The sequence below is a fragment of the Xenopus laevis genome, chromosome 4L (genome assembly GCF_017654675.1).
Source record: "Xenopus laevis strain J_2021 chromosome 4L, Xenopus_laevis_v10.1, whole genome shotgun sequence".
NCBI classification, from domain to species: Eukaryota; Metazoa; Chordata; class Amphibia; order Anura; family Pipidae; genus Xenopus; species Xenopus laevis.
In genome coordinates, this window is record NC_054377.1 from 146,334,201 (window position 1) to 146,552,275 (window position 218,075).

The 218,075-nt window shown below is 39.6% G+C and overlaps 5 protein-coding genes and 1 long non-coding RNA gene across 14 annotated transcripts; 1 reads left to right on the forward strand and 5 right to left on the reverse strand.

The window, feature by feature from the left end:
* Positions 1-3,666: 3,666 nt before the first annotated feature.
* On the reverse strand, positions 3,667-4,529 carry LOC121402866. The gene is made up of 2 exons (XR_005966834.1): positions 4,280-4,529; positions 3,667-3,872 (listed from the first exon to the last, which is right to left on the reverse strand). It is a non-coding gene; the product is annotated as an uncharacterized LOC121402866 (long non-coding RNA).
* A 5,519-nt stretch (positions 4,530-10,048) lies between these two features.
* On the reverse strand, positions 10,049-129,188 carry atxn7.L (ataxin 7 L homeolog). 4 transcript variants are annotated; one of them, XM_018256714.2, is made up of 13 exons: positions 129,026-129,164; positions 122,439-122,574; positions 87,912-88,130; positions 87,754-87,816; positions 60,407-60,511; positions 40,437-40,686; positions 33,571-33,833; positions 24,632-24,714; positions 23,497-23,762; positions 20,925-21,123; positions 20,481-20,602; positions 16,682-17,585; positions 10,049-10,935 (listed from the first exon to the last, which is right to left on the reverse strand). In XM_018256714.2, the coding sequence occupies exons 3-13, from the start codon at positions 88,120-88,122 to the stop codon at positions 10,918-10,920; spliced, it is 2,484 nt and encodes an 827-aa protein (XP_018112203.1). In that variant the 5' UTR covers positions 88,123-88,130; positions 122,439-122,574; positions 129,026-129,164; the 3' UTR covers positions 10,049-10,917.
* LOC108714731 (THO complex subunit 7 homolog) lies at positions 129,108-143,726 on the forward strand. Of its 6 annotated transcripts, none has more exons than XM_041590924.1 (9): positions 129,108-129,246; positions 132,015-132,106; positions 132,209-132,326; positions 132,888-133,015; positions 134,586-134,672; positions 137,678-137,735; positions 139,425-139,491; positions 141,569-141,638; positions 143,534-143,726. In XM_041590924.1, the coding sequence occupies exons 2-9, from the start codon at positions 132,073-132,075 to the stop codon at positions 143,590-143,592; spliced, it is 621 nt and encodes a 206-aa protein (XP_041446858.1). In that variant the 5' UTR covers positions 129,108-129,246; positions 132,015-132,072; the 3' UTR covers positions 143,593-143,726. The 6 variants fall into 6 exon arrangements, with proteins under 6 accessions (XP_041446858.1, XP_041446861.1, XP_041446857.1 ...); XM_041590923.1 differs by lacking the exon at positions 132,015-132,106 and adding an exon at positions 130,303-130,365 and having other exon boundaries at positions 129,112-129,246; XM_041590925.1 differs by having other exon boundaries at positions 129,121-129,246; positions 131,998-132,106.
* A 2,536-nt stretch (positions 143,727-146,262) lies between these two features.
* On the reverse strand, positions 146,263-155,715 carry c3orf49.L (chromosome 3 open reading frame 49 L homeolog). The gene is made up of 5 exons (XM_018257200.2): positions 155,448-155,715; positions 153,639-153,964; positions 149,661-149,791; positions 148,979-149,089; positions 146,263-146,957 (listed from the first exon to the last, which is right to left on the reverse strand). The coding sequence occupies exons 1-5, from the start codon at positions 155,558-155,560 to the stop codon at positions 146,745-146,747; spliced, it is 894 nt and encodes a 297-aa protein (XP_018112689.1). The 5' UTR covers positions 155,561-155,715; the 3' UTR covers positions 146,263-146,744.
* Positions 155,716-186,836: 31,121 nt separating this feature from the next.
* On the reverse strand, positions 186,837-189,918 carry LOC121403165 (protein S100-B-like). Its single transcript, XM_041591069.1, has 2 exons — positions 189,669-189,918; positions 186,837-186,989 (listed from the first exon to the last, which is right to left on the reverse strand). Exons 1-2 carry the CDS (start codon positions 189,804-189,806, stop codon positions 186,837-186,839), a joined length of 291 nt encoding a protein of 96 aa, XP_041447003.1. The 5' UTR covers positions 189,807-189,918.
* Positions 189,919-193,293: 3,375 nt separating this feature from the next.
* Positions 193,294-205,314, reverse strand: sntn.L (sentan, cilia apical structure protein L homeolog). Its single transcript, XM_018257146.2, has 4 exons — positions 205,170-205,314; positions 201,175-201,215; positions 198,421-198,560; positions 193,294-194,216 (listed from the first exon to the last, which is right to left on the reverse strand). Exons 1-4 carry the CDS (start codon positions 205,178-205,180, stop codon positions 194,058-194,060), a joined length of 351 nt encoding a protein of 116 aa, XP_018112635.1. The 5' UTR covers positions 205,181-205,314; the 3' UTR covers positions 193,294-194,057.
* Positions 205,315-218,075: the final 12,761 nt, after the last annotated feature.

The following is a 218,075-nucleotide window of genomic DNA, read 5'->3' on the forward strand; positions in this document are numbered from 1 at the left end:
CCATTCGCCATCTAACACCTGCCGAATTGCTGTTTTAGCCTATGGGGGACCTCCTAGAACCAATTTGGAGTCAATTGGTGGACTTTGAATTGGAATAGTTTGAATTAAAGTAACATCGTATTCAATTGTAAGTTTTTTCAGAAAAAAAAACTTTAAATTTTCAAATGCATACGGCCTATTCACCCACAGAAAAAAAAACTTTGAATCTTTTAATACATTTTGGTTGGTCTTTTTTAATTAGAATCTTGAAGTTATGGGAGTTCAAAAAAACTCCCATTACTTTGGCATTTGCCCCTTGATAAATCTGCCCCTTACAGTTTGGTGGGACGGTACAATGGGAGACTAGAGTTCTGTAGCTGGATTATATGAGAGAGGGATTATGTCATGTTTTTATTTCTAAATTACACTGCAAATAATTCACTCTACAATATAAAATGTCATTCCTGAACCAGCAAGTGTATTTAGTTGTAATATTGGTGTGTAGGTGCATCTCAGGTCATTTTGCCTGGTCATGTGATTTCAGAAAGAGCCAGAACTTTAGGATGGAACTGCTTTCTGGCAGGCTGTTGTTTCTCCTACTCAATGTAACTGAATGTGTCTCAGTGAGACCTGGATTTTACTATTGAGTGTTGTTCTTAGATCTACCAGGCAGCTGTTATCTTGTGTTAGGGAGCTGCTATCTGGTTACCTTCCCATTGTTCTGTTGTTTGGCTGCTGGGGGGGAGGTGATATCACTCCAACTTGCAGTAAAGATTGACTGAAGTTTATCAGAGCACAAGTCACATGACTGGGGGCAGCTGGGAAACTGACAATATGTCTAACCCCATGTCAGATTTCAAATTTAAATATATAAAAAAAATTAGGAATGCACCAAATCCACTTTTTTGGATTCGGCCGAACCCCCGAATCGTTTGTGAAAGATTCGGCTGAATACTGAACTGAATCTGAACCCTAATTTGCATGTGGAAACCAGTGAGGGGGTGTGGCTACAAAAAAATTTCGGTTCAGCCAGGCACAAGGATTCAGCTGAATCCGATTCCTGCTGAAAATGGCCAAATACCGAACCGAATCCTGGATTCAGTGCATCAGTTTTAAAAAATCTGTTTGCTCTTTTGAGAAATGGATTTCCGTGCCGAATTCTGCTGGAGCAGCACTATTAAATGATGTGTTTTGAAAAAAAAAATTTTCCCATGACAATATCCCATTTTAATAAAGTTCTGTAGCTGGGAAACATATTTAAATAGAAATTTAGGGCATTGCTGTTGAGCCAGTGGCCCCTCATTAAAGTCTGGCTGCTGTGACTGCTCTGTGTTGTGTGGGGGTCGGATATCAGTGCAAGTAACTGCATCACATCTCAGACACGGGGGAGTCCTATGCACTTGAAAGGAAGTAAAGTGTAAAATGTAATAAGGCTAGAAATGCTGTATTTTGTATACTAAATATAAACAAACTTACTGCACCACAAGCCTAATCAAACAAATGATTTATGCTTTCAAAGTTGGCTACAGGAGGTCACCATCTTGTAACTTTGTTATACATCTTTGCAAGACCAAGACTGTGCACATGCTCAGTGTGGTCTGGGCTGCTTAGGGATCGTCATAAATGATCAAAACAGCACAAATCAAATAATATCTGCCAGAAGCCGATACAGCAAGACTGATTAATAATCAGAATATACAGACTGCACTGGGTCCTGTGTTGTCATGTAATCTAATGTGGATTTTATAGTTTTTCTGTTGTTTGATACAAACTTTCTCCAACTCTGCAGAACCAGTGGCTGCAGCAAAATAATCCTCCAAATAGAATCCCAGTTTATCTGTTTAAATCTGGCTCCATGATCTTTGTCCCTGCAGCTGGAGTTGGAAACAGTAAAGGGGATGTAAAGGGAAAAATAAAATCCAATACAAATCTTTACACAGTCGCCAACTGCTCTTCAGGGACACAAACAAAGCTGCTTGAGTTCTGCATGGCTGGGAAGTAAGGCGGGGGCTCCCCCTGCTGTTCATTAGTATGATTGTTTCCCTGCAGAGCAGTTAGGGACCATCTGACAATTCCTATCCACAGCAGTAAATGAAGGGAGAATTTCACTGCATACAGTCAGGTTTCTTATAAAAACAGTACACATTTTTTAATTGGCTGTTTCTGGGACACGTGGACAAAGCCCAGGTATGAATGAGGCCAAATCATGGGTGTTACTGTATTTCATGAGTGAACTATACTACTGTATATAGACCTAGCATTTGAGGATAATCATGTGATAACAGTAAGGGGCAGATTTATCAAGGGTCAAATTAAAAATTCGAATTTTTAAATTTGCTTTTCAAGTTTATCTTAGTGTAATTCGACTAGGGAATAGTTTGAATAGAGATTCGAATTTTGAAATTTATCATGTACTGCCCTTTTAAGAATTCGAATTCGACTATTCGCCATCTAACACTTGCCAGATTGGCCTAATGCGGACCTCCTGCAATCAATTTGAATCATGTGGTGGACTTTTGAAAAAAAATATTTTATTTCAAAAAAATGTTTTCTTTGGGTGAAAAACATCAAATCTGTTCGAATTCGATTAGAAATTTCAGCTTGATCGTATTCACCCGATTTTTTTTAAATTCAATTTTTTTTAAATAAACTTCGATTGGTCGTTTTTTTCCCGAATTTAGATTTTGTGGGGGTTGATAGGAGTTTTTTTTGTTAGAAACTCCCATAAACTTGAAATTCGACCCTTGATAAATCTGCCCGTTTCATTTTTATACACAAGGCACCCCCCAAACTTCCTCCGTACACAGAAGCACCCCAACATTCTGTTGCCATGGAAACCTCCGGTTGATTTCATGCCACCAGCCACGTTTATTCAACAGTCCTCTATTTATTGCCTCATTCGTTTCACAAACTAAATATCTGGTCATAAAGCAAAGCACAATGTTTTTTCTTATAAATAGTATAAATTATTTTATTTACAGAAACTTGTTACAAAACAAATAGACTATATATTTTCTTTTTTTTTTTTTTTAAATATCCAAAAGTAATTTTTCTATGCCATGACATTTTATTTATTTATTTTATTTAATTTCGTCCTTGTTCATGAACTATACAGCAGCCAAAGTCCAGCTGATCAAACGCTCTTGATTATGAATACAAATTATCAAACTATTCACACATGTATTTTTTTTTTTTTTTAAAGAAGGAGATTGCTTTTAGAACCTAAAAAAATAAAATAAAAAAATAAACAGAAAAGAGCAACGTTGCTTTGAAGAACTACATTCACATTGACAAACCTGTAGTGCTTGTGTTAAATTGTGCACAAATTTACGTTGTAAAATTTGGGATTCGAAATTCTTCCCTTGGTCAAGGCCGCACCTCGTCTGAACAATGGAACGAGGGGGAACCAGTGGAATTTTATTGGCAACGAATCTACAGGAAGACACTTTCCCAATTTTAATATTTCACTTGGAATTCTGATTCCGTAGAAGTACGGGGGGGGGAATTTGTTCAAATACAGATATGGGATCTGTTATCCGGAAACCTGTTATCCAGAAAGTTCCAAATTATGGAAAGGCCCATAGACTCCATTATAATCAAATAATCCAAATTTTTTTTTAAAAATTCCTTTTTCTGTGTAATAATAAAACAGTCGCTTGTACTTGATCCCAACTAAGATATAATTAATCCTTATTGGAGGCAAAACCAGCCTATTGGGTTTATTTAAAGGGGCTGTTCACCTTTGAGACAGATTTATCTAAGAAAATTCGAATTTTTAAATCTTTTAAATTCAAATTACGAGTTTATTATAGTGTAACTATCGACTAGTAGTCTAAATTTGAATTTCAAAATGTATCATTTACTGTTCCTGTAAGAATTTGAATTAGACTATTCTATACTATATTAAACGTGACGAATTGGTGTTTTTCCTACAATCAATTTGGAGTTGTTTGGTGGACTTTTGAAAAAAAAAAACAAAAAAAAAAACCCTTTTTTTGTTGAAAAAACTTGAATCTGATTCAAATTCAATTCGAGTTTGCAGGTCAATCCTATTCACCCAAATTTTAAAAATTAGAATTTTTTATTATTGAAGGTTTTTGAGCTTTATATTCAGCAGCTCTTCAATTTGCATCTTAAGCAATCTGGTAACTAGGGTCCAAATTCCCCTAGCAACCAGGCATTGATTTGAATAAGACTGGAATATGAATAGGAGAGGCCTGAATAGAAAGAGGAGTAATAAAAAGTAGCAATAACAATACATTTGTAGCCTTATAGAGCATTTGTTTTTTAGGGCAGAGACACACAGTCATATTTGGGAAGATTAGTCGCCCAGCTACAAATCTCTTTTTCGCGGTGACTAACTGCCCCCCACTGGCTAGAATGAAAATCGCCGGATCGCTTAGTTTTTTTGGTTTCCCCGTGAGGCATCTTTGGGCGACTTCAGAAAAACGAAGTGCTCTGAGTGACATCCCGCTAGCGGTTTTCATTCTAGCTGGCGGGAAGGCAGTTTGGGGAGATTAGTCGCCAGAAGAAGAAGCGATTTGTTGCTGGGCGACTTATCTCTCTGAATCTGCCTGTGTGTCTCTGCCCTTAGAAGGGAGTCGGCGACCCCCATTTGAAAGCTGCAAATAAAAAATAAATAATGAAGACCAATTGAAAAGTTGCTTAGAATTGGCCGGTTCTATAACATAATAAAAGTTACCTTAAAGGTGAACCACCCCTTTCATGTTTACATGATTTTCTAAAAGTTTTAAGGAGTGAAGATCCAAATCACATAAAGACCCTTTGTCCGGAAAGCCCCAGGTCCCGAGCATTCTGGATAACAGGTCCCACACCTGCAGAAATTTTAAAAATAAAAAAATATTAGATCTGCAACAATGATTTCACTGTGATGGAAACCTCAGAACAGGTGGGAAAAGCAAACTCCAAAACAAAAAAAAAAAAAAATAGACAACGGAACATTCAAGTTTTAAGGAGATGCTAAATAGAACACGCTTGAAAATTATCAGGCACTTTCATTTTCTCTGTAGGTTTTTGCTTTAAATCTATAATCACACACACGCGCTTGTGAGAGAGCCATGGCCCAGAAGAGGTTAAATTAATGAGACAACCAATAGAAAGCGATGATTAAACCCCCCAAATCCAAAAAAAAATCTACAAACGAACGAGACCGTCCCAAAATCAAGTGTTGGGGGTAGAACGCGTCCTGCGTTGGGTTGGCAGTGAAGCACTTGCGCTTGTAAAGTTTCTTTTATTGACAAATAAATACTAATGATCTGCATTGTACCAAGAACTGGATAATAAGAAAAAAGAAATTGTGCAAAAATACAGATATTTCACTATGTACATTTTCTCTTAACAAAATATTCTTTCTGAAATAGGGACATTTCAATATCCAGAAGGGGGAATTCCAAAATATTACACACTTTGTAGGTTAATGAAACTGTAGGAGTTTTAAAGAATAATAAAAAGACAAATTACCCACAATTTTCACGCTGATTCCCCCCCCTCTCCGTTATTGAACTGATCTGGTTTTATTTAGATTTATATTCTAGCTGCCAAACACATGTTTTTTTCCCATGAGCCAAGAAAAGGAATTTCTAACCTTATTCCACAGTTATGACACGTGGGTTTGCAAAGCATTCCAATTGCAGCGTTCTCATTGGACAGGAAACCACATGGGCGGGGCTTGTAGGCGCCAGGTACATGGCGGAAAGGAAATATATATATATATCTCTCACATATAATGGGTGTTTTTCATTCATTGCCAACAGAAATGATATAATACTGACCATTGGATTTAAGAGACAGTGGGGCTCATTTATCAACATTGGGAAAATTTGCTCATGGGCTGTAACCTATAGCAACCAATCAGTGATTAGCTTTATAAAGCCAGCAGCAAGAAAAACGAATGCAGCAATCTGATTGGTTGCTATAGTTAACAGCCCATGAGCAAATTTGCCCAGTGTTGATAAATGAGCCCCAATATCTTTTCTATGGCTTTTCTTTAGGGATTTTGGGAATCCAGGATTCGGTCTCTTTCAGCAGGATTCGTCCGATTCTGAATTTGTATATGCAAATTAGGGGCAGGGATGGAAATCATGTGACTTTTTGTCACAAAACTGAATCCCTAATTTGCATGTGCAAATTAGGATTCAGTTTGGTATTCAGCCAAATTTTTCGCAAAGGATTCGGCCAAATCTAAAATAGTGGGTTCGGTGCTTCCCTACTTTTCTTTTTTGCGGAGTAAAACAATGGTTCTCCCGTATCTAAGAGAGGGAGGTACAAGTCATTTTTGTATGATGGGGGGGATAAAAAAGGCTGAGGGGTATTTCATTTTAGCTTGGCAGTGACAACAACATGGCAGCTCCGTTATATTAACAGATCTCAGGGCTGGTGTTAGTTACCTGCTGAATATATACTAGCCATCCCGACTACTAGCCATCCCAACCACTAGCCATAACCTAGCAGGCATAGAAACTAAATGGCTAATTGAATTGGGCTGGACATTCGTTTTGCCAGCAAAGTCCTTTGAAGCCCACAACATGGCTGAATACCCTCTGGAAATGTTTGAACGGCCCACTGGTTGTCCTTTTGTTAACAGAATACTTCAGACATGAGGGGGCATATTTACGAATTAGATTTTTGGAGATTTATCGAACACTGGCCCTTTAAGAATTGGAATTAGACTATTCGCCACCTACAACATGCCGAATTCATGTATAAGTCAATGGGAGAGGTCCAGTGTCCAATATAAAGACGTTTGGAGCTTTCCTGACATTAAACTTCATTCAAGTTTGGTCGAATTCGATTCTAGTTTTTGGGTCGGTAAAAATTAGTCCGAGTTTTACATATTAGATTTTTTTTTTAATAAATAACCCCCCAATCTAATTTAGAGGAAAACTGAATTCATTAGAATTAAAAAAAAACAATAATTCACAATTCGACCCTTGATAAATCTGCCGCTAGGCTTTGTACTTTATACATCTTATGTAAGCAATAACCCTCTGATACTATATTTATTTACCCTTTGCTTTGGACATCAATGACTGGGGATCCTTTTTGGAACACAACCAGCCAATCACCATGTTGTCAGACACCTCACCCTGGCCTATAGCGGCACTTGTCTATAGTTAAAGCTGCCTATGCACTTAAAGGGGTTGTTCACCTTTAACAGTTAGTATGATGTAGAGAGTGATATTCTGAGACAATTTGCAATTGGTTTTCATTTTTATTGTTTGTGTTTTTTTGTAATTTGGCTTTTTATTCAGCAGCTCTCCAGTTTGCAATTTTAGTAATATGGTTGCTAGGTCCAAATTAACCTAGCAACCATACATCCATCTTAATACGAATAGGAGAGGCCTGAATAGAAAGTGGAGTAATAAAAGGTAGCAATAATAATACATTTTTAGCCTTACAGAGCATTTGTATTTAGACGGGGTCAGTGACCCGCATATGAAGGCTGAAAGGGTAAAAAAAAAAAAAGTCAAATAATTTAAAAACTATAAAAAAAAATGAAAACCAGTTGAAATGTTGCTTAGAATTGGTAACCTACTAAAAATTAAGATGACCCCCCCCCCCTTTAATGATCTGCACCAAACCTCAGGGAGTAGTTTGGCTCATTTCATCCCCAGGCGTGAAATCCTATTGGCTACACACAGACAGTGGGACTGATGGTTACACTGACCAATCTCGTTCAATATTCTGAAAAGGTCTAGAGCCGTTATCGCACGGGCACCATTTTTGGGGGTAATTTTTCCTGCGGGACATTTCTCTGCACCTCCAATAACGTTTCACCCCCTATATAAAATATATCTTTATAATCCGTATAAGAGGATCTATAAAAAAATAATGAACTCCGTTATCCAGCAAATGTTAAAGGTCAATATTAGGATCACAAATACTAAAAGTGTTTAGTTGGGTCTTGTCCCATCTCAGAAGAACTTAAAAGACCAGTAACATAATTTTTTTTTTAAAATTTGTTTTTACTTAATGAAAAAAAACCCACCAAGGCAGTTTTAACTTTAAATGTGCAAAGTCTTTATTAAGAAATAACTTACTGATTCTCTGCTTGCGCTCCTCTTCAGAAAGGCGACAGGCCGACGATCCATCGTGCTGCTCTCGATTCCTCCTCCCTGCCTACTATAGGAGATTGCCAGGGAGGAGAAATCGAGCGCCGCACAATGGATTGTTGCCCTGTTTCCTTTCTGAAGAGGAGCGCAAGCAGAGAATCAGTCAGTTATTTCTTAATAAAGACTTTGCGTATTTAAAGTTAAAACTGCCTTGGTGCTTTTTTTTGTTAAGGAAAAACTAATTTTTTTTTTTTTTTAAAAAATTCATGTTACTGGTCCTTTAAGGTGGCCATAGACGTAGAGATCCACTTGTTTGGCGACATCTCTCCCTGAAATGCCCACATTGAGGTGAGCTATATCGGGCTGATCCGATTGTGGGCCCTAGGGCCCAACGATCAGATCATAATCCGATGCATCCGATGCTGCATACATGCATAGATGCGGCTGCGATCCAACGGGATTTTTTAACCTACTCGATCCGAGATTTTGCTAATTTCGGCCAGATATCGATCAGGGAAGCCCATCGGATGGCCCCACACACGGGCCAATAAGCAATATCGGGCTGATCCGATCGTGGGCCCTAGGGCCCAACGATCGAATCATAATGCATCCAAAACGGGCGGTTGGATTGCGGAACTGCATAAATGCACAGAACCAATGGGATTTTTTAACTTGCCCGTGTATGGGGGGCCTTTAGAGAAGTCCTACAGGCTGGTGCTTGTTTAGCTCAACGTTCCCCAGATATTTATTTCTGTTTGGCTACATTTAATAATGGGAAGGGGGTCACTGTGTGGGCCGGCAATGGGAAACCTAACAGCGTATTTGATGATATATATTTATACATAAAGGACAAATGAGGTAAGTGAATAAGTCACCACTGGTGGAACCCGGCAATGATAAATGAGACTCGTTTTTGCATATTTGTACCTGAAATCTCAGACTATAAAGTTATAATAAACATGGAAACCCCCCGCTATTTTAGGTCCATTTATAAAGGTCAGATGGGCACTTGTTGGGCTGAACATGGCGACACAGTGGTAAGGAGAGCGGAAAGGCTGTAGGGTTGCCACCTTTAAAACCCAACACATATGGGGGTATATTAATCAAAGAGTAAAGCTAGAGATCGCCACAGTCCGCTAGAGTGAAATTCCGCCACTCTCCATTCGTTTCTCTGGGATTTTTAAAGGAGAACTAAACCCTAAAAATGAATAGGGCTAAAAATTTGATGTTTTATACAGTGAACTTATTGCACCAGCCTAAAGTTTGAGCTTGTCAATAGCAGCAATGATCCAGGACTTCAAACTTGTCACAGGGGGTCACCATCTTGGAAAGTGTCTGTGACACTCACATGCTCAGTGGGCTCTGATTGGCTGTTGAGAAGCTAAGCTTAGGGCTCGTCACTAATTATCCAGCAGAAAATGAGCTTCCCTGGCTGTAATATAAGCTGATGCTACAGGTTTGCTGATTATTAAATTCTGATGCTAATTGCACTGGTTTCTGTGCTGCCATGTAGTAATTATCTGTATTAATTACTAATCAGCCTTATATTGTGACATTTCTATTCTATGTGTACTGTATATTGTGAGTGGGTCCCTAAGCTCAGTAAGTGACAGCAGCACAGAGCATGTGCAGTGAATCAGCAGAAAAGAAGATGGGGAGCTAATGGGGCATCTTTGGAGACACAGATCTTTACTGCTAAAGGGCTGTGGTTGCCTTGGGCTGGTACAGAAGCACAAATCATCATGTACAACATTTTTAGCTACTTCTTTAGTTTAACTTTCCTTAAGGAGGAGTATTTATCAATGGGTGAAAGTGAAAGTTCACCATTTAATAAAAATCCCATAGAAATGAATGGAGAATGGCGGAATTTCACTCTAGTGGACTGTGGCGATCTCTAACTTCACTTTTTGATAAATATACCCCCATATGTGGCGAGGAGGCAACCCTAGGGTGGTGGGAAGTCTGGAAGAGATTCTTTAGGTTTAGGACTCTTTGGGTGATTTCTATTCTGTATTGTTGAACTACCTCGGTTTGGTTTTTCAGCATGGAAACATTACAATCACAGGAAGTTCAGAATGGGTACAAACACTTTTTCTTTTTTATGGTGGCGAGGGTTGCCACCTTTTCTGGAAAAAAAATACCGGCCTTCCTATATTCTTGCCGTTTTTTACTATTAATGAAATTGGCATCAAGCATCATTTTTAGCGGCCTGGTGGCAACCCTAATGGTGGCGTGTAGCAAAATATTACGGACATTAAAACTCCTGGCAGCTTCTTAGCCCAAGCCAATGCTTCCAATAGTCCATCTCTCTCATTAATTGTGCTATTATAGTAATCACCGGAGGTTTCCTTTAGAAAAATGTAAGAAAGAACAGGATAGAATAAAGCCGTATTCCCCTTCGTCGGACGTGGTCTCTCCCTGCTCCTGTTACATTATTACAGTGACGTTTCCTTTTCTGTGTGTGAGTTTGTTTTTTTTTATATACTTTACAAAAGTGATTTATGTTTCCTTTTTGCCAGCCCAAATGCAGAATAAAAAAAAATACAAGAAGCTTGTGACTCTTAATGCAAATGAAATCTGGTGGGTCGCGGGTCAGTCCACGTAACACTGATAGAAGCGGGGGTGGGACCGAACATTGGAGAGTCCGTGGGGTTTCGCATTCTCTGCTACAGACATGGCTTCGGGAAATTCCTAGTTTCAGCTGATAAGAGTTCACAAAACTGCCGCTCCTGAGGACCGTGGAAAAGAAAAGAAAGGTTGAGAGAACTCAAAGGCATCTTGGGGGTCCCGGGGGGAGCCAGCTGGAGGATTTTGATTGTAGTAAAAGCTGTCCAGTTTGTTTTTCTCACGAGAGCGGAACCAGCTGTCAGGGACGTGCCTTTGGCTTTAAAAGAAAAGAAAATGCGAGTGAGAGAGGAGAAAAATTAGCGAAATCGCTTCCCCGACACTGTCCCCCCACCCCCAACACGTATGTGGAATGTGCATGTTGCTTAGCACTGGGCCCAAGCACAGACACTGCTGTTTAATAACATGACACTTTGCTTATATTTCAGAGGTTTAAAGGGATACCGTCATGGGAAAATATGTTTTTTTCAAAACACATCAGTAAATAGTGCTGCTCCAGCAGAATTCTGCACGGGGATCCATTTTTCAAAAGAGTAAACAGATTTTTTTTTATATTTAAAGGGATACTGTCATGGGAAAAAAATCTTTTCAAAATGAATCAGTTAATAGTGCTGCTCCAGCAGAATTCTGCACTGAAATCCATTTCTCAAAAGAGCAAACAGATTTTTTTTATATTCAATTTTGAAATCTGACATGGGGCTAGACATATTGTCAATTTCCCAGCTGCCCCGAGACATGTGACTTGTGCTCTGATACACTTCAATCACTCTTTACTGCTGTACTGCAAGTTGGAGTGATATCACTCCCCTCCCTTTTCCCCCCAGCAGCCAAACAAAAGAACAATGGGAAGGTAACCAGATAGCAGCTCCCTAACACAAGATAACAGCTGCCTGGTAGATCTAAGAACAACACTCAATAGTAAAAACCCATGTCCCACTGAGACACATTCAGTTACATTGAGAAGGAAAAACAGCAGCCTGCCAGAAAGCATTTCTCTCCTAAAGTGCAGGCACAAGTCACATGACTGGGGGCAGCTGGGAAATTGACAAAATGTCTAGCCCCATGTCAGATTTCAAAATTGAATATAAAAAAATCAGTTTGCTCTTTTGAGAAATGGATTTCAGTGCAGAATTCTGCTGGAGTAGCACTATTAACTGGTGCGTTTTAGAAAAAACATGTTTTTTCCATGACAGTATCCCTTTAATTTTGATATCTAACATGGGGCTAGACATATTGTCAGATTCCCAGCTGCCCCCAGTCATGTAACTTGTGCTCTGATAAACTTCAGTCATTCTTTACTGCTGTACTGCAAGTTGGTTTGATATCACCCCCTCCCTTTCCTCCCAGCAGCCAAACAACAGAACAATGGGAAGGTAACCAGATAGCAGCTCCCTAACACAAGATAACAGCTGCCTGGTAGATCTAAGAACAACACTTCATAGTAAAATCCAGGTCCCACCGAGACACATTCAGTTACATTAAGTAGGATAAACATCAGCCTGCCAGAAAGAAGTTCCATCCTAAAGTGCTGGCTCTTTCTGAAAGCACATGACCAGGCAAAATGACCCGAGATGCACCTACACACAATACACTAGGGATGCACTGAATCCAGGATTCTGCCTTTTTTTTTTAGCAGGATTCAGATTTGTCTGGATCCTAATTTGCATATGCAAATTAGGGGCGGGGAGGAAAATTGCGTGACTTTTTGTCACAAAACAAGGAAGTAAAAAATGTTTCCCCTCCCCTCCCCTAAATTGCATATGCAAATTAGGATTTGGATACGGTATTCAGCAAAATCTTTCGTGAAGGATTCGGGGGTTCAGCCGAATCCAATATAGTGGATTTGGTGCATCCCTAAATATTACAAATAAAAAAAATACACTTGTTGGCTCAGGAATGAAATTTTATATTTTAGAGTGAATTATTTGCAGTGTAAACAGTGTAATTTAGAAATAAAAACGACATCATAAAAATCATGAGAATCCCTTTAAGTGATGTGGTCTTGTTTGCTTTGTATTTGATCATCATCCCTATCTCTCACACTCGGCTCATGTGCCACTTACCGTGAGCAGAGTTTGGGAGGAATGTGTGGTTGCTCCACCCTGTAAATGCCCAGGGCTTACCTGTGGGTGGGTGAACCCGTCAAGTGCAACTCAAGCACCCAGTTACTTGCAAATACTGAACTCACTGTGTATCTGCATACACCACAATGCAATGACTTCAGCCTTTGACACTTAAGGAAATTATTAAGACTACAGTTCCCATCATGCTTAGTGGTCCCAAACCAAACCAGCTGCAGCACTGCTTTGATTTAATTGGCAGGGTCATACAGATATTCTCCTTTAAAGGGGTTGTTCCCATTTGGGTTAACTGTTAGTATGGTGTAGAGAGTGATATTCTGAGACAACTTGCAATTGGTTTTCATTTTTTATTATTTGCGGTTTTTTAGTTATTTAGCTTTTTATTCAGCAGCTCTCTAGTTTGCAATTTCAGCCATCAGGTTTCTAGGATGCAAATTCCCCTAGCAACCATGCATTGATTTCAATAAGAGATTGTAATATGAATAGGAGAGGCCTGACTAGAAAGATGAGTAATACAAATTAAAATAACAATACATTTGTAGCCTTACAGAGTATTTGTTTTTAGATGAGGTCAGTGACCCCCATTTGAAAGCTGAAGAAGAGTCAGAAGAAGGCAAATAATTTAAAAATGATAAAAATTAAGTAATGAAGACCAATTGAAAAGTTGCTTAGAATTAGCCCTTCTATAACATACTAAACGTTAACTTAAAAGTGAACCAGCCGTTTAATCTCAGCAGTTGTCGGGCTCACAGTACACAATGGGGTTGTTGATGTTTTGGAGGATTCTGGGAGTGTGGGAAACATACAGGCCAGGACTGAAGCTGTGTGGAGTCACATGTAACAGACATGTTCAGCTCAGAGTTTATCAGGCCTCAGTGAGCAGCACATGCTCCGCGCAGCAGCAGCCTGTGTCTTTGCTCAGCAAACTGGAAGATCAGGAAAGGGGCGGAGTTTCAGCACTAAGCACAGGAGGGGCTGCGGCGTGTTCTCATAATAAGGGAAGGAAACAGGATTCCAGGATTGCACTGTTCTACACTTACATCTGTCATCCCTGTTCTACTGCATCCCTGGAATTGCAGCTCCCAGCATACCTTGTGAGCCAATGCCCTGCAGGTCCATAAATGGTGGAAACTGTAACTGCGCATAAAGTAAGAAACCACATGGACTCCAGGTGAAGTCACTCTCTACCTGACTTCATCATATCTGTGTTATTAACTACTGGACTCTGTCTCAGCTTTAGGGTCAGGGCACACGCTCAGATTCGGGGAAATTAGTCGCCCGGCAACAAACCTCCTCTTCTTCAGGGCGACTAATCTCCCCAAACTGCCTCCTGCCGCCTAGAATGTAAATCACCGGTAAAGATGGCACTCGCAGCGCTTCGCTTTCCAAAGTCACCTGAAGGTTCTTCGTCAGGCAACTTCGGGTGACTTCGGAAAACGAAGCGATCCGAGTGCCATCCCGCCGGCGATTTACATTCTAGGCAGCATGAGGCAGTTCGGGGAGATTAGTCGCCTGAAGAAGAGGAGATTTGTCGCCGGGCGACTAATCGCCCCGAATCTGAGCGTGTGCCCTGACCCTAAACAGCACAGAACCCAGAGCATTCCACATCCAAATCATCACCTCTTACTTATACAGCACAACTGTACAGACACAGTTCTACATTATTCCCATCAGCACCGGCCCAGCAGAGCTTACAATCTAATGTCCATGTCACATTCACACACACAGGGGTCAGTCTGACTGGGAGCCAGTCACCTGCCTGCATTGGCTCCATCCCAAACCCTGAGTTCCCTTCCTATACACAATTCATATTACCAGGGGGAATTATATACTGGCTGCACTTACACTCTACTTAAACTCTGTTACACTTGCCAGCTGGGAGAGGGGCCAAGCACATCCTGGCAAGGCAAGGGTTAATGTCGGTTGTGTTCCAAGATAGGAAAATAGCCGTTGCCATAGCAATGGCTGCAGCGCCTCCCTCCCATCCCCGTCAGGCTGATGATCATCATGTGCATCAGGCATAAAATAATGGGAATGGACAAAAAAAGAAAGAGAACCCCTCGGGGGGGGGGGGGGTGCAGGTTCCCCCCCTCTGTTGTGCTGATGATTTGTAACTTCAGGCCTGTAAGTAAAGCAGCTGCACGACCCTAGCGACTGCATTCAACTGCTCACTTACTGCAACTGCCGAAATAAACTTCACTCATAGAATTGCTCCACTGCCCCTGCCAAAATTTCTACAGTTTACAAATCAAGCCCTTCCCCATGTATGTGTCAGAACAATTAATTTAGTAAATAAGTTCTTCCCTTACAGTTAACTTCCTATTTTTAGTGTTTTTTGTTTTTTTTTAATATTAGCAGTTTTATACTGCTTATACCAGGCTTCTGGCTCAGAACTATCTGCAAACACAGGGTTAAGTGGCTGTAAAAGAGGTGCATAGCCATTTAGGGTCACTGACACTTGAGAGCTGCTGAGCAGGAAGCCTGGTATTAGCAGCTAATATCTCAGAGTCCACTAAAAATTGAAAATTAAGGAATTTAAAAAGGTGCTTGGAAGATAACTCATAATACATTTATATTATTTTTTTAAGTTTAGATCCCTTTTAAATAATCATGGGCACCAACACTGCCATGAACATTTCTCAGCAAATCCTTTAACTGCAGAGCTTACCATCTAAATTGCTGAGACACAGGGAGACTAAGTAGCGACTTGCCCAGTAACATTAGACACCTTTATATTCTGCAATCCATTAGGTTTCTTATCTACACAGAAACTGACCACCCTCCTGCCGTATTAATGGTTCACATTTAAGTTTACTTTTAGTGTGTTACAGAATGGCCAATTCTACGAAACTCCAGCAGAATTCTGCACTGAAATTCGTTTCTCCAAAGAGCAAACAGATTTTTTTTATATTTAAATTTGAAATCTGACATGGGGCTAGACATATTGTCAGTTTCCCAACTGCCCCCAGTCATGTGACTTAGGCTCTGATAAACTTCAGTTACTCTTTACTGCTGTACTGTACTATCAAGAGTGATATCACTCCTCCCCTTTCCCCCCCCCAGCAGCCTAAAGGTGGCCATAAACGTAACAATTACGATCTTTCTAGGAAAAGGTCTTTCCAAAAAAGATCGTTCATTTCAATACACACGTGTAGAGCTGAATCTTCAGATATAAATATAGAAACAATAGAATTCTACCTGTATCTGATGATTCAGCACTAACAATGGGCGATGTTCAGGTGCCTTAAAAGGCGCCCAAAATTTTTCACCCAGCCGATCGACAAGCCGATATATCCAAGTCTTTTGTCGATATCAGTCGGCTTTTTTTCCACCATACAAGCACCGAATATCGTACAAAATGTTTTTTGTACGATATTATCTGTGCGTCTATGGCCACCTTAGCAACAGAACAATGGGAAGGTAACCAGATAGCAGCTCCCTAACACAAGATAACAGCTGCCTGGTAGATCTAAGAACAGCATTCAATAGTAAAATCCAAGTCCCACTGAGACACATTCAGTTACATTGAGTAGCCTGCCAGAAAGCAGTTCCATCATGAAGTTTATGAAAGCACATGACCAGGCAAAATGACCTGAGATGCACCTACACACCAATATTACAACTAAAAAATACACTTTCTGGTTCAGGAATGACATTTTATATTGTAGAGTGAATTATTTGCAGTGTAAACTAGAAATAAAAACATCATAAAAATCATGACCGAATTCCCTTTAATTCTGCATTCTTCTCCTAAATAACACCAATCTGAAAAAAATGGACACCCCCATCCTCCCCAGTATGAGTGCTTTATATTAGGGTGCTGCCCTTATTTTAGGATTAGAATGGCATCAGACTTATTTGTTTGCAGTTGAGGAAGTTGAATGTATTGCGGCACACAATTAAAAAGCTGCCCCTGCAACTTACCTGATGCCGGAGCGAATTATTGGTCAGCGCCTGTGTCCCTGCTATGACATTGTTGTGTTTCGCGTGAACGTTGTTCACAGGTGGCAGTTTGGCAACCTTATTGGATTTACTGGTGTTATTGGTGATGCTGCTGGTGCCGGCCGAGCATCTCCGCTTCTTCCCCATGAGTTTGTCCAGGGAAGCGTGCGAGTGGGAGAAGCTGTTTTGTGAGTTGACAGTTTGCTCGCCAGCCTGATGAACGAATGGCCCTAATGACAGTGTGGAGTCACTGCTGTTCATGACCACGCTCATCCTCTTAATGGATTCCGCAGAGTTCCCCGTCGGAGGACCCCTCCCTGATTGGTCATGTTTAAGACTGACAGAGTTACATTTACTGTTCACAAAATTCAGGCCTTGGGACGAATTGGTGGTGGGAGAGTGGTGGGTCCCAGAGTTGAGTGCACAGTTTTTCCTTACAGACTCTGTGGAATGAGGGGGGTGCGCTAGCAGCTGGGGTGGGGAGCTAGTTTTCCGTTTCTTTCCTGAGCCACCACCGATGCTGCTGCTGCTGCAGTTTGTGCTGCTGGCTGGGGTTTCTTTAGGCTTGAGGGACTTGGGAGTCTTTAATTTTTGAGGCTTGTTGGAATGGGGGGAAGGTACAGGGGAAAGCACTGACGGCGTGGATGGTGAAGAAGACACTTGTCTGGATTGCATACTGCTGGCGGAGTCGCTGGCCCCCACAGGATGAGCGTTTAGTGTAGTTCCGTGTGACGAGACTTTGTCGAGGGACGCACAGGGAGAGGCGGCAGTCACAGAGGGAGAGGTCATGGTGCTTGGCGACAGGAATCCAGTGACGCCATGAGACACAGACGTTGCATTTGTGCTGCTCCGATGTGACAAATTGCTGGATGCCGGAGGGATTTTCCTAAAATGAAACATATATTTATACCTTTATAATCCAAAAAATCCATGAATATCTTGTAAATGATATCCTTAGAAACTGTGACTAGTGATGTCATCAGTTATAAACGGTGAGCAGTGATGTCATTTCTGTCACATGACTCATTAAAGCTTGTGTATTATAATAAATAAAGTTCCCCTTGCTGGAAAATATGAGGATATTAGAAGTAACCTCGGAGTTCCATGACCTTGTGTTTTTATATGGTCATGAAACTCCTGAGTAGTGAGTCATTTTTTGTCAAAACTCACGAAAACTTTTGTATTACAATATGAGGATATTAGAATACAAGAGTCCTCTGCACTCAACCCATTATCAATATATTTAAGACTGGCCAGATATGGGATGACTTTGACGTAGTTGTTCAGCTTAAATATATTGCAATATATGGACAAACAATCCCTGTTTTGTTTAAAGGGTAAGGCATTTTTCAGTAGCAGTATGCACAAATGTCTCTGTCTTAAATATATTGATAATGGGTTGAGTGCAGAGGAATCTTGTATTTGTCTATATGTATTTTGTGTTCACAGCCTCATTGCACCCCCGCCTAATGGTTTTAAAAATTAGTGGTGAGCACAACTTTCCCTTGTTTGTTATGAGGATATTAGAAGTCACCTCAGAGTTCGATGACCTGTATAAAAACACTTGACCTTCAGCCTGCTGTTTTTATATGGTCATGAAACTCCTTATCCTTTTATAATACACAAAAGCCATGAATATCCTGTAAATGATATTCTTATAAACGGTGAGTAGTGATGTCATCAGTTATAAACGGTGAGTAGTGATGTCATTTCTGTCACATGACTCACTAAAATTTGTGTATTATAATAAATAAAGTACCCCCAGTTGTAAAATATGAGGATATTAGAAGTTACCTCGGAGTTCCATGACCTGTATAAAAACCTTCGGCCTCGTGTTTTTATATGGTCATGAAACTCCTCGGTAACTAATAATATCCTTTTTCTATCCTTATTCTATCCTTATAATACACAAAAGCCATGAATATCTTGTAAATTATATCCTTATAAACGGTGAGTTCTGATGTCATTTCTGTCACATGACTCACTTAAATGTGTGTATTATAATAAATAAAGTACCCCCAGTTGCAAAATATGAGGATAATAGAAGTTACTTTGGAGTTCCATGACCTGTATAAAAACACTCGGCCTCGTGTTTTTATATGGTCATGAAACTCCTCGGTAACTTATATCTTTATTCACTATATATCAGAAGTTAGCTTTTACTGGCCTAGTCAGGCTACTGAAAGCAAATGAATGACTGGGCTCTCTGGGTAACTGGACCAGGGAAAACAGCTCTATTACTATAGGGAACATCTTTGTTTATAAAGTGTTACAAACCTTGGCACATCCTTATTAAGTAACCAGACTTCCTCTTTACCCTGATGCAATTAAAGGGGGGGGATAATATATATATATATATATATATATATATATATATATATATATATATATATATATATATATATATATATATATATATATATATATATATAATTGCCTTGTGCATTACCGATACCATATAGGGAGGGGTATGCAAGGCCGGAATATACATTTAGAAAAACAGATATTTGATTTTAAGCATTAAAGGGGTTGCTCATATTTTGAGTTAACTGTTAGTATGATGTAGAGAGTGATATTTGCAATTGCTTTTCATTTTTTATTATTTGTGGTTTTTGTGTTACTTAGCTTTTTATTCAGCAGTTTGCAATTTTAGCAGTCTGGTTGCTAGGGTGCAAATTACCCTAGCAACATGCACTGTTTTAAATTTAAACTAGCTTTACATAACATTTTTTTTAGATATATATAATGAAGACCAATTTAAAAGTGAATTTAAAGGACAACCACCCCTTAAAATATGACATACTGTAGAGAAAACAAAAGATCTGAGTTTGAAGGGTTTTTCTCTCTCTAAAGAGACCTTTGTAAGATTTCCTGTGGGTAGAGAAACTGTATTTTATTTCCCACAGCCCTGGAAATTGCATCTGCACTTTACAACCTTGCATGACTAATACAGGCTTGTGGTGCAGTTATTGGGGCTCATTTATCAACACTGGGTAAATTTGCCCATGGGCAGTGACCCATGGCAACCAATCAGATTAATGCATTCATTGTTCTACTTGCAGCTGGTTTAAAAAGCGAATCACTGATTGGTTGTTATAGGTAACACTGATTGGTTTTTTTATAGGTAACAAATTTGCCCAGTGTTGATAAATGAGCCCCAATAATTATCTTTTATTAATTATAGTGAGATTGTCCTGGTTATTCTTTATTCTGTAGGGCTGTACAAAGACTATGCATCATTCCCTGCCCAGTGGAGCTTACAATCTAAAGTCCTGTTCACGGACACTAGGGGCAGTTTTATCAAGAGCCAGTTAACATGCCTGTAGGTTTTTTGGGATGTTAGAGGAAACATTCAGACATGGGGGAAAACTCCTTGCAGTTAGTGCCCTAAATGGAATTGAATCTAGTAGGGATGCACGGAATCCACTATTTTGGATTCGGCCGAACCCCCGAATCCTTTGCGAAAGATTCGGCCGAATACCAAACTGAATCCTAATTTGCATATGCAAATGGAAAGGGGAAACCATTTTTTACTTCCTTGTTTTGTGACAAAAAGTCACGTTATTTCCCTCCCTGTCCCTAATTTGCATATGCAAATTAGGATTCAGATTGGGTTTGGCCGGGCAGAAGGATTCGGCTGAATCCTGCTGAAAAACGCTGAATCCCAAACCGAATCCTGGATTCGGTGCATCCCTAGAATCTAGGACCCCATAGCTGCTAGGCAGCCATGCTAATGATCACGATTCTGCTACTCTGACCAAATTGCAGCAGTAATGAGTACCTCCACATTTGTGAATTAAGATGCTTGTCCACCATCAAGTTGAGTGCACATCGGATGTGGTCCCACCGCTTGTCGAACACGTAATATCCTCTTCCAATCTGGCGGCTACCAAATGTGCAATACTGGAGGGGGGAACAAAACAAATGAGATGTGACCAGGTGTAATGAGTACATTTCTCTGCTTTGTCTTCATATGAGTATTTGTCAGGTGATACAAACAAAATGGCAGCTCCTGCTCGTGTTTATAAAGGGACATGGAATAAATATATGTGCATAACTTTATTATATATGTATGTGCCTAAAACTTACATTATCTATATATGGCCACCAGAAATAGTAGAGGTCTAAGGAGAAAATCTCAGCCAAGAGAAGCAATATGGCTGCTCCCATGTGCTTGACGAATCAGATTTAACCAGTTCTGGGTGAGAACAATGGAGACACTTACAGCTGCTGGTCGAGGGTGGTGATCAGAATAATGACAGTCCAGTTTTTCAGCAGACTCCTCCTTCTCATCCCCCTCACCCTCGTCACTAGATAAGCGACAGGTGGGCTCAGCAGCAGAAACTACCGGTTGGGGGGATTCGTGTAGAGACGGGGAGTCACTGGGGGCATTTCCACTGTGCGTTGCCGGGTAGACTGAAGGCCTGGAAAAAGAACAAAAATATAATTATACTGGATATATACACCTGTAGGTCTATATAAAAACATAGACATATTTATATTTATCCAGTCATACGGTCTTTAAATTGGAGGTGGAATAAATAAAAAGGACAAGTGAAGAAAGCTGTATAAATGATAGAAGACAGGCATTTTCTCTTTTAAAGGACCTCCAGAACCAACAAGTGTATTTAGTTGTAATATTAGTGTGTAGGTGCATCTCAGGTCATTTTGCCTGGTCATGTGCTTTCAGAAAGAGCCAGCACTTTAGGATGACACCGCTTTCTGGCAGGCTGTTGTTTCTCCTACTCAATGTAACTGAATGTGTCACAATGGGACCTGGATTTTACTATTGAGTGCTGTTCTTAGATCTACCAGGCAGCTGTTATCTTGTGTTAGGGAGCTGCTATCTGGTTACCTTCCCATTGTTTTGTTGTTAGGCTGCTGGGGGGGGGTGATATCACTCCAACTTGCAGTACAGCAGTAAAGAGTGACAGACGTTTATCAAAGCACAAGTCACATGACTGGGGGCAGCTGGGAAACTGACAATATGTCTAGCCCCATGTCAGATTTCAAAATTAAATATAAAAAAAAAATCTGTTTGCTCTTTTGAGAAATAGATTTCAGTGCAGAATTCTGCTGGAGCAGCACTATTAACTGATTTTGAAAAAAAACATTTTGTCCCATGACAGTATCCCTTTAAAGAGCAATGAAATATACCCGGGGGGGGGGAGACTATGGCTAGTAATATATACATCTGCATTTCCAGCAATGGGCCAGGACTGGGCATCACTTCTGATGATTTCTTCTACAAGCTTGTCCTTGACAATAACTACTGAATGAATGAGTCACGGGCCTTATTAGAGTAGCCAAGGCTGCCCAGCGGCAGGGCCACTCTCTGATTATACAGATCCAAGTGTCTCACAAGTGATACATATAAGGATAAAACACCGCCGCACACTGTGATACATAAAATAGCAACTGAGAGGGAATTTTATGAATCAGCTGTTTGCCTTGGATATGGTAACGGATAGCCTTGTGTCAATAGAAGGGCTCCTGACAATGGAATGAGGATTCGGTGTATATTGCTTCCTCTACATATTTCAGGTTCTACTTACCTATGTAAACATTTCTATATTTAAATCTTGCAACACCTACTGTATAATAAATATATATATATATATATATATATATATATATATATATATATATATATATATATATATACTGTATAATACATCAATGTTTTGTGTGTTTCAGCCTTAGATTTTCATTTCTTCCATATTAATAATTCTGCTTTAATTTCCACTGACCTAGTATTAAAGTGTGCTTCTGGACAGACTATGGGATCTCTCTGAACAGACTATGAGCAAACTTAGGGGACTGTTCCTGCTGAATTGTGCTTAGTACAGGGAATACCTATGCTGCCATAGTTTTATGGGATCTCTCTGTACAGACTATGAGCAAACTTAGGGACTGTTCCTGCTGAATTGTGCTTAGTACAGGGAATACCTATGCTGCCATAGTTTTATGGGATCTCTCTGTACAGACTATAAACAATCATAGCGGCCGTTCCTATATAATTGTGGTTAACAGTGAGTTTCTACATGTGCAGTTTTATGGTATCGCTTTATACAATGTTATGATTAAATAGCATAGTATATAGTAGAGACAATAGACGGGCTAAGGTGCCTGTGGCTAGTTACCCTAAGACAATGGCCTATTTAGGATAGCCTGTCTGACTAATATCTGGAAGAAGATGAGTCCAATGTCATCAGGTTTGTTTGAAGATCCTGTTGTGGTAGATCACACTCCCCTGACAAGTCTGCCTAGTGCCCTACTGTGATTGATTTGTTGATCCAGAGGGTCAAATTCAAACTTCAGGCAGAGCCAATAAAACCTTCACAGAAGCTACAGGATCAAGCAAGGATGAGAACATGACTATACATATTCATTAAAAAGAAAAAATCAAGGTATGGTGGCCCTTTAAAGGGATCCCCATAAGTCATTCCCTTGTCCAAAAAGAGTTTTTCTTAGATATTGTTCAGAGAATGCTTCCATGGTGGCTTACCCCTCAGAGACGGCACAAACTGGCAGAAAGTGAGCCTGAACAAATTGGTAGACAGGGTTTACAGCACTCAATTGACTAATGTAAGCGTGTAAAGTAATGTTATTAATAAAAAACAACACTACTCAGTGTCTGCACCAGACTGGCACTCTAAGCCTGTACTCTTTGGTGTTTTCTGGCCCCAAACAATCCTCCTTGGTTCATGCCAAAGTATCCACAGCATATTGTTACCTGTTTAAAGGGGCAGTTAACATCAAGAAATTGCTGTCCCACATTCGGAATGATGCATTACCTTGGAAGACTGGAGTTATGAGGCTTGGCCTTATTGGTTATTGAAGGCTTTGCTTCTGGAGAAGTAAGTCCATGAGAGTTTTGGTGCAGTTCCTGGGAAGATTTTGAAGGTAAGGGATGCGGTTCCCTGAGCGCAGGCGCCTGCTGCTGATGTTCAGAATGACGAAGCAATTCCTTTTCCCTCGTCTTGTTTTTGTGCTCTGCTAACAACACGTCGAAACGCTTCTTGCGCCCTTGTACTGCTCTCCGGTAGCCTAAGGAATGTGTCTGCAGAAGGAAAAGACAAAGATCAGATCCAATGCAACTGCCAATCACTGTTCAGGGTATTGGCAACAATTGAAACAGAGGTTAAAAGAGAAATAAACACAAAAAATGTATATTTCTAAAAATGCCACATTTTATATACTGAACTTATTGCACCAGACTAAAGTTTCAACATACAAAAAATTATATCAAAAGATATATGTCCCAAGGCTCATCTTCAGTAAAAATATTCAATTTTTAAAAAGTATGATACATACTGACCCCACATGGCCACCTGACGCGTTTCGCACCCTCCGGCGCTTAGTCATAATTTTTCTTCGCCTTTAAAGTAATTTTGCCCACATGATTTGCACTTCCACTATAGGGTAGAACTCTACTGTGTGGCTCGAGCCGACACGCCGCCATGCGATGAAACGCATGCAACAGATTCGGATGTCCTGAAGATACATGAAGTGCAGGAGAAATCGCAGGTAAGAACTACATTTATCCGACTGTCTGATGAAGACACAGCGTGCAGCGTTTTCATCCGACAGTCGGATAAATGTAGTTCTTACCTGCGATTTCGCCCTCACTTCCTGTATCCTCAGGACATCTGACATGTCGCATGCGTTTCATCATATGGCGACATGTCGGCTCGAGCCACACAGTAGAGTTCTACCCATAGATCACTTACCCTTTAGCTAGACTGGGAGTGTTTCCATATTTGTAGCTTGCTATTTTGGCCCCTTGTACAAAAGGCAGAGGTACAGTGTATCTACACAATGCAATTGCCAGATATAAGATAGTTTCTCCTGGCAGCCGCAGGGGCAATTTATGAGGGTAGGTTGGTGCTTTATAAACAGAATATACAGATTATTAAGTATAGGACTTACCTTGCATGTCAAGGATCTAGTGCAGGGCTTCTTGGTTTCTACATCGACAACACCACAGTGTATATCAGGGTCAAACTCTCGATCTATAGAAAGCAAAGAAAAATCTGTGATAATGTCCCAAAAGCAATTTACATCTTAAAGGCAAAGTACACAGTGTCATTTGTCTATTTTTCTGTTACCAACTGACGCCAATATATACAGGGTTTTCATAAAGGACCACATTCATTAGTATTACTTCATAATAATACATTTTACTCCATAATGCTTCAATAATGCTATATAGGAGTATAGGAGTTGCCATAGACAGTACAGTATGAGGGTATAGCCGATTGTGTGCCCAGATCATTCCTTCTCTGTATATTTGTATTTATACATATGGGAGGAGGAGGTGCCATATTGATTCCCTTAGACAGTACAGTATGAGGGTATAACTTATTGTGTGCCCAGAATATTCCTTCTCTGTATATTTGTATTTATACATATGGGAGGAGGTGTCATATTGATTCCCTTAGACAGTACAGTATGAGGGTATAACTTATTGTGTGCCTAGAACATTCCTTCTCTGTATATTTGTATTTATACATATGGGAGGAGGTGCCATATTGATTCCCTTAGACAGTACAGTATGAGGGTATAGCTTATTGTGTGCCCAGAACATTCCTTCTCTGTATATTTGTATTTATACATATGGGAGGAGGAGGTGCCATATTGATTCCCTTAGACAGTACAGTATGAGGGTATAGCTTATTGTGTGCCCAGAACATTCCTTCTCTGTATATTTGTATTTGTACATATGGGAGGAGGGAGGTGCCATATTGATTCCCTTAGACAGTACAGTATGAGGGTATAACTTATTGTGTGCCCAGAACATTCCTTCTCTGTATATTTGAATTCATACCCAAGGGTAGGAGCTGTCACGTTGCTTGCCTCAGCGCAGTAATGCTCCATAGATACCAAAACAAGTGCCATATGGAAAAGCCATTATTATAAACCAAAAGCACATTTCCATATATCACCCAACACAAAGGCTCCTTGACAGATAAATGAAAGCAACTCCTCTCTAATGGGATTGCCTTATGCAGAGAGTCTTTTACCTGCGACCTCTGGAGCACATCTGCTGGAACCTTTGTGATCCAATGTCATTTAATGGTTTCTTGTTTCAGAGAGACGGAGAGAATGATAAGCTGCTGCGGGGACAGTGTGAGGGGCACAAGACAGACACCCTAAGGTTGTCACTGCTGGTGTCCCAGGGCTCTTTTTAATGGCCAAATGGTGACACTTTTCCAGTTGTGTGGCATGTGGGCGCCAGTACCTGTACTGTGGCTGGTGTGTGGCTACTAGTCCCCATGCTCATGGTGCCAAATACAATTCTCAGTTAATTCACTTTGTTCCAGCAGATTGTAGTATCAATCCTCAAACCAACTTTAAAGGACGAATAACATAAAAAAAAATCTTAACATTTTTTTTTTTTTTAGACTACAAAGAAAAAAACCCCACTAAAACAGATTAAACTTTCAAATTGCAAAGTCTTTATTAAGAAATAACTTACCGAAACTCCGCTTGCGCTCCTCTTCAGAAAAAGGGACACGGCGGTGATCAATCGTGTAGCACTCGATTTCTCATCGCCTATAAGGAAGACAGGGAGGAGAAATCGAGCACCTCATGATGGATCGCTTTCTGAAGAGGAGCACAAGTGGAGTTTCGGTAAGTTATTTCTTAATAAAGACTTTGCGATTTGAAAGTTTAATTTGTTTTAGTGTTTTTTTTTTCTTTGATATATTCTAACAAATTTTTTTTAATTTTTTTTTTAGATGTTACTGGTCCTTTAATCCTGGATGTCTGTTTCCTGTACCAGTCCAAGGTGCAACAATTCCAATATGTAGAAATTGGATGGAAACTGACCAGGAAAGAAGCAGTGCTATGCTTAATAAAAGGATAATTTGCAGCATAGTAGAGTCCTGCGTGGGTCCCAACCCGCGACCAGCAACATGCAACCCGGGCTGGTAACCCACATTCTTACCCGCTTGGACCCGCTACCCGACCCGCAAGTACCTTTTCCAAAACCCGGACCCGCTGACCATCAAGAATCAGGAAGTGCTGTCATTGGAAACCGGAAGTGACATCATCGGAAGTAGGCGTGATCAGAAAAAAAGCAGTAAAAATCGCTATTGAGAAGACCCCCGACCCGCAAAGCCGCCGACCCGCGTCTATACCTGCACCCGGAACTTCTACCCGCAGGGTAACGCAGGTTTTTGCGGGTAGCCAGCGGCTACCCGACCCACTGCAGGGCTCTACAGCATGGCACATGCGCCTTTCCTGGTCTGTTTCCGTCCAATTTCGAAGTATGTGGTGCAGTGCAAATGTCTCAGTCACAACTCACACTTTTCAGGCTTGTGGAAGACTAAAAGAGAACAGTTGGCCAAACAAAGCACATAGAACAATGGCTCCCACAATGTATTGAGGCCTATGGTGCACTCTCCCGCCAGTCAGATAATCCAGACAATTAATATGCAAGTGTCCCAGGCAAAAGCTCCACTTGTTAATAGGGAAAAGCCATGGGGGGGGGGGGGGGGGGAAGACAGATTTTTGACCAAGGAGCTGCTGTGCTCTTTATACTGTAGAAGTAGCAGAAAGTCTGCTGAGTAATGGGTGTGAGTGTTCACAATAAGGGGTATCAGTCTCTCTCCTCCCCCCCCAGACTCTGCCAAACCCCATGCTGACATAGGTCAGCAGTGCAGTGTATAGATACCCTGTTGCTTTTATTATACTAATATATCACAGCAGGGATTTGCAGTTCCACCTTGTAGGATCAACCTTCAGTCAGGGTCCATTTAGCTTGTTTTTGCCCCCAAATTTACCCGAAGTAAGAGAAGGAAAGGCTAAAACTAAGTAAGCTTTATCAGAAAGGTCTATATAAATACACCAGTAAATCCTCAAAGTAATGCTGCTCTGAGTCCTCTGTCAAAATAAACACAGCATTTCTTTCCTTCTATTGTGTACTCATGGGCTTCTGTATCAGACTTACTGTTTTCAGCTTAAACCTCCAGGGCATGGGCTTGAGCATGCTCAGTTTGCTCCTCTCTCGCTCTCCCTGCTGTAATCTGAGCCCAGAGCTATGAGTGAGCAGGGAGAGACTCAGGCAGGAAGTGAAGTCCCACCAAGCTAATATGACAGCTGCTATCCTAAACAAATAGAGAGAGTTTCTAGAGCTGTTTACTCAGGTATGGTAAAGCATTCTACAGAATAAATATAACTTGTACTATTGTGGCTAATCTATTGGCAATAAACTGTTTGCTAGCTTTCCTTCTCCTTTAAACTATGTTTCATGTGTATGTAGGATAGCAAACTGTCATTCTCCCCAAATCTCACCCTGACTTTAGCCTGAGCCACCTTGCCATTGATCCAGGCGCTGCAGGTGGGCCAGGCACACAGTTTGGGAAACACTGTATAAGAGAAGTTTTATTTGAATTTAAGTGCCTATGAGGCACATTGCTCAGTACTTGTAGAATTACCATAAGTAACATGTTATTATCAAACGGAGAATAAGGGGCCTGAATTATAACTTTCACCAATAATCACTGGCTAATGTTAAAGGAAACGATAGCCCCCAAACAATGTAGGTCTCTATAAAGATATATTGAATAAAACCGCTCATTTGTTAAAACCCTGCTTCATGTAAATAAACCATTTTCATAACAATATACTTTTTTAGTAGTATGTGCCATTGGGTAATCATTGGGTAATCATAAATAGAAAATTTACATTTTACAAAATAAGGGCCGCCCCCCGGGATCGTACGGTTCACAGTGCACACAAAGATACCATACATGTTAGGTCACATGAGCCAATTAACAGACAGAGTTGTGTCTTTTGCTTCCACACTTCTTCCTGTTACCGTTAGAGCTGCAGTATTTCTGGTCAGGTGATCTCTGAGGCAGCACACAGACCATCACGAAATAGGGGTTCAAGGCAAGAGATGTAAAAGGGCAATATTTACTTAAATATATATATATATATACACATTTGGTAAGATTCTTTAATATGTCACTTAATATGATATAAATCTGTTGCTTAAGCATTCATTTTGGGGGTATAGCGGTAAGGGAGCAGTTGCCTATAAATATTTAAAGGTCTACAGCAGTGTCCCCCAACCAGTGGCCGCTGCCATTAAAATGAATTTATTTCATTATATGGTCCCACCAACATTCCCTATCAACCACACAGTCGTTCTAATGACAGACTGGAAGGTGAATTGGAAAGGGTCTTGTCTGAGACAAACATACGTTTTTGTTTCTCACAAGCTTTTGCCAAATTATTCCTTTTTTTTTCCAAATTTGAATTTTTCTGAAAATTTTGAATTCTGGCTTATTGATTCTCTTAACATGGTGGAATTTATTTTTAGAAATGTGATGAATTCTTGCTGTGGATTATAGCAGCTCTGGAGTGCAGAAAGCCTGGCATGGAGTCAGTGAGAAACATTAGCAAAGCAATAGCGTGGGAAAAACATTGTAGCCAAATGTGAACCTTTTTAGAAATACATGGGAATTAGGGTTGCCATCATTTCTGGAAAAAAATACCGGCCTTCCTATATATTTGTCTTTTTTTCCCTATTATAACATTGGAATCAACCATCATTTTTACAGAGGAATAGGATTTTTTTTTCCTTTGAAAATGGGAATTTGCATTACCGTATATACTCGATACTAATTTTACCTACGAAAACTGGGAAAACTTATTGACTCTAGTATAAGCCTAGACACAACTACGGCCCTGTCTCCCAGCAGCGCACCTTCCGCCAAAGAGACTCCCCCAGCGATCGACCGGACTTCTTTGCAAAGTTGATGGTGACAGAGAATTGTGCAGAGAGTGCTGTGTGTCATAAAACCATCACTGATCTTTCGTATAACCAACAGATGGCGCTGTGTGATATTGCAGTCACTGTTATTCTTTCATATAACCAACAGATGGCGCTGTGTGATATTGCAGTCACTGTTATTCTTTGATACGATACAACCAACAGATGGCGCTGTGTGATATTGCAGTCACTGTTATTCTTTGATACAACCAACAGATGGCGCTGTGTGATATTGCAGTCACTGTTATTCTTTGATACAACCAACAGATGGCGCTGTGTGATATTGCAGTCACTGTTATTCTTTGATACAACCAACAGATGGCGCTGTGTGATATTGCAGTTACTGTTATTCTTTGATATAACCAACAGATGGCGCTGTGTGATATTGCAGTCACTGTTATTCTTTGATACAACCAACAGATGGCGCTGTGTGATATTGCAGTCACTGTTATTCTTTCATATAACCAACAGAGGGCGCACTGTTATTCTTTCATAAAACCAACAGAGGGCATTGTGGGATATTGCAGTCTCTCCCCAAGTGAACTGTTGGTATAGGAATGATTAAAAGTCACTGCAATATCGGCTACTGCCCGCTGACCCGAGTATAAGCCGAGGTAGACTTTTTCAGCACATTTTGGATGCTGAAAAACTCGGCTTATACCCGAGTATATACGGTATTTTAACAAACAAATACAGCCCTAAAATAAATGCTAAGCTGGCTATACTTAGGCAGATTTAAGTTACCGAGTTGGTCCCTTCTGACTGTTTTGGCAGCTTACCTGCCCTTGTATGGGCCCTCCCCAACTGCCTCCCTCATAGGTATCTGCCCGAAAATCTATTGGACAGGTTTGAAAATCCTGTTGGGATGAGTGGAGCATTATGTGTATGGCCAGCTTTAGGTGAATTATTCATAAAGTGAAATAAACCATTCTTAGCACCTTTTCATTTGGTCTTCATTTTTTATAGATTAAAATTGTTTTGCTTATCTATCTGTTCAGGCCTCTCGCCCAGTCTTTTGGTCAAGCCACTGCCTGGTTGCTAGTATAAAGTGAACCCTAACAACCAGTTAGCGGCTTCAATTACAAACAGAGCTACTGAACAAAAAATAAATAATTGCGCGCGCACACACATATAATATATAGAATTAGGGATGCACCGAATCCAGGATTCGGTTCGGGATTCGGCCTTTTTTTCAGCAAGATTCGGATTCGGCTGAATCCTTCTGCCTGGTCGAACTGAATCCTAATTAGGGGTGGAGGGGGAAATTGCGTGACTTTTTGTCACAAAACAAGGAAGTAAAAATTGTTTCCCTTTCCTACCCCTAATTTGCATATGCAAATTAGAGTTCGGATTTGGTTCGGTATTTGGCCGAATCCTTTGCGAAGGATTCGCCGAATTCGGCCGAATCCAAAATAGTGGATTCGGTGCATCCCTAATAAGAATGAAGACCAGTTGCAAATTGTCTCTGAATATCACAGCCTGTGTCAGACTATAAATGAATCTTAAAGCTGATGTAGACCTTTAACTATCACATCTATAACATGGGCCCCACATTAGCTGGTCATGGAGGGACGAATTCATGTACATACAGACTGGGGGGGGGCACCGTTTTTTTTCCCGGTGTCCCACTGGCCCACTTCCGACTTTGTACTGATATATTCTTTACTACATTGTAATGCAGAAAGATCCTTTATCTGCACATGGCAGCCCTGTTCATTTCCCTTATTTTATTACACCTCAAGCCAATAAATGTGCCAAACATGTTTTTCCCTTTGCCTAGCGACTAATTGCTGCTTTATTTCCTCATGTGTGATAAGCAGGAACCATTATGATCAATATTAACTCTCTTTTACTGGCTGCCAACTCTCTGTTTCCAATAGGAATGCACTATTTTGTGATTTGGCCAAAACCTACATTTTTTTTATTAAGGATTTGGCTGATTAATGAACCAAATTCACATATGCAAATTGCAGCAAGTAAGCGTTAAAAAAATGGAACGAGTCAGAAGAAGGCAAATAATTCAAAAAATATATAATGAAGACAAATTGAAAATTTGCTTAGAAGTAGGCATTCTAGGGATGCACCGAATCCACTATTTTGGAATCGGCCGAAGCCTCGAATCCTTTGCGAAAGATTCGGCCGAATACCGAACCAAATCCTAATTTGAATGTGCAAATTAGGGGTGGGAAGGGGAAAACATTTTTACTTTCTTGTTTTGTAACAAAAAAGTCACGCGATTTTCCTCCCCACCCCTAATTTGCATATGCAAATTAAGATTTGGATTCGGTTCGGCTGAGCAAAAGGATTTGGCCGAATCCTGCTGAAAAAGGCCGAATCCTGGTCAAATCCCGAACCGAATCCTGGATTCTGTGCATCCCTAGGCCATGCTAAAAGTTAACTTAAAGGCAAACCACCCCATTTAAGCATCTGTTTTGGCTGAATCTGAATACTGTGGAAAAAAGCCGAAAGTCATTCTTGTCCTCGGTGAGTCCCTAGTTTTAAAGGGGCAATATACGGAGTAATTAAGGGAGTGAATCCATTTTTCAAGCCAGTCTTGCCACTAGAGGCAGTTCTTTTTTGGAGTGTATCAACATTATTTAAATTAACTTGAAATTAACTTTTTCGTATACTATAGACAGAACACACACATCAATAATGCAGTACATTGTATTCAAGCAAAATTTGTTTACTTCACCAACTCCAAAAGTGATGCTCAATCCAAAAAAACTAAAAACTAGGGATGTACCGAATCCACTATTTTGGATTTGGCCAAACCCCCGAATCCTTCATGAAAGATTCGTCTGAATACCGAACCGAATCTTAATTTGCATATGCAAATTAGGGGTGGGAAGGGGAAAACTTTTTTTACTTCCTTGTTTTGTGACAAAAAGTCACGTGATTTCCCTCCCCGCCCCTAATTAGGATTCGGATTCCGTTTGGCCGGGCAGAAGGATTCGGCCCAATCCGAATACTGCTGAAAAATGGTGAATCACAAACCGAATCCTGGATTCGGTGCATCCCTACTAAAAACAATATAAAATACCCTTGTGATTTGACCAGGCCAAAAACCCACTTTTACAGATCAGATAAGGAGCACAGGGAAGAAATATTAAATATCATATACCTGTGGGATTACACAGCAGGCCTATGACACGGAATAAACTCTTACCAAAATTCTAATTGCCACTAAATCAGTGTCCATTTATTAAAGGGGTGGTTCACCTTTAGGTTCACTTTTAGTATTTCATAAAATGGCCAATTCTAGGCAAGTTTTCAATTGGTCTTCATTATTTATTTTGTATAGTTTTTTTTTTTTACATTTTTTGCCTCTTTCCAGCTTTCAATGGGGGTCACTGACCCCATCTAAAAACAAATTCTCTGTAAGGCTACACATTTATTGTTATTGCTACTTACTATTACTCATCTTTCTATTCAGGCCTCTCCTACCCATATTCCAGTCTCTTATTCAAGTCAATTCATGGTTTCTAGGGTAATTCGGACTTTAGCAACTAGATTGCTGAAATTACAAACTGCAGAGCTGCTGAATAAAAAGCTAAATGACTCAAAAACAACAAATAATAGAAAATGAAAACCAATTGCAAATTGTCTCAGAATATCCCTCTCTACATTATACCAATAGTTAACTGAAAGGGTGAACAACCCCTTTGAGGGCAGAGACACACGCTGCTATTTAGGGAGATTAGTTGCCCATCGACAAATCGGTTCTTCTTCGGGCGACTAATCTCCCCGAACTGCCTTCCCGCCGGCTAGAATCTAAATCACCGGCGGGATGGCACTCAGAGCATTTTGGTTTTCCGAAGTTGCCTCACGAGGAAACTTTGGAAACTTCGGAAAGCCGAAGTGATCCGTGTAACACCCCACCGGCGATTTAGATTCTAGCCGGCGGGAAGGCTTTTTGAGGAGATTAGTCGCCCGAAGAATTGATTTGTCGCTGGGAGACTAATCTCCCGAAATAGCAGCGTGTGCCCTAAGGGTGACAGACAGAAAACACAGGCCTTTGATATTTGCCTTGCAATAGCCACCAACAAAACAAACATCAGCACGACACACACAATATCTCTACCTGACAATCTCTTGTGTAAATATTTCCTGTTGTTCGTGTCATCGGGTTTCTTTTCGGAAAACGGCGTGGTGGAGAGAATGCCTTTACCATTTGGTATGTGTCCAGGGGAAGGCAAGGGTGGCTTTGGTATTGATGGACAATTAAGGCCAGTCTTTATTGAAGAGCTCACAGTAGAAGAACAGGCAGGACCAGCAGTAGATTTTAACATCCCATCGATCTTTGGGTTCGGATGAATCTTTTCCACTTTCACAGATGGTGTCATTCTGCAGATGCAAAAAAAAAAAAAAAACAACTATTAGGCAAGTGGCCAACTGGAAACACAATCAAAGGATGGACAATGATACCTGTGCCACTTATATAGAGATATATGCAAGATATAGAACTATACAAGGGTCACTTTGGGGCTGGTTCGGTCTCTTAAATAAAAGCAGCAGAAAGTCAATTTGGCTACACTATTTCAAGAACCAAAGTCAGAACCCCCAGTGAACATAAATGGACAGACACTGCTTTCAGTAGCAGTTAAAGGGCAACTAAAGTCAAAATAGAATAATGTTAGAAATGCTGTATTTTGTATACTAAGTATAAACATGAACTTACTGCACCAGAAGCCCAATTAAACAAATGATTTATGTTTTTAAAGTTGGCAGAGGGGGTTGTCATCTTGTAACTTTGTTATACATCTTTGCAATAACAAGACTACGCACATGCTCAGTGTGGTCTGGCCTTCATTTGAGAGGCTATGCTTAGGGATAGTCATAAATTATCATAACAGCACAAGTCAAATAATATCTGCCAGAAGCCGATAAAGGAAGACTGATTGATAATCAGAATATACAGACTGCACTGGGTCTGTGGATACAAATTGTTACAGGGAAACAAACAAAGCTGCTGGAGTTCTGGAAAGTAAGGTGGGGGTGATCGTTTCCCTGCACAGCAGTTAGGGACCATCTGAAGTTTCCTGCTGCAGCTGTCAGAGCAAGTAAAATGAAGGGTGAATTTCACTGCATACAGTCAGGTTTCTTATAAAAATGGTACAATTTTTTTAATTAAAGTATATTGGAGATAGGTTTATTTTCATTAAAGAAAGTAAAAATTGGATTTTATTTTTTGCCTTTACATCCCCTTTAAAGGGGTGGTTTACCTTCTAAGCAACTTTTCAACTGGTCTTTATGTAGTTTCTTTTTTTACAGTTTTTTTTTAATTATTTGTCTTCCTTTTCTGACCCCATCTAAATTGCTCTGTAAGGCTACAAATGTATTGTTACAGCTACTTTTTATTACTCATCTTTCTATTCAGGCCTTTCCTATTCATATTCCAGTCTCTTATTCAAATCAATGCAGGGTTGCTAGGGGAATTTGCACACTAACAACTAGAAAAACTTGAGAGCTGCGGAATAACAAGCTAGTAACTCAAAAAACACAAATAACAAAAAATGAAAACCAATTGCAAATGGTCTCAGAATCTCTCTCTAAATAAGTGATCCCCAACCAGTAGCTTGTGAGTAGCTCGGATGTTGCTCCCAGTGGCCTCAAAGCAGGTGCTTATTTTTCAATTCCAGGCTTGAAAGCAAGTTTTAATGGCATAAAAACGTAGTATAGCGCCAAGCAGAGCCTCCTGTAGGCTGCCAGTCCACATAGGGGCTACCAAATAACCAATCACAGCCCTTATTTGGCAGCCCAGGAACTTTTTTCATGCTTGTGTTGCTCCCCAACTCTTTTTACATTTGAACGTTGCTCATGGGTAAAAAAGGTTCAGGGACCCCAGCTCTAAATAATACTAAAAGTTCGTTTCAAGGTGAACAACCCCTTTAACTTAAACAGGAGGTTTGTAATGAGTCCATATTGGAAAGCTGCTTACAATTACAGGTATAATACCGGTTATCCAGAATCCTGGGGTTTTCTGGGTAATGGATCCTTCCACAATTTGGATCTCCACACTTCATGTCTACTAAAATATAATTCAAGAGTTTGATAAACCCAATAGGTTGGTTTTGCCTGCAATAAGCATACATTATTGGATCGAGTACAATATACCGATTTACAGAGAAAAAGGAAATAATTTCTAAAAAGTAGAATTAAAATGAAGTCTATGGGAGGTGGCCGTCCCGTAATTTGGAGCTTTCTGGACAATGGGTCTTTCTTTAGGCAAAATAAATTTTTTACATTTTTGTCATTCCCATGCACAAATAATGTGCAGTCGGCTGCATCTGAAACACTGTTGCACAACCTATAATTTATGTGGCACAGGCAAATATCCCCAGCGCAAGTGTGGGCTCTGTGTGCAGCTACTGGGGTCAGAAATCCATTCTATAAGGACCCTCTGATCTATAGAAATAAAAAACTCATGCTTGTGTGCTTTGTGAATAAAAAAGTGAATGCTATAGGAGAAATAGGAGAGAATCCCCTCAAAGACTAGTAATTCCACAATGGAATGAGTCTGCAGGGGCTTTGTTCTACTGTGACTAATTGATTACGTTACTACAGGGGTCTCATAAAAAGACAGACAGGCAGAGAATCTGGAGTGTGAGAATGGGCAGGCTTTGAGGCCTAGATCCTATTATCTACTCATATTGCAGGGGGACAGGTGTCCTCAACCCCCTTAGTCCCCAGGAGTCCTTACCACTTAATGTTAGGCACTTCAAAGTCAAAAATTTAATTTTGGCTAATTAAACATTGAACAAAATGCAAAAAAAAAAAAGAAAATTATGTCAAGAGAGCAGGAACTGTGAAAACAGGAAAACCTACTAAGGGCAGAGACACACTGTCAGTTTCGGGGAGATAAGTCGCCCAGCAACAAATCTTCTCTTCTTCGGGGCGACTAATCTCCCCAAACTGCCTTCCTGCCAGCTAGAATGAAAATCTCCGGCAGGATGGCAATCGGAGCGATTTGTTTTCTGAATTCGGCCAATGTTTCCTCCATGTTGCCCTAGAGAATTGAAGACCAATTGAAGAGAGCTATAATTTGGGATCTGGTTGCCGGGGTCAGTGATCCCTGACAACCTTACTGCATTTTTAAGGCAGCAGAACAGGAAGGCTGATGATTCAGTTTATATGAAATTAACAGGTCAGGACTGGGATTCAAAATAGGCCCTGGCATTTCAGGTACACAGAGGCCCAAACAGCCCCCTTAAATAGTGACTATGGCATCTTACAGTAGCCTCTCTGGCATTTACCGGAAATTACAGATTGTCAGTCCAGGCCTGGAAATAAATATGAAGCCCAGTTGCTTAGAACAGGATTATCTATAATGTACTGAATGTCAATGCAGAGTAGGGTTGCATGCCTCCCACCATTTTGGAAATAAAAAGAGGGACCAAAATAATTGCTGCGCAGAGCATCAAACCCCTATTTACCATGTTAATTTTACTAAATTTGGCAGGTTATGAAAGTTTGAACAAATTTCTGTGGTTTTTATGTGTTATTACAGTTTTGCTAATGAAGGTGAATTGACCTTTGAAAGAGAAGGAAAGGTTAAAACTAAGTAAGCTTTATCAGAAAGCTCTATATAAATACACCAGTAAACCCTCAAAGTAATGCTGCTCTGAGTCCTCTGTCAAAAGAAACACCACATTTCTTTCCTTCTATTGCGTATACATGGGCTTCTGTATCAGACTTCCTGTTTTCAGCTTAAACCTCCAGGGCTAGGGCTTGAGCATGCTCAGTTTGTTCCTCTCTCCCTCTCCCTTCTCCCTCTTCCATCCCAAATGTAATCTGAGCCCAAAGCTATGAGTGAGAAGGGATAGGCAGGAAGTGATGTCACACCAAGCTAATATGGCAGCTACTATCCTAAACAAACAGAGAGCTTCTAGAGCTATTTACTCAGATATGGTAAAGCATTCTACAGAATAAATAGTGTTCTAGCTTGCACTATCGTGGCTAATCTATTGTTAATAAACTGCCTCAGTAGCTTTCCTTTTTCTTTAAGCTGCAAGTCTTATATTCCCCACAAGACTGCTTATCTTAAATTGTCACAATGGTTTCTTTGCTTATCTTAAACTGTTACAAATGTATCTAAGTGCACCTGCCACTTATTATGGGCTCTCTGCCAATTAAGTTAGAATCTTTTTCTGGCTGTTCAGTGCAGGAGATCAAAGAGAAAGTTGGGACATTTCAGTAACAAACCTGGGACAACGGGCTGAGATGTCAAAATAGGGACTGACTGTCCTGTGAAAAAAGGGACAGTCGGAAGGTATGTGGGGTTGCCACCTAAAATAATCATTATTTATTTATACAGCACAAAGAAGTTATGCAGTGCTTTACATTAGATAGGTCAGTGCTTATATGGAGTATTTTATTTATACTATCTAAGGTAAGGGATAGAAGGAGCACCAGGTGCAACATAACTGTGAACCTAACCCAGAGAAAGTCAGGACATTTCAGTAACAAACCCGGGACTGCAGGCTGAACTGTCAAAATAGGGACTGTCCTGAGAAAAATGGGACAGTTGTGAGGTATGGGGTTGCCACCTCTCCAGTTTTTGCCCATTTTTAAGTAGGGTAATTGGCAAGCAACCAATCACTGATCGCCACGTCAGAACGCCGCCCCCTGACATCATGAATGAACCCCTGAAATGTCACCCTATCGGCTCCCTTAAGTCATTGCCCCAACCCCCTGCCTGGACTCCCGAACGCCCAAAGGTGGTAACTAGGGATGCACCGAATCCAGGATTCGGTTTGAGATTCAGCCAGGATTCAGCCTTTTCCAGCAGGATTCGGATTCAGCCAAATCCTTCTGCCTGGCCGAACTGAACCCTAATTTGCATATGCAAACTAGTGGTAAATTAGGGGCGGGAGGAAAATTGTGACTTTTTGTCAGAAAACAATTTGCATATGCAAATTAGGATTCGGTTCGGAATTCGGCTAAATCTTTAGTGAAGGATTCAGGGGTTCGAAAGGAATCCAAAATAGTGGATTTGGTGCATCCCTAGTGGTAACCCTAATGCAAAGTGAGCATCCCCTTTAATAAGAATATCGAATACAGAGCAAAGAAGTTATGCAGTGCTTTACATTAGATAGTATAAATAAAATACTCCATATATGCACAGACCTATTTAAGGTAAGGGATCGAGGGAGCACCAGGTGCAACATACCTGTGAGCCTATCCCATTGGATGCTCCAGCTGTGCCCAATTACTAATATTACCCCACTCCTCACTAGCACAACTGATATAACATCACAGCGAGACATTACAGGTGCCCTGTGTGACACTGCCTTTAACAAATGCCAAAAGCCTCGGAGACAACAGGTAGGAGATTAAAAATCAATTAACCTCAATATCAGTGTAATGTTTCACTGCATAAAGCCTAACCTGTTCAAAGGCAGGCATCTGCAACCTACACTTAGCTGTTTTACAAAGGTGCAGCCAAATGTCAGTTTGCCTTTTAGAAGCAGAGTAAGTTGCTAGTACTCCCAGAGCATGGCATATCACTGTTTCAAATAAATTAGGGGTGTGTGGATGTGGACCCCTAATACAGGCTCATTGCTTCCCTGACAGCAAGGTAAAGACACACAGAGAACCCATTCTTTACATTTGTCTCAGGTTTACAGATATGGAAGAATTCCTCATGCAGGCATTTAACTGTAAAGCTGTTCATACTGTACATGCCTCAGATTTGCTCAGGCAGTTCAAGGGATTCTGTCATGATTTTTATGGTGTTGTTTTTATTTCTAAATGACACTGTTTACACTGCAAAGAATTCACTCTACAATATAAAATTTAATTCCTGAACCAGCAAGTGTATTTTTTTGTTGTAATATTGGTGTGTAGGCGCATCTCAGGTCATTTTGCCTGGTCATGTGATTTCAGAAAGAGCCAGCACTTTAGGATGGAACTGCTTTCTGACAGGCTGTTGTTTCTCCTACTCAATGTAACTGAATGTGTCTCAGTGGGACCTGGATTTTACTATTGAGTGTTGTTCTTAGCTCTACCAGACAGCTGTTATCTTGTGTTAGGGAGCTGTTATCTGGTTACCTTCCCATTGTTCTGTTGTTAGGCTGCTGGGGGGAAAGGGAGGGGTTGATATCACACCAACTTGTAGTACAGCAGTAAAGAGTGACTGAAGTTTATCAGAGAACAAGTCGCATGACTAGGGGCAGCTGGGAAACTCAAAATATGTCTAGCCCCAGATTTCAAAATTAAATATAAAAAAAACTTTTTTTTTATGCTCTTTTGAGTACTATTTTGGATTCGGCCGAACCCCTGAATCCTATGCAAAAGATTTGACTGAATACCGAACAGAATTTGCATATACAAATTAGGGGTGGGAAGGAGAAAACATTTTTACTTCCTTGTTTTGTGACAAAAAAAGTCACATGATTTCCCTCCCTGCCCAATTTGCATATTCAAATTAGGATTCAATTTGGCCGGCCAGAAGGATTTGGCCGAATCCTTCTGGCCGGCCAAATCAAATCCTAATTTGCATATGTGAAAAAGGCCGAATCCCGAACTGACTCCTGGATTCTTCGCATCCCGACTTTTAAAAAACCGATTTCAGTGTAGAAGTCTGCTGGAGCAGCATTATCAACAAATGCATTTTGGGGAAAAAACACGTTTTCCCACGACAGTATCCCTTTAAGCTGAGCAATTGTACAGGAATGATTGTCAGACTGCTGAGCCTATGCCATAAGGTGAAACATGGGAAGGGGTAATGGCGTAAGTGTCCTTTTTCCCTTCACAGGTTTCAGATTGTCTGGCTTAATGGCCTACAAGTGGAGTGAGTGCCTTACACGCCAATAAAACAAAGTCTAGTGTTCCACATCACATAAGCCATTAATATGACTGTACAAGTTATTACTAATCATTTATAGAGCGCCAACGTATTCCCTATAGATTATCCATCATTCCCACCGCTCCTTGCTGATCACTTACGTTTTTTCCTGGGGGGCTTTGCTGTGTTGCACGGGGTGCATTGATCGGTTGCTTCCCCCGATCTGCAGCTTGTCTTTGGGAGATTTCATCAGCTTGGAGTTGGACGAGGCACTACTTCTAGCGGGCGGGCGCGTGATACTGCAACCGCCGCCGCTTGGTTTCGTTTTCGAAGACACAGTGGAATACAGGGAGTTCATCGAGGAGGATGGCGGTGTCACAGGCGTTTTGTTTATGGAGCTGTGTCTTCTTTCTGCCGTGAACAAAAATAGGCTGGTAAGACATTTGTTAAGGGGGACACATTTTTATTATGCACATTCTTGAATCATACAGGCATCTCATTGGCACTGAAAAGGCAGGGGGCATCCAATCAACTGCCCTCCACATTTCAGGTCCCCATTAATGGAAAACTAAAGCAGTAGCTAGAAATGTTGTACATTATGTTTTGGGTTTCAGTACCAGCCCAAGGCAACCACAGCCCTTTAGGGTAGAGGCACACAATGAGAACGAAGCAATCCAAGTGCCATCCCAATTTAGATTCTAGCTGGCGGGAAGGCTTTTCCAGAAGATTAGTCGCTCGAAGAAGAGGCTTTTTGTCGCAGGGCAGCTAAATCTCCCAGAATCTTTGCGTTTGCCCTTACCCTTAGCAGTAAAGATCTGTGTCTCCAAAGATGCCCCAGTAGCTCCCCATCTTCTTTTCTGCTGATTCACTGCACATGTTCTGTGCTGCTGTGACTTACTGAGCTTAGGGACCCACTCACAATATACAGTACACATAGAATAGAAATGTCACAATATAAGGCTGATTAGTAATTAATACACATAATTACTACATGGCAGCACAGAAACCAGTGCAATTAGCATCAGAATTTAATATTCAGAAAACCTGTAGCATCATCTTATATTACAGCCAGGGAAGCTCATTTTCTGCTGGATAATTAGTGACGAGCCCTAAGCTTAGCTTCTCAACAGCCAATCAGAGCCCACTGAGCATGTGAGTGTCACAGACACTTTCCAAGATGGTGACCCCCTGTGACAAGTTTGAAGTCCTGGATCATTGCTGCTATTGACAAGCTGAAACTTTAGCCTCGTGCAATAAGTTCCCTATATAAAATATCATACCTCCCCACATTTTGGAAATAAAAAGAAGGACAAAAAAGTTGCCGTGCGTAGCGTTGCAAAATTTTTTGACTATGTCCATTTTTGTGACCACACTCCCTAATTTACAAAATTTCACAGGTTATAAAAGTTCAAACATATTTCTGTGTTTTTTTCCAGTTATATTTTCCAGGTGAATTGCCCTTTTAGCTGTGAGTCTAACTTTCCCAAGGGACCTGTTATCTTATATTGTTACAAATACTTATTTGCTTGTCTAGATACATTTGAATTGTTACAAATGTATCTTATCTTCTGTTGCGACTGTTCTGGGCTCTCTGCCAAAAGCCAATTAAGTTAAAAACTTTGTTTCTTTTTCTGGCTGTTCAGTGCAGAGAAAAACTTTCCTGCGCGGGTCCATTTTTTGGAACCCGTAGCCTACCTGCAACCTGCAATCCGGACCTGCTTTCTTACCCGCTTGGACCCGCTACCCGAACCGCAAGTACCTTATACTCAACACAGACCCGCGACCATCAAGAATCAGGAAGTGCTGTCATTGTAAACTAGAAGTGACATCAGAAGTAGGCGTGATCAAAAAAAAGAGTAAAACAGGAAGTGCTGTCATTGTAAACTGGAAGTGACATCATCGGAAGTAGTAAGTACCCGACCCGCTGCAGGACTCTACTTTCCAGTACAAATGAGGGACTGCAGGTTGAGCTTTCAAAAGAGGGACTGTCCCTCTAAAAATGGGACAGTTGGGAGGTATGAAATATGAAATTTTTAGCCACATTAATTTTCTGGGGTTAGGTCTCCTTTAACTGTAGGCCAGAGACCTCTGTTCCCAGACTAGTGCTGTGTGTTATGTGCCGGCAGTCAGCTGCATTGGTGTGAGATCTTACGAAGGTGCCAACTGCCGCCTTACAGTGTGATTTATGGTTCACCTGCAGCCTACATGCTGCCTTCTCTCAGTTACGCTCGCTCAGATCAAGAGAGAGAGAGAGAGAGAGAGAGAGAGAGAGAGAGAGAGAGAGAGAGAGAGGGTGGACAGCCCTGTATTTACGCCAGACATTTCTTTTGTGCAGTCAGCACTGCTGTAACTAAATAAAGGGCCTGCGTTGGTTTTCTTCCCAGCCCGGACACGCCGCTTACAATAATAAAAAGAAAACGAGAAGTAAAACATTGCTTAAAAAAAATCATTTTTTAACAGTAGATGACAGGATTTTATCTACGCTCAACGCCGGCTCTCTAGTAGCATTAGTTACAGGAAACTCGCCCATCTATAGACAGATTAAACAGAATTAGTCAACCTGACAAACACCGTGTTATTTATATCATCCGATGTTCATTTCTCCAGGCTAAACACAGAAAGGGGAGTGAAGCCAGAAAGAAACATTTATATTATATGATATGATTATATCTGATATTATTAGGCCCGGTATAAAATATAAAGCAGTGCCGCCCTATGAATTCAAATATTCTGTCTCTTGTTACTAAGCGATACAAGGAATCTACTGCACTGTCGATACGTTAATTGTATTATAGAGAATAAAGTATCAGCTGGACAGAAAGGAATCACAAGGCACAGCACCCAACCCCAGCAGAGGACTCCCAACCCTTAGATTGTAAGCTCTTCCTCTTATAAATGACTGTAAAGCAGCGAGTTAAAAACGATGATGACGGTAATCTCTACAAACAGTTGTTCGCTCAGTAAAAAGTCTTGGTGCTACTCCATTAAAATGTCACATAAGAAGACAAATGATTGTGTTTTCATTTATAAATCCTAAACTCTTGTGATTGGCTGCACTAAACGCAACTAATCTCCGTGTTTGCAAAAAGCGAAGATACATATTAACAGACTGGGTAGCATCTGCCAATTTCTGCAGGAGTAAACTTCCGGCTTGCTCAGAATCAGTGTTAAAGGAGAAGGAAAGGCTAAATCTAAATAAGCTTTATCAGAAAGGTCTATATAAATACAACAGTAAACCTTCAAAGTAATGCTGCTCTGAGTCCTCTGTCAAAAGAAACAGCACATTTCTTTCCTTCTATTGTGTACTCATGGGCTTCTGTATCTGACTTCCTGTTTTCAGCTTAAACCTCCAGGCCTAGGGCTTGAGCATGCTCAGTTTGTTCCTCTCTCCCCCTCCCTGCTGTAATCTGAGCCCAGAGCTATGAGTGAGCAGGGGGAGACTCAGGCAGGAAGTGATGTCACACCAAGCTAATATGGCTGCTATCCTAAACAGCAAGAGATTCTAGAGCGGTTTACTCAGGTATGGTTAAGCATTCTGCAGAATAAATATAGTGTTGTAGCTTGCACTATTGTGGCTAATCTATTGGCAATAAACTGCTTCTGTAGCTTTCCTTCTCCTTAAATGTTTTACAATAGTCTAACAATGGGAGGACAGAAGCTTTGCTCTGCACAGCAAGTCGACTTTCATTCATGTTAAAGGATCAGTAACATTTTTGTTTTGTTTTTTAAATTCATTAGTATAGAACGAAAAAAAAACTCCCGCAAAAACAAATGAAACTTTAAATCACTAAGTCTTTATTAAAAAATAACTTACCAAAACACTGCTTGCGCTCCTCTTCAGAAAAGGCGTCACGGCGACGATCCATCATGCGGCGCTCAATTTCTCCTCCCTGGCTATCTCCTATATGGAGGAGAAATCGAGCTCTGCACGATGGATCGCCTTTTCTGAAGAGGAGCGCAAGCTAAAGACTTAGCGATTTAAAAGTTTAATTTGTCTTTGTGTTTTGTTTTTTTTGTTCTATACGAACAATTTTTTTTTTTTTAAATGAAGTTACTGGTCCTTTAAGTTCATAGACATACAAGGTACGACATGCATTTTGCAGAAAACAATCCCATGATGCTGTTGCAAAAAGGCTTGATATCAGGGTACAGGCAGCTGCTTAATGATCAGAGAAATAAACAGCAATGAGAATGAGAGGAAATGCTTCTAACTGCCAGATTCCCTATGAGGAAGTTCCATGGCTTCTGGTAAGGAGCCGCCAGTTAGTGATGGCATTTAATGGGCAGCACCGCTATCTCTGTATTATCAGCGGAACCGTAGCTTTCTCTAGAAATGGACTTGAAAATAATAAAATGGAAAATTACAGAAGCGAGATTGCTGGTGACAGCACTTTATAATGGCTGATACTACATAGCTCGAGGGGAAAAAAATCTCCATTAATTTCTCTCTATCATCTAAAATCTCACATCTGTTATTTGCTTTTTGTATTCTGTCTTTCATTGCTCTGGTATTTTAAATCCAATACTGTTGCCACAGCCGACAACCTTGGCAACCAGAAACACTGTAATTTGTATTACTTATCATATCGAGTCCAATGTTGAAATCATGGTAAGGGATGCTAAAATCTACCTAGCAGAGAAAAATGGGCATATACATGAAATTCCCTATATATATATATATATATATATATATATATATATATATATATATATATATATATATATATATATATATATATATATATATATAAATATAAAATTTGGCACAGGTTAAATAGTGGAGAACAGATAACACCATTATGTTCTACAGAGCTTATCTGCTGTGTACCCTGAGCCTTTTCTCCTTTAATGGCTGCCCCCATGGCTACACAGCAGCTTGTTTATATAAACTATAGTAGTACTTATCTGTTATCAACTGTGTATCCTGTGCTTGAATGGCTGCCCCCGTGGCTACACAGCAGCTTGTTTACATAAACTATAGTAGTGTTTCTGAAGCAAACACAGCAGTTTTACCAGTGCAGGGCAACACTGCATCATATTTTTATTACTTTAAAAAAAACTTTCATTTTTTTGTTACTTTCCCTTTAACTATAAATTTGGTTGGCCTTCCCTTTGGAAGTAGACAGTATCACAGTCACAATGTCCTTTATATACAATACATAATATTCACATAGGCTGCACTTATAATCCAGGGTTATTTTCAGATCTCACAATACTATTATTTGAAAGAACCTTTACTTTCACTTTTCAGGGCTTGCTTTCCTGAGACCTAAATATGCATTAACCAATGCAGTCCTATTAAAAACAACAGCCCGATTGGGTAATGACATTGTTCTACTCTCACGGTGAGCTGATTTCTTCTCTCCATCTACGTATTTACGGGAGCTGCCATGCTGCATCACACTCGGGTCACCATTAGAATAATTACCATAATGCCTTCTTCTGTAGCAGACTGCTAATATATATCCCATTCATGGTATAAATGCCAATTCGCAGAGGAGTAATGTTCTGTGCACACAATGAGCCAAATGAATGTCAAATATACTGCCCGAAATTCAATGTATGCCCAACCTGTATCCTATATATTATAATGTACAGGACCCTCATAGACACTCAAAACATATTCCAAGCGGTAATAAAGACCATTACGTATGTAGCCTATATGAAGAACGTAGCCTTACTGTAAATTAACATAAGCAGGTAATAGCAATTTAAAGGGCCCAAATCCTATATTGGATTATAGGAGAAAGAAATTGTTAAGAATAAAAACTGTATAAATAGATATGCTGTGCAAAATAAAAAAAATGTTTCTAATATGGTTAGTTAGGCAAAAATGTAATTTATAAAGCTGGAGTGATTAGATGTCCAACATAATAGCCAGAACACTACTTCCTGCTTTTCAGCTCTCTTGCTTTCCATTGGTTAGCAGGCAGTAACCAATCAGCGACTTGAGGGTGGTCACATGGGTTATAACTATGATTGCAACGGTTTCCTAATTTTTTTACCAGCTTGTGGGGGCAGGAACAAAAAGGGGTGGAGTGCGACTTCAAAAAGGGCAGGCCATGACCTTAAAGGAGGCGGGCCACGGTGCAAAGATTTCAAGACGAAGGGCAAAAGCAAAGTTTACAGGGGATTGGGGGCAGGCCGAGGGGTCTTTTAAAGGGTATTACAAATTTACCAGCAGCTACATTGCCGGTAAATTTGTAATACCGGCCCTGGCAGGTGTTTTATCGCTAGGCTGGTAAAATACCGGTCGGGTGACAACCCTAGTCCTAACTGTTGCTTTTGAATCGGAGCTGAATGCTGAGGATCAATTGCAAACTCACTTAACAATTATGTCCCATGTGACCACCCTTATAATCACTAACTCAGAGTTAGAGAGCTGAAAAGCAGGAAGTAGTGTTCTGGCTATTATGTTACACATCCAGTCACTCCAGCCTTTATACATTTTTGGCTAACTAACTATATTCGATTTTCATTTTGCACAGCCTATTTAAACAGTTTTTATTTTTAGACTGAACTGTTCCTTTAAGAGCATAAAGAATGGTGTAGCGTGAAAGATAAAATCTGGCCAACAGCACAAGGCTAATTTCACGTGGAAGTGCATGTGGCTTCAGCTCCATTCATGGTGTTAGAACAGCACAAATAATTAATGCATCATCATTAAATAAAGAAATAGCATTCTATACATAAGAAGAGTCACAAGAGTGGCAAGTGTACAGGTATAGGGCAAGCGAGTGGCCACACAAACAAGTACGACATGGTCCCAAACCCCCTGCCGTTCCTGCAAGCATCAGCATTTCGCCGGAGTTAATAGCAAACCCAAGTCCCATCTGCTTTTGAACTTTGGCCAAGCCACTCAAATGACATTTCAGAATGGCTTATGTGGCCTGCTAGCAAGAGCTTAATCCCTCGTTTGCCAGATTATCCAGTTTGATCAACGACTTTAACACCGCTCCGAGTCAGGACTGGAAAGAGAAAGGAAAAAAAAAGGACAAGCGGGCAAAAGACAGAAAAAAAGGAATGATAAAAGAGAGAAAGTGTCTGTGTTTCTCCCATTCAGTTCCGTGTTGGGTGAGAGCAGAGCCGTGCAGAGCAATACCCACCTTTCACAAACTCCATGCAGAGCTGCTGGGCTCACGGCCAATTCCAAGCTCGGAGAAATGCTTAAAATCACACAACAACAAATACTTCCAGCCTCAGCCCTGCGCCTATATCCGAGCCTCCTACTCCCATTCACATATCTTGTACCAGGAACACTGCACACCCCGCTGCTCCCCAAAAACAGGGCCATCCTGGAACACTTTGGGGGAGTCCAGTGACTTCTGTACAAGCTCCATGTTGCTGCTTATGTAACATTGGCTGGTGTTGAGCGGTGCAATTTGGACGGGGACAAACACACGCACACACGCAGGCCTTGGCAGATAAAGGAGGGAGAGAGAGAGAGAGGGAAAAAAAACGAAAACAAGGGGGCGTGTTTTTATTTTTATCTAATACGGTCACAACAGAAGCTGCGGTCCCCTTTAAAGCAGGATCACTTAACCCTTTCATCCCTGCAGAACATACAGTAGTTAAAGTAAAAAGAAAACACTTGATTTCTCAGCAGATATTCACAGACGGAGCATATTTAAAGGGATTCTGTCACAATGAAGTTTTTATTTCTTAATGACATTGTTTCCACTGCAAATAATTCACTCTACAATATAAAATGTCATTCCTGAACCAGCAAGTCTATTTTTTTAGTTGTAATATTGGTGTGTAGGTGCATCTCAGGTCATTTTGTCTGGTCATGTGCTTTCAGAAAGAGCCAGCACTTTAGGATGGAACTGCTTTCTGGCAGCTGTTGTTTCTCCTACTCAATGTAACTGAATGTGTCGCAGTGGGACCTGGATTTTACTATTGAGTGCTGATCTACCAGGGAGAGGTTATCTTGTGTTAGGGAGCTGCTATCTGGTTATCTTCCCACTGTTCTGTTGTTTGGCTGCTGGGGGGGAAAGGGAGGGGGTGATATCAAACCAACTTGCAATACAGCAGTAAAGAGTGACTGAAATTTATCAGAGCACAAGTTACATGACTGGGGGCAGCTGGGAATCTGACAATATGTCTAGCCCCATGTTAGATATCAAAATTAAATATAAAAAAAATCATTTTTGCTCTTTTGAGAAACAGATTTCAATGCAGAATTCTGCTGGAGCAGCACTATTAACCAAGGCATTTTGAAAAAAAAAAAAAAAAATGTTTCCCATTACAGTATCCCTTTTTTTCAAAATGAATCAGTTAATAGTGCTGCTCCAGCAGAATTCTACACTGAAATCCATTTCTCAAAAGAGCAAACAGATTTTTTTACATTCAATTTTGATATCTAACATGGGGCTAGACATAGTCAATTTCCCAGCTGCCCCCAGTCATGTGACTTGTGCTCTGATAAACTTCAATCACTCTTTACTGCTGTACTGCAAGTTGGAGTGATATCACCCCCTCCCTTTCCCTCCCCAGCAGCCAAACAAAAGAACAATGGGAAGGTAACCAGATAGCAGCTCCCTAACACAAGATAACAGCTGCCTGGTAGATCTAAGAACAACACTCAATAGTAAAAACCCATGTCTCACTGAGACACATTCAGTTACATTGAGAAGGAAAAACAGCAGCCTGCCAGAAAGCATTTCTCTCCTAAAGGGCAGGCACAAGTCACATGACCAGGGGCAGCTGGGTAATTGACAAAATGTCTAGCCCCATGTCAGATTTCAAAATTGAATATAAAAAAATCTGTTTGCTCTTTTGAGAAATGGATTTCAGTGCAGAATTCTGCTGGAGTAGCACTATTAACTTATGCGTTTTGAAAAAAACATGTTTTCCCATGACAGGATCCCTTTAAGGTAAAAATACACTTGATTTTTCAGCAGATATTCACAGACGGAGCATAGTTAAAGCCAGGAGGTGGGTAATGTGTCAGCTACAGGCAAAAATGAGAATAGCCTCAACATTTCAGCACAATAGCCTTTGTCAAGGGGCTATTCTCATTTCTGGCAGGTGTATCCACTCCTTGTTGCTTTTCTTGCCTTGAATATACAATTGGGTGATATGAATTTATATCCAGTGATACTGTGTATGTATATACATTTTTTGACAAAATGTTGTTTGGCATGATATATTGTCTTTCTATAAAGGAATGTTTTTTGTGATACCACTGTCGTTTTGTGGCTTTTTCCAAGTGTGCAAATCCAATGTATAGATATTGTATATATTTGGTTACTCTGTGGGGGTACCTTTTATAAATATTTTCTTTATTGGTGTCTTCTTAAGGTTGCACCTGGCCGGAATTTTACCAATGTTATTAATAGAGAAAAAAAGATAAATATATAGGAAGGCCGGTATTTTTCCAGAAAAGGTGGCAACCCTATGTGTCCTCCATTGATCCATATTCAGCTACAGACAAGGGCAGGGATTGTTCACCTTCCAAATACTTTTTACAGTTCACCACAATTTAAGACTTTTTCAAATGCTTTCCATCCTTTCTTTTTTACTTTTCCCCCCCAAAATTGAAGTTTAAAGTTGAATGTTCCTGTCTCTGGTGTTTCCGTCTGGCAACTAAGTGATCCAGGTGCAAATTCTGTTACAATTTGCTCCATTAGTTGATACATTTTTCTGCAGAATATTAGCAACTATTGTATCAATTCTAAGGGTAGGGACACACTGGGCGATTTGGGGAGTTTTAGTCGCCTGGCGACTAATCGCCGCGACTTTTCTCCCCGAATGCCTCCCCTCGCTCTGCGCCTGGCTAAAATGAAAAATCGCCTGCGCTAATCACACGCGGCGATTCATTTTCCGAAGTCGCCCGAAGTTTCCTCGTGAGGCAACTTCAGGCAATTTCGGAAAACGAATCGCCGCGTGTGATTAGCGCAGGCGATTTTTCATTTTTCTCCCCAAATCGCCCAGTGTGTCCCTACCCTTACAGCTGCCTTTAATGAAACCCAGGGATTCTGCTCAGCAGGGGCAAAGATAAGAAATGTATCAACTAAATGTATCAATTTAGAACCGTTTACAGGGTCGGCGACCCCCCCTCCCAGAGCCGCTTCAGAAGATGAAAAATGACACTTTAAACTTCAATATTAGAAAAACAGTCACAATTAGAAAACAGAAAGTAACTGAAAACAGTCTTTACTCCAGGTGAACTATCTGAAACCAGTGAACCGGATAAAAAGTGTCTGGAGGTGAACAACCCCTTTAACACAGTTCAGACTTTTTAGACTCACTATGAATGACATTCTACAGAACTGCTACCCTGTATGAAGATTCAGAACAAGAGAAGACAACGGGATATACAAACGACTGCAAATAACTAAACACCTGTACTTTAAACTGGAATGTTGCTAAGAATAACATTTTCTTTCAGTATGCAAACAATAGCTTTTGGGTGGAGTTACCCTTTATAAAATCAAGAGCAAAGTGAATGTTTACCTTAAAGAAATTATGCATTTTATTTTTGTTTTGTTTTTGAGTATCTCAGCTTTTATGCCCACAAGCATTCAATGTTGAATTTGACTGAATTGACCCTGACCCTGACCCTGACCCTAGCATCCACGGAAAGTTTAGAACAGTGTAACAAGAATGAATGAATTTTAGAGAAAAATTAATAACATTTTATTCAAATAAGTCTGATCGCAAAGTAACTACAATCCAAACAAGAACACAGAATCTCGGGATTCTTGCTATATTCACAGCCATAAAGCAGGACAGGACTGCTGCTTACAATGGGGATCAGATAGGATCTGTGCAGCCACTGGGACAGAATGCTCTGTTATACAGATAACTAGCATCTCAGCTGCCATAAAGCAGGGCAGGACTGCTGCTTACAATGGGGATCAGATAGGATCTGTGCAGCCACTGGGACAGAATGCTCTGTTATACAGATAGCTAGAATCTCAGCTGCCATAAAGCAGGACAGGACTGCTGCTTACAATGGGGATCAGATAGGATCTGTGCAGCCACTGGGACAGAATGCTCTGTTATACAGATAGCTAGAATCTCAGCTGCCATAAAGCAGGGCAGGACTGCTGCTTACAATGGGGATCAGATAGGATCTGTGCAGCCACTGGGACAGAATGTTCTGTTATACGGATAGCTAGAATCTCAGCTGCCATAAAGCAGGGCAGGACTGCTGCTTACAATGGGGATCAGATAGGATCTGTGCAGCCACTGGGACAGAATGTTCTGTTATACAGATAGCTAGAATCTCAGCTGCCATAAAGCAGGACAGGACTGCTGCTTACAATGGGGATCAGATAGGATCTGTGCAGCCACTGGGACAGAATGCTCTGTTATACAGATAGCTAGAATCTCAGCTGCCATAAAGCAGGGCAGGACTGTAGGTCATGGAACTTCAAGGAGACTTCAAATATCCTCATATTTTTTTTAACAGGGGATACTTTGTAATGCACAAGTTTCAGTGAGTCATGTGACAGAAACGACATCATTAAGCATTAAGGCCAATGGACACCACACCATCTTTCATTATTTTCCAGGTACAATGTAATAGTAAATATATGATTGAAAAAAAAAAAAAAGACCTGGATTTCACTTTTCACTTGTGTATTAATAACAGTATGTACAAACGAATGATATTTCTGTGCCCCACTGAGATCTCTCTGAAGCCTTGTATATATACATATATTGAGTCACAAGGACTATTGACCTGAGTTAAGAAGTATTATAACCACGTGGAGGGTGAGAAGATGAAAGTAATGCCTTTTAAAGGACCAGTAACATCAAAAACATTTTTTTAAAATTTAGTTTTGTATAAAACAAAAAAAACCACCTAGACATATTTAACTTCAGAAAAGGCGACACAGCGACGATCCATCATGCAGTGCTCGATTTCTCCTCCCTGCCTTCTATAGGAGATAGCCAAGGAGGTGTAATCGAGCGCCGCATGATGGATTGTGGCTCCTGTTGCCTTTTCTGTAGAGGAGCGCAAGCAGAGTTTTGGTAAGTTATTTCTTAATAAAGACTTTGCCATTTTAAAGTTAAATATGTCTTGGTGTTTTTTTTTTCGATATATACAAAGCATTTTTAAAAATTTTGATGATACTGGTCCTTTAAGATAGCATTAAAGGGGCTGTTCACCTTCAAACACTTTTTTCATTTCAGACAGTTTCAGATAGTTCACCAGAAATTCAATTCAAATTCAATGACTCTCTAGCTTCTATTTGTGACCGTTTTTCTAATGTTAAAGTTTAAAGTTTTATTTTTCACCTTCTTATGACTTACTGAAGCAGCTCTGGGAGATGGGGGTCACCGACTCTGTAACTGATCAACTGATAAATTGATAAATTTAGTTGATCCATTTCTTATCTTTGTCCCTGCTGAGCAGAATCCCTCAGTTTCATTAAAGGCAGCTGTTAGACTTGATACAATAGTCTCTTATATTTCCCATAGATCCTACTGAGAAATGGATCAACTAATGAAGCAAATTGTAAGAGCCAGACAAAAGCCAGAGGCACGAACATTCAACTTTAAACTACAATTTTGGAAAAATGGTAAAAAATTAAACGCAGCTGTACAAATTCTTTGTTTCTGCTGAAAGCAACTGAACTGAAAAAAGTTCTTGGAAGGTGAACAGCGGCTTTAAGGTAACGTGACTGTCCCTTACTCATTCAGACACACAGTGTACACTAACGCAATTAAGTGCAGCAGGAACGCAGAAGAGACGTTAGCCACAATAAAAATCATGACTAATAAACAATGATGTCTGCAAGCGGAGAACAGATAAACCAGCATTCCACACAGGAGTAACTGGTGACTCGGTGCTAATGAGTGATTCTCATTTTTTGTTGTGAGAAAATTAAGGGATACAGTCATAGGAAAACATCAGTTAAAGGGGAACTCAGGCTTCCAAACCAAAATTTGATAAAGAGGCCCACATAACACTGAAAGCCTTAATATATTAATCACAGTTACCTGTTTCTTCAAATACTATAAATAAATTCCCTTTTCTATGCTGAAATCCAGCTGTTTAACAGTTCTTCTCTTTCTGCATCATTTGACATCCTGGCAGGGAAGGAGGGACTAAACACTGATGTTACAAATTTTAACAACCTCTCCACAGTTTACAGACAGCATGCAGGAACTACATAACCCACAATGCATTGCACTGGGATGTTCTTTTCCTTATTGAAATCACATGTGCAGGGAATTGTGGGGTTTGGAGGATGCAGGCTGAGGACAGATGGCTGTTAATACAAAGTAACAGTAGTCAGACAGCTCAGCAAAGTATTCAGACAGATCAGCACGAGAGCAGGGGGCTAGGCTTAGGGAACTGTCAGAAACCATTAAAAAATCATGAAAAGTCTGCATATTTTTTAATTGATGTATATTGCAAAGTTGCTTGAAATTATGTTTATTTTTCAAAAAGCTTAAGTTATGTTTTTGTGGAGTCACCTTTAATAGTGCTGCTCCAGCAGAATTCTGCACTGAAATCAGTTTCTCAAAAGAGCAAACAGATTTTTTTTACATTTTTATATTTAATTTTGAAATCTGACATGGGGCTAGACATATTGTCAGTTTCCCAGCTGCCCCCAGTCATGTGACTTGTGCTCTGTTAACTTCAGTCACTCTTTACTGCTGTACTGCAAGTTGGAGTGATATCACCCCCTCCATTTCCCCCCCCCCCCAGCAGCCAAACAACAGAACAATGGGAAGGTAACCAGATAGAAGCTCCCTAACACAAGATAACAGCTGCCTGGTAGATCTAAGAACAACACTCAATAGTAAATCCAGGTCCCACTGAGACACATTCAGTTACATTGAGTAGAAGAAACAACAGCCTGCCAGAAAGCAGTTCCATCCTAAAGTGCTGGCTCTTTCTGAAATCACATGACCAGGCAAAATGACCTGAGATGCACCTACACACCAATATTACAACTAAAAAAATACACTTGCTGGTTCAGGAATGAAATTTTATATTGTAGAGTGAATATTGTAGAGCAGTGGACCCCAACCAGTAGCTCGTGAGCAACATGTTGCTCCCCAGCCCCTTAAATGTTGCTCTCAGTGGCCTCAAATCAGGTGCTTATTTTTAAATTCCTGGCTTGGAGGCAAGTTTTAGTTGCATAAAAACTAGATGTACTGCCAAACAGAACCTCCTGTAGGCTTCCAGTCCACATAGGAGCCATCAATAGCCAATCACAGCCCTTATTTGGCACCCCCAGGAACTTGTTTCATGCTTGTGTTGCTCCCCAACTCTTTTTACATCTGAATGTTGCTCACGGATGAAAAAGGTTGGGGACCCCTGTTGTAGAGTGACAATATGTCTAGCCCCATATCCGATTTCAAAATGGAATATAAAAAAATCTGTTTACTCTTTTGAGAAACAGATTTCAGTGCAAAAGTCTGCAGGAGCAGCACTATTAACTGATGTGTTTTGAAAAAAACCTTTAATACTGGATGCCAAGTTATTATAAGGTGTCCAATGGATCTTAGAATTATTTTTTATCAGTAAACTATCCTGTGCACACTAAGATATATTTTATTTATATCTATATTTTATTTCCCCCTTCAGCGCTAGGAACATGGCCTGTATAAATCACAGCTATGGAACTCTTGGCTGGCTACCATTACAGTATGTGTTCTCTTATTAGAGCAGCGTGCATTTTAGAATTCCTGTTCCTTAATTGCTTGTATGTCGTCCAAACTGGAGGGTGTGTCTTTGGTTTGGCTCTGTTTCCAAAGTAATTGAAAAGCAGGAAAATGAAGTCCCTTAAATAGTTCTCAACACATTTTTGAGTTCCACAAAGCCTGTAGCTGGCACCACCTAGTCACCCACCGTCCCTCCCCTTACTGGCAGGTGCCCCTCAAAGGGAATCACATGAGAAACTGAATTCACCCGAACTAATCCTATAATTCCCCTGCTGCAATCAGAAAGTGGATGGGGCCAGCAGGCAAGCCACTGAGCATTTGGCTGCTACAACCTGAATCTTAAAGGAACAGTAACACCAACAAATCAAAGTGTTTTAATGGAATGACAATATTATGTTCTGTTACCCTGCATTGGTAAATCTGGGGTATTTTCTTCAGAAACTCTACAATAATTTATATTAACAAGCTGCTGTGTAGCCATGGGGGCAGCCATTCAAGCACAGGATACACAGTAGATAACAGATAAGTACTACTATAGTTTATATAAACAAGCTGCTGTGTAGCCATGGGGGCAGCCATTCAAGCACAGGATACATAGTAGATAACAGATAAGTACTACTATAGTTTATATAAACAAGTTGCTGTGTAGCCATGGGGACAGCCATTCAAGCACGTGTTTGAATGGCTACCCCCATGGCTACACAGCAGCTTGTTTATATAAACTATAGTAGAGTATCGGAAACAAATACACCAGTTTTATTAGTGCAGGGCAACAGTACATGATATTTTCATTACTTTAAAACACACATTTTTTGGTGTTACTGTTCCTTTAAGCAGCCAATCAGCTGCCCTGTAAGACCATATGTCACAAAGCAGAAGCTGGTTGCCTCGTCCATAGTAATTGCTGGACAAATTCAAGCACTCGGATCACATGCTGGCACTTCCTAGCTTGCACCTCTGAATGACAACCAAACTAAGGACATTTGAACCATGTGCCACCTCAGCCCATAAATAAGCACTAACATTGCTCACAAATCAGTGCAGTGATATCTATTTGAGGAAAAAGCAGGCTCAGAAGAAAAGAAAAATCTTTCAATTAAATTAAAACACAGGGTTTTGTATTTAAAGAAGAAGGAAAGCTACAGAGACAGTTTATTGCCAATAGATTAGACACAATAGTGAAAGCTATAACACTATTTATTCTGCAGAATGCTTTACCATACCAGAGTAACAGCTCTAGACACTGCCTCTGTTTGTTTAGGATAGCAGCTGCCATATTAGCTTGGTGTGACATCACTTCCTGCCGGAGTCTCTCCCTGCTCACTCATAGCTCTGGGCTCAGAGAAGAGCAGGGAGGGAGAGAGGAGCAAACTGAGCATGCTCAAGCCCTAGCTCTGGAGGTTTAAGCTGAAAACAGGAAGTCTGATACAGAAGCCCATGAGTACACAATAGAAGGAAAGAAACGTGGTGTTTCTTTTGACAGAGGACTCAGAGCAGCATTACTTTGAGGGTTTACTGGTGTATTTATATAGACCTTTCTGATATAGCTTACTTAGTTTTAACCTTTTCTTTTACTTTAAAACTACCCAGAAATAATTAAAGCAACAGTAACAGAAACAGCTTAAATTGACCGTAAATTAGTGTTTTAAAGTAATTCAAATGCAATGTACTGCTGCCCTACGATGGTAAAAATGGTGTATTTGCTTCAGAAACACTACTCTAGTTTATATAAATATGCTGCTGTGTAGCCACGGGTGCAGCCATTCAAAAAAAGAGAAAATGCACAGGTTACACAGCAGATAACTGAAGAAGTTCTATAGAATACATGAGATTCTACCGAGCTTATTTCTAAACTGTTGTGTAACCTGTGCCATTTATCTCTATCTCACCTGGAATGGTTGCCCCTGTCGCTACACAGCAGCGTATTCATATGAAATTGATTAGTATTTTTAAAGCAAACACAATTTTTACCAGTTTAAATTTTTGTAATTTTCGTTGTTACTGTTCCTTTAACTGATACTCTCCATCTGGCCCCAACATTACAACAATGGTGCTAGTGTTGCTCACACTCCAATGAATTATCAGACTGACAGGAGGGCGACAGGAGGCAACAACAAGAAGTATGGAAACAGCACAGATGTTTTCTGAAGGAAAAAAAATCTGCGTTCATGTCTATATATTTCCAATGGAAACATTGTAGGAGAAACAATATATTTAAAACTAATTATTGTCCCTTTAAGGACTAACACTTTCCCTACATTAGGGCTTCAGATGCATCCAGGAGCAGGCTTCTGATGTTAAAGGAGAAGGAAATGCTAAAACTAAGTAAGCCTTATCAGAAAGGTCTATATAAATATACCAGTAAACCCTCAAAGTAATGCTGCTCTAAGTCCTCTGTCAAAAGAAACATCACATTTCTTTCCTTCTATTGTGTACACATGGGCTTCTGTATCAGACTTCCTGTTTTCAGCTTAACCCTCCAGGGCTAGGGCTTGAGCATGCTCAGTTTGCTCCTCTCCACCTCCCTGCTGTAATCTGAGCCCATAGCTATGAGTGAGCAGGGAGAGACTCAGACAGGAATTGATGTCACACCAAGCTAATATGGCAGCTGCTATCCTAAACAAACAGAGAGCTTCTAGAGCTGTTACTCAGGTATGGTAAAGCATTCTGCAGAATAAATATAGTGTTAATGCTTGCACTATTGTGGCTAATCTATTGGCAATAAACTGCTTCCGTAGCTTTCCTTCTCCTTTGAGAAATGAACTGCAGTCTGCTATCTGGTAGATGCGCTGCAGTCCCAATGGCAGTGACAAGTCACCCTGTGGGGGTGAAACCCGTAATCCATCCTTACAAAGGTGAAGTGACTAAGCCGACAATGAGTCATTCAGCCGCACATGAAACAACTCCCTCTTAATATTATTATTATTCCCATACTGTGATCATGGGCCAAGCTGCACTAATAAAAAGTCATTGCTTTAAAGGAACAGTTCAGTGTAAAAATATAAACTGGGTAAATAGAGCTTTCAGCTCTCTAACTCGGAGTTAGTCAGTGGGGCTCATTTATAAACTTCGCTCAGATTGGTTCGCACAGTGAATATATTTGCTCTGCGCATGGTTACATTTATAAAGCTCAATAAGTGTGCAAACACAATTGCAATTTTTTTTTCACAATGCGAATGTCTACAAGATCTTTTTAAATATGTCAAAAAATTGCAAACTGCGAATATTTATGTGCACACTCTGCGTTTGAATTACACAACAACTTTGGTGGCGGGAAAAATATTCGTAAAACATTTTAAACATTTTTTAAATTTGCAAATTTAAGTTACTGTCAACGCTATTTTGGCACACAACAACCTTGCACAGTGGGCGCACTCACGCAAACACCCGTCTCATTTGTGAGCCATTTGCAAAAAATTTATACACAATGCGAATTTGCAAAAACCGAAAAGACGGGGCAAAGCAGTGCTATATTTTAGCATTCAGGAAAAAAACATGGGCTATGCAACCATTTGCGAATAAATATGTGATGCACGAACTTTATAAATGACCCCCAGTGATTTTAAGGGGGGCAACATGGGACATAACTGTTCAGTGAGTTTGCAATTGATCCTCCGCATTCAGCTCAGATTCAAAAGCAATAATTATGACCCATGTGGCCCTGATCAAGTCACTGATTGGTTACTGCCTGGTAACCAATCAGGGGAAAGCAAGAGAGCAGAAAAGCAGGAAGTAATGTTCTGGCTATTATGTTACATATCCAGTCACTCCAGCCTTTATACATTAGATTTTTGCCTAACTAACTATATTAGAAATATTTTTTATTTTGCACAGTTTTATTTACCCAGTTTTTATATTTATACTGAACTGTTCCTTTAAAGAAGAATCCCCAGGCTGATTATGCTACTGTGCCTGGCCTGTATGGGGGCTGCGCACGGTTCTTTAGGCAGCTAAATATGATGTTTGCCGATATGATCCACGGCTTGTTGTACCGCACTCCCCCTGCTGCTTATGTTTAAAATCACAATTTCTAGAGAGCAGCACACGCTGCTACATCCTTCCCTTTACAGTGATCAGCAACTGTATTCCCTACATATTCAAGTGGCTCTCGCACTGCTGCTGTCGGGCGGTATCCATTTATCTAAGTGACAGGCGGCACAGAGACTTGTCGAGGAATCAAGCGTTTCTCCCTCACGACTGCCGAGGCACAAAGGCAACTGATGATGTTGCCCACAACATGCCTGTGCTACAAGTCTGCATTGATACATAGGATATGGAGCTGCCTGTTTGCTTGCTTTTAAGCCATTATTATTCAGTTGGTCCTAAAGGGAGAGTTTATTTTGCTGCCTATTAATAAAGGCTAGAGAAATAACATGGCTCATATCTGCGTGTGAAAATCTGAAAACAGAATGCCCTGTCCAACTAGGAATCTATTCCCTCATACTGTACCGTCTAAGGGAATAAATATGTCTCCTCCTTCCCATATGTAAAAAAACAAATATACAGAGAAGGAATGTTCTGGGCACACAATAAGCTATACCCTCATACTGTACTGTCTAAGGGAATCAATATGGCACCTTCTCCTCCCATATGTATAAATACAAATATACAGAAAAGGAATGTTCTGGGCACACAATAAGCTATACCCTCATACTGTACTGTCTAAGGGAATCAATATGGCACCTCCCATATGTATAAATACAAATATACAGAAAAGGAATGTTCTGGGCACACAATAAGCTATACCCTCATACTGTACGGTCTAATTAAAAAATTTTAACCTCGCACTGAGTGTGGTTCTCTTTCCTTTTTGTTTCCTTAATTTACATAAGAAAATTATGGTTCGGCTGAATCCCGAACCGAATCTGAGCTCTAATTTGCATATGTAAATAAGGGAAAAAAAGGGGAAAGAGAACCACATGCAGTGCATGGTTAAAACATTTTTTTAAATGTCCTTGTTTGTGTGAATTTGGTGCATCCCTAATATATAACAGCACCAACACATTGAGCAGTGCTGTACAGATATTTTACATAAATCCCTGCCCCAGTGGAGCTTACAATCTAAGGTCCATTCACAAACATATATGCACACACAGGTGACGGGGGACGCTGGGAGTTGTATTTCAGATATTTAAGACGTCACCTTGTAGATAAGCAGTCATTGAAGTTACTGAATTCCAAAACATTTACATAATGTCAAATTTTAAGTATACTAACAGGGTATATAAAATGTTATCCAATTAATGTTAATTGGTATATTAGCTTTTATATATAATATATAGTAAGGGTAAATGGTCTCCTGTATAATGGATAGCACAGGGCACATTAACTATCGCCCATTTAATCAAGACAGTAATGATGTTAAATAAAATTATTTTTCAGGCTGTAACGATACTCTCATCAGAGACACAATGACAGAAATGGCTGCACAACATGCACGCTCTCTAATCCCGCTCTAACTACACCGTCACTTATTAAGGAGCCGTTAAGTACTTACCATAATGAGATTGAAATGCCTGTGGCTTTATGGCCTGATTACAGTGGCTGCACATCACCAGATAGAACTCATCGTAGGCCGGGCACAGGCCAAATATTGCCATATCTGTAGAAAGAAAGGGAATAAGCAGGTTAGGCTGATGCTGGGGGGGAAAGGGGGAGCCTTGGAGACATGCAGTTTGCCTTAGAAACAACAAAGATTACTCTAATAATCAAACTAATATACAGTCAGTACATGAAATTGCATTAGTCATCTTGCATTAACCCATACAGGTTCCTGGTTCCCTCCTTCATTATCATGTTTTTTACAGCAGGACTCTGGCATCACACAGTAGACTCCCAACAACCCTCAGATGGAACTATAGAATCTATCACTGTTCCACTGAATGTAAACCTCAAAAGGGCCATTTTATATTATTTTCTGATGGATCATTCAGCTACTAGAGGTTGCTCTTTCACAAGTTGGAACTCCCCATCTGAGCACAATTATGGCCGCTCCCATAAACTGAACCCATGAGCATTTACCAAGGTGTTCTTGAGGTCCATAAACATATGGGCAGATTTATACAAAAGCAGCCGGCACAAATAAGAAAGGGATCCAGTATAGCTGAAATAAGGTTGTGATCATGAGGAATGCTTTTGTTCTGTGCAGATCACATGTCAGAGCTAGTGAAAGTCACAGCAGCAGGCCAATGTGATCCTATAGACAGGGAACAATAGGTTTCACTCATTTACATAACAAATGGAATTTTAAGTGATAATATATCCACTGCTCTTTGGGTCTGGGAGCTGAAACATATGTAACACTAACTATTATATATATATATATATATATATATATATATATATATATATATATATATATATATATATATATATATATATATATATATATATATATATATATATATATATATATATATAGTCATATTGTTAAACCGGCACTCACCGTCGATTAATCAGTTCCCGGGTGCTTCTTCAAAGGAAAGTATATAGAGTATTTAAGAGCACTCACGGGTATTGTGAAAAAAGGCTTTTATTGGAGCATTACAATCTACCCCACATCAACGCGTTTCGGTTCTCTCTGAACCGTCGTCAGGATGTGATTGTAATACTCCAATAAAAGCCTTTTTTCACAATACCCGTGAGTGCTCTTAAATACTATATATATATATATATATATATATATATATATATATATATATATATATATATATATATATATATATATATATATATATATATATATATATATATATATATATATATATATATATGGATAGATAAAGCAAGTATAAAGCAATTGGAATAATAAGATAAATTGGTAAGCACCCAGCCTGTACCAGTACATAATAGTCCTTTAGATATAGAAGAATTGTGCTTTAAAATGTAAGGGCACATTTACTAATGGTCGAATATCGAGGGTTAATCAACCCTCGATATTCGACCCTCGAAGTTAAATCCTTTGACTTCGAATATCGAAGTTGAAGGATTTAGCGCTATTCGTTCGACTGAGCGATTCGAAGGATTTTAATCCATCGATCGAACGATTTTCCTTCGATCAAAAAAAGCTAGGAAAGCCTATGGGGACCTTCCCCATAGGTTAACATTGATGCTCGGTAGGTTTTAGGTGGCGAAGTAGTTGGTCGAAGTTTTTTTAAAAGAGACGGTACTTAGACTATCGAATGGTCGAATAGTCAAACGATTTTTAGTTCGAATCGTTCGATTCAAAGTCGACGTCGTAGGTCGAAGTAGCCAATTCGATGGTAGAAGTAGCCAAAAAAAACTTTGAAATTCGAAGTTTTTTTTATTCTGATCCTTCACTCGAGCTTAGTAAATGTGCCCCGTAGTGTTTCAGACCATTGTCCTATTGCTACAGGCAGAGGACTTGGCAACCAGAATGCAATTTAACCTGCAGAACTGCAGTTTTATGGTTTAAATGCAAAGACTAAATAAAAAAAAAATAGAGACTAGCAGCAAATTCTCCTAGCCAAATCAGTTATTTCAGGGTAAACTTTGGTTTGGAGGAGTAGGCAGTGCACAGGACAGCAGATCATCCGAATCAGCCGAAGGAAATGAGAAGTGTTTAATAAACCGGAGCTTAAGATCCATACAAGAAATCAATAAATACGGGCTATACACCCAGCAGGGCCTGGAATTATATAGCAGAGTGGAAAATAGGTCAAGTAGTTCTCGGTTGACATTAAGCTCAATAGAAAACAGTTATCACAGGAAGATGCCCTGTACCTTGTGCCGTTACATTAGCTCCACTTGTAGAGAAAGGAGACGCAGGGTCTATGGCACCACTGGGACAGATTCAGAGGACTCCAGATTTATGGCTCTGGGGTAACACAGAAGTCCCTTCTATGTGTCAATCTGAATCTTTTCTTTCCATGAAATTCAACATTTTCTAGTACATACCCCTGCTTCTTATTTATAGTGAATATTTCCATTAAATTTGCCTTTTCATGGTCCTGTTTAGCATTTTTACTGATCAACAAGATCAATGAGGGGCCCAAACAGACAATTATAAATGTATAAGAATGAAGAACTTATTTTATTTCACAGTCTGAATGTTGGGATCCCTTATCCTAAGCAATCATTTTAAATTCTAGGGTTCTCAAGTGTCAAAATGTAAACTTTTACAAAAGAACCCCCGTTACGTAGCTAGAAGCTAACCGATATCACCCCTGTATCAGTCCAACCAGCCAATATACTTACAGGTATGTTACTTGTTATCCAGAATTCTCGGGAGGCTTTCCGGATAACAGATGTTTTTGTAATTTGGCTCTCCATACCTTAAAGGGATATGGTCATGGGAAAACATGTTTTTTTCAAAACAATCAGTTAACAGTGCTGCTCCAGCAGACCTCTGCACTGAAATCCCTTTTTCAAAAGAGCAAAATGATTTTTTTTTATATTTAATTTTGAAATCTGATGAGGAGCTAGACATATTGTCAGTTTCCCAGGAGCACCCAGTCATGTGACTTGTGATCTGATAAACTTCAGTCACTTTTTACTGCTGTACTGCAAATTTGAGTGATATCATTCCCCCCCCCCCCCAGCAACCTAACAACAAAACAATGGGAAGGTAACCAGATAGCAGCTCCTGGTAGAATAGCACTCAATAGTAAAATCCAGGTCCCACTGCAACACATTCAGTTACATTGAGTAGGAGAAACAACAGCCTGCCAGAAAGCAGTTCCATTCTAAAGTGCTGGCTCTTTCTGAAATCACATGACCAGGCAAAATGACCTGAGATGCACCTACACACCAATATTACAACTAAAAAAACACACACTTGCAGGTTCAGGAATTACATTTTAGATCGTAGAATGAATTATTTGCAGTGTAAACAATTTAGAAATAAAAACTACACCATAAAAATCATGGCAAAATCCCTTTAAGTCTAATAGAAATGAATGCAAGCATTAAACAAACCCAATCGGCTGGTTTTGCTTCCAGTAAGGATTAATTATATCTTAGTTGGGATCAAGTACAAGCTACTGTTTTATTATTACAGAGAAAAAGAAAATAATTTTTAAAATATTTGGATAAAATGGCGTCTATGGGAGACGGGCCTTTGATATACTGTATATATAACACCTCAACAGGTATAACAGTTAATCTTCTCGAGCACGGATATTGCTGTCCCTTTCTTGTAGATACATAGAGGTTTGTGGCCTTCAAAACCTGCTTGCCAATAATGACAACAACTCATGTGCATAATTATAATGCAACAAGCCGATGTAAGTATAGGTTTCAGTCTGTGTGCCACTTCACTTGCCTTGCTCCGTGCAGCAGGGAGGAAAAGGCCGGCAAGTGCTAAATAAAAAGATGATCATTTCACTAATAGATTTCCCATTCACAAGATTAAGAGATCCTCTGTTTCAAGCCGGTGGTAAGAACTGGCACACAAACAAGGAATCTTAACCCTGTGCCAGAGGGGTTTGCAGCACATTGCATGGCATTGTATATACGGCTGGCACGGTGCCCGGTCTAGCAGTAATGCCCATCCACAGAACATTATTGAGCCTGTTAAACATCAACTGGAGTGTTTTTTCTTTTCTCTTAATTATATTAATATTGGTCTCTCTGCGGCTCTGAAAGGAAACCCAGACTGCCAAACAGAGCATGCCCCGATCACCATGTATTCGCCCTTTTCCCGGAAATATTCCCCTTGTCAATATTTACACCTGCCTCCAATAATCACTATCCTCACTGGTGACAAAGCCAAAACTGATGAAAATTCTTAAAGGAGAACTAAACCCTAAAAATTATTATGGTTTAAAATGCCATATTTTATATACTGAACTTATTGCATGAGGCTAACGTTTCAGCATGTCAATAGCAGCAATGATCCAGGACTTCAAACTTGTCACAGGGGGTCACCATCTTGGAAAGTGTCTGTGACACTCACATGCTCAGTGGGCTCTGATTGGCTGTTGAGAAGCTAAGCTTAGGGCTCGTCACTAATTATCCAGCAGAAAATGAGCTTCCCTGGCTGTAATATAAGCTGATGCTACAGGTTTGCTGATTATTAAATTCTGATGCTAATTGCACTGGTCTCTGTGCTGCCATGTAGTAATTATGTGTATTAATTACTAATCAGCCTTATATTGTGACATTTCTATTCTATGTGTACTGTATATTGTGAGTGGGTCCCTAAGCTCAGTAAGTGACAGCAGCACAGAGCATGTGCAGTGAATCAGCAGAAAAGAAGATGGGGAGCTACTGGGGCATCTTTGGAGACACAAATCTTTACTGCTAAAGGGCTGTGGTTGCCTTAGGCTGGTACAGAAGCACAAAACACCATGTACAACATTTAGTTCTCCTTTAATCTATTATGAGAATGAAAATGAGCTGGCTTCTATACGCAGCAGGAAGCATTTCATACCAAGCACACAGAGACTGGAATTAAAGGGATACTGTGGGCAGAATAAAAAATGTTTAGTTTTGCCCGAAAACAGTGGGAAATGCTGTGTAGAGTAAGGGGGGGTGTGGGTGTGTGTATGTGATTAATCAGAGGCCAAATTATTGCAACCAACAGCATCTGCCTCGTCATTAAGGTGGGCAATAAAGGCACTTTGGCCTTCTAAATATAACCAGCTGATGTGTCTGTGTAGTTCACCTTCAAGTTAACTTTCAGTATGTTTTAGAATGGCCAATTCTAAGCGATTTTTCAGTTGGTCATTATTTTTTTATATAGTTTTTTAATTATTTACCTTCTTCTTCTGACTCGCTCCAGCTTTCAAATGGGGGTGACTGACCTCATTTAAACAAAAACTGCACGGACAGGCTACAAATACAATGTTACTGCTACTTTTTATTACTCATCTTTTTATTGAAGCCTCTCCTACGCATATTCCAGTCTCTCACTCAAATCAATACAATGTTTGCTAGGATTATTTCGATCATATCAACCGGAAATTACAAACAGGAGAGCTGCTGAATAAAAATCTAAATAACTCTGAAACCACAAATAATAAAAAATTTAAACCAATTGCAAATTGTCTCAGAATATTACTCTCTACATTATACTTAAAGTCCATTCAAAGGTGAACAACCCCTTTAAACATTACATTTTCTGGTTTGCATAGGTTTTTAAAGCAAACAGCAGCCATATCTTGCTTTAAAGGGGTTGTTCACCTTTGAGATAAGTTATAGTATGATGTAGAGAGTGATATTCTGATAATTTGTATTTGGTTTTCATTTTTTATTATTTGAGGTTTTTGAGTTATTTATCTTTTTATTCAGCAGCTCTCCAGTTTGCAATTTCAGCCCTCTGGTTGATAAGGTCCAAATTACCCTAGCAACCATGCATTGATTTGAATAAGAGACTGGAATATGAATAGGAGAGGCCTGAATAGAAAGATGAATAATAAAAATTAACAATAAATTGTAGCCTCACAGAATATTTTTTTAGATGGGGTCCGTGAACGCTGTTTAAAGAAGAAGGAAAGCTACGGAGGCATTTTATTGCCAATAGATTAGCTGCAATAGTGCAAGCTAGAATGCTATATTTATTCTGTAGAATGTTTTACCATACCTGAGTAAAAAGCTCTAGAGACTCTCTGTTTGTTTAGGATAGGAGCTGCAATATTAACGTGGTGTGACATCACTTCCTGCCCGAGTCTCTCTCTGCTCTGGGCTCAGATTACAGTAGAGAAGGGAGGGGGAGGGGGAAGGAGCAAACTGAGCATGCTCACGCCCAGGGCAATGTGGTTTAAGATGAAAACAGGAAGTCTGATACAGAAGCCCATGAGTACACAATAGAAGGAAAGAAATGTGGTGTTTCTTTTGACAGGGGACTCAGAGCAGCATTACTTTGAGGGTTTACTGGTATATTTAGATGGACCTTTCTGATAAGGCTTACTTAGTTTTAACCTTTCCTTCTCCTTTAAGGCAAATAATTCAAAAACAAATTATGAAGACCAACTAAAAAGTTGCTTAGAAGGGATCATTCTATAACATACTAAAAGTTCATTTAAAGGTGAACCAACTCTTTAAGGCAAATATTCTAGACATACTTTCAGGATCAGAACCACCATCCCCAAAGACTAAGCAAAATGAATCAGCCTTTAGGTCTATGTCACACAAGTGGCATTTTCCACCACAGTTTTCCGGCTAGTAGACAAGTACTAGTCCATTACAGAAGATAGGACCCCATAGCTTTGTGGGGAAAACCTCATCCACCCATTCAGTATAAACAGAGGTCTTATCCTTACCCTAAATCAGGTGTCCCCAACCAACCTTTTTTTTTTTTCCTGTGAGCCACATTCATATGTAAAAAAACATATGGAAAATGTTCCTGGGGTGCCAAATGTGGGCTGTAAATGGCTATATGGCAGCCCCTATGCAGAATGGCAGACAACAGGAGGTTCCTTAGGAAACAGAAAATGAGCCTGGTCAGATAGATTGATAGATTTATGATAAATAGATAAATAGATTGATAGATTTATGATAAATAGATAAATAGATTTATGATAAATAGATTGATAGATTTATGATAGATAGATAGATTGACAGATTGACAGATAGATGACAGATAGATGACAGATAGATGACAGATAGATGACAGATAGATTTACAGCACTGATATAAAAGACTGGGTATAAAGAGCAGACAATGATCACTGTAAAAGTGAAAGCATCTAACAAAAGGACTCAGCTAAAGCAAAGTTGTTTCTGCTAGAATTCATTTTATAATAAACAAGGCTTTGATTCATGTATTTTGGATTACAAGCTCATTTACCGTGATTTTATTCCTCTTGTTAGGCAGTTAGTCACAGAATCCAGGAGACGAAGGTTTTTACTAGGCAAGAGACTGAAATATGTTCCCTATGTAAAATATGCATTGCATTATGGGGAAGCATGACTGTCAGCTGCAGTTTAACAAGAAAATATTTTAAAAATATGCAACCTGCTAATTAAAGAGAACATGAAGCAGAGGTCATCAGCAAGATTTCAGATTCATAGACGGAATCAAAGGAACAGGAGGCCAAATACAAAAATGTATACATATATACACATATATATATATGTATACATATATACACATATATATATATAAGAAATAACACAAGCAATGCAGAAGAACGGCACTCACAGGACTTGCACTGTTTGATTCCTGACGAAGGTCCCTGTGGGGGACTGAAACGTTGAGCAAAAGACTAATTCAGCAAGTCCTGTGAGTGCCATTCTTCTGCATTGCTTGTGTTATTTCTTAGCTCAGGCACCCAGGTGAAACAACAGTCTATGGTGTGCACCTTATGTCAAAAGAGGGACAAAAAAAGTTTTTTTGACCACATCCATTTTTGAAGCCACACCGCCCAAATTCCCATTTTCATTTTACAAAGCTGAAAACGGGACAGTTGGGAGGTATGACACACACACAGGATCCATTTTCCGGAAACCCATTATCCAGAAAGCCCCAAATTACGGAAACACTATCTCTCATAGACTCAATTTTTTCCACATAATCCAAATTTTAATTATTTCCTTTTTCTTATCATTAATAATAATAACATTAAAGCAGTGTCTTGTACCTGATCCAAACTAAAGATATAATTAATCCTAATTGGGAGCAAAACCAGCCTATTGGGTTTATTCAATGTTAAAATAATTTTCTAGTAGACTTAAAGGTATGAAGATCCAAGTTATGAAAAGATCTGTAATCCGGAAAACAGATGGTCCCAGAGATAATATAGGCAGCCAATCATCTACACCTGCCTGCAGTTGCATCAAATAGCTATAATAGACAGTGGTGCTGTTGGATTTGGGACCGTTTGAAAAGACTGAACCGATCCCCTGCCTGACAGCTCCAGCATTTACAAGATGGATAATAATATTTATTCATTCTAAATATATTTAGAATGAATAAATATTATTATCCATATGAATATATATATATATATATATATATATATATATATATATATATATATATATATATATATATATATATATATATAATGGAAAATAACTTGGAGCTGGGAGGGTATATAGTCATAGATAACTAGGGATGCACCGAATCCAGGATTCGGCCGAACCAAATCCTAATTTGCATATGCAAATTAGGGGTGGGGAGGGAGATCGCGTTACTTTTTTCCCCCCTTCCCACCCCTAATTTGCATATGCAAATTCGGTATTTAGTTCGGTATTCGACAGAAACTTTAGTGAAGGATTCGGGGGTTCGGCCAAATCCAAAATAGGTAAGATAAGTAAAGTCTAAAATGGAATAAGGCTAGAAATGCTGTATTTTGTATACTAAACATAAACATGAACTTACTGCACCACAAGCCTAATCAAACAAATGATTTATGTTTTCAAAGTTGGCCACAAGAGACAGTACATGATAAGTTTAGAAATTTTGATAAATCTGTCCCTAAAAGTTAACGTAAAGGTGAATCACCCCTTTAACATAAATTAAAAGTGCTTTTGCTGCAGATTTATGAACAACGCATCAGAAATCAAAGACCGTCAATTTAACATACGCATATCATACTTACATTCAGCCTATATTTTCCATGCAGAAACAATGAACCCTTAGGGCTCTTACTCACTGGCGTTCTGACCTGCGCTCCCCTGCGTTCCGTTTTTTGGCGTTCAGCCGCAGGGGAGCGCAGGAATACACGCATGTCATTATTTCAAATGGGGCTGTACTCACTCAGGCGCGTGTAGGCGCCGAACGCAGGTTGAGACGCAACATGCTGCATTTTTCCTGCGTTCGGCGCCTACACGAGCCTGAGTGAGTACAGCCCCATTTGAAATAATGACTTGCGTCTATTCCTGCGCTCCCCTGCGGCTGAACGCCAAAAAACGGAACGCAGGGGAGCGCAGGTCAGAACGCCAGTGAGTAAGAGCCCTAAAAATGCCTTGCTTGCTATCCCTAGTACATGGGCAGCCATTATGGTTTCTCTCTGTGCAAACAAAATGATTGCTGTTGCTTTAATGGTCCTACTCCAAGAGGAGGGACACAGGTCGCACATCACTGGGGATGGCCACCTTAAAAACTTGCAATTGCTTTTAATTTTTTATTATTTGTGGTTTTCGAGTTATTTAGCTTTTTATTCAGCAATCTGGTTGGTAGGGTCCAAATTCCCCTAGCAACCATGTATTGATTTGAATAAGAGACTGGAATATGAATAGGAGAGGCCTGAATAGAAGGATCAGTGATACAAATTTATAGCCTTAAGGTGGCCATAGACATAGAGATTCGCTCGTTTGGCGATATCGCCATACGAGTGGATCTCTCCCCAATATGCCCACATTGAAGTGGGCGATATCGGGCTAATCTGATCATGGGCCCTAGGGCCCATCAATCGGATCAAAATGGATCTAATACAGGCGGTCGGATCAAGGGGCCACATACACGCACAGATCCGCAATCCGACGGGATTTTTTAACCTGCCCGATCGAGATCTGGCCAACTTTCTGACAGATATAACTATAAAAAACAAAATGAAAATCAATTGAAAAGTTACTTAGAATTGGCCATTCTATAACAATAAAAGTTAACTTAAAGGAAAACTATACCCCCCAAACAATGTAGGTCTCTATAAAAAGATACTGAGTAAAACAGCTCATGTGTAAAACCCTGCTTCATGTAAATGAACCATTATCATAATAATATACTTTTTTAGTAGTATGTGTCATTGGGTAATCATAAATAGAAAATTGCCATTTTAAAAAATAAGGGCCGCCCCCTGAGATCGTAAGATTCACTGTGCACACATACAAACCACATGTAAGGTCACATGAGCCAATTAACAGACAGAGTTCTGCCTTTTGCTTCCTCACTTCTTCCTGTTACAGTTAGTGTTGTAGTATTTCTGGTCAGGTGATCTCTGAGGCAGCACAGATAGAGTCACAAAATGGTGGTTCAAGGCAAGAGATGTAAAAGGGCAATATTTATGTAAATATATATTCCAGTTTGGTAAGATTCTTTAATATGTCATTCAATTTGATATAAACTATCTGTTGCTTTAGTATTCATTTTGGGGGTATAATTTTCCTTTAAAGGTGAACCAACCCTTTAAGACTGTTGCTACAATGAAAGACAAGGCAGCTGACTTTGCTGGGAAAACCAAGAGTTTTGCAACATTGTTAAAAAAGTAACAACTGTGTGTGTGTGTGTGTTGCTTTCAATTGCAAGAATTTTTACCAATAACTTTAAAATCACTGAGTTTTTTTAATTAATGTATATTGCAAAGTTGCTTAGAATTATATTTTCTTTTATTATGCTTTTTTTAATTTGGGGTTGACTTGCCCTTTAAGGTTGAACATGATGGATGTGCATCTTTTTTCAAACTAACTTGCTATGATACAATCACTCAGTTCTAACGCCAAATGCCATTGCATCATGGTGCGCGCGCACACACACACACACACACACACACACACACACGGGAGGGGGGATGGGACTATGTAGGCATTAGCACGCCCAAGAGAATCAGGCCCTCGGCATATTATGTCTACCTACAAAAGGCTAAAGCTTTGTCAACAGAGGACTCAATAGCTCCAGTAATAATGCCAAGCTGCATGTGCACAGCTTTTCTTACGCCACAAATATTTGCTTTGCTCCTTCTAGAAAAAAAAAAAAAAAAATTCAGATTTTTATTTTAATAGTGGTTACCAAATGCCTTAAAATAATATCAGGCAAAGGGCTGATGGCATTCTGGAGGTGGCACGGAGTTATGCTTGGCAACCGCCTGCAAGCTATGGCGCAAACAATTCCAAAGGTGTTTAAAACACTGCAAAGAAAACAGCATGAGGTCCAGCAAGTGACCCTTTCGTTAAGATTAAACTACAACTCCCAATATCCCTTGTTCAACTGGTGAGGGATTTTAGACTGTGATTATAACATGATAAAGGGTAATGGCACACAGGCCTTGGTGCTGAGAGCAGCCCTCTATAGACTTAAAGGCAGAGACACACACGGTCAGATTCGGGGAGATTAGTTGTCCAGCGACAAATCTCCTCTTTTTCAGGGTGACTAATCTCCCCGAACTGCCTTCCCACCAGCTAAAATATAAATCGGCAGTGGGATAGCACTCTGAGTGCTTCATTTTCCAAAGTCGTCCAAAGTTTCCTCACGAGGCAACTTTGGATGACTTCGGTAAAAAAGAAACGCCGAGTGGCTTCCCGCAGGCCATTTTCATTTTAGCCGGCGGGAAGGCAGTTTGGGGAGATTAGTCGCCCGAAGAAGAGGACATTTGTCGCCGGGCAACTAATCTCCCCGAATCTGAGCTTGTGTCTCTGCCCTAAAAGTAACTAGAAGCCTCAAACTGCGTAGTTTATAGATAATAATAATATCTCCACTAAACTGCAGTGGATTTAAGGGGTTGTTCACCTTTAAGTTAACTTTTAGTATGTTAGTATGTTATAGAATGGCCAATTCTAAGCAACTTTTCCTTTGGTCCTCATTGTTTATATTTTTTGAATTATTTGCTTTTTTCTTCTGACTCTTTCCAGCTTTCAAATAGGAGTCACTGACCCCATCTAAAAAACAAATGCTCTGTAAGGCTACAAATGTATTGTTATTGTTACTTTTTATTCCTCATCTTTCTTTTCAGGCCTCTCCTATTCATATTCCAGTCTCTTATACAAATTAATGCACGGTTGCTAGGGTAATCTGGACCCTAGCAACCAGATGGCTGAACTTCCAAACTGGAGAGCAGCTGAATAAAAAGCTAAATAACTCGAAAACCACAAATAATAAAAAAATGAAAACCAATTACAATTTAATAAGACCAATAACAGCATAGAGTAAAAACATTTATATTTATTGAGGCTCATAGTACATACGGCATTTCCCTGATGCCGTTTGCACCGAAAGAGAAATACCCAAGACTGGCTTTGCCGCAAAATCTTTTCCTTTATTGGAAATGTGCCTGGCATCGCTAGCCCTAAATATGCATTTGAGAAACCACTACAGGTGCCATGAGCCTATAAATAAAAATATTTTTGGCAACACGTGCCCATAATTACATTTACCCAAAATTTGCACAAGGAGTTGGTGTATATTGCTTAGAGATTTCCTTTAGTCCAAACCCAATGGTTCTGGGCAAAAGAGAGGTCCTACACAGAGGGTGAGCTTACCTGCAGAAGACCAAAAATACAGATGCACGTTATAATTAGAAGGGCTGATATCAGAACATAGGCAGAGAATTATTTACATTTCCTACAAAAAGTCTGCTGTACCAAAGCTAACAGTCAAGCACAGGCTGCACGCCATAGATATAGTTAACAAGAAAGCAACTTTTTTTAATGTCAAAGTTTAGCCCACATCTATCCAACACCTTCTAATTGGAGAGCCAATTTGCAGGGAGGACACTTAGGGCTCTTTCAACGTTTTTACCTGCGCTCCCCTGCATTGTGCTTTCTTCCGCTCAGCACTGAATTATTGTCAAAGGGGCTGTACTCACACAGACGCATGTAAGCGCCTAACGCAGGTTGGGACACAGCAAGTTGCATTTTACCTGCACTGACAATAATTCAGTGCATGTACTCCTGAGCTCCCCTGCGGCTGAACGGAAGAAAGTGCAACGCAGGGGAGCGCAGGTAAAAACGATCGTCTGTAAGAGCCCTTATGTAGTCCAGGTTCCCAGGAGTTTGGCACAGATGTTTGCTTTAATTTTATAAGTTTGATTGCCGATTAGCTGATGCAACGGAGCACCTATATTAGTAATTTAGCCCCTTTGTCTAAGGGCTCTTACACACGGACGGTTTTGCATGCACTCCCGTGTTGCGCTTTCTTCCGTTCAGCCGCAGGGGAGCGCAGGAGTAGACAAAGTCAATCATTTTGAAGGAGGCTGTACTCACACAGACGCATGTATGTGCGAACGCAGGTAAAATGCAACATGCTGCGTCCCAACCTGTGTTTGGCGCTTACATGTGTCTGTGTGAGTACAGGGGAGGGGGAGCGCAGGCAAAAACAGCCGCATGTAAGAGCCCTCAGGAACACAGAACAGTCCTCCACATCTCCCATCATGAAATAGTCTCAGTATAATACTCGTTACAGCTGAAAGGTAACCTGAACAAGGTTAATTAGTTAATTGGGCATTAACTGAGAGATGCTACAAGCTGGCCAGATGGTTACATTTTACTGTAGCTCCTTCCTGGATACATAACAGTCCTCAGAGGCAAACTTACAGCAACATGGCATACGTATGGGATCTGTTATCCAAAATACTCAGGACCTGTGGTTTACCGAATAACGGATCTTTCCGTAATTTTGGTCTTCATCCCAATAGGCTTCCGATAAGGATTAATTATATCTTAGTTGGAATCAAGTACAAGCTACTGTTTTATTATTACAAAGACAAAATAAATCATTTTAAAAAAAAAAATTATTATTTGGATAAAATGGAGACTATGGGAGACGACCATTCCGTATTTCAGAGCTTCAGGATAAGGGATCCCATTCCTGTATCAAAAAGGCTACAGGCCATTTACTAGCAAACCTTTAAAGCAATATTAAGTTGAAATCTAATTTAAACTGCCCCACAGAAAACAATGAGAGCAAATTTTGTACTGGATTAACAAACACAACTCTGGCGACTGAACTATTTCCTTCACTGATTGATTAGAAAGCAGCTTTATACTAATTTTGTTCAATGTAATTTTTCCAGATACAGAGTGTGTACCACAAAGTCTTGTAATCTACTTAGAGGGAAGGACAGAAAGTGACCAAGTGATAAGGTGATTCCTGCTGGTTTCATCACCGGATCACCAAATGCAATAGCAAACCCAAAATATTTGGAAGAAGAAATCTACTAGAATGTAGGAACAGCAGCAATCAAACATCATCCATGTTTAAGGCTATAAAAGCAAAATCTATTGGTGATCTCTCAAACCTCAACCCTACTTTCATTATCTACTACCAAAGGAAATTTTAGTTTATTTAGGTGGATCATGGTGACCCAACCTACACATCACAGAAACTAAAGTTGCCAATACATGCCCAGATTTAGTCGGCAGTTTAGCCGATATTGACCATAATGTCCAACCATCTGGACAACACAGGGGTCACATCCAGCAGATTTTCCCTGATCATTTTGGATAATAGTTGATCTGTCCAAACGGTAACATCCAGGGTCGGACTGGGGGGCTCAGGGCTGTCTCAGGGCCCCATACCCCACTCCCCGCGCTATGGTGTGCTGCGTTGCGATTACGTGTGCGTACTGGGCCTTGTTGTGCTATAAGATCACTTCTGCAGGGAATGGTTCTGCCCATGTCCCCTTGCCGCCATGCTCTGCGTCGTGATTGTGTGTGCTCCTGTGCGTACTGGGTCTTGTTGCCACCAGAAGATCATTTCTGCAGGGAGCGGGTCTGCCGGCCCAGTCCAACCCTGGTACTGCTGATGCACTGTGTCAATCAATGTATGGTGGAGCAGAATCAATGAGGTGACAACAGAAACAGGGTCAGTAACACAGGGTATAAATTACTTGGTATCAGACAGTTGGATACCCTAAAGATAAACAAGATCCTTCTGGTCAGCATTGAGTGGAATAAACACATTCTGTTTGCATTTAAAATGATCCCGTGAGTGTCGTTTCTTGTACAAATATTGGTTTTCCCTAGCTGGCACCCGGGTCCTTACTTGCAGAACAAGGCAGCACAAACTTTATTCCATGTTTGGCAAAAATCAACGTTTCGGCTCACGTCTAGAGCCTTTGTCAAGATTGAAAAACCATTAAGCACATCACGCTTGAATGACTTCCCTTCCACATGTCAGAAACCCATCTCCCCTTTAGCGTCACCTCAAAATAACAAATAACCCTCAAAAAATTCCATTGCAATAAATAACTCCATTATAAATTCATATTCAATATCTGATATCATTACAATCAATATAATAAATACAATAAATACGCGGGATGTATTACTAAATCAAACAGCAAATCTTCTAATCCAGATCCTGAAGCAGCAAAACGTTCCACAGCCATGAACTATCTCAAGTTTAAAAAGCAATTAAAGTAACGTTGTTCGTTCAGTCCTTTAGGCACTAAAGTATCTAATCATCTTATCGAATATGTCTCACATTGTAGCAACATTTGGGACCTATCCCCCCCCTTTTCTGGGTTCAGGTACATGATCGATACCAGTGTATATAATAGTAGGTAATCTATGGCCCATTTCAAGGCTTCAGTGTCTTACCGTCCCTGAATGCTGTGCCGATAGCTGATGTCCATCCATATGGATTCTTAGGGTTAAATCCGTTTTACCTATATATATGCTAAGCCACAAGGGCAAGTAATCATATATGTGTGGTGGCGCATGTGATGCAGTGTTCAATTTTAATTTTTTGTCCTGTCTGGGGATTGTAAAATAACCTGGTGAGGGTGACATATCTACATGAAACACAGTTAGGACATCTGAAACACCCCAGTTTACCAGACTTTAGCTAAGACAACAGCCGTCTTGTCTGAAGTTTGCAATTGTGTGTACTTTCCCAGGAGCAGCACCCAGGTAATTGAATCACGGGTATATCCCGAAACCTTGCCCCCAACCACTGCTCTAGGTCCCCCAATCTGGGGACCAACATGGTAAAGAAGTGATCCCCAACTAGTGGCTAATGAACAACATGTTACTCACCAACCCCTTGGATGTTGATCCCAGTGGTCTCAAAGCAGGAGCTTATTTTTAAATTTCAGGCTTGGAGGCAAGTTTTAGTTGTATAAAAACCAGGTGTCCTGCCAAACAGAGTCTCCTGTAGGCTGCTAATACACACATAGGACCTACAAAAAGCCAATCACAGCCCTTATTTGGTATCCAAGGAACTTTTTTTCATGCTTGTGTTGCCCCCAACTTTATTTTACAACTGACTGTGGCTCACGGGTAAAAAATAAATAAATAAATAAAAGGTTGGGGACCTCTGTGGTAAAACATAGCCTTGTACAGAGTCTATTATGATACAATTGCCCAGCAGGAAAATGTCCCAAGACTTTTTTCTTTTAATTAAGGCAACTATGTCATGTTCACATGTAGCCGGCTGCTCCGCTTGGCTGGCATTCATTCTGTACTCAGTCAGCAACTATTTTTTCTCCTAAATTCTGAGTCAGAAGGCTGTCATTTACTGTGTAGGTCAGAAGCAGGTGATGATAAACCACTTTAAATGAACAATACAGAGACACTGTGGAACAGCAGGAATGCACAGTAATTGATTAAAGTAATAGTGACGAATTTATGACAATTACCCCCCATCATCATCATCATCATCACAGACTTGACAAGGCTGTAGCTCTCAATGCTAGGCCTGACATTCTGGAGAGCACAGATATGAGGATGAAGATAATTCTTGTGCTCTCATCATGGCTCAGACTGGCTTTTTCGATTATCTGTCACTTAGCATTGACCAGAGGCAGTGCCAAGAATAAAGGGAAACTCAGTTGCTTCTACAATATTGCACCAGGACTCGTTTAGATATCAATCAGGTTGGGTAAAAAATGCTGTTCTCTGGTGGCATTGGGTTGTAGATAAAACCTACAGTCAACAGTACTATACAGACCCCGATTTAATCACATCATAGGCTTGAGGACCACACACCAGGGTCAGCTCTTTTCGGACTGCTTCTTGGACATATACATCTACTTCAAATTATGTCCTAAAGAGTTGATCATTCTGTGTATGGCCAGATTAAGCCACATCCTGGAGATGGTAAATGTAAATGTTAAGGGATTCTGTCACGATTTTTATGATGTAGATTTTATTTCTACACAATATAACATTTCATTCCTGAATCAGCAAGTCTATTTTTATAGTTGTAATATTGGTTTGTAGGTAAATCTCAGGTCATTTTGCCTGGTCATGTGCTTTCAGAAAGAGCCAGCACTTTAGGATGGAACTGCTTTCTGGCAGGCTGTTGTTTCTCCTACTCAATGTAACTGAATGTGTCGCAGTGGGACCTGGATTTTACTATTGAGTGCTGTTCTTAGATCTACCAGGCAGCTGTTATCTTGTGTTAGGGAGCTGTTATCTGGTTACCTTCCCATTGTTCTGTTGTTAGGTTGCTGGGGGGGAGGGGGTGATATCACTCCAACATGCAGTTCAGCAGTAAAGAGTGACTGAAGTTCAACAAGTCAGATGACTGGGGCAGCTGGGAAACTGACAATATGTAAGATTTCAAAATTAAATACAAAAAAATCTGTTTGCTATTTTGAGAAATGGATTTCTGGAGCAGCACTATTTACTGATGTGTTTTGAAAAAAACACTTTTTTACCATGACAGTATCCCTTTAAGAATGTTATTTAGACAGATACATCTATTTCTTTGGAGTTAAGCTGGCCATAGACGCAGTACGAGGATTCGTACAATTTTCGGACTGTTCCAACATTTTTCGTCTGGCGGAGATCGGTCATTTGGTCGATTGGACAGGTTAAAAGATTTCTGTCGGCTGCCGATAATATCTCTGTGTGTATTGCCGATCGTACGATTTTCAGTGGGAGACTGTCACCAGCTTTTGTCGGACATAACTTTTATACTATTGCTGTCAGGGGCAGAACATCTGCTGATCTGTTCTTTTACTACTTTATTTGATCGGAATGGTTAATGGCAGGTCGGGAGATGGGTAAGTCCGATCGTTCGAGGATTCGTACAATCGGATCTTTGCGTCTATGGCCAGCTTTAGTGTAGGTGCTAAAGAGTTATTCCATGTAAGGCTAGATTAAGCCACATCTGTGTGGTTTATTTTCTTTTCTATCAACATCTCATGCTGTCATTAGGATAGAGAGGTGTCAGTATCAATTCATGATATTCATGCTACTGGGTCTGGCACTAATGCTGAATACACTTGCCTTTGAGCATTGATAAAACCGGAGACATAGCCAGTGTTAAGCGCTAGAGGTTTGGCAGTAAAGCCCGTTGTTTAGCAGTATTTAAATAAGGTAAATAAAAATTCACATTGATAGGGGCCCTGAAAGCAACACAACCATGCCAATATAATAGAATTCAGTCTAAATTTAAGTCGTCAAGCCCCTGGGCAATAATTGTATGAGACAGTGTCATATAACACAGCAAAGCTTTCACAATGGAGAAGGAATAAAGATTGTGACAATATGCTGGGGGCTACAATGGCAGATTCAAGATCCACTGAAGCATTTTAGCTGGACTGAGATAGTAAGAAAACAATAAGATAAGAAACAATTAGCTGGAGCTCTGTACAGGACAAGCCTAACACTCTAGTAAGGTGAAAAATAAAGTGTAATGATGTCGACTATAAGCAGTAAGTCTATTGCTTTGCATTATATGTGTGAGAAAATGCCAAAAAAAGTACTCTCACGTCCATAGAGAAGTGTCAGCCGTTTGCGCAACACGATTTTATTTCAATGTTCTTTAAGAGCAACGATCATACAGGCGATACGTGCAAAGTTGCTCATATGGGGTCACTTTTAGATTGGGTGTAAAAACTATTACAGGTATGGGACATGTTATCCAGAATGCTGGGGCCCTAGGGCCTTCTGCATAAGGGATCTTTCTGTAATTTTGATCTTCATACTCTATGTTTACTAAAAGATAAACCTTAAATAAACCCAGTAAGATGTTTTGCAGCGCCAATAAAAATTAATTATACAGTATCTTAGTTGGAATCAAGTACAAGCTACAGTTTTATTATTACAGAAAAAAAGGAAATCATTTCTAAAAAGATTTGTTTAAAATGGAATCTATGGGAGATGCCCTTCAAGTAATTTGGAGCATTGGGGATAACAGGTTCCCAGATAACGGATCCTATATCTGTACTACTCATTCCTTCCCTAAAAAATACATATCCATGACTTGCGCCAAAAAGTCCCCAAAAAATAAAAAAGTAAATATCACACATCTGGTTGACGCCCGCGACAATTTGACACGCGCATAAAAACTGTAAAAATTATTCGGACTCCCATTGACTTTAATGTATTTGGACAAAATTGGCGCATGTCTAATTTTCCGCTGTTTCATGAATTTCATTTTTCAACAAAGTGGAACGGGACAAATTCGCCCATCACTACCCAGAAACAATCAGTATGTCCAAAAACCCTGAAAACATTTCCACATAATGATGCATATTTAATCTGCACTCCTAATATGCGTCAACCATTTCCGAAAAGAGTGATATTTGTGTGTGGAAATACAGATGCAAATTTTGAAAGTATTTTTAGTGGAACTTCATGAATACGTATGATCTAAACTTTATAAACTGGGAGTGTTTTTGGTTTCAAATCAAATAAAACATGGCTGAACCATGCAGAGCTGATTGTAAACTCACTGCAAGTAAGGAAGGATCTTCACTTGCACGTGACAGAAACAAATCTTGTATCAGGTACAATTAATAATTTTCATATTACTGGTCCTTTAAGATGAACGTCCCGAGAAACAGGTGTCCCGATGGAAAGCAAATCAATGTGATGGTTATATTTATGTGTCTCTCCCTCAAACACTGTGTGGGACATTCACTAAGATTCGTAATTGCGCCAGGCGTAACTTTGCCGCACTTCGCCAGGCGTAGTTTCGCCAGCGCTCCGCAAATTCACTAAAATCCGAAGTTGCGCTCAGGGGTAGCGTAAGGTTGCGAAGTTGCGCTGGCGTTAATTTGCTAAGCGAAGTTACGCTATCGATGGTTAATTTGCATACGGCGCCAAATTCAAATTTCAATGGAGGAATACGTACAATCACTACAAATGCCTGGGAAACCTTAAAAACATCAAATAAAATTTTTATTTTGCTCTACACATGTGCCCACTGTATAGTTAAGTTGCCATGAGTTAGGAAATGTAGGGGGGAAGGAGGGGAGCCCCAACATTTTTTTCGATCTTTTTCAGCCTATCACCCATAATATAGAAAACACGCCAGCGTTTTTTGGGACTTAGAAATTTTTTTTTACTTTTTTTGAAGCAATCCCTATCTACTCTATTGCGCTTCGCCTGGTCTGAGGTGGCGAAGGAAGTCTAGCGTAAAAGGTAGTGTTCAGTACAATGTGCGCGTAAGGGTGCGAAGTAACATTAGCGAATTTACACCAGTGTTCGTTAGTGAATTTGCGAAGTAACGAAAATGACCAACGCTAGCGAAGAAAAATCTGCTCTGCGGCATTGTGAATTCATAAAACTCAGAGCAAGGTTTTCCACTTGGATCAGGCCAAGCAAAGTCACTGGCATAAGAGCAGGTAAGAAGTCTGCAGAACAAGTGAACAACTGGAGCAGCAGCAGACCTGATCTCTTCTGTATCATTCATTCAAACTGAATATTACTTCTTGTTTTGGGAAAAAATGTAGATGTGAGATATTGGCATGTATGCTGGTCTGTATAATGGCATAAGAAGCCCATTACATGCATGCTGGAAGGATTTTCAGACTGATAATCTATTTATAACAGTAATTTAAAGGGGAAATATCGCAAAAATGAAATGAAAAATGAAAAACTGGACTGGTTATCCATAATGCTCGGGAGCTGGAGTTTTCCGTAATTTGGATCAGAATAAGAATGAATTATATCTTTATTTGGATCAACTACAAGGTACTGGTTTATTATAAAAAAGGAATTTTTTAACATTTGAATTATTTGATTAAAATAAAGTCTTTGGGAGCCGGCCTTCCCATAATTCGGACCTTTCTGGATAACGGGTTTCAAGAGAACAGATCCTATACCTGTACCTTATTCCAAAGATCAAAAGGAAACCATGATAGTTTGCCTGTGACATGAGAGATTGATTCCGATACCAGAAAGCACTCATGGCACAAGTGTTTGAAAAACAATATGGCAAAAGTTTGTATTGCTCCATCTTCATATCGATGTGTTTCGCTCCAAAAGGGACCGTCATCAGGATGTGGATCTAAACGCGTAGATATGAAGATGGAGCAATAAAGACTTTTGCCAAATTGTTTTAGAAACACTTGTGCTGTGATTGCTTTCTGGAATCGGAATCTAGTATTGATGGTGAGCTCCCGGCCTTTGCTACTATGAATGGTGAGTGCCGATGTACGGAGAATATATATATATATGTGTACTAACGTTTTGGCTGGCAAAGGCTGTGGTTTCAGCCGAAACGTTTGTCGTGCTTATTGTTGCGCCCACAATAAAGCTACTTTATGTCACCAAAGGACCTTTGAGTGCTGCTTCATTTCAATATTCTTGTGCATTGACAACAAGGATTGCACCAATCGGTTTCGGTTCCGCACAGGAACCTTCGTCAGGGAGAGAGGGAGTTTTTCTCCCTGACGAAGGTTCCTGTTTGGAACAGAAACGTTCCTATAAAAACGTTCTTAATAAACCTTCACCTATATATATATATATATATGTCCATAAAAAGAAACCAGCAACTACAGGGTATATATATACCGTATATTCTTTACAAATTAGAGGCAGCACTCAGGATTATCAAGCCTTGGCTTGAGTACCGCCTCTTATTTCTAAAGACTATATCTACATGGGGATGAGACAGGGTCCCTAAGGTGGCTGAGCACCAGGTGGTTCCAACATGTCAGAGGCAAACTATCTTATGGGAGACAGCCTTTCCATATAGGATCTGGGATCCATTATCCGGAAACCCATTATCCAGAAAGCTACACATTATGGAAATGCTGACTCCCATAGACTTTATTTTAGCAAAATAATCCAATTTTTTTTAAAAATGTAAAAAAATGTAAAAATGTAATAATAAAACAGTAGCTTGTACTTGATCCCAAATAAGATATAATTAATTCTTATTGGAAGCAAAACCAGCCTAATTGGTTTATTTAATGTTTACATGATTTTCTAGTAGACTTAAGGTAGGAAGATCCAATTTACAGAAACATCCGTTATCTGAAAAATATATTTATACATATTCTTATATGTATTCATTAGTTGTTAATTAACTTTTCCTTATAATACTTTTTCATGCAAAGATGAACATGTAGACGTATTCGTTTATAAGTAAAACAATGCAAGTGTCTGCTTTTTCCTAGTTTCTATTCTTTCAGTATTTTAGGGTTTCCCAAGCACATCTGTGATATGAGTCACGTTTGTGGTACTACAAGTACTTGTTATAAAAAGTGCGGTTTGGCGCCCAAAACACTTATTTGAATTTGGGACACAATCTGTTGCCGTGTATTGCTAATTCTGAAGAAATTCGCAAGGAGGACTATACGGCTTTAGTTAATGATGCATAAAATACTATCACCATAAAGGTGACACTTGTTCGGGGTCACAATACTGGGTGCTAATTAAGTGTTAAGTGTTAAAGGGGTGGTTTGCCTTTTATTTAACATTTAATATTTTATAGAATGGCTAATTCTATTTTTCTTTTTTTTTTTCTTGTTTTTTAAATATTTAACGTCTTCTTCTAACTCTTTTCAGCTTTCAAATGGAGATCACTGACTCTATCTAAAAAAAAACAAATGCTCTGTCAGGCTACAATTGTATTATTATTGTTACTTTTTATTACTCATCTTTCTATTCAGGCCTCTCCTATACATATTCCATTCTCTTATTTAAACCACTGCATGGTTGCTAGGGTAAGTTGGATCCAAGCAACCAGATGGCTGAAATTGCAAACTGAAGAGCTGCTGAATAAAAAGCTAAATAAGTCTAAAACCACAAATAATAAAAAATGAAAACCAATTACAAATTGATATCACTCTCTACATTCTACTAACAGTTAACTTAAAGATGAACAACTCTATTAAGTGCACTATTTGGATGCAAATCTCCATGTGTTTTATCCAAGCAACTTGATGTGCCAATAAGGGACAATTGAGAAGCACCAATAATTCAATGGCACAAGTTGCAAGGTGCATCCAAGTTGCTAGAGGAACCGATTTTTGTGTGAGGTTCCCCACACCGATCACCAATAAATCCTCGCAACGTTTGGTAAGTGTCACAGAAATGAATTAGCACTCTCTCCTACTCACCAAATAGTGATACTGTAACAATTAGCTGTTATGAAACTGCACCAATGCAAATCTAAGAGAAAGTACCATGATCAGTAGTGAGAACAGAAATGAAATTAGAAGCTGTGAAACCAACACAGCTCTCCCCTGAGCATGCCAAGCTGTGTGTTAGTATGTAGTTAGCGCATTATTTAAAGGGGAAAATAAATAATGAAATTGTGTATTATTAGTCATCATTGTCTGAATGATCAGGTGCATTCAGAAAATACAGGTAAGTGATCTTTTATCCACAATGCTAGGGACCTGGGGTTTTTCAGATAACGAATCTTTCTGTAATTTGGATATTCATACCATAAGTCTACTACTGTAGAAAATCATGTAAACATTAAATAAACCCAATAGGCTGGTTTTACTTCCAATAAGGATTAATTATATCTTCGTTTGGATCAAGTACAAGGCACTGGTTTATTATTACAGAGAAATAAGAAATAATTTCTAAAAATTTGGACTATTTGGATAAAATGGATTTTATGGGAGACTGGCCTTCCATAATTCGGAGCTTTCTGGATAATAGGTTTCCAGATAACAGATCCCATACCTGTACTATAAGAATATGGCGAATATACCACTGAGAATTTGGCTAAAACCAAAGATATTTCTATTTTATAAATTAGGCGTATCACTGGCCTACAAATGTCATATCGCGTGTATGCCACATACAAACACATTTCCTTCTATGAATCTGATCTGAACTACCACAGTCACAGTGTATGCTCATGTCATACAAGCAACTGCAGTGACTGCAAAGATCAGAGCGGGAGGTTTAAGCAACTTGCACCCACGATCCAATTGTAATAAGATAGTGCAAGAGTGTATGCACAAGTGAGCTGCACTAACAATGCAATAGTTAGTTTGACTGCAGGAGAGTATACAATTTGTTTTGATACTATCTTATGCTGGATCTCAGTATTATTTACTGTGCTGGGGGCACTGTGTCTTTTAATGCTGGGCATCACTGTGCCATTTAATTATGTTGGTCACTGTAATGATGCTAGCCACAATGCTATTTAAATGAAAATGAAATGTGGATGTATCCTACAGTCAATTCACTTGCTATGTTTTTCCCTTGGTAAGTGCTACTTTTAGGAGAAACCTGCACTGGCTTGTGGAAAAAAATGAAGAAAATCGCTCCCCCATTTTACCTACCTTTCCACTGGGTCCTACAGCAGACTGAAATATACACATGTGCAGTAGAGCAACACTGGAAAAATGTATATTCTACTGTTCATGAGCAAGCCCAAGCTGGGGATGCCTGGGAATAAACTAAAAAAGTGATTGAATTTACTGGGGGGGGGTTGTCTAAGACTCCTCTTCTTCTCCCCGAACTGCCTTCCCCTGCACTAGGGGCACTTTGTTTTCCTAAGTCGCATCACAAGGAAACTTGAAGCGACTTCGGAAAACGAAGCGATGCGAGTCCCATCCCGCTAGCGATCTTTCATTATAGCCGGAGGGAAGGCAGTTTGGGGGGATTGTTGCCCCGAAGAAGAGCCGATTTGTCGCCGGGGCCTCTAATCTCCCCAAATCTGCCTTTACCCTTAGTGATCCAACCAATAGGGATGCCCCAAATTCTGTGTTTGGTTTTGGCCATCTAATTGGGCAAATATCCCAATATTACCTAGATTTATATATATATATATATATATATATATATATATATATATATATATATATATATATATATATATATATATATAGCGCATGATCTTTAGTTGTGCAGCAGTTTACAGTCATAACTTGAAGGGCTGAAGGTTGTTTGTGCATGGACATGGACAGATTGCATTCTGCAATTCAGATATAGTTTTGCAGGTCTTAAAATAAGTGATGTAATTCACGGTTTTTAGTGGGCCCAGATTATGCCTAGGAATCAGGTGCGAGACCCAAGAATTGGTTAATTAATTATATACATTGTTTAGTTACCGTTATCTTCTGTGAGAAATATTCACTGTTTAATGGGGACCAACCCATCATGAGGTTTGGGGTTTATTAAGCCAGAACTCAACAAAACCAAATTCTTCTGGTCAGAGGTGCAATGCTTTTGTTGTAGCCATTTTGTGCAATGAAAGGTGCATCTGCCTCCAACAGTAGTCACTTTGGCTAATGACACACGGGGCTGATTAGCGGCCTGTGTATATGCGCAAAATGAGAACCAATCCGCAGATATCAATGTGCAGACACAAAGAGCATATTTTGCTGCTGAAACGCATACTAGTGCATCATGGTGTCAAAATCGTCTGCTTCTCTGCCCGACTTATACGCAGGCCAAGAAACAGCCCATGTAACATTAGCCTTACTGCAGCAGTAAATTGTTTACATAGGAAGGCCTTTTTTTAATGCTAAGCACTGCAGCAGTTAGCTCCTCGGGGGTGGGTACATGTGCATGCAATCTAACTTAATATCACTTACAGTGACTTCACTGTAATTCACTGCTGTTCTACATATCGTGGTAAAGTCTACAGCCCAGAGCCTGGCTGGCCCAACAAACCTTATTAACAACTAAAGAGTCCTCAGGGACTTATGTATCAGATTATATATGCAAGTTTGGCTGCACCTATATTTCAACATTGAAGACATTTAAATGACCCTAGAAGTCTGTCTGGTCCCCAGATCTGGTAAAGGAAATTAATATAGACCCATAAGTGAGGCCCCAAAGCTTTTGGATAAATGAATTGCTACAATGCCAACATTGTTGAGGAAAATGGAAAAACAATTTAGCCAATGTATGCCAATAGCCAATATGCAACTTACCGTAGCTATAAACGACACAATAAATCTCAGATTGTTATGAAAATTACATCTCACATCTGTGCAATAATATGTTTTGTAACATTAAGAAAACCTGTGTAATTTTAGCTGGTGGAGTGAGAAAATGTCAGATAATACCTTTAGTATTGCAATAGCCTTACATAATATGGTCAGGAGAAGCTCTGCAGAACAAGAAGTGAATAGAACAACAGTAATTTGTTTCCCTAAGCAACAGCTCAACTGTATATATATATATATATATATATATATATATATATATATATATATATATATATATATATATATATATATATATATATATATATACATATACACACACATATATATTTACACACACACTTACACACACACACACACATACAGAAGAGCCGTGTTATAAATGGTGCTTATATCAGTTATTTGGAAGTCACCTCAGAGTTCCAAGACCTGTATAAAAGCACTTGGCCTTTGTCCTGGTACTTTTAGATGGCCGGGGAACTTTGAGGGGACATCCAATATATTCATATTTTAACATTGGATAAACAAAATAAGTGCCCTTTAATGTATATGCTAGTTATACTTTAGGCTACATGTAACTTACAGACGTCCCCTCTGGCACTTTGGTCCCAGTGATGGGGGGTTGCTGTCAGGTGCTAGGAGTTGCTTCTAGACATTCCTTGGAGGGATGTACCGAATCCAGGATTCGGCTGAATCCTTCTGCCCGGCCGAACCAAACCCGAATCTTAATTTGCATATGCAAAATAGGGGGCTAGGAAGGAAATCTAGTGACTTTTTGTCACAAAACAAGGAAGTAAAAATGATTTCCCCTTGCACATGCAAATTAGGATTCAGATTAGGTTCGGTATTCGGCCGAATCCAAAATAGTGGATTTGGTGCATTCCTAGTTCCTTGTGGGATGCGCTGGAACCCCATAAATTCAAGTCTGCCTCTGATTACCCATTACTAGATGTCAAGCACTATAGATCCATTCAAACTTAGTTCCCTGAATGAGACTGATGCACCAACACAGGGGAGGCAAGCAGTAGCCCCAGTGCAGAGGTCAGGGATCCCCTCCCCCAGCTGTAAAGTGCAAGCAGTCCCCAGTGTGAGAGGGTCACATCCCTGCTGCTGTAAAGTGCATGGAGCTCCCAGTAAAGTAACTGCAAGTCGCATCCATAAAGTCGTCACATCGCACTCACCTTCTTTGCTCAGTCGCATGGCTTCCCGTTTTTTATCGCACTCCTTCCAACTTTCCTCCAGTTCTGCAAAACAAGAGCAGGGCAGAGAGCTGTTATGCCACCAGCAGAGGAGCCAATCATCACACACACAACACAGTCAGGGAGGGGAGTCTACTCACCTTCCAGCCCGTTCAGTTTCACAGTGTCGACCCAGTGAGCCCACGGCTGCCCCAGCATGGCCCCGGGACTGGGCAGGGACGTGCGATCCCCTCCGGCCGCCATAGTTGCCGCTGAGCTCTCTCCCTGCTGCTGCCGCCGCTGCTGTTGCCTGACCGCCGCTCTGCGCTGCTGCTGCTCCCCTGTGACGTCATCCTCGGCTCTCTCCGACATTCTTTCCGCTACAATGTAAGAAGAAAGGCATGTTTCCGCTACAGTGTAACCAGCGCGACTACTCGGGGATTTAAGGAGGCTCGGGGTGAGGGAGAAGCTGGAGCGGGGTCAGGGGTCAGACACAAAGAGGATGGAGTAGGGACAGAGGAGCACGTTTGATCAATAAGATCCGTCCAACTTTGGAGCCAAGAGAGGGGTCGGGGTCGGGCAGTTTCTGTTTCCGACCGGCGCTGCAGAACGTGACAAGGGAGGAAGTGAGAGCCCGGGGGAGGGTAAGATGTGCCCAGGGGCCCCTGTGGGGGAGGGGCCGTGAGATTGTGCAGCGAGTCTTACATATTTTTTACTGGACACATCAGGATGTACTAACGGTGCCCTCCAGCTGTGACTCAACTACAACTCTCACATCCCAGCCACAGCCGAGTGTTACAGTTCAACAACCGGAGGGCCGCGCACTGGACATTCCTGAGCTCCATTACTTTCGCTTTGCTTGAGACGAGGGAAGTAGCGGCCCTCGGGCAGTTCCATTACAGGCTCGTGCTGTGACTCCCGGCTGAACGACTGGAAGGCAGCGGGTCGGATGTGACTAATTATTAATTATGGGGTTAAAGTGCCGGGAGCCCCCGACCCGTCTCCCCCCCCAGCACACACACAAAACAGAGCCGTCCCATTACCCATCAGTCCGCTCCCGAGTGACGGAGGCAACTCCCGGCTCTTGGGGGATCGCAACGCGCCATCGGGACCCTGAATTCTCCTCCAAACCCCGCTCTTCCCGTGACCCTGCCGGGGATTCCGGAGATCAGATCGGAATCGTTGGGGCTTCCTTAACCCCGGCACGTCACTCCCTGCCCCTCCCACAATGACAGCAGAGGAGGAACAAGGAAACCTGATTCGAACTCCGGCAGCAACTGATCAGCTCTCCCAGCGGCCACATGGGCTCCTGTAGCAACTGCCACTCACTCAGCTGATAGAGCAGCACCCCTTCCTGCCCAGCAAATACTACACCTGACTAACAGCAACTGTCATATCACACTTTCCTGCCAGCTTCTACTACTACTACACCTTCCTAACAGCAACTGTCACATCACCCCGTTTGCTGCCCAGCTCTTACTGAATTGCTATTAAAAGTGCCTAACAGGGTGCTGGAAGCAACTGGTATTTGGCTGATATGACACCCCTACCTGCCCAGCTTTTACTCTGCCACTACACCTACCCAACTGAGAGTGCTGCTCTTTAGATTGTAAGCTCTATGGGGCAGAAACCCCATTCATCCTGCCTCTTACTCTTATAATGTAACACAACTGCATCTAAAATATCCTCTTAGGGTAAAGGCTGTCCTCTCTCAAATCTAGTACTGACCTGGCCTGTTATGTTCACCCTAATAGCCCAATTATACACACAGTTACATTCTTCCTATGCTGCATTGTACATTATTATTATTGTACATTATTTGTTATACTTTCAAATAATGAATCACACTTGCTTTTCAGATCTTTTGTGCACAGAAACTCCTGGTGTGACTAGTCATTCTCAATAAAACGTGCCCCGTACAGCCAATTGCTCACCTGCACTTTGCACATGACTGAGTGGAATTAGTTGGACAGCATTAGTCACATTAGAACTAGTCAGATCACACACACAAATACATTCCTACAGGGCAGTTGTGTAGTCACACGGCCAGGGAGAGGATGATTTACACTGTGATTGGGCTCAGTCAAGATAAAAAATTTAAAACAATTTGTTTTTATTCATCTCTATAGCTTTAACGGGTTCATTCAAGGTAATTTGGAAGGGCCCAAGTGACCCTAGCAACTAATCTCACTGGATTAAATGACAGACTATGAAATAAATAGTAAGATAAATCATAGGATGTACTAAATGAATTGTAGGATCAGGAAGTAGTAACTTTTTTTTGGTAATCACTGATTTCTAAAATCTGATAGCATTATAAATTGGAAGCTGGATAGTAGTAGAAGAGAATGGCAAATACAGTTAGGTCCATAAATCTTTGGTCCATAACTGTATATTTATCTATATATACATTATACCTTATTATATACATGCCATACAGTTCTGCTTCTATATTTGGTCAATAGCATCAAGTAGGGAAATGTCTGTGAAAATGAGTGTCAGGGAATTGTAGGGGAAGATATGAATCTGTAGAAGGTGACTAGTATATTAAATACTTTAACTGGGCCCAAACTCTCTCCTCATTGGTTAAAACACTCTGTTTCCCAATCACTTATCTATTCTTTGATAACGTCCGTAAACCACTGCCAGTTTTTACACTGCAAATTTTAAAACAAATCCCCCAAAAAAGGTATTTCTGTATCATATTGCTCACAGTACCCTGTGCAATTAAGGTTAAAACAAACTTTAAAGGGATACTGTCATGGGAAAATTTTTTTTTCCAAAATGAATCAGTTAATAGTGCTGCTCCAGCAGAATTCTGCACTGAAATCCATTTCTCAAAAGAGCAAACAGATTTTGTTATATTTAATTTTGAAATCTGACATGGGGCTAGACATATTGTCAATTTCCCAGCTGCCCCCAGTCATGTGACTTGTGATCTGATAACCTTCAATCACTCTTTACTGCTGTACTGCAAGTTGGAGTGATATCACCCCTCCCTTTCCCCCCCCCCCAGCAGCCAAACAAAAGAACAATGGGAAGGTAACCAGATAACAGCTCCCTAACACAAGATAACAGCTGCCTGGTAAATCTAAGAACAACACTCAATAGTAAAAACCCATGTCCCATTGAAACTCCTTCAGTTACATTGAGAAGGAAACACAGCAGCCTGCCAGAAAGCATTTCTCTCCTAAAGTGCAGGCACAAGTCACATGACCAGGGGCAGCTGGGAAATTGACAAAATGTCTAGCCCCATGTCAGATTTCAAAATTGAATATAAAATCTGTTTGCTCTTTTGAGAAATGGATTTCAGTGCAGAATTCTGGAGTAGCACTATTAACTGATGCGTTTTGAAAAAAACATGTTTTCCGATGACAGTATCCCTTTAAAATCTAATTTAATTGCATTCTACATGTTTCCTAGACAACTTTCAAACATCGGCGAAACATACTCGCTTTACAGACTTTGAAACCCGGATTAAGCATAAATCAGCCGTGACTTCACGCTGGCTGTAAATTGGGCTGCATTTTTAACAGTTCATATAATCTACGATTTATTTGTTAAGAGAGTTATTTTTTTTTTTTAATCTCAGCGAGAGGATTAGTGGAAGTGACAAGTTACCCACAGAGAGCTGTAGTGTATGTGCTGCCATCAAATCATTGGTTCATCTTACAAACAACTGAAGTAACAAGCTTTTATCTCCCGACTCCAAGAGGAAAACCCCGGGACATCCAATCATCTAATATGGAAAATATAAAGTATTTATAAGCAGGGTTTCCTTCTGTTGGCCGTGAACTGAACCCGAGATTTACATGTGTGAAGTTTTAGTAAAAAACAAAATAATGCAATGGCAGCCAATATCCAGAGAGCTTAACTACTGAGCCAAACAAAGCAACAGTGTTTCTACAGCTAAACCGGACTACAGCAAATATAACTAGGCTATTGCTACAGCTAAACCGGACTACAGCAAATATAACTAGGATATTGCTACAGCTAAACCAGACTACAGCAAATATAACTAGGCTATTGCTACAGCTAAACCGGACTACAGCAAATATAACTAGGCTATTGCTACAGCTAAACCGGACTACAGCAAATATAACTAGGCTATTGCTACAGCTAAACCAGAATACAGCAAATATAACTAGGCTATTGCTACAGCTAAACCAGACTACAGCAAATATAACTAGGCTATTGCTACAGCTAAACCGGACTACAGCAAATATAACTAGGCTATTGCTACAGCTAAACCGGACTACAGCAGATATAACTAGGCTATTGCTACAGCTAAACCGGACTACAGCAGATATAACTAGGACTAGGCTATTGCTACAGCTAAACAAGACTAGAGCAAATATAACTAGGCTTTTGCTACAGCTAAACCGGACTACAGCAAATATAACTAGGGCTAGGCTATTGCTACAGCTAAACCAGACTACAGCAAATATAACTAGGCAATTGCTACAGCTAAACCGGACTACACCTAAAACCTGCTGAATTGCTGTTTTAGTCAATGGGAGACATCCTGGGATCAATGTGGAGTTGTATGCAGCCTTCCCGACATTCTAGTTTTTTTTTTTTTTTTTGGAGAAAAAACTGGAAGCAAGTTTTAAAACTCAAAACTAATTTGTTTACAGTTTTCGGGTCGATACAATTCACCCAAGTTTAGGAAATTGGATTTTTTTTCATAAATTTCAATTGATTGAATTTCGACTTCATAGGAGTTTATGGGAGTTTTTAAAAACTCGCATGAATTCGAACTTTGATAAATGTGCCTCTAAGGGTCAGATTTATCAAAGATCGAGGTGAATTTTCGAATTCAAAAAAATCGAATTTCGAGCTATTTCTTATGTACTTCGACTAGGGAATAGTCCAAATTCGATTCGAATTTGAAAAAAAATCGAAATATATCATGTACTGTCTCTTTAAAAATTCGACTTTGACCATTCGCCATCTAACACCTGCCGAATTGCTGTTTTAGCCTATGGGGGACCTCCTAGAACTCATCTGGAGTCAATTGGTGAACTTTGAAAAATGTAAGTTTTTTTGGGAAAGACTTCAAATCGAATTTGATCGAATGCGCTATTAATTCGATTTGTACGATTCAAATTCAGCCGAATATCGACCTATTCGGCAAAAAAAAAAAACTTCGACTTCATTTCGGTTGGTCTTTTTGAATTCGAATTTCAAAGTTTTTCAAATTCGACCCTTGATAAATATGCCACTATGTGCTTCTAAAGCTAAGTTGGACTACTAAACCAAATAAAACCAGGGTGTCATTATAGTTTAAAGGGATCCTGTCATCGGAAAACATGTTTTTCAAAACACATCAGTTAATAGTGCTACTCCAGCAGAATTCTGCACTGAAATCCATTTCTCAAAAGACCAAACAGATTTTTTTATATTCAATTTTGAAATCTGACATGGGGCTAGACATTTTGTCAATTTCCCAGCTGCCCCTGGTCATGTGACTTGTGCCTGCACTTTAGGAGAGAAATGCTTTCTGGCAGGCTGCTGTTTTTCCCTTCTCAATGTAACTGAATGTGTCTCAGTGAGACATGGGTTTTTACTATTGAGTGTTGTTCTTAGATATACCAGACAGCTGTTATCTTGTGTTAAGCTGGCCATAGACGCAAAGATCCGATCGTACAAATCAACGTACGATCAGACTTTCCCATCTCCCGACCCTCCACTAACCATTCAGATCAAAGTCTTTACCATTCCGATCAAATAAGAACAGATCAGCAATGTTCTGCCCCTGACAGCAATCGTACAATACTTATGTCTCACAACACTAGTGACAGTCTCCCTCTGAAAATCGTATGATCGGCAATACACGCAGAGATATTATCGGCAGGCGACAGAAATTTTCTAACCTGTCCGATCGACCAAACGACCGATCTCCGACGGACGAAAAATGTCGGGACTCTCCACACATGGTCCGAAAATCGTACGAATCCACGATTCGTACGATCGGATCTTTGCGTCTATGGCCAGCTTTAGGGAGCTGCTATCTGGTTACCCTCCCATTATTCTTTTGTTTGGCTACTGGGGGGGGGGGGAAGGGAGGCAGTGATATCACTCTAACTTGCAGTACAGCAGTAAAGAGTGATTGAAGTTTATCAGAGCACAAGTCACATGACTTGGGGCAGCTGGGAAATTGACTGTAATCTACTGTGTATCCTGTGTTTGAATGGCTGCCCCCATGGCTACACAGCAGCTTGTTTATGTAAACTATAGTAGTACTTATCTGTTATCTACTGTGTATCTTGTGCTTGAATGGCTGTCCTCATGGCCACACAGCAGCTTGTTTATATAAACTATAGTAGTACTTATCTGTTATCTACTGTGTATCTTGTGCTTGAATGGCTGTCCTCATGGCCACACAGCAGCTTGTTTAAAACTATAGTAGTACTTATTTGTTATCTACTGTGTATCCTGTGCTTGAATGGCTGCCCCCATGACTACACAGCAGCTTGTTTATATAAACTATAGTAGTACTTATTTGTTATCTACTGTGTATCCTGTGCTTGAATGGCTGCCCCCATGGCTACACAGCAGCTTGTTTATATAAACTATAGTAGTGTTTCTGAAGCAAACACATCAGTTTTACCAGTGCAGGGCAACACTTTGTATTTACTGCAAAACACTTTAATTTTTTTTTCTCAATATTACCGTTCCTTTAAGTGTAGGTACAGGGAGAGGAGGTTGGCCCAAAAAATGCAAAAGCAGCCATTTTTGGGTGAACTTTTGCTCTTTGTACCTGTTTTGTGTGTGTGTGTGTGATATGTTGTGGGTCCAGCAAAACCAAAATCTGGAGCAACTGCCCTTCTGAACTTGTAACAATAGCTCCTCTTTGTCATGCAAACCCCATTTTTTGGGTGCACCTACGCAGCGCTAGTACATTTTCACATTCAACTGGGACAAAATTTAGAAGCAATCAGTAAACCTTATAACCAGATTGTCAGGATTGCTTTTTTTGTCCTCATTTTCCTTTGTAGGAAAATAACACTTTCTGTACTACTCTTTCACTACTACAAACACCAGGTTGTTAGGGGCAGTAAGCATAGCAACAACAGAGAAACTTAAACTAGGAAGCTTCTAATAAGAAAACAATTAGTGTAAATTTCCTTAGTTACTATCCAAATCACATTTGCTGCTTTAGATAAAAGAGCTCCCTGGCCATCACTCAGCAAATATACAGTTAGCTAGAGACTAATTGTACACTGATTTAGGATTTGATTTACACAAGAGCCTTTTTATGCACCGCTCATACAGATTCAACTACGGTCATTCGTTTTTTGTTTGAGAATATTTATGTCGTTTTTATTCTTCTATAATTTTACTTTACATTTGCAATGCCAAGACAGACAGGGCTGTGCCGTCAACAGGTTTTGACAAGTTACTTTAATAACGTCTATGTGCAATTGATCACAAAACCTAATAAAAATAAAGCAGAAAGTCTGGAATCTTTATGTTTGGAAGTAAAGCTGGGTTCCCTAAATGAGGAATTTTTAATTAAAGGGGTTGTTCACCTTTTTAACTCCTAGGGGCAGATTTATCAAGGTTCGAATTGAAAATTTGAATCCAAATGTTTGAATTTTTTTAATGGTCAAAATTCGACTAGGGAGTTTTTCAAATTCAATTTGAGTTTTTAAAAAAAAAATTAAATTTGATTTTCAAGATTTATCATACACTGGCCCTTTAAGAACTCAAATTCGACTATTCACCACCTAAAACCTGGTGAATTGCTGTTTACGTCAATGGGAGAGGTCCAGGGATCAATTTGGAGTTGTTTTCAGAGAAAAAAACTCGAATCGAACTCAAATTGAATTCGATTTGAGTTTTTGGGTTAATTCAATTCAACCGAGTTTTAAAAATTCGATTTTATTCATACATTTCAACTGGTCGAATTTCGAATTTCGAATTTATGGAAGTTTTTAAAAACTCACATGAATTCAAGATTTCACCTGATAAATGTGCCTCTTAGTAGGATGTAGAGAGTGATATTCTAAGATAATTTGCAATTGGTTTTCTTTTTTTATTGTGTTTTTCTTTAGTTATTTAGCTTTTTATTCAGCAGCTCTCTAGTTTGCAATTTCAACAATCAGGTTGCTAGGTGCCAAGTTACCCTAGCAACCATGCATTCATTTGAATAAGAGACTGGAATATGAATAGGAGAGGCCTGAATAGAAAAATGGGTACTAAAAAGTAGCAATAACAATAATTGTGTAGCCTTACAGAGAATTTGGTTTTTTTTTAGACGGAGTCAGTGACCCCCATTTGAAAACTGAAAAGAGTCATGAGAAGAAGGCAAATAATTAAAAACATTAAAAAAAATTATGAAAACCAATTAAAAGGTTGCTTAGAATTGGCCGTTCTATAACATACTAAAAGTTAACTTAAAGGTGAACCATCCCTTAAAATTGCTTCTCAGTTGTGCTCCACTGGACCCCCATTACATCCTGAAACCCACAGCAATCACAGGGTCTGCTTCCTCTACAGTTACACCCCTGCACTGTACCAAATGCAACCCTGTGACACTTCCAATTCCAAATATCACATAAAAATCTTCCTCTAATACCAATTTCTTTAAAGGGATACGGTCATTGGAAAACATGTTTTTTTTTCAAAATGAATCAGTTAATAGTGCTACTCCAGCAGAATTCTGCATTGAAATCCATTTCTCAAAAGAGCAAACAGATTTTTTTATATTCAATTTTGAAATCTGACATGGGGCTAGACATTTTGTCAATTTCCCAGCTGCCCCAGTCATGTGACTTGTGCTCTGATAAACTTAAAGGACCAGTAACATCAAAACATGAAATTGTTTTAAAGTAATAAAAATATAATGTAATGTTGCCCTGCACTGGTGAAACTGGTGTTTTTGCTTCAGAACACTACTATTGTTAATGTGCTATATGCTGTGTAGCAATGGGGGCAGCCATTCAAAAGAGAAAAGTTACACAGGAGATAAGCTCTGTAGAATGTTATCTGTTATCCATTATTTAACCTGTGCCATATAGCCTTTTTTTTCAATTTCCAACATTGCTACTCAGCAGCTTGTTTATATGAACTATAGTAGTGTTTCTGAAGCAAACACATTCAGTTACATTGACTAGGAGAAATAACAGCCTGTCAGAAAGTAGTTCCATCCTTAAGTGCAGGCACAAGTCACATGACTTGGGACAGCTGGGAAACTGACAATATGTCTAGCCCCATGTCAGATTTCAAAATTGAATATAAAAAAAATCTGTTTGCTCTTTTGAGAAACACATTTCAGTGCAGAATTCTATCAACTGATGCGATTTGGCAAAAACATGTTTTGCCATGACAGTATCACTTTAAGAAACGCCCCCACCCAAAACAAATGACATTTGTTGCCCTGTACTACAAAAAACTATAGTAGCACCCTGTTTTAACAAGGCATTTTGTGACTGCCTTTTATTTTGCTTCCTGGTTGCACTTTAATAATCCGCGTTACATTAAACGGCATATTTCAGATATTGGATCCTCGACAAAAGCCTAGGGGTGTGTAAGCGCCTTCTTCGCTGAACAGGATTTTTACAGCATTCAAAAAATTCTCTTGTAATTATCCAACGTGTTAATCGTTATTTACTGAATCAACCCCACAGCGGGAAGAAAACAAACTGATACTGCGGTTTGAGACTTTTGCTGCATTGTAGCTTGGGGTAATAAAGCGCAGTTAAACAGTGTCTTGTTTTATTTGGTCTCATTTTCTCTATTCCTTTTTCTTCTTGCTTTAGGGCACCACATTTTATCTGTTTCTGCTAAAAGCCGAGTGCACTCGGTGTTTAAAGGACAAGTCAACCCAAAAAATATATTTTTCCTTATAAAAGAAAACATAATTCTAAGCAACTCTGCAATATACATTCATTACACATTGTTATTATTGCTATTGAAAGCAGTGTTTGTCCCTTTCTATTCTCTGCCCTGATGGCTCTGGCTTTTGAAACAATGTAACGCAAGACAACATATTAACAGACCTGTTTTGCTGAAGGAAATTCATTTAAAAAGTAACAACTGGGAGTTAAGCAAATGCTGCTTTCAGTAGCAACTACATTTACAAGTAAAGGAGTTGCTCACCTTTAAATTAACTTTCAGTATGATGTAGAGAGTGATATTCTGAGACAATTTGTAATTGTTTTTCACTTTTTATTATTTGTGGTTTTCAAGTTATTTAGCTTTTTATTCTTGTTTGCAATTTCAGCCATCTGGTTGCTAGGGTCCCTAGCAACCATACATTGATTTGAATAAAGGACTCTAATATGAATAGGAGAGGCCAACATAGAAAGACGAGTAATAAAAAGGAGCAATAACAATAAATGTTTAGCCTTACAAAGCATTTGTATTAAGATGGGGTCAGTGACCCCAGTTTGAATGCAGGAAGGTATCAGAAGAAGAAGGGAAATAATCAAAAAAATACTAAAAAGAAATAATGAAGACCAATTGAAAAGTTGCTTAGAATTGGCCATTCTATAACATATTAAAAGTTAACATAAAGGTGAACCCCCTCTTTAACGTTTACAGCACCAACAATTTTAATAGATTTATATTGGAAAGTTGCTTATAATTGTAAATTCGGAAAGAAGTATTTTTTGGGGGGGTTTACATGCCCTTTAAATATATCACAGCAAAGCATGTGGTGTCGCATTAAAGTACAGGGCCAAAAAAAAAAAAAAACATAATGTAGGGTCCTTTGTGCTTTGTAAATGAGTGAGCGCTAAATATATACAGATGGGGTACAAATGCAATTGAGTGTTACACAGGCCAAGGCATCTATTAAATCACTTTTAAATGTACTTTTCAGGGACAATTTATCAAAGGTCGAGGTGAAAAGAAAAATAGAATTTCGAGATATTTTTTGTGTATTTCGACTATGGAATAGTCCTAATTCAATTCGAAATTGACCATTCGAATGTTGAAATTTATCATGTACTGTCTCTTTAAAAATTCGATGTAGACCATTCGCCATCTAAAACCTGCTGAATCGCTGTTTTAGACTATGGGGGACCTCCTAGAGCGTATTTGGTATTTTGGGGAAAAAATTTGATTCTAATTCAATCGAATGCACTATTAGTTTCATTCATACGATTCTAATTCGGTCGAATACACACCTATTCGATCGAAAACAGACCTATTCAGCCAAAAAAAAAACCTTCAACACAATTTCGGTTGGTCTTTTTGAATTTCGAATTTCAAAGATTTGCAAATTCGCAAATTCGACCCTTGATAATTTTCAGTTTGTTTTTATTATTCATTATTTATGTTTTATTAATTATTTTCCCTTTATTCAGCAGGTCTCCAGTTTGCAGTTTCAGCAATCTGGTTGCTAGGATCCAATTTACCCTAGCAACCATGCACTTATTTGAATAAGAGACTGGAATATGAATAGGAGAGGCCTGAATGGAAAGAGAAGTAATAAAAAGTAGTAATAACAATACATTTGTAGCCTTACAGAGCATTTGTTTTTTAGATGGGTTCATTGACCCCCATTTGAAAGCTAGAAATAGTCAAAAGTAGAAGGCAAAAAAACCCAAAAAAATATTAACAGATAAAAAATGAAAACCAGTTGAAAAGTTGCTTAGAATTAGCCATTCTATAGCATACTAAAAGTTAACATAAAAGTGAACCAACCAACCCAAAATACAGTATTAAACAATAACCTATTGTACATAACACTTTGTACTATTAGGGCATTGTCTCCCAAGTGCCATTAAACTATGCTCATTGTATATATTAAAACATTTATCTCCCAGGTGCACTAAGTCATTCTTTATTCAACAAACCTCCAGCAATACTGTTATATCGGCACAAATAGATATGACTTGATCATGTTTTCTCCCTAACTGCCCACAATACGTGCGGTTTATTTCTTGTTGATAATTGAAACCGTATCACAATCCTATACAATAAATGAATCAAAAGGAAAATTTTGCGATTTAAACATTTAGCTAAAACATAGACTGGACACTTTTTTCAATAGTGTCTTTAAAGGGGACCTGTCATCCAGACATAAAACACTGTATAATAAAAGACCTTTTCAAATTAAACACGAAACCCAAATTCCATTTGTAGTAAAACGGTTATAAACTCATTTAAAAGTCTCTGCTGTCACTCGTATATTGCCTGCCCCGCCTCTATGCCTTAAACGGTTGGTTTACCTTTAATTTAACTTTTAGTATGTTAAAGGAAAGGCTCATTCTAAGCAACTTTTCAGTTGGTCTTCATTATTTATTTTCTACAGTTTTTGAATTATTTGCCTTTGACTCTTTCCAGCTTTTAAATGGGGGTCACTGACCCCCATCTAGAAACAAATGCCCTGTAAGGCTACAAATATATGGTTATTGCTACTTTTTATTACTCATCTTTCTTTTCAGTTCCTCTCCTATTCATATTCCAGTCTCTTATTCAAATAAATGCATGGTTGCTAGGATATCACTCTCTACATCATACTAAAAGTTAGTTTAAAAGTGAACAACCCCTTTAAGGTGGCCATAGACCACCAATAATATTGTACAAAATATATACAGTGCTGAATCATTATATACAGGTAGAATTCTATTGTTTCTACTTGTATATCGGACGATCCAGCTCTACACGTGTACTGAAGCGAATGATCTTTCCTGGAAACATCTATCCCAGGAAAGATCGTAATTGCACCATTTATGGTAGAGTCCTGCAGCAGGTCGGGTACTCGCGGGTTACCTGCATAAAAAATGGGCACTCTGCGGAATGAGGGGAGGCTTTTCAGGTGCGGGTATACCCGCGGGTCTGCGGGTTGCTGGTCTCATCTAAATGTCTTATCGTATGTAATATTGTCTATTTTTTACTCCTTTTAAAGTTTTACGAAACTTGTTTCTGTCCCGCCCACTTTTGATGAAGTCACTTCTGGGTTGCAGCACCGTCACTTCCTGTTTGATGGTGGTTTGGCGGGTTGCGGGTAAGGCAGTTGCGGGTCTGGGTCGGGTAATGGCTAAATATGTGGGTTGCAATTCGGGTCACGGGCTGCGGATCGGCGTCTTAGAAATTGGTTCTGTGCAGGACTCTATGGCCATCTTTAGGCAGGGCAGGCAATTACTTTCACTTTCCATTTGGCACTTCCTAGATGTCACTGCCCTCTTCCCTCCTCACCATTTAATTATGTGGCTATAGTGCATGGGCATCAGGCCCCCAATTCTTGCATAATGGAAAGCTTGCTTTACAAAAAGTGCCCACAACATGGCTGCTGCCTGCTTGCTGTGATTGTGAATTTCAAGACTAAAGGAAACAAGATTTTAAATAATTTATATAATGTAACTAAAGTTTATTTTGCTTGAATAACATAATAAAAAAGGTTTTGGAATTATTTCTTAGGATGACAGGTCCCCTTTAAGGTGTCCTGCTTTCCTGCCTGAAAGGGCACTTGTCTCTGGCAGACAGTAGGTATAAAAGGGATTTTGTCATAATTTTTATGGTGTAGTATTTATTTCTAAATTACACTGTTTGCACTGCAAATAATTCACTCAACCATGTAAATGTAATTCATGAACCAGCAAGTGTATTTTTTTTTAGTAGCAATATTGGTGTGTAGGTGCATCTCAGGTCATTTTGCCTGGTCATGTGATTTCAGAAAGAGCCAGCACTTTAGGATGGAACTGCTTTCTGGCAGACTGTTTCTCCTACTCAATGTAACTGAATGTGTCTCAGTGGGACCTGGATTTTACTATTGAGTGTTGTTCTTAGATCTACCAGGAAGCTGTTATCTTGTGTTAGGGAGCTGTTATCTGGTTACCTTCCCATTGTTCTATTGTTAGACTGCCGGGGGGAAAGGGAGGGGGTGATATCACTTCAACTTGCAGTACAGCAGTAAAGAGAGAGACTGAAATTTTTCAGAGCGCAAGTTGCATGGATAAGGGCACGTGGGAAACTGACAATATGTCTAGCCCAATGTCAGATTTCAAAATTAAATGTAAAAAATGGGATTTCGGTGCAGAAGTCTGCTGGAGCAGCACTATTAAGTGACGCATTTTGAAAAAAATCTGTCCCACGTGTATTAATTTAATGTATTCAGAGAGCAATGCCTTCTGTCTGCGACAGCTGAACTCCACAACTGCCAGTATCCCTTGCAGCCAAGTTGCAATTCTGCAATACTAGCCATCACTTTTATCAAACAGAAACTGACCTAGCAATCAGATTGGGACTGTAATGTAAAGTGCCCCCCCCCCCCACATAAGGGTCGCTGTACTGTGAAGGTAATAGGGATGCACCGAATCCACTATTTTGGATTCGGCCAAACACCCGAATCCTTTGCGAAAGATTCGGCCAAATACTGAACCAAATCCTAATTTGCATATGCAAATTAGGGGTGGGAAGAGGAAAACATTTTTTACTTCCATGTTTTGTGATAAAAAGTCACGTGATTTCCCTCCCCACCCCTAATTTGCATATGCAAATTAGGATTTCGATTTGGTTCGGCCGGGCAGAAGGATTCGGCTCAATCCAAATCCTGATGGAAAAAGGCCGAATCCCGAACCCAATCCTGGATTCGGTGGATCCCTCAAAGGTAACAATACTACGTGGGAAACATAAAGGTGTCACCACAATTCTGTATTACAGAACGAGTGAAGCGACATTTTGTTACTACATTTTATTTTCATTAACAACTTCCATGTTGAACAGGTGGTGTTTTGCTTTGAGAGAACAACTTTCTCTTGGTGACTCAGCTTTACATTCACGGAGACATACAAAGCTGAATGGCTGTAGCCCCCCACCGTCTCATTATTTCCGCTTTGCAGATGCAATGTTGCCTACATTATTGTCGCAAGGTTTTTTGATCCAAAATACTCAACAATATCACGACAGCTCAGATACACAAAAGCTTTGAGTGTGCACCACACAAGACCTACAGTATGTGGTAACAGTAGTGCTGGCTTCCTATTTCCGTGTAATTATTCACGCATTTTTAAGTGTAAATTGGTTCACATGTGACTACCTGGCAAGTTGACAGTTTGAGGGTAGAACTCTACGGGCGATTTCGGCATTTCACTAGTGACTTTGCCTTTTAGTAAATCTACCCCAATGTGTCTGCAGAGAGTTTATGAAGTCTTTCAAAACGATTTAATTAAAATAGGTTCAACTTGTATCTACATCTATATATGGCTGCACTAGTGACAGAACTTATTTTTCTCAGGTATATCCTCCATCCCTTTCTGAATGAGGCAACCCAGAGAACTGCAAATGAACCCCAACACTTAAAGGGGACCCGTCACCCAAAAAAATTATTCAAAATCCTATTTTATAATATTAGTCAAGCAAAATTAACTTTAATTACACTGTTTAAATGATTTGAATCTTGTTTCCTTCAGTCTGGGAATTCAAAATGATAGCAAGTAGGCAGCAGCCATTTTGTGGACACTGTTTTTAAAGAAAGCCTTGCATCATCTCAGAATCTTGTTTGTGCACCAGAATGGGGTTCCCGATGTCCATTGCCATGACCTGGTCACACAATTAAATGGTAAAGAGAATGGGGGAATGTGGGGAGAGCAGTGACATGTAGGAAGTGCTGAATGGAAAGTGAAAGTAATTGTTGAAGTGAGGGTTAATTAACCCTCGATCTTCGACTAGGAATTAAAATCCTTCGACTTCGATTATCGAAGTCGAAGGATTTAGCACAGATAGTTCGATCGGCCGATTGAAGGATAATTCCTTCGATCGAACGATTAAATCCTTCGAATCGAACGATTCGAAGGATTTAAATCCAACGATCGAAGGAATATCCTTCGATCAAAAAAAGTTAGCCAAGCCTATGGGGACCTTCCCCATAGGCTAACATTGACTTCGGTAGCTTTTAGATGGCGAACTAGGGGGTCGAAGTTTTTTTTTAAAGAGACAGTACTTCGACTATCGAATGGTCAAATAGTCTAACGATTTATAGTTCGAATCCTTCGATTCGTAGTCGAAGGTCGAAGTAGCCCAAAAAAACCTTCGAAATTCAAAGTTTTTTAACTTCGAATCCTTCACTCGAAGTTAGTGAATCGGCCCCTAAAACAGTTGCTTGTACTTGATCCAAACTAAGATATAATGAATCCTTATTGGAAGCAAAACCAGCCTATTGGGTTAACTTTATTCAATATCTGCACGATTTTCTAGTAGAAATAAGATATGGAGATCCAAATTATGGTTCCGTTATCCGGAAAACCCCATATCCTGAGCATTCTAGAGAACTACCAAAACACCTATCTGCCCCAAACTGGACACACATCTCGGCAGCTTAGGCACTACACTTTGACAGGATCCCCCCATTCTGTCCCTTGCCTGATGGTGGCCCTACTCTTGAATACCGGGATCAGAATGGGAATAAACCAGAGAAAGGTTGATGAAAAGCTGAATAGCAGGATAACAAACTAGACAGGGGCAAACTGAAAGGATAATACATTTGATTTTTAAGTTAAAGTTGCTGTAAGCTCTGGAGACAAGCAGCACCATCCTTAGTGTATCCTTGCAATCATCCAACTTTATATACAATTGCAGTCAGTAGGGTTGAAGGCAAGTAGGAAGTAATTATTTGACAACAGTCACCTTGAATACCCATTGATTTAAGATCATGATTACTAATGTATGTCACGAGGTATCAGCATCATGTTATGGGAAGTTTATGATTTACTTGTTCTGCATAGAGGGAATACAGATGCTGCAAAGAAGTTTAAAAGGGTTAGGTTTGAGCTGATCAGAATTGAACACATTCCAACCGGACACAACGGAAAGGATGATGACCAAACAAACTGGGCAGATAACTTTCATTTGGCAAATGGGTTAAACAGTCATATTTACTTTATTCAAATGAAGGACAAATAGACTTTTATTCTGATATTTATATAGGCAGCAAAATGCCACCAAGCACTCTTTTTTACAATACATAAAAGTCATGAATAACCTGTAAATTATATCCTTATAATTGCTACTTGGTGATGTCATCACTACTAAGTGATGTCACTAGTGTCAAATGACTCACCGAAACCAGATATGTAATACTGTATCAGCTATTACAGAATATGAGGCTATTAGAAGTTACAGTCGTGTTTCTATGTACAGCAGTTGAACTTCCCAGTGACTAATATAAATCACATACAATATACAGTGGGGGGTACATTATCCCTTATAATACATGAGTGATACTCAGAGTTCCCTGTATAACTCAGCCTGCAGCCTTGTGCCTTTATATGGTCACAGAACAACCCCTCAGTGACTTCTAATATCCTTATCATTTACAGTAGGGGGTACATTATCCCTTATAATACATGAGTGATACTCAGAGTTCCCTGTATAACTCAGCCTGCAGCCTTGTGCCTTTATATGGTCACAGAGCCCCTCAGTGACTTCTAATATCCTTATCATTTACAGTAGGGGGTACATTATCCCTTATAATACATGAGTGATACTCAGAGTTCCCTGTATAACACAGCCTGCAGCCTTGTGCCTTTATATGGTCACAGAACCTCTCTGCGACTTCTTATATCCTCTGAATTTACAGCAGGGGGTACATTATTTAATACATATGCAATATCCAAATAAATGTAAAAAAAAAAATGATACTGAGCAATATAAGCTGCTGACAGGCCAAGTTGGCAGCCTATTGGGCAGTGTATGGGGCCCAGCGACTGGGCTTCCCCGATTGATATCTGGCCTAAAATCAAGGACCACATTGGTTTGTTGATGAGGTCCTCGGTCCAACCACCTGTATTTTCAGCATTGTGATCCAATCCTTGGGCCCTCAATCAGATCAGTCTATCTCCCACCTCAAGGCGAACATATCGGGGATCTTTTCATGTATGGCTACCTTTTGAGACGCTTCAATCCAAACCTACTGCTAAGACTGTCCAATCAACCATTTTCCAATATTCCTGATTATAAGGCTAGTGGGATAACTGTTTTATTAGATTCTAGGAACCCTATTTCAACTTAGTTTGGTAGAATCAGCCATATGGCAGCATTCATATTAATACAGGTATAGGATCAGTTATTCGGAAATCCTTTATTCAGAAAGTTCTGAATTACAGAAAGGCCCATCTCCCATAGACTCGATTTTATACAAATAATCCAAATATTTAAAAAGGATTTCCAATAAAACAGTAACTTCTATTTGATCCAAACTAAAATATAATTGATCCTTTTCGGAAACAAAACCAGCCTATTGGGTTTATTTAATGTTTACATGATTTTCTAGCAGACTTAAGATATGAAGATCCAAATTAGAGAAAAATCTGTTATCCGGAATGCACCAGGTCCCGAGCATTCTTTATAACAGGTCCCCTACCTGTACTAATATATATTAAGCATTATGTGCAGAATTTACTATGTGCATCAGTTTGACTAAAATTCTGGAAAATCATCTCAGAATAATCCCAAGCAATATAAACTCTATTTCCTTTAACAGAAAGTCATTCTGGCTATGCATTATATTTTATATTCACAGCACATGTCCAGACACCTACAAAACCATTTCAATTAGAAAGCAAAGAGAGTTTGTGACAATGATACATAGTCCTGAGCGCTGATCTACGACCAGCTGTTCTCCGATTCGGGTCGTATGTATTTTTGGCCTACGTGATGGAGATATTCAGTGGGATGCAGAACAGGCACCAATCACAGAGGGAAATAATAGAATTGTGCTCAAACTGTACAAGAAATACGTGTAAAACTCGAAGAGCTTAAAGTCTGTGCGTTTCCCAGTAAAATGGATGAAAATACTTTGTCTCTGCTGCCATCTAGAGCAGTGATTTAAGGCAGAAAGGAACATATGCACAGTCTTCTGCAAAAAAACATACAGATATGGGACCTGTTATCCAGAATGCTTGGGACCTGTTTTTTTTTCTGGATAATGGATCTTTCTCTAATTTGGATCTCCATACCATAAATCTACTAAAAATAATTTAAAGGGGCTTTTCACCTTAAAATTAACTGTTAGTATGATGTAGAGAGTGATATTCTTAGACAATTTGCAATTGGTTTTCATGTTTTATTATTTTTTGCGTTATTTAGCTTTTTATTCAGCAGCTCTCCAGTTTGCAATTTCAGCAGTCTGGTTGCTAGGGTCCTAATTACCCTAGCAACCATGCATTGATTTGAATAAGAGACTGGAATATGAATAGCAGAGGTCTGAATAGAAAGATGAGTAATAAAAAGTAGCAATAACAATACATTTCTAGCCTTATTATTTACATTTCTAGCCTTATTATATAATACATTTCCAGTCTCTTATTCAAATCAGTGCATGGTTGCTAATTTGAACCCCAGCAACCAGATTGCTGAAATTGCAAACTGGAGAGCTGCTGAATAAAAAGCTAAAGAACTCAAAAATCACAAATAATAAAAAATGAAAACCAATGGCAAATTGTCTCAGAATATCCCTCTCTACGTCATACTAACAGTTAATTTAAAGGTGAACAACACTTTTAGGTTAAGGGCACATAGGCGATTAGTCTCCCGAATATCCCCCCTTCTTCTGGGTGACTTGATCTCCCTTCCCCTACCTTCCCGCCGGCTGTAATAAGAAATCGCCAGCCAGATTTCCGAAGTCGCTCAACTTCGGCCGAATCCCCAAATCCTTGGTGAAAGATTCAGCCGAATACCCAACCCTAATTTGCATATGCAAATTAGGGCCAGGAAAGGAAAAAGTGGAATAAAATCTTCTTTTGTTATTTCCCTAACCGTCCCTAATTTACATATGCAAATTAGGATTAGGATTTGGTTGGCCAGGCACAAGGAATCGGCCGAATCCTGCTGAAAAAGGCTGAATCCTGAACCAAATCCTGGATTCGCTGCATCCCTATAACAAACCTTTTTAAGATCACCATGATAAGTGAAGTGTTTATATTTTGCTCAGTATTTCCAGCAAGAGACCGATGCAATTAATAATTCCATATCAGTTACAGACATTTAACTAAAAAACCTAATTGAAAAACTACATTTGTTTAGAAAGGGGGCAGTGGTAAATGAAATCCCCAGCCTCGTTAATGAATCATAAAGTCTGCCTGCCAACTTGTTGCTTTTGTATTTATACTTAAAAGAAAAAAAAGAAATCCATATTATTTTCTCTGCATGCTTCCTTACAACCTGCCTATAATTGGAAGGCATTAGTGCAACGCTAGCGAGTCTGGCTGTAATTATGACCACTTCCACCATCTCAAAGCCAGTTCTAAAAATAACATTAACCAGGGCTATGAATCATAAAATGAGAATTTCTTTCATTGCGCAGGCAGCAATTGAAATACTTTATAGGAAGGGTGGGGGCGTCATTAAATAACCTCTGCTGGAGGCGGAAGCTCAAACACTGTAAAACAATCCAGTATTAAATGGGAAGGATGATTTGTCTAGCTGAGAAAGGAAAAAGAACACAAGCTAAGGAAAGAGCATGATATACACACACACACACACACACACACACACACACACACACACACACACACACACACACACACACACACACACACACACACACACACACACACACACACACACACACACACACACACACACACACACACACACACCTTGAACCTTTCCGCACTCCATTCACAAAGATTGACCCAGGTGCTACCAACCATGCTGTAGTATATAATCCTCAAAAAATTGGTGCACACCGGGATTTGGTGCAAAAAGATTAAAAATCCATATTTTATTCAGTACATTAAAAATCGGCCAACGTTTTGGTCTCCATCATAGACCTTTATCAAGACCCAATCAAGGTCTAAGATGGAGACCGAAACGTTGGCCGCTTTTTAATGTCCTAAATAAAAATATGGATTTTTAATTTCTTTTAAACAATCCCGGTGTGCACCACTTTTTTGAGGATTGAACGTCTATCAATTTTCAACCTTTTAACTTTTTTTAACCTGCCTAACTACCAGTTATAAAACAAATATATATATATATATATAATATTTATTTATATATAAATATATATATATATATATATATATATATATATATATATGTTATTTATACACAACAGCTCTTACGAACATAAATAATGATCGATATGTAGAAAGGAAGTTTCAACTCAGTCGTTTTATTATATTTGTAATAAAGTTATATTAAAGGGTTTGTTCACCTTTAAATTAAGTATGATGTAGAGAGTGAGATTCTGAGGCAATTTGCAATTGGTTTTCATTTTTTATTATTTTTGGTTTTTGAGTTATTTAGCTTTTTATTCAGCAGCTCTCCAGTTGGCAATATTAGTAATCTGTTTGTTAGGGTCCAAATTCCCCTAGCAACAATGCACTGATTTGAATAAGAGACTGGAATATGAATAGGAGAGGGACTGAATAGAAAGGGGAGTAATAAAAAGAAGCAATAACAACAATACATTTGTCGCCTTATGGAGCATTTGTTTTTTAGATGGGGTCAGTGACTCCCATAAGGGTCAGAAGAAGACGACATAAAATTCAAAAACTATAAAAAACAAAAAAAGGAAAACCAATTGAAAAGTTGCTTAGAATGGGCCATTCTAATTTCTATACTAAAAGTCAACTTTAAGGTGAACCACCCCTTTAACAGTATAAATCAGATTTACATCTCACAGTTCCTCCCAAACATCCAAAGTATAAATAATTGCTCCTCCTCAGTCAGTTGGCAAAAGCCACAATTACTAAATCAGCCAATCACAGGTAAGGTGAGTGCAACCGACAGAACTTTATGTAAGCGTTACAGTGGCAGGTTATTCTTTTTGCTGTAATTGTTACATTATCGGTAGTTTCCATAAACCCTCTAATACTAGAAGCAATACAATGGCGGCTACCTTTAGCTACAGTTCAAGTGATAACAAATACCTACAGCAGCACTGGATTCCTGGCATGAAATTAGTCCCAGCAGTACCCTTCATTTCTCACGTTAAAACTGATGTTTTAATCTCACTGCAGACCTGATACATTTGCCTGTAGCTCTCGGTGTTCTTCAAGGTGTCGGACTAAGTAAAGGGCAGGGCTTATACTTCTGCACTGCCTGTGTGACTGGGCTTCAGGCGTTCAGACTAAGCATGCACCAAATTCAGGATTCGGTTCAGGATTCAGCTAAATACCAGCACTTATTTTGCAGGATTCAGATTTGACTTTAAAGGAGTTAAAAGGATGTTAAAAATAAGAATGTAACAATGCGTTGTACTCATTTAGATATGGAAGAATTGTGCTTAAAGGAGAAGGAAAGGTTAAAAGTAAGTAAGCTTTATCAGAAAGGTCTATATAAATACACCAGTAAACCCTCAATGTAATGTTGCTCTGAGTCCTCTGTCAAAAGAAACACCACATTTCTTTCCTTCTATTGTGTACTCATGGGCTTCTGTATCAGACTTCCTGTTTTCAGCTTAAACCTCCAGGGCTAGGGCTTGAGCATGCTCAGTTTGCTCCTCTCTCCCTATCCCCCTTCTGTCCCTGCTGTAATCTAAGCTCAGAGCTATGAGTGAGCAGGGAGAGACTAAGGCTGTAACTGATGTCACAGCAAGCTAATATGGCAGTTGCTATCCTGAACAAACAGAGACAGTGTCTACAGTGGTTTACTCCGGTATGCAAAAGCATTCTAAAAAATAAAGACATCCAACTCCAGCATGAAGACAGAATGAAGAGAAACAGATGATGAGAGAGGGATAGTGAAGATAAATTTGATTATTTTGGAAATGGTTCCAAATTTTTAATTGATTATATTTAGAAAACTACTTATTTCAGTAATCTGAATCTTATATTAAATTTTCATTTTTGTGATAGTTCCCCTTTACAGATAATCTGAGCAGGAGCTTCCTTTTAATCCTGATACATTAAAGGGAAACTAAAATCACATGCTTTCAATCTTCTTTTTTTTAAACACCTTCACCTTCTTCTGAAAACAAATTATTAGGCCAAAGGATCGTGCGGTAAGAAAACAAAGGCTGCAAGACCGCAAACACATAACGGGTTATTTTATTCCTGTGGGTCAGAACACAAAAAAGTGGGTCCCTGTGCTGCTACGGGTGGGTATTAATGAGCTCTGTCCATAACGTGACATTTAGCCTGACAAAATAAAATAGTAAAATCTAACCAATATTTGGGCTGCAAAGTTAATTCTCTTTAATTTGGGCCTCAGAAGATGCCCTCAGTAGCTCCCCATACTCTTTTCTGCTGCTGTCACTTACCTGAGCATAGGAACCAGATCACAATATACTGTATATATGAAATATATAAGTCACAATGCAAGACTGTTTTAGTAATTAAAATTACTATTACATGGCAGCTCAGAAACCAGTTCCTTCTGCATTGATATGGAATATTCAGCTGTAGCATCAGCTTTTATGACAAACAAACCCCACATTCTGCTTGTTGATCACTGGCACACAAAAGATGGCCTAACAAAATTCAAGTTGGCTTTGGACAACTCTGAAGGCCTTGATTATTACTGTTAAAGGGCTGCTAAACCTCTGAGTTGGTATTTTGAGTACAATATAAAATGTCTAGTCATATTCTTTTTTAGGCTTTAGCTCTCCTTTAGAAAACACATTACCTTGTTACCTCTAGTTAACATTTCAAAAGGCTTTAAAAAAAAACCCAGTACCCAGTGTTTTTGGTTTAAAATTCCCAAAAAAGAATCTACTACAGGCAGAGGAGAAAGGCAGATGTTTACCAACAACACATACCGAGTCATTTAATGAATCAGGTTCCTATGAGAAAGCACAACAGCATTGATTATCCCAATCAGGACTCGTCTGCCAGCTTCTGGCCAACTGGCTTTTCATTCTGCTAAAGATGAATGCAGCCTTTTAATATTTTCATGTGTTCAGGGAGAACTGTGAACATCTGCTTTGTCAATTAGGTTTCTGCAAAGGAGGTCAAAATCAAATTATTACCCAAGGAAGTCATTTTTACTCCACGAAGCAAATGTGTTAGCAACCGGAAAGGCTTGCAGAGACGGTAAGACACTATAAGGGCAGACTCTGAACACTACTTGCCCCACATGGTGATATTCCAAAGATGACATCTGCCACAAGGGGGCGACATTTTGGCCAGTTATCTACTGTATATCCTGTGCTTGAATGACTGCCCCCATGCATACATATCCATTTGTTTATATAAACTATAGTAGTACTTATCTGTTATCTACTGTGTATCCTGTGCTTGAATGGCTGCCCCCATGACTGCACAGCAGCTTGTTTATATAAACTATAGTAGTACTTATCTGTTATCTACTGTGTATCCTGTGCTTGAATGGCTGCCCCCATGGCTACACAGCAGCTTATTTATATAAACTATAGTAGTACTTATCTGTTATCTACTGTGTATCCTGTGCTTGAATGGCTGCCCCCATGGCTACACAGCAACTTGTTTATATAAACTATAGTAGTACTTATCTGTTATCTACTGTGTATCCTGTGCTTGAATGGCTGCTCCCATGGGTACACAGCAGCTTATTTATATAAACTATAGTAGTACTTATCTGTTATCTACTGTGTATCCTGTGCTTGAATAGCTGCCCCCCATCAATACAAAGCAACTTGTTTATATAAGATATAGTAGTACTTATCTGTTATCTACTCTCTGTATTGTGCTTGAATGGCTGCCCCCATGGCTACACAGCAACTTGTTTATATAAACTATAGTAGTACTTATCTGTTATCTACTGTGTATCCTGTGCTTGAATGGCTGCTCCCATGGGTACACAGCAGCTTATTTATATAAGCTATAGTAGTACTTATCTGTTATCTACTGTGTATCCTGTGCTTGAATGGCTGCCCCCATGACTGCACAGCAGCTTGTTTATATAAACTATTGTAGTACCTATCTGTTAACTACTGTGTATCCTGTGCTTGTATGGCTGCCCCCATGACTGCACAGCAGCTTGTTTATATAAACTATAGTAGTACTTATCTGTTATCTACTGTGTATCCTGTGCTTGAATAGCTGCCCCCATGGGTACACAGCAGCTTGTTTATATAAACTATAGTAGTACTTATCTGTTATCTACTGTGTATCCTGTGCTTGAATGGCTGCCCCCCATGACTACACAGCAACTTGTTTATATAAACTATAGTAGTACTATCTGTTATCTACTCTCTATCCTGTGCTTGAATGGCTGCCCCCGTGACTACAAAGCAACTTGTTTATATAAACTATAGTAGTACTTATCTGTTATCTACTGTGTATCCTGTGCTTGAATGGCAGCCCCCATGGCTACATAGCAGATTGTTTATATAAACTAGCCTCTCTGCAAACATAACTTTTATCAATGCAGGGCAACAGAACATTATATTTGAATTACTTTAAAACACTTTAATTTGTTGATGTTACTGTTCCTTTAAGGCTAGGGCCATAGGGTGAATTTATTCTTTACCCATCACCCTCTTCTGTGAGATATGAGCAATATAAAGTATAGAAATTGCAAAGAAGCTAATATTCAATAAACGTGCAATTGCATGGGTGGGGGGCATACGGACATCACTAAAAGACTCATTTTGATGGGCTGCGATTAATTGTATCACTCACAACTCAAAACCTTGTAAAAACATCATCCCTTATGGATTTAGTGACAAAGTCATAGAGCCTTTTTGTACAGCTATGGGTATTGTAGATTTTGAGCCAACAGTCTTGCCTTTGCTTTATGAAATGGATTCTACATACTCAGGACCAAGACATAGGGCTGAGCTAGCTCAATTTGTATTTAAGAAAAAAAATAAACACTCAAAAACTAGTGAAGGCTGCATGTTTTTAAACCCTTGTCCTAAAAAATTTCCGAGTCGTAGTCAACAACATACAGACACAATATACTTCACAGGAAGAGTCTGTATAAAATTTTTAAAAAACACAGTATTAATTTTATTTTTTTACTTTTTTGAAATACCAGGTAAAGTTGCTGAACCGTGTTAGCCAGTTAAAATGTTATAGGGAAACCCTTTTGAAATAAAAAATAACAAAAGTGGTATAAAGGTGATACCTTTATTGGCTAACTAATATAATCATAGCAAGCTTTCAGAACATTTGAGTTCCTTTTTCAAACTGATTACAATGAAGCTGTGCTGTTCTCTGGTATATATATATATATATATATATATATATATATATATATATATATATATATATATATATATATATATATATATATTTGAAATGCCAGTAATACCTTGGCTGTTGCCAGATGCTTTTGGTGAAACCATTCCCATTATCGGAAATGAAAAACATGATTCATCTTCAAGTAGGGATGCACCGAATCCAGGATTCTGTTTGGGATTCTGCCCAGCTGAACCGAAACTGAATCTGCATATGCAAATTAGGGTCGGGGAGGGAAATCATGTGATTTTTTTGTCACAATACAAGGAAGTAAAAATTTTTTCACTTCCCACCCCTAATTTGTATATGCAAAATTCGGATTCAGTTTGGTATTCGGCCGATTCGGGGGTTTGTCCAATCCAAAATAGTGGATTCGGTGCATCCGGATCTTTATGTGCCATTCATTAATCAGTACCAGATATTAAACTAGGGATGCACCAAGTCTACGATTCGACCTTTTTCAGCAAGATGTGGATTTGGCCGAATCTTTCTATTTTGCATATGCAAATAGTGGATATAGCGCATCCCTATATTAAACATTGTTGGCAGGCAACCATGTTTTCTTTCCCTGAATTTCTGATAGAGTACAGCTATGGGGCCACTTATCCAGAATGCTCATGACCAGGAGTTTTGCGGATAAGGGATATTTCTGTAACTTGGATCTCCACAGTCTACAAAAAATCAATTCGACATTAATTAAACCCACTAGGTTTGTTTTGCTTCCAATACGGATTACTTTTATTTTAGTTGGGATCTACTACAAGGTACTGTTTTATTATTATAGATAAAAAGGAAATAATATAATTATTCGATTAAAATTGAGTCTATGGGAAATTCTGAGCTTTATGGATAACGGGTTTCCAGATAAAGCAACCCATACCTGTACAGGATATTGATAGATATGGGTAAGAGGGAAGTGCACTATATGCAGCCCGTCTTGAAAGTGAATTTGTCTACATTTTTGCAAAGCTTTGGTTGCCAGGAGACGTCATTTCAACACAACGAGAGAACAAAAAGAGAACTATTATTTTGTATTGTATATACAGTCTGCCACAAATGATACGAATGTAAAATCTGCCACAAAATAATATTTTGAAGCCAAAGGATAATCTAAACTTTGTTAAACATAATAACCCACAGATTTGAGCTGCAGTCAGTTCTTAGTTGTTAGATAAGACTTAATAATGGCACAAATCTTGAAAGAATTGTTCTGAAAAAGAACTTTCAGTTTCCAATTTATACAGGTATGAGACCTGTCACCCAGAATGCCTGGGACCCGGCATTTTCCGGATAGCTGATCTTCCCGTAATTTGGATCTTCATACCTTAAGGGTGTTATTTATTGAAATCAAATTTATCTGGTCACAAAAACTCATGTATCAGTCAATGGGAGATGTCCCTATCCCCATTTGAAGATATCGTGGTTTACGCTGGGTTTAGCACGATAATCCGATAAATTTGGGGTTTTACGGCAATTCGGGAAAAAAGTCCAAAAAATAACACGATTCAGGGATTTCGCTCAATTTTATCGTTTTTTTTTTACCCAATCAGATTTATTTGAGTTATATAATAATAGTAATAATAATAAGGCAAAATCAGTCATGGGAGTTTGCCCGACATTTTTTTTATTTCAATTATTAGATAAATTTGGATTTTAGTAAATAACCCCCTAAATCTACTAGAAAACCATTTTAACATTGAATAAACCCAATAGGCTGGTTTTGCTTCCAATAAGGATTAATTATTATATTAGTTGGGATCAAGTACATGCTACTGTTTTATTATTACACAGAAAAAGGAAATCATTTTTTAGAAATGTGGATTAGTTGGATAAAATGGAGTCCATGGGAGACAACCTTCCTGTAATTTGGAGCCTTTTGGATAACGGATCCCATGTAATTCTAATATTCTGGCCCATGGGTTAGCCCAAAAAGTGAACTAAACATTTTTTTAAACGTATGCTATTATCCTAATAATTTTGGTCCAATACTTATGTGTTCTTTACCAAACAGAATAAACCACTCACTGTATTTACTGGCTGCAAATGTCTGTCCATATGTACACAAAAAAGGCTATTGACAGCTTATGATACATGGACATGATATTCATAAATCAGAGAAGAAAATACTTACCTAGATGCAAAAAACATGCAATATAATTACATGCTACGGGTTTCACCAACTTTACCATCCCAGTTTTTTAAAGGGAAACTATTGCAAAAATGAAAATTTAATACAAGCTTCGGCATACTGAAATAAGAAACTTTCGAAATGCAATCAATTAAATATGTACTGTTTCTGAAATAATCAATTTCATTTTCACTATTCCTCTCTCAGCATCTGTTTCTCTTCATTCTGTCTTCTTGCAGGAGTTGGGTGTCTGAAATATATTGATCATTTTGCCAAGAAGATCTATTAAAATCACCAGACATCATGTCTCTCTACATGCAGGATTTGTGCAAAAGGCAGTTATTTTATTAGATTTTGTTTGTACTGGAATCAGTTACTTGAGTGAGCTTTAATACCTCTGCTAGGCAAAAGGAGCCCCCTATAAGATATATTGGATCTAACTGTCAATTACTATCTGACACCCAACTGCTGCATGAAGACAGAATTAAGAGCAACAGATGGGATAGTGAACATAAACTTGATTATTTCAGACATGATGCAGAATATTTAATTGATTGTAGAGGGGGGTCAGCTGGTTGATGAAAACAAAATAAAAGCGCAGATTCTGAACTCGTATTTTTCATCTGTCTACACAAATGAAGAACCAGTAAGTGAAGGTTTCCTTCTTAACACTCCCAATTCTAGTAATACAACTAATGATGCATGGTTCACACATGAAGAAATTCAAAAGAGACTTGAACATGTTAAGATTAACAAAGGTCCAGGGCCAGATGGTATTCATCCCAGGGTAATTAGCGAGCTTAGCTCTGTGATTGCCAAACCTCTTTACTTAATTTTTCAGGATTCATTGAGATCTGGCATAGTGCCGAGAGACTGGCGAATTGCTAATGTGGTGCCTCTATTCAAAAAAGGATCCCGTTCTCAGCCTCAAAACTATAGGCCAGTTAGTCTGACGTCAGTATTAGGAAAGCTTTTCGAAGGGTTAATAAAGGATAAGATACTGGACTTCATAGCAAATCATAATACTATGAGTTTGTGCCAGCATGGTTTTATGCGCAATAGATCTTGCCAGACTAACTTAATTTCTTTTTACGAGAATGTAAGTAGAGACCTCGATTCTGGGATGGCAGTGGATGTGATTTACTTAGACTTTGCTAAAGCATTTGATACAGTGCCACACAAAAGGTTACTGGTTAAATTAAGGAATGTTGGCCTGGAACATAGTATTTGTACCTGGATAGAGAACTGGCTAAAAGATAGACTACAAAGAGTGGTGGTAAATGGAACATTTTCTAATTGGACCAGTGTTGTTAGTGGAGTACCGCAGGGCTCTGTACTAGGTCCCTTGCTTTTCAACTTGTTTATTAATGACCTGGAGGTGGCCATTGAAAGTACTGTTTCTATTTTTGCAGATGATACTAAATTGTGCAGAACTATAGGTTCCATGCAGGATGCTGCCACTTTGCACAGTGATTTGTCTAAACTGGAAAACTGGGCAGCAAACTGGAAAATGAGGTTCAACGTTGATAAATGCAAGTTATACACTAAATGGCAATGTGTTGGGAGTTTCCTTAAATGAAAAGGATCTAGGGGTCTTTGTAGATAACACGTTGTCTAATACTGGGCAGTGTCATTCTGTGACTACTAAAGCAAATAAAGTTCTGTCTTGCATAAAAAAGGGCATTAACTCAAGGGATGAAAACATAATTATGCCTCTTTATAGGTCCCTGGTAAGGCCTCATCTGGAGTATGGGGGCAGTTTTGGACTCCAGTCCTTAAGAGGGATATAAATGAGCTGGAGAGAGTGCAGAGACTAAGTGCAACTAAATTGGTTAGAGGGACGGAAGACTTAAATTATGAGGGTAGACTGTCAAGGTTGGGGTTGTTTTCTCTGGAAAAAAGGCGCTTGTGAGGGGACATGATTAGACTTTAAAAGTACATTAGAGGACATTATAGACAAATGGCAGGGGACCTTTTTACCCATAAAGTGGATCACCGTACCAGAGGCCACCCCTTTAGACTAGAAGAAAAGAACTTTCATTTGAAGCAACGTAGGGGGTTCTTCACAGTCAGGACAGTGAGGTTGTGGAATGCACTGCCGGGTGATGTTGTGATGCTGATTCAGTTAATGACTATAAGAATGGCTTGGATGATTTTTTGGACAGACATAATATCAAAGGCTATTGTGATACTAAACTCTATAGTTAGTATAGATATGGGTATATAGAATTTTTATTAAAAGTAGGGAGGGGTGTGTGTGTATGGATGCTGGGTTTTCATTTGGAGGGGTTGAACTTGATGGACTTTGTCTTTTTTCAACCCAATTTAACTATGTAACTATGTATTTAGAAAGTTTCTTATTTTGGTATGCTAAAGATTATATTACATTTTAAGTTCACGATAGATCCCATATAAATATGTCCAATGGCTTATGAAACAGTGAAGTAGTCTAATATTTCAAAATACTCTGAAGCGTAATTTATAGTTCAATCCCACCCTTGGGCAACAGCATCAAAATCTTGGTACAATTATAACAGATCCACATTTGCAAAGGAGCAAATCCCACCAAAACTGTGACTAATGAATGTACAGACAAGACAACTCATAGACAAGACAATTCATAGACAAGACTAGAGCCAATTCAGATACATAGCTTTAAAAACAGTTTAGTCCCTGAACAACGCTGGTACACAGCAGCCCTATGCCCTGTGTTTGCTCATATAAACTAAAGCTGGGCAGGGACTTTGCCCTTTAAATATTAAAGGTTATCAGGGTCCTATTTGCTATATGACCGTAAAGTGGTCAGCAACAGGCAGGGGCTATATAGTGTAAATACATAAAATGAATAAAAGGTCAAAACTAATGTTTTTCTGGGAATTGATATAAACCCAACGACTCAGGTGTAGAATCCGCTAGCAAAGTCACGGTTAAAATTTCCTTGCAAAAGCAGAGTAGAGGCAAGTCCATAGAGAGTACAGAAAATAGCAGCAAGAACTCATAATTATAAATACAAATATAGAAAAGGAAGGCGCTCGGTAAGCTACGACCTCATAACGAATGGTTTAAAGCAACAACATGGCAGCTCCCAGTCATGTATTTAAAAATATATTTATAAAAAAAAAAAACAGAATATTCTGAATACATTAACACCAAAAAATGAAAGTGTTTTAAAGTAATGAAAATATCATGTACTGTTGCCCTGCACTGGTAAAACTGGTGTGTTTGCTTCAGAAACACTACTATAGTTCAATAAGCTGCTGTTAAGCAATGGTGGCAGCCATTCAAGCACAGGATACACAGTAGATAACAGATAAGTACTACTGTAGTTTATATAAACAAGCTCCTGTGTAGCCATGGGGGCAGCCATTCAAGCACAGGATATACAGAACATAACAGATAAGTACTACTATAGTTCATATAAATAAGCTGCTGTGAAGCAATGGCGGAAATTTAAAAAAGTCTATATGGCACAGGTTAAATAGTGGATAACAGATAACACCATTATGTTCTACAGAGTTTATCTGCTATCTGCTGTGTAATCTGAGCCTTTTCTCCTTTGAATGGCTGCCCCCATTGCTACAGAGCAGCTTATTAATATTAGGGATGCACCGAATCCAGGATTCGGCTGAACCGAATCCTTATTTGCATATGCAAATTAGGGATGGGGAGGGAAATCGCGTGACTTTTTGTCACAAAACAAAGGAAGTAAAAATATTTTCCCTTTCCACCACTTATTTGCATATGAAAATTAGGATTTGGATTCGGTTAGGTATTCGGCCAAATCTTTTACGAAGGATTCGGGGGTTCGGCCAAATCCAAAATAGTGGATTTGGTGCATCCCTAATTTATATAAACAAAAATACTGTTTCTGAAGCAAACACACCAGTTTTACCAGTGCAGGGCAATACCGCATTATATTTTTATTACTTTAAACCACTTTCATTTTCGGATTTTACTGTTCCTTTAAGACATCCTTCTATACATTACTGCTTGATGCTTTTCAAGAAAATACATGAGGAATTTGCAGCATTAAAGCAGGCAGTGATTTCAAAGCTTCTGTTGATCCCTGTGGGCAACAAGCTCTGGCATTGTGCTTTTCAAATCAGGCTCAAGGATGGAGAGGCAGGTGTTAGACCAATAGGCAGAGAGATAAAATTTTTCCAAGATGGTGACCCCCTGTGACAGGTTTGAAGTCCTTTATTTGCCCTTATGTTAAACTATGCATCCTACATTGTAGGGATAATACTGGGAGGCCCATTTATCAAATTCGAATGGGAGGTTATTTAAGAAAAAATTAGAACGTCTAAAACTCAAATCGAATTAGACTAAACTCAAATCTCCAAAAAAACCTTGAATGTCAGGAAGGCTATTAACATCTTCAAATAAGTCACTGGACCTCTGCCATTGACTTCTACATATACTCGGCAGGTTTTAGGTGGCGAATAGTCAAATTGTTCCCTGGGTCAAGGTTTGATAAATCTCGAATTTTAGAATCTGTGGTCACACATGGGTTAACACACTCAACTGAGAAATGGATGTGGTTTGGTGATGGGTCCCTGGTGGGTGAGTCTATAAAACATTATTCATTTGTAACCACCACCTAATGGTTTTAAAAATTAGTGGTGAGCACAACTTCCCCTTGTTTGTTATAGTTATACAGGAGCAGTGACCAGCTCCATGTTGTAGCTCCCACCCTTCCCAGCTATAGTCAGGTGATCCCACTGGTGTCTAATAAAAGGGCAGCCAAGTTTGGGAGTTTTACTTTGAAAGCAGCAAGTAAGTTGCAGGTAAAACTTAGTCCCTTTGTAAAATGTATAATTGAGCGTAGGACTGGCCAGATATGGGATGACTTTGACATAGTTGTTCATCTTAAATATATTGCAATATATGGACAAACAATCCCTGTTTTGTTTAAAGGGTAAGGCATTTTTTAGTAGCAATATGCACAAAATGTCTCTGTCTTAAATATATTGATAATGGGTTGAGTGCAGAGGACTCTTGTATTTGTCTATATGTATTTTGTGGTCACAGCCTCTTTGGCTAGGATTCTGTCTTTGTCAGCAGTATTCGGATTCTGAACCCTTCTGCCCGGCCAAACCGAATCCGAATTTAGGGGCGGGAGGGAAATTGTGTGACTTTTTGTCATGAAACAAGGAAGTTAAAAAGGTTACCCTCCTTCCCATCCCTAATTTGCATATGCAAATTAGGATTTGGATTAGGTTAGTTATTCGGCCGAAATCCGCAATGGATTCAGGAGTTCGGCTGAATCCAAAATAGTGGATTCGGTGCATCCCTATGGTAAATAAAGTGACATAGTACCGCACTCAACGGGAATATTTTTTTTTTTTTTAATAAATCTTGATTTTTTTCAAAAGTATTCCCGTTGAGTGCGGTACAATGTCACTTTGTGTATATAGATATATATATCTATATATATAGTGAATAAAGTACCCCCTCTTATAAAATATAAGGATATTATAAGTTACGAGGCGTTTCATAACCATATAAAAACACGAGGCCGAAGCCCGAGTGTTTTTATACGGGTCATGGAACTCCGAGGTAACTTCTAATATCCTCATATTTTGCAACTGGGGGTACTTTATTTATTATAATACACAAGTTTCAGTGAGTCATGTGATAGAAATGACATCAGAACTCTCCGTTTATAACTGATGACATCAGAACTCACCGTTTATAAGGATATAATTTACAAGATATTCATGGCTTTTGTGTATTATATATATATATATATATATATATATATATATATATATATATATATATATATATATATATATATATATATATATATATATATATATATATATATATATATATATATATATGCCATTCATCAATAGAAGTGGCTATAGTGTTTCACTGGTGACCAAACAAAGGGCTGTTTGTAAGAAGCAACAATAGGGAATGTTTTAAGAAAGAAGAAAAGGTAGTAAACCCCCCACACTCTTCAACACCATCCAATTCTTATTCAGTTTACTAACAAGGTGCTGCATGCCAATAAATAGCACTAGTGATTTTTAAACCAATTCTCATTAACTTATCGAATCACCGACAGCCTGAGGTTGCATTTTGATCAGCACTAGCACTTTTTATTTCGTTATTAATTTATTGGTATATGATAGAAGCTTTTTTTTTAAAAAAAAAAAAACATTTTATTTCATTAATGAACTTATTTATATATGGCATCTAACCAATTTGGAATGCTATACTTGCAGTAGTGAGACAACGTAAATGAATTTAGCACGGGCCCTTTAATTAGTTGAATTTTATTGTGGAACCATTTCAATCAATCACAACAATTCATAAATTATACTAATAATTAATTTAGCACTTTATATGTTGATGGGTATTAATTAGCACATAGCACCTTGTCAGTAAACAGTGAATAAGAATTGGATGGTGTTGGAAAGTGTGGGGGGTTTACTATCTTTTCTTCTTTCTTAAAATAATTCAAATCAAGTACCAGTAATTCATACCTCCTCCTCTCAGAGAAAGTGAGTTCTGGGAAACTAGCAAGGATCCTCTCTCTTTCCTTCAACAATAGGGAATGTTCATTGCTGCTGAAGGGGAAACATATGGGCAGCTTCACTTGGCTTCTGTCCTCTCTCACATCTGAAGAACAAGTGAAACAATTAATCACACGTCTCACAAAGCATCCTGTGAATCGTCTGTAATACACAAGACAATACAGCAGTCTGATGCAATGTTAGGAAGTCACTTATCCATTCATCTGTTGTAGGAAAAGATTGAATTAGCAACAGTGTAACATTGCCGCCTTATAAAGACAACTTGTAACACAAGCAGAGACAGCAGAGGAGCAGATTCTGAGAGTTATAGCCCTAGCCGGGAGTGCTGCAGGTTGCCCAGCCCAGAGCAGTGATCTACATACAACCTGTGGCAATCCAGATGTTAAACTGTAACTCTCTGCATCGCCAGACTGCTGATGCTTTTAGTGAATCTATGGAAATAATAAAGCAATGAGAGCTGTAAAATTGTTGTGCTGTCGTTCAACATCAGACGTACTTTTATAATGACTTTGGGATATGGGATATGTTCTGGTCATAAAACCTTTGTATGACCTTTAAGGACAAGGAAAGTTAAACTAAAGAAGTAGCTAGAAATGTTGTACATTATGTTTTGGGCTTCTGTACCAGCCCAAGGCAACCACAGCCCTTTAGCAGTAAAGACGTGTGTCTCCAAAGATGCCCCAGTAGCTCCCCATCTTCTTTTCTGCCGATTCACTGCACATGCTCTGTGCTGCTGTCACTTACTGAGCTTAGGAATCACACACAGAATATACATGTCACAGTATAAGGCTGATTAGCAATTAATATGGAAAATGACTACATGGCAGCACAGAAACCAGTGCAATTAACATCAGAATTTAATAATCAGCAAACCTGTAACATCATCTTATATTCCAGCCAGGGAAGCTCATTTTCTGCTGGATAATTAGTGACGAGCCCTAAGCTTAGCTTCTCAACAGCCAATCAGAGCCCACTGAGCATGTGAGTGTCACAGACACTTTCCAAGATGGTGACCCCCTGTGACAAGTTTGAAGTCCTGGATCATTGCTGCTAATGACAAGCTAAAAATTATAGCTGTTTCAATAAGTTCAAACATGGCATTTTTAGCACTATTTATTTTTAGGGTTTAGTTCTCCTTTAAAGGGGTGGTTCACTTTTAACTTTTAGAATGTTATAGAATGGTCAATTCCAGGCAACTTTTCATGTGGTCTTCATTATTTATTTATAATTTTTTCATTATTTTCCTTTTTCTTATGACTCTTTTCAGCTTTCCAATAGGGTCACTGACCCCGTGTAAAAAACAAATGTTTTGTAAAGCTATACATCATCAGAACAGCCTCCAAAGACCTAGTGTCTAAATCAATTGTTGACCCCAGGGCCCGATTTGGCCTTCATATGGCTGACCAGGTAGGGCCCAGATATGACCTCGCCAAACGAAAGAATCTGGCCGTGTATGGCTTGCTTTAGTTGATCTGGTAAAAATTTTGTGATTCATATTACATTATCAAATCTTTAAATTATAATTCAACTGGTCACAGCCAAAATGTGGTCAGCCCCTGGCTTAGTCTGGCATAACATTTTGGCTGTGACTAGATAAATGGATCAATAAAAAAATATTCAATACACAATTGTTTAAGTACTGTACATGGAGATAGCATAAAACTATACCGAGTTGGGTATTTGCCTGGTACAATTCAGAAGAAGCAGCCCTCAAGTCTGCTTGTAGCCTGTACAGAGAGACAAAGGTACAGGTATGGGACCTGTTATCCAGAATGCTTGGAACCTGGGGTTTTCTGGATAACGGATCTTTCTGCAATTTGGATTTTCAACCCGTACGTCTACTAGAAAATCATGTAAACATTAAATAAACCAAATAGGCTGGTTTTGCTTCCAATAAGGATTCATTCTATCTTAGTTGAGGATCAAGTAAAAGCGACTGTTTTATTATTACAAAGAAAAAGGAATTAATTTAAAAAAAAATTGGATTATTTAAATAAAATGGAGTCTATGACCTTTCCTTAATTTGTAGCTTTCAGGATAATGGGTTTCCAGATAACGGATCCCATGCCTGTACCCTAAAAAATATATTTTAATAAATGTGCACATTATAAAGGATTCAAAAGCTCACTAGAGCATTTTCAGGGTGAAAACCAATTAGCAACAGTTAAAAAATTAACAGCGGCCTGGTTTTTTTTTTTTTTTATTTGAAAATTAACTCAGTCTATGAAACAGGATTTCTCAATCCATGTGGTGTTCCTCTAGAAAACCTACTCTGTAATAAGCGTAACCATGATCACTGCAGGAAGACGCCGGTGGTTGCAAACTCTGTGGTCTTGATCTCCCCTGTGGGAATTAAATGCGTAGCATCCAACATGCGATCACGGTTTCTCTTATTTGCGATCAGTAACATTTGCAGCTCGTGGCTGTGGCTGTTAAGGAAGCACGAGTCCCCGGTGTCTATTGGAGATGAATGTAAGTGTCCTGACTGCTCAATGGGGAAAATCCTGATAGCTGGATGTCTCTGCACGAGAAAGAGACATGTCTCATCTGGGACAAGTTAGATTTTTTTTAATGGTTTTCTTACTTCAAACTTTAAAGGCATCCTTGACCCAAAACAGTTTTTTGCATAATGAAATAAAATTGTCTGTCTACTCAACTTTCCAATACACTTGAATGACGCATTTTCAGTGGTTTCAAAGTTAAATTGAAAGCAGTGCTTGATTATTCCTTCCTGTTTTCTGGCTCTGACTATTGAAACAAATTAGAAGTCGGTTATCCTCCATTCTGCTTCCTTATTTAAACAGCCAGACAGATACTGAATTACCTTCAAAAAATAACTTTAAAACCAAAGAGAACAATTGTACTCAATGTATATGGAAAGTTGCTCAGAATGACAATTATTTTGTGTAGATAACCCTTTTGCAATAGTTTTATCCCTGGACTATTCAATATCCTGACATTCAACACTGGCCTGTGTCTGAAACCTCTAGACAATAAATATGTATTAATATCATAGAAAACATGCCAACCAATCTTAAAGGGGTTGTTCACCTCTGAGTTAACTTTTAGGGGGTTATTTATCAGAGGTCGAGTGTTAAGAGTTTTTTATACCTCAAATGAATGGTTTTTGAGTGCTTTAGCTTTTTATTCAGCAGCTCTCCAGTGAGCAGTTACAGCAATCTTGTTGCTAGGGTTCAACTTACCCTAGCAACCATGCATTGATTTGAATAAGAAACTGGAATATGAATAGGAGAGGCCTGAATAAAAAGATGTGTAATAAAAAGTAGCAATAACAATACATTTGTAGCCTGTAACTGTAATTCTGGAAGAGCCACACAGTGCCATGAGATTCATTATAATGAACCATTTTAAGGACCACAGCAGGTCCGGACTGAGAATGAAAATAGGCCCTGGCATTTCAGGTACACAGAGGCCCAATCAGCCCACACAGAGGCCCAAACAGCCTCCACTAGCCCACTAAATAGTGACTTTCTATGGGACCTTATAGCAGCCCCTCTGGCATTTGCCAGAACCCACAGATTGCCAGTCCGGGCCTGGACCACAGCATACGGCAGCCTTGTCTACAACGCACCTCTTCTGACTCTCCTGCACTCTTAGCATCACAGGTATGATGTAATATGCTAATGCTAATTTTTTTCTTAATGTACTTTCAGGGAAGGACATAGAAATATACCAATAATGCTACCCAAAAGTCAACTTTCCTTCCTAAATTATCAATTTTTCACTAAACTATATGAGGTTTGTGTGTATATAGGCTAAGTGCAACTACACCAACACTGTCTGATGTCAGGGCTCACGGATTAACCAATTTTCCCAACTTGGTGTGTGAATCATCTTGACCCAATAAAGAAAAACACAAGTTCTTCTTCTGAGGGCAACTGCCTCGCAAAGAGCAACACCACCCACATCATATACTTCAATGTGGTTTGCTCTTTACCATATATATATATATATATATATATATAAAAATATATATCACATTTACTCACTAATCTGCACTCCACCTACATGGGCCGTCATGGCTGGCACACTTTTAACAAGTTAGCAGTGACTGGTGCAACAATTTCCAAATACCCTGTATACCACATGGATCCAAAAATATGTTTTAGCTTCCTGCAGCATCTATCTGTGACCAATTTTGACCTCCTATCATACAACAGAGGTACAGAAAATCTGCTGCAGAATGCACGGACAATTAAGACTGGCTTACATATAATGAAGTGTACATAAACACACACATAATGCATAGAAATTAAACATAGTAAATCATGCTGAAAATACACAGTTACATCAAGGTCAACCCTTCACTATAATAATAAGCTTCTAGTCCAGAGATGGACAACCTGCAACCTTTTAGATATTGTTGCACTGCAAAGCTCAGCACGCCAATGTCAGTCAAAAGAAGGTAGCTGCAGTTAAACCATCCCTGATCCAAAGGAAGGAGAATAAACCGAAACCAAAGGAAAAGATAAATATATATATATATGTAATAAATCATACTAAATGTATATTTTCTCATTTGTTAAAAAAACATACAGATATATGTGCACAAAGCCATATTCACGTGGGCAGCCACACAAATAAAAAAGAGATGATATTTAAACATGTACATAGATAGAAACACACATACTGATTAATTTCCGAATAGAGGTTCAATATAAATATGTATGAATTCATGTTACAAGCTTGAGCCCTTTACATTTCATGAGATGTGTGTATATGTACAGACACAAATATAGCTGGCTGTCAGCAAACCAAAAGATATATTTTCATACACAAAGACAGAGTTATTCCGAGTAATCTCCCCACAATTATTCGTACTATGTTGATTGGTCATTAAGTCAGTCGTACAGGTTAGAAAATTTCCGACCGATAATGATAATATCTCTGCATGTATTGTCTGACTATATTCATGGGTGATTGTCACTATTATTTCCGGGACAAAACTTTCGCACTATTGTTTTCTGTCAATTAATGGCCATAACAATGTCTAATTTGTTCCTACTTTAATCCTACAATTTAAATCCGAAAGTTAGTTTTAGATTGTTGCATTATAAAGTATATATTGGGATCTTGACATTTGCCGTTCTGGGAATAAAATCTGACTGTGAATGGCCAGTTTTAGGGGTGTCTGGCCCCCTGTACACAGCAGTAAGGTTCAGCCTCTAATCTACTGTCATTCTTTGCGTAAATCCTGAGATGTCCAACCTACGACAACCCCTCAACTTCCCAGCAAAATTGAACTGGGGCCTGCGAATCACAGGTTAAACACTCTAGTATATAAACCGCCCCCCTCCCAAATACCCCAGGGCAAATGCCCTCTCTGCCCTACCCCAAAACAAACCCTGCTCTTACATAAATATACCCACAGAGATAGATAGTACATGTTGCCAATTTACAATATTATATATATGAGCAGATATCTAAACAGTACTAATTCCTTACACATGAAAACAATATATATAGCACACACATTTATATTCTACGCAAGATACATTTAGAAGGAGAATGAGAGCAGTCCTACACTCCTACAGCTCCTGTGCAATATTTCTGATTAGTAGCACCTAAATAATGAGTAAGGGCTATATCAGTATAATGAGGAATGGGGAGTATTAGTATAAAGGAATGGTGGTTCTAGATTGAATGGGGGAGTAATAGTAAAAAGCAGGCGTCCCCAACCTTTTTCAGCCATGAGCCACATTCAATTGTAAAATTAGTTGGGGAGCAACACAAGCATGAAAAAGTTCCTTGGGGTGCCATATAAGGGCTGTGACTGGCTATTTGGTAGCCCCTATGTGGACTGGCAGCCTACAAGAGACTCTACTTGGCACTATACTTGGTTTTTATGCAATTGAAACTTGCTTCCAAGTCTGGAATTCAAAAATAAGCACCTGCTTTGAGGCGACTAAGAGCAACATCCAAGGGTTTGGAGAGCAACATGTTGCTCACGAGCTACTGGTTGGGGATCACTTATATAAAGGAATGAGGCGGTACTAGGAATAGTAGATTGAATGGTGAATAATAGTATAAAGGAATGGGGTAGTAGATTGAATGGGGAGTAATAAAAGGAATGAGGGGTATTAGGGGTAGTAGTTTTAATGGGGAGTAATATAAAGGAATGAGGGGGTACTAGGGGTATGAGATTGAATGGTGAGTAATAGTATAAAGAAATGGGGGTACAAGGGGTAGTATATTGAATGGGGAGTAATAGTATAAAGGAATGAGGGTACAAGGGGTAGTATATTGAATGGGGAGTAATAGTATAAAGGAATGGGGGTACAAGGGGTAGTATATTGAATGGGGAGTAATAGTATAAAGGAATGAGGGGTATTAGGGGTAGTATATTGAATGGAGAGAGTACTAGTAGTAGTAGAATGAGTAACATGGAGTACTAGTAGCTGTGTAATGGCAGCAGAATGACGAAGTGCAATGCTATGTATTTGTACAGAAATATAAATATGAAGGACAATAATCATGTATCACAGGCCTGTTACTCCCACCTGGCTGCTACTTACCTGTGGGGCCCGGGGAGGCCTGCCTAGGGCTGTGGGTCCGGCTGTAGACAGGAGGCGCTAGGCCGCCCGACACTGGGGGGAGCTTATAGGGAAGGCGAGTGCGAGGCGGTGACTGAGGCCTCCATGCTCCTGCCTGTCTCTCCGGCTCTTGCTGCTGCTGCATTCTGGGAGTCTGACCTCACTGTTACTCGCCGCCACCGCCATGGGAGCCGTCACCGACGGTAAGTACAGCGCCCTCCTACCCCCAGCCCACCGCCTACACCCTCTGCCTCATCCTCCGCTCTGCCTGCCCGGTCACCGATAGTGGGGAACCCGCACCAGCCGGCTAGGCCGCAAAGCCCCGAGCTCGAGTTACGGCTCTGAGGGAAGAGCGTCTCAGACTTCCGGCCCTGCTGCCCGCTCAGCTTTATCTATGATAATGACATATATTTACTAATGTACTGCTGCCCTTTCTCACATGGATATCAGATATAAAGCTTTATGGCCGCTGCTCTCAGTGGATAATATATATCTCTCCATTTATTGGCACTCTATCATATGATATGGATAATATTACATAGATTTCTCTGTGTGTATTTATATAATGTACAGCTGCTGCTGTTGCTGGCTATCCAGTGGATAATATCACATATATTAATCTACAGCTCCTCTGTCTATAGCCTCTGCTGTGGATAATATATATGTGCTCTGTTCCCTCTTTATATTGTGTGGATATTTCTAATAGAACAGCCTCAGGGACCTGTTATCCAGAATGCCCATCACCTGGGGTTGTTCCAGATAAGGGGGTCTTTCTGTAATGTTGATCTGCATACTTTGTCTGCTAGAAAAAATGTTTAAACATTTAAAAATGTAGCAACTACATCTACACATACAGTAACTTTAAAGCAACTAAACATGTTAAGGGTCAGGGCACACAGGCAGATTCTGGAGATTAGTCGCCCTGCAACAAATCTCTTCTTCAGGGCGACTAATCTCCCCGAACTGCCTCCCCTTCGGCTAAAATGTAAATCGCCGGCGGGATGGCACTCTGAGTGATTTGTTTTCTGAAGTTGTCCAAAGTTTCCTCGTGAGGCAACTTCAGAAAAAAGAATCCCTCCTGAGTGCCATCCCACCGGTGATTTACATTTCAGCTGAAGGGGAGGCAGTTTGGGGAGATTAGTCGCCCCGAAGAAGAGGAGATTTGTCGCCAGGCGACTAATCTCCCCGAATCTGCCTGTGTGCCCTGACCCTAAAAGTGAAGAAAATGGTTCATAAATGACTGTTTGTTTCTTGTACAGGTATGAGACCTGCTATACCTGGAATGCTTGGGACCCGGGATTTTCTGGATAATGGATCTTTCCGTAATTTAGATCTTCATACTTTACGTCTACTAGAAGATCATGTAAGCATTAAATAAACCCAATAGGCTGTTTTTGCCTTACAATAACGATTAATTATATCTAAAGGTCCCCATACACAGGCCGATAAAAGCTGCCGACAGACCGAGTCGGCAGCTTATTGGCCCATGTGTGGGGCCATCCGACAGGCGTCCCCGGTCGATATCTGGCCGAAAGTCGGCCAGATGTGGATCGAGCAGGGTAAACAATCCTGCTGAATCTGTTTGTTGATGCGGTCCCGCAATCCGACCTCCCGCATTGCCTCCATTCTCATCCGATCGTTGGGCCCTAAGGCCCACGATCAGATCAGCCCAATATCGCCCACTACAATGTGGGCATATTGGGGAAGAGATCCGCTCGTTTTTAAAAATGTATATGGCCAATTTAGTTGGGATCAAGTACACGTTACTGTTTTATTATTAAAAAGAAAAAGAATCATTTTGAAAAATGTTTATTGCTTGACTAAACAGAGTCCGTGGGAGATGGATTTTCCATAATGCAGGGATTTCTGGATAATTGGTTTCCAGGTAACAGGTCTTATATGTGTATAAAGATGTCAGCTGCTGACATTTTCAATGGTAATTGTGATGGAAATAAAGCCTCCTACAGAGCACTTAACTGTGGGCCACATTATATTATCCCTGTTGCTGACAGACTGCTATATATTGATACAGGATATTATATAATAATGTAGCATTTTATATCCATAAATTCATTGACCCACGCTGTTTGTTGTGTGTGTACCCTCACAGGTCTTCTTTATTTCATTTAGAGCTCATGTTAAAGCTGAAAGGTTGCCTATATTTACTATATTTTATATACTACACCATCAGGTTATTTTTTTTTATTTAAGTCCGTATCATAAAGGAGCTCACTGATACTGTGGCCAGCATTTCTCAGACCATGTTCTACTTTACACAGAATGGCACAGGTATGGGATCAGTTATCTAGAAAGCTCCAAATTAGGGGAAGCCCATCTCCAATAAACTGCATTTTAAACAGTACCTTGTACTTGATACAAACTAGGATATAATTAATCTTTATTGGAGGGAAAATCCTTTTTGGGTTTATTTAATGTTTAAATGATTTTCTAGTACCGGTATGGGATCCAGAAACCTGTTATCCAGAAAGCTCCAAATTGACTGAAATAATCCAAATTTTTAAATATGATTTCCTTTTTCTGTGTAATAATAAAACAGTAGTTTGTACTTTATCCCAACTAAGATATAATTAATCCTTATTGGAAGCAAAACCAGCCTATTTGGTTTATTTAATGTTTTTAAATGATTTTTTAGTACACTATACCTGTATAAGTATTGCTATTGAAAGCAAAGTGTTTGTCAGTCCGTGCCTATTCTCTGCCTTAATGGACAAGACTGTTGATACAATGTAACACAAGGCAGCTGAATAACAGACCTGTCTTTGCTGGGGAACCAAGACTTTTGCAACATTGTTTAAAAATTAACAAGCAGGAGTTGAGCAAATGCTGCTTTTATTAGCAACAATTTTACAAATAACTTTAAAAGCACTGAACATTTTGAATTTTAAATGAATGTTTATTGTAAAGTTGCATAGGATTATGTTTTCTTTTATTAGGCACATTTTTGTTTTAGGGTTGACTTGCCCTTTTATTAATTGGCACCAGCATGATGCTCATGGTACAGTAGGCACATGAAATGCAGCCACCTGTGTTTGGAGATCGTAGGTAAGGTATCCAAATGTATCTTATTCTGTTACTATATTGCTTGATGGTAATTTTCTATTGCATGGGGATCAGCTTTATTGATTTCCTTCTCTTTTATTCCAGATGACGTTATCCGCAAAAGACTTTTGATTGACGGCGATGGAGCCGGAGACGACCGAAGAATTAATTTATTGGTAAAGAGTTTTCTGAAATGGTGCAGTTCCGGTTCCCAGGAGGAAGGGTAAGAAGCACCAGTGGCAATAGTTCCACAATGTTATTTTTATACATTTTTAGGTACCTTTAGCACAGGAGTGACCGTACTTTACTAATGTGAGGTCTACTTTTTAGTGGTGATGTCCCATTATGATCTACATCCATAAAACATTGCTAGAATTCTGTTCCATGGAAAAAAATACTTTTTTTTACATAATAAATATCTGAATGAAAACCATGAGATATGAGGGTAATTTAGACAAGCTGTTTGTTGGCAGTGTCTTGAGATCTAGAGCATTACTGATCACCTGCTAAAGGTCTACTGGTAGATCCCGATCTCCCTTTTGGACACCCCTGCTTTAGCAGAACTGAAGCGCGATTCAGTTTCTAACCATGTCTGTGAAAAGTATGGTTCCAAAGTTATTGCTTCGTTAAAAAAAAACAAAACAAACATTGTGCTGGTTGACATCTATGAAAAATTTAGACATTCTATAACATACTAAAAGTTGAACCACCCTTTTAAATATCCGTCTGTAGTTGGCTAAATAGTAGCATAAAATAGTAGTAACTGTTTTTGTTGTGCTTCTAGATACAGCCAGTACCAGCGCATGCTGAGCAGCTTGTCTCAATGTGAATTTTCTATGGGAAAAACACTCCTAGTGCATGATATGAATCTGCGGGAAATGGAGAACTATGAAAAAATATATGTTGATATAGGTAAGGAATTTTAGCGTTTCAAATTTTTAAAATCTAGCAATTTGTTGCTTTAAAACAGCTGGGTCTTGCCCCTTTTCCAAGTTTGGGTTTTCATGCAAATAATAGTACTGTTTCATAAGAAGTTGCATCTTCTTAGGTAGTAAAACAAATATCTTCTGCATGTCCAGATTTTTAATAAATGGGGCAGACCCTAAATGCAGCTAATGTAGTACAGGTATGGGATCCATTATCCGGAAACACATTATCCAGAAACTTCCAAATTATGGAAAGGCTATCTCCAATAGACTCCATTATAATCAAATTATCCACATCTTTAAATATTACTTTTTTTTCTGTGTAATAAACAGTAGCTTTTACTTGACCCCGTCAGTAAGATGTAATTAATCCTTATTGGAAGCAAAAACAGCCTATTGGGTTTATTTAATGTTTACATGATTTTCTAGTAGACTTAAAGGAGTGGTTCACCTTCAAGTAAACGTTAAGTATGTTATAGAATGGCCAGTTCTAGGCAACTTTTCAATTTGACTTAATTTTTAATTTTTTACAGTTTTTCAAATATTTGCCTATTTTTTCTGACTCTTTTCAGCTTTCAAACGGGGGTCACTGACCCCCTCTAAAAACAAAAGCTCTGTAAGGCTATAAATGTATTGTTATTGCTACTTTTTATTACTCCTCTTTCTATTCAGGCCTCTTCTGTTCATATTCCAGTCTCTTATTCAAATCCGTGCATGGTTACTAGGGCAATGTGGACCCTAGCAAACACAGTGCTGGAACTGCAAACTGGAGAGCTGCTGAATAAAAAGCTAAATAACTCAAAAACCTCATAATAAAAAATGAAAACCAAAAGCAAATTGTCTCAGAATATCCCTCTCTACATCATTCTAAAAGTTAATTTAAAGGTGAACCCCTTTAAGTTATGAAGACTCAAATTACGGAAAGATCCACTATCCACAAAACCCCAGGTCCCGAGAATGCTAGCTAACAGGTCCCATACCTGTACTTTATAGTATATGTCTTATGCTGCGTTTGTTTGACCCTGTTTGCATGTTATAAAAAGACCTCCTACATAAGAGGAACATGTAATGCATTATTTCCATCTAATAATCTTTCAGGCATTCTTCTTAGTGGGCTATTTGCTATTTTGTATCACAAAAGAATCTGCTCTCTTTCTTGCCCACATAACTAAGTCGTAGGTTGTAACCAAGACAATTGCATATATAGCTTCCACCCACCAGTTTTTTTATTCCTGTCCTCTCTTGTCTGTCTTTACCTTCTTTTTAGAGTGCAACAGTTTCTAGCATGCTTTCCACAGGGTGCAGTCACTTGATGGTCCCATTAATCTAATGTACAACCCTGACTATCTTATTTGCCCATTTTCACATTCTATGATGGTTTGCAAGTGCACAAGGGCCCAACTTTCTCACCTTGCCACTCCAATGTCTGACCTTCAGCTAAGAGGCCAAACAATTAGTAATATCAGTAAACTCTGCTGACCTTTCTTTACTGAATGTACTAAATGCTGCCAGTTGACTTGATCAGTTCTAAATCTATGTTTCATTGCTTCTTACAGAGAGTGGTATTGCTGCAGCACATGAGAAAATCACAGAGTGCAAAAAACAAATCTTGCAAGCCAAGCGAATCCGGAAAAATCGTCAAGGTGATATACAAATAAGTATAGCACTAAAATTTATTTTATTGAGGTTGGCTTTTTTATTTGACTTTGGGCAGGCATATTGGCTGTTATTGATTGGGATGGGCTCCGCGCTTAGTACAATTGTTATTATACTCAGTAGGAGCACTCGTCAAAAAAAGGGACCCACGTAATGAAAATTAATCAATCAGGTACAGGTGCGCTTTCTGAGACTTCAAGCTTCCTGTATTAATAAAGAAAGTAGCCGATGGTGTATTACCATTTTAAATTGAAAAAAATGTAATCTTATCAGATCTGATTAATCTCTCAGAAAGCGCACCTGTACCTGATTGATTGATTGAAGTTGGCTGTTATGCACAGACTTTGATGGACAGTAGTGATACATATATTGGATATAAAATAGAAAACATGGACGATTACTACATTTACGAACGTAAATGTTTATCCCTTTTCCACAAAGGAATTTATTAAATAGTATGCCTAAGGTTCCTGCTCTGGTCAGTATACAGCATCATGGCCAAGGCTGCTGTAAGCAAGAGGGTATCTAACATCTATAATCACAGGCATATCAATTTAGCATACCTTCTGTGTGATCTTGCAGTATTATGAAAGGAGCAAAGCATAACATGCATTTTTACATGGCTTAAAGGAACAGTTTAGTGTAAAAATAGATAATTCTTATATAGTTAGTTAGCCACACATGTAATGTATAAAGGCTGGAGTGACAGGATGTCCAATAGAACAGAACACTACTTCCTGCTTTTCAGCTCTCTAACTCTCCATTAGTCAGCGATTTTAAGGGGGGGTCACATGGGACATAATTGTTCGGTGAGTTTGCAATCGATCTTTAGCATGCGGTTTGCCGGGTTCAGTCACTAAAGCTGGCCATAGACGCAAAGATCTCATCGTACGTATCAAGGATTCATACGATTTTCGGAACGTGTGTGTGTGGAGAGTCCCGACATTTTTCGTCCGGCGGAGATCGGTCGTTTGGTCGATCGGACAGGTTAGAAAATTTCTGTCGGCTGCGGGTAATATCTCTGCATGTATTGCCGATCGTACGATTTTCAGTGGGAGACTGTCAGTAGCTATGTCTATCGTACGATTGCTGTCAGGAGCAGAACATCGGCTGATCTGTTCTTTAACTACTTTATTTGGTCGGAATGGGAAGACTTTGATCTGAATGGTTAGTGGCAGGTCGAGAGATGTGAAAGTCCGATCGTACTTTGATTCGTACAATCGGATCTTTGCGTCTGTGGCCAGCTTTAGAGATTGAACCATTATTGTAAGCTAACAAGCAACAAATCATGTTTGAAAGTAAAGTAATTTTGACTTCACTATATAGACTGAGCAGTTGACCCGTAGGAAAAAAGCTAAGATCAGTCTAAGGGGCAAATTTACAAACCTCACATCGCAACACTTCGCCAGGCGTAGATTCGCCAGGACAGCGCTAATTCACTAAAATCCGATGTTGCGTCTAGGGCGCCGAACGCTGGCGAAATTGCTCTAGCGTTACTGCGACAAGCAAAGCGAAGTTGCGCTAGCGTTGGCTAATTTGCATACGGCGGGACGTTAAAGTTGAATGGACGATGTTGCAGCAAATACATTACACTACACAAGCCCAGGGAACCTTAATAAAATAAAATAGAGTTGTTATATTGCCCTACACATGAGCCCAGTGTATAGTTTATGTGCCATATGTTAAGAAATGTAGGGGGGGAGCCGGGTACCCCTGAAAAAATTTACGCGCTTTTGCAGCCTATCACCCTGAAAAATGAAAAGTCGCCAGTCACCACCTCGCCTGGTCTGAGGTGGTGAAGGCAAGTCTGGCGCAAGAGGTAACGTTCAGTAAAATCCTCATCTTAGTGAATTTGCGAATTATCGCTCTTTCACCAGAGCGAAACTTCACCTGGCGTAAAAGTGCGAAGTAGCGTTAGAGTCTATCTCCTTCACTAGCGAAGTTACGCCAGTGACCATTAGTAAATCTGTGAAGCACCGAAATGACGTCACTCTGGCGAATTTTGTCACTCTGCTCTTTGCCCCTTAAGGTGACCATAGACGTAGAGATCTGCTTGTTTGTCGATGTCGCCAAACGAGTGGATCTCTCCCCGATATGTCCACATTGAAGTGGCCGATATCGTGCTGATCCGATCGTGGGCCCAATCAAATCATAATGCATTGGATACGGGCGGTCGGATCGGCCATATCCGCACAGATGTGGCTGTGATCCAATGGGATTTTTTAACCTGCCTGATCGAGATCTGGCTGACTTTTAGCGATCAGGAAAGCTCGTCGGATGGCCCCACACACGGACCAATAAGCTGCCGATCTGTTTAACCTCTATACTGTCATGGAGGCAAGAGAAAAATAAAAGCGCCAGCCGAAGTCGTTCTTGTCATGGGGCAAGGTGAGAACATTGCCTCAGGTGGCAGTGATCGGCTGGTTACCGGGACAGCAAAAAAAGCCGCCTCTGCAACTTTAAGGGCTTTATTTCCATCTTTTAAAACCAAAATTCAGGGCAGAGAGCGATATAGTCTCAGGCAACAGCAGCCCCTGGCACCAGCACAGACTGTAGCAAGGAGCAAGTTTCATGGTTCTGTATAAATACAGTAAACGCTGCAGTTAATTAGTTGATGATAATGATTGTGATTGGCAGGGTAAGATAAGTATATAAAAAAAAAAAACTCACACAAACATATTGGAAAAGAGCTCATAGTAGCCCTTTTAACTCATGTTGGAGCTTATTTAAAAATCAGTTACCGGTACTCTGATGTTCAATATCCCCTTTATCACTAGTAAAACTGTTACTGGAACTTAAAGACATGGAAAAATATTTCCCTTTAAATTCCTACTGTTTGCTGTTAAGAGTTTTCATCGTAAATCAATATATATATATATATATATATATATATATATATATATATATATATATATATATATATATATATATATATATATATATATATATATATATATATATATATATATATATAAAAAATTTTTTTTTACAGAATACGATGCATTAGCCAAAGTGATTCAGCAACATCCAGACAGACACGAAACTCTAAAGTAAGTACTCTTACCCTCTTTCCCTGAAAATCTCGAGGAAAATATGTGGCTGGAACGGAAACTATTACCGCAAATGTAAACCTTCAAAACAAATCAATGTAAAATTACCCAGTGCTCCTCTGAGCACTTTTGCAATTTACATTTTATTCCTAGTATTTGCACCGCTAATGTATAGAACGTGAAATCACACACCCTGCTGATCTTTTCGGCTGATTAGACAGTTGGCTGAAAATGAAGTTATTGAGATAAAGAAAGTCTTGTGATCGTCCTCTGCTAAAATTAAAAATTAAAAGTTAGTATACAGAAAAGAGCCACCTGCTGGTTCTCTGGTCTGTTTTAAAGAGGTAGTTCACCTTTAAGTTAAACTTTAGAATGTCGTAGCACCGCTAATTCTAAGCAACTTTTCAAATGCCCCTTTTGATTTTTTATATAGTTTTTGAATTATTTGCCTCTTTCTGACTCTTTCCTCTTTCAAATGTGGTCACTGGCTTCCATCTAAAAAATAAATGCTCTGTAAGGCTACAAATGTATTGTTACTGTAAATTTTAATAATTCATCTTTCCATTCAAAACACTCATACATATTCCAGTCTCTTATTCAAATCAGTGCATGTTTGCTAGGGTAATTGGTACCCTAGCAACCAGATTGCTGAATAAAAATCTAAATAACTCAAAAACCACAGATAATAAATAATGAAAACCAATTGCAAATAATCTCAGAATATCACTCTCTACAACTACATCATACTAACAGTTGATTCAAAAGCGAACAACCCCTTTAAGTAGAGCATCATCACAAGACTCCCTAACTTTATTTTTTGTTGACTGTAGCCAAAGAACTGCTATTTTCTTGAAAACTAGAAAACATGTATTCATGTAAACGACAAAAGAAGGAAGCTCTGAGCAAATTCTTTTCCGTTCCGAAAACCCATTATCCAGAAAGTTCAGAATTACCGAAAAGTCGTCTCCCATAGACTCCATTATACTCAAATAATCCAAATTTTCATTTTCTCTGTAATAATTAAACCGTAGCTTGTACTTGATCCCAACTAAGATATAATTAATCCTTATTGGAAGCAAAACCAGCCTATTGGGTTTATTTAATGTTTACATGATTTTCTAGTAGACTTAAGGTATGAAGATCCAAATACAGAAAGATACATTATCTGGAAAACCCCAGGTCCCGTGCATTTTGGATAACAGGTCCCATGCGTGTATTAATATTTTGTTTTGATATTTTCCATTTCTGTTGATCTATTTTTTTTCACCAGACTTGAATGTACATATGGATCCATTTTTTGCCTATGCTTTCTATTAAATAAAACAGCTATATGTTTACAGGCTGTGTCCTACTCCAAACCTTTGAGTGACACCACGCATACTTCCTTGATTGTGTTGTGTTTTAGCACGGGTAAAATTCTAGTCTTTCAAAAAAGTAGAAAGGTTTCTTTGGAAAATGTGGCTAAATGAATTGAGTTTACCTGGTCCTTTTCTAAACAAAATGCCCATCTTAAAAATCATGATTCTGATTCTATTGGAGACATCGAATGCATATTGATTTAGGCCTTGTTGCACTGCAGCCTTCAAAAAAGTGCTTCTATGGCTTAAAGCTTTCTGCATTTTTACGTATGAATGATTTTCAATCTATTTATTGTACAGAAGTAACAGACTCTCTCTTTGATTTATTTAGGCAGCTGGAAGCTTTAGATAAAGAACTGAAACAGCTGTCGCACACTAAAGAAAATGTGGAAGACAAGGTGAGATTTGTAGCTTTGAACAGTTGCTTAAAAATGTTCTCCTGTGTTCCTAAAAACGGTGGCAGATGGACTGTGATTTTTAGAAAATATTCCAATTTACATTAGTAAAGCGGTTTACTTTGTTTATTCCCTGTATGCCCATAAATGGCTAGTTGTTGGAATTGTTCGGATTTTCCATTCTTACCTAGTATCCACAGACTGAGTCGGCAGCTTATTGGCCGGTCCCGCAATCCGGCCGCTCGTATCGGATCCATTATGATCATTATCGGATCAGCCCGATATCGCCCATTTCAATGTGGGCATATCGGGGAAAGATCCAGTGTGGATGACTATGGTAGGGGTGCACCAAATCCACAATTTTTGATTCAGCCTAACCCCCAAATCCTTCGCGAAATATTCGCTCGAATAACGTACCGAATCTGAATCCTAATGTCGTTCGCAAATTAGGGGTGGGAATGGGAAAAACATTTTTTTACTTCCTTGTTTTGTGACAAAAAGTCACACAATTTCCCCCCCACCCCTAATTTGCATATGCAAATTAGGATTCAGATTCTGATTGCCAGGCAGAAGGATTCAGCTAAATACGAATCCTGCTGAAAAAGGCCGAATCCCGAACCGAATCCTGGATTCGGTGCATCCCTAGTCTATGGCCACCTTTACTGTTAAAAAAAACAGTTGATACGCTTGCTGATTTGTTAAACTATGTGTGGCCAAACTTCCTCCAGAACACGAGAGATCCTTTTGTGAACTAATAATCGTCTGTTACTGGTAAAAGTTAACAAAGGAAAAATCTGTTTGTCCTTTGCAAATTTTGAAATTGTGCAAATGAGATTGAACTTGACCTCTAAACCATTGGTTACCAAACTGTAGGGCTGGCCCCCCTGAGAGGCAGTGGTAATTGACCATAAGGTCCATTATTTATTTAGGGAAATGTCTACATGTTTTCCATTTAGGATGAGATTTTGGGTGAGCACTGATCTGCTGCCCAAGACATTCCTATAACTAAAAGAAAACATAAAATATTATTCTCCCTCATATTGTATGGGGTTCAGACAGTGAGAAGATTTTGAATGTACGAGGGCTGAAAACCAGTACTCTACACTCTGGAGCTGATTTACTAACATTGGTTTTGCATTCTTTCTCACAAATCGTAGTAAAAAAAATAGTAGAATATACTAATTATAATTTATTAAATGGAAATAAAAATATGAATACAAAACTTCACTATCTAAAAGCTGTTAAGGTCATGTAGAGGTGAATGGGATTTATCCTTTTTCAATTGTAAAATCTCTGCCATAGTTTTATGGATCTCTCTGTACAGACTATGAGCAAACTTAGGGGACTGTTCCTGCTGAATTGTGCTTAGTACAGGGAATACCTATGCTGCCATAGTTTTATGGGATCTCTCTGTACAGACTATGAGCAAACTTAGGGGCTGTTCCTGCTGAATTGTGCTTAGTACAGGGAATACCTATGCTGCCATAGTTTTATAGGATCTCTCTGTACAGACTATGAGCAAATTTAGGGGACTGTTCCTGCTGAATTGTGCTTAGTACAGGGGAATACTTATGCTGCCATAGTTTTATGGGATCTCTCTGTACAGGCTATGAGCAAACTTAGGGGTTGTTCCATAAAAATTTTGCTTAGTACAGGGGAATATCTATTACATATTACATTGTTATATGGGATCTTCTAATACAGCCCCTTTCAACCTTGTTGTTAAGAGATTAAACACAAGAGGGCGACTTCTGGGAAGTAATAAGTCAATAACACTTGCATAAAAGCAAAGGTGAAAAAAGAAAATAGTTACTCATTCAACTCAAAACTCAATATTTGCTTCCTTTAAATACAAAGGGAAACTTTACATAAAGGTTGTGTATAGTATAGTGGTCATTTATATCGTATTTGCTTTGGTCTTGAATTGGATTGATGGTGTGTGTGTGTGTGTGTGTGTGTGTGTGTTTGTAAATGTGCATTTGCTCCACTAGCTATACTCTCTCAAACCCACCCAGAGAAGCCTGTTTGCCGTATGGTTGATGAAATAGGATATATTTATCTGAATCTCTTTTTCTTGTAGCTGGAGTTACGAAGGAAGCAGTTCTACGTTCTTCTCAGTACTATACATGAGCTGCAACAGACTCTGGAAAGTAAGTCACTTGGGAAACTTACTCCCTGACCACTGGGCTGCCAAAAAGGGATCCAAACAAAATAGTAACCCACCAGTAACACTTTGCCTGCCAAGCATGTAATAGATACTTGCTGGCAGGTGAATGGTCTAAGAGCCAAGAACATATCTAATACATTCTGTGATATTAGAGCTTCTCTCCCTCTTCCACGGAGGGTTAGGCAGAGACACAACCTCCAAGGCAACGAACCAAGGGGCTTCCAGGTCAGTCCTGCAACACGATTGTCACAGGACACAACATCTATCAGGATAGTCTCAGCAGCACCCAACTTCCATATTTACACACTCGTGTACACATATACACACATTTGCACACTTTTTAGAGCTGTACACATACTGTACATGCATACACAAACACACACAATTTTTTTATTTTGCCTCTTGTTTTTCTCCTAAAAACTGTTGAGTTCACAGCACGACTATTGGATCAAGTATTCTGAACACTAACCACACTGTCGGATGAGTTAGGGGCTGATTCACTATGGGTCGAATATCGAGGGTTAATTAACCCTCGATATTCGACTAGGAATTGAAATCCTTCGACTTCGATATTCGAAGTCGAAGGATTTAGTGCAAATACTGCGATCGTACGATCGAAGGATTATTCCTTCGATCGAACGATTAAATCCTTCGAATCGAAGGATTTAAATCCAACGATCGAAGGAATATCCTTCTATCAAAAAAAGTTAGGCAAGCCTATGGGGACCTTCCCCATAGGCTAACATTGACTTCGGTAGCTTTTAGATGGCGAACTAGGGGGTCGAAGTTTTTTTTTAAAGAGACAGTACTTCGACTATCGAATGGTCGAATAGTCGAACGATTTATGTGTTCGAATCCTTCGATTCGTAGTCGAAGGTCGAAGTAGCCCAAAAAATACTTCGAAATTCGAAGTTTTTTTACTTCGAATCCTTCACTCGAATTTAGTGAATCGGCCCCTTAATGTGTTATTTCATTAATTTGCCTAGTTCTATTTGATTTTTTATTTTATTGCAGTTTGCTTGCATTGTTGTTAGTTAGGTTGTCTAGCCTAGCTTTGCAGTTTGATAGTTTTGAGTAGAAAGACTTAATAACCCATTTTGGATTTGCCAGAATGTGTACTTTCCAAAAAAAGTATGGTTTTCAGGGATCTTTGTATTGTTAGGCGTCTTGCAGCACATAATACGCAGTCAGGGGGCTTTTTTCCCAGAAAGCAAATTGGCAGCCCATGGGGGGCTGATTCTAAGCAACTTTCAATATTCATTGAAATTTTTCAATGGTTTTAAGGTTATTTGTAACGTGTTTACTATTGGAAGTAGTGACGAGTCTGTCCCTTTTTTTCTTTAAGAAAAAAAAAATTCTCCTTTCCTCCAGCCAAAGCATTAGTTAAACAGCTGGCTTCTACTACATTGTTTCAGTGCTCCTACCAGCAGTAAATAGAATTACAAGGATCAGACAGCCATTGCAATTACATATAAATCTAAAACCATTGACATTTAGAATCACTGTGTACTGCAAAGTTTCTTAGAATTATATTTACTTATGCTGTACTGTTGGATTAGACCAAAAAAGGGGGGCGTTTTGTATTAAACGGTCACATTTTTCAGTGTGGCTAAACCTTCCTAAATTAGTGCAGACCTTTAAGCCAGTAGAATTTTTATTCCTAAAGAATTCAGGGCGCTAATATGTTTCTGCATATTCTTCCCAAAATATGTATTCGCTAATATTCTTAGTAAGGAAAGTAGCAAATCCAGGAAGGTAAATTTAGTCTGTAATGACAAGTGACAACATTTCTAAATATTTGTTTCGGAATGTATTGTTCCATTGCACTCATGAAACGTCTGGTTAATACTTAACATCTTGTGTTGATATTTCCTCTAGATGATGACAAACTTGCAGAAGAATCTCAGGAGTCACCGATGGAAACTCAAAATCCATAGACGGAAAATTGTAGCCTTTATTCTGCCTCATTAGCTGGATATAGGAGGCATGTAGGAATGGAATGGGTTTGATACATACCGTAGTTGCAACACTGAGATACCTATGGAACAGCTTTTATGTACATTCATTTAAAGACGCAGTACTGGTGCTTATTGAAAGGTGTCAAGGATTGTTTGTTTCATTAATGCTGATAAGATGCCATTATGTGTATGTTGATACATCAGAAACTTTGTATGCAATAAAATTATTTTTTTAAATAATAAAATTGTGTGCTGCATTGCAACTTTATATGTTCTACTTCTGAGTTGTCTTAAAGTGATACTGACACTAAAAAACTACTTTTTAAAATATCAATGTACATTAAAAGTTACCTATAGGTCATGTTGATTGAGGTTTGCTTTTGTAAGGAATTGTTAGTTGAAGTTTTTAAATCCTGACACATCACATCTCAGCCAGTCAGTTAAAGTTTCTAATGCTAATAGACTCCTGCAGCACAAATATGGCAGCCCCCTCACACAGGAACATGGGGCATCAGAACAGTAATGTAAAAGCATCCTGCAAATACTTTATGGCAAAATTATAAGTAGCTTTCAAAGGCAATATTATGATAGATGTAAAAAAATACTTTAATTTCTGGTGTCAGTATCTCTTTAACTAGTACTCTGACATTTGAATGAATCTTATTGGACCTCCTTAGTTGTGGGGATATGCCTCCTTCACACAGGAAAGCTTCCTTCATCAGGCATCATGTCCAGCGACTGAAAGGAAAGGTAAAGGTGGAACTATGCAAGGAAGAACCTGTATTCAAAATCAGAAGCACGGGAATGTACTGCAACACTGATATTCTATTTGAAAGGTGAAACTATGGAGTTCTTATGCAAGGAAGAATCTGCATATAAAGCACAGGAATGCAGTGCAACAAGGAAATTACATTTTCATCTTTAACTTAACTTTTAGGGGGTTATTTATCAAAGTCCGAATTTATCTCAGTAGTACTACGACCAAATCCGCATGGGGTTTTTGGGTTTATTTATTAATAAACTTTCCCGAAAAATTTGTTTGCAGGAAAAAAAATCTTGAAAAATCAGATTTTCACGATTTTTTCGGATTTTTGACCCGAAAACTCGGAATTTTGCCCGAAAACTTCGAGGTATTGCCAAAAACCCAGCGCAAATCAAAAAATCATTAGGACTTCTCCCATTGATTTATATCCAACTTCAACAGGTCTGAGATGGCAGAATTTCAGATTCGGAATTTTCCATCCTCCGGGTTTAATAAATTCCGAAAAATGTGATTTTATTTTTTTTAAAAGTACGATTTTATAAAGATAAAAAAAAAAATCACAAATTTTTTTGTGATTTTTGCATTCGGAGTTTAGTAAATAACCCCCTAAGTATGTTATAGAATTGCTAATTCTAAGCAACTTTTTAAATTGGTCTTCATTATTTATGGTTTTTTTTTTAATTATTTGCTTTCATGTTTTAACTCTTTCCAGCATTGAAATGGGGGTCACTGACCATATCTAAGAAGCAAATGCTCTGTAATAAATACATTTATTGTAACTGCTACTTTTGATTACTGATCTATCTATTCAGGTGCTCTGCTAGTCATATTCCAGTCTCTTATTCAAATCAATGCATGGTTGCTAGGGTAATTTGGACCCTAGCTACCAGATTGTTGAAATTGTTGCTGCTGAATAAAAAGCTAAATAACTCAAAAACCACAAATAATAACAAATGAAAACCAATTGCAAATTGTCTCGGAATATCATGTTCGACATCAAACCGAAAGTTAACTCAAAAGTGAACAACCTCTTTAAGGGGATGTTAAACCAAATGTTATTTAATAAAAGAAAATTTGATTCTAATCAATTTTTATTTCATTTTCAATCAAGTTCTGTTCTAGCTGTTGAAATTCAGCTGCACAACATAAAACATTTCTCAAAGACCAGTTGTATCACTGTCCACATTGTATGTTTATGGTAATGTCTGAAGCCTAAAAAATGATTTAATTAATTTACTCAGGGTGATCCTTTAAGCACGTTTTCAATTTTCATTAATTTTGTATTGTATTTTTAGTAGTTTCTGAGATATTACACTTTTAAGACGGCCATAGTCAGCAGCTTCGATGGGCTTTCTTAACCAATATCTGGCCAAAAATCTGGCTGGTATTGCTTGAAGAGGTTTAAAAATCCAGACGGAGAGTGGACCTCATCAGCTTGTTCCAGCCACCTTTATCCCATCTCAAAGTGGACATATTGGTGAAAGATCTGCTCATTTGGCTAGCTCTCCAAACGTGCAGATCTCTTTAACCTATGGCCACCTTACAGGTCCTCACGCCAACAGAATATTACAAGCTCACTGATCAATTTTCAGGCCAGAATTAGCAGGGGAAGCACGTCTGAGGGCCCTATACATGGGCCAATAAGCTGCTGATTCAGTCACTTAAGGCTAATGCCTGGATATTACATTCGAAGGTTTTCCCCCAAAAAAACTTTGATTTTTCAAAGTCCACCAATTAACTCCAAATAGGTTTAGGAGGTAGCCCATAGGCTAAAACAATTCGGCAGGTTTTAGATGTTGAATTTTCGAAGTTGAATTTTTAAAGAGACCGTAAATTTCAAATTTGTATCGAACAAAAAATAGCTTGAAATTCAAATTTTTTTCATTCACCTCGACCTTTGATAAATCTTCCCCTAAAAGTCATACAGTCTGACCTTTGAGTTGTAGAACTGAAACATTCTTATTCTAAAACTGCAAATATCTCAGCAACCACTGTAAAGAGGAAGGTTAGTTGGTAAGGAGCTTCCTCTGAATCAAGCACAACGGAGTAAGCCAGTGCAAAAAGTAGTCCAGGATTTACAAGCCTATTAACAACCATTGCTGCACTTATATACATTAGAAATGTATCCAGTACCCAATACCTGTAGCTAGAAATTAGTTTAATTATCAGACACACCACATGAGCCATGAGTAGTGTGACAGTGTTTTCCTATCTCTACCTAGTTCAGAGACACGTCTCACTTAATAAAGTGCCAGACACAATTGATTCCCAGAAGGAATTTACTTTGGAGAAAGTAGTTCTGCGATTGTTGCGCTTTTATTGCAATGTGCGACAGGCTGCAACTCTCCTGCATCTGAGCCTGGGTCTGTTACCTGCCCTCGCAGCAGCACCAGCAGCAGATACAAGGAAAACACATGTCCCTCAATCTGTATTTCCGTGTGGTTTTCTTGGTAACCCGCTGGAACTGCTTGGAGGACTGTAGGATCTCATCTCCCAGGGACTCGCACTGCCGCAGCTCCTCGTGCCTCTGCTCCAACAGCTTTGTTGATTTCTCTGCAATGGTTTCAATAAGATCATCCACCTGGATCAGAACCAGAACCAAAAACAGGCATGTTAGTGGATTTGAGCCCCTGTGTCCAATGAATCCCTTGAATCAGCCCACCCCTGTATAATAGACAAGCATAAGAATATCATATCTGATTAAATATACAATACTAGCAAGTTTGCCTGTGTAAATTGTCTTATGTTGCATGGCGGGGCTTTCTGTACCATCGCTGTGGATCAACAGTAATTATTAATTCTGTTTCTAGACTAGTAACTAATAACCAATGAGTTATATTGATTGCCCAAGGGCAGTGTTATTTGGACTTCCAAGCCCCCACTTGAGGGCCCAAAATTTGTTCAGATCTCCCCCTGGGTCATAACAAAGTTACCATAGTTTCAAAAATATTTAGGGTAGAATTAAGTATTTATCCGTCATTTTACCCTACTTAAAGATGTTGTTCAACTTTTAGTTTTTTTATTCAGCAGCTCTCCAGTTTGCAATTGCTTGGGTCCAAATTCCCCTAGCATTCCTGCATTGATTTAAATCAAAGACTGGAATATGAATAGGAGAGGCCTGAATAGAAAGATGAGTAATAAAAAGTAGCAATAACAATACATTTGTAGCCTTACAGAGCATTTATTTTTTAGATGGGGTCAGTGACCCCCATTTGAAAACTGGAAAGAAATCTTGGCAAATAAAAACCAACTCTGCAACTCAGAGTGATTCGTTTTCCGAAGTCGCCCGAAGAATCCTCAACTTCAGCGACTTCGGAAAGTGAATCACTCCGAGTGCCAACCCAACGGCGATTTTCATTCTAGCCGCGGGTACGGCAGGGGAGGTAGTTCTGGAAGGACGACTAATCGCTGGACGACTAATCTCCCCGAATTGCAGCGTGCGTCTCTGCTCTTAGGGTGGTGACACGCTAAGAATCAGGGGAGACAAATTGCCTCTTCTTCGGGCAACTAATCTCCTCTAAATGCCTTCCCAATGGCTAGAATGTAGATCGCCGGCTGGATGGCACTTGGAGTGCTTCGTTTTCTGAAGTTGTCACCACCCTTATAATTGATACAATAGTCGCTAATATTCAAGTAACAACTAATGTAGCAATTAAATATAGCAAATGATAACAGTTCAGAATCTGCACTTTAAAAAGTGAGCTGCCAGAGACACGAACATTAAAGTTTAAACTTCAATTTTGGAAAAACCTTAAAAAATGAAAAAAGTATTTATTTCTGGTGAACAATCTGAAAACAACTGAACTGAAAAAGTGTTTGGAAGGTGAACATCCCCTTTAAAGGCGAAGGAAAGGCTAAAAGTAAGTAAGCTTTATCAGAAAGGTCTATATAAATACACCAGTAAACCCTCAAAGTAATGCTGCTCTGAGTCCTCTGTCAAAAGAAACACCACATTTCTTTCCATCTATTGTGTACTCATGGGCTTCTGTATCAGACTTCCTGTTTTCATCTTAAACCTCCAGGGCTAGGGCTTGAGCATGCTCAGTTTGCTCCTCTCTCCCCCTTCCCTCCCTGCTGTAATCTGAGCCCAGAGCTATGAGTGAGCAGGGAGAGACTCAGGCAGGAAATTATGTTACACCAAGCTAATATGGCAGCTGCTATCCTAAACAGAGAGAGCTCCTATAGCTGTTTACATGGGTTTGGTAAAGCATTCTGCAGAATAAATACAGTGTTATAGCTTGCACTATTGTGGCTAATCTATTGGCAATAAGGTGCATTGGTAGCTTTCCTTCTCCTTTAAAGGTGAACATACCTTTTAACTGTCAGGCTGGCATTTTGTTTGAAGAAAAGAGGAAATAGGCATATTCCACAAATATCTCCCTAACTGCCTTTAAACTTGGCCTGGGCTGCCCTGGGGGGGAGGCAGCACCATAATTTGGGAAGCTGTAGAATATTACAGTTATTGGAAGTTAATCCCAATTTTTAGCTTCTTGGTGGGAGAAATGGTGTTTTACAGGTTTGATGAATTAATTTTTAAATTAACTGTTGCCCCGTAGTTGGAATGAGACTGAAAACATATTAGTTATAGTTAGTCAGACCAACCTGCATCTGGAGATTCCCCACTGTGAAGCCTGGATGGTATCTGACTTTTTCCACAGGTTTTCTTGACTTTTTGGCAAATGCAAAATGCTTCTTCTTAGGTTGATAAGGGCCCTGCAGATAATTTGAATGATTAAAGCATTGTCACCTATATAAATATCATTGAGAAAACTTCCTGGAAAGTATGTGTTTCTAATTATGAAGAAGGCTGTGTACTATATAGAAACACAGAGGAACATGCAGTCTGTAAGATACTGTGGGTAATATTTGAAAATGTACATATTATGGGAGGTAAGGCTTGCTTTCCCTGAGCTCACGTCTTAGTCAATGTTTCTCAAGCAGCCATGTGTCCATTAGATATTAGAAGAAACATTGCTTTTTTAATCTAGTTAACCTGTTTTTCTTTGCAGACATCTACCTGCCCTTAGATGGTGCTTCCAACAGCCTTTCATTAGAGGCTCATCACCAAGAATTTATCCTGTTGGCATATACAAGTATTGTAGACATGACTGTAGAGTTCTTGTGCTGGTTCATGGTCTACATTGGACTAGGCAAAAGCCAATCATATTTCTCTGAACTTTATGGCTTCTCAACAGTTACGTTTGAGAGCCAATAAAATTCTACCAAGTGCCCTTTATGTTACTCAGTGTTTTCATCCAAACAGATCTGGCCGAGGAGGTTTTACCTTCTGCAGTCCACTTGGAACCGAAGTCACTGACACACGTCTGGTCATCCTTCTTGAACGCACAACCACACTGTCTGCTGTGAGCCTTTGACTCTCTGCTTCTACAACATTAATATCCAGTTGGAGAGTTGCTTAAAAAAATAATCAACAAAACCAACAGGGTTTTTATGAATGGGACAGACAGTGAGAATTCAAGATAGGAAACTTGGAAATAAACAATGGAATCACAGAATAAAGTAATAATATGGTGATTAATACGTTGTTGTTTCAGTGGTTGTATTATGCATCCAACTACACTCCTGCTACCACCATTATAAAGTCTCATATGACCATGGAGCTACTTGGGGCACAAATCTTCCCTGCAAAAGGGTTGTGGTGGCCTTGGACTTGAAGAGAAGCCAAAAACATAAGACAAAACGATCAAAATGCATCTTGGTTCTGCCTGCCACACGCGCTGGATAATGCTCCTTGCACCATTGGGGATTTCAGGTTACAATTCAATTTCTACTGATTTTGCAGATTATCTGCCCTTGTATAGGGGAGTGTCGATTGGGTGGATTTGATTTTCATGTCCGATTGAGGAAGGCATCAGCTAGTTGATGCGGTCATTGTCCAGTCGGCACCTATTCCGGTCATTGTAATTCGATTGTTTGGCCCTAGGGCCAAATGATCAGATTAGCCCGATCCAGGTCAGCTCCTGCCACGAGGCAAGGTGAGAACCTTGCTTCAGGCGGCAGTGAGCAGCAAGTTACAAGGGGTGGCAAAAAGCTGCTTTTTGTAACTTTAAGGGGGTTATTTATTAAAACTGCATGTTAAAATCTCAAAAAATTTTAGTTTTTTTCACTCGAAAAGAAAACACGAATTTTCCAAGATTTATTATACCCGAAGCTGCAAAAAGCCTGAATTATAAAAATCCGCCATATCAGACCTGTCGAGGTCCTGTATAAGTCAATGGGAGAGACACCTATCTCAATTTGAAGTTTTCGTGGTCTGTGCTTGATTTAGCCTGAAAATATGACTTTTTCAGAGTTTTTGGGCAAAAACTTGAAAAATTTTCTAGATTTTCTGCGATCGGATTGAATTGAGTTGTTTTTATAAATACATAAGCTAAAATCAGGCATAAAAGTTTGGTTGTGGATTTTTTTAATTAAATACGAGATAAATTTGGATTTTAGTAAATAACCCCCTAAGAGACGAATTTGCCGCTCATTGCACTAGTGATGTGGCCCTCCCTTTGACCTGCTCCAATGCAGAAGTGCGGAGTTGGAGAGGGAGGCAGGAGCCCCAGGATCGCCCCTGACGATATTGCCTGCCATTGGTGGGAAAGATCCGCTCATTTGGTGTCCTCATCAAACAAGCTAATCTTATAGTGTAGGCCCATCTTATGGGGTTTAATGAAGTGGATAAGTTGGGATTCAAGTGGGAATTACTGATAGTGAGTGATGGGCGTGTTACTCTGTGTAACTGGGTGGGGAGGTGCCTTAATTCAGGGTGACTTATGAAAAATATGTATGAAGGCTACACTGGTTCCATTAACATTCACTATAGTCTGATGATTAATGGCCAATACTTTCTGGCTGGGTCCTCTCCATTCACTATATCTCTTAATAATAGGAATGTCTTTACTGAGCAGTAGGACAGCTGTAACTCCTACATGTTTTATAAAACAGGAAATAAATGAATATTTTCTGTATGCATATTGAATGGTTACACATAACTGAATGTGCACATAGAATGTATTAATTTATTCTTGGATTTATAACAGCAAATCAGTGGCAGCTGTCCTACTGCTTATGCTTTACTTCTAATTTAAGAGACAATAAATAGAAGATAATTCCTACTTATGAACATCCTTTACATTTAAAGACCATATATGATTGACAACCAGTAATTAGCTTTTTTTTTTCTTTTGCTAAATCTTTAAAATCCTATTAAAGTCTCCAGTGACATCAGCACCCAAGATATTGCTTTGTTTAGATAGCAAATGATTTCCAATAATGTGCAAACTGATGAGCCTCCTGGCTGCTTCTATTTAGGTTCAGAGCAGCTGGAGCAGAAAGTTTCAGTAGGGGCCTATTTAATACCATTGTCAATACCTGTCAAAAGAACAAACAAAGCTATTGATTTATCTGACAGTGTTGTTGGAAAAATCATTTAGAAATATATATAACGTGTTAAAAAAAAAAAACTCACACATGATGCATATATTACCTGCAGGATATTACCTGCAATAAATGCATTGTCTTTAAAGAGGTGGTTCACCTTTACGTTTACTTTTAGTATGTTAAAGAATGGCTTATTCTAAGCAACTCTTCATTTGGCCTTCGTTTTTTCTTATTTATAGTTTTTGAATAATTTGCCTTCTTCTTCTGGCTCTTTCTAGCTTTCAAATGGGGGTCACTGACCCCATCTAAAAAACAAATGCTCTGTAAGGCTACATATTTATTGTTATTGCTACTTTTTACTACTCGTCTTTCTATTCAGTCCCTCTCCAATTCCTAGTCCAGTCCCTTATTCAAGTCAGTGCATGGTTGCTAGGGGAATTTGGACCCTTGATACCAGATGGCTGAAACTGCAAACTGGAGAGCTGCTGAATAAAAAGCTAAATAACTCAAAAACCACAAAAAAAAAATGAAAACCAATTGCAAATTGTGTCAAAATATCACTCTTTATATCATACTAAAAGTTAATTTAAAGGTGAACCCCCCTCTTTGAACACAATGCATTTATTGTTGGTGATATCTTGCATTTGTTGTCATTTTTGTCTATTTACCTCTGCAATTCAGTTTAATTTAAAGTGATACTAACAACTGTAGACCTCTGGGTTCCAATAAACCATTGTTTAAGGGTGTGGGGGAGGTATACTTATTTTGAGGTTCTATATTCCCAACATCTAAGAGTGTCAGGCTACAGCCAGCAGGTCTCCTTCGCTTCTCTGTGTCTCCTGTTAAAAGTGTCACTTCTGCTGGTGTCTCTTCTCCACAAGTATCTCTTGTGTAGGTGTTGCCTGTACTTTAATATTTTCTGCATAGTGGGTGTAAAACAATCCTAATTTCTATGTTCTGCATGTTTTGAAAGTGTTCTCCAGCTTTCTTCTGTAGGCGTGTCCTCTGCAAAACATCTGTTCTGTAAGTGTCTCCTCCACAAGAGTCCTCCTCATATTTGTCTTTTCAACTGGTGTCTCATCTACAAGTGTCTTCTCTGAAAGCATCTGTTCTGCAAGTATCTCCTCCATAATTGTCTTCCTCATGATTGTCTCCTCTACAAATTTATCAAATACAAGTGTGTATCTCATAAGTGTCTGCTATAATTTCCATTACAAGTGTCTCTTCTGCTGTTGTCTCTTCTACAAGCATCTCTCTATCTCCAATGCAGGTTACTCTTCTGCAGGTGTCTCCTTTATAAGCATCTCTTCAATAAGTATCTTCTCGAGTGTCATCTTCACAAGTGTCTCATATGTAGATATCTCCTCTGCAAGTAACTTCTTCAGAAGTGTCTTTTTTATATCTGTCTTCTCTGCAAGTGTTTCATCCAAAAGTATCTCCTCTGCAAGCATCTCCTCTAAAATGCTACTAGCGTTTCCTCTGCAAATACTTTACATACTTTTTAAGGGTCTCCACCAGCATCATGCATGCAAAATGTGTCCAGCTTCCCAGTGCCAGGACTGCAAAACCTGAAAAACCTAAGCAACTATACAGCTTGAGCTAAGGATTCCCCAGCCAACCGCACTTCCCTGAGGATCATTGGTCCTGGTGATGACACACTAGATCCAAAAACCAAATAGGTGACAATATCACTTGAATAAAATCATATATGATAGCCAAAGCTCATTTTTTTTAAATGAAACCAAAGAAGTTTTTGGGAAACATATAAAATTCATCATAGCACATAAGTATTTTCCCACATTCTTTATCATTTTACTACACATTTATGGGAGTTGTGCCATATCTACAAGCCAGCTATGAGTATTTTCCTTACCAGGATGAGAGGTGCCCTGTGTAAGGCCCTTAGGTATTTCCCTTGGAAGTGGGAGATGTTTCATGATTTTAGTGAGGCGGATTTGTGTTGGAGAAATTGGTGAATCCTTCCCAGGAGAGCAGCCAGTTCCAGGACTCTGGGCTTTGGTTTGTTTCGGATTACTAGCCTTGGCTGATACCACTTTCCCCAGCACTGCCTTCATTTTCTGGCCAAAACTTTTCTTCTTCTTATTGGGAACCAGTAATGATTCAGAATCACTTGCTGAATCTTCTGTTGGGGTGAGGACATTCTGCTTTGGAAGATTAGTGGACACAGCTCCATGCCACCTATAAAGAAGGAACGTTTCATGAACAGTCTTTATGGTTTTCTAGAATGAGATTCCATGTACTGTAAATATGTTAAATTAAACCAGGGATCCCCAAACTTTTTTACCTGTGAGCCACATTCAAATATAAAAAAAAGTTGGGGACCAACACAAACATGCAATAAGTTCCTGGGGGTGCCAGTTATGGGCTGCGATTGACTACTGGTAGCGCTATGTGGATTGGCAGCCTACATGAAGCTCTATTTACCTTCTGGTTGCTAGGGGAATTTGCTGAAATTTCAAACTGCTGAATAAAAAACTAAATAACTAAAAAAACATGAATAATAATAAATGAAAACTGATTACACATTGTCTCAAAATTAGTGATGGGTAAATTTCTCCTGTTTGCTTCGCCAAAAAACACCGACAATTCCGACGCCCACTAAAGTCAATGGGGGACTATTAATTGTCGCCGACATTGGAATTGTTGGTGGCGTCAAAATTGTCGCGGGCTTAAAAAAAGAAAAAATGAAAAAAAAAATTGACGCCGGCTAAAATTTGCCATGGTGAAAATTCACAGACAAATTTTTGTGCCAATTTTGCAAATTTATTTGCCGATGGTGAAGTACAGAGAATATCAGAATATCACTCTACATCAAACCAAAAGTTTAAGGTGAACAACCCCTTTAATGTACCAATTTCATGGGAAAAAATATGATTACTGCTGCAGGATCTACAAAAAATTATGAAAAAATTATGTAAAATTGCTTTGGGTGCTTTTCTGAGCACTTTTGCAATTAACACAAATTTTATATTTTTATCAGATGCTGAGATATTTGCAGTTTTAGACTGCTGTTATCAGGCTTTTGACTCAATAGAGTGTTAACAACTGTAGAATTAGCTGATTATACAAGAGGTGCATAGAAAGTGGGTTACAGTCAGTGGGTTACTGACACTCTGAGCCAAAAACCTGGTATTGGATGTTTAAAAACTGCCTAAAACTGCTAACACTTCAGAAATCTATCTAAAAAAAATCGACGTAAAAGGCAAAAGTGCTCAGGACCTGAGTACGTACCCCTCAATTAATGTATGATTTGCACTCTGAATACACAACTGTATCGTACAATTGTATTGTACTGTATTATTTGCTCATATTTTCTAGCAGCATGGATGTTGTAGTTGTTAAAGGGCCCTCAACCTTTTTTTGCCTAATGAAAAAAAGAATGTGATTCTATATAACTTTCCAGTATACATTCATGATTCAGATGGTTGTGACTCCTGTTGCAAGCCAGCTGATTAACAGACCCGGAGGAGGACTATCATGTGCTACATTGTTTCAAGAGTCAGACCCAGACAACAGATAAATAAATTACGGATTTCAACAGCACTTCCATTTATAAAGAACTTCACAACCAGTGCAAAATGTGTGTATATTGGGAAGGTGCCTTTAAATAGGTATTAGTAATGAAGATTGCTGAGTTCTGTAGTACTGGGGTGGTGCTTACCTGACAATTCCCTTTCCTTTGTGCTTGTGTGTGACCTTGGCCTTCTGCTCTGGATTATTCCCTTTATGACAGGTGACATTTCTAGGCCCAGAAGAGTATGTTGGATTTTGCATTGTTGTCTTGATTTTAGCTATTTTTGAGAATCCGGCATGTTCTGGACACCCCTTTCCTCTGCGACTGCTCCAGCCCACGTCCTCAGCGCCCAAAAAGTGCCATAGCCTCTTGTCTGATGAGAAGCCCTTGAAGAAAGGAGTACAAGGACGAGGAATGAATGTGTAAGCTCATGGGCTGAGGATATGTTCCCATGCTTTATGTGCTCTTGGTACAAGTGAAAGATTCATCGGGACCATGTGAAATTCCCATCAGTTTGTCTAACTCATGCCGTCTTGCAGAGCCGTGTGATTAGACCCCGGCAGTCACAGAGACAACTGCTTAGTACATGCTATACTTACTTACAATGGACCATGGGCATGGACATTTATACATAAGTGTTATCCACATTGTCATATGCGTTCAGGTATTGCCCTGGTGTCCGACTCCTTCCACTAAAGCTCGCTGGAGTTTCATTGTACAGGTATGGGATCCGTTATCTGGAAACCCATTATCCAGAAAGCTCTGAATTACGGAAAGGTCATCTCCCATAGACTCCGTTTTATCCATATAATCCAAATTTTTAAAATGTACTTCCTTTTTATTCTGTAATAATAAAACAGTAGCATGAAATTAATCCCTACTAAAATATAATTAATCCTTATTGGAAGCAAAACCAGCCTATTGGGTTTATTTAATGTTTATATGATTTTCTAGTAGACTTAAGGTATGTTATCTGGAAAACCCTAGGTCCCAAGCATTCTGTATAGCAGCTCCCATACCTGTATATGTTTAAAGAAAATTTTATGAAATACAGGTATGTGACCTGTGATCCAGAATGCTCGGGATCTGGTGTTTTCTGGATAACGAATCTTCCTGTATTTTGAATCATCAAACCTTAAATCTACTAGAAAATCATTTTAACATTAAATAAACCCAATAGTCTGGTTCTGCTTCCAATAAGGATAAATTATATCTTAGTTGGGATCAAGTACAAGCGACTGTTTTATTATTACAGAGAAAAAGAAAATTTGGATTATTTGGATAAAATGGAGTCAATGGGAGACGGCCTTTCCATAATTTGGAGCTTTCCGGATAGCGAGTTTCAGGATAACGGATTCTATACCTGTGTATGATTAATAATATAAAAGTGATGCTAAAGCTGGTCATTCATTATATAATCATTTTCTTCTTGCAGAAGATCTCCTAAATTCTTTTAAGATGTAAGGGTACAAAACTACTTCTTTCAGATTCTATCCATTTCTCCTAAAGCTATTATCCCTCTTTAAAGAACCTCAATAGAATCTGTGATAAGGGCAGTGGTCTAGTCGGTATAGTAGGATCATTAATGCAGCTAAACCATAGTTCACCTTTAAATTAAAGTGGTGGTTCCCCTTTAGGGTAAGGCCACTCGAGGAGATTTGGCGGCTAATCGCCTTGTCTTTTGAGCGACTATCCCCCCTAACTGCCTCAGCGTTTTTCCCCATAGGCTAGAATGAAAAGTCGCCTGCGCTAATGCACACGCAGCAATGAGTTTTCTATAGTCGCCCGAAGTTGCCTCACTGAGGCGACTTTTCATTCTAGCCTATGGGGAAAAACGCTGAGGTAGTTCTGGGAGATAGTCGCTCAAAAGACGAGGCGATTACTCGCCAGGCGACAAAATCTCCCTGAATCTCCTTGTGTGGACTAGCCCTTACATTAACTTTTAACGTTATAGAAAGTCTAAACAACTTTTCAACTGGTCTTCAATTTTTACTTTTTATACTTTACTTTAGGTAAGAAAAGTATGAGCGCTTCAATCTTCGGTGATTAATTTTAAAATACAAGACTTGACTCTCTATCTATTTATTTTTTAAATGAATCACCAAAGAGTGAAGGGCTCATACCTTATCCTATTTTCCTTTCCAAGGACTGTTGGGTTTGCGGTTTTATAGGTTTTACCAATTAAGAACAGGAATTTGGAGTAAAATAGCCAACCGAAAGCACTTGCACTTTATAATTAATAACCTGAATTCATCTATTTTAGTTTTACTAAATAACTGTGCTATATAGAATCAATAATGTGCTAACTTATCGATATATATCATTCATTTAAATTAATTCTCATTTAATTTCACAATTAATTGGAAAGCACTTGCACTTTATAAATAATCCCTTGAATGAATTCATTTATTTATATACGGTATGTAGAGCGTCAGTGATATACACAGAATTAATGGTGTGTTTTCTGATTGAATATAAAAATCATGGAAACAATTAAGAAGTGGCAAACTGATAGTTGAAATCAATTAATTGGTCTCAAAGAGATTTCCTCCGAGTAGTATTGATAATTGTTGTTAAGTGGGTGGTGGTGAACAAGTAAGATTAAACATTCTCAAACAAGGTTTTTTTCTCTTTTTTTAATTATAAATTGAATAAACATCCCTTGTATGTTTTAAGAATTTGGGAATTATTTTAAATTAATTATAAATATCAATTGAAGCGATTCAATTGTCCTCCGAACCATATCTTTTTGTATTAAAAGAGAACTGTCATTAAATAACTGACCAAACTAACCTGCTGCAAACAATTCACTCCTGCTGTGACACAGACACTGGTTTCCAACAAGTGAATTGACGTCAGAACCTTATGATTCCAGCCCAATGGAACTTGGTGGGAAACTGAAAACATTTGTTTGTCTCCATATTTTCCCCTAATACCGAGTAGGAAGGAATCTTTCCCGTTGTGTCATGTGTTTATGTAACAGAAATGTAACGGAATGTCTCTGTGATGTCACACACCGTATTTGTTGGGAAACACAATCACCTTGTTGTAATGGGAATGAGCCTGATTTAACAGTCACACTCCAACAGTCTCTTAGCGTCACTGGAAGTGCGGGAACGTTTCAGTTATAGGGGACAATGGATGTGATGGGCGGATAATGTGGCTGTTGCCTTATCACATGCCAATATCTCAATAAAACCCTACGCCCATGTTCCTTCACTGGTTGTGCTCAGTATTAGACATTTTTGGCTAAATGATTAAAAATGTCCAGAAATGCGTATTGATATATATATATGAAATAAATATAAATGGAAGACTATGGGAAAAAACCCATGAGGATTAGATTGGAGCTTGTGGCTGGAAATGTTGTGATAAATTCGGACTTTGATAAATAACCCTTTATATGTTACAAAAGCCTTGGTGAGAAACCAGAACGAATGCTTTAAATCTGCCCTTTGCTCCCTGTGGGGTCAGGATGTCATGGGGGATGGGGGGGTGACACATTTTGAGTGTTGCTTTTGTGATCAGATTAACTTGTCTGCCAGACACTCACATCAGACACACAGACTGGGTGAGAAGCACAGAGACAGGGCAGATCTGAGTCTAGGGCTGGGGGGAGGTTGCCACCCGGCTGATATTTTTACAACACCTGCTGGGGCCGGTATTACAAATTTATTGGCAATGTAGCTGCCGGTAAATTGTAATACCTTATCAAAAGCCCTTTCCCTCTGGTGGAAATGTACCTTTTCTTTGTCATTTTGCCCCACCCCCTTTTGCGGCACGAACCCCTGTGGCTCCGGCCCTTTTTGCTTAATGACCCGCCCCTTTAGTTCCCGTCCCCACCACTGGCCGTTAATTGTTTTTTTAAAAAGGTGGCAACCCTAGCTGGGGGCAGCTGGGGCATTACTCAGCATAAGTGTAAGGGCACATGGGCAAATTCAGGGAGATTAGTCGCCCCTGCAACAAATCGGCTCTTCTTCGGGGCAATATCTCCCCAAACTGCCTTCCCCTGCCTTCCCGCCGGCTATAATGAAAAATCGACAGTGGGATGGCACTCGAGACGCATCGTTTTCCAAAGTTGCCTCACGAGGAAACTTCGGGCGACTTCGAAAAATGAAGCGCCACGAGTGCCACCCCGCTGGCGATTTTTCATTAGAGCCGTCGGGAAGACAGGGGAAAGCCGTTCGGGGAGATTGTCACCCTACAGAAGAGCCGATTTGTTGCAAGGGGGACTAATCTCCCTGAATTTGCCCATGTGCCCTTACCCTAAGATGATTCCCTGTGCAACAGCAGCCTTACTCAAACCCCAGTGGGAGATTAAAGGGTGGTTTTCCTTTAAGATAACTTTTAGGGGGAGATTAGTTGCCCAGCGACAAATCTTCTCTTGTTGGGGTGAGTAATCTCCCCAAATGTCTTCCCGTTAGCAAGAATACGAATCGTCAGCGGGATGGCATACAAATCACTTTAGATTTTCCTTGTGAGGAAACTTTGGGCGACTTCAGAAATGTATGCCATCCCCCCGGACGAGTCAAATTCTTGCCGGCGGTGAGGCATTTGGAGAAGAGGAGATTTGTCACTGGTAGTGATTGGTGAAAAAATTTGTGAAACTACAAAAAGTTTGTCCGCAAAAAAAATTAGTCAAAAACTTTGACCGCACGTCCGAAAAGTCGCTCGCATCAAAACCGTTGCACATCAACACTATTCGGACGCCCACTGACTGTAAGCCGAAATCAAAATTTATGTAATAATCAAAATTGCTGCGAATTGACGCGGACGGCAAAATTTGCGTTTCATTAATTTTGCAGGCAGTTTCCGAATTTTTCAGAATTTTTCGGCGAAGTGAAACTTGAGAAATTTGCCCATCACTAGTCGCTGGGCAACTAATCTCCCCCGATTCTTCACGTGTGCCACCAGCCTTGGTATGCTAAAGAATGGCCTATTCTAAGCAACTTTTCATTTGGTCCTCAGGTTATCTAATTTTTGAATTATATCCTCTCTCCTTCTGACTCTTTCCTGCTTTGACTGACCCCATCTAAAAACAAATGCTCTTTAAGGCTACACATTTGTTGTTGTTGCTACTTTTTATTACTCATATTTCTATTGAGGCCTCTCCTATTCATATTCTAGTCTCTTATTCATATGAATGTATGGTTGCTAGGATATTTTTTGCCCTAGCAACCAGATTGCAGGAATTGCAAACTGTAGAGCTGCTGAATAAAAAGCTCAAATAGCGCGAAAACCTCAAACAATAAACATTTTTAGATCAATTGCCGATTGTCTCAGAATATCACTCTCTACATTATACTAAAAGTTAATTTAAAGGTGAACAACCCCTTTAACATTACTTAGATAATGGTGTGTGCTGTAGGGGGTACTGGCTGCTTAGCAACAACAGTTGGAGGGTTGGGGGTTCCCTATTTCCTCTATTTCCTCCCCTGCCTACACTTTCTTTTAACTTGTTCAGAAACAATTTAACCAAAAATAAGATTTTCTATCCTACGTAATCTAATTATAAACAGCAGATGGCGCCAAAGCATAAGATCCTTATATTTTTCTATAGTATGTTATTGTTTCTAGACCAACTGGAATACCTTGTATCTAATCACTGATTTCCCTTTTTGCTTGACACAGATCCTTTCCCATTATACAGAGCTCAGCGTCCCTTGACAAATACATTACAAGCAGCAAAGTCTGGAGTGGACACAAAGGTTTTTATCTTGTGTAAATTGCCCCACCATTAGTCGAGTCCATTGTTTTTATCCAACTGAGCTCTTGTATTCCTGGAACTCTGGTTAACTCAGCCTTGTTCTGCCAATCTTTGAGTTAATTTTCAGTATGTTATAGAATGGACAATTCTAAGCAACTTTTCAATTGGTCTTCTTTATTTTTTTTATTTTTTTTTACAGTTTTTTAATTATTTGCCTTCTTCTTCTTCTTCTTCTGAGTCTTTCCAGCTTTCAAATGGGGGTCACTGACCCCATCTAAAAAAAAACAAATGCTCTATAAGGCTACAAATGTATTTTTATTGCTACTTTTTATTACTCATCTTTCTATACAGGCCTCTCCTATTCGTATTCCAGTCTCTCATTTAAATCAAAGCATGGTTGCTAGGGGAATTTGGCCCCTAGCAACCAGATTGCTAAACTTACAAACTGGAGAGCTGATGAATGAGACGTTAAATAATGCAAAAAACAGAAATAATAATAAAATATAAATCATGACAAATCAGGAAAAGGTCAGCCTTTCAGTCTTTTAATCATCTGAATGCTATTTCAGAACCAGAAACACAGGAATTATTTCAATAACAAATTTACCAATAATTGTTAAAAACATTTAAACAGTTTTTGGCTGGAGTTCCCCTTTAATTAACAGTGCTTCAAAAAAGAATTTCTTTCTGTTCCATAACTGTAACAAACACACAAATACAGGCCCCATAATTCATGAACCAAAGAGATTAGGGACCTCAGACGAATCCTGGGGGTGTAAGTGATAGGGCTGGCAGCAGAGGGCTCCCCGACATTAGTAAGTCAAGCCACTCAATGTGTTCTCTGTGTGCAAGGGTTAATCTGTGACTCTCACAGGCCGGTGTCAGATCAGTGAAGCAGCGCAATTCCCTTATTGATTTTAATATCTCACTTCTCTGTGAATAGAAATATATATCTGTGAAGTGCAGCGCTGCTATGTACTAACCCAATGTTACCTTCAATATACGTTTGATATGATGGAGACGTTTGTATCCTTTAAAAGGCACGTAAAGGCAAAAAAATAAAATTCCTTTTTTACTTTTTTTAATAAAAAAGAAACCTATCTCCAATAAACTTTAATTAAAAAATCTGTACTGTTTTTATAAGAAACCTGACTGTATGCAGTGAAATGCTCCCTTCATTTACTGCTGTGGATAGGAATTGTCAGACGGTCCCTAACTGCTGAGCAGATAAACAATCATACTTATGAACAGCAGGGGGAGCCCCCGCCTTACTTCCCAGCCATGCAGAACTCAAGCAGCTTTGTTTGTTTCCCAGTAGAGCAGTCGACGACTGTGTAGAGATTTGTATTGGATTTTATTTTTGCCTTTACATCCCTTTTACTGTTTCCAACTCCAGCTGCAGGGACAAAGATCATGGAGCCAGATTTAAACAGATAAACTGGGATTCTATTTGGAGGATTATTTTGCTGCAGCCACTGGTTCTGCAGAGTTGGAGAAAGTTTGTATTAAACAATACAAAAACTATAAAATCCACATTAGATTACATGACAACACAGGGCCCAGTGCAGTCTGTATATTCTGATTATTAATCAGTCTTGTGTATCGGCTTCTGGCAGATATTATTTGACTTGGGCAGTTTTGATCATTTATGATGATCCCTAAGCAGCCCAGACCACACTGAGCATGTGCACAGTCTTGGTCTTGCAAAGATGTATAACAAAGTTACAAGATGGTGACCCCCTGTAGCCAAATTTGAAAGCATAAATCATTTGTTTGATTAGGTTTGTGGTGCAGTAAGTTCATGTTTATATTTAGTATACAAAATACAGCATTTCTAGCCTTATTACATTTTAGACTTTACTTCCCCTTTAAGTTAACTTTTAGTATGTTATAGAATTGCTAATTCTGAGCAACTTTTCCATTGGCCTTCATTATTTATTTTTTATAGTTTTTGAATTATTTGCCTTTTTCTTCTTCTGGCTCTTTACAGCTTTGAGATGGGGGTCACTGACCCCATCTAAAAACAAATGCTCTGTAAAGCTGGCCATAGACGCAAAGATCTGATCGTACGAATCGAGGATTCGTACGATTTTCGAACCGTGTGTGGAGAGTCCCGACATTTTTCATCCGGCGGAAATCGGTCGTTTGGTCGATCGGACAGGTTAAAAGATTCCTGTCGGCTGCGGGTAATATCTCTGCGTGTATTGCCGATCGTACGATTTTCAGTGGGAGACTGTCACCAGCTTTGGTTGGACATAGATATCGTACGATTGCTGTCAGGGGCAGAACATTGCTGATCTGTTCTTTTACTAATCTGACTGGTAAGACTTTGATCTGAATTGTTACTGGCGGGTCGGGAGATGGGAAAGTCCGATCGTACGATGATTCGTAAGATCGGATCTTTGCATCTATGGCCAGCTTTAGGCTACAAACGTATTGTTATTGTTACTTTTTATTACTCATCTTTCTATTCATGCCTCTCCTATTCATATTCAAGCCTCTTGCTCAAATAAATGCATGGTTGCTAAGATAATTTGGACCCTAGCAACCAGAAACTGCAAACTGGAGAACTGCTGAATAAAAAGCTAAAGAACTCAAAAACGACAAATAATAAAAAATGAAAACCAATGGCAAATTGTCTCAGAATATCACTCTCTGAGTCTACCTCATACTAAAAGGTAGCTCAAAAAGTGAATAACACCTTTAACTTTTTGTTCAACAGCTCTACAGTGTGGAAGTTATGCAGCTATCTGGTTGCTAGGGTCCAGTTTACCCCAGTAACCATGATGTGGTTTGAATGAGAGACTGTAGGATGAATAGGGGAGGACAGGAATGAAAAGATAAGTGATAAAAAGCAACAATAACAATAAAATTGCAGCTTCACAGAGCAATAGCTTTTGGTAGCTGGCGTCAATGACCCCCCCCCCCCCTTCTGAAAGCTAGAAAGAGGCAGACAAGAAGAAGATATTTAAAAAAAACTATAAAAAATGAATTCAAAAGTTATTTCGAATAGGATATTCTATATCATACTAACAGTTAACTTGAAGGTGAACTACCCCTTTAATGGCAACTGCCTGCACTGTGCGCACAAGATGACAGCTGGTTGTCATTACTGTCAGTTTACACTGGAGGGTATTGGGCAAAATTGTCATTGTTGTGCCAGTGGAGCAAATTGCATGTTTTGAATCAATCTTACACCTAATACAGTTACTATGATTAGACATGAGTGGGGTTTTTTTTGCCATTATGATGTATTAGTGGAAGGACTTCAGTGCAATCTGCCTGGCTGTTTATATTCTCTGTACTTCTGGTTTTGACTGTTGAAAGAATGTAGCACTCAGTAGTAAACCTGGAGGAAAACTGACTTCTGCTATGTTGCAACGGATGAATCTTTCTGAAATGAATATATCTTTGCAACACACACACACCACAGTAAATGTTTACTGTTATTTAACTAAAGGTTGAATGTTAGAGTTTTTTTTATACCTCAAATGAACTCACAACTCAAATGGCTTCTTATTTAAAGGAGAAGGAAAGTCTTTGTGCACTTGGGGGTGCCAAATGTTAGGCACCCCCAAGTGATTGCATTAACTTACTTGAAACCCCGGGCCGGTGCTCCTATCAGCAGAAAACTGCACCCGCCCAGGGTTATACCAGCGAGCACCACAGAGTGATCCTCTTCCGTCTTCCGCTTTCTTCGCACGGCTGCTCAAGCGCATTAGAGTGAAAAGCCGAATTTTAACTAAAAAGTTGATATTTCATTCAACTGAGCATGTGTCTGCCCTGGGGAATTTGAAGCAAGAAGAAGTTGGAAGAGGATCTGTAACATGGTACCTCCCTGGTGGTCCAGTGGTGCGGCGGGGACCTCTGGTTCTTCTGTATGCGCCGGTAACTCGGGCGCGCAGGGCTCTCCTGTATTTATTTGCGCATGCATGTGGCGTGTTGACGCCAGCGCGCAATGGCACAAAAGTTCAACGTTTTTAAAGTGCCAGCATACGTTTTCTCACTGCCCATTATAGATTTCCTCATTGTGAGTTCCTGGTGCCTCTCTGCTATCGAAGCTTCTGTATTCTGCGATCTGATACTCTGTTGTGACCCCCGCCTGCTACTGATGATCCTGAATCCTGACCCCTGCCTGATAACCAACACCCTGCTGAATCTGTATCCCTTTCTGATTGATCTCCTGGTTTGACCCTTGCCTGCCTGACTCCATTTGTACTCTGCCTGCCCCGACCCGGCCTGATCTGAGTACACTTTCTGTCTACGTCTTGTACCGTGACCTTCTGCCCAAAAGACTTTGCTTTACTGTTGTGCCCCTTAGCTTGTTCAGAACCCCTCGCTTGGCACCTCTCTTATTTAAGACCTGGCGGCATCCGATTAGCCGAGGGCTCCTCCCGAGGTGAAAGGCGGCTGTTTAAGGTGGAAGAAAGAGCCGAGAACAGGGTGCTTAGCATTGGTTCTGAATTTAGGGTGCGGACTGTGACAGGATCACTCTGTGGTGCTCACTGGTATAACCCTGGGCCGGTGCAGTTTTCTGCTGATAGGAGCACCAGCCCGGGGTTTCAGGTAAGTCATTACAATCACTTGGGGTTCCTAACATTTGGCACCCCAAGTGCAAGACGACCTTCCTTCTCCTTCAAGAAAAAACTCGTAATGTCCTTTCATTTCTGAATTATGGAGTAAGCTTGAAAACCTCCTAAATGAGAAATTGAATAACAACCTTAAATGATCTCCTGAATTTGCACTGCTTGATTTTCAGGTAATGTCTTCTGCTATTTGTATTCCAAAGATAACATTTTGGAACAATTATAAAAATGTTATGCATCTACCCATTGCCGCTACCCATAAATCTATCTTTCTATATTGGATTCAGGAAACTTCCCCAGATTCAGGGGCGTAACTATAGAGGAAGCAGACCCTGCGGCTGCAGGGGGGCCCAGAAGGTATAGGGGCCCCATGAGGCCCTAATTCATATACAATTTCAATAAATATTGGAGAAACAAGTCAACCTCTAAACATTTTGGGGGCCTGAAAAATAATTTGCTGTGGGGCCCAGTAATATCTAGTTACGCCACTGCCCAGATTTAAAGGTTATTTTATCCTATCGTAGGTCTCTCTGCATGGAGGAAGCAAATACGCTTTAGGAATGGTAATATTGGTTTTAGAGAAAAATTTTCTAAAGCTGTGGTCTCCGTATCGTAAAATTCTGGAGTCTGAGGATAAAGTTTATATGGATAAATTTATGTATAATTCTGACAGAGACTCCTCTCTATATACTCATTGACGTTCCAAGATTAATTGATGATGTGATAATGTTGTCCATAAATTTGGTAAATATTTTGTTTGTTTGGGTGATAGAGAGGAAGATCTTATTTTATCTTGTTTTATATAATTTTATTTTTCCTTGGTGAATTTTGTTAAATTGACTATTTGATGTTTTATTATTATTGAATTACTAGGTAATAATTCTTTTCTGTTATTATGGAAAATTTGAGCTATTGCTTTACTGCTTTTTGCTCCTATTGTCTATTCAAAATGCCAATACATATAATTAGAAAAGAAAAGAAAGAAAAAAACTCGTATGGAAAAAAACCCAATTCTGCAAGTTTGAAAACCCAAATAAATCGTGTTTTTCCATGAAAAAAAACCTCAGATCGCTCAAATTGATCAAGCTTTCAGGCAAAACCCTCTGAAAAAACCTCAAACATCATGCAGGCTATTAACATCATCAGATGGTTCAAGGGACCTCTGTGTATTTTCAGATCCGAGCTATTTCTAGAGTCGGGGTAAAATACTGTAAAACTAGAAATAGTTTAATTTTTTTCCTTTAGGGAACTGAACAACTGACTTGCAAATTGTATTCAAAGAAATATCTAGCATGTCTTTTGTACTTTTATCTATGCCCCTGTGATGTTGATGTCAGACGTTTGCCCCAGGTTTAGTGACAGGTAAGAGAAGGAGCTGAATACAGATCAGCAACAATAAATGCCCCTGTGATCTTTATTTATTATTTAGCTGCAGTGCATGTACTTAGCTGCCAGCAGTAATTAACTTTGCCACTTATCTAATGGAAATCAATTCTAGTGCCATGAGAAGGGCGCACTGTTGCTTTAAAGGAGAACTAAAGCTTAACTAAAGAAGTAGGTAGAAATGTTGTACATGATGTTTTGTGCTTCTGTACCAGCCCAAGGCAACCACAGCCCTTTAGCAGTAAAGATCTGTGTCTCCAAAGATGCCCCAGTAGCTCCCCATCTTCTTTTCTGCTGATTCACTGCATATACTCTGTGCGCTGTCACTTACTGAGCTTAGGGACCCACTCACAATATACAGTACACATAGAATAGAAATGTCACAATATAAGGCTGATTAGTAATTAATACAGATAATTACTACATGGCAGCACAGAAACCAGTGCAATTAGCATCAGAATTTAATAATCAGCAAACCTGTAGCATCAGCTTATATTACAGCCAGGGAAGCTCATTTTCTGCTGGATAATTAGTGACGAGCCCTAAGCTTAGCTTCTCAACAGCCAATCAGAGCCCACTGAGCATGTGAGTGTCACAGACACTTTCCAAGATGGTGACCCCCTGTGACAAGTTTGAAGTCCTGGATCATTGCTGCTATTGACAAGCTGAAACTTTAGCCTCGTGCAATAAGTTCACTATATAAAATATGGCATTTTTAGCCACATCCATTTTTAGGGTTCCTTCTCCTTTAAAAGGGCTATCGACCAATCATAGAAGTGAAGAACATAAAGTAAAGGCCAAACAAGCCTTCTGCTGTGGTTTATGATGAATAGGCCACTAGGGGCACTGTTTCATTAAAGTCTTTATTATTTTAATTTCGTTTATTTATTTCATGTAGAATTTTCACATCTAAATTTTTAGGGCAGTCTTATAGATTATACTTTTCTCCGTTTTTGTTCCCCCTCTGAGAAAAACCACAGATCTGATAATAATAGCGATGGTATCGTTCCCCTCCATTGTGTAGGGGTTGTGGGTTATTGAGTGTTTGAGTTTGTATACATATAATGTGGTTGTTTCCAAGAAGAAGAAGTGTCACACTTTATAGACGGCAAAGGGTTTGTTTGTTTTTTTAATAGGACAGTCTGAAACGCTGAGATAAAGATGGAGCTGCCACGGTGCAGAATCTGCATTTGTTGGAATTATAGGAGCAAGCAGTTTAGCATCGGTGCTGGAAGATTATCAGCTCAAACATTCCCTTGTATTTAAAATTCTGCTTATTAATAGGTATTTTTCCAATGGATTCCACTGGTGTTAGTAAAGGGACAACAATAAAATATTCCAAGTTTTTATCTTCACATGCCGCAGTCTCCAGTCTCTCCATTGATGTGCTGAGTTCAAGCAGGAATTTGCTTGAATAATATTACATGATTATTACTTTATGCGCAGGGACTTTAGCGGAACATGTACAAATAGTGAACCATTACAATCAAAAATGTATATTTAAGGTTACGTTTGTTTCCCCATAATTACATATTATGTTGATGCCAATATCTCTTTAAAGGGGTTGTTTGCCTTTAAATGAACTTTAGTATGATGTAGAGAGGGATATTCTGAGAAGCAATTTGTAATTGGTTTTCATCATTTGGGGTTTTTGAGTTATTTAGCTTTTTATTCAGCAGCTCTCCAGTCTCCCAAATCCCCCTAGCAACCATGCATTGATTTGACTGGAGACTGGAATATGAACAGGAGAGGGACTGAATAGAAAGATGAGTAATAAAGTAGCAGTTACAATAAATGGGTAGCCTTACAGAGCATTTGTTTTTAGATGGGGTCAGCGACCCCCATTTGAAAGCCAGAAAGAGTCAGAAGGAAAAGGCAAATAATTCAAAAACTATAAAAAAGAAATAATGAAGACCAATTGAATAGTTGTTTAGAACTGACCATTCTATAATATATTTGAACACCCGTTCTAATTGAAGGACACCTATCACCAAAACATTGTTTCTCTCCATCGGAGGTGTGACCTAGTAGAGCCCATGGTCCAGATTGGGGAAACAATAGCATTTCTAAAGAATATCCCCCATTATCTGCTGTGCCCCCCACACTGGCAGCCCGTTCCTGGTGTGGGTGACCATGCTGGGGCACAGGCATGTAAATAATGAGTAAATGTCCTGGCTTGCTCAACATTCACATGCGTGTGACTTAACGTGTCATTTTGGAACAGTTTGAAGTAGAATTATTCCTGTTTCAGCACAATAATGCCCCCGGTTCGTACAGAATGGGTTTACTGAAAATGGAGCAGAAGAACCTGACTTACTTCAACCCAACTGAACCACTGTGGGATGAATTGGAACCCCAAATGTGAGCCAGGCTGATCCCCAATAACTTCATTAATGCTCTTGTGGCTGAATAGAAGTAAATCCAACCAATAATATTCCAGCATCTAGTGGGAACCTTCCCAGAAGCGTAGGGGCTGTTATAGCAGCAAAGAGAGGGGCAACTGCATATTAATTCCTTTAATTTGTGAATGAGATGTTGGACAGGCAGGTGTCCCCAAGATATAGAATACCTGATTGGCCCTTTATCCATCAGACACAGAGGGGTGTAATTCTGGAACTAATGGTGTTTCTAAAATGATTTGCAAAGTATCAGGCGAGGGCTCAGCCAATGAAGCGCCTCCGTTAAATAAATAGCGAGGCAGATGGAGCAGAACGGAGGCTAAATGAGGATTCTTGGCCGGCATCTGCTAATAATTAGGTTAAGGCAGGAAAGTAATGGCTATTTACCTTTATGAAAAGTACATTTATTTTGTACAATCTCTTACTAACAGACTATTTGCTGCCCTGTGTCTTACATAAGGAAAGACCATTTTCTCCTTGTTATAAAGCAATTGCCACTTCCCAGCGATTTAGCTGAAACCACTGAGATGAAAACAAGAGATTCCGCTGAAGACGAGATACAATTTGTTGCTGCATTTACACTGATATATTTGGCCACTTCTCTAGAGTGTCAATTCCATCATTATTTAGCTTTAAATGAATACTAAGGAGGTTATTTACTAAACCTCAATATTTTTCTGGTCGAGTTTTTTGTGCAAAAACTCAAATTTTTAGAAGGAAAAAAAAAACTTGACTTTTTCCAGATTTATTAGACCCCAAAGCTGGTAAAAGTCCGAAACCTGCTGAGGATATGTAGAAGTCAATGGTAAACGTCCCTTTTACAATTTGAAGATATCTGCACTGGGTTTACTCCGATAATCTGAAAAATATGGGGTCTTCCGGAAATAACCTGAAAAGATTGAGAGGCAAATCCGAAAAAATTGCACAGTCCCAGTTTTCGCTCAATTTCATCAAGTCTTTTCCCGAACTGACTTTTTCATGTTATTTTATTGATGAATAAGTTAAAATCGTGGGTGGGTGTTTGGTCGAGCTTGGTTTAAGAAAAATATGAAAAAAATTTGAGTTTTAGTAAATAACCCCATAATTGTCATTGTTCTGTGGGACATTATATATATAGTGCCATTTGTATTTTTCTGGATAAGGGAAGTCTGGATTCAGCTGTCATGCTCCTCTGAGTCATTTATACCAAAGCAAATTAAATTGGGGAGTAATGATTCTGAAAAGGGGGGTTATTTACTAAATTCACAGGCAGAGGGTCAGACTGTGTCAGCGGGACACCGGGAAAACACCTCGTGGGCCCAAGTCAATGTGTTCCCCACTGATCCATGCCCCAACCTGGGTATTTGTGGCCAATCCCTCGCCAACTACAATCAGTGGGGCAATGAAAAGGCAAAGGTTTGCAAGCAGTCATGTGACTTGGGGGGAGGGGCAACTTAGCATTGGGTTTGACTTCTGAAGGGGCTCAACTGATTGAGATGGGGGTACCCTGAGGGGTACCATGGTGGGCCCCAGCAGGGTCTAACCCGACCAGTAGGATGATGGAGAAAAACCAGCCCAGACCTGCTCCCCAGTGCCACCTGAAATGCTGTCCCTTCCTCTATCACTGCCAGAATGGCCACCGTATTTCCTGTACCTGTTTCCTTTATTCACTCTTCAGTACCAACAACTTTCACAGTTAATCACAGTTAATATGACTCACTGCCACCTAGTGGCCAAGCTAATTATACATTAACCATTACTTAACAATTCACATTCCACCCCCTTACACTGGGGTGCAGCTCCTATTGTGACTGACAGCCTCGGTGGGCCAGGACCTCCTCAGTTTGACACTGGGCCCTGGACAACCCAATCTGATGTTGCACAGGACAAAGGGCCACAAAAGCACCTGATGGGTCTGGCTGAACTCTAAACCTCACATTGTATAAAAAAAATCCTTATATAGGCAAAAAAAATATTAAAAATAAAAAGAATTTGGAGGTGGATATTCCCAATTCATACGTTTGTTTGCTTTGCTCTGAATATTTTCCAGCCTACAATATATTACAGATAGTGCAGTGACCAAATTCAGGCATTAGGGTGTTGGCGTACGTATGTTTAATTCAGAATTTAACAACAGGTTTATAGAGGATTCATTGCAGCATCTATTTGACTGTTGGACCCAGTAAGGTTGATTCAGGGTTAAATCAATGATTAGGTTGATGGACCCTTTAAGCTTGATTCAGGGGGGTCTATTTATAAACAGTGGGCAAATATGAACCAGGGCAGTAACCCATAGCAACCAATCAGAGTTTTTACAGCCAACTGCAATTCACTGATCTACACAGAAGTCAGCTCTATTATCTCTTTATCCTTGTTCAATATCCATACTGTTTTTGTACGGCTCAAACTTTCACATAAAAATATAATAGAAAAAAATTCCCTAAAATCTATTAATGGTATGTGACGGCGCATATGTTATCTTCCCATCAGAATTAAAAATGAATGTTTAATAATGTATAATTAAATAAAGCAGCAATAATGTGTATTGATTTAATGCATGAAGGGACTGATTGAAAAGATTGCCTTCCCTGTGCCGATGTGCCTACGCTCATACTACAGTATTCTGTTTAAAGATTCCCTGAATAATTCAGCAGTGTTTGGCTTCTCATATGTGCATGGGGAATCTTTTAAGCCTCAGGGAAGCAACTGGACGGGTAGATTAATACATTGAACCATAAAACTGCTATTTGACATGGAAGAAATAATAAAGAAGGGTATTGAACAACCTGGACTAACAAAAGAGAACATGTTTTTTTATATGAGATAGTGAGTGATTCAGTGGTATGACGTTCCTGTAGAGAAGGGAGATCCATAATGTTGCTTGTGATCTCCCAGTAGATCTTCAGCTTATGGCCACTAGACATCGAGAGCAGAGAGTTGTGCTCAAGCTGAGTCTTACTTAATTGTTGACTACCCGAATTTAATGACGTTTAAGTTCATGTGAAACTGTTACCTGTACAATGATCTTGCCATTGTTCTTGGAAAGATAGTAGCACTTAAAGGACCTTCAAAATGCCCAAAAAGGATGAACACTGCTAGATAAGGAGGTAGGTCAAGGGATGGTTGTCCTGCCCAAAGTCCATACATTAACAGCTTGTCAATAGAATTTGGGATAGGATGACAATATAATTCTGAAGAAGCATGTACTTCAGCAAGGGAGAGAACATCAGCTGCTTTCAACTGATACCTCTGGGATAGGATGGATGACCCTACCTGTGAGATTGAGAGTGGTGGCACACGCTGCTACTTGGAACTCGGAACGCTTCGTTTTCTGCAGTTGCCCAAAGTTGCCTCATGAGGAAACTTTGGAAAGCCAAAACGAGTGCCACCCCTCCGGCAATTTACATTCTAGTCGGCAGGAAGGCATTTAGGGGAGACTAGTCCCCTGGAAAAGAGGAGATTCGTCGTTGGGCGACGAATCTCCTCGAGTAGCCACTTCTGCCACCACCCTTAGTCTCATCTCCATCTGTATGGTTGCTTTGCACCCATGCATATGTGATGAAGGTCAAGCAGTTGAATACAGGGAGTGCCTTATGACTAGTGATGGGCAAATCTGTCCCATTTTGCTTTTCACCAAAAAATTCCGAAACAATTCACCAAACAGCGAAAAATTTGCAAAACGCATTAAAGTCAATGGGCGTCAAAATTATTTTGACGCGCAACAATTTTGACACGAGTGACAATTTTTATACATGTGACTCTTTAGTCCAAATGCATTAAAGTCAATGGGCATCCAAATAACTTTGACATGCGACAATTTTGTCAATCTTTTTTGTTGCAGCAAATTTTCCCACTCTGAATTTTCAACTGCAGTTTCACAAAAATATTCTCATTTGCCAAAATCCAGAAATTCACTGCGAATCCAGGCCTGGTAAATAAATTCGCCCAACACTTCTTATGACCACTCTTAAATAAAAGTCTATGATATGTCATGGGTTTACATGGGTAAAAGGTCCAACATCCATATATTTTTGGATAGTAAAAAAATTTCTGAAGATGTGGTCCCCAACCAGTGACTCATGGGCAACATGTTGCTCACCAACTCCTTGGATGTTGCTCCCAGTGGCCTCAAAGCAGGTGTTTATTTTTGAATTCCAGGCTTGGAGGCAAGTTTTGGTTGTATTCAAACCAGATGCACTGTCAAACAGAGGCTGCCAGTTCATGCGTGTGTTGGGGACCCTTACTCTAGATAGAAATGTTTGATTTTCAACTGGTGGTTCACTATCGTAGCTATAGCCTTGTCTATCAGGGTCCAATAGAATTGCTGGCAACAAGCGGGCCAGCATAATCAAAGAAATATGTGTTGAACAGATTGCCGCAGTGATGAGCAGAAGAATATAACACAACTGGAAACCATGTGCCGAGCTCAGGAGAGTGGAAATGATGTTATGCAAAGAGAGTTACAATTAACAGATGGTAGCCATCCATAGAGTCTATGAAGAGCATATCAACCTCAAGGTATTCTTTGAAGAAGTGGAACTAAAGGTAATGTACAATGACTAAAATTGAGAATAACCTTATGGATTGTGAATTATATATTTCCATAGGTTCTGAGTTACGCTTGAAAAGCCTTGGAGGTATGTGTGACAGTTGGGGGAATTATTCTTTAATAGACAGGTACTATATCAATAGAACACTTTGCTGTGCTGTCTCTTCACTCTCAGGTTTCTCTTCTTTTTGATTGAGTTCTCTCCTTTCTCACTGCCTTAGCACATGAACTATACAATTATTTAAAATGAATTGAATATTATTTTGGGTTAGATGTCCCCAGGTTAGAGGTATGCACATTAATAGCAATGGTGTGGCACATTGTGTCTTATTTCGAAGACTGAGTTCTCTGCTTATTGTTAATCAGCCTGATCTGCAAATTCATACTGAAAATGACAATAAATCAATCTTACCGAGGTACTAAGTAATTAATGAAAAGGAATGAACGACTTGACACCTCCAGTCTGCTTCTTCTCCTCTGTGGTATAATTGGATCAGCTGTTCATTCATCATCATGTATTTGTATCAGTCTAATACTTTAACACATGCTGCGCTACATGATGGGCAGATTTTTATTGTCAATATTTTGGCCACATAGTGGGATCTTTATCAAAAAAGCACCACCCCCTGCTGTGAACACCAGTGCAAAAATGATTGCTAGCACCAAACATCAAGGTGGAAGGTGATATACATAGAAGGCAATAAAAGTGTAACAAGTATAAGTGGTTAAAGGGATACTGTCATGGGAAAAACATTTTTTTTCAAAATGAATCAGTTAATAGTGCTGCTCCAGCAGAATTCTGCACTGAAATCCATTTCTCAAAAGAGCAAACACATTTTTTTATATTCAATTTTGAAATCTGACATGGGGCTAGACATTTTGTCAATTTCCCAGCTGCCCCAAGTCATGTGTGCTCTGATAAACTTCAATCACTCTTTACTGCTGTACTGCAAGTTAGAGTGATATCATCCCCCTCCCCTTTTTCCCCCCCAGCAGCCAAACAAAAGAACAATGGGAAGGTAACCAGATAGCAGCTCCCTAACACAAGATAACAGCTGCCTGGTAGATCGAAGAACAACACTCAATAGTAAAAACCCATGTCCCACTGAGACACATTCAGTTACATTGAGAAGGAAAAACAGCAGCCTGCCAGAAAGCATTTCTCTCCTAAAGTGCAGGCACAAGTCACATGACTGGGGGCAGCTGGGAAATTGATAAAATGTCTAGCCCCAGGTCAGATTTCAAAATTGAATATAAAAAAATCTGTTTGCTCTTTTGAGAAATGGATTTCAGTGCAGAATTCTGCTGGAGTAGCACTATTAACTGATGTGTTTTGAAAAAAACATGTTTTTCGATGACAGGATCCCTTTAAATATTAAAATACATCTCAGTAGGACCTATATAAGATATAGGGTGACAGGAGAGTAAAGGAAAGTAAAGGTAAGTAAAGGAATATTTAAAGGTTTAAAAGGAACAAAACTTTGGTGGTACAAGGTCCCGACGATACTCGCAGACAGAAGAGAAGGTAGTAGCATATAGTAGCAGCTAATCCAGCACAGTTCAGAAGTGTTACTAATCTTCATGGTAGCAAGATTGCACCCACAATTCCAAGCAGACCCTAAAACTGGTATGTAAAGATGGGCAGCCATAGCATGGGCAAGACTTCAATGAGAAAGTAACACAGTTAAGGGGTATATGGTTGCTATACAGTGTGCCACACCACTCCAAACCCAGGCAACCAAGTCAAAGGCTAGAATAGTCAATTTTAACCCAATCATTCAAAGAGGATATACACTGCAGTTCACTGTTTGACCTTGGGATATCAGGGTACCCTAGTTTATAAAAGAGGAAGCCTGTACATGTGCCAGGAAAGATGTGTAATAGCTCAGTCTAGGAGTGAGATGTAGGCTCAGGGTAGTTAGTAGAGCAGCCAGAGGCTCCAACAATGAGGCCGGTTGGGTTAGTAAGTACCCAGAGGTGTCAATGCCATCAGTATAAGGACTCAAGAGTTGAAAACACTACGACTGTATTTGTGTGAATAACAACTAATGTGAGAAAGTACTAGAAGCACTTACTGATTTCATATTGTAACCTCTGAATCAGCATACACTTTAAATTGGCATAACATCTGTCCAATGAAGAGTTACCATTTTGTTTTAAGAACCACTGGCGCCCAAGTTATTAGAAAGATCGGTTTTGTGGTGGGATACAGTGTGGTTAGCCCTTCCTCCAACAGTTAAACGAGAGGCCAATTGAGATGAGCGTCACACGTAACACGTGTCCTACTGGGGGTTGAGACCACTTCAGCCAAATCTGAGGTAATCCGATTGGGGCAAATTGAAACTCGAATGACCAAAAAACAGTTATATGGCCAAATGTATGAGGTTGTGGTTGTCCCATATCATCAATGCAATGACATTTTTGACAATTCAAAGCTTCCTACTTACTAGTTTGTGGAGAGCCCTTTACTGTTCAAGTTGGATAATAAATGCATGCACAATTAAGGTCCATACAGAATGGGTTTGCATTGCTGTGATGGGAGTGGAATTATTTTAGAGAGCTCTGACCTCAACCCAACTGAACCCCAATGAGCCAGACTTGCTACCCAACATCAACGCCCAACCTCTTACAATTAAATTGCAGCAAATCCAACATCTAGTGGAAAGGATTCAGTGAAGGCTAGAGAACAGCTGCAATACTAACTTCATATTTACCCCAATCGCTTGGGAATAAGATGTTGGACAGACAGGGCTCCCTATATTTCTGGCCATATAGCATATTTAAGTAAGCACAAAGTCAGCTCTACATACAGATGTGGGTGAAATCAAGTCTAGCAGAACAGTAAATCAGATCCCAATGTTGTTTTTAGCATACACCCTTTATTAATAACCAGAAGACAATTTCTTAAAGAAGACAAACATTCAAAAACAGTTACAATATTGGTCTATGTGTTTTTTGTTTTCAGGAGTGATGGCAAACTGGGCTGAGGCTGATTTACTGGTGCACCATCTGCCTGGTTAGTGGTGAAGACAGAGAATTGAAAAAATATAACACAAAAGCTGCCAAAAAAGGCAAAATGAGAGCCTAAAAGAAAGATACTGTTCTTGGGTTGTCATTTAGCATACACATAGTTATTCGTCATCCTCGTCACAATCATCATTAGCGAATGTGGTCTGAACCACTACTGCAAAGTTTGCAACAAGTCCCATAAATTCTTTAAAGTCAACTTCTCCTTTCTGTTTTCTGTCAAGGTTCCCGATCATCTCCTTGAACTGATCACTTTTCTCCAAGCACTGAAAAGTAAAGGAGAGAAAAGTTACAAAGAAAATCATTTGTAGCAAGACAGGGGGTAGGTATCACATAGGATAGGCTAGCCATAAAGCAGGTCAAGACTGTTGCTTACAATCTGTGCAGCCACTGGGACAGAATGCTCTGTTATACAGATAGCTAGAATCTCAGCTGCCATAAAGCAGGACAGGACTGCTGCTTACAATGGGGATCAGATAAAAAATACTGCCTTTGGGGGTGTAAAAAGTGTCTATGAACATTGGGAGCTGAGAAGAATGACTGTATCATACTGTCACCTTCTCAAAAGAAATAAAATCATAAAAGTCATTATCACCTGAAATACATTTTTAAAAAAGTGATAGAAAATAATAGAAAGAATAAAAAAGCAGAATAACAGCTGGAGACGCCTTACTGGGTTCAGCGTGGGCATTTCCTTCCTCAGCAGCTGCCTCAGTTCCCTTGTTTCCAGGCCGAGAGGATCCCCTCCTTTGCCAGCGTATTTATAAAACACCTTTATCAGAGTCACAATCGCCTTCTCAGACTGAGTGTGAGCACCGAACTTGGGAACTCTGGAAAAGAAATCAGTTAACTTGTACCAAAGGAAGCCAATCTGTGTGTGTGTTTACATTATACGGACCATTATGGAATGGAAAAATAAATGCAGGTATGGGACCTGTTATCCAGAATGCCCAGGACCTGGGGTTTTCCAGATAAGGGATCTTCCGGTAATTTAGATCTTCTACTAAAAAATTAAAACATTAAATAAACCCAATAGGCTGGTTTCGCCTCCAATAAGGATTAATTATATCTTAGTTGGGATCAAGTACAAGCTACTTTTTTATTGTTATAGAGAAAAGGGAAAATACAGTTGAAACATTTAAACTACTTCATTAAAATGGAGACAGCCTTCCTGTAATGCTAAGCTTTCTGGATAATGGGTTTCTGGATAACTGATCCGATACCTGTATTGGTGTTATAATTGTATGGTAGGACAATGTCACATGAGGCACTTTTACATTGCATTTTTAAAACCGCGTATTCGAGAGTAAATATGCACAAAATGAAGCCCTACTGAAAATAATGAAATACGCATTATAGCAATTCCCACGGGGAGCTTGCGAGCCAACATCTGCCAAGCAACACCAGTATTCAAGTTTTTCAGCAGAAACGCCATTTCGCCAAGGAAACGCCAAATTATTGATCTCTATGAGATCGGCAGGTTTGGAAATCCACTCCATATTTTCAATATGGTGGGCAAACACTTGCGAGAGGGATTTTGCATATACGTATTTGCGGCGTTGTCTGCTGGTGACGTAATTATTTTGTATATGTTATGTATGTGAAGTAAGTATGTTATACAAACGTTTACTAAGATTCTTCCGAGTAGAATTGTGGGAAAAATAAAAACCAGAAATGCATGTAAGAAAAAAAATGTACAGGCTGAAAAACGTCCAAATTGTTGTGTGTCAAAATTATTCGAACACCCATTGACTTTAATGCATTTGGACAAAATAGTCACGTGTATAAAAACTGTCACTCGCGTCAAAATTGTTTCTCGTCAACATTATCTGGACGCCCACTGGCTTCAATGCGTTCGCAAACTTTTAACAGTTTCGAAAATTTTCACAGTTTATGAATTTTTCGGCGAAGTGAAACGGGATAGATTCGCCCATCACTAATCATCATCTTTTTGGACTTGTTATGATGGCTAATCGAAGAGATGATTGCAGTTCCTATCAAAGAGATTCCGTCATTATTTTTATGGTATTGTTTTTATTACTAAATTACACTGTGTAGATTGCAAGTAATTCATTCTACCATTTCAAATGTTATTCTCGAAGCAATTAAGGTAATTGTGCCTGCTCATGTGCTTTTAGAAAGAGCCAGCACTTCCCAATGGAACTGCTTTCAGATAAATTAATGTTTCTCCTATTCACTGTAACTGAAGGAGTTGCGACTTGGGTTAGCCAGCCTTGGATTTTTACTGTTGAGTGCTGTTCTCATATCTAGGAGCATAGGAGCATTTTTAGCAATGCTTTGATATGCTGCTGGGGGGTGGGGGGTGGGAAGAGAGGGGTTATATAACTTTAACTTGCAGTGCAGCAGTAAAGAGTGACTGAAGTTTATCAGAGCACAAGTCACATGACTGGGGGCACCTGGGAAACTGACAATATATTTAGCCCCATGTCAGATTTCAAAATTAAATAATAAAAGATCTGTTTGCGGATGCATTTTATTTTCCCATATTTTCACATTCCAGAATCCCTTTAAATGCTCTTATACTGTATATGCTTGTACGTCAATAAACATCTTTTTTAATTGCAAATGCCTGGAGGACTGCTCTTTGAGTGCCTGCTCTACAAACAACACGGTGTCATCCGCTCCCTTAAGCTGAAGGCTCAGGGCATTGCACCTGGACCTCCTCATATAGGTGATGGGTCTCTAAAATCCCTTTAAATGTCTGATAAATAATTATTGCAGTGAGCTCGAGATTTGGCACCTTTCAAAACGATCATTAGTTAATGCTGGGTCATGCTCTTGCTAAAGGACGAGGTGGCTATAATGTGTGCAGTGGCGAAACTAGAGTGCGATGGGCCAACTGCAAAAAAATCCCAGCGCACTCTGATCCCCATCCTCCTGGCAACTTCCCGCCTGGACTCCGCCCACTCCCTACCCAGACTCCACCCAGTCCCAGACCCCGCTTACTATCCACGATGTGCCGACGCGCTCTGCTTCCGTGCTGCAGGTAAGAGAGGGGCTGGGGAAGGGGTTCCTTGTTGGCTATAGAGGAAGCAGACCCCACAGTCTGGGCCCCCATTTTCCCCGGGCCCCCTGCTTCCTCTATAGTTACGCCACTGAGGGGCAGATTTATCAAAGGTCGAAGTGAATTTTCAAATGAAAAAAATTCGAATTTCGGGCTATTTTTTGTGTACTTCGAATTGGGAAATTGGCAAATTCGATTTGAATTTGAGAAAAATTCGAAAATTTGAATATTGAAATTTATCATGTACTGTCTCTTTAAAAATTCGACTTCGACCATTCGCCATCTAAAACCTGCCGAATTGCTGTTTTAGCCTATGGGAGACCTCCTAGAACCTATTTGGAGTCAATTGGTGGACTTTGAAATATCAAAGGTTTTTTGGGAAAAAACTGCAAATTGAATTTGATCGAATGCGATATTCCTTCGATCGGAACAATTTGAATTCAGTCGAATTCGGACCTATTCGATCGAAAACTGACCTATTTGACCCAAAAAAACCTTTTCATTTTTAATTTCGGTTGGTTTTTTCAATTCAAAAGTCGACCCTTGATAAATAGAGTCCTGAATGTGTTGCTTATCTCATAAGGTAAAATGCTCACAGTGGAATCAACAGTTAAAAATAATACTTGCCCACAGATCATTCATCTCCATGTCCACTGAAGCTTATCCCAGTGAAATCCAGACCTCACCCTGTTGTTACATCTGTTGTTTCATTAACTCTTGGCGTCTGCAAACATTTCTTTTCTACACGTATTTACACTGTAGTCACCGGAATGCATTGTCTTGTGAAGCAATAACAGTGGCTACAGGAGTCACTCGGCTTTAGGCTAGGGGCACACGGCGCGATTTCGCCGCGATTCTGCGCTGGGCGAGTTGTCGCTGCGTTTTTTAAGCCGAAATAGCTTTGCTAACTTTGGCGCTGGCGTCAATGCAAATCGCGGCGAAATCTCTGCGCTAATTCACACGCGGCGATTCTTTTTCTACTGTCGCCCGGAAACGCCCAGCGAGGCAACTTCGGACGACAATAGAAAACGAATCGCCGCGTGTGAATTAGCGCAGCGATTTCGCCGCGATTTGCATTGACGCCAGCGCCAAAGTTAGCAAAGCTATTTCGGCTTAAAAAACGCAGCGACAACTCGCTTAGCGCAGAATCGCGGCGAAATCGTGCCGTGTGCCCCTAGCCTAACAAGCAAACTGTACAGGTGGGGTCACACCTTGCTGATCATTTATAGGAAGAGCAATAGAAACCCTACTCTTCAGCTGTTTAGTTTTAGAACTTGCAAGATGAGTATTTAATAAATAAAGCTGAACGTAGCCTTTAATCACATGCCTCCCTGGTCTGCCGCTTGGCCAGTCTGAAAATCACTTAAAGAGGCAGTGTACGTTTGACGTAACTTTTAGTATGATGTAGATAGTGATAGACTCAGATTATTAACAATTGGTCTTTATTTTTTTGTGTTTTTAAAAATTATTTAGCATTCTGTTCAGCAGCTCTCAAACTTGGATTCTAAATTTCGATGGCAGGGCCCAGTTTACATGAGCAACCAGGCATTGGCTAGAGTGAGACACTGGAATATGAATAGTAGGGAAATGAATAGAAAAAAGCTGAGCAATGATTTTTGACTGCGGAGGGTCAGTGACCCACATTGAAAGAGGTGGTTGACCATTAAGTATTACTATGTTCTACAATGGCCAATCCTAAGCAACTTTTCAATTAGCAGGCCTGGATTTATAACGAGACTACAAAGGCCCGAGTATAGGGCTGCAAAAAAAATAGGGGCGACATTTCGCCCAGCCACTTCATGGGGAGCTGTGTGTCCCCAGTTTACTGGCACAGGCGGGGGAGGGCAGTTGTGTGGGCAGGAGCTGGGACCACGCAGCCTGGTGATTGGGGCGCCTGCCACAGAAACCCGGCCTGTCAATTGGTCTTAATTTTTTCTTTTTTATAGTTTCTGAATTATTTGCCTTCTTCTTCTGACTCTTTCCAACTTTCAAATGGGGGTCAGTGACCCCATTTAAAAAGTAAGAGCTCTGTAAGGCTACAAATGCTTTTTATTACTCATCTTCCTATTCAGTCCTCTCCTATTCATATTCCAGTCTCTTATTCCAATCAATCCATGGTTGCTAGGGGAATTTGGATCCACAACAACCAGAGTGCTGAAAATTGCAAACTGCAGCCAAATAAAAAGCTAAATAACTCAAACACTAGAAATAATAAAAAATAAAAACCAATTGCAAATATATCTCTCTACATCCTACTAAAAACTAATTTAAAGGTGAACAACCACTTTAACAGCTTGAGAGAGGCAGACGAAGAAGAAGGCAATTCATTCAGAAACTATAAAACAAATAAAGAATCAAGACCTGTTGAATTTTTCCGAAGAATAGGTTATTCTATAATATACCTAAAGTTAACTTAAAGGGGCTACATTTTAGTATGTTATAGAATGGTTGAATCTAGGCAACTTTTCAATTGGTCTTCATTTTTTCTTTTTTATAGTTTATAAATTATTTGCCTTCTTCTTCTGACTCTTTCCAGCTTTCAAATAGGGTCACTGACCCCATCATGGGCACCTACAGATGAAATAAACTGATTTGGGGGCCTAACAGGGAGATACCATAAAACTGTATAGGATACAATTCATCTGGAACAGTCCCCCTATTTTTGCTCATAAAACCAGCATAGGAGATTTCCTGTACAAATCATAGTCCGGCAGGAACATTTGAGAATATGATGATTTAAATGAGTCCCAGAACTCAATATGAATTTTGTGATGAATAGGGAACAACATCCCATCATATATGATCAGAAGGGAGACTCAGAGTTCTGACAGCTGGGTGCCCAGGGGTGCTTCACCAATGAGGCAAGTTGAGGCTGTCGCCTCAGGAGGCAGCGCCACACTAGGTACCAGGAGCAGCAAAAATGCTGCTCCTGGTACTTTAAGAGCGAATTTCTGGGGGAGGGGGGGCAGCAGCAACTGCTGCTGCCTCAGGCAGCGGAGGGGCCAGGATCGCCCCTGTGGGTGTCACCTACTCTGAAGGGGAATGAAATGCCAAGTTCAACAAATGTTTGAAATGAAATGTGTCTCTAACCTGATGACGGGCAAAATTCTCTTCGGATTTTCGAACTGAAGGAAAACTAGTTAAATCATTTTTGCTACAAACTTGTTTTAGCTCCCGTACTTCCTCTTTACTGTGCAAGGGATTTTATACTCACTTAAATGGATGGTTCACCTTTAAGTTAGCCTTTAATATGTTATTTAATGGCTAATTCTAAGCAACTTTTCATTTGGTCTTCATTTTTTCTTTTTTATAGCTTTTGAATTATTTCTTAATCTTTCCAGCTTTCCATCTAAAAAACAAATACTCTGGAAGGCTACAAATGTTTATTGCTACTTTTTATTACTCATCTTTCTATTCAGGCCTCTTCTATTCATATTCCAGTCTCTTATTTAAATCAATGCATGGTTGCTAGGGGAATTTGGACCCTAGCAACCAGACTACTGAAATTGCAAACTGGAGAGCTGCTGAATAAAAAGCTTAATAGCTAATAAAGTTTGCCACCACCTAGGACCCACTAAAAAAGTTTTCCACCAGTCCAAATGTGGTCTGTGGAAACACTTGGCGGGCTCTTCTTTTTTTATGGAGTATTGATGCTTCATATAATGCAAACAATAGCTGAACTATTAAAAGGAAACACATTTATGGGCAAATTCCCTATCCGGCAAAAATTCACCAGCACTTCGCCAGGCGTAAATTCGCTAGGACAACGCCAGTTCACTAAATTGCACAGTTGCATCCAGGGTGCAGAACGCTGGTGAATTTTTGCTAGCGTTACTTCGGCAATCAAAGCAAAGATGCGCTAGCGTTGGCTAATTTGCATACGTCGGGAAATGATAAAGTACAATGGACGTATATGTTGCAGCAAATACATTACATTACACAAGTCCAGGGAACCTTAATAAAGACAATAGAGTTGTTATATTGCCCTACACATGAGCCCAGTATATAGGTAATGTTCCATATGTTAAAAAATGTAGGGGGGAACCCGGTTACCCAAAAATATTTTTAAGGAACTTTGCAGGCTATCACTCTGAAAAAAGGATAAGACGCCAGCTTTTTTTGGGACAAAAGATTGCACTAAAAATTGAGGAAGTTCTATCCACTACATTGCACTTCGCCTGGTCTGAGCTGGCGAAGGCAAATCTGGCGAATGAGGTAATATTCAGTAAAAACCCGCATCTTAATGAATTGGCGGAGTAACGTCCATTCGCCAGACCGAACACCCTAACACTCTGGTGTCAGAGTGCGAAGCAACACTAGCGTCTACCGTTTTCGCTAGCGAAGTGACACCTGCGTCCGTTAGTAAATCGGCAAAGTTCCGAAATGACATCACGCTGGCGAACTTTCGCTAGCGTTAGTCACTTTGCCCTTTAGGGAATCTGCCCCTTAGACATATGATAATACAGACATGGCACCCGTCATCCAGAATGCTCAAAACCTGGGGTTTTCCAGATTCTGTAACTTGAGTCTTCATACCGTAAGTCTATCAGAAAATCATGTAAATGTTAAATAAACCCAATAGGCTGGTTTTGCTTCCAATAAGGATTAATTATATCTTAGTTGGGATCAAGTACAAGTTCAAGTTTTATTATAACACAGAAAAAGGAAATAGTTTTTACAAATTTGTATTATTTGGCTAAAATGGAGTTTATGAGAGATGGCCCTCCTGTAGTTCTGAGCTTTCTGGATAACGGGTTTCCAGAGAGATTCCAGATAACAGGTTGTTTACATGATTTTTTTAACAGATTGCAAAAAGACCCCATATGAAAACAACCTAAGCATTGTGGATAACAGGTTCATACCTATATTATGATTTGTATTGTTAGTAAAACATGACATGAAATAAGCTTTGGGCAGGGGAATCATTGCGTGCCATTCATACAATAGTCGTGTGTCGGAGTTCCCTGGTCTGGAGTGAAGAAGTATCTGGTGTCTGAGGACGAGGGTTTTCCTTGTCCAGCATTCTGCCAGTGCTACAAGTCAGTTAAACAAGACACGGCAAATACATTAAGGGAATGAAACCCAACGCTTGGTTACACTGGAGACACGGCCCTGGCTGATTCCTCTGCATCTTTTATATCCTTATTGAAAACATTTTGCTTTAAACATTTACAAGATGTCTCTTCTTTAACAAAACTTGGCAAGATCACACCGTGTGGGTCATCTCTGCTGCCAGCGGTAATGACTGGCTTATTTACATGACAACTGAGCATGTCTGCCAAATTCTATATCGCTGGGGGGTATCAAAATACCTTGCTATTTGCAGGTTAATAAGTATTGTAACCCTATCTATGCGCCAGTAACACAAACTCAGACAGCAACTTGCAGCAACCTAATAACTTCCGCTGAGTGAGATGTGCACTAATTGAATCAGGCTCTAAGTGGCTTTCATCTGTTAGAAGCTGATATAAGTAATTATTCCATTCAAATATGAATGACTTGAGTTCATTCGGGAACAATAACCATCCTTGAATGTTTAATGTAACCCTGTGCATTGCAGTAGCTCAACCACTTACTGACTTGTGAAGTTTAACCAAGTATGTGAACAGCAAGCTAGAACTGAACTACAACTCCCAGCATCCCTAGATAGCTAAAGCAACTGAAAGCTAGACTGCTTAAGCACCCATGGGGGTTATTCTTCCACTGTATAGAGCACTGGTAAGGCCCCATCTAGAATATGCCGTACAGTTTTGGTCTCCATCACTCAAATAGGACATTATTGTATTAGAGAGGGTACAGAGAAGGGCAACTAAGCTGGTTAAAGGTATTGAAAATCTTAGCTATGAGGAAAGACTGGCCAAATTGGGGATGTTCAGGCTGGAGAAGAGGGGATCATATAATAATCTCTCTAATGATTTATTTACCAGTAGGTCTTTCCAGCTGACACAAGGTCACCCATTCCGATTAGAAGAAAAGAGGTTCCGGCTAAATATTGGGAAGGGGTTTGTTACAGTGAGAGCTGTGAAGATGTGGAATTGTCTCCCTGAATCAGTGGCACAGGCTGATACATTAGATAGGTACAAGAAGGGGTTGGATGGTGTTTAGCAAGTGAGGGAATACAGGGATATGGGAGATAGCCAATATGAAACAATGCAAGATTCTGAATGCGACTCAATGTGGTGCTCTATCCGGAAACTCTGCAGCTTCCAGTCTCCACAATCCATGTATATATATACGAAAATTGCCATTTTAGAGTCATGAAGGATTTTTTTCACCCTTTGAGTCAAATTGAAGAGGCTTCAAATGGTTTTTTTTTGCCTTCCTCTGGATCAACTGGCAGTTAGGCAGGTTATATATAGGCTTAAAATATTGAACCTTGATGGACGTGTGTCTTTTTCCAACCTCATTTTGTATCTAGAATTGTGCATTCACTTTGTAATGATCCTTTCTTTTAGAAGTGTAAATAGTATCCCTTTTATTGCAATAAAATAATTCTTCCTACCATAGATGGCCAATTATCTGTTCCATGAAAACAATGATTATGCCATAAAAACACTATATTGAGTTCTCAAGGAGGCTGGCCATCTCAAATTGCCATAGTGGGCTCCCCATTGAACCACAGTCCACAACCAATTTAAAAAGAGTTGGGGAGCAACACAAGCCTGAAAATAGCTCCAGGGGGTGCCAAAAAAGGACTGTGATTGGCTATTTGGTAGGACTGACAGCCTACAGGAGACTCTGTTTGTAAGTACAGCTGGTATTTATTCAACCAAAACTTGCCTCCAAGCCTGGAATTCAAAAATAATCACCTGCTTTGAGGCAAATGGGAGCAACATCCAAGGGGTCAGAGAGCAACATGTCACTCACAAGCCACTCATCTTTCACACAAAGTGCTCAGAATACCTGTTGTAATGGATAATGTTATCGAGGTACATCTCCTGCAGCTCAGTAGTGATTTCAGTGATAAATTCAATGAACTCCAGAAAGTCAACTTCACCGTCCCCATCCAAATCCAGCAGTGACATGGCATCTTTCTGGAATGAAAAATGATAATACACTTTGCTCCAGTGGGGCCCAGTCCACCTATAAGGGCAGAATATGCTGATGATGGCTCAGTCTGTTTGTCATGATCAGTTTTGATGTTTCCCATAGAAGGTATGTCCAACCTACAGTCCTCCTAGCATCTCAATATCGGCAATGGCTTGTTCTCCTTCCCTAACAACACTAGAGGGATTTAGTATTTCTGAATTCCTTTTTTATATCCCATGGGTCTTGCTGATTATTCTCAGTGATCTCCATTCATCCAAGACTTGATTATCCCCTTGCATGCAATACTTGGGTGCTGGATCTGCTCTTGATCATACAGTGGCATGAATGAGATATTCCCAATTTAGTTGTGGTGGGGAAATGAAAGAATCTAATTGAAAGCAGAAAACCAGTGTGATGTGGCCCCAGATATGAACTTTTGCCTTCCAGTGCTACAATGATGCACAGCCCCTAAAGTCTAAAGGTGGCCATAGACACAAAGATCCTATCGTACGAATCGAGGATTCGTACGATTTTCGGACCGTGTGTGGAGAGTCCTGTCATTTTTCTTCCGGCGGAGATCGTCGTTTGGTCGATTGGACAGGTTTGATTTTGTCCCAACCGTCCCGCCGGAGCCCATTGTGCTCTCATCGTAATCCGATCGTTCGGTTATAGTTATAGGGCCGAACGTTCAGATTACCCCTGATATAGCCATGCCCGTTAGTGGTATATCGGGGAAAGATGGGCTTGTTTGTCGCCAAAGGAGCGGATCTTTGTGTCTATGGCTACCTTTATTGGAGCAAGTCAATGACCGCCGCTCTTGCTTAATTTGTTCTTCTGAAATGCGTGATTACATGCAATAACTGCTTGATCTTTTCTCCAGTGCATAAAAGTATGAATCAGAAATGTTTCCCTTGGCTATGAAAGGGGAAGGCAAAGACGAGTGTATGTGCAATCAATACAATATACAGTAAGCCCTGAGCAGGGGAATGAAGAACAACACATCAGAGAGAATCATGCACTATTCATCACATATAAGAATAGACGTTTTCATATGGATGTCCTCTCTGAGCTACAATATAAGTGTGATGAATATTGTCAGGTTGGGGAATGCATAAACGGATGCACCAAATTGAATATGCTTTCTTGGGTCAGAGAGAGTAGTAACCTAGTTTAAGTAAAAACTTGATATACCTGAAACTGTAGAACCACATGCTATACAAAGACAAAGTGTATTTCTTGGCATTTTTGTCCTGTCTAGTACGCCAGCTACCCTGTGTTTTATGATGGGGTTAAGAGCATGTGGAAGCACCAACAATTCTTCCAAAAGGCTTATTTAGGTTCAGGAGGAGGGTAGACCAATTAGAGCAAGTTCAAGGCAGAACAATATGTAACTAAATGCATTAATATATAGGGATGGGGTAAAATACCCAGAAGAACCTTTCTAGAAATGTTAGCATTTCCCTCACTTAGAAGAGTGGTAGAACTTAGGGAAGCCCCACTATGTATACTGTAGATCCATTGTAGATCTAGTTCTTTCCATTTGATTGGATCGTGTGTTTCCCAACCCCTGATATTATACAATGTATTATTTATAAAATCTTAAATTCCATAAAAAAATCTTAAATTCCCATAGATTCCTATTGGAGACGAGTAGAGTAGTCCCAAGGAAGAACCTAGAGATGTTCAAGATGGAAAACTGAAGCCTGTGAATAATCAAATTGAAGGTTATATTCTAATTTCTGTCTCAGTAGAAGATAGCCAGCAATACACCTAGCTGACATAGTAGGGCTGGTATCCTGGTGGGACATTCAGAAGATTGGGGATCTACCACAAGGTTACTAAAAAGAGAAGCCCCAGGTGACTCACTCCCGACTTTGGGACACCACTATCAGTGATAGAGTTACCAAAACATAATATAGAACTTGATTTATTTGATTTCATGCATTATATGGGGTTTTAACAAGGAGCTCAGTGTATGAAAACAGGTTAAGTTAGGACAGTAGTTTTTCTTAGACTTTTTGCTTCAACATTTGGCCAGGCCTCCTTAGCTCATAACAAGGTCATGGACACATGAAAACATTGCTTTATCGGTTATTCAGAAACAGTTCCAAGAATATCTAATGCAACAAAAGCATCTTCATCCCCAAATCTCATTGAACCTGGACTTCAGTTATACATTGGGGTATGAATAAGCTTTCTTCTCAAATCACTGGGGCCCCAAGAAAGGGATGGTTAAAACTCACAAATAAATCTCTCCCAAGCTTTTTTTTAGACATGATAGTACCATTGACACATTGCCAATACTTTGTCAAAAATGTTCCCTAAGCTGACCCTTCAGAATATTACCGGCCAATGCAAAGCTCTACCATTCCATATTCACTAATGGCCACTTTTTTCTATTGTCACTGCAAATTATACTCAGTGCATAAACCCAGCCAAATTACTCTGAGCACCCCAGGCCACTTAAGACACTGATTGGAGCAAAAACATCAATTTATACCCAAAATATGAAATTGATGGTGAAGTAATTGGCAGTGTGTATATCTGCTGGAACAGGTTGGGCAATGCTGTTTCATAGGGTCATGGTCTACAGATTGAAAAACAGTAATTAACAAAGTGAAACGCGTTGTCTGACACAAGCTGTATTTCATGCATTCAGGGCCGGCTGCACCATGAATACTTACCCGGTAGCAGCATGGGAGTTCTTGAGACAACAATACAAACAATTCTGATCTGTTCAACTTCAGCTGGTCTCCTTCCTTGGCTGAGTACTTGTGAAAAACTTCCAGGAGGCTGTAAACTGCTGATTCCACAGCTGCCATCCTTCAGACAACATGAATCCCTATCACTTGCCTCTCAACAATGGCAAAGGATCCGCTGGATATCTTGTTTACCTCCCAGCTAACAGAGCAACTGGCTTCTGGGTAAGAGGAGAAACTGGAAACTAGCGGAAAAGCACCTATTCTGAGATACATATATCTAGAAGGAGAAAAGAATGGTCAGTAGGTTAAGGTGTGGCTCTGGCACACAAACCTACATTAATTACTGTGTCAGTTCCTTGTGACCTGATATGTCTTCCCTTAGATCTGTATACTAATCTCTATATACACAAACACAAAGGTGTCCGTGTTGAAAGGCAACACAAGTTTCAAATGAACGCTGCTTCTTTTAATTACTCTTCTAGCATATGGCTGATGTGATACTTAAGAGCTTTAGGGTGGTGGCACATGGTCCGATTTGGGGGGGTTAGTCTCCTCTTCTTCGAGTCGACTAATCTCTCCGAAATGCCTTCCTACCGGCTGGAATATGGGATGGCACTCGGATCGCTTCGTTTTCCGAAGTCGCCCAAAGTTTCCTCGTGAATCTCATTTGGTCTTCCAGTTGTTCTGAGCACAACATCAAAACAAATCAGTAGTTCACTGAGAAGTCTCTGTATATCATCCTTTCCTTATCTTACAGCCTAACAGGTTGCAGCTGGGAGAAGAGGGGGCTGCTTTTAAGGGCAGAGACACACGCTCAGATTCGGGGAGATTAGTCGCCCAGTGATAAATCGCCTCTTCTTCGGGGCGACTAATCTCCGCGAACTGCCTCCTGCCAGCTAGAATGTAAATTGCCGGCGGAATGGAAATTGGTGCACTTCGTTTTCCTAAGTTGCTTCACGAGAAAACTTTGGGAAACTTCGAAAACCGATTTACATTCTAGCTAGCGGGAGGCAGTTCGGGGAGATTAGTCGCCCCTAAGAAGAGACGATTTATCGCCGGGCGAGTAAATCTCCCCTAATCTGTGCGTGTGTCTCTGCCCTAAAGAGAACATCTCTATGGACTTAGTATTTGGGCTTACACTTTGTGCAATTATTACAGCACAAATGGGACTCTGAATCCCAAAAGACAGTAGAAATAGTAGAATGAGTGTGCAGTCGCTAAAAATAATGATAAACTTCACCAAAGTTTTTCGGATGTGTCCCGTTCCCCAAACTTAAGAAGGTTCGGTTAAACTTTATTACAACAAACCAATATCCGAACTTAGATTTAGAATTAAAACAGATATTTGTTTGTTGTAATAAAGTTTAACTGAGTCCCTGTTCTGTTGCTCGAAAACATTTTCCAGCCCACTAAGCTCTGACCCTCCTGGAGATCCATAGTTTGCGTGAAGTAACCAGAAAGAGAAGGAGAGATTGTGGGCGAGTGGAACAAGAAGCAGCAGACTGTACTACGAGTGGGAGTACCCGATGTTTTGGGAGCTTGTAACTCCATATATACTATGTATATAATTCATGTTGTATAATCACATTTACTTCACAGTGCTACGCAATATGTTGGCGCTATATAAATACATGTTAATAATAATAATAATAATAATAATAATAATCATAATAATAATAAAAAGTGGATTCATTTCATCTCAGTTGCCTTCAAGATCCATATTGAGATTTGGGGGGTTATTTCTCAAAGGTCTAATTTTAGAGTAATGTGAATTTTTTTTCAACTGTAATAAATTCGATGTTATTCGCAATTCAAATGGTTTGTTATTTATGAAAAATTCATTAAAACCTTAAAATCTGATCGAATAGTCCCCACCTTTACACTCAAATCAAATTCTAATCGAGTTTTGCTCCAAAAAAAACTTGACTTTTGCACGTCAACTTTTTTTATGGCGAGTAATTTTCTAAGAGAAACTTGGCAACAATTTTGCTCATCACTACTACTAACATCTTCAAATAGTTCAAGGGCCTCTGCCATTGATATCTATATGAACTTGGCAGGTTTAAGGTGGAGAATAGTCGAATTAGAACTGTTTCCAGGGTCAAAATGTGATAAATCTCACATTCGAATTCAAATTCGAGTTGGTGGTTTAAATTTGAGTTTGTGAGTTTTGACTAGGGATGCACCGAATCCAGGATTCAGTTCGGGATTCAGCCAAGATTCTGCCTTTTTCAGCAGGGTTCGGATTCAGCCGAATCCTTGTGCCTGGCTGAACCGAATCTGCATATTCAAATTGTGGGGAGGTTGGGATTTCACGTGACTTTTTGTTACAAAACAAGGAAGTAAACCAATTTTTCCCTAATTTTTCCTTTCCCGCCCCTAATTTGCTTATGCAAACTAAGATTCGGATTCGGTTCGGTATTCAGCCGAATCTTCCAAGATGGATTTGGGGATTCGACCGAATCCAAAATAGGGTATTCGGTGCATCCCTAGTTTTGACCCAAGTTTTTTTTTCAAAAAGTTACCATTCGAACCTTAGTAAATCTGCCCCTTGGTGTCAGTATTGAACACAAGGCTGGACAGAAGAAGACGTTTAAGGTGTTAGTGAGCATTTTGACTACTTTGATTTTAAGGGCAGTGACACACACACTCAGATTCGGGGAGATTAGTTGCCCAGAGACAAATCTTCTATTCTTCAGGGCGATTAATTTCCCCGAACTGCCTCCCGCCAGCTAGAATATAAATCACGGCGGGATGGCACCTGGTTCGCTTCATTTTCTGAAGTTGGTTTAGGAGGAAACTTCGGGCTACTTCGGAAAACAAATCGTTCTGAGTGCCATCACGCCGGCGATTTAGATTCTAAACAGCGGGAGGCAGTTCAGTTAGATTAGTCCCGAAGAACAGCCAATTTATCGCGGGCGACTAAATCTCCTTGAATCTGAGCGTCTCTCTGCCCTTAATGAAGAATTCTAGAAATCAAAACAATAAATTTGTAACCAATATCTTCCCATTACTGTTGGGGGATTGCATTAGAGTTTGCCTTACAAATCACAATCAGTGAAAACACAATGAAAAAATATGAAAATGTGTTTCATATCAACAGATCAGATTCCAAACGGCAGCTGAGCTGACAGGTTACTTTGTTACTTAAAGACCCATCAGATAGGCAAGGGATAAGTAGGGAACATACAATAATATTTAACAAAGAAACCACTGCAAGACAATTTATGTTTAGAGTTTATAGTAAATAACATGCGCCCATTATTTTAGATTTGTGTAGAACGTTCAAGAAATTCCTTGCATTGTTGCCTTCTATATTGTCTATTTTTTTGGGGGGGGGGCCCTCAGATGTGGGATCGGCTCTTTGAGTCAGTAAATGAGGACAACAGGGGAATATAGGAATAGAGCAAGTAGGGTAAAAAATAAATATGGTATATTACCCTTGAAAAGAACAAAGGGAAGGACCTGTGTCTATATAAAAGGAAAAGTGTAAAGACTATGAGATTGCTATTCATATAAAAGAGATGCTGTAAAGGGTGGACAAGGAATTACTATGATATGAGAGAAGGTGATGTCGGTGGGTAACATGCAGCTTGAAGCTAAACGGTGGGTTTATTTGAGTTTATTGATTCAGTTTATACAGAACATTAGGTAGACATGGTTAAGGCAGGATATCACATCAACTGATGGTGGAGAATTACGCAGAACATTAGATGGCTCCTCATAGGCAAACATAGTTCAGTTAGGATATGAAGGCGAGAATAACATAAACTGTTACTTGGCTCCTCATAGGTGGACATGGATTAATTAAGATAGGACATTATCTGAAGATGGAGAGTTACATGGAACATTAGATTGCTCTTCAGAGGCAGAGAGGGTTTAGTTAGGATTTGAAGGTAAGTGATACAGGAGAGAGAATTGTAGCATCAGATTGTTCCTCAATGGTGGGCTCAGTTTAATTAGGATTGAACAAATTTGATGATGGAGAATTACACAGAGAATTAGATTGCTTCTCATAGGTGGACATAGTTCAGATGGGAACTGTAGACAGGTGATGTCATAGAGTAGCATGCAGCATCAGATTGTTCCTCATTGGTGGGAACAGTTTCGTTAGGATTGAACAAATTTGATGATGGAGAATTGCACAGAATATGTAGATTGCTTCTCATAGGTGGACATAGTTCAGATGGGAAATGTAGACAGGTGATGTGATGTCATAGAGTGGCATGCAGCATCAGATTGTTTATCAGTGGATAGTAGTTATCAAGGACATGATGTCAGGAGATGTGTGAGCACAATGTGCTATATAGGGACCCTTCTTCTGTGTTCTCCATTATAAATGTTGCCATGTAACAGGCTTCTAATTACAGTTTATTTGGTATTTTTGACTTTTCCTATTTCCTGGAGAAGATCCGACAGCAAGGAGACGCTGAGCAGAAGGATCATGAAATCTTCATAGTTCATTTTGGCATCTTTGTCCTGTTCAAGGTCAGAAACGATCTCTTTGTATTTGGGCTTAGTCTCCTGTCCCTATTGTCAATAAAAAAACAAATTTTGAGTTTATTTTTATGAAAAAGCAAAATCCTGAGACATCTCAACAATGTCCCTATTGTCAGAATGCTGGGGACACTGTAGAAACTCTAGTGTTGCTAGATTTAAAAACATGCATGTGCCCAGATGCCCTAATCTCATAAAACATTTGGAAACCATTCTGGAATCCAGTGGCATTTCCGCTGATTTTGCTAATACAGGCATATCTATAATCTCTTCTTTGCTTAATAACGTAGTTTGCACTTAACATCAAGAAAAATGCTTTTTAACACATGGTTTTATCATAAATACAAAATTTTCATCATATAGTATAATAAAACTTCCCTGTTAGTTGTCAAAATCCTTTAGTATAATAGTTATAATGTCATATAGTGTGGTTTCGCAAAGTCTAACATTAGGCCTCCTTATATACGTCTTAGTAATTATGCTATTTATTTGGCTGAATGAACATGTAAATGCTAGTATATATGTATGTCTAAGTGTTCAATAATTTAACATAGTTAAGTAGGGGTTGTCAGTTTATTCTGCATCACCCCATACTGGTCACATTTGGAGTCATACTCAGATTATCTTCCTTAACTGCAGAAGAGAAAGGAAAGGCTTTGCATGCGCCTCTCACAACACTCTGAAATATACTAACATTGTTCTTTTTTTGTCTTGTCACAAAGTGGAACCAGTAATGGTGATACAATAATGTCCTGTTCATTATGCACTGTGCCTCTAGGTGGCCTGAACTGGTCTGTTTTATGTCATTACATGTTCTACATCTTCTGATGTGATGGTTTCTTGTCATCATTAAAACTTCAACTTTTCTTCGTGGTGTCCATTGGTTGTTAAAGGGATCCTGTCATCTGAAAACATGTTTTTTTCAAAACGCATCAGTTAATAGTGTTACTCCAGCAGAATTCTGCACTGAAATCCATTTCTCAAAAGAGCAAACAGATTTTTTTTAAATTCAATTTTGAAATCTGACATGGGGCTAGACATTTTGTCAATTTCCCAGCTGCCCCTGGTCATGTGACTTGTGCCTGCACTTTAGGAGAGAAATGCTTTCTGGCAGGCTGCTGTTTTTCCTTCTCAATGTAACTGAATGTGTCTCAGTGAGACATGGGTTTTTACTATTGAGTGTTGTTCTTAGATCTACCAGGCAGCTGTTATCTTGTGTTAGGGAGCTGTTATCTGGTTACCTTCCCATTGTTCTTTTGTTTGGCTGCTGGGGGAGAAAAGGGGGGGGTGATATCACTCCAACTTGCAGTACAGCAGTAAACAGTGATTGAATTTTATCAGAGCACAAGTCACATGACTTGGGGCAGCTGGGAAATTGACAATATGTCTCGCCCCATGTCAGATTTCAAAACTGAATATAAAAAAATCTGTTTGCTCTTTTGAGAAATGGATTTCAGTGCAGAATTCTGCTGGAGCAGCACTATTAACTGATGCATTTTGAAAACAATGTTTTTTCCCATGACAGTATCCCTTTAAATATACTGGGGGTCATTTATCAACACTGAGCAAATTTGGCCATGGGCAGTAACTCATGGCAACCAATCAAATCGTTGCATTCATTGTTCTACCTGCAGCTGGCTGAAGAAAGCCACTCACTGATTGGTGGCTATAGATTACTGCCCATGGCCAAATTTGCCCAGTGTTAATAAATGAGCCCCACTGTGTTTGGGGTCTGGACACTTCGCAACATGAGAAGGAGTGTGCTTATGAGAAATTGTTTAGCCTTGAAACATTTTGAAGAAGAAACTATAACCCGGGGGCATATTTGGGGCTATATCTCATATGCAAGTGTTTGATCTCCTGTAGGCAGGTCTGGACTGAGAATCAAAATACGCCCTGGCATTTCAGGTACTCAGAGGCCCCAACTGGCCATACGGAGGTCCAAACAGCCCCTCACCAGCCCACTAAATATTGATTGTCTATGGCAGCGGTCCCCAACCTTTTTTTACTCGTGAGCCACATGAATGTAAAAAAGAGTTGGAGAGCAACACAAGCATGAAAAATTCCATGGGGATGTAAATTAAGGGCTGTTGTTGGCTGTTTGGTAGCCCCTTCATGGACTGGTAGTCTACAGAAGGCTCTATTTGGCAGAACACCTGTTTTTTATGCAACCAAAACTTGCCTCTAAGCCGTGAATTCAAAAATAAGCACCTGTTTTGAGGCCACTGGGAGCAACATCCATGGGGTTGGTGAGCAACATGTTGCTCACGAGCTACTGGTTGGGGACCACTGGTCTATGGCAACTTACAGCAGCCCCTCTGGCATTTGCCAGAACCCACAGATTGCCAGTCCAGGCCTGCCTTTAGGCTAGATATTATTCCATACCTTTTCCAAGCCATTGCATATGTAGAGACATATCTGGTTCCATATTTTGCAATACTGTGTGGCTACCTCATTCAACGTAAATCCGTTATTCCTTGATTAATTCAGAATGCCAATAGAACTGAGTTTGTTAACAAAAATGGAGAAGTGCAATAATTTGTGCCTGATTGTAAATGGCATGCTACCAATCTTACGTTACACCCATAAGATGGTCCATAGGCATCAACATGGATGTGCCTTACTTGCTCATTGTTGCTAGTGCTAGTGCAAGGCACGAGGTTCAAGGCAAGAGGGCTCCCTTCTATTGAGGGCTGTGCACTCTAATGCTCTAATGCAGGGATCCTCAACCCTTTGAACCCGTTAGCAATATTCATTCTCGTGAGGAGTTGGGGAGCATGAAAAATGTTCTTGGGGTGCCAAATAAGTACTGTGATTGGCCATTTGGTAGCCCCTAGGCAGACTGTCAATTTAATTGAGGCTCTGTTTGGCAGAATATGTGGTTTTTATGCAAAAGATTGCCTCCAAGTCAGTAATTCAAAAATAAGTGCTTGGTTTGAGGCCACATCCAAGTGCTTGGAGAGCAACATGTTGCCCAGGAGCTACTCATCACTGCTCTAATGTATAGGTCCCAACCAACACAAGCATTAAAAATCTCCACAGGGATGCTAAACAAGTGCTGTGATTGGCTATTTGGTAGCCCTTATGTGGACTGGCAGCTACAGGAGACTTGTCTCCAAGCCTGGATTTAAAAAATAATCACCTGTTTTGAGGCCACTGGGAACAACATCCAAGGGGTTGAAGAGAAACATGTTGCTCCTGAGCCACTGGTTGTGGATCATTGTTCTAATAATAAGCTTTTTACAGAGAGTTTTTTTGCATTTGCTGCACTAAGATCAACTGATGGCTGTACTATTTTCAGAAAGAAGCTGGTAAGTAGGATCGAGACAACAAGGAGCTAGAGTTTACTATAAGAAATAGCACCTGGTTAATGGTTAATGAAAGACTAACCAGTATACTTATAGATAAATATAAGAAATTCCAGGAAATATTGGAACTGTGATATTGATATTCTTTCCCGACTCCAGGAACCCCTTTAATCTTTTTGTAATCGCTCTATGATGGCAATTTATGTTTGTGTTTATTATGTTACACTTTATACTTTTTCAGAATTCCTTCAACTGTAAGCCCAAAGAATTATCTTCTATTATGGTACTCAAGGGACCTTGCAGAAACCACCCTAGAGCATGTAAAGCTCAATACAAATCTTTCACACATAATATGCCGTCAAAGATAGTTTTTGTTTATTTTGTTTCTCTTTCTTTAATCGTCCGTCCACTGGATTGGTCAGATATACCAGATTTTGCAATTTTGAAAACTGTTGGGTGAGGACTGTTTTGGGCTGTTGATGTATTCCTCTAGCAACAGGTCTATATAAACTAGCAATGCACCAAATCCAGGATTCGGTGCCTGGGTGAACTGAATCCGAATCCTAAAAAAAAAAAATCACTTGACTTTTTGTCACACAAACAAGGAAGTCGAAATTTTTTGAAAAGGGCGATGAACAGGCGGTTCTCTCTCGCCTTGTTTCCTAATTTGCATATGCAAATTAGGGTTCCGATTCAGTTTGATTTTCTGGGCAAATCCTAAAACAGTGAATTTGGTGCATCCCTAATATAAACCCATGTTAGGATTATGAACAATGGGTAATATGATTGGATCCCACTGACTTTGCACTCCACTGGGTGGCTCATCATACAAATTGATACAGGCCAATTCCTTGTTGTCCCCTGGTCCCACAGATTGCCAGTACTTGCTATCGTTTAGTTCATTACCCACTGTTGCTCCATATTTGTACCTGTATGAAGTGCTGAAACTGAGTGAGAAGCAGATCTTTGGCGGTGCTCTTACTAATTCTTCCATCAGCATCACAATAGGAATTGTAGACAAGGATTGTGGTGGCCATCGCCTTCTCCAGATCCGAGCCTTTCCCTAGAGCTGCACAAGAGACAATGTCATATTGCGGCTTGTTGCCACTTCATCCCATTGCTTAGATCAAATGCCACTGTATAGGACGTCTCTTTTATATTAAGGAGGTTACTTACTAAAATCTGAATTTATCTCATAATTTAAATTAAAAATGCTCGACCAAACTCCCATCCCAGATTTTGCTTTATTTATTAAGAAAATAACTTGAATAAATCGGATTAGGGAAAAAAACCCTATAAAATTTTTTTGGGGGTTTTTTGCCTGAAAACTCAGACTTTATCGGATTATCGGGTTACACCCAGCACAAACCACGCAATCTGCAAATTTTGACTTATACATGACCTCAATAGGTCTGAGATGGTGGATTGTCGGATTCGCAGGATAATACATCTTTAAAACTGTCTTTTTTTTCCATGAAAAATTCAAGTTTTTGCCCCAAAAAGCCAGACCAGAAAAATTTTGGTTAATAACCCCATTAGTCGTTGTAGTCGATGGTGTTCAGCAGATCAGACCATGGAGATTGCTTGCTTGTTGAGTCAGCATCCTTGTATATTTGCTTTTTGTAATAATTCATCAGCAAAAAACCAATGCAGTCACCTAAAAAACTGCTGAAGTTTTTCCCTTAAACCTTCCTATAAGTAAATGATATTACAAATTTCTATAGGAACAGTAAAAAGTTTGGAAGCATCAATTTAGTTTCTCAGCAGTTGGATCTGTGTCAGCAGGCTAAAGAATTTCATTAAATGGGATTATTTTAAGGACTCCTGAGTCACTATGGGGCCGATTCACTAAGGGTCGAATATCGAGGGTTAATTAACCCTCGATATTCGACTAGGAATTATAATCCTTCGACTTCGAATATCGAAGTCGAAGGATTTAGCGCAGGATTATTCCTTCGATCGAACGATTAAATCCTTCGAATCGAACGATTAAATCCTTCGAATCGAACGATTCCAAGGATTTAAATCCAACGATCGAGGGAATATCCTTCGATCAAAAAAAGTTAGCCAAGCCTATGGGGACCTTCCCCATAGGCTAACATTGACTTCGGTAGCTTTTAGATGCCGAACTAGGGAGTCAAAGTTTTTTTTTAAAGAGACAGTACTTCGACTATCGAATGGTCGAATAGTCGAACGATTACTACATCTACATCATACTAATAGTTAATTCAAAGGCAAACAACCACTTTAATGTACAAGCAATTCATTTTTCACGGCTTCTATTAACTGAGATCTATTAGGGGTGTTGACTAAGGGGCACATTTACTAAGCTCAAGTGAAGGATTCGAATATAAAAAAACTTCAATTTCGAAGTATTTTTTTGGGTACTTCGACAATCGAATAGGCTACTACGACCTTCGATTCGAGCGATTCAAACTAAAAATCGTTCGACTATTCGACCATTCGATAGTCGAAGTACTGTCTCTTTAAAAAAAACTTAGACTACATACTTCGGTAGTTTAAACCTACCGAGGTACAATGTTAGCCTATGGGGACCTTCCCCATCACTTTGCTAAGCTTTTTTTGATCAAAGAAAATTGTTTGATCGTTCAAAAATCCTTTGAATCGTTCCGTTCGAAGGATTTTATCGTTCGATCGAACGATTTTTACTTAGATCGATCGATCAATGGATTTGCGCTAAATTCTTCGAATTCGATAATCTCGAGGGTCGAATTAGAGGGTTAATTAACCCTCGATATTCGACCCTTGATAAATGTGCCCCTAAGTGTGTGCTTAATAGAGAACTTACCTGTGTTCAGGGCCACCATCAGAAATAATTATTACTACGTCGGCAGGTCCACTCCCAATTATCAGCCGACTGGTCACTAAGGTGCCCTGGGCAGAGGGCCCTCCCAACTAGTAAAAATGTGGCCCCAACGAAAAAAGTAGCCCAGGCATTCCCCTGAACTACATAATTATGCCTTTTATGACAAGGCGCTTCCCACAATCTATCCAAACACTGCCTACTCTGCCCGAAATCCCTTCACAACCCTCAAACTCTACTTTTGGTTTTTTTGGGGCACCTCTTCCATAAAGCCCAGACTACAGTGACCCCTGTATCCTGTATCCAGAGACACACGTTCAGAATCGGGGAGATTTAGTCGCCGGCAATAAAATGCCTCTTCTTCATGTGACTAATTTCCCTGAAAAGCTTTCCCGCCAGCAAGAATCTAAATCGCCCGCGGGGCACTCGGAGCACTTTGTTTTCCAAAGTCGCCCGAAGTTTCCTTGTGAGGCAACTTCGGGCGACTTCAGGAAAACAAAGCGAACCGATTGTCATCACACCGGCGATTTACATTCTAGTTGGTTGGAGGCAGTTCGGGGAGAAGAAGAGGAGATTTGTTGCTGGGCGACTAATCTCCCCGAATCTAAATGTGTGTCTCTGCCCTTATGGATCCCACTATAAGTATTAATTATCTGTTTGTATTAAAAGAAATGTAAACCCTCAAAACAATTTAGGACAAACTCAGAAACTAAATTGACAAGCCTGACTCTTCCATGCTCACAAACTTTATTTTCTGAGCTGAAAAACATCACAAGACTGGATGCGTATGAAACTCTGATTTCAATAGCAATTATGTTTCGCTGAAATACATTTCTGTGTTTATAGGATAATATCTCACCTTTAATAGACGACAGCTGTTTAGGAATCGGAATGGAATTGCTGTAATAAAAAAAAGAAAGAGATCATTATCAGTCTATGCACTTCAATCAGCACAGCATTTGTGAGAATATAAAATTTATAAACATATTATTCCTGCTGCTTTTTTTTTTCTTTCTCCCTGGCAAAGCCCTTTCTGTCTGAAAGCAGTATTGATGGGACTGTATTGGATTTAAAGATATGTGTAAACGTAATTGCTTTTATAAAGCCGTATTCCTTTCTCTTCTCAGGTTCTGATCTGTTAATCAGCTGGCTTCTGCTACATCTTTCCAGAGTCAGGACCAGAAGTGCAGGGAATCATTTATAAATCTAAAAATATTGAACATTTTTTAGGCAACTTGTATTGGAAACTTGACTAGAATTACTGAGCATAAAACTTGGTTTAGCAGCAATGCCTTTTAATGGAACGAAACTAAAGAATAATACATTTGAGCTGAAGCTGAGAGAGCAAAAACACTAAGGGGCCAATTCACTAACTTCGAGTGAAGGATTCGAAGTAAAAAAACTTCGAATTTCGAAGTGTTTTTTGGGCTACTTTGACCATCGAATGGGCTACTACGACCTTCGACTACAACTACGACTTTGAATCGAAGGATTCGTACTAAAAATCGTTTGACTATTCGACCATTCGATAGTCGAAGTACTGTCTCTTTAAGAAAAAACTTCGACCCCCTAGTTCGCCATCTAAAAGCTACCGAACTCAATGTTAGCCTATGGGGAAGGTCCCAATAGGCTTGCCTAAGTTTTTTTGATCGAAGGATATTCCTATCGTTTGATTCGAAGGATTTTATCGTTCGATCGAACGTTTATTCCTTCGATCGCACTATTTGCGCTAAAATCCTTCGACTTCGATGTTCGAAGTCGAAGGATTTTAATTCCCAGTCGAATATCGAGGGTTAATTAACCCCCCCATATTCGACCCTTGGTGAATCGGGCCCTAAGCGTCATTATAGACCAGGGGGCATATTTATCAAAGAGTGAAGTTAATAGTGAAGTTCCGCCACTCTCCATTCATTTCTATGGGATTTTTATAGGCGTATTTATCAAAGGGTGAACTTTCACTTTCACTCATTGATAAATACGCCTTTCAAAATCCCATAGAAATGAATTGAGAGCTGCGGAATTTCACTATTAACTTCACTCTTTGATAAATATGCCCCATGCATGTTGCAGGTAAAGTTGCTGTACTGTGTTAGCCAGTAAAAATGTTACAGGCCATCCCTTTAGTTAGCCAATAAAGGTATCACCTTTATATCACTTTTGTTATTTTTTTATTTCCAAGGGTTGCCCTGTAACATAGACCACGTTGGTAACAGAAAACAGCCAAGTAACTGTGAAATCTGTTTAAAATGAGATACTATTAGAAAAAATATAATAAAGTTATGGGATCTGTTATTTGGAAACTCGTTATCCGGAAAGCTCAGAATTACGGAAAGGCTGTTTCCCATAGACTCCATTTTATCCAAATAATCCGAATTTTTAAAATATATTTCCCTTTTCTCTGTAATAATAAAACAGTCGCTTGTACTTGATCCCAACTAAAATATAATTAATCCTTATTGGAGGCAAAACCAGCCCATTGGGTTAATTTAATGTTTACATGATTTTCTAGTAGACTCAAGGTATGAAGATTCAAATTATCGAAAGATCCATTATCCAGAAAACCCCAGGTCCCAAGCATTCTGGATAAGAGGTCCCATACCTGTAATGGAAGAAATACAGGTATATTCCCCCGGAATACTAGGGACTAAGGGGCAGATTTACTCGAGGGCGAAGTGGCTAACGATAGCGTCAATTCACATAACGTGGCCAATTTACCAACGGGCACAGGTGTAACTTCGCTAACGAAAGAGATAGACACTAGCGGTCCTTCGCACTCTATCGCCAGGTGACAATGGCGATAGGTGACGTTACTCAGCAAATTCAATGAAATGCGGATTCTACTGAATGTTACCTCTTTCGCCAGACTTGCCTTCGCCAGCTCAGACCTGGCGAAGTGCAATGGATTGCATAGACCTTCCTCAATCTTCTGTTACTTACATTCCTTAGTGAAAAAAGCTTCTAAATCCAAAAAATGCTGGCGTCTTTTACTTTTTTCAGAGTGATAGCCTGCAAAAGTCCTTAAATTTTGTTTTGGGTAACCAGGTTCCCCGCTACATTTTCTAACATATGGAACATTAACTATACAGTGGGCTCATGTGTAGGGCAATATAACAACTCTATTGTCTTTATTAAGGTTCCCTGGACTTGTGTAATGTATTTGCTGCAACATATACGTCCATTCAACTTTAAATTTCCCACCGTCTGCCCCTAAGTGTTTTGCAGATAAAGGGCACTATAAAAAATATTTACACTTTAAAGCAGCCAAAAGAATTCTTTGACCGTATGTAGTATGGGAAAAATAATATTCCTAAATCCTGACTCAGGAGCCTTCTGGAATAATGGTTTCTGGATAATAAATGCTAAAACTATATTAATATCTAAATTTGGTAATGTAATACCAACCTAACTTTCTAAATCTCAATTATTAAAGAAGAAGGAAAGTCATATCCCACTTGAAGGTGCCAAATGTTAGGCACCCCCAAGTGATTGTATTGACTTACCTGAAATTCCAGGTCAGTGCTCCTATCAGCAGAAAATACACCGGCCCGGGGTTATACCAGTGAGCTCCACGGATTGATCCTCTTCCGTCTACTTCTATCTTCGGATTTCCCAGGACAGACGCATGTGCAGTTGAACGAAATAGTGACTTTTTAGTTAAAGTTCGGCTTCTCGCTCTACTGCGCATGCACAGCCGCGTGAAGAAATCGGAAGCTGGAAGAGGATCGCTCCGTGGTGCTCACTGGTATAACCCCCGGGCTGGTGTAGTTTTCTACTGATAGGAGCACCAGCCCGGGGGTTTCAGGTAAGTAAATACAATCACTTGGGGATGCCTAACATTTGGCACACCCATGTGAACGAAGCCTTTCCTTCTCCTTTAAAAAACCTAGAAGAGAACTGGCTTCTGCAACTTTGTTTCAAGAAACAGAGAACAAAAATGTAGCGACTACATCTACACACAACTTTAAATCCATTCAACATGAGTTTGTAAATGCCTGTTTTTTTTCTTGTACAGGTATAAGACCTGTTATCCAGAATAAGGGACCTGGGGTTTTCCGGATAATGGATCTCTCTGTAATTTGGATCTTCATAGTCTATTAGAAAATCATGTAAACATCAAGGGGCCGATTCACTAAATTCGAGTGAAGGATTCGAAGTAAAAAAACTTTGAATTTCGAAGTATTTTTTCGGCTACTTCGGCCATCGAATGGGCTACTTCGACCTTCGACTACGATTCGAACTAAAAATCGTTTGACTATTCGATAGTCGTAGTACTGTCTCTTTAAAAAAAACTTCGACCCCCTAGTTGGGCAGCTAAAAGCTACCAAAGTCAATGTTAGCCTATGGGGAAAGTCCCCATAGGCTTTCCTAAGTTTTTTTGATCGAAGGATATTCCTTCGATCGTTGGATTAAAATCCTTCGAATCGTTCGATTCGAAGGATTTAATCGTTCGATTCGAAGGATTTAATCGTTCGATTCGAAGGATTTAATCGTTCGATTCGAAGGATTTAATCGTTCGATCGAAGGAATAATCCTTCGATCGTACGATCGCAGAATTTGTGCTAAATCCTTCGACTTCGATATTTGAAGTCGAAGGATTTTAATTCCTAGTCGAATATCGAGGGTTAATTAACCCTCGATATTCGACCCATAGTGAATCAGCCCCTTCATGTTGGTAATTTTATAGCCAGAAGCAGTAATACAGAAAACTAACTCATATAAAAAATATAGAACAGAAACAATCAGTTCCCACTAAGCAGAAAATGTATTGTCTTTATATGCCCAGCTAATGGCATGGGAAGAGGTTCATACACACATTTAACACCTTATTCATTCAACACAAAATATGTACATTACCTTTTAGGCATTTTATTCTGAGTCCCCCCCAGATCTGGTTCCACTCGTGCAGACCGGTAGTGTCCGACTCAATCCTTTATAAGTCACTTATAGCCGGAGCAACATATTTTGTAGGATTTGTGTTGACTTTGTAATTGTGCTAAGCAACAGTGACTTGCAACAAGTTCCAGCAAGTTGGGCTTTATTCAGCGCTCACTACTCGGCCCATTGTTTACTCGGCTTAATTAGAGAAGAAAAGCAAATATGATTTCACAACTAGCCCTGGAACAGAGACCAGGCAGCTTGATTTACTATAAGATATGTGCAGCTTAGCAGCCATTCTACCAACTCAAGTGATTGTCATTAAAGTATCCCCCAAATGTTAATTATACAGCTACATATTGTGCATTTGTTTATTAAGGGGCAGATTCACTAAGGGTCGAATTTCGAAGTAAAAAATACTTCGAAATTCGACCCTCGAATTGAAATCCTTCGACTTCGAATATCGAAGTCGAAGGATTTAGCGCAAATCCTGCGATCGAACGATCGAAGGATTTTAATCCAACGATCGAAGGAAAATCCTTCGATCAAAAAAAGTTAGCCAAGCCTATGGGGACCTTCCCCATAGGCTAACATTGACTTCGGTAGCTTTTAGCTGCCGAAGTAGGGGGTCGAAGTTTTTTTTAAAGGGAAAGTACTTCGACTATCGAATGGTCGAATAGTCGAACGATTTTTAGTTTGAATCGTTCGAATCGAAGTCGAAGGTCGTAGTCGAAGGTCGAAGTAGCCCATTCGATGGTCGAAGTACCCCAAAAATACTTCGAAATTCGAAGTATTTTTCATTCGAATCCTTCACTCGAGCTTAGTGAATCGGCCCCTAAGTCTTGTAAAGCTTTATTTATCTATGTCTCATTAAAGTTTTGCAATGGTAACAATTGGTTTCAGACTAAACCCCTGACCACTGGGACAGAATGTTCTGTTATACAGATAGCTAGAATCTCAGCTGCCATAAAGCAGGACAGGACTGCTGCTTACAATGGGGATCAGATAGGATCTGTGCAGCCACTGGGACAGAATGTTCTGTTATACAGATAGCTAGAATCTCAGCTGCCATAAAGCAGGACAGGACTGCTGCTTACAATGAGGATCAGATAGGATCTGTGCAGCCACTGGGACAGAATGTTCTGTTATACAGATAGCTAGAATCTCAGCTGCCATAAAGCAGGGCAGGACTGCTGCTTACAATGGGGATCAGATAGGATCTGTGCAGCCACTGGGACAGAATGTTCTGTTATACAGATAGCTAGAATCTCAGCTGCCATAAAGCAGGGCAGGACTGCTGCTTACAATGGGGATCAGATAGGATCTGTGCAGCCACTGGGACAGAATATTCTGTTATACAGATAGCTAGAAGCTTCTGATGAAGTGACGTATTAGTCACGAAATGCGTCAAGCTACTCTCCCTGCCCGCTTGTACACATGGTTTTAATTTGGATCAATAAAGATGAATTTTTATCTTATATTTGGTTCCACTCTGGATGAACTGTTTTCCCATTTGCCACCCGTTCGTTTGTACCCCATGAGATGTATAGCTAGAATCTCAGCTGCCATAAAGCAGGACAGGACCATTGTAAAAAAAAAAAAAATATATATATATATATATATATATATATATATATATATATATATACTATAGTGAGATTTATTTTTACTTTCCAATTATGTATTATCTATGTATTGGGTGTACAACCCCTTTAACAGGCATCAATCAGGTTAAATAAATAAAAAGGTAGGATTTTACCAAAGGCTTTATGGATTAGGGATGTCTATACATCAGGGAAATATAGTTATAGCAGTAGAAGAAGTCGGGATAAGTTAAAGTTACTGGAACTGGACAATGTAAATTGTGTGGATATGTGACTTTGCCTTTGTGCAGAACAGCAGGCGTAGCTGTGCCACAAACAGATGGTTGGCAGAATGAAGTGCTTGGCAGTGCGACAGAGGATGACACTGGTGAGTAATAATGAGTCGGGATGTTCACCTTATTCACTTCATCGCCGCTCACTGTCACAGAGAAAGAGCATCTTTAATTTGCCATCTGACAGAGCCATTAGTCACATAATTGAGAACCATTAAAAGGAGCTTAAACTGTATATTTTCCCCCAGTTCTCCTGCAGAATTAAAAATTACATGCAATTTCAGTGACGAGGCAAACACATACATATTATGGTGGCCCCATCAATAAGAAGACGTTAATTAGTGACGTGAGGAAGGGCTGTTATTCCCCCATCACTCATTCTCCCTGTCACAATCCATTGACTTTTCTGGGATAAAAATATCTCCCCCTGGTGCTGCATACAGAGCCGCAACACAATGTTTCTTTAGTCTCACGGGAAATTTTATTATTGTTATAAAATCAAAGTAAAAAAAAAAAGAAAGTCATTTATCCTTAATCTTATGGGACAAGATTTATGCTAATGATACATAGGGGCCGATTCACTAAGCTCGAGTGAAGGATTCGAATGAAAAATACTTCGAATTTCGAAGTATTTTTTGGGTACTTCGACCTTCGACTACGACCTTCGACTTCGATTCGAACGTTTCGAACGAAAAATCGTTCGACTATTCGACCATTCGATAGTCGAAGTACTTTCCCTTTAAAAAAAACTTTGACCCCCTACTTCGGCAGATAAAACCTACCGAAGTCAATGTTAGCCTATGGGGAAGGTCCCCATAGGTTTGCTAACCTTTTTTTGATCGAAGGATTTTCCTTCGATCGTTGGATTAAAATCCTTCGAATCGTTCGATTCGAAGGATTTAATCGTTCGATCGAACGAAAAATCCTTCGATCGATCGAACGAACGTTTAGCGCTAAATCCTTCGACTTCGATATTCGAAGTCGAAGGATTTCAATTCGAGGGTCGAATTTCGAAGTATTTTTAACTTCGAAATTCGACCCTTAGTGAATCTGCCCCTAAAAGAAATATTTAGTGCCTTCATTCACAAGAACGTTTCTTTATTTATTTTTGCATTGTCAGGTTTTAATTTGTAAGGAAAGAATAACAGGTCTATTTATTTTATTATTATTATTTTAATATTTTATGTTATTTGTATTTTCTTTTTTTTTAATTATTTTTCATGTCAAATGTTCTGACCGTTATGCTTAAGAATATTCCTTTTGCTCCTTGTTGAAACATTGTATGTTTAACATATTGTCAAATTCTTGTATTTTAATGAAAATCTCAATAAAAAGAATTTCAAAAGAAAAGAAAACAAAAGAGTTTGTCTGAGAAATGTGTGTCTGGGGCCATGTTTTTTTTACCGCGACCTCCCGATAAAGGAAGCCATTAAGAAGCAGATCTGGGCCCGCGGGGCCCACAAGAGCCCGGGGCCCACCAGATTTTTTCCCGGTGTTCCACTGGCCCATTCCGACCCTGCTTGGCTAACAGTTCCCATACTTGTAATGAATTTTTAATTTTTTTTTAGACTATTTGCCCCCGTCTTATGACTCTTTCAAACGTTAAAATGAGGGTCACCGACCCCAGCAGCCAAAAAACGATTGCTCTGTAATGTATTTTCCCCTCTTGGAGCAGATTGAAACCCCAGGGCAGTGCCGGTTTTAGGCCGATTGGGCCGATTGGGAGCAATTGGGCCCCGCGCCAATTGGGGCCCCGCATCCTGGAACCCTTTCCTTGCAAAATTCAGCGCTGCAGCCCACCCCCATTATTTTTTTCAAATGGGTCGGTCCAACCGAAAATAGACGTGCCTGCGCACACCTGCATAAGATTGGATTTCATTTGGATCGGAGGCATGACGCAACACGGGGCAGACGCGTTACAAGTACCATAATAGCAGCAGCCCCTCCAATCAGCCCCGGGCACCACTCAATCTGGACAGAGTCGGACCCACCACCAGGCCCAGCCCAGCTGCGGTCGAACTGTATGCCTCACACGCACACTACTAGCTTGGTTACTTGCACCACGCCAGACGCCACCACCAGCCTTTTTGGAAATTCGGCTCCTTTGTCCAGTTGGCACCTACTGTACTTCCTAGGCCTCAAGACCACATCACAGTCAAGTAGTAAGTCTCCCTGAGGGAGGGTCACAGACAGTGACTGACTGCTCATCCCCTGTCACACTCCAGTTCTGCTACTGCTGTATTGTCCATGAATCATTATTAATTCAATCCATGTATTATATTTATTCAATACACCATTTTACAGTGATCTTACTGATCTTTCAAGTGTTATGCAGCAATTTAAGTTTTACGATAATTTTGCTGGCAGATTAAAGGGGTGGTTCACTTTTCACTTAACTTTTAAGTATGTTATGGAATGGCTTATTCTAAGCAACTTTTCAACTGGTCTTCATTTTTTATAGTTTTTTTTTAGTTTTAAAATCATTTTCCTTTGTCTTTGGACTCTTTGCAGCTTTCAAATGACACGGATACCATCTAAAAACAAATACTCTGTAAGGCTACAAATGTATTGTTTATTGCTCATCTTTCTATTCAGGCCTCTCCTATTCATATTCCCGTCTCTTATAGTGAATGGTTGCTAGGGTAATTTGGACCCTAGCAATCAGATTGCTGATTTTGCAAACTGAAGAGCTGCTGAATAAAAAGCAAAATAACTCCAACCACAAATACATGAAATCCAATTGTAAATTATCTCCGAATATCTCTCTCTACATCCTACTAAAAGTTAATTTAAAGGTGAACAACCCATTTAAAGGCCTCTTGTTTCTCTGTTTGCCTTGTCACCTGCTTTGATTCTGACTGCGGTGGGATTCATTGTGAGTACATTGAGAGTACAAATCCGTGCTCCCAAGCTTTACGTTTTGGCAGGTTCTAGGACTTTTAGGCTAATGGCACATTGCTTTTTGTTTTCTCCTATGACATAGAAACACCAGGCATGGATGTGCCTGTCAGAACACACACAGCAGATTTCATTGTGCAAATGTATACTTTAGTGTTTTTGTGGCAAAATTTTCTGGGGCATATTTATTAATAGGGATGTAGCGAACTGTTCGCCCGCGAACTAGTTCGCGCGAACTTCGACCGTTCGCGTCCGCCGAATGTTCGCGAACGTTTGGGAACGTTCGCATTTTGAGTTCGCGTTCGATTCGTTCGACCATTCGACCATTCGAATTCCTTCGACCGCTAAAAATCGAACGATTTCCATTCGTTCGAACGATTGTAAGCATGAAAAGCATTCGATCGAATGGCTTCGATCGTTCAATTCGAATGAAAATCCTTCAATCGAATGATTAAAATCCTTCGATCGTTCGAATCGAACGATTTTAGCGGGTGTTCGAAGTTCGCGAACTGTCCGCGAACGTTCGCATTTTTTGCCGGTGTTCACGAACGGCGTTCGCGAACACCAAATCGGCAGTTCGCTACATCCCTATTTATTAAAGAGTGAAGTAAGAGATCAAGACAGTCCACTAGAGTGAAATTCCACCACTCTCCCTTCATTTCTATAGGATTTTTAAAGGCATGTTTATCAAAGGGTGAACTTTCACCCATTGATAAATACGCCTTTATAAATCCCATAGAAATGAATGTAGAGCGGCGGAATTTCACTCTAGTGGACTGTCTTGATCTCTTACTTCACTCTTTAATAAATATGCCCCAGAGTCTGTGTGTGCACACTGACAGGCAGAGAATTTAAAATATCCAGAAGGCTCGGGACCTGCGGTTTTCCAGATAACGGATCTTTTTGTAATTTGGATCATCATACATAAAGTCTACTAGAAAATGTTATTGGCTCTTTAAATCTGGGGGGGCCCCGCCAAAGTTGCCCCAATTGGGCCCTGCAGTTTGTAAGACCGGCCCTGCCCCAGGCCCATCGTTCGCCCTTAAATTCTCCTCTCCTGTGTGTGTCCGTGCGTGTAGTGGTTACAGGGGATGTTACGATGGGGAATATTTACTAAAGGTCGAAAGTTAAAATTTGCCATATTATCACCAAAAATAAAAATTTGTGTGACATTGGTGATTTATTAAAAGACCAATATAAATTAATGTTGCATTGGGTCAAATTCACATTTCCTCTCCTGTGAATCTTCACCAATTTACTAAGAGCACAAGAATGAGTTTTCGCAAAGAGAAATTTCTCCAGGTTCCAGCTGGCTAAGGGGTATATTTATCAAAGAGTGAAGTTAGAGATCTCCACAGTGCACTTGAGTGAAATTCCACCACTCTGCATTGATTTTTAGGGGATTTTTAAAAGAGTATTTATCAAAGGGTGAAAGTGAAAGTTCATCCTTTGATAAATATGACTTTCAAAATCCCATAGAAATGAATGGAGAGAGGCGGAATTTCATTCTAGAGGGCTGTGGCAATCTTTAACTTCACTCTTTGATAAATATACCCCTAAGGCTAACGGTAGCGACAATTCACTAACATTACCGCCCCCAGGGACATCGCCAACTTACTATCGGGCACAGGCGCCAATTCACTAGCGAAAGAGACTGGCACTAGCGGTGATTCTCACTCTATCGCTAGGCCAATTTTCGCTCTGGCGAATGAACGTTACTTCGCAAATTCACAATTACTGAAAGTTACCTCTTTCGCCAGACTTGCCTTCACCAGCTCAGACCAGGTGAAGTGCACTGGAGTGCATAGATCTTCCTCAATCTTCTTTCACTTTACATTATATTCCGTGAGCCGAAAATGCATCAAAGTTCAAAAAACGCTGGCGACTTTTCATATTTTCAGAGTAAGTGCCTGCAAAAGCCTTAAAAAAACTTTTTTTTGTACCTGGACTCCCCCATACATTTTCCAACATATGAAACTATACAGTTGGCTCATGTGTAGGGCATTAAAATAACTCTATTTTATGGTTTAATATGGTTCCCTGGACATGTGGTTTAACCGTGGAAATGTTAAGTATTTGAACCAACACTGACAATAAAGACGTCCATACAACTTTAAATTTCTCGCCCTATGCAAACTGACCTGAGTGCAAGATCACTAGCGAATTTTTGCTAGAAAGAAATGAATGCTAGCGCACCTTCGCTTTGAAATGCTTGCATATTACCACTAACGAAAAGTCGCCAGCGTTTTGCGCCCTGGACGGAACTCTGCATATTAGTAAATTAGCGCTGTCTGAGCGCATTCGCACCTGACAAAATGTTGCGCTGGGTGTGAAACAGGCAAATTTTCGCTGGTTAATGAATCTGCCCCAATAATTCTATGGAATTTTTCAAGGCATATTTATCAAAGGGCGAAAGTAAAAGTTCACCAGTTGATAAATACGCCTTTAAAAATTCCATAGAAATGAATGGGGAGAGGCAGTATTTCATACTAGCGGACTGTGGTGATCTCTAACTTCACTCTTTGATAAATATACCCCATTGAGTTATTAGTAGCAGCTACTTGCCATAGACAATACTGAGAATTGTCTCTGCTAAAACACATGTAGGGGGGTATTTACTAAAAAAATTAAAGGGGTTGTTCACCTCTAAGCTATATTTTAGTATGGTGTAGAGAGTGATATTCTGAGACAATTTGTAATTGGTTTTCATTTTTTATTATTTGTGGTTTTTGAGTTATTTAGCTTTTTATTCAACAGCTCTCCAGTTTGTAATTTCAGCGGTCTGGTTGCTCTAAAAGAGATTGTATGTATGTTTTGCAGGTATACATGGATTCAGGTATGGGATCTATTATCTGGAATGCTTTGATCCTGGTATTATTTACACATGAAAAGTGAGAGAGGCACAAGTGTAGCACTGCTTCCCTTATATCCCCAGGGAGAAAAGGAATGGAAGTGAATAAATAAGTATAAAATATACACCTGTAATAGTCTTTCATTAAAGGGATCCTGTCATCGGAAAACATGTTTTTTTCAAAACGTATCAGTTAATAGTGCTGATCCAGCAGAATTCTGCACTGAAATCCATTACTCAAAAGAGCAAACAGATGTTTTTATATTCAATTTTGAAATCTGACATGGGGCTAGACATATTGTCAATTTCCCAGCTGCCCCCAGTCATGTGACTTGTGCCTGCACTTTAGGAGAGAAATGCTTTCTGGCAGGCTCCTGTTTTTCCTCCTCGATGAAACTGAATGTGTCTCAGTGGGACATGGGTTTTTACTATTGAGTGTTGTTCTTAGATCTACCAGGCAGCTGTTATCTTGTGTTAGGGAGCTGCTATCTGGTTACCTTCCCATTGTTCTTTTGTTTGGCTGCTGAGGGGAAAAGGGATGGGGGTGATATCACTTCAACTTGCAGTACAGCAGTAAAGAGTGATTGAAGTTTATCAGAGCACAAGTCACATGACCAGGGGCAGCTGGGTAATTGACAAAATGTCTAGCCCCATGTCAGATTTCAAAATTGAATTTAAAAAAATCTGTTTGCTCTTTTGAGAAATGGATTTCAGTGCAGAATTCTGCTGGAGCAGCACTATTAACTGATTCATTTTGAAAAAAAGTTTTTTCCCCATGACAGTATCCCTTTAATATTCATGTTTATTCTACATTAGAGTGTGCCCAGTCGCTTATAAAAAAGCCGAGAGCCCTCCTATAAATGGGTGTAAGGTTTCCAGATAAATATTATTTTCCCCTAACATAGAAGAAGCTGCTTTGGGGGAGCGTTTTTACATGACACATCGGGCAATGAGACTTTTGCATCAGCAACTGTCCTGAAATGTAAGGCTGCAAACCATTTACTGTCAAGATGATTTATTCCTGTATCTCAGTAGCTCCATTCCTCATGCAAATGATACTCATTCATATCCCTGTATACTCTGCTGATATATCCTTTTCTGTCACTCCTCCCGCAAGGATCATAAACTCTACCACTTTGTGTCCGTCTTTATTGTAAGAGGTTGTTATTAGGCAGCGCTACTCCAGGAAGCCCCCGTGGGTTAGAATTCATCGAGAAAGCTTAAAATCCATTGTCATTTCTGGGGCAAAATCTCTAAAATGAAATAATTCCTCAAGAAGAGAAAATTTTTCTTGGAAAGTCTAGTTTATTCTAGAAGAATAACTCTAAGGTGCCTATAGGAATGATAAAACCATCAATAGCCCAGTAGTTATTGTTGATCTGAGCTTGGTTGAACACAGTACCAGGGAAATGAACAGACCGGGGGTCATAGAAAGCATCTTAATACTGAAATCATTACTTATTATTGATTTCTTAATGGGATAATTGTTGTTTAGGGCGCAATTGATGGAACTGGAAGTTCAACACCAGAGAGCAAAATACCTACAGTTTTTACACCTTGGACAGTTTAGATCGAGCCGCATCCTCCACCATATCAAAGGTTTATAGATTATTCTGTTCAATAATGAACATCACTATGGGCCTTTAGAATCAATGCAGGACAAGACTCATTAATAGGACTAGAGAATATATAATGCACATAGATGGAGAACAGCAAGAGCATCCGTGGTTATTATACCTTCCTACTATTAAAAGTGGTGAATTATTCATAGTGAGGTATAGAACAGAATATACTCTAGTTGTACAGGGTGGGTACCTATGCTGACACAAATACACTGATGCTGGCTGATAAACACAGCTGCATTTAGGGCTAACAGTACATCATGCTCCAGAATTTCTGTAAAGATCACAACCCTGCTTTTGCTCTCTCTCTCTCTCTGCTCTCCAGTTTTCTTCTCTCTTTGGGGTAAATTTATCAAAGAGTGAAGTTCCGCCACTAGAGTGAAATTCCGCAGCTCTCAATTAATTTCTATGGGATTTTGAAAGGCCTATTTATCAATGGGTGAAAGTGAAAGTTCACCCTTTGATAAATACGCCTATAAAAATCCCATAGAAATGAATGGGGAGTGGCGGAATTTCACTCTAGAGGCGGAACTTCACTATTAACTTCACTCTTTGATAAATATACCCCATTATGCTTTAAAGGGGTGGGTCACCTTAAAGTTAGCTTTTCAAACATAGTTGATAATAACCTGCCATCCTATATACTAACCGAAGGCCTATCTATGTCCCGAGTGGAGGGGAGGCAGATGCGCACGCAACTTCGGTTAGGATCTATGAGATGCGCGCGCAACTTCAGCCGAAAGACATAGATGCGGCCTTCGATTAGCAGATGTGCTGGAAGGTTAGGATCAGAACAGGTTAGGATCGGGGAGGCAGATGCGCTGGAAGGTTAGGATCTAGGGAGGCAGATGCGCTCACCGTCTCCTTCTGCCTCCCGCCGCCTCTTCTTTCCTGCTCACTCAGGCGGCGACCGCTGGAATGTTAGGATCTAGGGAGGCAGATGCGCTCACCGTCACACTAGGGGAACCGGTTGCGTACCTGCACGAAAGTCTGTATAAGCGTCGGCCATCTTGCTACTCCTCTGCGACTTTGTCATCCGCCCACTGCCAAATCCGCCCACTAAAGTCTGTATAAGCGTCGGCCATCTTGCTACTCCTCTGCGAGTTTGTCATCCGCCCACTAAAGTCTGTATAAGCATCGGCCATCTTGCTACTCCTTTGCAAGTTTGTCTAATGGCGGCGCTAGCGTCACTCTAGGAGGGGAACCGGTTGCGTACCTGCACGAAAGTCTGTATAAGCGTCGGCCATCTTGCTACTCCTCTGCGACTTTGTCATCCGCCCACTGCCAAATCCGCCCACTAAAGTCTGTATAAGCGTCGGCCATCTTGCTACTCCTCTGCGAGTTTGTCATCCGCCCACTAAAGTCTGTATAAGCGTCGGCCATCTTGCTACTCCTTTGCAAGTTTGTCTAATGGCGGCGCTAGCGTCACTCTAGGAGGGGAACCGGTTGCGTACCTGCGTGGGTGGCCATTTTTAGCAAAACGGGCTATATTATCTCCAAAAAATATTGATGTTGACATGATAAACAACCAAGTGATTGCATTACTTCCTGGACAAAGCTGTGTCTTTCTGAGTACTGACTGTATTGATTCTGAAGACGAAAGTGAGAAACTTAACTTCCCATTAGAATATTTAAACACTATCAACAATGCTGGATTACCACAACACAATCTTATACTCAAAGTAGGAACAATAGTCATGCTGTTAAGAAACCTTAAGGGTAGGGGCACACGGCGCGATTTCGCCGCGATTCTGCGCTAAGCGAGTTGTCGCTGCGTTTTTTAAGCCGAAATAGCTTTGCTAACTTTGGCGCTGGCGTCAATGCAAATCGCGGCGAAATCGCTGCGCTAATTCACACGCGGCGATTCGTTTTCTATTGTCGTCCGAAGTTGCCTCGCTGAGCGTTTCCGGGCGACAGTAGAAAAAGAATCGCCGCGTGTGAATTAGCGCAGCGATTTCGCCGCGATTTGCATTGACGCCAGCGCCAAAGTTAGCAAAGCTATTTCGGCTTAAAAAACGCAGCGACAACTCGCCCAGCGCAGAATCGCGGCGAAATCGCGCCGTGTGCCCCTACCCTAACACTAAGCAAGGTTTATGTAACGGTACACGGTTGGTTGTGAAGAGCATGAGACAAAATGTTATCAAGGCAGAAGTGCTTACAGGATCCCATAGCGGTGATACTGTTTTGATTCCCAGAATTGACCTTACCAGTTCTGACCAGGAATTACCTTTTAAACTTAAACGACGACAATTCCCCATTAAGGCTGCATTTGCCATGACAATCAACAAATCACAAGGACAAACATTGGATAAAGTCGGCATTTACCTATCTGAGCCTGTGTTTGGTCATGGTCAACTTTATGTTGCATTTTCAAGAGTGCAGCATTCATCTGATGTTAAAGTCAAGATTTTAAGTACAGCTCACCAGGGAAAACTCATTCAAGGACAGGAGAACATTTTCACAAAAAATGTTGTTTATAAAGAAATTTTTCAGTAACACTTTACTACCAATAAACTCAAAATTTAAGAATTCTAATAGCAGATAGGTAATAACAAGCAATAGGCACAGATTCACTCTACATCCCCACAAATTAGCGTCGCCAGTTGCTGCCTGGGGATGCCGAGTGAATCAGCACCCATCGCATTTTGCTGCCTCACTGTTGTTACCATTCTTTCATTAACGATTCTTTAGAGAATCGGGGGTTTACTGGTTGTGTCTAATGCAGCGTATCTTCTTTATCTGCATAATATTTGCTGTCATTTTGATTTCATTTGTTTAATGTGAAAATCAAATAAAATATTTCAAACACTTAGCAAATTACCTTTTAATATGTCATAGAATGGCCAGTTCTAAGCAACTTTTCAACCGGTCTTCATTATTTATTTCTTATAGTTTTGACTTTTTCCAGCTTTCAAATGGGGGTCGCTGACCCCCATCTAAAAAACAAATGCTCAGGGCACACGCTCAGATTCGGGAGATTAGTCTCTCATGACAAATCTACTCTTTTTTGGGGCAACTAATCTCCCCGAACTGCCTCCCGGGTGGCTTCGTTTTCCGAAGTCGCTCAAAGTTGCCTCACGAGGATACATCGGCCGATGTTGGAAAACAAAGCACTCCAAGTGCCATCCCACCGGCGATTTACATTCTATCCGTTGGGAGGCAGTTCGGGGAGATTTGTTGTCCCGAAGAAGAGGTGATTTGTCGCCGGGCGACTTATTTCCCAGAAACTGTGCTTGTGCCCTGACCCTAAGGCTACAAATGTATTGTTATTGCTGCTTTTTATTATTCATCTTTGTATTAAGGCCTCTCCTATTCATATTCCAGTTTCTTAGTAAAACCAATGCATGGTTGCTAGGGGAATTTGGACCCAGGAACAGTCCCCTTCGCCTCAACCTCTTCCTTCCCTCCTTCTCTTCTTCTCTTAACTTTGGGATTTTGCTCATCCCAAACCTATTTTCCTTTTATGGGATCTCTCTGTACAGAACATGAGCCTGATGATTTATTCTTTGTATAGAAGATAACAATACTGTCGTAGATAATTTAGGATTATCATCATATATATACAGGCTATGGGGGGGATATTCCTGCTGTAGCTCCGTCTGTGGAAACCTTTACAACTTGTCTAATACACAACAGGA

What these genes read in the sequence shown, in the direction of transcription:
- atxn7.L (XM_018256712.2), bottom strand. Translation starts at nt 129,188, where the DNA reads ATGCAGCAGCAGCAAGAGCCGGAGAGACAGGCAGGAGCATGGAGGCCT. An exon ending in GAAACTGAACGGGCTGGAAG is followed by an intron (nt 87,817 to 87,911) that starts GTGAGTAGACTC and finishes CTTGTTTTGCAG; the next exon opens with AACTGGAGGAAAGTTGGAAG. An exon ending in CTAGATCCTTGACATGCAAG is followed by an intron (nt 23,763 to 24,631) that starts GTAAGTCCTATA and finishes TTCCTTCTGCAG; the next exon opens with ACACATTCCTTAGGCTACCG.
- LOC108714731 (XM_041590923.1), top strand. An exon ending in AATCCGGAAAAATCGTCAAG is followed by an intron (nt 134,673 to 137,677) that starts GTGATATACAAA and finishes TTTTTTTTACAG; the next exon opens with AATACGATGCATTAGCCAAA. An exon ending in GACAGACACGAAACTCTAAA is followed by an intron (nt 137,736 to 139,424) that starts GTAAGTACTCTT and finishes TGATTTATTTAG; the next exon opens with GCAGCTGGAAGCTTTAGATA.
- c3orf49.L (XM_018257200.2), bottom strand. Translation starts at nt 155,560, where the DNA reads ATGCAAAATCCAACATACTCTTCTGGGCCTAGAAATGTCACCTGTCAT. An exon ending in ACAGGGCACCTCTCATCCTG is followed by an intron (nt 149,792 to 153,638) that starts GTAAGGAAAATA and finishes TATTTTTTTAAG; the next exon opens with CAACTCTCCAACTGGATATT. An exon ending in TTCCAAGTGGACTGCAGAAG is followed by an intron (nt 149,090 to 149,660) that starts GTAAAACCTCCT and finishes AATTATCTGCAG; the next exon opens with GGCCCTTATCAACCTAAGAA.
- LOC121403165 (XM_041591069.1), bottom strand. Translation starts at nt 189,806, where the DNA reads ATGGCAGCTGTGGAATCAGCAGTTTACAGCCTCCTGGAAGTTTTTCAC. An exon ending in AACTCCCATGCTGCTACCGG is followed by an intron (nt 186,990 to 189,668) that starts GTAAGTATTCAT and finishes TTTTCATTCCAG; the next exon opens with AAAGATGCCATGTCACTGCT.
- sntn.L (XM_018257146.2), bottom strand. An exon ending in ACAGCTGTCGTCTATTAAAG is followed by an intron (nt 198,561 to 201,174) that starts GTGAGATATTAT and finishes TCTCTTGTGCAG; the next exon opens with CTCTAGGGAAAGGCTCGGAT. An exon ending in AGTTTCAGCACTTCATACAG is followed by an intron (nt 194,217 to 198,420) that starts GTACAAATATGG and finishes TATTGACAATAG; the next exon opens with GGACAGGAGACTAAGCCCAA.